At 47.5% G+C, this 230,025-nt stretch overlaps 11 protein-coding genes across 19 annotated transcripts; 7 read left to right on the top strand and 4 right to left on the bottom strand.

Annotated features, from left to right (window-relative positions):
* The first annotated feature begins 7,093 nt into the window (after positions 1-7,093).
* On the top strand, positions 7,094-13,579 carry LOC105919251. The gene is made up of 10 exons (XM_036143773.1): positions 7,094-7,488; positions 8,830-9,003; positions 10,430-10,587; positions 10,826-11,024; positions 11,462-11,558; positions 11,984-12,155; positions 12,228-12,280; positions 12,357-12,435; positions 13,020-13,144; positions 13,232-13,579. Exons 1-10 carry the CDS (start codon positions 7,223-7,225, stop codon positions 13,268-13,270), a joined length of 1,362 nt encoding a protein of 453 aa, XP_035999666.1. The 5' UTR covers positions 7,094-7,222; the 3' UTR covers positions 13,271-13,579.
* A 7,249-nt stretch (positions 13,580-20,828) lies between these two features.
* Positions 20,829-39,377, top strand: fgd1 (FYVE, RhoGEF and PH domain containing 1). 2 transcript variants are annotated; one of them, XM_036143758.1, is made up of 18 exons: positions 20,829-21,392; positions 24,660-24,926; positions 24,995-25,181; positions 25,256-25,952; positions 27,600-27,689; positions 27,818-27,966; positions 28,055-28,211; positions 28,316-28,454; positions 29,829-29,887; positions 32,448-32,594; positions 32,687-32,779; positions 34,070-34,152; positions 34,752-34,782; positions 35,780-35,881; positions 35,956-36,084; positions 36,234-36,392; positions 36,482-36,625; positions 37,481-39,377. In XM_036143758.1, the coding sequence occupies exons 1-18, from the start codon at positions 21,335-21,337 to the stop codon at positions 37,751-37,753; spliced, it is 2,964 nt and encodes a 987-aa protein (XP_035999651.1). In that variant the 5' UTR covers positions 20,829-21,334; the 3' UTR covers positions 37,754-39,377. The 2 variants fall into 2 exon arrangements, with proteins under 2 accessions (XP_035999651.1, XP_021167384.2); XM_021311709.2 differs by having other exon boundaries at positions 20,833-21,392; positions 36,479-36,625.
* Positions 39,378-44,065: 4,688 nt separating this feature from the next.
* On the top strand, positions 44,066-57,210 carry tfe3a (transcription factor binding to IGHM enhancer 3a). The gene is made up of 11 exons (XM_021311703.2): positions 44,066-44,430; positions 48,167-48,265; positions 48,407-48,469; positions 48,574-48,733; positions 48,874-49,053; positions 50,063-50,161; positions 52,770-52,881; positions 53,012-53,068; positions 54,238-54,313; positions 54,407-54,554; positions 54,711-57,210. Exons 1-11 carry the CDS (start codon positions 44,288-44,290, stop codon positions 55,053-55,055), a joined length of 1,482 nt encoding a protein of 493 aa, XP_021167378.2. The 5' UTR covers positions 44,066-44,287; the 3' UTR covers positions 55,056-57,210.
* A 4,086-nt stretch (positions 57,211-61,296) lies between these two features.
* zgc:113363 (MDFI domain-containing protein) lies at positions 61,297-71,255 on the bottom strand. 2 transcript variants are annotated; one of them, XM_036143738.1, is made up of 7 exons: positions 71,153-71,255; positions 70,698-70,831; positions 70,022-70,086; positions 68,769-68,896; positions 65,655-65,780; positions 65,392-65,586; positions 61,297-61,803 (listed from the first exon to the last, which is right to left on the bottom strand). In XM_036143738.1, the coding sequence occupies exons 3-7, from the start codon at positions 70,060-70,062 to the stop codon at positions 61,517-61,519; spliced, it is 777 nt and encodes a 258-aa protein (XP_035999631.1). In that variant the 5' UTR covers positions 70,063-70,086; positions 70,698-70,831; positions 71,153-71,255; the 3' UTR covers positions 61,297-61,516. The 2 variants fall into 2 exon arrangements, with proteins under 2 accessions (XP_035999631.1, XP_035999623.1); XM_036143730.1 differs by lacking the exon at positions 70,698-70,831.
* A 96-nt stretch (positions 71,256-71,351) lies between these two features.
* On the top strand, positions 71,352-87,099 carry cxxc1a (CXXC finger protein 1a). Its single transcript, XM_036143699.1, has 14 exons — positions 71,352-71,480; positions 71,871-72,010; positions 73,678-73,778; positions 73,851-73,975; positions 74,049-74,204; positions 74,391-74,576; positions 76,444-76,557; positions 76,628-76,845; positions 76,913-77,120; positions 77,282-77,392; positions 78,453-78,502; positions 82,294-82,390; positions 84,206-84,358; positions 85,351-87,099. Exons 1-14 carry the CDS (start codon positions 71,478-71,480, stop codon positions 85,495-85,497), a joined length of 1,809 nt encoding a protein of 602 aa, XP_035999592.1. The 5' UTR covers positions 71,352-71,477; the 3' UTR covers positions 85,498-87,099.
* Positions 87,100-90,084: 2,985 nt separating this feature from the next.
* hdac6 (histone deacetylase 6) lies at positions 90,085-107,339 on the top strand. Of its 2 annotated transcripts, none has more exons than XM_036143687.1 (28): positions 90,085-90,338; positions 90,982-91,074; positions 92,029-92,154; positions 92,231-92,307; positions 92,484-92,568; positions 92,819-92,859; positions 92,954-93,050; positions 95,004-95,101; positions 95,207-95,311; positions 95,441-95,509; positions 96,063-96,189; positions 96,729-96,794; positions 98,064-98,123; positions 98,195-98,284; positions 98,371-98,477; positions 98,653-98,865; positions 98,939-99,067; positions 99,138-99,306; positions 102,788-102,993; positions 103,066-103,258; positions 103,374-103,523; positions 104,316-104,493; positions 105,116-105,222; positions 105,314-105,445; positions 105,514-105,708; positions 105,792-105,938; positions 106,015-106,143; positions 106,884-107,339. In XM_036143687.1, the coding sequence occupies exons 2-28, from the start codon at positions 91,003-91,005 to the stop codon at positions 106,950-106,952; spliced, it is 3,237 nt and encodes a 1,078-aa protein (XP_035999580.1). In that variant the 5' UTR covers positions 90,085-90,338; positions 90,982-91,002; the 3' UTR covers positions 106,953-107,339. The 2 variants fall into 2 exon arrangements, with proteins under 2 accessions (XP_035999580.1, XP_035999577.1); XM_036143684.1 differs by having other exon boundaries at positions 90,088-90,338; positions 105,116-105,231.
* A 12,672-nt stretch (positions 107,340-120,011) lies between these two features.
* lhfpl4b (LHFPL tetraspan subfamily member 4b) lies at positions 120,012-135,268 on the top strand. Of its 2 annotated transcripts, XM_036143750.1 has the most exons (7): positions 120,012-120,048; positions 120,767-120,987; positions 122,729-122,933; positions 128,729-128,808; positions 134,738-134,885; positions 134,958-134,993; positions 135,070-135,268. In XM_036143750.1, the coding sequence occupies exons 2-6, from the start codon at positions 120,769-120,771 to the stop codon at positions 134,984-134,986; spliced, it is 681 nt and encodes a 226-aa protein (XP_035999643.1). In that variant the 5' UTR covers positions 120,012-120,048; positions 120,767-120,768; the 3' UTR covers positions 134,987-134,993; positions 135,070-135,268. The 2 variants fall into 2 exon arrangements, with proteins under 2 accessions (XP_035999643.1, XP_035999638.1); XM_036143745.1 differs by having other exon boundaries at positions 134,958-135,268.
* Positions 135,269-137,869: 2,601 nt separating this feature from the next.
* pcsk1nl (proprotein convertase subtilisin/kexin type 1 inhibitor, like) lies at positions 137,870-144,805 on the bottom strand. Its single transcript, XM_012854552.3, has 5 exons — positions 144,697-144,805; positions 141,646-141,901; positions 140,973-141,216; positions 140,807-140,899; positions 137,870-138,566 (listed from the first exon to the last, which is right to left on the bottom strand). Exons 1-5 carry the CDS (start codon positions 144,748-144,750, stop codon positions 138,164-138,166), a joined length of 1,050 nt encoding a protein of 349 aa, XP_012710006.2. The 5' UTR covers positions 144,751-144,805; the 3' UTR covers positions 137,870-138,163.
* A 1,423-nt stretch (positions 144,806-146,228) lies between these two features.
* LOC105919263 (synaptophysin) lies at positions 146,229-157,699 on the bottom strand. 4 transcript variants are annotated; one of them, XR_004932030.1, is made up of 9 exons: positions 157,596-157,613; positions 153,507-153,572; positions 152,380-152,504; positions 152,067-152,265; positions 151,794-151,985; positions 150,021-150,233; positions 148,888-148,967; positions 147,409-148,049; positions 146,229-147,368 (listed from the first exon to the last, which is right to left on the bottom strand). XR_004932030.1 is itself a non-coding variant. In XM_012854556.3 (8 exons), the coding sequence occupies exons 1-7, from the start codon at positions 157,611-157,613 to the stop codon at positions 148,902-148,904; spliced, it is 879 nt and encodes a 292-aa protein (XP_012710010.2). In that variant the 5' UTR covers positions 157,614-157,699; the 3' UTR covers positions 146,229-148,049; positions 148,888-148,901. The 4 variants fall into 4 exon arrangements, 3 of the variants coding, with proteins under 3 accessions (XP_012710010.2, XP_035999619.1, XP_035999615.1); XM_012854556.3 differs by having other exon boundaries at positions 146,229-148,049; positions 157,596-157,699; XM_036143726.1 differs by having other exon boundaries at positions 146,229-148,049; positions 148,888-148,970; positions 150,039-150,233.
* Positions 157,700-166,411: 8,712 nt separating this feature from the next.
* LOC105919256 (homeodomain-interacting protein kinase 1-like) lies at positions 166,412-168,045 on the top strand. The gene is made up of 2 exons (XM_036135135.1): positions 166,412-167,842; positions 167,893-168,045. The coding sequence occupies exons 1-2, from the start codon at positions 166,490-166,492 to the stop codon at positions 168,043-168,045; spliced, it is 1,506 nt and encodes a 501-aa protein (XP_035991028.1). The 5' UTR covers positions 166,412-166,489.
* Positions 168,046-172,905: 4,860 nt separating this feature from the next.
* cacna1fb (calcium channel, voltage-dependent, L type, alpha 1F subunit) lies at positions 172,906-218,091 on the bottom strand. 2 transcript variants are annotated; one of them, XM_036143677.1, is made up of 51 exons: positions 217,783-218,091; positions 213,174-213,427; positions 212,135-212,235; positions 210,600-210,705; positions 209,982-210,121; positions 206,929-207,083; positions 206,488-206,640; positions 205,125-205,321; positions 204,940-205,043; positions 204,705-204,856; positions 203,448-203,519; positions 203,283-203,364; positions 201,638-201,664; positions 201,407-201,567; positions 201,079-201,304; positions 200,796-201,003; positions 200,608-200,728; positions 197,484-197,559; positions 197,350-197,404; positions 197,214-197,274; positions 196,505-196,607; positions 196,028-196,157; positions 193,165-193,224; positions 192,989-193,095; positions 190,217-190,304; positions 189,982-190,089; positions 189,863-189,915; positions 189,588-189,734; positions 189,311-189,512; positions 188,119-188,277; positions 187,935-188,045; positions 187,781-187,864; positions 187,545-187,673; positions 185,812-185,877; positions 185,483-185,574; positions 184,072-184,231; positions 183,869-183,996; positions 183,653-183,749; positions 183,223-183,325; positions 182,856-182,957; positions 182,651-182,781; positions 181,451-181,582; positions 181,307-181,361; positions 179,182-179,380; positions 176,236-176,343; positions 175,698-175,834; positions 175,509-175,621; positions 175,258-175,441; positions 175,133-175,180; positions 174,947-175,047; positions 172,906-174,872 (listed from the first exon to the last, which is right to left on the bottom strand). In XM_036143677.1, exons 1-51 carry the CDS (start codon positions 217,802-217,804, stop codon positions 174,609-174,611), a joined length of 6,174 nt encoding a protein of 2,057 aa, XP_035999570.1. In that variant the 5' UTR covers positions 217,805-218,091; the 3' UTR covers positions 172,906-174,608. The 2 variants fall into 2 exon arrangements, with proteins under 2 accessions (XP_035999570.1, XP_035999572.1); XM_036143679.1 differs by having other exon boundaries at positions 175,258-175,438.
* Positions 218,092-230,025: the final 11,934 nt, after the last annotated feature.

Genomic DNA, 230,025 nt, shown 5'->3' with positions numbered 1-230,025 from the left:
GTGTCTGCCTCACGGACCAAAACTGGGAGTTGGTTCCACAGGAGAGGAGCCTGATAGCTAAAGGATCTGCCTCCCATTCTACTTTTAGAGACTCTAGGAACCACCAGCAGACCTGCGGTCTGAGAGCGAAGTGCTCTGTTAGGAACATACGGGGTAATCAGAGCTCTGATATATGATGGAGCTTGATTATGAAGGGCTTTATACGTTAGAAGAAGAATTTTAAATTCTATTCTTGATTTAGCAGGAAGCCGATGAAGGGAAGCTAAAATAGATTGTCTACAAGGTTAGATTAAACTCATAGGTATGGTAAAAATGGTCAGACAGGACAGAGGTATGAGGAAATGTGTTCCCACAATCAATGCCATATATGTCAGCACAAGGTTCAAAGTATAGAGACAAAATCAGGAAGGTCTGCATATTTTTTGGGCGAAACCAACTGAATCTAAGATGGAATTAAAGGGGCATGACAATAAATGTCATTTTTCTGTGGCTTTGGGAGTATAATATGATCTGTTGGTGAAGATTCTCAGTCATCCAGGTCATGATCAATTAAAAAAAATAAAATAAAAAGGTTTAAAACATAATAGGCCTTCTATTCTGAAGACGTTTTGCTTCTTCTCCTAAATTGTAATGGTTTTTACTGATTTGACCCACATGCAGAACTCACTTCGTAGACAAGGGAAAAGTTTAAGTTTATTTGATTGGTTGAGTAATCAATCTGGAATCAGGAACACAGAAACGGGTCTTCAGCTGCACACAGGAGATGACAGGTGAGGTTAATAAGTGTCGATGGATCTTGGAATATTTGGAGGTTAGCTGGAGAGGTGATGGTAACAGCCAGGGAGGAACGAGTGGGGCCTGGGAGTCTGGTTCAGCCAGAGAGAGGTGAGTCCGACCCGTTAAGGCTTGTATGAGGAACACGATGGAGGGTGAGCAGGGCTCGATCTCAGGTGAGTCCAAAGAAACAACTTGAATTTGTGTGAGAAACTCTGGAACCAGGAACCGAACTGGAGCAGAACCCAGTACTCAGGAGTAACCTAGGAAGTAGGAACACACAAGGTAAGGCTGATGGTTCTAACAGTCAAGACCGACACCTAGAGTCACACCACACCTGTTAACACTCAGGTGAAGAACAGCAGGCAGGATCCTAAAATACTCCTTTGCTGATGAGGCTGGATGGGAAACACCTGCCTTCACGCAGCCACCATGCTGCTGACGGCATTAGTGGACGAATACCAGACTGCAACACCCAGAGTCTCCAGACCCCGACGCAAATATGGTTGTAGCCAATCAGAGAGAAGACAACAGGCAGAGCTGCATATCATTACCGTACCCAACCCTTTCACTGAGGAGGTAAATCTGGCCTGATGGCACAACCCCCACAAAAAGATGACTTTGTTTTTTCATGTTATTCTTTGGAGAATGTACATTTGCAGCAATATCAACTATATTAAATAGTTTATACAGTGATGTATATGCTGACAACCCAGGGTCCGGACCAGGAAGCAGAGCCGTAGTTTAACACACCTCTCTGCAGCTTCTGTACTGTTACCCACCCATTATCCTATTGAGACGGTGTCTTTCCCACGGCCAAAACCGAACAGATCAAAAACTGATCTAAAAGGAACAAATCATAAAAATCTAATACAAATCAATACGGCTCACCTTGAACCTAAAAATAGAACCATTAAATGTGGTCTAATAAATATGAGGTCTCTCTCTCCAAAGACTTTGTTAGTTAACGAATTGATTTCTGATAATCAGATTGATTTGTTTTGTCTCACAGAAACCTGGCTACAAGAGGACTACGTTAGTATAAATGAGTCAACTCCCTCCAGTTATTCAAATTTCCACATTCCCAGATCTTTGGGAAGAGGAGGAGGAGTGGCAACTATCTTTGCAGTCTGATTTATTAATTAGTCCCAGGCCAACTAATAACTTACAGTTCTTTTGAACATTTAACCCTCAGTTTCCCTCATCCAAACTGCAAAGCAATAAAACCTCTTCTGTTTGTTGTTTTGTATCGTCCACCAGGCCCTTACACTCAGTTTTTGGATGAGTTGTCAGATTTCTTATCTGATTTGGTGTTAAATACTGATAAGGTTATTATAGTGGGTGATTTTAACATTCATGTTGACACAGAATGTGATAACCTTAGTGTAGCCTTTAAAACTATCCTAGATTCAATTGGTTTTGCTCAAAATGTGCATAAACCGACGCACTCTCGGCTCCATACTTTAGACCTTGTTCTGACATATGGCATTGATTGTGAAGAATTAACAGTATTTCCTCACAACCCTGTCCTATCTGATCATTTTTTAATAACATTTGAGTTTAATCTAACTGAGTTCTCCACCCCCAAAAGAGGGTTCCATTATAGTAGATCTTTATCGGATAATGCTGTATCAAAACTTAAAGAGTCTGTCCCCTTTTTAATATCCTCCGTATTGCAGAAATGCCCTGCAGATAGCAGCAATGTTGTTTCTTCCAATTCACAAATAGATGTCTTTGTAAACGGTATGACTTCGTCATTGCGTTCTGCATTAGACAATGTAGCTCCCTTGAAAAAGAAGGTGATTATTCACAAGAAGCTGGCTCCTTGGTTTAATTCAGAGCTGCGTTCCTTGAAGCACAATGTTAGGAAATTGGAGAGAAAATGGCGCTCTACACACCAAGAGGAATCCTACCTAATCTGGAGGGACAGTCTATTGTTGTATAACAAGACCCTCCGCAGAGTTAGAGCAGCGTATTTTTCATCATTAATTGAGGAGAATAAAAATAATCCTAGATTTCTCTTCAATACAGTTGCCAAATTTACACAGAGTCACAGCTCTGTTGATCCATCCATTCCCTTAGCTCTTAGTAGTAATGATTTTATGGGATTCTTCATAAATAAAATTGATGCCATTAAAAATAAAATAATTGGCATCCTCTCAAACATGATTACCTCGTCCTCAGTAAGTGAGGCAGCATTGGAGGAATCTTTAGAATCTGCGCAGTGTCTGAACTGTTTAGAAGCAGTAGAGCTTTCTGAGCTATCTAAAATTTTAGCTTCATCTAAACCTTCTACCTGCATGTTAGACCCAATCCCAACCAAGTTGTTTAAGGAGGTATTCCCTCTGATCAGTGGTCCTATTTTAGACATGATTAATCTATCCTTAGTAAATGGATATGTACCACAGGTTTTTAAAGTAGCTGTTATTAAACCTTTACTTAAGAAACCATCTCTTGATCAAGATGAGTTAGTAAATTACAGACCTATATCTAATCTTCTTTTCTTATCTAAAATTCTTGAGAAAGTAGTTGCTAATCAACTATGTGAACATTTACAAAGTAATGACCTACTTGAGGAGTTTCAGTCAGGCTTCAGAGCTCATCATAGCACTGAAACAGCTCTGGTGAAGGTCACTAATGATATTCTCATGGCCTCAGATAATGGACTTGTGTCTATACTTGTCCTGTTAGATCTCAGTGCTGCATTTGATACAGTTGATCACAATATTCTCCTACAAAGACTTGAGCATACTGTAGGGATTAAGTAGAAAGCATTAGGCTGGTTTAAATCTGATCTGTCGGACAGATTTGAGTTTGTTCATGTTAATAATAAATCTTCCTCAAACTCTAGGGTCACCTGTGGAGTACTACAGGGTTCAGTCCTTGGACCAATTCTCTTTACTATATATATGCTTCCAATCGGCAAAATTATCAGACAGCATGGGATTAATTTCCACTGTTATGCTGATGACACTCAGCTATATTTATCCATAAATCCTGATGAATCCAATCAGTTACTTCGACTGCAGTCATGTCTTGATGACATCAAAAGCTGGATGACTTTAAATTTTCTGCAATTAAATTCTGACAAGACAGAAGTTGTAATCTTTAGACCAGAGTCCTCAAAAAATAAACTTCTTAATCAATCACTTAATCTGGATGGCATTAACTTGGCCTCTGGTAATAAAGTTAAAAATCTTGGTGTTGTTTTCGACCAAGACATGTCATTTAAATCTCATATTAAACAGGTTTCCAGAGTTTCCTTTTTTCACCTCAGGAATATCGCCAAAATTAGAAACATTCTGTCCAGGAGTGATGCTGAAAAACTAGTCCATGCATTTGTTACTTCAAGGCTGGACTATTGTAATTCTTTACTATCAGGAAGTCCACAAAATGCAGTTCAAAGCCTTCAGCTGATTCCAAAATGCTGCGGCAAGAGTCCTGATGAAAATCAACCAGAGGGATCATATTTCTCCAATTTTAGCTTCCCTTCATTGGCTTCCTGTTAAATCAAGAATAGAATTTAAAATTCTTCTTCTAACATATAAAGCCCTTAATAATCAAGCTCCATCATATATCAGAGCTCTGATTACCCCGTATGTTCCTAACAGAGCACTTCGCTCTCAGACTGCAGGTCTGCTGGTGGTTCCTAGAGTCTCTAAAAGTAGAATGGGAGGCAGATCCTTTAGCTATCAGGCTCCTCTCCTGTGGAACCAACTCCCAGTTTTGGTCTGTGAGGCAGACACCCCGTCTACTTTTAAGACTAGGCTTAAAACTTTCCTTTGTGACAAAGCTTATAGTTAGAGTGGCTCATACCCTGAGCTATCTCTATAGTTATGCTGCTATAGGCTTAGGCTGCTGGAGGACATCAGGGTCTATTTCTCTCTCTCTGCTGAGTTCTCCTACTGCTCTCCAATCTGCATTGTTTCTTGTTATTTCATCTTTTAACTTTTTGTTCTCTGTCTTTTTCCTCTTCATAGAAGGTACACCTGGTCTGGCGTTCTGTTAGCTGTGACATCATCAGGGGAGGCAGATCATCCTCTATTACCATCTAACATAGAAAGTACTCCTGGGTCAATGTGAGCTTCTGAGCTTTCTGTGTCTCTGCTCTGTCTTCTCTAAGCCCCAGTGGGTGGAGGCAGATGAGCGTTCACACTGAGCCTGGTTCTGGTTCTGCTGGAGGTTCTCCTTCCTGTTAAAGGGGAGTTTTTCTTTCCACTGTCGCTTCATGCATGCTCAGTATGAGGGATTGCAGCAAAGCCATGTACAATGCAGATGACTCTTCCTGTGGCTCTACGGTTCCCCAGGAGTGAATGCTGCTTGTCGGGACTTTGATGCAATCAACTGGTTTCCTTATATAGGACATTTTTGACCAATCTGTATAATATGATTGATTTGATTTTGTAAAGTGCCTTGAGATGACATGTTTCATGAATTGGCGCTATATAAATTTAATTAAATCTAATTGAATTGAACTGATGTTGGGGGCTGCACAGTTGATGCGTGGGTTCTCTCCGGGTACTCCGGCTTCCTCCCACAGTCCAAAAACATGACTGTTAGGTTAACTGGCTTCTCTAAGTTGTCCTTGGGTGTGAGTGGTTGTTTGTCCTGTCTGTCTCTGTGTTGACTGGCGACCTGTCCAGGTGAACCCAGCCTCTCGCCCAGTGAACGCTGGAGATTGGAACCAGCAACCCCTGCGACCCAATGAGGGATTAACCGGGTCAGAAAATGGATGATGTCACCACAGCTTTAAGGTTATCACATTCTGTGTCAGCATGAATGTTGAAATCACCCACTATAATAACCTTATCAGTATTTAACACCAAATCAGATAAGAAATCTGACAACTCATCCAAAAACTGAGTGTAAGGGCCTGGTGGACGATACAAAACAACAAACAGAAGAGGTTTTATTGCTTTGCAGTTTGGATGAGGGAAACTGAGGGTTAAATGTTTAAAAGAACTGTAGTTATTAATTGGCCTGGGACTAATTAATAAATCAGACTGAAAGATGGTTGCCACTCCTCCTCCTCTTCCCAGAGATCTGGGAATGTGGAAATTTGAATAATTGGAGGGAGTTGACTCATTTATACTAACGTAGTCCTCTTGTAGCCAGGTTTCTGTGAGACAAAATAAATCAATCTGATTATCAGAAATGAATTCATTAACTGACAAAGTCTTTGGAGGGAGAGACCTTATATTTAATAGACCACATTTAATTGTTTTATTTTTTGGTTCAAGGTGAGCCGTATACCTTACATGTTATTGATATTTTAGTGTCTTGATCCATTTATATTAGTTTTTGATCTATTTGGTTTTCCATCCATTTTCTAACACGTCTGTCCCTGTTGGGGTCCTGAGGGGTGCTGGTGCCTAACGCCAGCTGTCATTGGGCGAGAGGCGGGGTTCACCTGGACAGGTCGCCAGTCTGTCGCAGGTTTGAGAGAACTATTCCCCTTAATATAAAACTTTAAATGACATCATATCAGAACCATTGGATCAGGTTTCTTAGAGGAACCTTTTTCATACCGCAGTGAGACCTGCAGAATGTAACAGAACACGTAATAAAACAGCTGAGATTCATGTATGGCAAATGTTCATTTGAGATGAAGAACGTTAGACAAATCACATCCAAAGACTGATTTAAGCCCATTTAAGCAAGGGCTGAACGACAATTCAATAACAATATATATCGATCAATAGACATATATCAATTATAGAAAAAAATGCTCAATAAAAAATTCAGTAGAATAATAGTTTTTCTTCCTTTTACATTCTAACCATGTCACTTATCCTCCCAGCCAATCACAACGCAGACCCAGGAACCCAGCTCCGCCCCCTTCAGAGAGCACACATTCTTATTTCTTTTTGAAAATCTTTTTCTTTTTGGTAAAAAGTTGGTTGAGTAAAGGTTGAGTTTGAATTCAGTGTTTGTATCTAAAAATATGTTGCTATGGCTGGACTTAAAATATATGTTTTAAATTTGTTGATAATTTTTTTTTTTTTTCTTTTTTTTTTTTTTTTTTTTTCTCTTTTAAAAAAAAAAAAAAAAAAAAAAAAAAAAAAAAAAAGGTGGCGCTGTGTTTTAAAAAAAAAAAAAAAAAAAAATTGTTGATAATTATCAAAATCAATTAATATGATTTATATTTGATCAATACGCTTTTTTCTATATGGTCCAACCCTAATTTGAACAGAAATATTAGACGTTAAGTGGCTGAGTCGGTGTTTGAAACAACTTCAACTTCCACATTTCTCCAATCAAAGAGAAGCGTGTTGTATTTCCGGTCATGTGATTTTGCTCATCACCTGTTCACAGGTGTGGTAGGTGCCATTGATTGCTTGCGGGGAGTCAGCACGCGCCCTGAATGCCAACACCAGAGCCGCCCTCCCGTGACACTGAGCAGGTGAAAACGCAGCGCTCTGATTGGCTGAGCTGACGGCGCGTGAGGATGGAGCGCGTGGCTGCCTTGCTGCTGTGCAGCGGCCTGATTCTGGAAGTCTCTGTGGGAACCGAAGCCATGTTGGGTTTCGGGTCAGTCCCAGACCCTGAGCGGGGCAGGATGGAGCTGCGGCGGGTGCAGAACCTCGCCGCGCAGCCGCAGTTTGGGGAGTGCTGGACTCGCGCTTTGGAGAACCTGGAGACGCGCTGCAAGGAAATGACGTCAGAGAGCCAGAGCCGCCTGGCGCTGCGCTTCACTCACTGTCACCTGAGCAGGTAAGCTGCGGCTGACCCTCCCATCCCCTGATCGGAACCAGAGAGAATCCCTGTTCGGCCGAATCGCTGCCGCTTCGCGCTCCTGTTTTCTGAATAAACCGGAACCAGAATCCGGACTTGAACTGGTCCCGACCCAAATCTTCTGTCTGTGTTAAACACCTGTGGCGTCTCTGCATGTGGGGCCAGTGGGGCCACCAGGTGGCGCTGTGGAGCTCTATGTTCACAGTAATCAGGGGACAGGATCGGTCTTTATAGATTAATATTGTAAAAAGACAGATTCCCTTAAAATCCTATTATAAACATTGTGTCTATATATAGACATGTCACATCAGCAATGAGCCGATGTCACATGTGAATTTCTCTAATGTGAGATCAATAAAGCCTATCTCATCTTATCTCATCTTATCTCATCTCATCTCATCTTATCTTATCTTATCTTATCTTATCTTATCTTATCTTATCTTATCTCATCTTATCTTATCTTATCTTATCTTATCTTATCTTAAGTCTGCCTGATAACTAAAGGCTCAGCAGCTAAATCCTCCTCAGGCTCTTTAATATCGGGGTCCACCAACATTTGCCTAAATAATGAACATCTGGAATCTCAGTGAGCATGCCCAGTACGCTCTCAGTGTTCTGATCGACCAATCAGAACGCTGGAAATGTTAATTTTGCTGGAAAGAGTGAGATCGTCTAGTGATGGTTGTCCTTGGTGGATCATTGAAGGATTGATGTGAATCTTTTCTGTCCAATACATGAACATTATTAATTAGCCTTTATTTGTAGTTTTATACATCAACATTAAATTACATTTAGCTTATATAAAATGGTGTTTCTAGTGTGTTTATACTAATTTATCTTCATTTAAAATTGATAAGTCAGGCTGTGTTAATCACTGAAAAATTAGCTGCTGCTAACAGGTGTTGAGTTTTTGTGCCCCGCTGAAGTCATGGTGTCAGAGACGCCGCTGCTAAAGGCATTGGTTCTGTTGGACTTACAGCCCTGATTCTGACCTCCTGATCCTGTGATCCATTCTTCTTGTTCTGAATCTGCAGTTCACTGATCCGACTCGCCTGTTACAGGTAGATGCTTGTTCTTGTTTGCTGTGTTTTTCTTTTCAAGAACTAAGTCAGGAAATTCTGCTTTGCATTAAGAGAAGGAACAGGAAACACGATGGAATCTCCAGAGAGACTTCTGGTTCTGATGGACTCCACTCAGTCTGAGTGAATGGAGGATTTGGGTCCCTCGTTCTTTGAGAACTGTATTTAACCAGGTTTCATTAACTTTGGAGTCGCTGCACCTGGTGGTTCTAAAGGTTCTGAATGCCTGTGGTTTCTGCAGCGCAGGCAGGGACTTCCCTTCCTGCCCTGAGGGGTCAGAGGTCAGCAGGTGTACGGCCCGGATGGACCCGGTGGCCTTTAACGCCTTCACAGAGTTCTTCACTCACACTCACTCCATCTGCCACTTCCTGCAGTCTGAGGCCTGGCAGAGCCGAGCAGAAAGCACCATGTACAGGTGAGCAGCTGCAGGTAAGGCTGCAGCATCCCTGGGTCGTGTCTTACAGGTGCAAACAGGAAGTCTTCCCCACCTGTCTGAGTTATAAATTCACCTTTTCTCCATGTGTTTTATGCCTTTATGTTAACAGGTTCTTTCTGGGTTAGAACAAAGATAAGAAATAACGTGGGCTCTGCTAAAATTTATTAGAAAATTAATTCACGCATTTTAAATGTTTTATTTATGACGTCTTTTATTTATTTTGGAATGAGTTCATCCATTACGGAGGACCAATTCTGCCATGATTAAAAATGGAGAAATAAATAAGCATACAAGTAAATATACTAAGAGTAAAAAATAAATGTATAAAAATAATAGGCAGTAATCGTACGATGAGACAAATGTGTATATATCGCTTAACTTTATTTATTCACATTAGTAATTTATGTATTCATCACTTATTTTTCATATTCCTACAAAATGAAAGCAAACGGCTGCCTTTCTATGAACGTGTCCTTTATCAAAGATAGACTCTCAGTCCATCCACTACTTAGCCATAAAGGAAGCGTAAGATTGGCTCAGGTTGGTGATAAAATGCAGAGAAACAAAGCTGGATGAAAAGCTTAAAGCTACGTTTACATGGACAAAAGTTATCGGAATAAAAATGCGTCATTAAACAAGCCAAGCAGAATACTGTGATGGGATTAAAATCAGTTGGAATGAAACTGTAATCTGAATGAGACGAGTGGATTATGCTGATAATCTGATCAACCTGCTTATATTATAAATTATTCAGAATGTGGCCAAATGACGTAAACGTGACGTATTTCCGCGGTGGTGGAAATACATCAGGCAGCAAAACTGTCGAGGCTTCTGATTCAACCTGTTTGAAAAAGATAAGAGCTCCAAATTGTTGATTACTCAGCAACATTCATACAGTAATTAGAACATCGTCCAGCCTGGGCGCTCGCAAGACAAACTCCTATAAAACTGCTTTGTTTACTGTTTTTGTGATTCAGCAAAGACGGAAGTTCTTCTTCTGTGTTTTAATTTATTTATTTTAGGGGAATTTGATAGCTGGGCGTGTCAGTGGTTCTGTTCTGGATAAAGCCAGGCCCATAGAAACAATCTGATTATTTAATCTGAATACGTTTTAATCTGATGGTGAGATTGTGTGCATGTAAACCTAGCTGCTGTCATGGATTATTCCCAGACTAAACAGACGGAGCGTTGACTCTTACCAGAGTGTGATTGCTGCAGGTTCTCTGGCATTTAGAGTTCAGCGCTCCTCATTTTTTCTGCTGACGTCGGCCTCAGATCGGCTTTTAATCCGCTAACTTTCTGCTAGTTCAGTGCCACCAACCTGCTGGCAGTCAGCAACACGCTGATGCCTCCAGACTCTGTTCAGTCTGCAGGAGTCTCTGAGAACGCGCTCCTTGTGTTTCAGGCTGACGGAGACCTCAGCAGGTGTTGCTGAGCAGCTTCAGGCCACCAGACAGATGGCCAATGACCTGATGGAAGCGCAGACTGACGCCTTACAGGCACAAAAAGAAATCCTGTCCAACGGAGAGCAGCTAAGAGTCACCATGAGAGACTCTACGCAGGGTAAAACTGCTCCAACAGCCTACGAGACTGCACCCAGGGTAACAACAACCCAGACAGGCCAAACTCCCAGAAAACCATTCTCAGCATGAGAAACTCTAATAAACATGGAACTTATTTGGACTCCATGAGCTTTTTCAAGCAGTGAGAAATAAAATCTGGTTCCAGTCTCGTTTTGCTCAGAGAACAACCTTCAGGATGTGGGACTCTTCACTTTGCTGATGGTTGTCTCCTGTCTCAGGGCTGCAGGCGCTGTTCTCAGACCTCAGCAGTGTCTCCAGGGAGCAGCAGGTGGCGCTGTCTGAGATCTTCAACAGAATCTCCTTCATGCAGAGCTTCCTCCTCATGGAGGCCCACAGTCTGAGCTCCTGCTGCTACAACGCTGCTGCTCTCTGCACCGCCTACCTCCTCACCTCCACCCCACGCTCCTCCAGAGCCAGGTAACCCCCCCCCCCCCCCCACACCCCCCACCTGCACCAGCAGCAGGGGACGCTGGTTCCTCTGCAGAGTCTGGAAGGTTTTCATCAGTGATAATGAACCCGGTGGTTTAAATTATTCCTGATGTTCCTGCAGCAGAGACACGAGGCAGTGCCGGTTTCTACCAGCAGGGGGAGCCGGTGAACTGTTAATGAGGTCCTTCCAACAGGAAGGTGTCCATCTTAAACTCTTAGACTAAACTTCCTGACCGGGGGGGGGGGGGGGGGGGGGGGGGAATCATGAACCGTTTACTGCTAACAGGTGGAACATCTGTGGAAAAATAAAGGAGAACCTGAGAGTCTGTTCTGGTTGATCTGACGGATCCCAGCAGAACCAGAACCGGCCAGAGAGGTGGTGCTGATCTCCTGCTGCTGATCATGTCTTGATGTTCTGTGTTCAGGTTGGTGCTGCTGGCTTTGGTGTGCCTGAACTTCTACTTGGAGAGGAAGATCTACCAGTTTGTTCTGCGCTCCCTTCACCCGGAACACCTGCACATGGTCAGTGTCTCACCTGGGGCCTCATTTCCTGCTAAATCCTTCAGGTACGTCAGCAGATGTGAGCTTTAGTTAATGGCAACACTGACGGTCCACATCTGACAGCATGAGGACGTTCACAGCTCAGAGGCCCGGCTAGCAGACGGCTCACACCTCCAACAACCTGACGTCTTCATCTCAGCCAGAAAACCTCTTTGTCTCTAAATCACCTTGCTGCCCTCTGAAGATCTGATTAAATCAATCTTTGAGGGAATCTTGTCTGAACTGGAGTTTAGAAAAATGCTTTCAGCAGTTTTTCTGGCCAAAAGCTGCAGAATCGTTCCCAGGCAGGTCTTGATGCATCTGGACCTTTGCAGGATAACGGCGGCATACGCTGATTTAGCTCACCTGCACCAGGTGAGGTGCTCAGGTGTGTGCTGTGTGTCCAGGAGCTGGTCTCGGCGTATGTGGGCGTGCTGCGGCGCGTCTCGGTGGGCGTGGCCGTGTGTGTCCTGCTGGTGGCGTGCGTTCGCTACAGAGACCCGGTGCAGCAGAGCCTGCAGGTCCTGCAGCAGCTCAGAGAGACGCACAGGAACCTGCAGGAGGCGCTGCAGCTCGCAGGTGACTGTCCAGGTGAGACCAGGTCAGGTGCATCATGGTCTGGGGCTTACTGGAGCTTCTTCCTGTTTTCAGAGAGATTAACAAAGGAGAAGAAGAAGCTGGAGGACTGCGGGCTGCATGTAGAGGTGAGGTCAGCAGGAGGCTGCACACCTGAAGCACCTGCTGCCGTCTGACCTGCTCCACCTGCTGGTTGTTTTCCAGAGGAGCAGAGAGGAGGAGGAGGAGCCCACCGCCATGACATCACCTGCTACAGACTCCTCCCACCTGTCTCAGCCTTCAGGTGAGTGAACCTTAGAGGCGGGCTGAAGCAGGTCACATGATGTGTTCATGTTCCTCCTTCCATCCATGGGGTGAGAACCTGGTGGAACGAAGGAGCGCCCAGGTAACGCTTCCTGTTCAGCGCCGCTAAATCAAAGATTTTACCGTAAACCGCTGCAGGTTGGCTGCACCTTTACCTTTGATGCCTCGTTAGTTCTGAGGTTAACGGACCGCAGGACGGGTGGCGCTGATAGAACCTGAGGAACCGCTGAGGGTTCTCTGGGTTTGTCCTCAGGTTCCGCTGACATGTTTATCTTTAGCTTTTAGACTAAAGTCTGTTTTACATTTAGATAAAAAGCAAATTTTCCTCTGACCCAGCGCCATATTCCACGTTTAGGCCTTTTACTGAATGATGCATGAATAATTATCTTTTATAATTATCTCGGTTTGTTGCAACGTTCTTTATCCAAAACGTTTTCACTTTAAAATGCAAACGTGAATATTTTGTTAAAATGTAAAACCTAATCAGAGTAAAAGTAAATCATGTGAATGTTCTCCGGTTCCGTCAGTAGATGTTTATCTCCTGACTTCCTGTCCTCCTCCCAGGTTCTCCTTCAGCTCAGAGTCTCCGCCGCCGCTCCACTTCCCATCATGCATCAGTCCAGAGCCCAGGCCGGCGCCCCGCCCCCTCCTCCCCGCTGGTCTACAGCTTCCTGGTGGAGGACAGGAAGGTGAGCGTTGGTCTTCAGACGTCTGGTCGTCAGTCTCACCAGAAACCCTAACCCCCCCCCCCCCCCCCCCCCCCCCCCCCACCACAGCCTCGCTACAGCCTGAGGAGTCGCCGCTCAGACCGCTGAGGGACGCCATCAACTTCCTGTCGCCATCAGCTTCCTGCCGCCATCAGCTTCCTGTCTCCATCAGCTTCCTGTCGCCATCAGCTTCCTGTCTCCATCAGCTTCCTGTCGCCATCAGCTTCCTGCCGCTGCAAATGATTTTAGTTTAATTTTTCTAAAGATTAATAAAATGTTTTTAGTAATCTGTCTGATGCTAGCATGCTGCCCCCTGCTGGACTAAAGCTGAACCCCCCCAGGTGTTTTCTGGTATCCGGTCCGGTGCTGACCGAGCCATCGGTACCGAGCCGTCGGTACCGGACCGTCGGTACCAGACCGTCGGTACCGGGTTCAGGCTGGAGGGGATTCATCCAGCGGGTCGTTCTGGGTCTCTGAGTTTAATGTGTGTGAAAGAAAATCGTCCATTTGTAACATCAGTCTTAGCCGTGTTCTGATTGGCTGATGGCCGTGTTCTGATTGGCTGATGGCCGTGTTCTGATGGCGCCCTCCCTGCAGACAACAGAACCAGAAACTAGTCCCACCGGTGAACCGGGTCGGTTAGTTGAGCCGTGGCTCCGATAAATGTTCCTGTTGGTGTCGTCCTGCTGAGTTCCTGCTGAGGTTCTGATCGGGCTCTGGGTCCGGTCCAAACTGGTTCTGATTTCTGTCATGACCAACAGGAGGCAAAAGATAAACTAAAGTTCTGCTGACTAAAGAACCTCCAGAGCCCTGGTTCTGACTGGGACCGGCGGCTGGAGCCTGCGGAGGAGGAAGGAAATGGAGCGGATGGAAAAAGTTCTGCTCCAGATTCCAGCCGGGAAAAAAACCCGAAAGCAGAGAAAATGAGAACCAGACGGCAGAGAGGAGGGAGGAGGGGAGCTGCTGGATCAGGAGGAGGAGTTCTGGTGTCGGGCTGAAGCTGCTGTCTGGGTAACACCCACCGCTTTCAGACGCAGCTGCCAGAACCAGAACCAGAACCAGAACCAGGCGGACCTGCTGGCGGAGGAGAGCTGAGTCGGCACATTCATGAAGGAAACTACACGCAGACAGAACCTCTGATCTCAGAGCTACCGGGTCCGTCGGCCAGCTGATCAGAACCGGGCCCTGCAGCCAGCTGATCAGAACTTTCTGTGGACATGGAGCCCAGAGGAGTCGGAACATCGGACCTCCTGGATCAGTGACAGATTTAGGATGTGGGCCGGCGAGGCAGGATGAAGGAGAAGCAGCAGAACCAGAGCAGCAGACGGATCCTGCCGGGACAGAACCGCCAGTTGGACCCACCTGAAGCTACGCCTGAGGTGTGAATGGGGCCCGGTGCCAGGTCGGTTCCTGCTGTAGACTATCAGAACCAGAACTGTTCTGAGATGATGCAGGTGAAGGGGCCCCGCGGCGCCCTGCTGGGGGCCCGCCTGCCTCCGCCCTCCTTCTCCAGCCACTTCAGCACCAGGAGGTTCTCCTACCACCTCCACACTGCAGCACACGGCGCCCCCCACAGGACAGGTGAGTCCATTGCTGCTTTGCCTACAGAGCGGAGGTCCTCAGGGTTCCTCAGGGTGCGGTTCTGCAGAACCGGTGTCAGACTGAGGAGCTGGACCTGTGAATAAGCTGATGGAGGAGGCTGCTTAGGAGCGGACTGACTCACCTGTAGCCAGGTGAACCTGGAGGGAGGGATGAGGAGAGGCGTTTTATCAGCGCTGCTCCTCAGGGAACAGATCAGCACATTTCTGGATCTTCTCCCGTCAGGTCTGGTTCTGGTTACCAGCTTCTGGACCAGGTCTGGTTCTGGTTTCCAGCTTCTGGACCAGGTCTGGTTCTGAACAGCAGCTTCTGGACCAGGTCTGGTTCTGAACAGCAGCTTCTGGACCAGGTCTGGTTCTGGTTACCAGCTTCTGGACCAGGTCTGGTTCTGGTTTCCAGCTTCTGGACCAGGTCTGGTTCTGGTTACCAGCTTCTGGACCAGGTCTGGTTCTGGTTTCCAGCTTCTGGACCAGGTCTGGTTCTGGTTTCCAGCTTCTGGGCCAGGTCTGGTTCTGGTTACCATGATTCCCGTGTTTGTCTGCGCTCTTCATCAGAGTGAATCTAATTAGCCGGAGCTCGTTAACTGCAGCTCGGGTCACATGACGCGTCCGCGTTTAGCATCAGGAGTCACATGATGGCGTTGCGCAATAATCCAATCAGACACTGCGGACCGGGCCTTCAGCTGCGTTCGAGTTCAGAACCAGGTCAAGCTTATGTTGAATGTCTGTTCTCTGGGTTCTGGAGGGTTCTGTTCATTGGTTCCTGTCATGGGACTGAACAATGCAGGAGGAACAGAACCGGATCTTCATGGGTTGGGTCCACTGAGTTGTTTACATGGTGTCCCTGTGGTGGTCATGTGACCGGGTCATGTGACCGGGTCATGTGCCTCTTGTTCTGATCGGGGAATTCTGCATGGCCCGTTTTTGTACCTCAGGGTTCGGTCCGTTTCCTCCTCGGTCTGAAACGGTAACTTTGGCATCGGAGGTTCTGGGACAGCATCTGGACCCGGGTCACTCCTTTGCTCTGTGTTCAGTTACAAACCCAGAGAACCTCATGGATCGGATCAGAACCACAGGTTGGTTGGTAGAGTTTTCTTTGGACCCAGATAAACCATGAGCCTTCGGGTCCAAAGAAGCAGAACCAGGGGATCCACACTGATGAACAGAATAAAGAACAAACTGCTGGAAAGTTCTGACCCAGTTCTGAGAAGTTCTTGTGAAACTAGAGAAAGCTGCTGGTTCTGTGGAACAAAAAGCAGCTTCTGAACCGGACCCAAAACCAGCGCAGAGCCAGAGCAGATGGAGACGGGCTTCTGCTGCGGCCCGGTCTGCGGTCGGCTGGAACCACTTCCTGCTGCTGGGCTGGTTCTGGAGCGGCGGGTCCGTGCTGGTTCTGGTCCACGTGGGAGAGCCGTGAGGTCCAGCTCAGCCGTGTATGGAGGTTAAAAATAGACGGCAGGAATGTTCTCTCTGGCTGCGGCGTGAACGGCTGGTTTTCCAGCTGTAGGTTCTGGTTCTGGTCCGACTACCGGGCCGTAGGGCGGGCAGAGGTCCAGTCAGATGGAGAACATGTGGACTCAGGAACCGTTTGGAGCTGAAGGGTTCCGGCAGAACGATGCAGCCGGCTCACATGGACTCTGAGGTTCTGGTTCTGACTGTCAGGTTCTGGTTCTGGTTTGGGTCAGAGGAGGCGGGCAGACGGCGCTGAACGTCTGCAGGAACTGGAAGAATCAGACGGTGAATTTAAGTCATTTAATTTATTTTTAACATTTTCTAAAATCATAAAAGTTCTGCATCAGCTGAGACGAGCGGCTTACCTGCTATGAGGCGCTGCTCACCTTAGACCAGGTGAGGCCGGAGGGGAGGCGGCCCAGTCTGGAGCAGAACCGCCCTTCAGGTGTTGTGTCTGCAGGTAACGTAGAAACGGACAAATAAAGCTTTCAGTCCTCTTGCAAACACGACCAAAACAAAAGAATTTCTGAGTTCTGGCTGCAGCCGGACCGCAGCGACCCGATGGCGCTGGACGATGGCGGGCAGCGCGACCCGATGGAGGGCAGCGCGACCCGATGGAGGGCAGCGCAACCCGATGGTGCTGGACGATGGAGGGCAGCGCGACCCGATGGCGGGCAGCGCGACCCGATGGCGGGCAGCGCGACCCGATGGCGCTGGATGACGGAGGGCAGCGCGACCCGATGGCGGGCAGCGCGACCCGATGGTGCTGGACGATGGAGGGCAGCGCGACCCGATGGCGGGCAGCGCGACCCGATGGCGGGCAGCGCGACCCGATGGCGGGCAGCGCGACCCGATGGTGCTGGATGATGGAGGGCAGCGCGACCCGATGGAGGGCAGCGCGACCCGATGGAGGGCAGCGCGACCCGATGGAGGGCAGCGCGACCCGATGGCGCTGGATGACGGAGGGCAGCGCGACCCGATGGCGCTGGATGACGGAGGGCAGCGTGACCCGATGGCGCTGGATGATGGAGGGCATCCTCCATCCTGCTCCATGTTCCAGCATCAGGTCCGACCAGAACCAGGCTTAGTCTGCTGCTGCTGATGGCTCCAGCTGGGCTTGTTCTCCTGCAGCTGGATTCTCACAGCTCCTCCTGAACACCGCTCCTCTTCCTGGCTTCCATTCCTGCTCTTCACTCCAAGATGTTTCCCAACAGCTGAATGTAAAATCTGCCTGAGAACCAGAACCTGTCGTCAGATTCCTGAAGCTCTCAGGCCTCCTCCGTGTCTCTGGGAACGGGTTTGGACCGTGCAGCAATCTGGACCTTCTGGTTCAGGCCCAGCAGATGTTCATGAGATCATCTGAGGTCTGCGGCCATGATGGCTGAAAGCTTCGCTCTGCAGCAGATCTGTTATTATTATTATTATTATTATTATTATTATTATTATTATTATTATTATTTCTATAGTTGTACACGTCCTACCTTCCATCAGCGCCGTTTATCTTCACAGAGCGCCGTCTTTAACGGCGTCATGGTTCTAGCGCCAGCAGCCGTCGTAGCTGAAGCAGCGAAGGATCGCCTCCTGGTGATGTTTAACGTTTCATGTTCAGAAAAAGTTAAATATTATCTAAAGGGAATAAAATGTGGGTCTGTTATCGCTCTGAGGTGGAAGGAGCGCAGCATAAATGAAGCTTCATGATGCTGATGATGGACCTGCAGCTTATCAGGTCCTTCATTACTGAAGAAATTAAGATTTGATGGAGTTCAGCCAGAAAAAGCCTGATGAGAACCCGAGGTTCTCCAAACCGGCCGGCTGAAGCTCATCGGATCCACAGAGGGAAATATTTGTCCTGGTCTTCATGAGGAGGACGCTGACGGATCATCTTTTATATTTACAGGCAGCAGCGTCGCCAGTAAATCGTTTATCTCTACAGACTTTCTGCTGCTCTGATGCAATAAACTGGATGTTTCTCTCTAAGATGTCCTGATGCCGCTCAGTTATGGGTGGGTGGGTTCTCCAGGAGAACTCTGAGGACTTCCAGTAAAACCTCAGCAGCAGAACCTTCAGTGGACCATCAAAGCTGGTTGCTCACATGCAAAAGAGGACCATCAGCCTACCAAGCACTCTGATGGTCCTCGTTGCTCCCAGGGGCCCGAGTCCGGCCCTCCAGTACTGGAGCAGGAGACGTGGACCTGGAGGGCTTTACTCCTGTTAGCGGCCGCTGGGTTCTCTGTATAAAATGGCTCCTTTACTCTAGATGTTCTCATCTTCATCCTGACAGAGGATGAGGATGTTCTCATCTTCATCCTGACAGAGGATGAGGATGTTCTCATCTTCATCCTGACAGAGGATGAGGATGTTGTCATCTTCATCCTGACAGAGGATGAGGATGTTGTCATCTTCATCCTGACAGAGGATGAGGATGTTGTCATCTTAACCCTGACAGAGGATGAGGATGTTGTCATCTTCATCCTGACAGAGGATGAGGATGTTGTCATCTTAACCCTGACAGAGGGGGGGGGGGGGGCTGCAGATGAGTGGGAACCACAGAATGTGATGGTGTGTTCTGAGCGTTCTTCTGGCCAGAGGCTGCTTTGTTCTCAGATGAAGAAACGTTCCCAGTCCTCGTTTATCTGCAGCCTCCTACTGACCTTCACTGCTTTTACTGTTTAATGTAAAATACTCAATGTTTCAGTCTCTGATGCGTCTCTGTATACTCAGCACTGCTGTGGTGGAGCGGGGGGTCGATCGGGTTCTGCTGAGGAGGCTCAGTTTACCTGCAGACGTCTCCTGGAGAACAGCAAACGTTCCAACAGAGAACCCGTCCAGAGGACCTACCCATAATTCAACAGTGCCATTAAAGTATGAGTTTCATGCTGCAACGTCTAGAAAAATCATTTATTCACCAATTAAAGCACCAGAGACATTTTTTAATACAAAACAAACAAAAGCTTTGCTAGAATATTGTCTTTATTTTTTAATTTGAAACTTAAGCTGCAGATCAGAACACGTAGCGATGGAACAAAACTCTGAACTTGGATTATAAAAATGAGAATGTTGTGTTTTTAATAGAACATTGCTTTTTGCAAAACTTATTGCAGCAACACAAAATAATTGTTTGTGTTTGCATTTAAAGGCAGAGCAGAAAAAAAATGGCTGATTTGATTGTTTGTTAATGTAAAATAGGAGCGCTTACGTCACATAACCACTCACCTGAATCCTCTGGAAGCCGGCTTTGACCTGAACGAGCCTCTCCATCTAACGCAGATGGTGCAGCCAACATTTAAATCACAATAGTGATCCTGTAACCAAGTGGTGGAGTTGCTGTCTGGATTCCATTTATTGTTGAAGTGGGAATACTTTGTGATCAAAACGTGACGATAACAGATCCGTTATACCGACCCCAATGAAACTGCAGGATCTTCTGGACCACTTTCCCCATCTTCAATAGCTTTGGTCCGTCTCTCTGGGTTTATGGCAATAAAACGGAAAAAAACAGTGTGAGATTAGCATTTAAATGGAAATAAAAGATGGATGTTTAAAAACAGTGAAAGGAATCAGTTTCCAAATGCATTTCCTGAGAAGCATAGATGGAGGATAGAGGTGTGAATGCAGCCTCCTGTCTGTTAAAGGTGCAGTTCGCTGATTAAAATTAAAGGTGCAGTTCCATCCATCCGTCTTCTCCCGCTTATCCGGGGTCGGGTGGTGGGGGTAGCAGCTTCAGTAGGGAGGCCCAGACGTCCCTCTCCCCGGCCACTTGGGCCAGCTCCTCAGGAGGAATCCCAAGGCGTTCCCAGGCCAGCCGGGAGACATAGTCCCTCCAGCGTGTCCTGGGTCTTCCCCTGGGCCTCCTCCTGGTGGGACGTGCCCGGAACACCTCTCCAGGGAGGCGTCCAGGAGGCATCCTGACCAGATGCACGAGCCACCTCAACTGGCTCCTCTGGACGTGGAGGAGCAGCGGCTCTACTCTGAGTCCTCCCCGGATGACTGAGCTCCTCACCCTATCTCTAAGGGAGAGCCCAGACACACTACGGAGAAAACTCATTTCAGCCGCTTGTATCCGGGATCTCGTTCTTTCTGCCACGACTCAAAGCTGGTGACCATAGATGAGGGTAGGAACGTAGATCGACCGGTAAATCGAGAGCTTGGCCTTTTGGCTCAGCTCTCTCTTCACCACAACGGATCGGTACAGCGCCCGCTTCACAGCAGACGCTGCACCAATCCGCCTGTCCATCTCCCGCTCCATCCTCCCCTCATTCGTGAACAAGACCCCAAGATACTTGAACTCCTCCACTAGGGGCAGGACATCCTCCCCAACCCGGAGAAGGCACTCTACCCTTTTCCGGTTCAAGACCATGGTCTCGGATTTGGAGGCACTGATTTTCATCCCGGCCACTTCGCACTCGGCTGCGAACCGCTCCAGTGAGAGCTGTAGGTCACGCCCTGATGAAGCCACTAGGACCACGTGGCTCCTGACCTCTGACCTCTGGTCCAACATGGCAGCAGGGTGGCGTACCTGTTGCAGGTGGATCTATTTATCTCACATTCATACATGAAACATTTCCCTCAGTGTGATGAGGCCAGAACTCCTCACCGGAGGAGGCCCACGTGTCCCGCCGCTCTGATCGGTCGGTGCGCCCCCTGCTGGGCGCGTGGAGGACCCGGTTCGGTTCGGCCTGACCTCTCAGGCTGCAGAACCAGCAGAACCGCTCAGTGGAACCGAACCGATCACAGGTTCTGACGCTCCTGCTGGATGTTCTGCTGGATGTTCTGTTGGCTGTCTGCGCCAAGCCACGTGATCACCTGTCACCTTTTCTTTTAATTTGTTGTCATGGAAACCGAAGAGGAAGAGAGAGAGAGAGAGGGAGGAAGAGCATCCCCGCCCCCTCCCTCTGCGCCGCCGCCGCCGCACGCGCACCGGGCAGAACCGACCCGCGCGGATCCACCGCCTGATCCGTCCCGAAGCGGCAGCCTGTCGGTCCGGACCGTCCGAACCGGTCCGTGAGTGCCTCAGCGTGGGTGCGCGCGTGTGTGCGTGTGATTGTGCGCGCGCAGGTGAGCCGGTTTGTTCTGCTGCTGTGGACCGGGGGAGCCGCTCTCCCCGCGCACCGACGTCTCTTTAATGACCGGATTTGTGTTCTGCTGCGCGATGTACATGGACCGAAGCAGCGCGAGCAGAGGTGAGTCCGCCGCATCTGCACCGCGCACGCGCACACACAGCTCTGCATAGGGCTGCGCGTGCACGCCCAGCTGCAGCGTGCTCGCGTCCTATTTTCCCGTCTGTGAGCGAATAATCCCGCCGCCGTGCACGCGCACACACTGACCGACATCCCTGCAGTGGAAGTGGGCTACCGGGATGCGCGCGCCAGATGTGGCTCCGATCTGCCGCCAGGCCCGCCGCAGTCACGTGACCCCCTGCTGATGGACGGCATCGATCCGACCGACGCGCCGCTGTCGGTCTGAATCCATCACCACCGAGCGTGCGTGTGCGCGCGTCCACGGCTGATCGATCCTGAGCGTTGTGAACCCGCACGTGTCTGACAGCGGTGTGTGCGCGTGGGCATCCGAGCCAGCAGAGAGGGCCCCTCCTGATTGGACCAGAACTGTGTGGGCCTCGCAGACCGGAGCCCACATGTGGTTCTGGTTCTGAAAATATTCACAGTCATTGTCAGAGCTTCTAGAACCAAACAGAACCAGCTTTAAACCCGAGTGATAGACCTGCAGAACCACGGGCGTGGGAGAGAACCGTCCAGAACCTGGTGGTTCTGATCAGGACATTTCAGCAGGAGGAACCGCGTTGATCAGCTGTTCAGGAATCAGGGGGCTGCAATGCATTGGGCCGGTTCAGGAGCAGAACCAGAACCGGGTGGTTCTGTGGTTTAGAGATCTACTGCTGCTCCACGCCCACAGAACAGACGGATCCTGCAAACTGCAGCGGATTCCTGGTTCTTCCTGGTTCTTGTGATCCCGACTGCTCGGTTCGGTTCCTGCAGATTCCTGATGTTTTTGGACCGAGTTCTGACAGAAGTTGTAATCTTTGGGCCAGAGTCCTCAAAAAATAAACTTCTTAACCAATCACTTAATCTGGATGGCATTAACCTGGCCTCTGGTAATAAAGTTAAAAATCTTGGTGTTATTTTTGACCAAGACATGTCATTTAAATCCCATATTAAACAGGTTTCCAGAGTTTCCTTTTTTCACCTCCGGAATATCGCCAAAATTAGAAACATTCTGTCCAGGAGTGATGCTGAAAAACTGGTCCATGCATTTGTTACTTCAAGGCTGGACTATTGTAATTCTTTACTATCAGGAAGTCCACAAAATGCAGTTCAAAGCCTTCAGCTGATCCAAAATGCTGCAGCAAGAGTTCTGATGAAAATCAACAAGAGGGATCATATTTCTTTAATTTTAGCTTCCCTTCATTGGCTTCCTGTTAAATCAAGAATAGAATTTAAAATTCTCCTTCTAACGTATAAAGCCCTTAATAATCAAGCTCCATCATATATCAGAGCTCTGATTACCCCGTATGTTCCTAACAGAGCACTTCGCTCTCAGACTGCAGGTCTGCTGGTGGTTCCTAGAGTCTCTAAAAGTAGAATGGGAGGAACCTCTAAAGCTTTGTACTGAGTGCTGGAGACATGTGTGGTTCCACAGGGTGGAACATGGAGAACTGACTGCAGACGTCTGTTCAGGTCTGTCATACGTTGGCGCCACACCACTGCATGTTACACTGGAGGGCGGCGTGTATAAAAAAACAACGGGAACCCAAAGTTACGCCCTGGGGAACCCCACAAGACAGAGATGTAGAACCCAACTCAAAGCTAAACCGCTACTCCCAAGAACCTGAGTGGAGACATGAAGATGTGAAGATCAAGCCTCTCCAGGGACAATGAGGTCGTCACTAAAGCTCAGAGCTGCTTCTGTTCTGTGCTCTGTGTGATTTAGAACCAGAACGGGACATTTCAGAACCGTCTGCAGTCCAGAAGCATCTGGAGATGATTAGAGAGAACGTTCTCATGAACTGTTGATAAAGTGATCCAGTATCGGCTCTGGACCAGAACAAACAGCTGAGCATGATGGACCCAACAGGTCTTCACTGCTGCTGGAGTGGACAGGCCAGAGGAGGAATGTAAAATGGTGATGTTCTCCATAAAAGGTTCTCCCAGGGTTTAGAACGTCTGGCTGCAGACTGGAACTAAGAGATGAATGGATTTCACCGACGATCACTGTTTTACCTTCAGTTCATGGTACCTGTGCAAATAGACCGATGGAACCTCCTTTCTGATCCAGAACATTGAAAACGATCCAGAAAAACGTCTTCAGTGATTCAAACGCCTTAAAATACAGTTTAAATCTCAGCAATTCAGAACATCTACATTAAATCAGTAGAACCTCCTTAATCCAGATGTTGGCAGGTGACCCAAGACACCGTAACCCAAATGTTAGAACCTTCTTAGTCATCCAGAACATATTCATATATATCCTGATTCAGCAAGAACTTAAACTGCCAGAACCTCCTCAGTGACCCAGAACATCATAAACAAAATGTCATGAAGAAGAACCCAGTTTACCCAAATTACCTGTCTTGGATGTTTGTTGGTGAACAGAAGCAGGTAAAATACACCTAGAACCCCCTAATCAGAGCTTCAGCCTCATTGCTGTGTTGATGGTGTCAGAGGATTGTGGGTAATGTAGTTTGGTCTGCAGTGTTCTTCTAAACTGATGTTATTGAGCGTTTTAAACAGCGGAACAACATCTGGTCCACATCAGCCCGCTCAGGCTTTCCCATGACCTCCCATCAAGTTCACACACACACACACACACACACACACACACACACACACACACACACACACACACACACACACACACACACACACAGTAACACACACACACAGAGTGGCTGTATAAACAGCCTGGAGTCGGTTTTATGGATATTTTTTCCTGCTCCACCCCTCAGAGAAGATTTTGTCGTCTGGTGTTTTAATTTTAAACACCAGGATGTTAGAAATTGTAACATTCTGGTGTTTTAATTTTAAACACCAGGATGTTAGAAACATTCTGCGGGTTAAACGGGTTCCAGTCTCAGGACTTTGCGCTCTCGTTTGGACCGAAGGTTTTTTGTTGAAACTGAGCACCGTCAGCTGATTTCTCTGCAGTCTGAAGCATAAAGGTCTTTGCTGCTGAAGCCACGGCGGCAGCAGCGCCCCCTGTAGTCCGGTCCTGATGTGAGGACAGAGATGTGGAGGTTCTCTTCTGAGACGGTTCTGCAACAGAACCCTGTAGAGGTGAAGGAACCCGGAGATCAGGGTCTGCAGTGGTTAGAATCTGCTGCAGGATTCAGGCGCGTTTCTGTCTGTGAGAGCAAACGTGTTTTCTCTTAATCTGGCACTTATTTTGAAAGGCGGTGGGCGTGGCCTCCCTGACGTGTCTCCGCCTCCCCGCAGGCCCCGCCTCCTCCACCAGCCCCAGCCTGCTGGCCAAGTCTCTGTCTCTGGAGCCGTCCTGCTCGCCGTGCGGCCACCAGGCGGTGCTGGACGCCGACGCTCCCCTGCAGTCGGACCCTGACCCGGGGCCCGGTTCTGTGGAGGAAGGCGGGGAACCAGCTGAGAGCCGCGGGTCCGTCAACGACACGGGGCCGCCAGAACTGCCGGCGACGACAGCGGCGGCGACGAACCGGATCCGTCCACCTGTGCCGGGTCCCAAACCTCAGGGTAAGCGTTCCCTCATTTCACCATTAAGGCGGAGCAGACCTGTGACTCCGCCTCCCTCCCCTCCACAGTCCCCCCAAAGCCCCCGCATCTCCAGCAGCAAGCCGGACTGATGAGGCCACGCCCCCGGCTGCCAGAGAAGCCCCTCCCACCGCCACCCCCCTGCAGACCCCTCCCCGCGGACCCCCGGGGCTGGACCCCGCCCGATGGCACCGCCTCCCCCACCTGCGTCCTGTCCCTCATAGAGAAGTTCGAGCGGTGAGTTGTGATTGGCCAGAGAAGGCGTGACGTCACCGCTGTGATTGGTTGTTTATCTGCTGTTTGTCTTGCAGCGAGCAGATCATCGTGGTGCCCGACATCACCGGGGGGGCGCTGTGCCCCCGCCCTCTGGACCCCCCCTCCTCCCGATCTTCATCACCACCGTCCTCTGCCTCACCTGCGCCTCCACAACCTGAGGGGGCGGAGCCACCGAGTGACTGCACAGGTCGTGATGACATCACACACGGGGTTGAAGGGGAGCTGTGTGACGACGATGAAGACGATGAGGATGAAGAGCTGGTGGCAGCGTGTCGTGATGAAGGCCATCAGAAGCGTCTGTCCATGGAGTCGGGCTACAGCGCCTCCGAGAAGCACCTGGAGGACGATGCGGTGGCGGCGGAGGATCAGCAGCCCCAGCTGCTGGTCGACCAATCAGAGGTGCCCTCTGAGCGCCTGTCCCTCCCCTCTTCGCAGACCGATGGAAAGCTGGCCAATCGGGACAGCGGCATCGACAGCATCAGCTCGCCGTCGCACAGCGAGGAGCTCTGCTTCGCCAGCGTGGAGGAAGGGGGCGTGGTTTATCCGTGCAGCCCCGCCCTCCTGCCCCGCCTCTCCAGCTCCTCCTCCAACGCCGGGGAGGGAGAGGAGGCCAGAGGAGGCGCGAGGAGGAGGAGGGAGTTCTCCGAGGAGGGAGACAGTGACCTGGAGGAGGAAGCGGAGTTGACGCTGGTTCTGGCCCCGCCCAAAGCTGACAGACAGGACTCTGTTGAGGTGAGACAGGACACCAACCGACCAATCAGGTTCCAGATTATTCATTCAGGGCGGAGCCAATCAGAGGCGGGTTTAGACGTCAGGAAACAGGTAAAGGGGTGTGGTTCTGTCGGGTTATTGATCAGGCAGGTGTGGGTCAGTCCTGATCTAACAGGTTGATGGTTAAACGCTGCGTTCTCTAGCAGAGCAGGAAGAGCAGGAACGGCTGCAGAGCCGCTTTAATGTTCTGCTGGTCGGAACGTGCCTCAGAGCGAGGCTGGAGGAGGAACATAGGATGAAGATCGGTTAAAGAACAGTTCCTTTAATTCTACGTCAGTTAATCCGTTTCCTCGGTTCAGCTCAGGAAGTGGAACTTACTGACCCGTTAAGTTTCTCTCGATGCTTCTGGCTCAGAGCGCATGAAAACCCAATACTTAGTTCTTTAGAAAGCAGCCGCTAAAAACATCCAGAAATGTGTTCCTACCGAGCAGCACGTCCAGGTTCTGTACAGGTTCCTGGCTCCTTTTGTGTGAATGGGTGCATTAGAAAGAGCAGATTCGTCTGGTTCTGCAGGGACTCATGGATCCATCTGTGCAGCTCTGACTCCAGCTTCTCAGTCACTATCAAACCCGCTTCACGATCCCCTCCAGGCTGCGCTTGGCTCTGTTGGTTTGCACCACGTTTTTCCTTCCACTCAACTTTCCATTGACATGCTTGTAAATAGTGTTTAGCATTTGTGGCTTACTGTCCTTGTGGAAGGTGTCAGCTGGACCTCTGCTGAGTCAGCAGGTTTCTCTGTGATAGTCTGAGTGATGTGGAGTTAAATTAATATACCAGCAGGAGTGAGAAGCTCAGGATTAGACTTTATTTATTAAAACATGAATATAAAAATATGAAAATGCAATTATGCAGGGATAGGTGGATGAATGATGGATGGATGATGGATGGATGGATGATGGATTGATGATGAATGGATGGATGGATGGATGATGGATTGATGATGGATGGATGAATGATGGATGATGATGGATGGATGGATGGATGGATGAATGATGGATGGATGAGTCATATTTATGTATAAAGTGACGTTGCTTAGCAACAAGCGGCTCCTCTCAGTGGATATTAGGAGCATTACGGTACTCTGTGTCTCTACCTGAGGACCCCTGAGCTGTCTACAGACTGCCTGACTGTAATGTCTAAACTAGAAGAGTTCATGTGAGGCAGCCTGGAGAAGGCGCTAGCAGCAATAAACCCAGTAATTAATTCATTATAAAGTTTATTTAATGTTAGAAACAGGGCAGTCCTCTGTCCACCAGAGACGTCTCTCCAGGCTGTGGACGTGGAGGACTGATGTTACACACCAGGGGAGAATATTTAGTGGCACTAATTATATAACTGACAGGATCTGCACCTGATTTAAGGCTGAAGGAGGAAATAAACTCCTACAGGGCGGTTCTGTGTGAATGGACCATGAAATCAAAGAATTTCACTGTTTGAATTCCTGAAGCATTTTCTTCTGTTGAGGACATTCCAGAGACCTGAGGTCCAGCTGTCCTCTGAACTGGTTCTGACAGCTGGGCCCTGCAGCAGCAGAACCATCAGAACCATCAGAACCATCAGAACCAGCAGAACTCTGTCTCAGAAACCCAAACCTGTCTTTGTGTGCAGCTGTCTGTCCATCAGAGGGTCTTCAACATCGCCAACGAGCTGCTACTCACCGAGATCGCCTACGTGTCAAAGCTCCACCTGCTGGACCAGGTGAGCGCAGCACACTCCAGCCGTCAGCCAATAGCAGGAGAGGAGGAGGACAAGCTCCGCCCCCTCTGCTGGTCCAAACAGCTGAATCAGAACCAGGAAGCGTGTGAAACGTTCTCCTCATCTTGCAGGTGTTCTGTGCCAGACTGCTGGAGGAGGCCCGGTCCCGCTCCTCCTTCCCATGCGACGTGGTCCAGGGCGTCTTCTCCAACATCTGCTCCATCTACTGCTTCCACCAGCAGTTCCTGCTGCCGGCGCTGCAGAAACGCATGGAGGAGTGGTGAGGTCCACGCCTCCTGCTGCTGCTCCTCCTGCTGCTCCTCCTGCTGCTCCTCAGGTTCTGACCTCCTGTCCTGTGCGGGCTGCAGGGACTCCAGCCCACGCATTGGGGACATCCTCCAGAAGCTGGCTCCCTTCCTGAAGATGTACGGAGAGTACGTGAAGAACTTTGACCGAGCCATGGAGCTGGTGAACATCTGGATGGAGAGATCGGCTCAGTTCAAGGCCATCATTCAGGAGATCCAGGTACGGCTGGTTCTGGTGCTGGTTCTGGTGCTGGTTCTGGTGCTGGTGCTGGTTCTGGTTCTGGTTCTGGTTCTGGTTCTGATTGTCTTGTGTTCTCTGTGCAGAGAGAGGAGCGCTGTGGGAACCTGACCCTGCAGCACCACATGCTGGAACCCGTCCAGAGGATCCCTCGCTACGAGCTGCTGCTGAAGGATTACCTGAACCGGCTGCCTGAAGACGCCCCGGACTACCGGGACGCCCAGAGTACGAGAACCCCCCCCCCCCCCCCCCCTGTGCAAAGCATGATGGGAAACTTCCTGCCAGCTGTTACCAGCCATCCTGCTTCTGAGTCTGCAGAACATCCCAGAGACAGAGGAGGTAGAACCCAACCATGGTGGAACAGGGAGCAGGGAGCAGGTGCTCCAGGCGGTTCCTCTGAGGAGGACGAGGAACCCGGACCTGTTCCTGAGATGTTCTGCAGCCTGATGGATGATAACAGCTGGGATAACATAGAAATGTGGAACCAAAAGTCAGACTGGAACTGAAAACATTTGTTTTAGATTTTTCTCAATCTTTGATTCTTTTATCCACATTAAAGTCAGAATCTTGAAGCCGGACGACTTTTTGCCTTTTTGGGCCGATTCCTCATGCGAGAAATTCTTAGATGGCGTCGAGTTTCATCGGGACCGTACGTCCTGCTGCGTCGTGTACGGGGGGGTTAACGGGGGGGGGGGTAACGAGGGGTGATCAGCCTCTCACCCCCCCCCCCCCCCCCATCAGGTCAGATGAACATCAAACATGTCTGACATCCAGTCGGCCCTCCTGAGGAGATGGAGAGCGCCTCCTGCTGGTGAAGCAGAGCTACGAGCTGATTTCCCCCGACATCACGCACTGAGCATGTGCAGACCGGCAGATTCTTCTTCTTCTGATGAAAACGTAGGAGCAGAGAGAATCATGGCGGCGGTACGTGTGACATGGAGTCAGACTACGGAGCAGCAACCTGTAGAATTACCAAGGCAGAACGTTTGGTTCTAGTGAGCCTCATGTTTAACAGAGAACATCGACACTTCCGCCTTTTTCTTCTTCTACTGTTGACGTTTGGCCTCCAGGTAGACGAGTCTGAGTAGCGCCACCTCTCTGCAGGCTGACGTGGTTTTTAGACGCCCGGTGTGAGCAGTCAGGTCATCAGAGCGTGGTACAGTGAGAACACAGATGGAGAACTCTGAGTACCTCCACTGAAAACATCCGGCTTTAGCTGCTTGTACAGTAAAGGCAACCAGACTGTAGGGGGCGCTGTTTCCTTACCTTGGCAGCAGGAACCTGAACACACCTGAAAAAGGTGCACCACAGCGATAAACGCATTAGTTAACGTGTGAAAATGCGCCGTAAACGTTCTCAGTCAACAATAACAGACCAGAAAGCAGTAAAACTCACAGAAATATAACTTTATTCAGTTAATTTAACTCAATGAGCCTCTAAACGGACGTTTTATGCTTTAATCGTGTGAAAGAACCACACGGCGCCTCAAACAGCACCTCAGTGTGGTGGAACGTGTAAATGTTCCCGTTATTGTTCCGTTCAGCGTCCGTTTCTCCTACACGCCCGCTGTCCCTGAACGCCTCGTTTGTTTCTGTGCAGAGTCTCTGGAGCTGATCGCCACGGCTGCTGAACACTCCAACGCCGCCATCAGGAAGATGGTAAGAACCCGTAGAACCTTCATCAGAACCACGCCGGGACCCACGGCCAGCGCTGACTCTAGGAGGTTCAGGGGGGGGGGCTGTCAGCGGATCTTCAGCTGGTGGTGAGTTGAATCCGTGGCAGCAGATTGTGGACAGAACCTGAGCCTGGCTGGGAACGCGGGTCAGAACGGGCCAGGTTCTAGCAGCTGGAGGCTGCTAGAACCTGGCTGGAGGTGGTCCCCCCCCTGAGAACCCCGGTGGTTCCTCCCTGTGGACCAGATGTTCACCCCATGGAAAAGCTTCAGGGGGTTCCAGAGTTTTTAGTCCTTCTGCAGAAAGGTTGTCAGCATGTTCTCTGAGGCGTTCCTGGGGTTCTGCAGCGTTCTCCGCCCACTGGGCTCTCATGCCGCCAAAGCTGAGCTTGTTCTCCGTCTTCTCCTTCAGGCCGTGTTCTGGTCAGGAAGCTGGACGTTCTCCAGGACTGAGCAGCTGCTTGGGTTCCTCTCAGTTGGTCTTCTGTGCTGCAAACACTCAGGAACGTTCCAGAAGTGTTCTGTGAGGAACGTTCCACAAAGCGTTCTGCGAGGAACGTTCCACAAAGGATTCTGTGAGGAACGTTCCACAAAGCGTTCTGTGAGGAACGTTCTGGCTGGATGTGGATTTTGTCAGAATGCAGATGGTTTCCCAGGAAACGTGTCAGCAGGCTGGTGTGAGGCGTTCTGATGTTCTGCTGCTTTTAGCTCTGAGGTGAGAACCACAAGAAGGCGGCGAGAACAACTGGGAGCCTGAAAGCATCACATGACGGTTCTGTTGGTTCTGTTGGTCTGACATCCGACAGGGTTCTGGTGAGTGCAGATGGAAACAGTTCTGTGATTCCTGACAGGTTCTGTTGGTTTGACGGTTCTGTTGGTTCTGTTTCTTTAATGTTTCTGATGGTTCTGTTGGTTTGACGGTTCTGTTGGTTCTGTTTCTTTGATGTTTCTGATGGTTCTGTTGGTTTGACGGTTCCGGCAGGGTTCTGGTGAGCGCGGATGGAAGCTGTTCTGTGATACCTGACGGGTTCTGTTGGTTCTATTGGTTTGACGGTTCTGGTGGTTCTGTTGGTTTGATGGTTCTGTTGGTTTGAGGGTCCTGTTGGTTTAAGGGTTCTGGTGGTTCTGGTGGTTCTGTTGGTCTGACGGTTCTGTTGGTTTGACGGTTCTGTTGGTTTGAGGGTTCTGTTGGTTTGATGGTTCTGTTGGTTTGAGGGTTCTGATGGTTCTGTTGGTGTGTTGGTTCTGTTGGGCTACGTTCACACTGCAGCCTGAAGTGACCCAATTCCGTTCTTTTTGCCCAGATCCATCCTGTATCTGATCTTTTTATGACGGTCTGAACGACACAGATTGGATCTTTCTAATGTGACCCAGGTTGCTTGGTTCTGTGGTCCTGAATCTGTATCTGATCTTTTTAATGCGACCTGTGTCTGTACGGCCGGGTCTCGTTCATCCCACCTGTACGTCACTGATTCTCGACAAACGTCACTAAAGGTGGACCTGGCTATGCCAACGAGGTTTATTATTGTGCGTTAACAAGCAGCTGTTATAAGTCCATTCAGCCCCACAGCGTTTACTCACCTCTTTGGCTGAAGGTGTGTTTTTACATGAGAGCGCTAAAGAGCTCCATTCAGACGCATAAAGGTTGCCTTTGTCATTAAAAAATTATGAATAAAGTCTGTTTCAGTAAAGCTGCTCACGTCACTAAAATTTGGCTCTTTTCCTTTTCGGTCTTCTTAAAAAGATCTCGTTGGTAACGTGCTGCTCCGGTTGGAGAATAACGTAAAGAACTCAAGATACGCTGCAGCATTATAATCCATGTTTACTTCTGCAAACAATGAACACGCTTTGCTACGTATGACATCATCGCGTCCTCTACTGCGCATGCAGGACACTTAGGTGCATGAATGCAGTTCACACAGGAGATCAAGTCGCATATATTTGGAAATGTGAACGGACACGCAAAAAAATCTGATTTCACAAACAAATTGAGCATCAAGGCCTGCAGTGTGAACGTAGCTTTGGTTTGATGGTTCTGTTGGTTTGACGGTTCTGTTGGTTTGATGGTTCTGGTGAGCGCGGATGGAAACTGTTCTGTGATTCCTGACGCGTTCTGTTGGTTTGAGGGTTCTGTTGGTGTCAGGGTTCTGTTGGTTCTGTTGGTTTGACGGTTCCGTTGGTGTCAGGGTTCTGTTGGTTCTGTTGGTTTGAGGGTTCCGGCAGGGTTCTGGTGAGCGCGGATGGAAACTGTTCTGTGATACCTGACGGGTTCTGTTGGTTTGACGGTTCTGTTTGTTTGAAGGTTCCATTGGTGTCAGGGTTCTGTTGGTTTGAGGGTTCCGGCAGGGTTCTGGTGAGCACGGATGGAAACTGTTCTGTGATTCCTGACTCGTTTTGTTGGTTTGAGGGTTCTGTTGGTTCTGTTGGTTTGACGGTTCCGTTGGTTTGAGGGTTCTGTTGGTTCTGTTGGTTTGAGGGTTCCGGCAGGGTTCTGGTGAGCGCGGATGGAAACTGTTCTGTGATTCCTGACGCGTTCTGTTTTTCAGGAGCGAATGAGGAAGTTGTTGAAGGTGTACGAGCTGCTGGGAGGAGAAGAAGACATCGTTAACCCGACTAACGAGCTCATCAAAGAAGGACACATCCTCAAACTGTCCAATAAGAACGGCACCACACAGGACCGATACCTAATCCTGGTACTGACTGGTTCTGACTGGTTCTGACTGGTTCTGACGGTCCAGGCAGTCCAGCAGGCAGGAACTAACCGCTCTGACCTGTTTCTCCTCAGTTCAACGACCGGCTGCTCTACTGCGTCCCAAAGCTGCGTCTGATTGGTCAGAAGTACAGCGTCCGAGCTCGCATCGATGTGGACGGCATGGAGGTGAGACGCGGCGCCCCCCGGTGGCTGGAAGCAGGTTATTGCCGCTTTGGACCAACCGGGTCCAAAGTGACAGAACTCATAAACTAAACCCAGAAATATTGCTGCTGTTGCTCCTCGTGCACCGAGAAGGTGATACTGAGCATGCTCAGACACGCAGGTGCACCGAGAAGGTGATACTGAGCATGCTCAGACACACAGGTGCACTGAGAAGGTGATACTGAGCATGCTCAGACAGACAGGTGCACCGAGAAGGTGATACTGAGCATGCTCAGACACGCAGGTGCACCGAGAAGGTGATACTGAGCATGCTCAGACACACAGGTGCACCGAGAAGGTGATACTGAGCATGCTCAGACAGACAGGTGCACCGAGAAGGTGATACTGAGCATGCTCAGACAGACAGGTGCACCGAGAAGGTGATACTGAGCATGCTCAGACAGACAGGTGCACCGAGAAGGTGATACTGAGCATGCTCAGACAGACAGGTGCACCGAGAAGGTGATACTGAGCATGCTCAGACACACAGGTGCACCGAGAAGGTGATACTGAGCATGCTCAGACAGACAGGTGCACCGAGAAGGTGATACTGAGCATGCTCAGACAGACAGGTGCACCGAGAAGGTGATACTGAGCATGCTCAGATAGACAGGTGCACCGAGAAGGTGATACTGAGCATGCTCAGACAGACAGGTGCACCGAGAAGGTGATACTGAGCATGCTCAGATAGACAGGTGCACCGAGAAGGTGATACTGAGCATGCTCAGACAGACAGGTGCACTGAGAAGGTGATACTGAGCATGCTCAGACACACAGGTGCACTGAGAAGGTGATACTGAGCATGCTCAGACAGACAGGTGCACCGAGAAGGTGATACTGAGCATGCTCAGACAGACAGGTGCACCGAGAAGGTGATACTGAGCATGCTCAGACACACAGGTGCACTGAGAAGGTGATACTGAGCATGCTCAGACACGCAGGTGCAATGAGAAGGTGATACTGAGCATGCTCAGACACGCAGGAGCACCGAGAAGGTGATAATGAGCATGCTCAGACAGACAGGTGCACTGAGAAGGTGATACTGAGCATGCTCAGACAGACAGGTGCACCGAGAAGGTGATACTGAGCATGCTCAGACAGACAGGTGCACCGAGAAGGTGATACTGAGCATGCTCAGACAGACAGGTGCACCGAGAAGGTGATACTGAGCATGCTCAGACAGACAGGTGCCTGCTGGACCGAACTGGACAGGTTCTGGTGCGGCTGGACTAACGTGACCTTCTGTGTCCACAGCTGAAGGAGACGAGCAGCGTTGCGGTTCCCAGCAGAACGTTCCTGGTGTCTGGAAAACAGAGATCCTTGGAGCTGCAGGCCAGGTTGGTGCTCAGCAGATCCGGTTTGGTTCTGGTTGGACTCAGAATTCCTCTTCCTGTTGGGAACGTCAGAGCCAGGAAGCTTTTTCAGAACTTTTGTCCTGAATCCACGTAGATCCGGTTCTCCTCCCTGCACTGAAGACACCTCTGACCGTTATAAGCACTGCGGAACAAACCTTAACGGTTTGGCCAATTAAATCCTTTCCAGTTTCACTCTAACGAGGATTTAAGAACGAACGTTTCACGTTTAGCTTCAGTCGTACTGAGCTGGGATCAGTTTTCATCTGCAGGTCCAGATTTAAACCTTGCTGCCCCCCCCCCAACCCCCCCCCCCCCCCCATGGTTCTGCATGCTGGTTCTGTTACTGGTTCCGTGTGGTGGTTCTGCGTGGTGGTTCTGCGTGCTGGTTCTGTTACTGGTTCTGTTACTGGTTCTGTGTGGTGGTACTGTTACTGGTTCTGCATGCTGGTTCTGTGTACTGGTTCTGTTACTGGTTCTGTGTGGTGGTTCTGCGTGGTGGTTCTGTTACTGGTTCTGTGTACTGGTTCTGCGTGGTGGAACAGTGTTGGGATGTTTCTCTGACTGTGTTTGTGTTGCTGCAGGACGGAGGGAGAGAAGAAGGACTGGATCCAGGTGAGTTCTCACATCACAGGTTCTGCTGGTTCTGGTCTAGTCACTAATGGAGAAGAACCAAAAACAGGCTTCAAGAATTCCTCTTCAGACAAAACATCCGAGCTAGAAAGTCGTCATGCTGACCCAAACGGACCCAAACTTCAGTTCCTGAGTCAGAACATGGAATAAAAACATTTCTATTCTATTTCTGTAGCGCCAGTTCAATTCAACTCAGTTTTATTTATAAAGCGTCAGTTCATGGAACACGTCACTTCAAGGCTCTTTCCAAAGTCACGTTCCATCAGATTATTATAAATATAGAAATATTTCAGGGTTCACGGGAAAAACTGTCAATAAAACGTCAGAGGCGATGCTTCAGTGGCGATGCGGTGGTTAGTGCGCAGAACCCATGTACGGAGGCCCTGGGTTCCACTCAGACCCGCGGTCCTTTGCTGCATGTTCTCCCCCTCTGTTCTACCCCCTGTCCTGTCAGCCCACTGTACGAAAAACGAGCCGCTAGAACCGTAAAAACCTTAAAAAATACATAAATAAAATGTCAGAGAACAAAAAGTCTGGAAATAAACCTGGAGAACGTTATGAAAATAGATCTGGAGAACACTATAAAATAAACCCAGAGAATGTTTTGAAAATAAACCTAGAGAACCATCTAGAATTAAAACTATAGAACATTATGAAAATTTACCTGGAGAACGTATAAAAAAAACTAGAACATTTTAAAATAAACCTGGAGAACGTTATGAAAATAGATCTGGAGAACACTACAAAATAAACCTAGAGAATGTTTTGAAAACAAACCTAGAGATTTTAAAATGACTGGAGAACATGTAAAAACTGTAGAACATTATAAAATGTACCTGGAGAACGTTGTGGGCATGAGGCCACCAGTGAAGCTGGGTAAAAAGCTGTAGAACATTGTGAAGAACCTGTAGACATGTTGAAATAAAGCTGTAGAACCCTGTGAAGAACCTGGAGAACCCTAACTGTCCTCTGCCCTCAGGCCATCCAGGCCACCATCCAGCGCCACGAGCAGACGATGGAGAGCTGCAGACACCTGAGCTGCTGGCTGCGGGAGGACGAGTCCACGCCGCCTCACTCGCCGGTAACGCCGCCCTGCTGGCCGTCTGTGGTACTGCGCGGCGCTGAGGCGCGTTTTAACCGCTGCTTTTCTCTCAGAGTTGTGTGGAGTTGGGGAAACGAGCGCCGACCCCCATCAGGGAGAAGGAGGTGACGCTGTGCATGAAGTGCCAGGAGCCGTTCAACTCCATCACCAAGAGACGGCACCACTGCAAAGCCTGCGGACACGTACGTTCCCCGCCGCTCACGCCGTCCCTCATGCCGTCCCTCACGCCGTCCCCCACGCCGTCCCCCACGCCGTCCCTCACGCTGTCCCTCACACCGTCCCCCACGCCGTCCCCCACGCCGTTTCTGACCAGCTGTCCTCCGTCTTCCAGGTGGTTTGTGGGAAATGCTCAGAGTTTCGCGCCCGTTTGTCGTACGACAACAACCGGACCAACCGTGTGTGCGTGGACTGCTACGTGACTCTGGTGGGGGTGTCGCCGTCACCAGGGGGTCTGAGCAGCAGCACCCAGAGGAGGCGGTCCATTCTGGAGGTCAGTGGCATACCCCCCCCCCCCCCCCCCCCCGTACAGGCCGGCTCTGTGTTCTCGGTATTAACGGTGATCTCTCATTACCACAGAAGCAGGCCTCGCTGGCTGCAGAGAACAGCGTGATCTGCAGTTTCCTGCATCACATGGAGAGAGGAGGGGGGCGGGGCTGGCAGAAGGCCTGGTTCGTCATACCTGAGAACGAGCCGCTGGTGCTCTACATCTATGGAGCTCCACAGGTGAGGAGGAGCTCTGCTCCTGCAGTCCTGCAACCTCAGATTGCTGCTCTGCGTCAACACAGCTGAGTCAGATAATCTGGGAAGTGACGTGTTGGGGGGGGGGGGGGGGGGTACTGTCCCCTGCAGCTTCCAGCAGGAGGCGACCCTCCAGGGGTTCTCTGCTCCCTGAAGCCAGGTTCCCTCCTAATTCCCCCTTTAGAACGTCGTCCACCGAGCAGCAGTGTCACCACGCCGGGTAAATGCAGGTCTGATGTTCCCTTAGACTGAGCGGAGGAACCGTCACCCTGGAGATCCTGGAGGAGGAGCGTGATGGCAGAACCCTGATGGAACGTTTAGCAGACTCAGATTTAGGGTTTAAGGTGGATTATGGGTCTTTTTATTTATAGGGAAGGTCCTGAGGTAGATCTGTGTGACTGCTCCTGGTCTGTGATCAGATTAAAGTCTCATATGGAGTGAAATGAAACATCTGAGAGGAACCGTCATGCAGTTTGGCTGCAGTTCCCCTCTTCACCATCGGCGGCGCCAGTTTTCTCCAAACCAGCGTGCGGCTGGCTCAGAGTTAGCATGAGGCTCTGAATATTCTGATCCCCGCCTTTGCGTGGGAAGCCACTTTAGATTTAGGGTTTTGTGCGTATGCGAGCTTCCTAGATGAGGCTGCAGGTCTTTAGGAGTCTGGAGAGCTCCACTGCAGACTGAGGAGGTCATTCAGCCGTTTGGTTCAGCTGTGTTGGCGCAGAGAACCGTCTAAAGGTTCCACTTCGAGGATCTCGTTGGAGACCTCTGCCCTAGCTGGGGAAATACCCATAATGCACTTGTGAAGGGTCCCAATAGAATAATACAACTTATTTTCCACAGGATGTGAAGGCGCAGCGTAGCATCCCTCTGATTGGCTTCGAGGTCTCCCAGCCCGAGTCATGTGATCGCCTGGAACGACGACACGCCTTTAAGATTTCTCAGAGTCACCTGACTCTGTTCTTCAGCGCAGACGGGGAGGAGCTACAGCGCAGGTGGATGGACATCCTGTCCAGGGCCGGCAGGGGGGAGGAGCCTCTGATCCATCAGCCAATCGTGGAGAGTGTGGAGGAAGAAGAGGAGGAGCTTGGTGCCGAGGAAGGAGAGAACACCTGATTTTACCGGAGCAACAAAGAAGATGGTTGCATCTGGAAAGTCTGTCCTGATTGGAAAGCAGAAGTAAAAAAATAAACCCAGGACAGCTGGAGTCTATCTAGAACTAGTTCACAATTAATCCAAAGCTAAACCAGAAGTAACCAAGGAAAAATTCAGAACCGGTCCACAAACAGCAGAATGGCCAGAACAAACCTAGAACTAGTTCACAATTTATCCAAAATCAAAGCAGAACTAATATCTCACAAATTCAGAACTAAACAAACCCAGAAACACAACAGGACAGGAGCTGATTCCCGTTTTATCGTTTAGAACAAATTCACAAACAATCCAGGATAGACAGAACAAATCTAGAGTTTATTCAGAAAAATCTGACAACAGAAATTCAGAAACAAACCACAACATCAGAATAAATGTAGATATGAACTATTACAGAACAAATCTAAACCACTCGTGGAGAAGGAGGAGAACCGGAGCAAAACTGAACATTTAACCAGATCAGTGGAACAAGACCAATTACAGAACACATTGAAACAAAAAGATACAAAAAACTATAAAGAACCAAATCAAGCAGAAGTCATCTGGACCAAATGAGGTTTTTATGTTTTTATGAAAGCAGCACAGTTCAGGTGAAGAATCATTCCCTAAGCAGCCGCTGAAGATCTGCAGTTCTCTGGATCCCGCCTGGAGAACTTTAACACGAAGCACACAGAACACACGCCTCAGACGCCACCCCCCCCCCCTCCCCTCCTTCACATGAGCTTCCTCTGTGCTGCGCTCTAAATTTCCCTGAAGTTCCAACAGATTGCTGAGCTGAGGAGCTCAGATCCCTCAGATCATCGCTGGACGTCTTCCCAGGAGGACCAGCTCACTGATGTCCGTCCATCTCAGGATCCCCTCAGTCAACATTTGCATTTCCGGGACCTTAATGTGGAGAGTTTTAATATTGAACAAGCAATGAGCATTTAGCCGGACCTTCACCAATCATCTCAGCTGAGGAGGAGTCCTGGCAACCTTCTCAACCCGAAGGTTTTCAGACCTTCACAGAATTTCCTGTGGTGGAAAGAACTTCATGTGTTTTATAAACTGAGATTACAAAATAACAGCAGCAGAAACTGAAGGTCCTCTGACACGTTCCTGAGGACTGAAAGAATTGGAAGTTTGCTTCAACATCACCTCCTGGTTCTTAAAAACCAACGGCCTCCCAGAACCCGCACAGAACTGTAAATCTGCCAAACACAGAAAGAAAGGATTTATCCTCCAAGATCTGCAGCTTCTCCACAACCTGACAGAGAAAGGAACCCTAAACTTCCCCACATGGACCTTTTTTACATCAAATTGATCAAAGATAAACATTTAAATCTTCAGTCTGTCAATCTGTGGAGCTAAACTACATTACCCAGCATTCTCCACCCTTGACTGGGCCACTGCGTTGCCCTCTACTGGTGAGGTTGGGTACAGCCGGGTTCAAGGTTTCCATCTTCTGTATATTTATATTTATTTTCTGCAGATCTCAGAGTTTCTTCCTTTACTTCAGTCTGACCAACTATTAAAAACTACATAAAACTGTTTAGATATTTATTGTTGGATGCGTGAGGGGATAAAAAAAATAAAAAAATAAAGTCTATGCTTTTAAAGTCAAGTTTTATAAATTAGAGAAAACGTTTAGAAAAGTTGGAAATTTAAAGCCAGAACTTTAAAGTTTGGATGTGATTTTATGAAAACTTCCGTTTCATTTTGGTGTTTTAATGGTCAGAGCTGTAGGTTGTGACGTCAGCTCCTGCTGCACTTATTCAGTTAATCGGAGCATCTGATTGGCGGGAGCACTGACCAATCAGAGCTGTGATTGATTATCTGCTGGCAGTTCTTAGACTGTGAGTGGTTGGTTGGAGGTTTTCTGTTTGCAGGCAGAAATGAACTCTGAGAAGAACGTGAAGCTGAAGGAGCTACGAGGACACTGAGGATGATGATGATGATGATGAAGATGATGATGATGATGATGAAGATGATGATGATGATGATGATGGGCTCGGATGCATGATGTTTGGAGGTGTTCCACAGACTGATGGGAGGAGTCTGACTGGTACCGCAGAAGATGCCTCCAGCACTTAGATGGAGCTGCTGGAGCACAGATGGAACAGACTTTGTTTGGACCGGTACCGCTTCAGGATCTCCTGCTCTCTCTCTCTCTCTCTCTATCTCTCTCTCTCTCTCTCTCTCTCTCTCTCTCTCTCTCTCTCTCTCTCTCTCTCTCTCTCGTTTTTCACTCATTTGGCAGAAAACGTTGTGAAAGTGAAAATCTTCTAAATATTCTTCTTGTTGTTCTCCAGGAACTGCAGACGCTCTGTGGGTTCTCTCTGTGGGTTCTCTGTTTGAGGTTCCTTTTGTGGGTTCTGTCTGCAGGTTCTTGCTTTGGGTTCCCTCTGTGTCCGTGAGTCTGGCTGTGTTAATTTCTGCTGGATGAAAAAAGCTTTGTAAATATAATTTATAATTCTGACCCATGTGACTATGTAAAGGTTAAAGGTCTCTTATCCGTTCCTCCAATCAGAGCCACACAGGAAGTTTACTGGTTGTGGGAGTGGAAGCTGAGGGAAACTGTTGGATCCGGTGGAGTGAGAACCTGACGTCAGGTTCCAGTTGACATTCACGCTCAGGACTGGAGAACCTAGACTGAGCTCCTCTGGAGTCAGAATCAGCTTTAGAACCAAGTTATCACCAAAGTGGCTTTGATGATGAGGAGCTGCACAAAGACATACAGTTGACATAAGTAAATGTAGAAATATTTAATATGGGATAAACAAAACAGATGCAAGTTCTATAAGAATAACGAAGAATAAGACACCTCTGTGCCAAGGAAGAACTATATATATATATATATATATATATATATATATATATGTGTGTGTGTGTGGAGGAACAGATCCAGAACACAGCTGTTGTCCTGCAGGAGTTTTTCACATAACTGATCACGTGATTTTTCAGTTTGTAGAGAGAAACATGGCTGACATGATCAGTAAAGAAGGTTCTCCAAGTTCCCCTGGTTCTGGTTGCTACAGCGCCACCTGTCGACAAAACACCAAAGAACATTCGATCAAAACTCAAAGACTCTTCTTCTATTCCTGGTCGTTTGCTAACAGTTTCCCTCTGCTTCCAGTGATTGTGCTAAGCTATGCTAGCACATCAGAACTATCCGGGTCTCAGACCGGTTCTTGCTTTAAGTTCTGGATTACTGGCTCTCTGATTGGGTTTTTGGCAGTCACCATGTGTTCTAAGTGTGTTCTTAGCATGTGTAGCGGTTGAGGATGGAAGGAAATGGCCACGGGGTCTTTTAGCACTCGTTAGCATCTTTTGTTTCAGTACGGAGAGAATGTGTTGAGCTACTCATTTCAGACCTTCTGTTAGCAGAAGTGGTTCTACCTGAATCCCACTGGTTCTGATCGATTCTAACTGATTTGGACCAATTCAAACTGGTTGTGTTTGGTTCTGACTGGTGTTTTTACTGTTTTTACTGTTTATTACAAGTCTTCAGCAGTTCTTATTGGGTTTAACTGGTTCTGACTTGTTCTCACAGATTTTTCTTGCCTGTGTTGACTGCCTCCAACTGGTTCTCTCTGGTTTACATGATTTTTGTTTTACTGTTTCTGTTAATTACAGGTTTTCACTCATTCTCTCTGGCTCATATTGTTATAAACTGTCTCTGTTTTTACTGGTTCTGACAGTTTAGTTCTTTGTGGTTTTAAAACAGTTGATTGGTTCTGTTTGGTCAAAGGGGTTTATGTTACTGGTCCTGAACGGTTCTTGCTAGTCTGATTGGCCCACATGGTTGTTTTCTTCATAACTGATGTTTACTTCCAGCCATCCTGAACAACCAACCAGTCCAGCCTCATTTTAATGGTTCTTGGTGAATGGTCTCAGAACAGTGGTGGTGTTGTCTTGGTCCATTTTCTCTCTCCTCATTAGAACCGAAACCTTTCACATATGGTTTTCAGGTAGTCCCAGGTTAATTGATCAGCATTCTGATCAATTAAACAAAAACATATGATCAGTGAGATTCTGATTTAAAAAGCCAACTACAGCCAGTTAGATCCTGGTTTAACCTGCTAGAACTGGTTAGGGATGGCGATTATATTAAAACCTAACCGGTTCTGGCCAGTTCAAACCAGTAGAATAATAACCGAGTTTATCCAGACACAGTCTTACTGGTTACAGTATTTCCTTTGGTTGCAGTTATAGCTCAGGTTTAACTTTATCAGCCAATAACTTCAACTTTTCTGTTTATTTCCTGACCGGTTGCCATGGTAACATCTTTGTTACCAAGGCAACCACACCGTCCCGGATCCCTGTTGCTATGACAACAGCAGCTGATGAATTCGCTGCCTTTTATGTCGCCTTGCTCAAATGTATGTCTGATGTTTTCACATTGATCGGTTTATTGATTGCAGGTTTTTGGTTAGTGGCCGGCCACTGCCTTCCATGCTATCGCTGTTTCCCATCATGCACCTCTGTACAATAAAGTAAATGAGGTTGTATTGGAAAAAATAAAAGTGATGACATAGCTGAACATGGATCTGTTGTCTGCTCTGCGGTCTTGTAGAAGCAATGGCGCCACCTGCAGGTGTGACGTTGAAACTGGAAAACATTTATCAGTTTGCAGAAACAGGATCACTGACGTAACATTTTAAAACTGTTTTAGTGTGAAAATGGAACCAATGTAGCTGACAACATCTCTGAACATCTGAAGGACCCCAGGTTCCTCACTGAGCAGCTGTGGGACAGATGTTCATCTCCACAGCTGGACTCTGGAGGCTGTGATGGAACCTTTATGGAGGAACTGGTGGAAATGCTCCACAGCCTGCAGAGCTGCTAGCAGCAGAAGCTGCACTGAAGAAGGTGGCGGACTTATGAGCAGCAGAAGATGGATTCATGAGCAGCAGAAGATGGATTCATGAGCAGCAGAAGATGGATTCATGAGCAGCAGAAGATGGATTTATGAGCAGCAGAAGATGGATTCATGAGCAGCAGAAGATGGATTTATGAGCAGCAGAAGATGGATTCATGAGCAGCAGAAGATGGATTTATGAGCAGCAGAAGATGGATTCATGAGCAGCAGAAGATGGATTTATGAGCAGCAGAAGATGGATTTATGAGCAGCAGAAGATGGATTCATGAGCAGCAGAAGATGGATTCATGAGCAGCAGAAGATGGATTTATGAGCAGCAGAATGGATTCATGAGCAAGATGGATTCATGAGCAGCAGAAGATGGATTCATGAGCAGCAGAAGATGGATTCATGAGCAGCAGAAGATGGATTCATGAGCAGCAGAAGATGGATTCATGAGCAGCAGAAGATGGATTCATGAGCAGCAGAAGATGGATTCATGCGCCATGTCCATCTGATCCCTGAGACTTAGAAGAATCTGAGAAGAAACTGATGGAGCCGTGGTGAGCTGGCTGCCAGCTGCAGCAGATTCCCAGATCGATGCTGCCAGTCGGCTCTCATTGGCTCTCACGGTCAGCTGTTTTCTGACGTCACAGCTCTCACCTTGTCCCCCAACTCTGCTGTCATGTCGGCTTGGATTCGTCAGCTATCACGTTTACAGCCTCCTGATTGGGTAGAGCTGTGGTCTGTTTCAGCTCAGCCAATCAGTGCAGAGGAGGGTGACGTCAGCTGGGAATTCCCCATAGCCCCGCCCCGCCCCCACTTTGCCTCCCCTTCCCGGTACATCTGAGACGAAAACAAACAACATGGCGAAAGCGGCGAAACTCATTGGCTGTCAGGAAACTCCTGCCCTGTTTTAATTGGCTGAGGGGAGAGAAAGAAGCAGCTCATTGGTTAACACACGGACTTTTAGCCCCGCCCTGCAGGCATAGAAACAAAACAACTAGAAAAAAGATTCAGCTCCGTTTTGGAACCACTAAAGTTTAAAAGTACTTACAATTCTGTTTGAATGCAACATATTTCCAAAGTTTATACACACACACACACACACACACACACACACACACACACACACACACACATATATATATATATATATATATATATATATATATATATATATATATATATATATATATATATATATATTAAATAAATAAAATGAAGGCAACAAAAACAAAGAAATAGTTATATTTTATAGACGTAAAGAAAACAAAACCGAGATATGAAATGAAAATCCAACATGAGTTGATTACGCATCTGTGTAAAATTTTCAAATTGGTCCTTTAATTAATTTAGATGTTTTTAATTTGGTCTCATTTGTTTTTCTAAAGTTGTTTCTCATCTTTAGGAGTATTTTGCAGTGTTTCATAGTGTGGGGCTTATTTCTGAGCTAAATAACCAGGCCGGGTCTGCGTGCGGTGTCTGCGTGTTCTAGGGCTGCGCTCCCGGCGCGGTGCGCGGCTCGCCGTCAGTCTCCGCAGCTTCCTGCAGGACTCCATCAGATCTTCCTCTCCGCTCTCTGCTCCGGACTCCCTGCAGCTCCTCGGTCGGCTGCAGGAACATCTCGCCGCTTTTCTTGCGCCCCATCCGGAGAGATGTCAGACCTGGGCTCGGATCAGATCCGGACCGTGGAGCAGAACTGGAGCCGGGCCGAGCAGGACCAACCGGAGGCCTCGGTTCATCAGTCGCACACCGTGTTCGTGATCCTGGACTCGGCTGAAACTCTCAACTTGGTCCAGTAAGTCCGGAAGTGTTCCCGTTATCTGCCACCAGATTCCGTTCAGAAAACCGTGAATTTCCAGTTGATCAGAGTTCTTTGATAAAATCTCTGCTTATTTAACCAAACTGACACGCTGGCTCCGACCAGAACCCCGCTCCAATGGATTCGGCTTAGTAAACAGTATTATTTCTGTCATATTAATGTTGCTATAAAGTTTGTTTTAACGAGTCTGGGGTTGAAATTAGCGCGATCAATGAGGAGAAGGTAGTAGCAGTCTGGTCTAAAGTCGAGCTTAAATATGATAATTTGTGAGAGGAGTTTGGTCTGAGGGAGCCGGAGAGTAGCAGCTGTAAAGTTAATATTTGTCAGACTGGAATGCTGAAGCTGCACACTGATGATGATGATGATGAAGGTGGCAGGTTGTTGTTGTTGTTGTTTCTCTTTGACCCATGAACTGATTCTGAAATGACTCATCAAGCAGGAATCCCCTTCACCAGGAGGGGGGGCCTCCTCCTCCTCCTCCTCCTCCTCCTCCTCCTCCTCCTCCTCCTCCTCCTGGGGGAACGGCTGCCTTCTTCTGTTCTCAGACGGATCTGCCGTTGATCCATAAATCTGCTTCCTCTAAGTGTTGTTTGTCCTAATCAGGCGGTTCTGGTTCTGTGTGGGAAACTCCTCTGAACCTTGTTTTGAATACAGCTGGATCTGGTTGGGACGAGCTGGAGTTGTGATGAGTCACGGCTGCAGCTGCTCTGCAGGCCTGGATGTGTTCAGGCACAGATAAACACTCAGTGGGAACAGCAACAGAAAGCAAAAGTAGAACCAAACAGGATGGGGGGGGGGGGGGGGCTAACCCCAGGCCCTCCTGTTCACCTGCAGCCCACCTGCTTAGAGCCAGAACCCTGGAACCAGCCGTGTGGCCCGAACCCGTTACAGTAACAAGTTCTGAGTCAGTCTGGGTCTGTCTTAGGTTAGTCTGGGTCAGTCTGGGTTAGTTAGTCTGGGTTAGTCTGGATCAGTCTGGGTCTGTCTTAGGTTAGTCTGGGTCAGTCTGGGTTAGTCTGGGTCAGTCTGGGTTAGTCTGGATCAGTCTGGGTCTGTCTGGGTCTGTCTGGGTCTGTCTTAGGTTAGTCTGGGTCAGTCTGGGTTAGTCTTGGTTAGTCTGGGTCAGTCTGGGTTAGTCTGGGTCAGTCTGGGTTAGTCTGGATCAGTCTGGGTCTGTCTTAGGTTAGTCTGGGTCAGTCTGGGTCTGTCTGAGTCAGTCTGGGTTAGTCTGGGTTGGTTAGTCTGAGTTAGTCTGGGTTAGTTAGTCTGTGTCTGTCTGGGTCAGTCTGGGTTAGTTAGTCTGGGTTAGTCTGGGTTAGTCTGGGTCAGTCTGGGTTAGTCTGGATCAGTCTGGGTCTGTCTTAGGTTAGTCTGGGTCAGTCTGGGTCAGTCTGGGTCAGTCTGGGTTAGTTAGTCTGGGTCAGTCTGGGTTAGTTAGTCTGGGTTAGTCTGGGTTAGTCTGGGTCAGTCTGGGTCAGTCTGGGTTAGTCTGGGTCAGTCTGGGTCTGTCTGGGTCAGTCTGGGTCTGTCTGGGTCTGTCTGAGTTAGTCTGGGTCAGTCTGAGTCAGTCTGGGTCAGTCTGGGTCAGTCTGGGTCAGTCTGGGTTAGTCTGGGTCAGTCTGGGTTAGTTAGTCTGGGTCAGTCTGGGTCAGTCTGGGTTAGTCTGGGTCAGTCTGGGTTAGTCTGGGTCAGTCTGGGTTAGTTAGTCTGGGTTAGTCTGGGTTAGTCTGGGTTAGTCGCCCTGACCGCCTAGTAATCAGTGAAGGTGGAGAACAGCCAGCCTCTGTGGTCTGACCTGCACTTGTTGGATTAAATTCAGGAGAAACTAAATCTGTCACAGTTTACCAGATTTTCTGGACTATAAAGCACACTTAAAATTAGGGTACACTGTGTCACTGCCTGAGGACCCCTGAGCTGTCTACAGACTGCCTGACTGTAATGTCTAAACTAGAAGAGTTCATGTCAGGCAGCCTGGAGAACGCGCTAGCAGCAATAAACCCAGTAAGTTAATTAAATATAAAGTTTATTTTATTTTGGCCTTATGTTAGAAACCGTGTAGTCCAGCTACTCTGTCCTCCCACAGAGACGATAGAGAGCTGTGGAGGACGGATGTTACACACCAGGGGAGAATATATAAAGTGCCCTATAATCCGGTGTACCTTATGGTCTCAAAAATACGGTAAATGTTTTTAGTCCACCTAATATTTTCCCAGATGACCAAGATGTTTTTGGTCAGTTAAGATGGCCCTTCATGTTCTTTTGGTGGTTCTGGTCTGGCACCCCTCCCACTGAGGCCATTTCTGTCCGGTTCCTTACTGTTGAATCGTGACCTCTGAACTTAGCTGAGGCGGTGGGGCCTGCAGAGCTTCAGATGTTGTTCCTGGTTCTTCTGGGACCTCCTGGAGGAGTCATCAGTGAGGGTTTGGCATAATGATGGTAGGCGGGCCTCTCCTGGGAAGGTTCTCCACCGTTCCATGTGTGGATCATGGTTCTGACTGTGGTTCTCTGGAGTCCCAAAGCCTTAATGGATCTAGAACTGATAGATGTTGGTGACTTTGTTTCTTATTTGTTTTTGAATTTCTTCTAGAGTTCGGTGCTATTTGAGATCTTCTGGCCTACTTCATGTGGTCAGACGGGTCCTTTCTCAGTGATCTCTTGGTTCTATGGGCCTGTCAGTAAGCAGGCCTGAGGATACCAAGACAGATTAAACACAAATGAGTTTAATGAGGTCATCAATACTTTAGCTCACATGTGAAAGTCCCCACATGGTCCAGTAAGGCGTCCTCAGTGAGCAGACATGAGACCCACAACAACAGAATAACCAGCACATCACCACAACCAGGAAGTGGAAACCAGATGTTCCTCCTACTCTGGACCAGAGGATACATGTTCTAGTTCTCTGTCTGCAGAACGCCTGCTCAGTTCTGAGCTACAGTCTGAGGACATCTGAAGCACATTCAACTAAAACGTCTCTGTTCCTTTATTCACTCACACAGCTGAGATAAAGGCTTCTGATTGGTTGATTACGTCCCGCCAGCCTCTGATTGGTTGATTACGCCCCGCCAGCCTCTGATTGGTTGATTACGTCCCGTCACCTTCTGATTGGTTGATTACGTCCTGCCAGCCTCTGATTGGTTGATTACGTCCCGCCAGCTTCTGATTGGTTGATTACGTCCCGTCACCTTCTGATTGGTTGATTACGTCCTGCCAGCCTCTGATTGGTTGATTACATCCTGTCACCTTCTGATTGGTTGATTACGTCCTGCCAGCCTCTGATTGGTTGATTGATTATGTCCTGCCAGCTTCTGGTTGGTTGATTACGCCCCGCCAGCCTCTGATTGGTTGATTACATCCTGTCACCTTCTGATTGGTTGATTACGTCCTGCCAGCCTCTGATTGGTTGATTGATTATGTCCTGCCAGCTTCTGGTTGATTGATTATGTCCTGCCAGCTTCTGGTTGGTTGATTACGTCCCGCCAGCTTCTGATTGGTTGATTACGTCCTGCCAGCCTCTGATTGGTTGATTACGTCCTGCCACTTTCTGATTGGTTGATTACGTCCTGCCAGCCTCTGATTGGTTGATTACGTCCCACCAGTTTCTTATTGATTGATTACGTCCTGCCAGCCTCTGATTGGTTGATTACGTCCTGACAGCCTGTGATTGGTTGATTACGTCCTGCCAGCCTCTGATTGGTGTGTCTGTGCGTTTAAGGATGGAGTCTGGGATCGTAGCTGACATTGAGGTCGACAGCTTGATCCCCACGGAGAGCGATACCTTCTACCAGATCAAGAGTCAGCCAATCAACAGCAGGTAACTCACCTGTCAGACTAATTACTGCAAACAACCGCCCTGGTAGAGACTATTTCCTGGAGACATTTGTCTCCCAGGTTTAACCATTCAGGTTCAGACTAATTCCTGGAGTTGTATGACCTCCCTGTGTGTCTCTTCCAGCTCCTCAGCAGCTTCCCCCTCCCCCTCATCCTCAGCCTCACTTCCATCAGTGATGTCATCCAGGTAAGCGCCAGCTCTTCTTCGCTGGTGTTTTTTTCTGGTCTGCTCTTAGTGTCCTGCAGGGGGAGCTGCGGGTAATCTGCTCCTCTCTTTCTCTGCTCCTGCAGGGTTCTGATGCGTCAAGGCTTGATGCGTCAGCAGGCTCTGGAGGAGGAGCAGAAGGAGGCGCAGCAACAGCAGCACCGCTCCAGCGACGCCTCCACTCCCATCAGCCTGGCTGTGACCTCCTCCAGCTCCCCTGCTCAGGTTCCTGTGGAGGTGCTGAAGGTACAGGAAGTCCACAGCAGGAACCTGAGTCGGCTGTCAGGAACGGAGAGCGCGGCGTCCAATCAGCTGCTCCCGCTCAGTCTGACCACTTCTTACATTTCCCAAATGTCAAACTCACATCTTCCATCTGTGTGTGACAGGTGCAAACTCACCTGGAGAACCCCACCAGGTACCACATCCAGCAGGCTCAGAAGCAGCAGGTCCGGCAGTACCTGTCCAACACTATGACAGCCAATCAGCAGCCAGCTGTGCAGCCAAGCCCCTCCCCCCAGCAGGACTCGGCCACCGACGTGTCCATCGAGAGCAGCCCCAAGCAAGAGGTAGCTGACCCAGCAGCTCCTCTGGTCATGTGACCCGGCAGCAGCTCCTCTGGTCATGTGACCCGGCAGCAGCTCCTCTGGTCATGTGACCCGGCAGCAGGAAGCACACGGAGCTGAGGCTGCTTCCTGACTGACTCAGTCTGCTGAGTCGGCTCCTCCAGAGGATCTGAGTCAGGATCCAGTTCAGCCAAGGAAGACCACTTCCTGCCGCGGTCCCAGAGACCAACGCTGCTGCTGCTGCTGTCATCCATCCTACATCCATCCTTCATCCATCATCCATCCATCCTACATCCATCCTACATCCATCCTTCATCCATCCTACATCCATCCTACATCCATCCTTCATCCATCCTACATCCATCCTACATCCATCATCCACCCATCCTTCATCCATCCTACATCCATCCTTCATCCATCATCCACCCATCCTTCATCCATCCTACATCCATCATCCATCCATCCTTCATCCATCATCCACCCATCCTTCATCCATCCTACATCCATCCTTCATCCATCATCCATCCATCCTACATCCATCCTACATCCATCCTTCATCCATCATCCACCCATCCTTCATCCATCCTACATCCATCATCCATCCATCCTTCATCCATCATCCACCCATCCTTCATCCATCCTACATCCATCATCCATTCATCCATCATCCATCATCCATCCTAAATCCATCCTACATCCATCATCCATCCATCCTACATCCATCCTACATCCATCCTTCATCCATCATCCACCCATCCTTCATCCATCCTACATCCATCATCCATCCATCCTTCATCCATCCTACATCCTAAATCCATCCATCCTTCATCCATCCTACATCCATCCTACATCCATCCATCATCATCCATCCTACATCCATCCATCCATCCATCATCCATCATACATCCATCCATCCTCCATCCATCCATCCATCATCCATCCTACATCCATCCATCCATCCTTCATCCATCCATCTGAGTGTTAATCACCGTCTCTGTGCTTCTTGATCCAGATGGAGGAGACCGTCATCGATGACATCATCAGCCTGGAGTCGAGCCTAAACGAGGATTTGCTGACGCTGATTGACTCCGGCCTGCAGCTCACCAACACGGTAACTCACAGAAACACACCTGGGGGTGTGGTCACCTGTCAGCAGGTGCTACGTCACATGATCAGTCAGTGTTGCCGTTATTCACTGGTGCATTTTTACAGAAATGCTGAGAAGACACAAACAGCTGCTGTACGTTAACGCCGCTAACAGGAAGTGGGCGGGGCTTAGGCTCTGTGCCAGCGGGGGAACACGCCATGTTTTCTCCTCAGAGCGCCTGAACTGTTTGCAGCTCCGCTCAGTGACAGTCACACAGTATCACTTCAGCTTTCCACACTTCCTCCTCTCAGTGGGCGGAGCCTCAGAGCGTGTGTGTCAGGGAGATAATGAAGCTGTGGGAGTTTTCTGTTTTTTCTTAAAAGGCATGTTTCCCCATTTTTCAACAGTTGTCTGAACAGAAAGAGGAAGAGCAGCAGCTCAGAGGCTCGCTGTGTGTGTGTTAGTGTGAGAAAGCAGAAAACATGAGGATTCTGGTGTTGCTGCCGGATCATGAGAAGAGGCGGATTAAGTCTGAGGTAAAGTTTTCTTGTTTTCAGAGCTGCTCATGTCTCCAACGGTCCAGGTGGTCGTCACAGGAGCCTCGGCTCGTTCTCTGGGTTTTTCTGCTGATCCAGCAGCTGCAGACGCGTCTCCAACCGCCACTTAATGGATTATCAGGAGCTGCTGGTGTTTCACGACCGTTTGTTCTGCAGCCGAGTCAGTAAAAATGCTTCAGTCAGCAGAACTTCAGTCTGTCAGAGGTTTCCTTTGAAAACAAGCTGGTTCAGACAGGAAATGGACCAGAGTTTGCATCCAGTATCTGCAAGGAAAATGCCTTCAGCTAGAAGCCCTCCAGTAACCAGTAGGTCCAGTTCACAGTCCGAGTGCCAGTAGAACCAGAACCGGAGGGTTAGGGGGGTCAGGGGCCTGCAGAAAGAGAGGAACCCTCCTCCCATAACGGTGGAATTACCACTGAGAACCATCAGGACTGACACAGAACCGAAAGATGATCCTGAGTGGAAGCAGGAGGCTCCCCCTGCTGGCGGAACCTGGAACTGCGATTAGATTCATGCAGCGCAGAGGAGTCAGAGGAGTCAGAGGAGTCAGAGGAGTCGGAGGAGTCGGAGGAGTCGGAGGAGTCAGAGGAGTCAGAGGAGTCGGAGGAGTCAGAGGAGTCAGAGGAGTCGGAGGAGTCAGAGGAGTCGGAGGAGTCAGAGGAGTCAGAGGAGTCGGAGGAGTCAGAGGAGTCGGAGGAGTCGTCATCCATCCATCCTCCATCCCGGAGAAGCTGAGGAATCAGAGGAATCAGAGGAGTCGGAGGAGTCGGAGGAGTCGGAGGAGTCGGAGGAGTCGGAGGAGTCAGAGGAGTCAGAGGAGTCAGAGGAGTCGGAGGAGTCAGAGGAGTCGGAGGAGTCAGAGGAGTCGTCATCCATCCATCCTCCATCCCGGAGAAGCTGAGGAATCAGAGGAATCAGAGGAGTCGGAGGAGTCGGAGGAGTCGGAGGAGTCAGAGGAGTCGGAGGAGTCAGAGGAGTCAGAGGAGTCGGAGGAGTCAGAGGAGTCAGAGGAGTCAGAGGAGTCGGAGGAGTCAGAGGAGTCAGAGGAGTCGGAGGAGTCGGAGGAGTCGGAGGAGCCGGAGGAGTCGGAGGAGCCGGAGGAGTCAAAGGAGTCGGAGGAGCCGGAGGAGTCGAAGGAGTCGGAGGAGTCGGAGGAGCCGGAGGAGCCGGAGGAGTCGGAGGAGCCGGAGGAGTTGAAGGAGTCAAAGGAGTCGGAGGAGTCGGAGGAGTCGGAGGAATCGGAGGAGTCGGAGGAGTCGGAGGAGTCGGAGGAGTCGGAGGAGCCGGAGGAGCCGGAGGAGTCGGAGGAGCCGGAGGAGTCAAAGGAGTCGGAGGAGCCGGAGGAGTCGAAGGAGTCGGAGGAGTCGGAGGAGCCGGAGGAGCCGGAGGAGTCGGAGGAGCCGGAGGAGTTGAAGGAGTCAAAGGAGTCGGAGGAGTCGGAGGAGTCGGAGGAATCGGAGGAGTCGGAGGAGTCGGAGGAGTCGGAGGAGTCGGAGGAGCCGGAGGAGCCGGAGGAGTCGGAGGAGCCGGAGGAGTCGGAGGAGCCGGAGGAGCAGGAGGAGTCGGAGGAGCAGGAGATCCTCCGGCTGGTTCTGATCAGATCCTTTCTCTCCTACCCAGAGCGTTACAGTCAGAACCTTCAGCTCCACCGGGCTTTGGGTCACAGACCCTGTTTTCAGCAGACTGACATCAGCAGGAGGCATTGATGCTGGGGGGGGGGGGGTCTCCAGTGATCCAGCGGGGGGGGGGCGTCTCCAGTGATCCAGCGGGGGGGGGGGGTCTCCAGCGATCCAGCGGGGGGGGGGGCGTCTCCAGTGATCCAGCAGAGTCTGACTTGAAGGAGTCCACTCTGTCCAGCAGAGCTGCTCCTGGTTCTGTTGGGTCGGCACATTCCTTTCTTCTTGAATGCGGTCCAGATCCGGTCGGCTGAGGGGGGGGGGTCGACCATGAGCTGGGCTTCATGCTCCTGCCGGGCCCTCAGAGGGCCAAGGCCCCTCAGTCTGTCCCCAGGTGTTGCTTTACCTGCAGCAGTCAGCTGACCCGGCTCTAACTGCTCCTCTGATTGGTCGTTACAGCTGCCCGCAGCGGGGAACCTGCTGGACTTGTACGGCGGCACGGCCACGCCCACCATCACCGTGAGCAACAGCTGCCCGGCCGAGCTGCACGCCGTCAAACGGGAGCGCACGGGTAAATCTGACTCGGTTACGGCGAGTAAAGCTCGTTAACCTGCCGGTGAGGTCCGGTTAAGCTGGCAGAGCCGGGACCCGGTCCGGTCTGCAGGACCCTCTGACCTGTCCTCTCCTTCTTCCTGCTGCAGATGTGGAGACCAAAGCTCTGCTGAAGGAGCGGCAGAAGAAGGACAACCACAACCTGAGTGAGTACGGCTGCAGCACTCAGCCAATCACAGCTCTGCACTTCCTGTTGAGACAGGAAGTGCTTCGTTCAGTGGCTGCTAACCCCGCTCACTTTAAACATCATTTAACGTAGAACATCTGCAAAAAAGGTATTTGTTGTGGGGTTCCAACGTTACGCATAGCGGAGCAACCAGAAAGTAAAGCGTGGACAAAGCTCTCACCGTTAGTTAGTTAGTTAGGTAGTTAGTTCATTAGTTAGTCAGTTAGTTAGTTAGTTGGTTAGTTAGGTGGTTAGTTAGTTGGTTAGGAGCCTTTGTGATTTACTGCAGAGACGCTCAGCTCACCTGGCAGCGTTCCAATTTCCACTCATTTCCTGTTTTTCCAGACGGCATTCAGCCTGGTTCTGTGGTTCTGAGCTAGAAGATGGTTCTAGACGCACCTGTCCAGGTGCACCGGTTCTTAGAGCCGCTCCTCAGGGCCTCGCTGTCATTTAGATCTCCAGAACACCTCAGCTGCTCGTCTGCAGAAGCCCGTTAATCACCAGCGGGTCCTGAGGACCATCCTCATCCTGACTCTTACCTGTCGGCTTTGCTTCCTTCACTGTGCTGGAAGCGAGGGTTCTGCCCTGTTCTGCTCAGAAACAGCAAACTATGACCTGCAGAGGTCAGGAATAACCTGAACGCTTCTGCAACCAACGTCAGACGTGTCTGTGCTGTAAAGATCAAAATCAAATGGTGAGGAATTTTTAATTCTCACGCTGCTAAAACTGCTTCACCGTCTCAAGCCAACGGCTGCTTTCCACCTGAGAATAAATCCCATTAAAGCATAAAAAACTAACTTTGTCTGAGCTGTTGCTGTGATGATGTGAGTAGTTCACCTGTCTGATTCAGGTGTGCAGGGTTTGAGCCGCAGGTGGATACATGAAAAATTATCCTTTGAGAGAATTGACAGACACATTATCTAATATCCCTTTTTGAAAGTCATGTGACAAATTAAAGCCCTGTTATTGGTCCCATATTTTATTTTGAAGTCTCGCTGAGCGGGATGCTTCCTGCATAGCAGACGGGCTGAGCGGGCTTCAGCCCAGCGTGGTACCGCAGAGCGCCTAAGCTGGCTGACCTGGATCTCACCTGTTCCTGCTGCAGCTTTTCAGATCGTCTCGCTGAAATCATGACGTTTTGTCTTTTAGTCGAGCGGAGGCGGCGCTTCAACATCAATGACCGCATCAAAGAGCTCGGAGCGCTGATTCCTAAGTCCTCTGACCCGTTAGTACACCTGCTACCATCCCTGAGACAAATCTACTGACCGCACACAACCAAGAACGCTTAACGAGGTCTGCTCTGTGATTGGTCGTTCAGGGAAACGAGGTGGAACAAGGGCACCATCCTGAAGGCGTCGGTGGATTACATCCGCAAACTGCAGAAGGAACAGCAGAGAGCCAGAGAGATGGAGGAGAGACAGAGGAGGCTGGAGAGCACCAACCAGTCGCTCCTGCTGCGCATACAGGTAAGAGGTGGGACCTGACAGGTGAGGGGGCGGGGTCTAACGAGATAGGTGAGGGTAGGTGGACTAAAAACATGAATGGTGAGGGGGCGGGGCCTCCTGTGGAAGGGGCGTGGCCCTTTATTTCATTTGGTGAAATGGTTTTGTCTTGTGACGCAGGAGTTGGAGCTCCAGGCTCGCCTCCATGGCCTCTCCTCTTCCTCCTCCACTTCCCCTCCACTCACCTCCTCCTCGTCTCCGTCTTTGGGCCCCAACACTCTTCTGTCTCCCCTGCTGCCCAACCCCTCCCTGAACTTCATGGACCTGGAGGAGTCTCACGAGGCCACCCCCGTCTTCTCCCCGGACCTGATGTCCGGCGTGGGGCTGCCAGAGCTGCACAGCCTGGGGGGCTTCCTGGTGGAGGAGGACGGAGGAGGAGCGGTCATGTCCGACCCGCTGCTGTCCTGCGGAGCCTCCAAGACCAGCAGCCGGAGAAGCAGCTTCAGCATGGAGGAGGACCTTTGATGATGTCACCACGGGCTGGTCTCCCATTGGCTTCAGCAGGAGGCGGAGCCAAAGATAAAAGAGATTTGATAGAACAGTTTTTATTCTCAGTGTTGCTGCGGTAACATCCGTGCTCAACTCAAATGGATACCAGGAGCTGATTGGCTGTTAAATAACGAGCTATCAGCTGACTGGTTGATTTCAGTGGTTATGGAGGTGCAGCAGGTGAATCCTCAGGTGTGTTACCACTATATGTGTACAAAGCTGTAAATTCACAGATATCTCTAATCAGTGAACGCTGGAAACAAACTAGAGTTTATGATTAAGTAGAGGAACCTGGATCTGATCGGGTTCAGATTGGTAGCTTTTATGTGTCCATGTTTCAACGTCCTCCTGGAGACGAACCTTAAAACCGACAGAAGGGAATATAAAGGTCAGTTTTAGGACGATGCAGTACTGGCAAACACTCCAGGTGTCTCTCTCTGTCGTCCAGGCCATGTCCCGCCTTTGTTTCTGCATCTTTTCAGGGCTTAATCCTCATAAAGCTTTGATTGTTTGCAGTCACCCAGCTGGAGGATCTTGTTTGATCAGGTTTAGTTGGGAAGGCCAGAGCTCCTTCGGTTCTGCTCTAAGACAGATGATGATTACTGAGGAACAGAACAGAAACAGGCTTGGTTCTAGAGAAATCACAGCGATGACAGACAATCTGTGGAAGCAGACTGAAAGACACTAAACATAACGGGATGTTTTCCACAAGTGCTGGTGAAACCGTTTTTAATCTGCCCTTTATTTGGCAGCTGGTGAAATGAAGAAAACAGCAGATGATAAAAAAAAACACTAAAGATCCAGTGTCTCTTTAGCTTTGTGGATGTGAAATATGAAACGCTTGGATGGATTTAGATGATTAGCAGTGACACTGGCGTTTATTTCCTCTGATAAGGACTCACCTGACCTCTTGCTCTTTGGTCTGCCAGCTGGTCTCCTGAAGACAAAATGTCTCAGAGATGAATTTCAGTGTAGCAAAGCCTGATTTACTAAAAAAGACTGGATTATTTTGAAAACTCATCATTTCATGGACTGGAATAAACGCCATTGTCTACTGCTGTTCATATTTGTCATCCCAGGAGCTGAAAATGAAGCAAACTCTGTTTGTTTCTGCTGTTAGCTTCATGTGTTAGCTGTACCTGCTAGCTTCACTTATTAGCATAACATGCTAGCGTCACGTGTTAGCTTCACATGTAAGCTTCATGTGTTAGCTTTAACTGCTAGCTTCACTTTTTAGCATCACATGTTAGCTTCACATGTAAGCTTCATGTGTTAGCTTTACCTGCTAGCTTCACTTATTAGCATCACATGTTAGCTTCACATGTAAGCTTCATGTGTTAGCTTTACCTGCTAGCTTCACTTATTAGCATAACATGCTAGCGTCACGTGTTAGCTTCACATGTAAGCTTCATGTGTTAGCTTTAACTGCTAGCTTCACTTATTAGCATCACATGTTAGCTTCACATGTAAGCATCACGTGTTAGCTTCACATGTAAGCTTCATGTGTTAGCTTTACTTGTTAGCTTTATGTGTTAGCTTTACCTGCTAGCTTCACTTATTAGCATCACATGTTAGCTTCACATGTAAGCTTCATGTGTTACCTTTACTTGTTAGCTTCATGTGTTAGCTTTACCTGCTAGCTTCACTTATTAGCATCACGTGTTAGCGTCATGTGTTAGCTTCACATGTAAGCTTCATGTGTTAGCTTTACCTGCTAGCTTCACTTATTAGCATCACGTGTTAGCTTCACATGTAAGCTTCATGTGTTAGCTTTACCTGCTAGCTTCACTTATTAGCATCACATGTTAGCATCACGTGTTAGCTTCACATGTAAGCTTCATGTGTTAGCTTTACCTGTTAGCTTCATGTGTTAGCTTGGACGTGTAAAAGTAAAAAGTAAAGTATGTCTGATTCTGATTAGCCTGTCATCGCTGCTGGTTGTCGTCATGATCACCTGGAGTCATTCAAAAAAAGGGATTTCTGTTTCTTCCGTCTTTCATGGCTCATTTATGTTAATGATTTTTACAAGTAGTCTGCTGTTTATGATCTCTGTTGAGCTTCTTTCTGTTTTTTTTAAACTGGAGTTTCACAGTCTGTTATCTTTTATATTGAATAAACATTCAAACAGAAACATGAGTGTTTTTGTGTCAACATACAGCAGATTGGCCTGTTCTCTTAACAGTATCAGTGTCAGCAGAACATCATTTGCTGAGGCAACTAAATTAGTCCCAGCGTCGGCCTCATGAGAAAAACGTTTCACACTTTTCTTCTTTTCTGTCTTTGGAGCAGAAAGATCATACTTGAACAGTAAGGGAACAAAAAGTAAAATACACAAATAGCTGTAATAAGAAAACTGATTTAAAAGAAGTCTGTTGAGGTTGTTGCCATTCTAGGCAAATGTGGTGTTATTTGAAGAATGTCCCATTGAAAACATAAAAGCAGCTTAATTCATCAGATTTGATTTTGAATGGGAAAAATAACTTTTATAACTTTATCCCTGCTTTGACCGGCTATAAATGTACATAACCCTGGAAAACCAATCAGAAAATTAAATATTTATGAGAAATATCTAAAATTATGAAACACTCTTATTCTGACTACTATGGAAGTGCTGCCATCTGTGGGAATACATGGGTATTACAGCTGTTTGTCCATGGAGTCAACAGAAGCGCCAATTACAAATGAGCAAGTTCTATAAATGCTTATTGTAGTAATTCATGAACTAGCTGCCTACTAAGAAACATAAGCAGTGATGAGAGAGAACGTATGAAACGTTACAGGCGGGCATTTCTGATGCTTGAGGACGCCGTGTGGAGGTGAAATGATCATCTGTGGGATGATTTCATCTCCGTCCTAACCTGCAGCAGGACAGGTTTGCTACACAATGAGCCTTTGATCAGAAAGATGAAACAGTTTTACCCTGATTACCCGTCAGAGCGCTGTTCTCCAGCACGACATCAGAGTCCTGATGTTGGAGGCAAACCTGCCTACTTAGAGAAAAACACTGCAGTCCAATGTTCCCCCTCATTTTTCATGTGTCTGAGCAAACACACAAACTCCCTGAGCGTTCACTTGACCTCTGTGATCAACATCACACGAGCACACTGAGGCTACATTACGCGAAAAACACAAAATTCTTGGATTTTTTTAAAGAGCTGTATAGTTTATTTTTATTTCAGAGTAGGGGTCCTACTAAGGAAGAACTGAGAGATGTGCACATCTTTCAGAGTTCCACTCTTATTTAAATTATTTACATTTTCTGCAGTGAGATTTAACACCAGCATGTGGTGTGGTGCAGCCTCTCCTCTGTCAGTCTGCTGCAGGGCAGCTGTGGCTCCTAACATTGCTCACCACCGTCAGGGTGTGAATGTGTGAATGATTGACCAGTGTAAAGCACTTAAGGGTCCCCAGATGATTTATTTCAATGTTCTCAGCCACACGTTGCTTTTCTGACACAACGAGGGAACGCTCTCAGTTCTGAACAATTTACAGAGGCAACTGTATGTCAGAAATGTTACTCAGTTATAGTTTAAAGTTGTTCCATAGTCAGACCCACAAGATTAATAACAGAACTTTACAGAATGAAAGCAATAATTTATTCTGTGTCAAATTTTGGCACTTCCATTTCTACTTTTCTATTCATATATTTTAGTTTCCATTCACTTATTTTTCGCCCAACACCGTTAGGGATACTGCACATTTCTTCACTTAAATAACACTACCTTTACTTCAGCTGGAAATATACATATAGCCTATATGATTAATATAAAGTGAGGTTGGCACAAATTAAACACAAGACAATTAATGTAAACTAATTTTTAGAAGGATGGGTGACCAATGCTGGCAAAAGATGAACATATCAGTTATTCAATAACTCACACCATCCCAATAATAATTGCATATGTTGAATATAGCCAATTAATGATTTGGTTGAGTATCTTTAAACATAGGAAATCTTAGAACTTAACCATACCTGATTAAACTTCATCATGATTGGCTGCCATGTCCTTTCAATGATTTTTGTAATCAATGCCCCCCCCCACCTCCCCCTTTTGTGTTGAATTAGTGAAGAGGGAAAAAACAACTTTATTTCTCCACCAAATAACTCTCATATCGAGCCAACTCGCTTTTTCAGCAGCAACAGCCTTATTTCCTGTGGTGAAATATTCACCATATGCCTTCATTAAATTTTCTAATTCCACTCATGGGAAATGCGCTCTTTAAGGCTTATTTTCTGTGGTTCCCATGATGAAGCACGTTATCTGCGTTCCATTGATCAGGTCTTCTTTCGTGCTCCTGCTGGCGTTGAAGTCATGGTTGGTTGGTCACTGAGTTTAGTTACCTGGCTGATATCACCTGTTCTGAAACCAAAAACCCAAATATGGCAGAGGGAGGAAGAACTACTCAGAGCAGCAGCTTTCTAATCAGCGTAGCTCGGTAATTTTTTCTTTAACCGAGTCCAGAACAAAGACGCACAGCGCAACCTGTCCAACCATAAAGGTGTCTGCCCCACCCACCAATCAGCGCCGCGCTCCCATCAGCACCTGCGCTCCCATCAGCACCTGCGCTCACAGAGCGGGCCGCGGAACACCGTCTAACCAGAGATGCAAAATGGTACAAAATAATTTGGTTTATTATTATTTTGTTTACAGTTCAGCTTTGATTTCATTTTCTGCACAGCGTAGCTTTGCCGTGCGCGAACTCTGCTGCAGTCTACAGTTAATTTATTAAACAGATGAACTACAAAAGGTGTTTATTAAATCATTTAACCCTGAAGAAAAATAACACAGTTTTAAATAAAAAGCCAGGCAGCTGAGAGATTTGTTTGATGATATTTGAGTCATTTAAAGCTTTGTTGGAAAAATCTTGAATAATTTTAATGTATTTGTTAAATATTTCTGTTAGATACACAATCCCGACGAAATGCATGATTTCTTGATCTGTAAATTCACCAACTTACAAAAATCAGAATAACGTTATTCACCAAGTCTAAGAATTTGACTTGGGATTTAAATGCTCACATCATATAAGAAAACTGAGGCAGACAAGAATCTGCAAGCAGAACAGCAGCTTCAGTTTATACCAGAAAAGACATTATTTAGTGAAAAAGGCAGCAGCAGCAGGCAGAATAGCTATAAAGCTGAAGAAAACAGGAAACATGTACTTTCACAGTAGTATGTTCTTCCCTTTTCTTAGGAAAGTGTCCAGTCGTGTTCTCTTGTTGTCCAGCAGGTGGTGCTATAAATCTGGTTCACCTGATAAAAACTCACAGATGTTTCCAGAGAAGTGTTCTGGTAGACCTGCTGCTTTGGGGACGCTGATCCGTCCAGCTCTGATGAGGACTTCCTGTAATGTGAGGACCTCTGCGTGGATTTAAGGGACATGCAGGGAAGAAGGGATGTTTTAGGTTCAGATAAACAGATCCAGGCTTAGTCAGAATGGATTCTGTCTGTTCTGACTAACACAGAGGGACAAACAAGCGGCTCGTCTTTGATGCTGCGCTGATGCCGGGGGTCAGGGACCACTGTCTTCTCAGCGGTTTCCTGCTTCCTGTTTGAATGTCCTGGTACTGTTTTAACAAACACGGCCTTCCTGCCCTTACAGGGCGCACATCCTGCACCACCCTCTCCACCCTCTCCACCCCTCCTGACCTGTCAATCCCTGACGCAGAAACATCATGGGAAATAGTCAGAAGGCTGCGGGGTTTATACCAGCTCCACATCATTTATGGTGAGAGAACGTCTCAGGAACACAGAAAATACAGCAGCCAGTCCTTCACCGTTCAATCTCAACGAAGATGTTCCTCTGGATTCAAAGATTTAAACATTTTCACCGTTAATCTGCAATATAAGTAGAGTCAGAATCATCTTTATTATGAGGTCATGGCTACAAACCTGTGGATGAATGCACCCAGCTGTTTATTTATTTATAGATGGATAGATAGACTACAACTAAAAATAAATCTAAATCAAAATCAAAGCTGGGTGAATGTTATGCTGATATTAATCAGGTTAACCATAAGCCTGATTAATCCAATCAGCGCTGAGCACCTTGGTTCTGCTGCTGTCTGCGTGTTTCTGGAGTTTAAGCGTTTTGGTTAAAGTTTCATTTTTACTCCACTTCTAAGACGAGACTGAAAACCTCTTTGATTTTTATTTGATGGTTTCGTGTTTGAAGGAGACGTTTTTTGGGGGTTTGAGAACACAGGCCAGTTGGAAATGATGAAAACGTCTTTCTTCTGTTTATTTACAATATTAATTCACCTTTTTCACATAAATATTTATCTCTATAGTCTGCTGTGTCAGAGGAACACTGAACAGAATTGTCCTTTAGTGTAGACGGTAGAACCAAGCAGGACCGGAACCGTTCGGGTCGGCTAATGCCCAGGAGCGAACGTGCTGTGACATCATCTCATAGTCCTCCTCTGATTGGCTGCCCTATGAAGGGAAAACGATGGAGCAGCACTCCAAGCAGATCTCCAGGCAGTCAGATGAAGCGCAGCAGTTCTCCAACATCCCACAATCCAACAGTGCCTGGCACGCCTCCTCGGTACAGGCGGCCTCCCCCGCCGCCTCCAGGCAGCAGCACGCCGAGGCGTCACAGCAGCCGGCTCCGCCCACTCCGCAGGCTCCGCCCACTCCGCAGGCCAGACACTCGCCCAGCGCCGAGCACATGGACAGCAGCTCACAGAAGAGGCAGGCCAGCAGGCAGTGGACGCAGCAGTCTGTGGAGAGCAACAGTCCCGTCACCTCTGAGATCACACCCACTGTGTAACGCCGCCAGCTGCACATATTATGATAATAATGTGGCAGAACTGGGAAGAAAACGCATTTTTCCTTGAAGCAAACATCAGAAGAAAGCATGTTTAAAGATGAATACATTCACATCTGTGCTTCATGACTACAAGAGGCAAAGTTTGACATTTGGCCTCATCTGCTGCTTTTATTTGTTATTTATTTCAGTTTTTTCCTCTTTCTAATGCTCCCCCACCTTCTTCAAACGCTCAAAGCCTTTCTGTAAAAGCTGCTTTGGAAACCAGGCCTAGAAGACTTCCTGGTGTCTCGTTTTATCCGTTAATACGACATAAAGTACCAACAGTGCAGGGTTATCTTACACCGCTTCTTTTTAACAGGTTCTCCTTCGTTCTTTGTGGGCGTGGCCTGACCCTCCTCTTCCTCAGCCATAACTGGGAATGTGTTGGGAAGGTGGTTTTCCATCGTATGGGTGAAAAATGATGGAGGTACCTGGAAGAGAAGTGTTCCTGAAGGCAGCAGATGTTGATGATTCAGCCCCTAACATCACAGACCCTGGTAGCTGACTGCAGGATGTTCCTCTTAGAACCTTCCCACACTGTTGCCTTTACAGCATTTGACTCTTTCTAGATTCAAGATCAGGAGTTTGGTTGTTGAGGATCAACAGCAGTGAGGAGTGGAGAAAATGTTTGACTGTGAACAGGATGTGGAAAAAGGCATCAACCTCTGAGCTTAGCATTGAACCCTCTGTGTGTAATCCAGCTGCCTGCGGTTCTGAGGGAAGGTCTGATGGAGGAAAGCAGGGCGGTTTGGGAGGACCAGCAGGGTGTCTCACTGCATGTTCTGCAGAGATAAGCTGCCCTGGTGCTGCTGCAGATAAACAGGGAGATCCTGCTGGACCTGTTGTTGTTTCATTACCGGGTCCAAAAAGCAGATCAGAGCAACAAATAGAAAGTTTTCCACTGACTCTGACAGCAGTTTAAAGGTCGTTCCTATTTATTCAAGTTAAAGCTAACACATGTGTTCAAACTCTGGATCATCAGCCAAATGGATGCTTTCAGGGTTACTGATGATTTCATCATGATTAGTGGATCAGAGCCGACAAAGCTGCAGCAATCCACCTGCAATCTTCCACCTGTACAAAACCAAATGATCGGATGCCACTGAAAACACACTCAGGTACTGATGGGGCCCACAGACCGTTACGGTTGGGGCCCACAGACCGTTACAGTTGGGACCCACAGACAGGTCCTGCTGGGGACCCACAAACCGTTACAGTTGGGACCCACAGACAGGTCCTGATGGGGGCCCACAGACAGGTCCTGATGGGGGCCCACAGACCGGTCCGGTTGGGGCCCACAGACCGTTACGGTTGGGGCCCACAGACAGTTTTTGTTGGGGACCCACAGACAGGTCCAGTTGGGACCCACAGACTGTTACGGTTGGGACCCACAGACAGGTCCTGATGGGGGCCCACAGACAGGTCCTGCTGGGGACCCACAAACCGTTACGGTTGGGGACCCACAGACTGGTCCGGTTGGGGCCCACAGACCGTTACGGTTGGGACCCACAAACAGGTCCTGATGGGGGCCCAAAGACAGGTCCTGATGGGGACCCACAAACCGTTACGGTTGGGGCCCACAGACAGTTTTTGTTGGGGACCCACAGACAGGTCCTGCTGGGGACCCACAAACCGTTACAGTTGGGGGCTCACAGACAGGTCCTGATGGAGACTCACAGACAGGTCCTGATGGGGACCCACAGACAGGTCCTGATGGGGCCCACAAACAGGTCCTGATGGGGCCCACAAACAGGTCCTGATGGGGCCCACAGACAGGTCCTGATGGGGCCCACAGACAGGTCCTGTTGGGGACCCACAGACAAGGTCCTGATGGGGACTCACAGACAGGTCCTGATGGGGACCCACAGACAGGTCCTGATGGGGACTCACAGACAAGGTCCGGTTGGGGACCCACAGACAGGTCCTGATGGGGACCCATAGACAGGTCCTGATGGGGGCCCACAGACAGGTCCTGATGGGGACCCACAGACAGGTCCTGTTGGGGACCCACAGACAGGTCCTGATGGGGACTCACAGACAGGTCCTGATGGGGACCCACAGACAGGTCCTGATGGGGACTCACAGACAAGGTCCGGTTGGGGACCCACAGACAGGTCCTGATGGGGGCCCACAGACAGGTCCTGATGGGGACTCACAGACAAGGTCCGGTTGGGGACCCACAGACAGGTCCTGATGGGGGCCCACAGACAGGTCCTGATGGGGGCCCACAGACAGGTCCTGATGGGGACTCACAGACAAGGTCCGGTTGGGGACCCACAGACAAGGTCCGGTTGGGGACCCACAGACAGGTCCTGATGGGGACCCACAGACGGGTCCGGTTGGGACCCACAGACAAGAACAGTTGGGACCCACAGACAAGAACAGTTGGGACCCACAGACAGGTCCTAATGGGGACCCACAGACAGGTCCTGATGGGGCCCACAGACAGGTCCTGATGGGGCCCACAGACAGGTCCTGATGGGGGCCCACAGACAGGTCCTAATGGGGACCCACAGACAGGTCCTGATGGGGACTCACAGACAAGGTCCGGTTGGGGACCCACAGACAGGTCCTGATGGGGACTCACAGACAAGGTCCGGTTGGGGACCCACAGACAGGTCCTGATGGGGGCCCACAGACAGGTCCTGATGGGGACCCACAGACAGGTCCTGATGGGGGCCCACAGACAGGTCCTGATGGGGACCCACAGACAGGTCCTGATGGGGACCCACAGACGGGTCCTGATGGGGACCCACAGACGGGTCCTGCTGGGGACCCACAGACAGGTCCTGATGGGGGCCCACAGACAGGTATTGATGGGGACCAACAGACAAGAACAGTTGGGACCCACAGACAGGTCCGGTTGGGACCCACAGACCGTTACAGTTGGGACCCACAGACAGGTCCTGATTGGGACCCACAGACAGGTCCTGCTGGGGACCAACAGACAAGAACAGTTGGGACCCACAGACAGGTCCAGTTGGGACCCACAGACAGGTCCTGATGGGGGCCCACAGACAGGTCCTGATGGGGACCCACAGACAGGTCCTGATGGGGACCCACAGACAGGTCCTGATGGGGGCCCTCACTCCTTCATAATGTATTGAACCTTTGTGATTGTCAGGAAACCTCGGAGTAATGTCCATCCCTGATCAGCTCTGGGCTTTATCCGCCTGCATCTGCCCTTTTCTGTCCGACCCTCGCCTGGATTAAAAGTCTGAGGAAAACTCTGATTGGTCAGTGATCGTCACATCAACCTGACTGATCACCTGATCTCCAAAAGTTAAAGGCTGAGTTATAGTGGCGCGTAGGGGGTCACACAGCTTAGACTTAGGGTTAGGGTTAGGTACCCATAACCTTGCCAATGAACTCACTCCTGAAAGTACGGTGAAGTGAGTGCTGTCTTCAGTCACAGAATAAACAGCAACAACACCCCTGGATGGCGCTCACAGCTCAACATAATAAAACAGGAGAAGCTGGAAAACTTTGGACGGCTCACCATTCCCAGCTACCTCCTTGATGTGGGCGGCGTCCGTCTTTAGAGAGGCGTGGCTTTTTGTTGACGATAAGCGCTTCTCTCTGGAGCTCAGATTATGAGCTCTGTTACAGGTGGATGATCGCGAAGGACGAGACGTGGAGGAGGACGATGGAGGACAGCAGACAGGAGGAGGGGACTCTGGTGACCGGACCTCACCTGGGAGAGAAGAGATGATGTCACACGTGATGTCATAGGTGATGCTCCAGCTTCAGGAAGTTACTCACCTTTCTGTTTGTGGGGGGCTGGAAGAAGTCGAGAGATGTCTTTGGTGGAAAAGCTTTCTGCCAAAGATTCATCGCTGCTGGTGGCCTCTCTCAGCCTATCAGAGAGAGGGGGCGGAGCCTGATCGGCTAGAAACATGAAACATTACGTTAGCAAGGCTACCTGCAGAGAGGAAGACAAACACTGGTATAAACTTAGTATCTCAAAGCCTGAATTCCTGAAAGCCTCTCAGTCAATTCTTGATTCAGTGACTTTTAATCTTAGATCAGCCGCTAGCCTCGTGGACGAAGCGTGCGAATTATTAAAAAAACTTTCAGTATTGAACGCACAGGCAGCCCACGTGCTGCTGAGCAAAATTTCCGGCACATCCACATTTATCAAGGCAACGCATGCGGTGACATGTTGACGCAGGGTTTTATGCATCTAAATGTTTTTGTGGGCTCCAAATTCAGGACTTCTCCCCACCACCAGCCTTTAGTGAGACCGCTGCGCTCTCTTTGGTACATGCGGGTCCTGGTAGCTGAACATGCTGTCTGTGGGGGCCGCCATGATGGATTAATATTAGAAAGAAGCTGCAGAGCTAAGATCCAGAAAACTGGCTGGTGATCCCAGAGGGACAGCAGCTCTCTTCCCATCAGCCGACCAGTCATCAGGTAAAAACCATAAAACTATCAACCTGAACCTTCTCTAAGGCTACGTTCACTCTGCAGGTCTTAATGCTTAATTACGATTTTTTTGTGAAATCGGATTTTTTTGCGTGGTCGCTCACATTTCCAAATATATGCGACTTGTCTGTGATCTCCTGTGTGAACTGAAGGCGTTCAGTCTAAGTGTCCCGCATGCGCAGTGGAGGACGTGATGACGTCACACGTAGCAAAGCGTCCTCAGGGTTTGTGGAAGTAAACATGGATTAAAATGCTGGCGCGCATTTTGCGGTCATTAATTTATTATCTAACCGGAGCTTTCTCTCCACTGACTGTTCTCCTCATTGTAGTCCTCTATGGGTGTCGTCTTTCTTCCTGCTTCTGCACAGCAGGACGCAGAATAGAGACGTTTGAGAATCAGTGACGTACAGGTGGGATAAATGCGACCTGGCCGTACAGACACAGGTCGCATTAGAAAAGATCAGATACGTATCAGATTCAGCACCACATAGCCAAGTGGCCTGGGTCGCATTTTAAAAGATCAGATCTGTGTCGTTCAGACTGTCATAAAAAGATCAGATCCAGGTCGCATATGGGCAAAAAAAATCTGAATTAGGTCACTTCAGGCCGCAGTGTGAACGTAGCCTTAGTCACACATCCCAACGTTTCAGCAGCGCCTTTAACATTAAACACTGCAGATTTGGAGGATCACAGTGAAATGAATGTTCTCTGTGTTCAGACCATCTCTGTCTGCAGAGGTGAGGAATCCAGGTTCAGAAAGTAAAAAGCTGGTCCAGAGATTAGTTCCAACCATTTGCATTTCCAGCTCCACAGCAGAGAGAGAGACTCCACCAGAATACATCTAATTATAGCCCCTATCTCCTGCTCCTGCCTCCTACCTCCTAGCTCCTGTTCATAGCTCCTATCTCCTAGCTCCTGTTCATAGCTCCTGTCTCCTAACTCCTACTTCCTGCTCCCGGACCTTTCCTGGGTCAGCAGAACTCCATCAGGGAGGAAAGGAGCTTCAGCTGCTGAGCTGATTCCAGATTTTAACTCTGACGTCATTAGTGACGGAAACATGGAGGATGGAGTCAGAAACATGGAGGATGGAGTCAGAGACATGGAGGATGGAGTCAGAGACATGGAGGATGGAGTCAGATCCTACAGCCTTCTGGACGTGAAGCATCATGGCGATCGCTGACAGAACTTCCACTTTGGTTCTGACCCAAAGACGTTTCTGTATGGAGCCAGGGACTAAAATCTCCTGGTTAAGTGAACAGGATGAAGGAAAACCAGGAATGGTTTTTACTTTCCTGAAGCCGGGTTCCCCAGCTCTGTCTGAAGGAGCTGCTGACTAGATGTTCTCTGCCTTTCATTCCACAGATGTTCCTCCAGTTTAGCTATTTCTCCCATAGACAAAGCCACTACAGGAGCTGCTGCTGCCATTTCCTGTTTACTTTTCTCTAACATAGAAAGTACTCCTGGGTCAATGTGAGCTTCTGTGCTTTCTGTGTCTCTGCTCTGTCTTCTCTAACATAGAAAGTGCTCCTGGGTCAATAAGAGCTTCTGAGCTTTCTGTGTCTCTGCTCTGTCTTCTCTACCATAGAAAGTACTCCTGGGTCAATGTGAGCTTCTGTGCTTTCTGTGTCTCTGCTCTGTCTTCTCTACCATAGAAAGTACTCCTGGGTCAATGTGAGCTTCTGTGCTTTCTGTGTCTCTGCTCTGTCTTCTCTAACATAGAAAGTACTCCTGGGTCAATGTGAGCTTCTGAGCTTTCTGTGTCTCTGCTCTGTCTTCTCTACCATAGAAAGTACTCCTGGGTCAATGTGAGCTTCTGAGCTTTCTGTGTCTCTGCTCTGTCTTCTCTAAGCCCCAGTGGGTGGAGGCAGATGAGCGTTCACACTGAGCCTGGTTCTGGTTCTGCTGGAGGTTCTCCTCCCTGTTAAAGGGGAGTTTTCCTCTCCACTGTCGCTTCATGCATGCTCAGTATGAGGGATTGCTGCAAAGCCATCAACAATGCAGACGACTGTCCACTGTGGCTCTACGCTCTTTCAGGAGGAGTGAATGCTGCTTGGAGAGACTTGATGCAACCTGCTGGGTTTAGACAGAAAACGTTCCACTAATTAGAAAAATAAGCTGAATTTAACAGCTTTGTTAACTGGGACCAAAGTGGAATTTGTTCTGCATTTTATAAATAAATGAACTGAACTGATCACGTCACAAAGATCCACAGACGTTGACCTATCGGTCCAAAAACACGAGTGTTAGGTTGGTTGGTGTCTCTAAATTGTCCTCAGGTGTGGTAAATGCCTCTGAATGTCTGAAGGGATCCAGTGAACCTGCAGCTCATTAGGAGTTCAGGTGAGTGTCCAGGGCTGCAGGTGCTGCAGGTGCTGCAGGTGTTCGCTCTCACAACAAGCAGCTCCAGCTCAGACCTTTATCACAGAGGACGTCTGATTTTTCCCCTCTCACCTGTGCAGTGATGCAGAAGTGTCCCATTGGCTTTTGGTTGGTCTGAGATGCATTCTGATTGGTTGTGACTCTTGATAGCTCCGCCCTCAGGGACGTCAGAGACATTGTGATGAGATTTAAGATCCATCCTGTCAGAAAGAAAAGCTACTTTATTATCAGTTTCCAGTAGAGCCATGTTGAAAACATAGATTTTCCAATTCTGAATAGATTCTCATTTTAATTCCTAATGATCGATTCATAAAATCAAAGATGGATAAAAGATAAATTTTCCTCCGTGAACCTGAAGGTGTGAGCCAGAGTGTTTTCTACCCTGGATCTGTTAGTGTCAACATTCAGGCTTTGGTCCTCACAGCCGCCATCAACCACCTTTACTTTATCCATTTACTGCGTTTATTAGGTTAATAATAATAATAATAATAATAATAATAATAATAATAATAATTATTATTATTATTATTATTATTATTATTATTATTATAAGAAGAATTATTAATAGGTTAATATAATACTAGGATCAAGACGTTGAACCACTACAGTCATGTAATCCAGGTCAATAAAAATACCATCAGATCCAACATGACAAAAGAATCGATTCTAAATCTTAATGGGAATCGAATCTTTAAATTTGAGTTGATTCCTAGTCCTCGTTTAGTCTTTTCAAGATGAAGAACTGAAAATAATTTCTAATCAAACGTTTCATAAACTGCAGCTCAGAATTAACACTAAACCAGGCTCAATGAAGTCGGGATCAGAACCTGGTTCTGTTGGGTTAATTGATCCTAAAACTTTTTTAAGGTGCAGAGAGTAAAAACTTTTATTCCCATTTGTCAGAACACTGAACTGCTCCAACAAGTTGGACCTCACAGGATGTTCTTTTTCCTGGAGGATAAAGTGCTGCTTTCATGTTCTGCATTCAGTCACAGAGAACACGGTTCTACGCGGTTCTATGCGGTTCCTCGCTTAAACTGTTCTGGATCTGGAAAGTTCTGGAACACATTTGCTTTCGCTTTAGTCTAAAGAAGCTGCTGCCTGAAAGCAGACACACATGCTGACCTGCAGATGTAAAAGCCTGAGGAGGGATCCACGTCTGGCTTTCACACAACGACCTAAAACAAGAACCGTGAGCGCTAGGCTAGAGAACGTGGGCAGAACCGTCAGCTGATCACAACTAAACTCTGGATGAGAGGAACCGGCAGCTCTCACCTCAGATACAGACCCAGAAGAGTCAGAAAAACCAGAAAAGTGCTCCTCACCTGCAGCGTGGCTCTGCGTCTGCGTCTGCTCGCGTCTGCATGGCTCCTGTGTCTGAGGACGCTTCCTTTAATCACACACACACACACACACACACACACACACACACACACACACACACACACACACACACACACACACACACACACACACACACACACACACAGGTCCCCATCCACACCAGGCGGATGTTGGGAAATCAGGAAGTTTAATGGAAGCAATTAAAATATTTGTCTGAAAGAAAGGTTCTTCTGTCTATGGCCGTTATTTGACTCCTGGTCAGCCGCAGAAGATGGTTGCTAAAGAAGCTTTAAGCGTATCAGTGGAAAGTTGTATGGAAGGAAAACGTGGTAGAAAAAGGTGCTTAAATAAAAAGTAAGAGGACTGGGAATGGTCTATCATAGCAGGAAGGTAGTCCATATGTTACTTCAGGGCTAGTTTTATTCTTTACAACCAGGAAGCCCAAATAATGTGTAAAAACCCCAAAACGCTGCAGTGAGAGTAGAGCTGAGACTTTAAAGGAGAAATCATGGTTCCTCAGTCTTGAAACATGTTCCTGAATCATGAGAACTCTGTTCAGTAACTCTCCAGCTCCTCTACTTCCGCTGCTGCAGATATTTTCACTTTAACCCAAAACTTCTGTGCGTTCAGTTAAATCCGCAGTTCAGGAATATTTACTTGTTTCAGACGCGGAGCCCAGCAGGACGCGTCTCTTTGCCTGTGCTGCCACCTGCTGGACGCCCGCAGAACTGCAGCTGGTTGTTAGATTACCTTCCAGAACAGAACCCAGTTCTGGTTCCGGCTCTTCTTTGCTTCAGAAAGAACAGAAAGAGGCGGGGCCAACTGCTGACACTACTACTACTACTACTACTACTATTATTACTACTACTACTACTACTACTACTACTACTACTAATAATAATAATAATAATAATAATAATAATAACAGGCAGGTTTGGTTCACATTTCAGTAACAATTCAAAGGTCTAAACATGAACAGAACCTAAGAAACGAAATGATAGAAATTTGATCTCACAGATAATAATAATAATAATAATAATAATAATAATAATATTAACAGCAGTTTTATTAATTCTGAGAGTTAAATGGGGGGGCAGGGCTCAGAGACTTACATCCTGGGCTGCAAGTTCCCCGGTTTGATTCCCACAGACTGCCAATGGGTCCCTGAGCAAAGCCCCAGTGCTCCCCGGTACCGCCCAGCGGGACGGGTCAGCCGCTGCTTAAGTGCGCTCTGGACCAGAACCGAGGTTCTGTGTGGACCCGCAGTGCGGAGCTCCGGCCGCCAGGGGGCGTCCCGCTCTTTGTGCTGAGCCCTGCAGAGGAAGAGGAGGATGAAGATGCGGTGAAAACAAAGGGAACCCCGAAGGTTCTGGTTCTGAACAGGCGAGCAAAGCAAGCTGCGGCTGGACCGGGACAGCTGGACCTCCGAACCTCATCATGGTAAGTCCGCTGCAGGAGCCGCACGTTTCCAGCCGAACCGAACCTTGCAGCAGAACCGGACTCCACAACGTGCAGAAAAGGAACCGGTGGGTCCGGAGAGACCATCACAGTCTGACTTTGTTCTGGGTCGTGGTTCTGGACCAGATCTGACCGGGTTGATCCTGGACCCGACGGGGAAACGGTCCAGAGTTCTGCTTAAGAAACTGGGCACAGAACCAGCCTGGTCTGACCCGGTCCGTGCAGAACCGCAGCAGAACCAGAATGTGGTCGGTAAGCGGTAATGGGCTGATCCTGCTTATGGGTCCCGGAACCTTTCAGTTATCAGGCTCCTGGTTCTGGTTCCAGAAACCTCCTTTGGGCTTTTATTTTGAAGTACTGCTTATGTTTCAGACTGAGGAGGCTGCAGAACCGGAGCCGGGCCCGGATGAGGAAGAGGAGGGAGGAGGAGGAGGAGGAGACGTTGCCATGGAAACGCCCAGCGCGCCGGTTTACTGCGTGTGTCGCAAACCCGACATCAACTGCTTCATGATGTAAGTAGCCGGGTCACCGGGTCACTCATCTGGACCGGACCGGCTCCACAGGAATTTAGCTGGGGGCGGGTTGCCAGGTCTGACTGACGGTTTCCAGCCCAAATCTCAACCTGTCCTGACATGCTGGTAAAAGCGTAGAACCCGGTAGAACCCGGTCGACCCGATTGACCCGGTTCTTTCTCACGGCCAGGGAGCGTTGCTCCGTCTGGACTCCATGTCCAGCGTTTAGGAGCGTTAATGACCAGCGGTGATTAACCGCTGATGATATCGGCTTCCACAGGTTCCCTCATACTGAGCATGTATGAAGTGACAGTGGAGAGGAAAACTCCCCTTTAACAGGGAGGAGAACCTCCAGCAGAACCAGAACCAGGCTCAGTGTGAACGCTCATCTGCCTCCACCCACTGGGGCTTAGAGAAGACAGAGCAGAGACACAGAAAGCTCAGAAGCTCACATTGACCCAGGAGTACTTTCTATGTTAGAGAAGACAGAGCAGAGACACAGAAAGCACAGAAGCTCACATTGACCCAGGAGTACTTTCTATGTTAGAGAAGACAGAGCAGAGACACAGAAAGCTCAGAAGCTCACATTGACCCAGGAGTACTTTCTATGTTAGAGAAGACAGAGCAGAGACACAGAAAGCACAGAAGCTCACATCGACCCAGGAGTACTTTCTATGTTAGATGGTAATAGAGGATGATCTGCCTCCCCTGATGATGTCACAGCTAACAGAACACCAGACCAGGTGTACCTTCTATGAAGAGAAAAATGACAGAGAACAAAAAGTTCCAGGCGTCTGGCGTCTCCTTCGGGTCGAGAACCGTTCACACAGAACTCTGACGGCGGTCGCATTTAATTACACACGCAAAAAAAAAAAAAAAAAGATTTCAGTCAAAAAATCAGAATTGAGCATCAAGGCCTGCAGTGAGATGCTACCTGGTCCTCTGCTTCAGCACACCTGGTTCACCTGATGACTGATTAACAGGCTTAGGCTGACCTGCAATCACCTGAAGCAGGTGTGTTAAAGCAGAGGAACGTCTAAACACTCTAAGGTAACGGTAGGGGCAGCAGCTGCGTTCCTTGTTTTTTCTTGGCGGTCCAGAAAGGTTCACAGACACAAGAGCCCTCGTCTTCCTCCAGTTCTCAATATAGTGTCTAAGGGGTGAATACTTATTCACAGCTCTGTGTGTCGTTCATCCACTGCATCCTCTTCCTCCCTCCTTCCTGTCAGCCTTCTGTAATAAAAAGCCACTAGAGCCGCGAAAACATCTCCACAAAAAAAGAACTGGACCTCAGTGGAGATCTGGAAAAAGTTCTGATGCTGAAACTTTGGAGCATAAAGTTGATGGAAGACCCAGAGAGTCAGAACAGATGATCCTGATCTGTGTGTGTGTGTGTGTGTGTGTTACTGTGTGTGTGTGTGTGTTACTGTGTGTGTGTGTGTTACTGTGTGTGTGTGTGTTACTGTGTGTGTGTGTGTTACTGTGTGTGTGTGTGTTACTGTGTGTGTGTGTGTGTGTGTGTGTGTGTTACTGTGTGTGTTTGCGTGTGTGTGTGTGTGTGTGTGTGTGTTACTGTGTGTGTGTGTGTGTTACCGTGTGTGTGTGTGTTACTGTGTGTGTGTGTGTGTGTGTTACCGTGTGTGTGTGTGTGTGTGTGTGTGCACCAGAGGCTGCGACAGCTGCACGGAGTGGTTCCACGGTCAGTGTGTCGGCGTCTCAGAGAAAGCAGCCAAAGCCATCAGAGTGTGGTTCTGCCCGTCCTGCAGAGGTCAGTGTGGAGCACCGTCACTGCTGCCCCCTGCTGGCAGGAAGCGTTCTTACAGCCGAGTGTCGTCTGCAGACACAGACCCGTCTTTGGAGATCAAATACCGGCAGAAGAAGAGCAAAGAGGCGGAGGCCGAGCGAGACGATGGAGAGAGAAGCTCCACCCCCCAGGCCAAACTCGACCGGAGGCGGGGCTCTCAGGTAACCGTCAGGTTCCTCTGAGGCTCTCTGGCTCCCCCTGCTGTTGTAAATGCGTGGTGACTGTTGCCTGCAGATCAAGCGCTCGGCCCGGATGTGCGGAGAGTGCGACGCCTGTCTGAGGACCGAGGACTGCGCTCAGTGCGATTTCTGCAAAGACATGAAGAAGTTCGGAGGTCCCAACAAGATCCGTCAGAAATGTCGCCTCCGGCAGTGTGAGGTCCGAGCTCGGGTACGTCAGCAGCGAACCGTTTGTGATCCAGTTTCCTGAGGACACGATGGTTCCTCTGAACTTTGGGCCGTTTTGCTCCTGGTCGTCTATCTGCAGCTCGGACCTTGTTCCTGGATTCAGCCTCTGAGTCGTAGATAGACACTGCTGAACGCTGATGACGCCCTGCTGATTTCTGTCTTTGAGCAGAAGATGCTTCGCGTCCGAGACGAGGAGATGAGTCGGAGTGGCAGCAGGGGGCGGGGCCTATCTGCTAAAGGGGCGGGGCACCTTTCAGACGACGACGATGAAGAGGAGGATGATGAGGAGGAAGACTTCAGCGAGAGCGAGCTGGAACTGTACGAGCAGTACAAAGCTGCTGGATACCGAGACCTGGTGAGTGACACGGAATACTCTGCAGAACAGGTTCTGGTTCTGGTTCTGCTGCCCAGCAGATGAAGGACACCTTCAGCAGCACCTGGGTCTGTCCTGGTGGGTCTGTCCTGGTGTGTCCCTCCTGGTGGGTCTGTTCTGGTGGGTCTCTCCTGGTGGGTCTGTTCTGGTGGGTCTCTCCTGGTGGGTCTGTCCTGGTGGGTCTGTTCTGGTTGGTCTGTCCTGGTGGGTCTGTTCTGGTGGGTCTCTCCTGGTGGGTCTGTCCTGGTGGGTCTGTTCTGGTGGGTCTCTCCTGGTGGGTCTGTCCTGGTGGGTCATTCCTGGTTGGTCTGTCCTGGTGGGTCTGTTCTGGTGGGTCTCTCCTGGTGGGTCTGTTCTGGTGGGTCTGTTCTGGTGGGTCTGTCCTGGTGGGTCTCTCCTGGTGGGTCTCTCCTGGTGGGTCTGTCCTGGTGGGTCTGTCCTGGTGGGTCTGTTTTAGTGGGTCTGTCCTGGTGGGTCTGTCCTGGTGGGTCTCTCCTGGTGGGTCTCTCCTGGTGGGTCTGTTTTAGTGGGTCTGTCCTGATGGGTCTGTTTTAGTGGGTCTCTCCTGGTGGGTCTCTCCTGGTGGGTCTCTCCTGGTGGGTCTCTCCTGGTGGGTCTGTCCTGGTGGGTCTGTTTTAGTGGGTCTGTCCTGGTGGGTCATTCCTGGTGGGTCTGTCCTGGTGGGTCTCTCCTGGTGGGTCTCTCCTGGTGGGTCTGTTCTGGTGGGTCTGTTCTGGTGGGTCTGTCCTGGTGGGTCATTCCTGGTGGGTCTGTCCTGGTGGGTCTCTCCTGGTGGGTCTCTCCTGGTGGGTCTGTCCTGGTGGGTCTGTCCTGGTGGGTCTGTTTTAGTGGGTCTGTCCTGGTGGGTCTGTCCTGGTGGGTCTCTCCTGGTGGGTCTCTCCTGGTGGGTCTGTTTTAGTGGGTCTGTCCTGATGGGTCTGTTTTAGTGGGTCTCTCCTGGTGGGTCTCTCCTGGTGGGTCTCTCCTGGTGGGTCTCTCCTGGTGGGTCTGTCCTGGTGGGTCTGTTTTAGTGGGTCTGTCCTGATGGGTCTGTTTTAGTGGGTCTCTCCTGGTGGGTCTCTCCTGGTTGGTCTGTCCTGGTGGGTCTGTCCTGGTGGGTCATTCCTGGTGGGTCTGTCCTGGTGGGTCTGTCCTGGTGGGTCTGTCCTGGTGGGTCTGTCCTGGTGGGTCATTCCTGGTGGGTCATTCCTGGTGGGTCTGTCCTGGTGGGTTAGGGTCTCAGGTGTTTTTGTCCTCCTCAGATCCACTATTAGCTCCTTAGTCTTTGTCACGTTGAGCTGCAGATGGTTCAGCTCACTCCAAGTGACTAAGTTGTCCACCACAGTCCTATATTCACTCTAATCACCCTTTTCAATGCTGCCAACTGTTGCTGAGTCATCAGAAAACTTCTGTAGGTGGCAGGACTCAGTGCAGTAGCTGAAGTCTGAGGTTAAGAGGGTGAAGAGGAAGAGGGAGAGGAAGGGGGAGAGGACAGTCCCCTGAGGGGCCCCAGTGTTGCTGACCACCCTGTCAGACACACAGTTCTGCAGGTGTACATACTGTGGTCTGCCCGTCAGGTAATCAACCATCCAGGACACCATGGGGGCCTCCACCTGCATCGCCATCATCTTCTCACCTGTACAGCCGGACGGATGGTGTTGAAGGCTCTGGAGGAACCAAAGAACGTGATGCAGTTGTTCCTGTTCCATTGGCAGATCATCTTATTTACCTGCTCTAACCAAAGATAAATGACTCATTCATGACATTTTACCTGCTTTAAGTTCCTTTTTGCAGTGAGGGACCCTGACCAATCAGGTAGCCTCCTGATCCCTGGGCCTTTGTGTCGCAGGTGTGGCACAGCGAGGAGGAGGAGGAGGAGGAGGACGCTCAGTCAGACCCTCTGAGGAAGAAGGCGGTGAAGGTGAAGCACGTGAAGCGACGGGACAAGAAGCCGGAGAAAAAGGTGCAGCCAGGTAGATCACGTGACCGCTGATGTCGCTGATGATGTCACTAACACACCTGCGCTCCTGCAGAAGTCTGTGTCCGTCCCCAGAGAGGAGGCCAAGCCGCGGCGCCACAAGGTGAAGCAGCGCCACCGGGAGCGGGTGCGGCACAGCGAGCGCGCGGGGGAGGGCGGGGCCAAGGAGGTGGGCGGGGCTCTGAGGCAGTGCTTGGGGCCGGGCTGCGTGGAGCCGGCGAGGAGCGGCTCCAAGTACTGCTCCGAGGACTGCGGCATGAAGCTGGCCGCCAAGTGAGTGGCGGCGCAACACCTGGTCCCGCCGGCCGGACACGCCTCTAACCGCGCCTGTGTCCCGCAGCCGCATCTACGAGATCCTGCCGCAGAGGATCCAGCAGTGGCAGCAGAGCCCCTGCGTGGCCGAGGAGATGGGGCGGAGACAGCTGGAGCGAATCAGGAGGGAGCAGCAGGCCGCCAGGCTCCGCCTCACGCTGATGGAGAAGCGTTTCCACGAGCTGGAGGCCATCATCGCCACGGCCAAGCAGCAGCAGGTCCAGCAGGACGAGGAGGTCAGCGAGCAGGACGGGGGGGGGGGGTTCTGACCCGGTCCTGACCCGGTCCTGACCCGGTTCTGACCCGGGTCTGACCCAGTTCTGACCCGGTCCTGACCCGGTTCTGACCCGGTTCTGACCCGGTCCTGACCCTCTCTCACCGTCTCCCATGTCTGCAGGTCGCTGAAGGAGACGGAGACGACACAGACCTGCAGATCTTCTGTGTGTCCTGCAGCCACCCCATCAACCCCAAGGTGGCGCTGCGGCACATGGAGCGGTGCTACGCTAAGGTGGGCCTGCATGCCTTTAGCGGGCTCCTGGTCAGTCTGGTTCTGGTTCTGGTCTCTGAGGTTCTGCAGAGAACAACCAGCATCATGGAGACCAGGGAACCCAGCAGAAAGTTCTGGTCCAGTTTCCAGCAGGTCAGGTTCTACAGAACCTCCCAGAGTTCTGATCATCATGTGGACCTGGAGAGAGGATGGACCACCTGCAGACCTACCAGGACATGGACGTCCACCTGGACTGACAGGCTGGACCAGGAGAGAAGCAGGAGAACCATGGTGGCTCTGGAGGAGCTGCAGAGACCAGCAGCTCAGGTGGAGTCATTAGTCACTTCATCGTCCTACCAGAGGTTCTGTTTAAAGTTCTGTTGGAGCTGCAGGAGACCTGTGGAAGGAGGTGGTCTGACCAGAGGAGACCAGAACTGGACCTTCTGGTGCTACCAGAACCTCCCTGAACGGTTCAGATGCATGGTTTAGAACGGCCTAGTCAAAGTCCAGACCTGAACCCAACAGGTGGGAACCGATGTTCTCAGATGTTCTCCCTCCAGTCTGAGCTGGAGATGCTTGATGAAGAAGAACCATCAAAGCTGGAGGAGACAGAACCCAGAACCTGCTGCCAGACGAGGTTCTACTGGGTTCTGCCTCAGAACGGTAAATGGACTTCTATACGATACGCAGATCCTCAGGCAGCTTGGGTTAAGTGCCTTGCCCAGGGGACATGTGACGGGGGAAGCTGGAATTGGACCCACAACCTCCCCGTTGCCAGGCGATCTACCCACTGAATGCAGCAGCATGACACCTGCTCACAGTTCACCTGTCGGACAGGTGAGAGGACAGAAACAGGGCCAGCAGAAACATCCCAGCGGGCCACGAGTTAGAACCCAACCAGAACCAGAACCAGAACCAGGGGCAGCATGAACATGTTCCCTCTGTTCCCAGAGCGAGCGTCTTTAATATGAAGCACGTTGTTGATGATGTCAGAGGAGAAGCTGAGCAGAACCAGAACCAGAACCAGAACCGGTCCTCTAATGTCCTACAGCTTCAGCCTCACTGTGTCTCTGTCCAACAGTACGAGAGCCAGACTTCATTTGGTTCCATGTATCCAACTCGCATCGAGGGGTAAGACCGCCGTCCTCCTGTCTCACCTCTCTGTCTCATTACCTGCCAGGTTCTCAGCTCTCTCTTTCCCTCCTTTTCCCTCCTTCTCTCTCCATCTCTCTCCGTCTCCCTCCATCTCTCTCTTTCTCTCCTTCTCCCTCCTTCTCTCTCCTTCTCCCTCCTTCTCTCTCCATCTCTCTCCATCTCTCTCTTTCTCTCTCCATCTCTCTCCTTCTCCCTCCATCTCTCTCCATCTCCCTCCATCTCCCTCCATCTCTCTCCATCTCTCTCTTTCTCTCCTTCTCCCTCCGTCTCTCTCCATCTCTCTCTTTCTCTCTCCATCTCCCTCCATCTCTCTCCATCTCTCTCTTTCTCTCCTTCTCCCTCCTTCTCCCTCCATCTCTCTCCATCTCTCTCTTTCTCAGGGCCACTCGGCTGTTCTGTGACGTCTACAACCCTCAGAGTAAGACCTACTGCAAGCGGCTGCAGGTTCTGTGGTGTCCAGAACATCCCAGAGATCCAAAGGTACGATGATGGATGGATGGATGCATGATGGAGAATGGATGGATGATGGATGATGGATGGATGGATGATGGATGGATGAATGGATGTGATGGATGAGGATGGATGATGGATGATGGATGAGATGGATGGATGGATGGATGGAATGGAATGGATTGGATGGATGGATGGATGGATGGATGATGGATGGAGGGATGGATGATGGATGGATGGATGGATGTGATGGGATGGCTGGATGGATGGATGGATGGTGGATGGATGATGAATGGATGGATGATGAATGGATGATGAATGATGATGAATGGATTGATGAATGGATGAATGAGGATGATGGATGGATGATGGATGGATGATGGATGGATGAGGGTGATGAATGATGGATGATGGATGGAGGAAATGATGGATGATGGTGGCTGCCTGCTGGCTGCTGGCTGGCTGATGGCTGCTGGCTGGCTGCTGGCTGGCTGGCTGGGTGGCTGCTGGCTGCTGGCTGGCTGCCGCTGGCTGGCTGGCTGCTGGCTGGCTGCTGGCTGGCTGGCTGCTGGCTGGCTGGCTGCTGGCTGCTGGCTGCCTGCTGGCTGGCTGCCTGCTGGCTGGCTGGCTGGCTGCTGGCTGGCTGGCTGCTGGCTGCCTGCTGGCTGGCTGCCTGCTGGCTGGCTGGCTGCTGGCTGGCTGGCTGCTGGCTGGCTGCTTGATGGCTGGCTGCTGGCTGGCTGCTTGGCTGGCTGCCTGCTGGCTGGCTGGCTGCCGGCTGGCTGCCTGCTGGCTGGCTGGCTGGCTGGCTGCTGGCTGCCTGGCTGCTGGCTGGCTGGCTGGCTGCTGGCTGGCTGCTGGCTGGCTGCTTGCTGGCTGGCTGCTGGCTGGCTTGCTGCTGGCTGGCTGCCTGCTGGCTGGCTGGCTGCTGGCTGGCTGGCTGGCTGGCTGCTGGCTGGCTGCTGGCTGCTGGCTGGCTGCTGGCTGCTTGCTGGCTGGCTCCTGGCTGGCTGGCTGCTGGCTGGCTGCTGGCTGCTTGCTGGCTGGCTCCTGGCTGCTGGCTGGCTGCTGGCTGGCTGGCTGGCTGCCTGCTGCCTGCTGGCTGGCTGGCTGCTGGCTGGCTGGCTGCTGGCTGGCTGGCTGGCTGGCTGGCTGCTGGCTGGCTGGCTGCCTGCTGGCTGCTGGCTGGCTGGCTGCTGGCTGGCTGGCTGCCTGCTGGCTGCTGGCTGGCTGGCTGCTGGCTGGCTGGATGCATGCTGGCTGGCTGCTGGATGGCTGCTGGCTGGATGAGTCATATTTATGTGTAAAGTGACGTTGCTTAGCAACAAGCGGCTCCTCTCAGTGGATATTAGGAGCATTACGGTACTCTGTGTCTCTACCTGAGGACCCCTGAGCTGTCTACAGACTGCCTGACTGTAATGTCTAAACTAGAAGAGTTCATGTCAGGCAGCCTGGAGAAGGCGCTAGCAGCAATAAACCCAGTAATTAATTCATTATAAAGTTTATTTAATGTTAGAAACAGGGCAGTCCTCTGTCCACCAGAGACGTCTCTCCAGGCTGTGGAACATCTGGTTCCTCCTCCTGGGAGCAGATGTTCTCTGTAGAGTCGTTGATTGATTGTATGAAGGAGATTAGAGGCTGGAAGGAGCAGGAAGTTCATGGAGTTCCTGTTCTGTCACAGGAGCAGGAAGTGGACCAGAACCAAACAATGGAGTCCAACCACGATTCAGGCTCAGTGACCCAGATGGTTTGTGATGTTTCAGGTCCCGGCTGATGAGGTGTGCGGATGTCCTCTGGTCAAAGACGTCTTCGAGCCCACCGGGGAGTTCTGTCGGGTTTCCAAAAGGAAGTGCAACAAACATTACTGCTGGGAGAAGCTGCGGCGGGCCGAGGTGGACCTGGAGAGAGTGCGAGTGGTAACCGAGTCCAAACGAACCGGATCATTGTTCCTGAACCAATCTGTGTTCCCTTCCAGCTGAGATGTTCAGCAGCAAACTCAGGATGTGACACCAAACTGCTTTCTTTGCCAGTTCAGTGAGGTCTAAGGTGTGGCTCCGCTTTATGGTGTCACAGGTGTTAAAGCTCGTTAATGTCTGCCAGGTTGTTGGTGTGAGACTCGTTAATGCTCAACAGCTCGTTAAGGTGGGGCAGCTAATTAAAGTGTTACTTTCAGTTAATGTCCCGCAGCTCGTTAAGGTGAGACATCTTGTTAACAGATGGACCTTCTGGTGCTACCAGAACCTCCCTGAACGGTTCAGATGCATGGTTTAGAACGGCCTAGTCAAAGTCCAGACCTGAACCCAACAGGTGGGAACCGATGTTCTCAGATGTTCTCCCTCCAGTCTGAGCTGGAGATGCTTGATGAAGAAGAACCATCAAAGCTGGAGGAGACAGAACCCAGAACCTGCTGCCAGACGAGGTTCTACTGGGTTCTGCCTCAGAACGGTAAATGGACTTCTATACGATACGCAGATCCTCAGGCAGCTTGGGTTAAGTGCCTTGCCCAGGGGACATGTGACGGGGGAAGCTGGAATTGGACCCACAACCTCCCCGTTGCCAGGCGATCTACCCACTGAATGCAGCAGCATGACACCTGCTCACAGTTCACCTGTCGGACAGGTGAGAGGACAGAAACAGGGCCAGCAGAAACATCCCAGCGGGCCACGAGTTAGAACCCAACCAGAACCAGAACCAGAACCAGGGGCAGCATGAACATGTTCCCTCTGTTCCCAGAGCGAGCGTCTTTAATATGAAGCACGTTGTTGATGATGTCAGAGGAGAAGCTGAGCAGAACCAGAACCAGAACCAGAACCGGTCCTCTAATGTCCTACAGCTTCAGCCTCACTGTGTCTCTGTCCAACAGTACGAGAGCCAGACTTCATTTGGTTCCATGTATCCAACTCGCATCGAGGGGTAAGACCGCCGTCCTCCTGTCTCACCTCTCTGTCTCATTACCTGCCAGGTTCTCAGCTCTCTCTTTCCCTCCTTTTCCCTCCTTCTCTCTCCATCTCTCTCCGTCTCCCTCCATCTCTCTCTTTCTCTCCTTCTCCCTCCTTCTCTCTCCTTCTCCCTCCTTCTCTCTCCATCTCTCTCCATCTCTCTCTTTCTCTCTCCATCTCTCTCCTTCTCCCTCCATCTCTCTCCATCTCCCTCCATCTCCCTCCATCTCTCTCCATCTCTCTCTTTCTCTCCTTCTCCCTCCGTCTCTCTCCATCTCTCTCTTTCTCTCTCCATCTCCCTCCATCTCTCTCCATCTCTCTCTTTCTCTCCTTCTCCCTCCTTCTCCCTCCATCTCTCTCCATCTCTCTCTTTCTCAGGGCCACTCGGCTGTTCTGTGACGTCTACAACCCTCAGAGTAAGACCTACTGCAAGCGGCTGCAGGTTCTGTGTCCAGAACATTCCAGAGATCCAAAGGTACGATGATGGATGGATGGATGAATGATGGATGAATGGATGGATGATGGATGATGGATGGATGGATGATGGATGGATGAATGATGGATGGATGGATGGATGATGGATGATGGATGGATGGATGGATGGATGGATGGATGAATGGATGGATGATGGATGGATGGATGGATGGATGGATGGATGGATGGATGGATGGATGGATGGATGGATGGATGGATGGATGGATGGATGATGGATGGATGGATGATGAATGGATGATGAATGGATGATGAATGGATGATGAATGGATGAATGATGGATGATGGATGGATGATGGATGGATGATGGATGGATGATGGATGGATGAATGATGGATGATGGATGGATGAATGATGGATGATGGATGGATGATGGATGATGGATGGATGATGGATGGATGATGGATGGATGAATGATGGATGATGGATGGATGAATGATGGATGATGGATGGATGATGGATGATGGATGGATGATGGATGGATGGATGGGTGGATGATGGATGATGGATGGATGAAGGATGGATGGATGGATGATGGATGGATGATGGATGGATGGATGATGGATGGATGGATGATGGCTGCTGGCTGCCTGCTGGCTGGCTGCCTGCTGGCTGGATGGATGGATGATGGATGGATGGATGCTGGATGAATGATGGATGGATGAATGCTGGATGGCTGGCTGATGGATGGCTGGATGATGGCTGGCTGATTGATGGATGGATGATGGCTGGCTGATGGATGGCTGGCTGAATGCTGGATGGCTGGATGCCGGATGGCTGCCTGCTGGATGGATGGCTGGCTGGCTGCTGGATGAATGGATGCTGGATGGCTGGCTGGCTGGATGGATGCTGGCTGGCTGCTTGCTGGCTGGATGATGGATGGATTGCTGATGGCTGGCTGCCTGCTGGCTGGATGGCTGGCTGGCTGGCTGGCTGGATGGCTGATGCTGGATGCTGGCTGCTGGCTGGATGCTGGCTGATTGCTGGCTGGATCCTGGATGATGGATGGATGATGGATGATTGATGGATGGATAATGGATGATGGATGGATGATGGATGGATGATGGATGATTGATGGATGGATAATGGATGATGGATGGATGATGGATGGATGGATGGATGAATGATGAATGATGGATGGATGGATGATGGATGGATGGATGATGGATGGATGGATGGATGGATGGATGATGGATGGATGGATGAATGATGGATGATGGATGGATGGATGATGGATGGATGGATGAATGATGGATGATGGATGGATGGATGATGGATGGATGGATGAATGATGGATGGATGATGGATGGATGATGGATGGATGAGTCATATTTATGTGTAAAGTGACGTTGCTTAGCAACAAGCGGCTCCTCTCAGTGGATATTAGGAGCATTACGGTACTGTGTGTCTCTACCTGAGGACCCCTGAGCTGTCTACAGACTGCCTGACTGTAATGTCTAAACTAGAAGAGTTCATGTCAGGCAGCCTGGAGAAGGCGCTAGCAGCAATAAACCCAGTAATTAATTCATTATAAAGTTTATTTAATGTTAGAAACAGGGCAGTCCTCTGTCCACCAGAGACGTCTCTCCAGGCTGTGGAACATCTGGTTCCTCCTCCTGGGAGCAGATGTTCTCTGTAGAGTCGTTGATTGATTGTATGAAGGAGATTAGAGGCTGGAAGGAGCAGGAAGTTCATGGAGTTCCTGTTCTGTCACAGGAGCAGGAAGTGGACCAGAACCAAACAATGGAGTCCAACCACGATTCAGGCTCAGTGACCCAGATGGTTTGTGATGTTTCAGGTCCCGGCTGATGAGGTGTGCGGATGTCCTCTGGTCAAAGACGTCTTCGAGCCCACCGGGGAGTTCTGTCGGGTTTCCAAAAGGAAGTGCAACAAACATTACTGCTGGGAGAAGCTGCGGCGGGCCGAGGTGGACCTGGAGAGAGTGCGAGTGGTAACCGAGTCCAAACGAACCGGATCATTGTTCCTGAACCAATCTGTGTTCCCTTCCAGCTGAGATGTTCAGCAGCAAACTCAGGATGTGACACCAAACTGCTTTCTTTGCCAGTTCAGTGAGGTCTAAGGTGTGGCTCCGCTTTATGGTGTCACAGGTGTTAAAGCTCGTTAATGTCTGCCAGGTTGTTGGTGTGAGACTCGTTAATGCTCAACAGCTCGTTAAGGTGGGGCAGCTAATTAAAGTGTTACTTTCAGTTAATGTCCCGCAGCTCGTTAAGGTGAGACATCTTGTTAACATCTAAAAGCAGATTGTGGCGTTACAGGTCTTAAAGCTCGTTAAAGTCCTGCAGCTCATCAAGGCAAGGCTTTGTAGCTCGTTAACGCCTGACAGCTGGTTAAGGTGTGATAGCTCGTTAATGCCTGACAGCTCGTTAAGGTGTGACAACTCATTAAAGTGTTACAGGTTGTTAATGTCAAACAGCTGGTTAAGGTGTGATAGCTCGTTAACGCCTGACAGCTCGTTAAGGTGTGATAGCTCGTTAACGCCTGACAGCTCGTTAAGGTGTGACAACTCATTAAAGTGTTACAGGTTGTTAATGTCAAACAGCTGGTTAAGGTGTGACAGTTCATTAAGATAGGAAAGCTCATGAAGGTTCAACTTATCAAGCTGGTTAAGGTGTGATAGCTCGTTAATGCCCGACCGCTCGTTAAGGTGTGATGACTAGTTAACGGCATCATGAAGGTCTGTCACTTCTCTCTTCCTGTTAGCTGTTGACTCTTCTGTCAAACTAAACCTATGAAGGTTATGAAGATCTGTTTGAGAGGCAGATTAAAGGCTGATTTTATCATCTTCACCTTTACCTGAGCTCATGAAAGGTGGAAGATTGAAGTCCAAAGGTTTGACCGTTTGCTGTCAGGTCTGGGATTTAAAACTGAACATCCAGCAGGAGCTCCTCTGACCTCCTCTCCTCCTGTCCTCCTGTCCATCAGTGGTACAAGCTGGATGAGCTGTTTGAGCAGGAGAGGAACCTGAGGACAGCCATGACCAACCGGGCCGGGCTGCTGGCTCTGATGCTGCATCAAACCATCCAGCACGACCCCATCACCAGCGACCTGCGTTCTGCCAAGGACAGGTAGACCGTTGGATGGTTGCACCGTCTCCTGGAGTAGTTTGAGGATGCATGCAGGAGGGATGCTAACAGCAGAAGAACCAGAACCACAGAACTGATCTGGACCCGATTGGTCTTACCCTGCTGGAGATTCTTTGCTTCACACTTTTAATCCAGAACCTCCAGGCAGCTCACCTTTCACAGACCTGTTCATCCAAGAAGTGGTTCTGGAGAGATGAACCATTCCCAGCAAATAAATGTCATTCAGCTGTAGTTTGCACAGAAACGGCTCCTGGTTCTGGTTCCAACCATCGATGTTATTGTTTTTTTAGCAAAATGTGACTTTAACACCGCCCAATCCCAGCGGAGAACCAGCGACCTGTTGCAGGCAGGTGTGAACCCGGTCCTCAGGTGCTGCAGACTGATGGTGCTGCCGTCAGCATCCAGCAGGGGGCGCTCTCCTCGCCTTTAAAGGACCACCAGCCTGTGTGTCGGGCTGTGGTTCCGGCTCAGAGTCAGAACTCTCAGAACATCAGGCCACCATAACACAACTAGAGCTGAACGGCCGACACCTCCTGAGACGCTGCAGCGGGTAAGTGGTCTCTAGCATCTGATCAGATTCAAAAGACAGAGCCGTCCGCTTTACAGAACCAAGCAAGGAATTTATCAAACTCTCTCTGAGAAGTTAAAGTGCAAAAAGTCATCAGCAAAAATTTTAATCTTAAAGTTAAAGAACTTTGCTAACAAACAAACTCTATGAGACGCTAAAAGGGAGCAAATAGACATCAGAGCAAACGTTCTCAATCGGATCAGAACCTGAGGAACCAGCCTCATGTGGAAACATGTGACTGACACCAGAACCACAGATTCAGGACCAGCTTCCTCCCATCAGCCATCACTACCTCATGTACAGACCGCCACGCATCACTCCTCTTCCCCCTCCTCCATGAACATCAGGATATCTCCTCCTGCATCCTTTCTGCTCATTCATTGTTCAGTCAGATGCCTCTGTGGTCACAGACCTGGGGCACAGAGCTGGTTCTGGTTCTGGTTCTGGTTCTGATGAAAGGCTGACCTAAAGGAGCCAGCAGGTTCTGCTCAGGTTTCAGGCTGAGGAAGCTAGAGTCGGACGTTTATCCAGCAGGAAACACGCTTCTGTGGTTTTGGTTCCTTGGTGCCGTTCTGGCCTCAGATCAGCTGAAACATCCTCCTCCTGCCCATTACCCACAATCCTCAGCCCATCAGTGACAGCTGACGCCGCTGCCATGGTAACACAAACACTATGAAACACTACAGGCTGCGAAAGACTCATCAGAACGTCAGTTTTTCACAATAAGAGCCTTTTTAGGGTTCATACTCAGAGCCCAGCAGGATGTGCCAGAAAAGTCCAAACTGCCACGTGATTGGCTGATTCTTTCAGTGCAAACAGCCAATCAAAAAAACTCTGTTTTTAATTCATTTTTTTACCATATGTCTGATTTAAATGTTTCTGTGGTGCTGTATGTTGTCCAGTGGTTCTCCAGCTTCTCCCCGTCACTTCCTGTCTAACAGGAAGTGAGGTGTGGAGTGCTGATGTGTTTTTATTGGTCCTGATGTCATGTCCAAATAAATCTGATCATGTTTCGTTATCTCTGCTGGTGGATTCGTCTCGTTTGTTCATCCTCCGTCCTGCAGAGCTGCACAGAGAACGTTCACGCTGTGGTTTGGGAGCAAGCCTGAAGAAGCTGCTCCTGGAGGATCCATCTCTCAGTCCATGGCAAAGTTCTGGGAGCAGAACGGAGTCAGAGTCTATCTGCTTCGCTGCGTTTCTCTCCCAGATGAAGCCGCTAACGGAGCTAGTCTGCCATTACCATCTACCATAGAAAGTACTCCTGGGTCAGTGTGAGCTTCTGTGCTTTCTGTGTCTCTGCTCTGTCTTCTCTAACATAGAAAGTACTCCTGGGTCAATGTGAGCTTCTGAGCTTTCTGTGTCTCTGCTCTGTCTTCTCTACCATAGAAAGTACTCCTGGGTCAATGTGAGCTTCTGAGCTTTCTGTGTCTCTGCTCTGTCTTCTCTACCATAGAAAGTACTCCTGGGTCAATGTGAGCTTCTGAGCTTTCTGTGTCTCTGCTCTGTCTTCTCTAACATAGAAAGTACTCCTGGGTCAATGTGAGCTTCTGAGCTTTCTGTGTCTCTGCTCTGTCTTCTCTAAGCCCCAGTGGGTGGAGGCAGATGAGCGTTGACACTGAGCCTGGTTCTGGTTCTGCTGGAGGTTCTCCTCCCTGTTAAAGGGGGGTTTTCCTCTCCACTGTCGCTTCATGCATGCTCAGTATGAGGGATTGCTGCAAAGCCATCAACAATGCAGACGACTGTCCACTGTGGCTCTACGCTCTTTCAGGAGGAGTGAATGCTGCTTGGAGAGACTTGATGCAACCTGCTGGGTTTCCTTAGAGAGGAAACTTTCTCACCAACCTGGAGGATTATCAGGTTCAAACACCTAAAACATTTATTAACAACAAAAGAAGGAGAGACAACAATGAGGTTTGGTTTTCAAATTATTTGCAAGGAGAGGAGCTGAGATGCTTAATAGAGATCTCCAAAACTCGCTCCAAAGCACTCCGCCCGCTCCTTTCTTTTTATTAGGCATTGTCAAGGTCAGGGGTCAGTATAAGCAAAATAACTGTGACCTTCAAGATAAAACCAAGCAGTTCACACAGCTCAGTTATCCGTAAGCACTCCAGATGGCTGAATAGAGTTCATAAAAACACTTAAAATAAAAAAACAACACTGATAGTCACAACATAGTTCTCTGCTTTCTGCAGGCCTTCTGCAACGATGAGAGAGAGATCAGACAAATGAAATACACTTTAATATCTAAAACCTTAAAACGTCTTAGTAGTAAAGAGTAAATATATATGATAAATGCAATGAACTAGTAAATAAGATAAATAGTAAGAATAATTCTATCAAGGATAAACTGTCATGATTTGTAGTTTAGAAGCAAAATGCAAAGAAGAGTTTGAGAGCAGCATTATAAGCACAACGTTTTCAAAGGAATGCCATTTTACAGACCCAGGATGAGCAGAACACAGCAGACCAAAGACATCATGAGCAAACCTGAGGGTTTAAATAGAGACACGGCTAAACGAGGAGACGCAGGTAAATGGCATCTACTTAATTACCTGGTGGCTGTGGGGCAGTAATTAACAGGAGCAGGCAGGGAGGAAGTACATCTAACAGAATAAAGGAAAAAAACTACCAAATAACTAAGAAATAAGAAACCAGGCATGAAGTGGCGGTAATGCACCTGAAAGTTGTTTGCCAACCGCCATAAAAAAAAACAAGAAGAAGAAGAAGAAGAAGAAGAACCAGGCATGAATGAAACAGCCGCCGATCATGTGTGGACCAGACTGCTCTGGAAAACTGAGTAGCTTTTTACTGCCTGCCGTCTCATGATCACCTGAATCTGTATTTTATTACTGAACCGTGTGAACTGGAGTTTTAACCTGAATCACAGTGGAAGGAACCTGAACCTGACCTGATGAGCTGAGGTATACCTGAGTGAGAGGCCGAGGTAAGAGGGAGAAACTAACTCAGTGGACTTCAGGTGTAACATCAATGGCGAGGGAGATTTACCACTAATAGAGATTCCTCCAAGAACCTTGTGTGAAACTAAGACTATTAAACCACGACTTTACTCGGTTCAGGTTGCTCACACAGCCTTAATCTACTCAAGTGGAGGAGGCGCATTTAAAAAATAAATAAGATATATCCTGTAGCCAGGTTTCATTAAAGAAAATTTAAATCTCGTGTGGATTTCTGTGATTTTTGTAAGTCACAAGATGAATCCTTGGAGCACCTGGGTTTGTTCTCTCATGTTAAAATTCTAAGCTTCTGGATGGACCTGAAGAACCGGATCAATCTACATTAATTCCTTTATTTTGCCTTTGTGATTTTATTCAATGTGAAAAACTGAAGTTCAGTTTTCTTTGATGCCATAAATATGGACTTTCGCTTAGACGCAGAAAAGACTACATGCAGAGTTTGGATCGTAGTATTTCATTTATATTGTTTTGTTTTTCTTGATAACAATATAAATAACTGTTGTTATTTTCCTACATTATGTTGCTTATTCATTTCTAATGTAAGTATAGGCCTACCTAGGTTCCACTGGATTATATGTGGGGGACCAGTAATGATAGACCTAATGTTTTGGTTTGGTAACAAAAACGGCAATTTTCTTCAGGGTTAATTTGCAGCTACTTCTATACATTTTAAAGAAATGAATGACCAAAATGCCATATGTCCTTTCATTTGAACGATTGTTTGTTTAGATAATTTTCACATTAATAAAACGTTTATCTGAATGGATCTTCTCCAGTAGTATTTAGTAAATTTTAGTAAATTTCTTTGTAAAAAATGTACAAAGACTTCAAGTTTGAGTTTAAAAACGTTAAATTACAATGTAATTATGGAGAAAATTGACATAAATTAATTTTAAAGGCTGCTGGCTACATTGTTTATATGAAAGAAAAACCTCTTTTATCTGTTTCTCCATGAACAACATGCCTGACTCGGAAACAAGTCAGTTGTAACGGGGGTGACCGTGTTTTGCTACAACAGGCTGCAGCCGGGGACGGTCCCCGGACCAAGATGGCGGCTGACTCAACGCACCGTTCGGGTCAACCACAGGCAGCTCCATCTATGCGCCCACAGTGACGTCATCCATACGCGCCAATCGAGGTGATCGGTTGGCGCTCGAACGAACCGAACCAAGCGGAACCAGCAGAACCTGGGGGCGGTTCTGTTTGGGTCTGGCGTCCAGACGCCTTCAGGAACCGGAAGTCTGGCGGGAATCTGGGTCTGAGTTCTAGAAGAGGCTGAAGCAGGTAAACAGCTTAGTTCCGGTCCGGATTTCTGAAAACAGGGCCGGTTGGTGTCAGCATGAAGCTGAAAGATTCCTGTTTCTGAACAATATTTAAAGTGAAAGTGATGAATTTGGTCCGATAAGTTCTGACCAGAACCGAAGTCGCTGTTCTGCAGATTCCAGAACATACTGGGCCTAAAATCATTTTCATATCCACACTTGGTTCCGTCGTTTGTTCTTTTAAACGATACATTTTAACACCGCGGGTTCTGCTTAATGACCCAGAACCTTCAGACTGAGTAAATATTAACAGCTGGTGTTCTGGTTCCGGACCGGCCCAGGTACAGAATAACTCAGTTACTGTGTTACCTGGAGGCGGTCCGGTTCTGTAACCTTTTCAGATTCTTTGGACTCTGGTTGGTCAATCATAAGCTCAACTGGTTCTGGTTCTCTCCAGCCTGGAGGTTCTGCTCAGTTTCACATCAACTTTATGAACTGGTTCTGACTCTGACACGAAGATGAAACCTCCTTATTATCTTCATCATAGTAGCTGGTTCTGATCCGTTCAGGCTTAATTCTCACCACAAGCACCAGAACCAGAACTTCATGTTGGTCAGGGTTCCCTTCAGAGCTCAAATGTCTTTTGTGGTTCTGTTCTGCTGCAGGTGGTTCTGCTCGGATCAGTGATGCCATCCGGATCGGTTCCTCCAGGATCTGGACTGAAGTCTGTCAGGAGATCTCCTCGCCTGTCACCACAGGTCAGAACCAGAGAGAGTTCTCCTCGCATGTCTAGAACCTCTGGTTCTGTTCAGGGTAAAAAGCCACTTCAGAACCAGACAGACCCTCAGATTCCTAAACCAGCAGGAATCAGTGGTTCTTGGAGGTTCTGGTTCTGTCTGTTCTAGCTGCTTCAGTGATGAAACTAAACTCTGACGCTGCTGGTTCTGGTTCTGAGACAGAACCAGAACCAGTTTAACTCACTGCAGGTCCGGAACCAGTGACCCAAATCCTGGTTTCCAGCCCGGTCTGAACGGGAACAGTGGCTCTGCTGTGTGGGCGGGTTCAAAACCGGTTCTGTTGGACAATCACAGAACCGGTTCTGTTGGACAATCACAGAACCGGTTCTGTGATTGTCCAACAGAACCGGTTCTGTGATTGTCCAACAGAACGAGCTGATCAATGTTAAACCCCAGCAGTCACCTGTAGTTCTGCTGGACTTTAACCAGCGAGTGTGAGACGTTGTTTAAAGTCCCACCCACCGGGTCAGTGATTCACCTGAGCAGAACCTGCAGGCGGAGCTTCCTGCTGCTGGTCTTTACCTGCTGCTCAGGTGTTTACCTGCTCAGGTGTTTGCCTGCTGCTCAGGTGTTTACCTGCTGCAGGTGTTTGCCTGCTCAGGTGTTTACCTGCTCAGGTGTTTACCTGCTCAGGTGTTTGCCTGCTCAGGTGTTTACCTACTCAGGTGTTTCCTGCTCAGGTGTTTACCTGCTCAGGTGTTTACCTGCTCAGGTGTTTACCTGCTCAGGTGTTTGCCTGCTCAGGTGTTTACCTACTCAGGTGTTTCCTGCTCAGGTGTTTACCTGCTCAGGTGTTTACCTGCTCAGGTGTTTACCTGCTCAGGTGTTTGCCTGCTCAGGTGTTTACCTGCTCAGGTGTTTGCCGGCTGCTCAGGTGTTTACCTGCTCAGGTGTTTCCTGCTGCTGTGGTTCCAGGCTGCCAGCGAGAAGCAGAAGGGAAGAGGAGGCGAGCTCCAGGAGTTGAAGAGGAGAGGGAAGATGGAGAGGAGCAGGGAGGAGCAGCAGGAGGAGGAGGAGCTGAGCAGCAGGCTGAAGACGCTGGTGAGACCCGGGTCCATCTGGGCTGGTTCTGAATACCTGCAGCCGGTTCTAGAGCAGCTCTCTTACCTGTCTGCAGGATCTGTGCAGCAGGTGTGGGACGGGTCTGGTTTACTCGGAGATCTTCACGCGTCATCAGAACCTGTGGGACCTCAGGTACCTGCCGGAGTCCAGTTCAGGTCCAGAACCAGGTTTAGTCCCTGGTCCGGGTCCTGGGCCCGACTTCTGGTCCTCTTAACGAGTTTGAAAACCGCAACAAAGGAGTTTATTTCTGTCCACCTCATTGGTTGATTTAATGGCCATGAAGTATCTGATTGGTTGTCGTGTTCCAGCCATGCAGAGAGTCCAGACAGAGTCACGTCCATCATGTCGGAGCTGCGGAGGCAGGAGCTGCTGGGTCTGTGCGTCACCGTGGAGGTCAGTCTGAACATCTGCTGGGCCAGCCGGCGCCGCTCCGGTCAGCCGGCGCCGCTCCGGTCAGCCGGCGCTCCGGCCAGCCGGCGCCGATCCGGTCAGCCGGCGCCGCTCCAGTCAGCCGGCGCCGCTCCGGTCAGCCGGCGCCGATCCGGGTCAGCCGGCGCCGCTCCGGTCAGCCGGCGCCGCTCCGGTCAGCCGGCGCCGCTCCGGTCAGCCGGCTCGCTGACCTCTGTGTGTGTTTGTGTTTCAGCCCAGAGAAGCTACAGAGGAAGAGCTGCTGCTGGCTCACAGGTGAGTTCACCAATCAGAGGGCAGCCTGACTTCCTGTCTGAGTCCAAGATGGCGCTGACTGAAGGCAGAGCTGCTGATGTTTGTGTTGCTGCAGGAAAGATTACGTGGACGCTATGAAGGCGACTCAGACGATGACCCAGGCTGAGCTGCAGAGTCTGTCTGACAGATACGACTCGGTCTACCTGCATCCTGTGAGAACACAAACACACACCTGGGTCACCTGTGACAAACACACACCTGGGTCACCTGTGACAAACACACACCTGGGTCACCTATGAGGGGTTTCCGCTGCATGTAGTTGATTGTGGCGCACCGCCATACCAGAATAAAAGCCGCCACACCTACAGAATGAATTGAAAAATATGTTAAAACAATGTAAAGCATAGCTGCTGTATATTTTTGCATTTATTCTAATCATAATCAGAGATGAAGTTAAATAAATGTTAAATTGACTATTTTGAAAAACCAACTCCTCCGGCTCCTGTCTGCTAGCGTCTGAAGCTGCTAGCGTCTGAAGCTGCTAGCGTCTGAAGCTGCTAGCGTCTGACGCTGCTAGCGTCTGAAGCTGCTAGCAGCTGTAGCTGCTAGCGTCTGAAGCTGCTAGCGTCTGAAGCTGCTAGCGTCTGAAGCTGCTAGCGTCTGAAGCTGCTAGCGTCTGACGTTGCTAGCGTCTGAAGCTGCTAGCAGCTGTAGCTGCTAGCGTCTGACGCTGCTAGCGTCTGACGCTGCTAGCGTCTGTAGCTGCTAGCGTCTGAAGCTGCTAGCGTCTGAAGCTGCTAGCGTCTGTAGCTGCTAGCGTCTGAAGCTGCTAGCGTCTGACGCTGCTAGCGTCTGTAGCTGCTAGCGTCTGTAGCTGCTAGCGTCTGACGCTGCTAGCGTCTGTAGCTGCTAGCGTCTGAAGCTGCTAGCGTCTGAAGCTGCTAGCGTCTGACGCTGCTAGCGTCTGTAGCTGCTAGCGTCTGAAGCTGCTAGCGTCTGAAGCTGCTAGCGTCTGTAGCTGCTAGCGTCTGAAGCTGCTAGCGTCTGACGCTGCTAGTGTCTGTAGCTGCTAGCGTCTGTAGCTGCTAGCGTCTGTAGCTGCTAGCGTCTGAAGCTGCTAGCGTCTGAAGCTGCTAGCGTCTGACGCTGCTAGCGTCTGAAGCTGCTAGCGTCTGACGCTGCTAGCGTCTGAAGCTGCTAGCGTCTGACGCTGCTAGCGTCTGTAGCTGCTAGCGTCTGAAGCAGCTAGCGTCTGAAGCAGCTAGCGTCTGAAGCAGCTAGCGTCTGAAGCTGCTAGCGTCTGAAGCTGCTAGCGTCTGTAGCTGCTAGCGTCTGAAGCAGCTAGCGTCTGAAGCTGCTAGCGTCTGTAGCTGCTAGCGTCTGTAGCTGCTAGCGTCTGAAGCAGCTAGCGTCTGAAGCTGCTAGCGTCTGAGAAGCATCTGAGAAGGAAAACTAGAGACGACAGTCCACTGTTTCCACCTTAGTGACTCTGTTGCTATATCTGCAGACTTTTCAGACGCCTCTGGCAACTTTTATTCAGAAAGGCAACTAGAAACAAATCTAGTGACTATTCTGTGTTGTTGGCAATTTAGCAGCTTCACGTGAAAGCAGCGATTTGTCTACCGTCTCAGGAAAGCTGCAGGAGCTGCCTGGAGTCTTCCTGTTCCCTCGGCGCTGTCTCACAGGCAGCTGCCTTGTCCTGACGCCCTGCATGCAGTCAGAGCAAAGAGAGCGGTGAGGAGACCTGCTCTGTGTTCACATCAGGAAGCTCCTCCTCCTCCTGTGACCCGCTTCCTGCTGGATGATCAGGACTTAGGACTCACAGTTTAATTGGTCTCAGCAAAAACTCGCAGTTTCAATTTTCTTCATTGTGGGTCGAGGCTCTTTTCAGTTATGAACACAAAGCTAGAAGGTTCTGAAGGAACCCAGAATATTCCTGCAGGGACTGGAAGCTGGTGCTGTTGTCCAGAGAGGATCTATTTGGTGCCTGACAGGAAAGCAGGAAGTTCCCATTCAGGCTGTGACTTCTAACTCTTCTGTGGGTCTTTTATTCTGGGCTGGGTTAGGGTTAGCACTGCGGTGTCAGTCAGGCTTAGGTCAGCTTGAGGATGGATGGCACGGTCCTCACTATGCACATTAAACCAGGATGTGTGTGTGTGTGTCAGGAGTCCTTCCAGGTCAGCGCTACGGCTGTTGGGTCAGTCCTCCAGCTTGTGGACCGGGTCATGGCATCAGAACTCAGGAACGGCTTCGCTGTCATCAGGTAACGGCAGCAGCTTGTGTTCCTGTCACCTGACCTAGAAGTTAAACCTCACCCCTCTTCTTCTTCTTCTTCTTCTGCTGCTGCTGCTGCTGCTGCGGCCGTCAGACCTCCAGGTCACCACGCTCAGGCCGACCAGCCCAACGGCTTCTGTATGTTCAACAATGTGGCGATCGCAGCTCGATACGCTCAGAAACGCCACGCCGTCAGCAGGTGAGTGCTGCTCAGCCTCGCCTGCCCTCACGCTGTGCAGCAGCGCCTCCTGCTGGTTGAGTCCAAAACAGACGCCTCCATCTGCTCTTTTTCTGAAAATGATGTGTTGATGCTTTTATTTTTTTTCAGGGTGCTGATCGTGGACTGGGACGTCCATCATGGTCAGGGCATCCAGTACCTGTTCCAGGAGGATCCCAGGTAAGCTCCTCCCCCTCTGATCCACTTTCAGTGTTTCCTGAATGTTTAAGTGAAAAAGCCGATGAGCCTCTGCAGGCGCCGGTTCTGTTACTCATCCACCCCTCACTGCCCACGGTAAATCTGTCACTGGGGGTTTGCTGAAAGAGACAGAGGAGTTAACGAGCTGTGAGGCATTAACGAGCTGTGAGGCATTAACGAGCTGTCAGGCATTAACGAGCTGTCAGGCGTTAACGAGCTGTCAGGCATTAACGATCTCCTGCAGCTGATTGGCAGGAGGCAATGTGAGTTGAAACACTGGTCAAGAGAAGAGCTGTGAGTTTACCTGTGAGGGCGGGGCCATAAGCGAGACAAACAGGAAGTGAGGTTCACGTAGGGGACCATTTCAAAATAAAGCAAAAAATGACGACATGAAGGCAGGTAAATGCTGTGTGTGTGTTCTTGCACCTTTCCTGGGCTGGCGGCTAGGTTTAGGTTTGGGTCAGAGCAGAGTAAGCGTTGAAATGATGGCAGGTCCTCAGTAAGTGTTTAACACATGAATGTTTGTGTGTGTCAGCGTCCTGTACTTCAGCGTCCACAGGTACGAGGGCGGCTCCTTCTGGCCTCACCTGCCAGAGTCTGACTGCAGCTTCGTAGGCAGCGGGCGAGCTGAAGGGAGGAACATCAACCTGCCGTGGAACAAGGTGAGTCCTGCTCACCGTGACAAAGGCTGGAGAGACATTTTTAAAGCTGCGGCGCACAAAAACCGTCAGACCTAAAGAACAGAGCGCCGCACGCGTTGCCTTGATAAACAGGAAATGACGCAGCGGAACCCTGGAGCCCTGACCCGCTCTAAATACTTCTGAAAATTAGCAGCACAGGTCCAGATAACCGGGACGCTGTCAGCCAGAGAGACGTCTGCAGGGAAGTTTCACGGTTCTGGAGACTTTATGGATCAGAACATCGTGGGTGATGTCATCCCAGGAGGCTGGACGGGTTGATTCAGGGAAGACCGTTAACTACCCGACCGTCAGTCAGCTCCTCTGAAAGGCTCCAGTTCCAAAGACCGCAGCAGTTAGAACCTGAACCAGAACCGCAGGTCCTGTCCTGTGTTTCCTTGTGACCCTGGTTTAGTTTCTGCTCAGCTGTGATGTTCCCGGCTGGCTTCAGGTCCACAGATCTGCACAGGGGGACGCTTGTCCTCCCGTCTTTGTTCTGATTCTGCTTCCTGTTTGTGTTCCAGACGGGGATGAGCGACGCTGATTACATCACGGCCTTCCAGCAGCTGCTGCTCCCTGTCGCCTACGAGGTAACACATTTCACAACGCCATTACGTTACGCTACAAGTTACTGTTTAAAGCAACAAGTTACTTTCTGAGTTACTTTTTAAAGCAACAAGTTACTTTCTGAGTTACTTTTTAAAGCAACAAGTTACTTTCTGAAGTAATGCGTTAATTTGTGAAGTAACGAGTTACTTTGTGAAGTAACGAGTTACTTTCTAAAGTACCCACTTTTTCAAGTTACGAGTTACTTTTTAAAGCAACAAGTTACTTTCTGAAGTAATGTGTTAATTTTTCGAGTAACGAGTTACTTTCTAAAGTACCCACTTTTTCAAGTTACGAGTTACTTTTTCGAGTAACGAGTTACTTTGTGAAGTAACAAGTTACTTTCTGCGTTACTTTTTCGAGTTACGAGTTTTTCGAGTAACTAGTTACTTTGAAGTTAAGAGTTACTTTGAAGTTAAGATTTAGTTTTTGTTACGAGTTTTTCGAATAACGAGTTACGAGTTACTTTGAAGTTAACTAACTAGTTACTTTTTGAAGTTACGAGTTACTTTGAAGTTACGAGTTACTTTGAAGTTACAAGGTACTTTTTGAAGTAACAAGGTACTTTTTGGAGTAACAAGGTACTTTTTCCAATAACGAGTTACTTTTTCCAATAACGAGTTACTTTTTTCAATAACGATTAACTTTGAAGTAACTAGCAAGTACCTTTGAAGTAACGTAGTTACTTTTTGAAGTAAAAAGGTACTTTGGAGTAATGACTTACCTTTGAAGTAAAGTTACTTTTTGGAGTAATGAGTTACTTTTTAAAGTTACTCATTACTTTGAAGTAATGAGTTACTTTTTTGAGTAACAAGTTACTTTGAAGTAACTAACTAGTTACTTTTTGAATAACAAGTTACTTTTTCGAATAACGAGTTACTTTTTCGAATAACGAGTTACTTTTTCAAATAGCGAGTTACCTTTTCGAGTAACAAATTACTTTGAAGTAACTAACTAGTTACTTTTTGAATAACAAGTTACTTTTTCGAATAACGAGTTACTTTTTCGAATAACGAGTTACTTTTTCAAATAGCGAGTTACCTTTTCGAGTAACAAATTACTTTGAAGTAACTAACTAGTTACTTTTTGAATAACAAGTTACTTTTTCGAATAACGAGTTACTTTTTGGAGTAACAAGTTACTTTTTCGAGTAACAAGTTACTTTGAAGTAACTAACTAGTTACTTTTTGGAGCATCTTGCCCAGCCCTGGCCAGGTGTGTCAGCCTGCTGTAACCTGACTGTGTGTTTGCAGTTCCAGCCTCAGCTGGTTCTGGTCGCCGCTGGATTCGACGCTGCAGCCGGAGATCCGAAGGTAAAGCTGCGCAGACTCGGACCGGCTGTCCTGTTGGTTACGTGTCTCTGACTGCCGCTGTGTGTGTTCAGGGGCAGATGTGTGTGAGTCCTCAGTGTTTCCACATCCTGACCCACATGCTGATGGGTGTGGCTGAAGGTCGGCTCGTTCTCGCTCTGGAGGTAAATCTTGGGCACACCCGTGTTCCCGTGTTGGATGAAAACACGCTAAGCGCAGTGAGCACACGGTGAAAGCTGTTTCTGTGCAGGGAGGTTATGAGCTGCAGGCCACAGCAGAGGCCGTAGCAGCCTGCGTCAGAGCGCTGCTGGGCGGAGCCTGTCCTCCTCTGAGCCCGCCCACCGCTCCCTCTGACAGGTAACCAGCTGACCACACACCTGCTTTCTGATTGGAGGCTGATGTTGGTGGTCCAGTCTGACGGTTGAATGTGATCCAGGAAGTAACCGGTCCTGGTTAGAGGGAGGAGCCTGAACATCATCGCATCATTTAACGCGGTCGTGTCCTCTGCTGACTCCTGTCCTCTGTGTCCCAGCGCCCTGCGGTCCATCTCTCAGACCGTCTCGGCTCTGTACCCACACTGGGCCTCGCTGCAGGTTCTACCTGGACCCGGCGCTGAGGACCGGGTCACCAGAGCCGCAGCCGACCACAGCAGCCCCGCCCTGGCTTCCATCAACACGTCTGCTGCCAGCACGACAGGTCTGGTCTATGACGAGAAGATGATGGAGCACGTGAACCTGTGGGACAGGTGAGTTAGCCGCTCTGTGGGGAACACGCCTGCTGGTGTAAGCGTGTGGTAATGAACACGCCACGCCCCGCAGACATCACCCTGAACAGCCCCAGAGGATCTTCAAGATCTTCTCCAGACACCAGCAGCTGGGATTGGTCGATCGTTGCCATCAGATACCAGCTCGCCTGGCGACAGAGGAGGAGCTGGCCCTGTGTCACAGGTGAGCAGGTGATCAGGTGTGTGAGCGGACCGTCCGGCCCTGAGGTGGCGTAACTGCAGGCGTCTTGTAGTTTGCAGCACATCAAGCAGATGAAGGCCACAGCGGAGATGAAGCCTCGGGACCTTCACAAGCTTGGAAACGAGTTCACCTCCATCTTCCTCAGTAACCAGAGCTTCCAGTGTGCCCAGCTGGCTGCTGGGAGCTGCTTCAGCGCTGTGGACAGCATCCTGACCGGCCAGGTAGGAGCAGGGCACACCTGGTCGCTGCGTACGGCTAATATTTACCTGAAAATCATGGAGACACCCAGAACCTTAGTCTCAGAAGAGTCAGCAGGCTAAAAGCAGCTAGTAGTCAACGTTACTAACACATAATTACACACTAGCCTCAGGTTGGACAGTTTGTCCTCTGGCATCAGCAGCCTCCCCAGCGCTGACAGCTTTTCTACCACAGATGAATTAATCACCACTGCAGCCTCCTTCATGAACCACCTGGCTCCGCTCAGAACCAGGTCTGGTTCAGTCACTCCTACGTCACCCTGGTTTACTCGCACGCTTAGACAGTTCAGAGCTAAAAGACTCAACAGGAAAACTGGTGAGCAAAGACGTGTATTTATCTCATATTGTGACTACAGAGACAGCATCTCTAAAGCCAAATGCACACATCACTGCAGCTCAATCATTTGAATAAAGCTAAGACTCTTTTCTCTCACTTCCACCACCTGTACTCTTCTGACTTCTCTAATATCTTGGTTTCTTTTTTCCTTCCATGATTGAACAAATCCACCCGCAGCTTTTACCCACCCTGCTTCACTTTCATCTGCTCTTGTTTTACCTGTCTCCACTCATTTACTTTTTACCCTCAGTTAATTAGAGCCTCTTCCTGCTGTCCTTAAAGCCGTCCTCCCCTCTCTGTCCCGTGTCGTTACACACTTTATTCAGTCTTCCCTTACCACTGCTGTTCTTCCCTCTGCTCTTAAAACAGCTGCTGGAACCCATATTCTCCACAAACCTGCCTCAGACCCAATAACATTCATCATTTTCGTCCATTTTTCTTTCCATTCATTTCCAAAATTTTTAAAACAACAGTTGCTGCTCATCTCTATGCAATAATTTATATGAACTATTCCAGTCTGGTTTGCGTCCCCTTCACAGCACAAACAGCGCTGATCAAAGTCACTAATGATCTTCTCCTGGCTGCTGACTCTGCTTTACTATCCATTCTCCTTCTGTCACATTTATCACTCTGGACGATCTCACGGACCGCAGCCTTTCACACAATCTGCCACGCCTTCCTTCTCCATAGACTCTCCTCTTACGCCGGTAAGAGGCGTACATCTCCATAGACTCTCCTCTCTTTACATCATGAGTCTCTTACCGCCTTTCAGGCAGCACTCACTTCATTCAGTTAAAATCCTTCACTTCCCGTCCAGTCCTCATCACCTCTGCCGTTCCCCAGGGCTCTGTCCTGGGGGCTCTGTTCTTCATTTACATTCTTGGTCATATTTTCCTATATATATAATATTCACTTTCACTGCTATGCAGATGACACCCAGCTCTACGTCTCAACCAAACCCAACTCCTACCCTCAGCCCTCACTGACTGCCTCCTTGGAATAAAGTCCTGGTTCACCTCAAACTTCCTTAAATTAAATTCCAACAAAACAGAACTTCTTTTAATAGGTACAAAATCAACATTAAACTGACTCTATAACTTTTCTATTCCTATTGATAGCTCCTCTATCTTTCCCTCTCCACACGTCAAAAGTCTGGGTTTCATCCTCGACAGCATCCTTCACCTCCCATGTCAATAATATTTCTGTCTGCTTATTTCCGTCGTCTGTGTCCTTCTCTCACTCCACTGCTGTTCTTGTTCACAGTCTGGTCACTTCCCGTCTAGATTATTGTAGCGCTCTTCTTTTTAGGGCTTCGTCACACAAAGCCCTTCAATCCATCCCTTCACAGCTACTCTGCATCTTCATCGGCTCTCAATCACACTTCATATCAACCACAAAGTCCTCCTCCTTTCCTTTTAAAGCTATCCACAACCTCACACCTCCACATCTGTCTGATCTACATTGATACACCTGTCCCTACCCTCAGATCCTCTTCCCCCCTGGCCGTCCTGTCACTCCCACCTCAGGGCCAGATTAACACATCATCACCATAATCTGGCAAAATACAGACTACATTACTGTAATAAACAGTACATATACTCAATGCTTCAAACTCTGTCAAGTGTATTTTGATCCACAAAGTAAATGCTCATAGAGCTGCAAATGCTCTACATGTCCTCTTGTCAAAGACGCTCTCATATGATGCTATGAACACTAAACAGCAGCGGCGTCTCTGACATGATTCAGCAGGGCATCAACACCTGTTAGCAGCAGCTAACTTTACATTAGCATAAACCAACACACTAGAAACACCATTTTATATAAGCTAAATGTAATTTAATGTTGATGTATAAAACTACAAATAAAGGCTAATTAATAATGTTCATGTATTGGACAGAAAAGGTTCACATCAATCCTTCAATGATCCACCAAGGACAACCATCACTAGACGATCTCACTCTTTCCAGCAAAAGTAACATTTCCAGCGTTCTGATTGGTCGATCCCAGCATGGGGCCGTAGGATTCGTGCCCCACTATGTCTGCTGAGAGCGTACTGGGCATGCTCACTGAGATTCCAGATGTTCATTATTTAAGCAAACGTTGGTGGACCCCGATATTAAAGAGCCTGAGGAGGATTTAGCTGCTGAGCTGTTAGTTTTCAGGCAGACTTACATATATAGACACAATGTTTATAACAGAATGTTATTGGTAAGGGAATCTGTCTTTTTACAATATTAATCTATAAAGAATGATCCTGTCCTATTTTACATTTTTAGCACTTCTGATGTGCTCCTTTTTTATTTTTGTATACCGCTCCTACTTAGCTGACGCCAGTGGTGTGTCTTGGGCGTCAAACGTCCAGGAACTGGGTGCAGTCTGTGGGAGAGGCATAGGAACACAGCACCACTGGATTAGTGAATTTCTCCATTGTGAGATCAATAAAGACTATCTTATCTTATAACCACTGGATAACCACTGGATAACCAGCTGTCTGGCTACTAACTACTTTGTAGAGCTTTTGGAGATCTATGAATCAGATCTATGCAGCAGATCTATGGAGCAGATCTATGCAGCAGATCTATGGAGCAGATCTATGCAGCAGATCTGATGAAGCAGATCTATGGAGCAGATCTATGCAGCAGATCTATGGAGCAGATCTATGCAACAGATCTATGCAGCAAATCTATAGAGCAGGTCTGATGGAGCAGATCTATGCAGCAGATCTTTTCTGCACTACCAACAAGTTAACAGCAAGTTTGAACTAATAATTAGTTAATTACAGACAACAGCTCACTAATCAGGAGGTAACAGCAGTCTGTTACCTACCATCATAGCCAAACAGGCTAATAACAAGCTAATAAACAGAATTTCAGAATGACAGTAGACTATCGATGCTTCGTTAGCTAACAAGCTAACTCTACAGTAACATCAGGCCTGCAGCAGACAAATGCTAGGCTAACAACAATAAACGGTCTGGACTATAAGAAGTTAGCAGACACACAGCTAACAGGCTAACGACAAGCTAACAACGGCGCAGCAGCAGCATGTTGACATCAGGGTAATAACGGGCCTGTTCTGCCACCTGGTGGCGGTTTGTCGTTGCTACAGGTGCGTAACGCCGTGGCCATCGTCCGTCCTCCAGGGCATCATGCTGAGGAAGATGCTCCCTGCGGTTTCTGTCTCTTCAACACAGCAGCACTCACTGCTCGCTACGCCCAAAAAAACTCCCATGATCCTCAGCTGCGAGTCCTGATCCTTGACTGGGACGTTCACCACGGCAACGGGACTCAGCACATGTTTGAAGATGCTGACAGGTGAGGCAGGAGGCGAGGAGAGTGGGACAGCAGTGACAGGAGTGTGACGACGTTCTCCGTCTCTGTCTGCAGCGTTCTCTACATCTCCCTCCATCGCTATGACAAAGGGACGTTTTTCCCCTTCTCAGAGGATGCTGCCTCTGATAGGGTGGGCGTGGCCAAGGGCGCAGGTTATAATGTGAACGTGGCGTGGAGCGGCGGACGCATGGGAGACTCCGACTATCTGGCAGCCTTTCATCATGTCGTCATGCCGATCGCTACTGAGGTAACTGCTATCGCTGCTTTGATGAATAACTTTTACTGTGATCAAAGAATCGGTTAATCACAAAGAAACTACATCCTGACATCCTCTGATTAGTTATTCGCTGCTTCCTCTGCAGTTTAATCCTGATCTGGTTCTGGTGTCGGCCGGGTTCGATGCGGCTCGGGGAGATCCTTTGGGAGGCTATAACGTGACTCCAGAGGGATACGCCCACCTCACACACATGCTGATGTCACTGGCTGGGGGCCGTGTCCTCCTCATCCTGGAGGTGAGCTCAGACTTAATATTCCTCCACTCCTGATTGGCTAAGGTTTGATATTCCCACACTCCTGATTGGCTAAGGTTTGATATTCCTCCACTCCTGATTGGCTAAGGTTTTATTATTCCTCCACTCCTGATTGGCTAAGGTTTGATATTCCTCCACTCCTGATTGGCTAAGGTTTGATATTTCTCCACTCCTGATTGGCTAAGGTTTGATATTCCTCCACTCCTGATTGGCTAAGGTTTGATATTCCTCCACTCCTGATTGGCTAAGGTTTGATTATTCCTCCACTCCTGATTGGCTAAGGTTTGATATTCCTCCACTCCTGATTGGCTAAGGTTTGATATTTCTCCACTCCTGATTGGCTAAGATTTGATATTCCTCCACTCCTGATTGGCTAAGGTTTGATATTCCCACACTCCTGATTGGCTAAGGTTTGATATTCCTCCACTCCTGATTGGCTAAGGTTTGATATTTCTCCACTCCTGATTGGCTAAGGTTTGATATTCCCTCACTCCTGATTGACTAAGGTTTGATATTTCTCCACTCCTGATTGGCTAAGGTTTGATATTCCCACACTCCTGATTGGCTAAGGTTTGATATTCCTCCACTCCTGATTGGCTAAGGTTTGATATTTCTCCACTCCTGATTGGCTAAGGTTTGATATTCCTCCACTCCTGATTGGCTAAGGTTTGATATTTCTCCACTCCTGATTGGCTAAGGTTTGATATTCCTCCACTCCTGATTGGCTAAGGTTTGATATTCCTCACTCCTGATTGGCTACCTCTGTCTCCTCAGGGAGGTTATAACTTGACGTCCATCTCTGACTCCATGGCGATGTGCACCGGCGTTTTGCTAGGCGACCCCCCTCCGTCCCTGGTCATGCCCCTGCCCCCTCCTCATCACTACGCAGTGGCAGCGATCGGCGAAGTCATCCGACAGCACGCCCCCTACTGGCGGTCCTTGAGGATCAACAGTGAGTTTGGGACCTGGACTGAAGCAGGACTAGGGCTGGCCGATAAATCGATTTAATCAATTAATTAGAATTTACAATTCTTTAAGATTTCATTTTTGGAAAATCTGGATTTTATTTTGCCAAAACACTCATTGGGTTTCCATGAAGAGAACAGCATGTGATGCTGAATATATGTTTAGGCAAATATATTGTCAAAATATTGAGCAACCCTAAGTGGAAACTTTTTTTTACCATAATACGAGGTACTTCATTTACTTATTTACTTTTTTTTAACTTAGTTTGAAGTTCACAAGTGCAGTGAAGCCTGTTCTTAGCTCAATGTGTAAAACCACTAGCAGCAAATGTTATATTTTCATTGTTTATAATGGCACGGCTGCCACCAGGTTTTACAGCTTGTTTTTAGTTGCACTTTGAATTCAGGTCAACTCCTTGATGAAATGCTTGACATAAAAGGCAAGGTTTTACAATAATTTCTTTAATTTCTTTTTATAAAACAAAAAGGAGGAAAAAAATCGATTAATCGGATTTGGTATGATAAAATCGGAGATTTATTTTTTAATCCATATCGCCCAGCCCTAAGCAGTACCGGGTTCTGCTTTGTCTGACTGCATTTGTCTTTCAGTTCCAGAGTCTGTGCGTGCAGCCGTGCTCACCCCAAAGCACCGTGGGAAACGTAGTTCTCAGGGCAGGAAGTCAAATAAAGCTCCTCTACCTGCTGCTGGAGAGGAGGTCTCTACGGTAACGCTCACGTCTAAAAAAACAAAAACAAATTTCTTGCTAAAACAAACAAAGAATCACATGACTTGTCTCGTCTAATCAGACGGAACACAGTCTGGAGCAGCTCATGCAGGGATTGGCCAGTCTAGACATCCATCAAACCCCCCCACAGGTCAAAGGTGACACAAAGTCTGAGTCAGGGAACAGCCAATCAGCAGAGAGAATGCAGCCTCAGGTGAGTAGTTAGACACGCCTCTTTTTGATCTTTAATTCTAAATGTAACAACTTCCTGTTTCCTTTCAGAGCGTTACCGTGGCAGCACCACAGTCCGATCAAGCAGGGGCGGGGCCTGAAGAAGGGGCGGGGCCTGAAAAAGGCACGGAGCCTGTGGTGGGGGCGGGGCCTTCCGAGGAGGCGGAGCCTGCAGCAGAGGGAGCCTGTGGTTGGTCGAAGCCTCAGGTGTCTCTGGAGCTGACATGCAGCGCTGAGATGGGCGGAGTCAGTAAATATTGAGTCACCTGTTAATGATAACCCTTAATTAATGTTCAGGTGTGATGCTGAACCCATCTGTCTGTCCTCAGGACACTCTGTACGTGGTGGACCCTCTGCCCTGGTGTCCTCACCTGGATGCTGTTAAGCCCCTCCCACACTCAGGTATAGATGTCTTCCAGCCGTGCGGGGACTGCGGTTCTGACGCCGAGAATTGGATCTGCCTGACCTGCTACCAGGTGATCTGTCTCACCTGCCCCAAACCTTTCCAGCAGCTGTGATGAGGGTCTCATCTGTTGGTCCTCGGTTCCCCAGGTGTGCTGCGGCCGCTACGTTAACGAGCACATGGTGACGCACGGAGCAGTAATGGAGCACCCGATGGTCCTGAGCTTCGCAGATCTGTCTGTGTGGTGCTACCTGTGTGAGTCCTACATCCACCACCAGGTGAGGTTCCACTGCCGCCTGTTTTTCTGCTTCATTCAGCAGCTGGAAAGTCCTGAAGCCGCAAACTACCTGCGTCTGATTATCCTAAGATCGCCGGTACTTCCTAGCTGGGTGTGTTCAGGGGTTCTCAGGTGAGGTGGGTAATGTGGATCTGCTGCATAGATCTATGGAGCAGATCTATGCAGCAGATCTATGGAGCAGATCTATGCAGCAGATCTATGGAGCAGGTCTGATGGAGCAGATCTATGCAGCAGATCTATGCAGCAGCTCTATGCAGCAGGTCAGACGCAGCAGATCTATGCAGCAGATCTGATGAAGGAGATCTGTGGAGCAGATCTATGCAGCAGATCTATGAAGCAGGTCTGATGGAGCAGATTTATGCAGCAGATCTATGCAGCAGATCTGATGAAGCAGATCTATGGAGCAGATCTATGCAGCAGATCTATGGAGCAGGTCTGATGGAGCAGATCTATGCAGCAGATCTATGGAGCAGATCTATGCAACAGATCTATGCAGCAAATCTATAGAGCAGGTCTGATGGAGCAGATCTATGCAGCAGATCTATTGAGTAGATCTATGCAGCAGATCTATGCAGCAGATCTCTAGGACAGGACCCGGTTCTCCAGGAGGACCATCTGCAGATTTGATCTTCTCAGAAATATTCCTCAACAGTCTTCTGTTGGAACCAGAACTCTGGGTTCCTGCTGGGAAAGGCTGATGTTCTGTTTGTTTCTGTTCAGGTTCTGTTCGAGGCCAAAAACGCCGCTCACCTCGCCAAGTTTGGGGAGGAGGTTCCTCCGTGGAGCTGAGGAGGAAGAGGAGGCACCCCCCATCAAACCAGTTTTTAATTGTTCTGCAGAGCTTCAGCATCAGAAAGTCGCTGGTTCAATTCCCAGCAGGTTTCATAGTGGAGGCCGGCACAGAGACAGTTGCTGAAGCAGCTGCTTGTGCCTCCGTTGTGATTGGTCGGACCTAAAATAAATGTTAATGTTCTCACTTTTATTCTGTAAGGAACGTCCGCTGAAAATGAAGCGTTTCCATGACGTGCAATACGCCTCGTTCACTCCCTTAGGAACCCGGTTGGTTCGTCAGCCGGATCACAACTGATCCGTCAGTCAGCGTTCCAGGCCAGGACGGTCTCATCGAAGCTCTTCATTTAAATGTTTTATTGATAATAAAAATAATTTCCTGCCCTCTTTGCTCTGATTGGTTGTTCTAAACGGGAGTGGTGTGTTCCTGCCTATGGCAGTAGGACCAGAGGAGCTGCACCATATTAGCAGTAATGATTTTATGGGATTCTTCGTAAATAAAATTGATTCCATTAAAAATAAAATAATTGGCATCCTCCCAAACATGATTACCTCGTCCTCAGTAAGTGAGGCAGCATTGGAGGAATCTTTAGAACCTGCGCAGTGTCTGAACTGTTTAGAAGCAGTAGAGCTTTCTGAGCTATCTAAAATTTAAGCTTCATCTAAACCTTCTACCTGTATGTTAGACCCAATCCCAACCAAGTTAGGGTTAGGGTCCACTGTCGCTTCATGCATGCTCAGTATGAGGGATTGCTGCAAAGCCATCAACAATGCAGACGACTGTCCACTGTGGCTCTACGCTCTTTCAGGAGGAGTGAATGCTGCTTGGAGAGACTTGATGCAACCTGCTGGGTTTCCTTAGAGAGGAAACTTTCTCACCAACCTGGAGGATCTGATGGAATTACACGGGCAAATAAATAAATTGACCAAAGGAAAAATAAAGATCTTTGATATGGGAAAATAACTCCATCCTATAGACAATAGAGTATAGAATATTTCCATATGTGCAATAGAACAGAGAGAGAGAAAAAGACCCTGATGTCCTCCAGCAGCCTAAGCCTATAGCAGCATTATATACTCCCCTCATCGTAATCTGGCTTTAGGAAGGATAGGACCGCCTGTGTGGCAATCCTGGATCTCAATGAAAACATTAACGATGCTGTTGATAAAGGTAAGTGTGGAATTGGCATTTTCTTTGACTTATCAAAAGCGTTTTGATACCATTGATTTTAATATTTTATGAGGCACATTGGAGCATGATGGTGTTAGGGGCTCAGCACTCAGTTGGTTCAGAAGCTATTTAAATGAAAGGGAGCAATATGTGCACATAAATGATAACCTCTAAAATCATGAACCCAAACAATGCAAAGTACCTCACGGGTCAATTTTGGGACCACTTATTATAATCTATGCAAATAATTTCTCACATTCCTCAACTATTCTTCATAAAGTTATATTTGCAGGTGACACCAACTTATTCCTCTCTCATAAAAAGCTGCAAAACCTTGAATATCATGAATTGAAACCCAGTTCAAATGGTTCGTTAAATGCTAGGAAAACAAAATGTATAATTTTCTGCTCGAGCAGAAGTTGGAAAAAGCTGGAGAACGTTCAAATCCATATAAACAACAGTGTGACTGAACGAGTCAAATCAATCAAATTTGTTAGTGTCCTTATGATGAATTTTTCAATTTTAGCAAACATATTTAGCTGATAAAGAAATTAGCCAAATATGTGGGCCTATTCTTCAAGGTGAGGCTTTCCTCCCTATTTGAACCTCGTCTAAACTATTGTAATATTACTTGTAATACCTTCCCAGATTACCTTCTAAACTACATATTCTACAAAAGAAAGCTATAAAAGCCACAGACTCTCTCTTCTATAGGCATCGGCTTCTGAAACGCAGTGAGTGCAGTTTATTCCACAACGCCTGCACTATGTAGAACGTATCAGCTCAACGTCAGAGTCTGTCAGCTAATCCCCATTTCTACATTTTCTCATGATTACAATACCAGAGGGAAATCACCCCTAAAGGGTAAAAATGTTAGCGTACTAGTTTTAGTGTGTCATGTAAGGATCCACAAATTCAGAATGAACTTAGCGAATACATTAAAAGGTCCCTTCCCCATTTTCAAAAAGAAATTAAAATTGAAATGAAACCCGATCAGCTGACAACTATTTGTGTCTATTAAAAAGCCTATATAGGTCTGCATGTAATAATATATTGATGTGTCCTTATATTTCTTATTAATTATCTATGTGAACATTGTCTTCTAGCCTCATGTAGGAATAGAAACAGGTTAGATATGTTCTCATGCTCAGGCAGACCCGGCTGCAGAAACAAATTACGGGGGGGGGGGGGCATTACATTTTTCAGGGGGGCACACTTTAAAAAAAAAAAAAAGCATTTTATATGCTTCAGGCTGAACAGTGGCTCTATGACAACTCCTACAGTGTTAAGAAATAAACTCTCAATAAAATCCCAAAATCTAAATAAATCTAACACAAAGCAATAGTGTATTCAGTGTTACCAAATTAGGCAGGTTTACACCCATTTAGGCTTCTTTTGAACACAATGAGCTGGGACTAAAATAGCTTATGGGCAGGTTGTAAAAATTTAGGAAGCTTTTCAAATTTTTTGGCTTTTAGAAAGAATTACTAACAAAATATATATCAAAATAGTTGTCTATGTCTGGAAGAAAACTAAAACCCTTCTCATTAAACTCATTTTACTGGTCAATTTATTTTTTAAATAAGTCGAATCTGACATCATCAATGAATAATAGTTAATCAATAATATTGATTGTTATAATAAAACAATAAAAGAATATTGGTTAATCAAGTGTCACTATGAAATTGTATTGGTCAATGTAAACGCTCCTAGAGGGTTTGAGTTCTACTGATCAACTTAAATTATTTCATGGCTGTGTGAAAATGTTTTATTGAGCTATATCCTGTAAGAGAAAGTACGTTTATATTAAGGTAGATTTATTACTCATGTTGGGAAGCTATTGATAAAACTTTTTGTTTTTGTTTTTCCGGTTGATCATGATTGTTAAAGTGATCTTGTGTGTTATTTGGTTGACTGATTGTACATTTTGTGTACATTATGGTATGTTCTCATGTATTTCATACTTCTGCGCTTTTAACATGAGAGAGCTTGAGATTTGTGCTTGTTTTTTTATTTTAGTTGGGCAGGTTTTATGCTGGTTTGGGATGGAAACTAACAGTGAGATACAGCAACCTGTAGAGCTGTGTCTTGACTCAAAAGTAAGGTGACCAGATTTCTGAAATCAAATCTGGGGACATTTCTTGCTCGTACATAAAAAACAATACATCTCATCAAGACGAAATTAGGAAACGGGGACAGTAATGGTTTCATTTATTTTTACATATTTATTAATATTTAAACAACAAAAATCAAGTGTGAAAGCCAGGAATGTGCCTCTCCACACTTTTAGTATATCCTAAGATTAATAAAATTAATAAATAGTGTTAATAGAAAACTAGAACTGTGTCTTTGGGTTGGGGTGGGAGTGGAGGGGTCTAAGGTGGTTAGCAGGGTTTTTCAATTTTGTGTAGCCCAAAGAGCTCTGCCACCCCCTAAGGGGAAAGTGACATAAGGAAAAGAAAAACCAGAAAATACAAACATTTAGCCTGTGGCTCTCTGTGAAGACAGAGTTCCTCAACCTTTTAAAAAAGGTGCAACAAATACTTATTCTGCTCATGTCTACATACCTATGAGCAATAGGTTTTTTGCATTAACATAAAAAAGAAGTAGAGGTCAAGCCCGCAGGTAAAGGGTGATACATGTTTCTTACTGTCACCTGGCCACATCAGGGGTCTGTGCATCTCAAATAAGCAGATTAATTTCTTTCCATAATGGGCTATAAGCACAGCTCCACTACTTCCTGAACCTCAGCAGCTCTTTTGTTTCCTTTCTTTCTTTACTGGACAAGCTGATTAATCCAGGTGTGTCTGGCTGGTTACTGAAGTCAGACACACCTGGATTAATCAGGAGCTGCTGAGCTTCAGGAAGAAGTGGAGCTGTGCATGGAGCCTGTTTGGGACAAGAAAATGGGTTTTGGTGTTGTGAGGTGGAACAAAGGCCCAGACTTGGAGACCCCTTGGATCAGTGTGCAGCATGAGCATGTATAAACTTACACAAAGTGTGTATAACTACATTATGTGTATGGTAGTAGTTGATGTGCCAGTATATTGTTTGCTCCTATAAGGTGAGTTAACTCCGGTCAGTGAGTCAGCTAACATGAGATCATCTCTGGTTTCTTCAAGGTGTTCTGTGTCTGAAGAGCCATCAGCCATGGTATCCAGAGGTCTGGATAAAATAAGAGGAGAAGAGGATATATTATGTGCAGAACTGACATTTTTAAGACACAAGAAAAAGATACAACTAATCTGCCTCTTCTTTCTGCCACAGCTAGGAAAGTGCAGTGAAACTCATGTTCAGTGCAGAGACTCAGAAAGAGGTTATATCCTCAGACAATTGGGCTTCTCAACTCAAACCCGAGTCACTCTGTTTTACACAGTATACTTCACACACTACATTACTCAATACGTTACTTTATCACTTAAATCATGTCAACGCTTTATCACTTGAACTTTAATAATCCTCTAAGTAAAATTTTATCTCTTCTCATCAAGTGTTCTTTCCATCAGTGTTCCTATTTTCCTCCACCCATTTAATCTCCTTTCTGACTTCCTATCCTCTTCCTCTCGTATCAATCTTACATTATTCTAAAACAGACATTATATAATTAAAATCAGTTCCAAAAACATTAGAATGTACAACATGAAAACTTCCAATTATTGTTATTTTTATTATTATATCATCTAATTAAATACTACAAATCTAATTACCACAATATTAGGAGCTATAAGCAAAAACAACATAATAAATGGACATTAAACAGGCGGTTATCTCTTCCTCCATCATTCTCAGATCATGTAGATCTTTTCTCATTCAGTTCTCCTGTTACTGACTCCTATTTTTTCATGAGGAGCTTTCATATATCCAAAGTGAGCAGTAGAAAAGCTAAACCTAAACCTGGAAGTCTATGCTCATAAATCAGCAAAACATCTAGTAATAACTCTACTTCCAACTATCTGAAATATAAACTAAAGGTCACCAATCAGTTCTAAAACATCTTTAGAGGAACCCTTGTTGATCCCTGGAGAACCAGCGTACCAGTTTAGCGGTTTACAAAGAGTTTTCAATCATTCTGTTACATTTTATCCAAGTGTCTTTTACTGATGTGAGCAGCAACTCGTGGTCTTGTCTTACTTTTTATTGATAATTTTTAACTTGGACAAAAACCAAACATTTATCACAGGATCAGCCCGATCAAAATACTTACCATGACACAGGGCAGCTCCCCTTGTAACAACGAATTTCCACTTGTTCTTCTTCTGTTTTAAAAGTGGTGCGCTCTTCTTCTTCTTTTTCTTCTTCTTCCTCTTCGTGTTTTAATGGCATCTGACATCCAAAAGGATCATTACCGCCATCTTGTGGTGCGCGCAGCGCACCCAGTTACCGCAACACTAATTCCCCCTCGGTAAAATCGGGGACATTTCCGGGGACAGCTTTAGCCGGGGACAGGTGGTTCAAAACGGGGACAGTCCCCGGAAATCGGGGACGTCTGGTCACCCTACTCAAAAGTCAAGCATTAGCATACATAAACATGAGCGCTGGTGTCAGGCTGAACACTGACTGAAGTAAAAATTCATACTAGAAGAGGTTCTGTACCTAGAGCAGCTAGGAGAACAAGAATCAGAACAAAGCAGAGTTTCCTTCTGCCTACTAGTAACCCAAGTTTCTTCAGTTCAGCAGTTTTCCTGCTTGGTTCTGCTCCTTGGGCTCCTAGCTGTCTAGCTAACTCTCCTAGCTGTCCTTGCTAACCCTCCTAGCTGTCCTAGCTAAGCCTCCTAGCTGTCCTTGCTAACCCTCCTAGCTGTCCTAGCTAAGCCTCCTAGCTGTCCTTGCTAACCCTCCTAGCTGTCCTAGCTAAGCCTCCTAGCTGTCTAGCTAACCCTCCTAGCTGTCTAGCTAACCCTCCTAGCTGTCCTTGCTAACCCTCCTAGCTGTCCTAGCTAAGCCTCCTAGCTGTCCTTGCTAACCCTCCTAGCTGTCCTAGCTAAGCCTCCTAGCTGTCCTTGCTAACCCTCCTAGCTGTCCTAGCTAAGCCTCCTAGCTGTCTAGCTAACCCTCCTAGCTGTCTAGCTAACCCTCCTAGCTAAATGTTTACTACAGAGTTGACTTCAATGCTGAAGTTTCAAACAGAAATTAATAGCGCTGCTTCCAGCTCATAATATTTTTATTTTTGTAATATTACAAGTTTATTTTCGTATCCCTTTAGCTTCATTCTCCTGAATTTATTCTCCTAAAGAATAAAAATAATTAAAATAATCTAACCTGGCCCCATTACTCCAGGAGTGAAATAATTCTGCAAACTGTGACTATTCTGGAAATGTTCCCTCTAAATTCTCATAATATGACATTTTTCTCTTAACATTACCACTTTTGTGGTTTTTTGTTGTTGTTTTTTTTACTTTATTGTCCTAGGTCTTTTTTTCTCATATTATTAATTTTACCTCTTTAATACTCCCCCAAAAAGTCTGTTCCTAAAGGTTCTCATGTGACACGGTTTTATGAAATAATGAAGACCACAATGTTTAGATTTAACAAATTGATCGTTATATTCATAACACATTTACACACATATATATACACATTATATATATATATATATATATATATATATATATATATATATATATATATATATATATATATATTTAGAAAGATATAGACACGTATAGAAAGCTATAATCTTGACCTATAGTTATGTATAATGACACAGCTATTTATTTGGCTTATTTATAATACTTGAAAATCTATTGATAGAATTATTATTACTATGTCTACATATTTTATGTTATTTACTATTTTCATTGCATTTATCATATATATTTACTCTTTACTACTAAGAAGTTTTAAGGTTTTAGATCTCTCTCTTATATTTGCAGAAGGCCTGCAGAAAGCAGAGAAATATGTTGTGACTATGATCAGTGTTTTTATGAACTCTATTCAGCCATCTGGAGTGCTGCACTGTGTGAACTGGGTGAAATCAGCCTGAAATGTGCAGAACCAATCTGGGCCCGGACACACTGACAGATGACGGCTACATTGACAGAGTGTCCTGACATTGTCTGTCGAACAAAACGCTCAGCTGATCTCACTACCTTTACTGTGCCTACAGAAGGAATCATCAACCTCCGTTGTTTTTTTGAGAGTGAGCAAGTGATAGCTCTGATCAAACGATGCAGGTTCAGCATCGGCCACCAAACTACCACGGCACACCTCACAGGACAGCTTCTTTAGAACCTGGCGATCAACAAACCCTGAGATGTACACTAGGGCATTGTCCACATGACCACCAAACCAGGTTGGTAAATAGCTGTGGTCACAAACTACAGCAGGAATGCTGGCAAACGGAGAAGGAAGCTCTTCTGTTTCTTCTGCTACTGGAGAAGAGGACATCTCAAAAGCCGTCAGCGACACAGTTTCATCCTGTGCTGCCACATTTCCTGATGCGCTCAGAGACACACCACACCGCACCATCAAACGGCGAAAGATGGCCTGGAACTGGCAGGCAGAGGGGTTATTATTCCAGCCTCCTACAAGACACACAATCATACTTACATACACAGTTATCTGGATAATATGCACATATAAAGACAAATAACATTGTAAAAACTTCAATAAATAAATTTGTACCTGACGCCCTGATTGAATTAAACAGGAGCTCCAAATGATCCTGGCTGAAGCAGTAGGTACATTTGCACCTTAAAGAATAAAAAAGACAGATAGCGGTAACTTTGGAAACACAGAACAAAGCATCATATGAACTTATGATGCAAACAACAAAAAAGAGAGGGACTGGCCAATAGATCCATTCTATAGAAATATCTTGCAACGCAGTAATAGTCACCTTTTCAATATTCTTTCAACCTTAATTGGGACATTTGATTAAAACATATCTGAATTTATTAACCAGCCAAGAACAGAACATCATATGAACTTAATGTCAACTCATGCAAAACAAAGCTTCACTAACTTTCCAAAAACCTCTTGGATCGGTGTAGGGGTGTGCCATCTTTCTTCACCAGGCTCATCAAGTAGTTCCTGCCTCTCAACAAGAAATCTCTCTCTGCCCAGTTCAAAGAACCTAATGGAGCTTTGAACCTTTGGCACGGGGATTGCTGCTGTTCATTATGTCAAACAGCCTATCAATTATCTAAAAGCAATTAACAGAAATCATTATGCTCATCACCATAAACCCTAACATTTTTATCAGTAATTATAATTTCTACAACATGACAATATTTAGAAAATCTCCTTTCTTAAGAAAAAAAAACGTTTACTGATTAAAGTTGCCATATAGTTGTAGTTTGTGTGTATGTTAGTAATAGTAGTGTTTTATAATCACCTCACAGTGGAATAGCCTTAGTGTGAGCAGAGCCACTCAGAGTCTGTGCAGCCAGAGAAACTTTCATCCTCTGTGAATCAAAATTCAATGTTTGTCTGTAACCCTGTTGGCAGCAGGTAATCCATCGCTGCTTTGGACATCATTCAGATAAATGATGTCCTTCCAGGTGATCTGGCCACTGGAGCTGGTTAAAGGAGCCTGCAGCACATTTGGAGCCAGTTTCAGCATGTGGCGAGCATCCATCATGACAAACACCCTCTCACCAGTCACAGGATGCGGAAAGAAGGTTTTCAAGGACTCTGCTGGGTTTCCCTTGAGCTGGCAGCCAATAGATTGCACATGCAGATATTGGAGGCATGCCCATCCATTGTGACACATAAGACTTTATGCCGCCGCACTTATGAAGTTCCTCCAAAGCATGAACAAGAAGAACCTGCTGAGTCTCTGGCAGTAGTAGACTATTGGGATCTTCCAATGACCTTGAAGGCCAACCACCAGAAAAACAAGAGCTTCAGTAACAACATCATGTTCAGTCAGACCATCCTCCATGTCCACAAATCCAGACATTCTCTGTTGTGCGGGTTGTGCTGGACGTGCTTTTTAATGGCCATGGCATCCAACATCAGACACACACCACCATACTTATTTGGATCTTCTTCCTGTCTTCTCTTTAACACCTCCAGCATCATCATGTTAAGGCCAGCCTGGCATCCAGAGCTCATCCACCTGTTCAGAGAGAAGAATCAGCAGATTCATGTGTCATTGTGCTGTTATAAAGGAGGAACTGTGATCTGCAATCTGGATAATTGGACTGAAATGACTTGTTGTGCTAAGTGCCCTGAGACAGATGTACTAAACTAAAGCTATAAAAAATATTAAATTTAAAGACAACAATATATTTTTTAATAGTCATATAATATCTTTGGCTGTCCACTAACTGGAAGTAGAAATGGTTGATGTTAAAAATATCAGATGTAGGTGTGCAAACCTTTCACTACTCACCCAAAATAAAATACTAATTAGATTAACATTAAAAATGTTTTCATATAACACAAATAATACCTTTGCAACGTGCGTGGATGGGGGAGGTTCATATTAAGAGTCTCTCTAAGATATTTGTAAGCCTTGGGACCATGTAAGTGGAGCGTGATGGAAACTCCCTCTGGTCTTTAATCATTGCTCTGTCTGGATAGAAGCTGGATAAGAAGATCTGAAAGAAAGAAATTACTAAGACCCACTGAAATCTTTAGCAAGTATAAAAAAGGAAGGCCCAAATAATGTCTATTTTACAATTAAAGGAAAGAATGTCCACATTTTTTCTCATTCTACCTGAGTTTGTATCAAGCTGATTTTTTTTTTTTTTTTGAACTTTTTATTTTCAATCGCTGTTTTATATCAACATATACATGTCCACTTTTGTCACATCTCACATTTTGCATCTTAACATCTTTACCCGGATCATTCTAGAAATTTCACCCACATCAGGGATCCCGTCTGTTAAGTCCCCACTACGCCACAGGTCGTCCAGGCGCCCTCGATGAGAGATACAGCCAAACATAGACACATCTCCTCCCAAATAAACATTGGTCCCATCAAGACAAACCCACATTCACTGACCCATCCATGGACGTATAAATCACCGTACTTGAAGTGAGGGGGACAACAGTAGACATTATGAACATACATATTAAAGTAGAAAAAGTACACCATAATACTAATACAAGACGAATTCAAAAGGTACAAAAGCAAAAAATAAAATAAAAATAAAATAATAAATAAATAAATAAATAAATAAATAAATGAATGAATAGAGGCGTCAAGGTTACACTATGAATTTAGTTATAGGTCTCCACTTTGTTTCAAAGGTTTCCAAGCTGATTTTTTAAGTTCTCGTTTATGATGTTCTTCTCTCTGAGAAGAAGACCACCCACAGTTCTCTGTGCAGACTCTCCACCCTAACCAAGGCTTCCCTCAGTCTGGCCCTCATGTCGTCATTGGATGAAGGCAGAGCATAGGTGTGCTCCTAGCACAAAAATAGATTAAAACAATTATGAGTGATGTTTCCTACATTTTATTCATTACAGTGTGTTCTTAATTGCCCCACATGTTTACTTAATTTATAATTAAATACAGACATGATTAAATGTAATGCATCTGTGATACCGATGCAATAAAAAAGTAGTCAGGTCTTGATACGTATTTTTATATTATGAAATTATTTTAAGTTCATCATTTAGAGTAAAACCAGAAGTATAACATTTAACAGTGTATCCTTTATTGAAGTGTGTATCTTTCATCCAAAATTAGTTATTTTATTCATAATAACTAATTAGCCCATGTCCTTCTATTTGGTTGTCAAGTTGATGTTGACAGACATATATGATATATATATATGTTTTCACTAAGGGCCAAAACAAGGAAAACTCTATATTTAAATAAATACTGTTTCAAAATAAACAGGGATCTGGAAAAATACTTTTTTGAAGTGTGCAACAAGATGTGTCCACATGCAATTTCTGTCTTTCTTGTAATTTTGCAGTTAATTCACTTATTAACTACAGCAACATCATAACATTCACAGATGTGAAGCATAACCAGCCATTAATCCTCACAAGTTTAGGCTCCGCCTCTTGGACAAGATAAGAAGAGTCCAGTGACAGGAGCTCTCTTTGAGGTCTGAGACGTCCTGGTAGCCACAGACTAAAACCAAAGATATAGAAATAATTTCGCAGTTTATTACAAAATACAATTTTTCTCCTTCAGATAATATGGCATTTAATTAAATTTAATTATCTGTTACATACAGATAATATGGCAATTAAATGCCATATTATCTGTATGTAACCTAAAACATACACCTACCTTGCATAGATGAGCAGGGAACAGAGCCAGCTCTGATCCTGACAGTCTGACGGTCCTGTTAAAGTCCTCCGCTCTAAATCTCACTGCAGAGCATGGATGAAGGACTAGCAGAAAATCCTTCTCTCCTCATCGCTGTTTCCCACTGCTTCCTTAAAGCCTTATCTTTGGGAAACCTGGAGAGTATAAATGATTTAAGTACTTTAGTCATGTGAATTGACTAATTCACATGGCTGGCTGCTTTGCCTGCTGGATAGTCGTTATGCTGCGCAGGAATTCCCAGTATTTCTCCCAAAGTCCTGATTTTATGGCGGGCAAACAATATCGTACGGATTTGTTTGATTCTTACCTGTGAAAGGAAATGCCAGCAGATCTTGTTTGTTCCGTAAAACGGTTGGTACATTTCCACGCAGCACAGGAATGAGGAATCTTCTCTGATCCACGTTCACTACAACTGAACTTAACTTTTTTTCTGCCCCATACAAGATGGCGGTGACGCTGACGTATGACCCTACGCCCTATGATGCGTCTACGTAGATGATGTCTGTGGTTTGTATGACCAAGCGACCCGCCCCTCTCCAGCTGTGATTTGCTAGCATGTTGTCTTCAGTCGTTGATTTGATTGGTTGAATTGTATGATTGACATATCAAAGATAGTACTAATAGAACGATGGCCACTTCGAGGTTAAAAAAGAAAAACTAAAAGTACAGCTACTGCCCAATGCCTTCCCGCTCTAAAAAAAATTATTTTGATCTCCAAAAGGGGGCCCCGCGCGTGCCCCCCGCGCCCCCGCCTGTATCCACCACTGTAATCTACATTTTGTCACATACTGTTAGTGAGGTTATTGTCCTTTTGCGGTAACGGGGATTTAGCTGTGTTTTAATTGTGAACGTGATTAAACATCTAACCAGCTCCTGGCATGGTGTGTAAGGATGCTGGACAGATACCCGGCCCCTTCATGGCCCCTAACCCAGAAACAGCCGAGGTCCGGCACTGTCCTCCATCCTGGGAGCCTGCCATGAAAATGGCTCGCCGCTGTGCATTCTGGGATTCAGAGTTTTTTTCTCCGTGTGGAGCAGCTCCTCTGTCCTCCAGCAGGTGGCTCCTCCTCTCCTGAACAGCAGGATGGGCTGCAGGCGTTTCTCTGCTCCTCCATTATTTCTGATTCAGAAACATAAACCTGTGATCCTGAAGTTCAGCTTTGTCTCAGAAAATAGTCTCAAAATCCCACATTTAAAACCACCAGAGGAGAGTCAGCCTCCTCAGAGGAAACCTGGAGAAACCTGGAGAAACCTGGAGAGCAGGCTGCCCTCTGTCACCATGGTGACCATCCCAGAGGCTGTTTCCATGGTGACAGACTGAGCAGAGGAACCTTCATCCTCATCCGGGAACCTCTTCCTCCCCCTCCTCCTCTTCATCATCCTCTTCCTCCCTCTTCCCTCCTCCCCCTCCTCTTCCTCCCTGCTCCCTCCTCCCCTCCTCCTCCTCTTCCTCCCACTCCTCCTCTTCATCATCATATTCCTCCCCCTCCTCTTCATCCTCTTCCTCCCTCCTCCTCCTCTTCATCCTCTTCCTCCCTGCTCCCTCCTCCCTCCTCTTCCTCCCCCTCCTCCTCTTCATCATCATATTCCTCCCCCTCCCCTTCATCCTCTTCCTCCCTCCTCCCCCCCTCCTCCTCTTCATCATCCTCCTCTTCCTCCTCCTGCAGACGGAGCTCCTCCTGCAGCAGGTTCGCTCTTTTCTTCTTTTCCTGCATGTTTATTTTCAACATGAACGCGCCTCGGATCGTGCGCGTGTCGGTAAATCAAAGACGATGACGTGACGTCGGCGGTTTGATGTTTTGCCGTGATTGGCTGCGGTCAGCGCGATGCTGCGGCTGTTTACCGCGGAACCTTTGATTGTTTCTGATTATTGGTGGTTTCTGATTGGCTGCGGCTCCTGATCCATCGCTAGTAATCAGCTTGGTTACTGGTTATTGATCCAGTCATCTTGTTTACTGAGTAACCAGAAATCAGCAGCTTGCTCCATGCAGCTGCTTCTCTGATTGGCTCAGTTCTGTAACATAAAGCTCAGGAGCCAATCAGGAAGCAGCGGAGACCTGCTGACGCCACTGAATCCATTAGAAGCAGATCTTCTTTTAAACGTTTAGTGACATTTGGAGCAGAGATGGTGGTGACCACTTTCTCCACTGCTGGTCTGCAGATCACTGAAGCGCTTCTTGTTGGGAGGAACCAGAACCATCTGGTCTCTGTAGGCGAACTCTAAACTAAAGTCCATCATCAGTCCACCTGCCTGACCATGGCTGCTTCACTCAGCTTCCTACCCAACCTGCTGCTGGTCTTCCTCCCTGCGGTGGTCTGAGCTCTGCTTCCACCAGGGCAGAAGGAGCCTCCGTCCTCCAGCTGGAGGCAGCTCCGCCTTAACACCCGTCTCTCTGTGTCCGTCAGGGATGTCGGTGTCGCCGGGCCTCGCCGACCTGTCTCGTCTCTACCAGACGGAGTTTGTCCGAAGCGCCCGAGCGGTCGGTGTCCTCTGGGCCGTCTGCACTCTCTGCTTCGCCATCATCCAGGTGGTCATCTTGGTCCAGCCGTCCTGGGTCGGAACCACAGACACCAGGACTCACCAGGCGGGACCGCCGCTGCCCAGCGGCACCATGGGACTCTTTGAGGTAACCAGCTGCAGCTTGATTCACTTATTAATTCGTTTATTCTTTCTTTGGATTGATAAAAGACTTTTGAATTGTATAAATGATGTTGTGACCTACATTTGTTAACCTGGACAGTGTATCAGCCAATCACAGGGCAGCATTTGTCCAGCTGGGGGAGGAGAACCTGCTGGAGTTCAAAGTGAGCACCAGACTAGAGAAGAGCTCTGATTTATTAGAACCAGAATCAGAATTACGTTTATTGACCAAATATTATTACATACCAGGAATATGAATTGGTTTTGCTGTGGTGCAGAACATAGAACCTTTACAGGCAGTTTAAAGGTTCTATGTTCTGCCAAAGACAACTATAGGCATAATATGATCAAATGTAGCCTTTGGCACTACGGAGTATAAAGTTGTTATGAAATATTAGTTGTTCTCTGATGCATTCACTGCGATGCCACCTCTCACCACATGGGGGCGCCCTACAGCCGCAGCGGCATGGTAGCAAAACAGAGCAGCTGCTGTCGCTGTGCAGATCAGGAGCTAAAAGAGCAGAAATGATGGCGCTCTGCCTCACATTACTGGGCGGTGCGGTTTGGTGAAGGCAGGTACTTCCTGGAGGGGTCATTACCCGCCCCTCCAGGAACGATGGACTCCATGACGGTGGTGTAGAAGAGCACCATCACTGCCTTTGGCAGGCCGCTGACCAAACTCCAGGAGCCTGACAGGCTGATGCCTTCAGGTGCAGCTGTGGGAGAAGGACAGTGGACAAAGGTCACAACCCTGAGGGATCCCATCTTCCATTTTTACCTAGAAGATGCTCTGAGCATTTCATGATCTGCTGGGATTTTAACTCGCAACCATCTCTCAGGTTTATGGGGAATGCTCTGAAACAGAGAAATCTCCAGCAGCTGACTTGAGGTCAGAGGAAAACGGGCCGAGTGGTTCTGGATGCTAGAAAGGCAGCAGTAGTTCTGCTAAGCGCTGGTCCAGCCCAGGTCTGCAGAACATCATCTCTGAAGGAACATGTGGAACCTCGCAGCAGCGGCAGGAGGCCACACAGTTCACACAGACTCCCCAGACCTGGACCAGAACAGGACCAGAACTGGATCAGAACTGGACCAGAACAGGACCAGAACTGGACCAGAGCTGGATCAGAACTGGACCAGAACAGGACCAGAACAGGACCAGAACAGGACCAGAACAGGACCAGAAATGGACCAGAAATGGACCAGAAACGGACCAGAACTGGATCAGAAATGGACCAGAGCTGGACCAGAACAGGACCAGAACTGGACCAGAACTGGACCAGAACAGGCCGGTCCAGTGAGTCTGGATCTCAGCTACAACACCAGCAGGGTCGGGTCAGAACTTGGTGGAGGTTGAAAGCTTGGATCCTGCCTGGGACCACCGGTTCAGGTGGAGGTGGAGGTGTCATGGTGTCACAGCGGACCCGTCTTCTGATGGTTCCTTCCAGAAGCGTAACGCTCCACGTCTCAACGCTCAGGAACAGGAAGTTCTCATCATGGACGTTCAGACAACAAGCCTGCAGCAGCTGTGATGTCATCATGTCTCCATGAACTAAAACCTCTGAGGAATTGTTCTGACACGTCGTTGGACCGTGTCCATTGACCATCTGCCGTGCATTTTGTCATCTCATGACCAAAGTGCGACAGAAACACAACTAAGATTTTGTCCTCTGCTCTGCTCTCTGTGAAGGTTTCCTCTGTTTGTGTCTCCATGTCCTGCATGTGTCCAGGTATGCATGGAGTCTGACTGGCCGGTTCCTGACTGTCGTGGAGGACTGTCCAGCCTGTCTCCGTTGCCGTCCTTCCAGTCAGTGGCGGTGCTAGTGGGGGTGTCTCTGTGGGCGGTGTGGACCAGCGTCCTGTGTCTCTGTCTCTTCAGGTTCTGCAGTGCTGCCACCGTCTACAAGATCTGCGCCTGGCTGCAGCTGACAGCAGGTCAGTCACAGCTTCTGCTGGTGCTTGTGGCCCAAAGTCCTGTTGGAGCCAGGCTTATCCTGGACCCAGTTAATTCATTATTGAACCAGTTAAGGCCATTAATGGTGTCGACTGGTCCAATAATGAAGGAGCAGTAAGAGCTGCAGTGAAAGTTGAGCCAACAGCCGATAATCTAGAAGATGAAGCTGTTGGCAGCAGCAGCTCAGATGATCTGCCTCCCCTGATGATGTCACAGCTAACAGAATGCCAGACCAGGTGTACCTTCTATGAAGAGAAAAATGACAGAGAACAAAAAGTTAAAAGCTGAAAAAACAACAAACAATGCAGATTGGAGAGCAGTAGGAGAACTCAGCAGAGAGAGAGAAATAGACCCTGATGTCCTCCAGCAGCCTAAGCCTATAGCAGCATAACTATAGAGGTAGCTCAGGGTAACATGAGCCACTCTGACTAGAAGCTTTGTCACAAAGGAAAGTTTTAAGATTAGTCTTAAAAGTAGACGGGGTGTCTGCCTCACGGACCAAAACTGGGAGTTGGTTCCACAGGAGAGGAGCCTGGTAGCTAAAGGATCTGCCTCCCATTCTACTTTTAGAGACTCTAGGAACCACCAGCAGACCTGGCCTCCTTCTGAATACCTTTATTTAATAAGGACTGTGACAGGTAGCCAGTGGAGTTAATGTGCAGGTGTGAAGTAGACGATGTAATGATGCAAGTCGATGTCTTTTGTATTAGTTGCAGTTCATGGAGGGTTTTCTGGAGGACAGGGAGGGAAGAGAGTTGAAATTGTGAAGTTGAGAGGTGAGTGGACTGTCAACCAGTTTGCCAAAAGTGTGAAGGAAAACTTGCTTGATGCTGCAAAGATGAAAGTAAGTTAACCAGGTGATGTTATGGATGTGGAAAGTGATGGAGAGGATGGAGAGGTCTGTCCAGGATGACACCAAGGCTCTGAAGATGAAAGTTGGAAGAGATACAGGAATTGTCAATACATATTTTAAAACTGCCAGATGCAAGTGCTGTTCGTAATCTGGCATATATGGTCTGACTAGAAAGTTTTTTTTTTGCCAAATTTATTATTTTTGCTTTAATCCCTGAATCTGTCCGACAGATAAGATTTAAACCAGCCTAATGCTTTCCCCTTAATCCCTACAGTATGTTCAAGTCTTTGTAGGAGAATATTGTGATCAACTGTATCAAATGCAGCACTGAGATCTAACAGGACAAGTACAGACACAAGTCCATTATCTGAGGCCATGAGAATATCATTAGTGACCTTCACCAGAGCTGCTTCAGTGCTATGATGAGCTCTGAAGCCTGACTGAAACTCCTCAAGTAGGTCATTACTTTGTAAATGTTCACATAGTTGATTAGCAACTACTTTCTCAAGAATTTTAGATAAGAAAAGAAGATTAGATATAGGTCTGTAGTTTACTAACTCATCTTGATCAAGAGATGGTTTCTTAAGTAAAGGTTTGTAACATTCATGCTTGATTAAAAGCAGAATTTACAATATACACAAGGGGATCCGTCACAGGAAATCAGGTAAAAAATGCCACACCATTAATTTAAAAATAAATTGATTAACTAGACACTCATTAAGAATTTTGTTGATTTTTAGCAACAATTTTTTATTAAAAAAAGTCATAATAATACTAAATAATGATGGTTATTTGGATAAATAGCTCAATAACAAAAAAAATCCTTCCAAAAGTAATTATGTTTAATTCCAAACACTTATTTGACTCAGCAAAGCAACTCAAAAAAAAACAAAAAAAAAACAAATTGTCCGATCCTTTTATCTTTAAGAATAAAGTCCGTAACGGAGTTCCATATGCTCCAGAACCAAAACAAAAACCTTGGAAAATGTTTTTCCCCTTTGAGTCCAAAGTCCCGTTCAAAAAGAAAAAATCCAAACGTCAAAATCCCATCCAAAAAAGATAAGAAAAAAAGAGTGGTACCACTAAAAATCCCCAAAAAGAAAAATAAAGTCCAGATCTCACCGGCCGCGTCTTTCTTTCCCCTCTGTAGCGTCTTTTGCCTCGGGCGGCGTCCTTTTGCACCGGGTTGCGTCTTCTGGCTCCAAACTCCGATCAGGTTTCTGAATACACGTTTCTGTGGCGCTGGGATGAACTTTGATTTCCGTGTTATCTATTTCCTAACATTTAATCAAAACAAAACAAAAATCTCCCGCTGCACAGATCTGAGCGTATGCGTCTTTTTTTTTTTTCACCTGTCGACCTGTTGCGCTGCGCACACGCCCCTTTTTATCCACTAATTACATTCACCCGTATGCTACTTGCCCAGCATCAGTTTTAATCAGTGGAGATTCAAAATCATTTTAATAAAGGAAAAATCAACAACTGTTCTATCCAACAGTTTGTCACCTTTTCCTACTTTAATGTCTTTACGCAAAAGAAGAACATAGTGGTTATGTTACAGGTTTAATAACAGTTACTTTAAAAGCCTGTGGTACATATCCATTTACCTAGGATAGATTAATCATGTCTAAAATAGAACCACTGATCAAAGGGAATATGTCCTTAAACAACTTGGTTGGGATTGGGTCTAACATACAGGTAGAAGGTTTAGATGAAGCTAAAATTTTAGATAGCTCAGAAAGCTCTACTGCTTTTAAACAGTTCAGACACTGCGCAGGTTCTAAAGATTCCTCCAATGCTGCCTCACTTACTGAGGACGAGGTAATCATGTTTGGGAGGATGCCAATTATTTTATTTTTAGTGGAATCAATTTTATTTATGAAGAATCCCATAAAATCATTATTGCTAAGAGCTAAGGTAATGGGTGGATCTAGGATTTCTTTTTATACTTTTATATGAAAGTATTTTTACAGTAAAATATGGTGCACATAATCTGACACAAAAACTGAATCTTCTAACCCTGACCAGTGTTAGGAGCCTATGGCAGTAGAGTTAGGGTCAGAAACAATCAATCAGAGCAAAGAGGAAGGTTTGGCTCTGATTGGTTGTTAGCAGTGTCAGTTAGGAAGTCACTGAGTCAGGGCTATTTTTAGAATTCAATACTAATGCAAGAGTTAAAACCATACAATATCATATGATTCTTTTTCAAAAGACATTGTAAACTTCTTAAAAATTCTCAATTCAAATTGACCTTGCATTGTATTTTCCGCCTTTACTTGATCGTGCTACGGGTACGGGTAGTGATACTGCCCTCTATAGGATGAGAGAGGAACTAAGGCAACACTGCTTTAATGGAGACAGAGTAACTATGGATTTCCATAGTTACTCTTTCTCCATTAAAGCAGTGTTGCCTTTTGCGCATGCGCGAACAGAATAACTTCCGGTAGGCAATATTTCGTTTTTCTGACTTTTTTACTTTTTTTTTAACTTTTTTCTTCTTGTATATCTTTGTATTTGTGTAAATATTCTCCTGAAATAATGTAATTTTCTTCTGTTTAGCTAAGTTACATGTTGGACCAAGATCATTCATCTTTTTTTTCTTCTAAAAAAACTTTATTTAACCACTGTACATTACATCAGGTATCTGTGCTGAACTGCATAAACAGCATTTACAGAAAGTATATAAAGCATATTTTAATATAGAAGAAAACCAAAGATAAAAGAATAGGGAACAATAATAGTAATAATAATAATAAGGGGCAACATTATACTATGCATAAATTCAAGAAGAGGGCATTAAACCAGCAGATTAAATTTGGTCACAAAAGAAAGAATTACCAGCACTTTTTGCTCTTACAAATTCTAAAGATTTTACATAAGATTTCGTCTCATTTTTCCAATGGGATATAAATGGTTTACATTCGAAGAAAAGGCATTAGTGTGAATAAAATTTTACTACTAAAATTAAAATATTAACACCAAGTTCCTAACCTCCAATTTTTGTAACTATACCAAGTAACACTTCTCTTAGAATGGATCCACAATAGAAGATCAAGCTAAAAGCTTTGGACTATAATGCAATCAATTAAAAGGTCTTCCAGACTTTCGCTTTCAACCTCACAAAAAACACAATTTCACCAGGATTGTTCATCTACTGAACTGATTGTGTGCCTGACACGGGAGGATTTCTGGTCCTTGCGGTTAAATCAGTGCATGGAATCAAAAGTAAGTATTCTTTAATGTGTCTCATAAAACCTGTAATATCTAACTATCTCCTCACTGGTTAATTTCAATGTCTTTCAGATTAGAAATGTTTGCCTGAAAATAGTGGAGGAAATGGCAAAAAGATGTGTGATTAAATTGCCCAGATCTTCGGTTTTAAGCCCTATGAACTGCATCATTCTTTCTGTTTTCATAAGGGAAGAGAAATACACATCTTCGATCTGTACTTAATAAATGTATTGTAATAATGTATGCCTTGGCTTTGTTACATGTTCTTTGTTCTATTCCCTGTTTGGTTTTTGTAAAACATATACAACTATAATGACGGGGTCTTCTCTTGTTTATGATATGTCCACCAGAGGGCGCTAAAATCTCAATCGATAATTTTAACTTTCCCATAAAACACATTCTTTTACTACAAGATTATGTGTTCAAGTTAATTACATAATTTTATAGTAATGTAGAACATTATAATAAAACTAATAGAGTGCATTCAGCCAATACAGATAAACGTCAAGCAATACAATGGAGAGACTGTAAAACGCATCTATTTCTTCCAGAAAAGTCTTCAATATTTTCTATAGGATGTGGCTTACCATTCTTTAATGATTTAAGGATAGAAATAAGTATTTTTGGTACCGTAATTACATTATTTTTGGCGACCCGGAAGTTATTCTGTTCGCGCAGGCGCAAATGAGCTGATGGAACAGATCGTGCTACTGGTAAAGATCGGGTTGAGTGTTGCTGTAGTTCCTCTCTCATCCTGTAGAGGGCAGTGTTGCTGTAGTTCCTCTCTCATCTTGTAGTGGGCAGTGTTGCTGTAGTTCCTCTCTCATCCTATAGAGGGCAGTGTTGCTGTAGTTCCTCTCTCATCTTGTAGTGGGCAGTGTTGCTGTAGTTCCTCTCTCATCCTATAGAGGGCAGTGTTGCTGTAGTTCCTATCTCATCCTGTAGAGCGCAATATTGCTGTAGTTCCTCTCTCATCCTGTAGAGGGCAGTGTTGCTGTAGTTCCTCTCTCATCCTGTAGAGGGCAGTGTTGCTGTAGTTCCTCTCTCATCCTGTAGAGGGCAGTGTTGCTGTAGTTCCTCTCTCATCCTATAGAGGGCAGTGTTGCTGTAGTTCCTCTCTCATCCTGTAGTGGGCAGTGTTGCTGTAGTTCCTCTCTCATCCTATAGAGGGCAGTGTTGCTGTAGTTCCTAATCCTCCTCTCATCCTGTAGAGGGCAGTGTTGCTGTAGTTCCTCTCTCATCCTGTAGAGGGCAGTGTTGCTGTAGTTCCTCTCTCATCATGTAGAGGGCAATGTTGCTGTAGTTCCTCTCTCATCCTATAGAGGGCAATATTACTGTAGTTCCTCTCTCATCCTGTAGAGGGCAGTGTTGCTGTAGTTCCTCTCTCATCCTGTAGAGGGCAGTGTTGCTGTAGTTCCTCTCTCATCTTGTAGAGCACAATGTTGCTGTAGTTCCTCTCTCATCCTATAGAGGGCAGTGTTGCTGTAGTTCCTCTCTCATCTTGTAGAGCACAATGTTGCTGTAGTTCCTCTCTCATCCTATAGAGGGCAGTGTTGCTGTAGTTCCTCTCTCATCCTGTAGAGGGCAGTGTTGCTGTAGTTCCTCTCTCATCCTATAGAGGGCAATATTGTTGTAGTTCCTCTCTCATCCTGTAGAGGGCAATGTGTGTATTGATGTTTCTTTTCTTTGCAGGTTTTTGTCTCGCCTTGGCTTGTCTCCTGTTTCCAGACTCATGGGAGAGTCCAGAGATGAGAGTTCTGTGTGGAGAGTCGGTAAGGACATTGTTGTATATAAATTCCACATAAATAGCCCATTTTCCATTGCCACTCAAAAGCGTGGGGCTTTTCAAATCCTGTGTAACATTTCCAGACACATTTACTCATTTGACTTTCCTGGGGCTTTGGTCCCTCAAGTGACCCAGTACTCTGTACCGCTTTCCCGGGCTTGTTGAGGGGGCGGGGTTGCATGCAGCAAAAAAAGCTGTCAACCACAAGGGAGCCATAAAGAGTTAACTAATTTACAAACCTATCAATTTATACCCTCAATTTACCACAAAACGTTGTTGTTTAGGCGTGTTTAGGTGAGAAAGTCCACCTCCAAACTTCATCTGTGCAGTCAGCTCATCGGGATTATGAGTCAATTTTAATTCTGCTCAGACTTGTCGGTATGGCAGAGTCCCGTTGTGGCTGAAAAGTCACTATAACGAGTTTACTAACTTAGTGGGGAAAATCTATCAGATATCAAATGTGAAAATCTAGGCTGGATGTTTTTAGTTACAAACCACAGATGCACGCTTTATTGATTTACTTAGGTCGGAACAAGCTGGTTCTGTTTTTCTGCTGCAGCAGGACTAGAGAAAGCGGAGCTGAATCTGTGCAGCGCATATATCCTCTAACCCAGGGGTCTTCAATGTTTTTAGCCTCGCACCGCTTTCTGTGTCCCAACCGGAATGACGCACCCTCAGTCTTCAAAAGAAAAAAAATTGCAGTTGCAGTTACAACACAACCATCATAACAAAGGTCATGGAAATAAAATTAGAGCATAATTTGAATTAAATTGCAATAAAGTTACACACAACATCCACAACAGGATCCTGAGGGTTTTCAGGTGCATCAGTGTCTCAGAGAAAGAAAGAGACGCTCAGATTGGTCACACCTCCACAACCTGAAACATCTCTGAAGCAGAGACCATCCAGGTGGATTCACGGACTAAACTCTGATGATCTACCTGTGAGTGTTCTCTCTTTGCTTATTTCATGTACCAGTTTATAAATCTGAGTCTGACTCACAATTTACACCGCAAATACAAACACAACAAAGTTTAATTAGATTTGAGTCCGATGACAAGCGAACGAGAGAGACAGAGAGAGAGAGAGAGAGAGAGAGAGAGAGAGGGAGAGAAAGACACTTTGGTAGAGTGGCACAGAGTAACAATAACACAGTTACTTCCTGATTGTCTCACAGCGGTTACCTTCAGCAGGTAGACACGCCCACAGCAACACCTCAGTTCCCAGCTACCCCACCATCGATTGCTGGTTTCCCTGTTCCTGTCTGAATACGCGCTAAAACCGCGTCTTTAAAATGAATCACAATGAAAAGTATTACAGCTCTGAGCGTGAACAAAGTCAATAAACAGCGTCTACCACCAGTTTTCCCCCAGTAGCAGCACTGTGACATCATCAGAGCTGGTAGCAGTTCAGAGTTATAGGCGCTGCCCATCGATAGAGAGACAGAGTCACAATTAATTTAAACTTGTAAATAAAACTTTCAGCCCAAGTTTAATTTTTCCTTTGCTGACGTAAACAGCATAAAGTCAGGAGAGAAAAAGAGACGTTTTCTGATTCTCGCTCATTTTCTTCTCTCAGATCCATTCCAGTTCTCTCCTCTGTTGCCTCCAATTCCTCCCTCTCTCTCTTTCTCTTTCTCTTTCTTTCTCGGTTCCTCTCCTAGATCCTGATATCCTCCAGCAGCCTAAGCCTATAGCAGTAAAACTATAAAGATAGCTCAGAGTAACATGAGCCACTCTAGTTATAAGTTTTGTCAAAAAGGAAAGTTTTAAGCCTAGTCTTAAAAGTAGACGGGGTGTCTGCCTCACGGACCAAAACTGGGAGTTGGTTCCACAGGAGAGGAGCCTGATAGCTAAAGGATCTGCCTCCCATTCTACTTTTAGAGACTCTAGGAACCACCAGCAGACCTGCAGTCTGAGAGTGAAGTGCTCTGTTAGGAACATACGGGGTAATCAGAGCTCTGATATATGATGGAGCTTGATTATTAAGGGCTTTATACGTTAGAAGAAGAATTTTAAATTCTATTCTTGATTTAACAGGAAGCCAATGAAGGGAAGCTAAAATTGGAGAAATATGATCCCTCTTGTTGATTTTAATCAGAACTCTTGCTGCAGCATTTTGGATCAGCTGAAGGCTTTGAACTGCATTTTGTGGACTTCCTGATAGTAAAGAATTACAATAGTCCAGCCTTGAAGTAACAAATGCATGGACTAGTTTTTCAGCATCACTCCTGGACAGAATGTTTCTAATTTTGGCGATATTCCTGAGGTGAAAAAAGGAAACTCTGGAAACCTGTTTAATATGGGATTTAAATGACATGTCTTGGTCAAAAATAACACCAAGATTTTTTACTTTATTACCAGAGGCCAAGTTAATGCCATCCAGATTAAGTGATTGGTTAAGAAGTTTATTTTTTAGGACTCTGGTCCAAAGATTACAACTTCTGTCTTGTCAGAATTTAAGTGCAGGAAATTTAACGTAATCCAGCTTTTGATGTCATCAAGACACGACTGCAGTCGAAGTAACTGATTGGATTCATCAGGATTTATGGATAAATATAGCTGAGTGTCATCAGCATAACAGTGGAAATTAATCCCATGCTGTCTGATAATTTTGCCAATCGGAAGCATATATATAGTAAAGAGAATTGGTCCAAGGACTGAACCCTGTGGTACTCCACAAGTGACCCTAGAGTTTGAGGAAGATTTATTATTAACATGAACAAACTGGAACCTGTCCGACAGATAAGATTTAAACCAGCCTAATGCTTTCCCCTTAATCCCTACAGTATGCTCAAGTCTTTGTAGGAGAATATTGTGATCAACTGGATCAAATGCAGCACTGAGATCTAACAGGACAAGTACAGACACAAGTCCATTATCTGAGGCCATGAGAATATCATTAGTGACCTTCACCAGAGCTGTTTCAGTGCTATGATGAGCTCTGAAGCCTGACTGAAACTCCTCAAGTAGGTCATTAAATTGTAAATGTTCACATAGTTGATTAGTAACTACTTTCTCAAGAATTTTAGATAAGAAAAGAAGATTAGATATAGGTCTGTAGTTTACTAACTCATCTTGATCAAGAGATGGTTTCTTAAGTAAAGGTTTAATAACAGCTACTTTAAAAGCCTGTGGTACATATCCATTTACCAAGGATAGATTAATCATGTCTAAAATAGGACCACTGATCAGAGGGAATACCTCCTTAAACAACTTGGTTGGGATTGGGTCTAACATACAGGTAGAAGGTTTAGATGAAGCTAAAATTTTAGATAGCTCAGAAAGCTCTACTGCTTTTAAACAGTTCAGACACTGCGCAGATTCTAAAGATTCCTCCAACACTGCCTCACTGAGGACGAGGTAATCATGTTTGGGAGGATGCCAATTATTTTATTTTTAATGGAATCAATTATTTATGAAGAATCCCATAAAATCATTACTGCTAAGAGCTAAGGGAATGGATGGATCAACAGAGCTGTGGCTCTGGGTAAGTTTGGCAACTGTACTAAAGAGAAATCTAGGATTATTTTTATTTTCCTCAATTAATGATGAAAAATATGCTGCTCTAACTCTGCAAAGGGTCTTGTTATACAACAATAGACTGTCCCTCCAGCAGTGTTGTAGTACTCGAGTCCGAGACTCGAACTCGAGTCCGAGTCATTAGCTAAATTTAGAGACTCGTGACTTGACTTGGACTTGAGCACTGATGACTCGAACTTGGACTCGGACTCCTACATTCAGATCATTCTGACTCGGAAATTGAGAAAAAGACTCGACTTTTTTTATATCATTAGGCTATAATTTTAATATGTCATTAGAATATTATTTGGTGTATGATTTTAATATCTAATTGTCGTACCGCGCACGTGACGTCACCATCTCATGAGCAACGCCCCTTGCCGCTAAGGTTGGGCAAACAGTGTGAGAGCGCACGTAGCAACCAGCCGTTACACATGCAACAGATACAAGGATATGACCGACTTTACAGCTGTTAAACTTTCACAAGAGGATGTCCAGGCGCCCATTTTACTGGTAGAACTGTGGAACAACATACCAACGTTCAGCTCAAACGATGGATTGAGTGTCGAGGGCTTAGAAAGACTGGGAAACTGGCCGAGTTGATAGGAAGCGTCATTTACAGTTTTTTTCTGTTTGTAGTCACCGTCCAGGAATCGGTATAAGTTGTCCGGCCCGCCGAACAATTTAGTCCGGTCCGGTGGCCAAATTCATTATCATTATCCAACGGCTGTATCTCCTCGCTGCATCGACCGATCTTCACCAGATTTGTTGTGAGTCATGGGGGAACGCTGCCGAACGCGTTTGTGGGAATCGCCCGGTGGACGGGCGAGGAAAATGCGTGACAGCATCTGCGGTGGCGGGCGGCCGGCGGTGCGCGAACCCCGCCGGCCGGCCGGCACCGCGGCGGTGTACAAACCCCGCCCGCCGGCCGGCACCGCGGCGGTGTGCGAACCCCGCCCGCCGGCCGGCCGGCACCGCGGCGTTGCGCGAACCCCGCCGGCCGGCCGGAGCCGCGGCGGTGGCCAATAGGCCGGAGTGCGCTTGGCTGCGAGGGCTGATCGACGCCGGGCTTGCGGCTTTAACATCCTTCATATGCGGCCTATCAGCGTACCTCGAGTCGCTGTTGCGCGTTCCATAACAACAATGTTTAAAAACCGTGGTTAGGAGACGTCTTAAAAGCAGTAGTTTTACCGAGTAAAACCAAGGGTAACTACAGCGAAAGAGTTATTAGTGCAATGGAATGTTACTGCTTCATGTCATACATCATACGTCACGGCATGTTCCTACAACGAACTTGGATCAATAGTGACTCGACTCGGACTCGACTCGGATGAGTAGTGGACTCGACTCGGACTCGACTCGGATTTTTTTTTTAATGACTTGGACTTGACTCGGACTTGAACACTGGTGACTCGAACCTGGACTCGGACTCGAGGCATAGTGACTTGACTACAACACTGCCCTCCAGATTAGGTAGGATTCCTCTTGGTGTGTAGAGCGCCATTTTCTCTCCAATTTCCTAACATTTTTTGTACGCGTTTCGTAATACACACTAAAAGTACGAACGCCCCAAAAATAAAACGCGTACGAAAAAAAATCTGATCTCTGAAAATCTCTCTGAAACACCAGTCCTTAGATCACAGTTTACTTTCTAGATCCCAGCAGCAGCAGAACGTCTGGTACCAGGTTCTGCCCTCTACGCTCCCTGATTAGACCATAAGTCGATGCAAAGCAGCTCATGAAGGTTAATGTGTCAGAAATGGGTCAGCTGATCGTTTTTCTTTCATGGTGAAATGGCGACCAGAGAGAAAAAGCAAAGAAACGGTGAAAATATTAATCACAGCGGTGTTTATTAAATGCGTAAATCAGAGGTAAAAGCACAGATGTTGTTTTAAATGTGGGATGGCAGCGCTGCTCCTCTGAGGCAGCGTTCAGATCGACATTTAGAGGAGGGAGGGAGACCAGGAGAAATGAGAGGATCCCCCCCCCCCCGCGAAAAGCATTTTTGGAAGGTGATGGGACGCTGCATGGGTGTTAGCGGTAAGCGGCTCTAATTTAAGTTGGGCCTTTTCTACAGATTTGAGAGAGTTTTAAGATAAAGTTCGGGTGTGATTAAAGTCACAGAGGAACCATAATGCAGTTTGGCAGCAGCTCACCATCTGCGTCGCTAATCTCCAAATTCAGAGTACGCCTGGGTCACAGTCGCCGTGAGGAACGCACATTTTACTGACACGTCTTTTTTCACTACTTTTGCGTGGACAGTGACGTGAAGTGAAATGTAAACCTTATAAAGGAGAGCCGGCTGGTTTTCTCTGCTCTGCAGCAGCTGTTTCTGGCTGAATGTCACCAGGTTGCAGCTTAAGTCTCTGACTGTCTGACCCTGTCGGCCCTCAGGTGGGCAGCTTCTCTCCAGGTAACTGCTCCGTCCACTGGGCCTACATCCTGGCCATGATGGGAATTCTGGACTACGCCATCCTGGCCACGCTGGCCTTCGTTCTGGCCAACAGACAGGATGCTCTGCTGCCTCCAGAGGGAGCTGACGGTGAGCGGCGGGCGGTGAAGGTCAACCACAAGGTCAATGGGGTTGGTGCTAAAGCTGTTTGTGTTTGTGCAGTGACGGCGGGCCTGCTGATGTCAGCTTAGTCACCGAGTGAGTCTCCTCTTCTTCTGCTGCACCATCAGTTACTTCAGAGCTGCTGATGGTTCTTCTCTGTCCTGCTCCTCAGGGCTTCCCCCACATCTCCATGTCCTCCAGACCTTCTCATCTTCTTCATCAACAGAGGGAACATTCCCCAGCAGCTGCGCTTGTTTTAGTGGAACTGATCTGTTAAAGTTCTTTCAAGTTTGATGGTTCTGCATGAAGCAGGTTCTCTGCAGGTCCACAGTGGGTTCCCTGCAGGATTCTCTGCAGGCCCACACTGGGTTCCCTGCAGGGTTCTCTGCAGGTCCACACTGGGTTCCCTGCAGGGTTCTCTGCAGGTCCACACTGGGTTCCCTGCAGGTTCTCTGCATGTCCACTCTGGGTTCCCTGCAGGTTCCCTGCAGGTCCACAGTGGGTTCTCTGCAGGGTTCTCTGCAGGCCGACACTGGGTTCCCTGTAGGGTTCTCTGCAGGTCCACGGTGGGTTCTCTGCAGGTCCACGGTGGGTTACCTGCAGGTCCACGGTGGGTTCTCTGCTCAGGCTGACCTTCTGCGCGGTGGATGGAAAGCTTTCAGTCGTGCATGAAGTAACGTTCTCTCAGCATGATTAAACTGTCATTGTAGCAGCTTTCAGGCCCGCGGACCTTTCTGTGAATAAAGGTTCTGTTCATTACTACAGAAAGCTCATATCATTGGCCAGAGTATTTACCTGGACAGGTGTGACCCAGTTCTCCAGAGGAGCCTATCAGAAGCACCCAGTGAGCGTGATAGATGTATAGGATCTAGATGTAAGTGATCAGACATTAGATCGTGTGATGTCCTGCATGGCCAGCTAGCCGACATCAGATTACTGGACTTAGTTTTAACGCATTTAAAGGTCACTCAGTTGGTTCTGCATCTGACCCAGATTAGTCAGACTTTAGAACTTTCAGACCCGGAGCAGTGTGTGCAGCTCATACTGCTCCAAAGCAGAGATCCATGGAACGGTGCTGAAAACAGGCAGAACTGTCCAAATGTCTTCAACCGTGTCTGACTGCCTTAATGATGCATCCACCTGATGATAATAGCAACATGAGCAGCACCTGCACATTCAGAAAGAGAGCAGGTTCTGATCCATGGAGGTGGTTAGGCTGCAGAACCCTGGGTAGAACCAGCGTCAATCCCGCCCAGTCAGCACTAACCCCCCCCCCCCAACCCTGGCTGTTGGCGGCAGTGTTGCCATAGTTGCTGTTATAAGCAACTTTGGGCTTGTTTTCCTCTAAAGTCGCTTGGAAATTTCGTGAGTTGCTGGTTGTTTCTGAACGTGAACTTTCCTTTTCCTGAAGCGGCCTCTCTGGTCATAGAGTTAGTCGTTTGTTTCTCTCGCAAGCTTTGGCCACACTGCTTGTCGGGTGGGCGAAGTGTCTAGCCCTACGCTAGCCGAGCTTTTGCATGTGCAGATGGCAGTAGCTAACCTAACTACAGCGATCTACGGTGGCTGTAGTTAGGTTAGAAATAAAACGAAGAAAACCTGGTTTACAGTTGGCGAGCTAAAAGAGCTACAGTGAGTTATCGTCGATACGTCTTTGGCCTAAAAACTCCACCTGCCCAAAGCTCTGTTGTTTCAGGCGAGAACAGCGGCATGCTGGGCGGGTTGACGCTGGTGCAGTTCTGCCCACGGTTCTACAGTGAGCACCACATCGGGCCCACACCGATCGGTTCTGTTGCTCTCTGATAGGGTTTATTGGTTTGGCATCCTCCGTGAAATTCATGGAGATGACTGGATGTCAGGCTGATGCGACTGTTTATCTCTGCATCAGACCCAGTGGTGACCAACTGCAAAACATCAGGAACGTGAGATTCTGTCAGGTTTTGGGGATCGAATCGGGCCAATCCAGGAGCGACAGGCTTGATCCTGGTGGAATAACTAAACTGAGACGATTGTTGAAGTTTTCCTGTAGAATAAAACTGCCTGTTTTAAACCATTTAATAAAGAAATCAAAGTCTGAACAAATGAAATCTGAAGTCAGTTCATTTCTTGTAACCTCTCTCTAACATAGAAAGTATTCCTGGTTCACTGTTTCGTGTTCTTTCTGTGTGTCTGCTCCGGGTTCTCCAACCTACAGCCTGTTCTGGCAGAGCCTGGTTCTGGTTCTGCTGTTTGTTTGAGGCTTAAATTCTTTTGGCCTGTTTGGTACTGAGAGTGTGTCTGTGCCCCCCCCCCCCCCCCAGCTCTCCATAAAAAGAGGAATCCTTGTAGCAACCTGTGACAACAAGCTTTCTGGTTCCAATCAACCACCAGGACTTCAGAACCGGGTCTGGATCCTGCAGCATTTTGCCTTTCAGTTTTCCATCAGAGACTGAAGCATGTGAATTTACTGACTTTATTTCTTATTGTTTTACAAATCAAAGTTTTCCACAGACAGACGAGTCAGCACAGAAACAAGCTGAAGGTACACAAACATCGACAATCAGCAACCAATCACAGAGCTGAGAAGCTGTTGCCACGGTTACAAATGCTGTTCAGTGTGTTTGTCCAAACAGAGGGAAACTGGATTTAACGACAAACTCCCAGCAAGCAACGACTCCCAGCAAGCTTTGCTGCTAGAAACCAGCCAGTGAGAGATTTTATGTTTGCAGTTCAGAGATCAGTTTTGATGCTGCGTCCCATTTGTCTCGGATGTTGGACTTTGGACCTGAGAATGACGTCAGAACCGGAAAGATTTCAGTCCGACTATAAAAGCTGTCAGACGTGCTAAATGTTGATGTTGTTGTGATGCTAGCAGCTGTTAGCATTAGCGGCAGCAACAGTAAGTGATGTTTAGCTCTGTGTCTCTGCTTTAATGAGACATTCTGACAGCAGGTCCTCTTAAAGCTTCTACCAAACGGTGTTTTATTTATTAAACCTTCACTGGGTTTATGGGCACAGCAGCCATATTGTTGTTTCTCCAACTAGAAACCAATGGAATCCAACATCTGAGTGCAAAGAGAACGCATCATTACCCCCACCAGCAGAGGCTCATGGGTAGTGTAGTATTTAAAAATGTTTCCTTCCTCCTTAACATCCTTCCTGATTCCTCCTGATTTAAACCACAAACATTTGATCCACTCATATTTTACACAAGAAGCAGAACCAAAGAAACGGTACGAACAATAAAAATGTGAGACACGACCAAAATTATCTTCATCTTCTTCCTCCTCTCACTCCCTCAGGTAATCCACAATCTGATCCATTAGCATTTGGGGATCGTAGTTCAGCACAGCTCTCCTGCGGCGCCTACGACTCCCATGATTCATTTCGTCCGGGTCACCGGTGGCCATGGTATCAATGCGTTTCATCCTCTGCAGCCCGGTCACTTGTGGGTGGAGCTTTTCTCCCTCCTCCTCTTCCTCTTCCTCCTCCAGCCTCTTCACTCTGAGGAGGGGTGGCTCGTTGCTAGGCGACAGAGGAGCCATGTTGTCCAGGGAGCGGCGGGCTCTTCTGTGGGCGGGGCTAATGGCTTCCGCTTTGGAGGACACGTCCCTCTTTGCTCTGCGGCCTGATGACATCATCACCTGCGCGTCGCTAGAGCTGAGGCTGGACAGTATCTTAGCGACCATCCGCCTGCAGAGGAAACGTTTAAAAAATTAATGATTCTACATGTTGATTAAAATGTTTGTAGTGAGTTTGGGCACAGGGCCATCAGCAATCTGATAAATATAGCTGACAGAAGGATTCAGGAAACCTCACTGTCACTTACAGAAATAATAACAACAACGACAATAATAATAATAATAATAATAATAATAATAATGATGATCATAATACTGATAAATAATAATAATAATAATAATGATAATACTGATAAAAAATGATAATAACAACAATAACAACAACAATAATAATAATAATACTAATAAAAAAACGATAATAACAACAATAACAACAACAACAACAACAGTAATAATAATAATAATAATGATGATAATACTGATAAAGAATAACAATAATAATAATCATAATAATGATAATACTGATAAAAAATGATAATAACAACAATAACAACAACAACAATAATAATAATAATAATAATGATAATAATAATAATGATAATACCGATAATAATAATAATAATAATAATAATAATAATAATAAAAAATAATAATAATAACAACAATAATAATGTTTTTAAAATTACTGATGGAAATCGTAAAAAAGTAAAAGATGAAAATAAAAACAATGACACAAATTGTAAAGTTTTAAAATGTATATTTAGGTTTAGAACATTTGCGACACAATGAGAAGTCGGACTCGTCTTGGTTTGCAGCCCGATCCAATCCAGGAGGGATTGAAAACTTACCTTTTCAGTACTTCCAGGTTCTCCAGGATCCAGAGCTTTCTGTTGCTTGCCTACACGGAGTTCATTTTCTCTGAAGTTTAAGCTAAAACCCTTAATTCCATTTTATCATTGGCTGTCTGATCCGACATAGCCACACACCCTTTCAGATTCCTTCCCTGATTGGTCTGACACGTGATTACCAGACACTGCAGCTCCCAGAGCTGCCAGTCAAAGTCCAAGCAAACCGAATCGCTTTTAAGTTTTTTTAAGTGAGCATCAGCCATTTTCCTTCGTTATATCCAGTTTGGTTTCAGAAGACATGGGTCAGATGCCTCCCTCCCACAGGACGACGTTCAGGACGAGTCAACCGCTGTGGGTTGGGATTTTCCCCGTTAGCTTGGCAGAAACGAGGAAGTGTGGTAACGGCCTACCAGGGCCCACACTTGGTTCTGGATGAGAGGTGACAACAGCTGATTTCAGAACACAGTAAGGTGTCCCCTTATCGCTTTTATCTCTGGCAGTTCTGCTTTAAGAGGCTGAAGGACACAAGGGTCTTTCTCATTTCAGACCTGGAACAGCAGATTCAGGTCCAGCCTCAGGGATCAAAACAGTGGTCCGAACTTTGAGAAAACAACTGGACTTTTTTTCTTGAAGTTTGAAGACGTTTCACTTACTATCCAGAAAGCTTTCTCAATTCAAAATGTCTGGAGTTCCAAGCTTTATAGTTCTGCCCAACAAAGGTCTTGTAATAATTTAGATAACATGCAGATTGGACAGAAACTGGTCCACTCCTCTGTAACGAGGAATCGTTAGGGTCGTTATTGGCCTGGCTTAAAGGAACAATGTTTTGATCACCCGAATGAGGGTGAGAGTTAAGGCGATGATTGGCTGGAATTAATCCTATAGCTGTGTTGTAAGTTTTAGAGAGTTGGAACCTAAGGCCACCTCCTCTGTTTAAGGTTTATCTCTCTTAACGTAGATGGCTTCCTTCACACCCCTTTCAAACCATCTGTCTCCTTTGTCCAAAATGTGAACATTTTGGTCCTCAAAGAGTGACCTTTGTCCTTAAGGTGTAGGTGGACAGCAGAGTCTTGTCCTGAGGAGGTAGCTCTCCTGTGTTGACCATGCGTCTGTGGAGACGTCGTTTGGTTTCTCCACCATAAAGATCAGAACATTCCTCACTGACTGAACCGCAGACACCTGTTTTGGTTCAATCTGCATGTTATCTAAGCCACTACAGGCCTTTGTTGGGCAGTAGTATAAAGCTTGATGCTCCACATTACTCCAGACATTTTGAATTTAAAAAGCTTCCTGGAGAGGAAGCAAAACGTCTTCAAACTTGGAGAAAAAAAGTCCAGTTGTTTAGTTTTTTTTAAATTTGTTGGAGTGACCATGACCTGATGACTGAGAATCTTCACCAGCACAGTGGTCCGAACATTCGGTTCTCATCATATTTTCGATTTTAACAGTTTTCATGCATCAAAAGAGCTCTTAATTTAAAATTCAGTCAGCGGTGATATTCTACCTCAGGGCGTCCTGGTCTCGGCTCGGTCCTGTTAATGTTCTTCCAGGCTCTCCGGCTCTCTGCAGCAGACTCTGGACCAGTCGGGGATCCATCCTGAGAACAACCCACTTTCCATTAAGATCTACATTTTCTTCTTTCTCTGTCAGGTTATCTGATACACACTCACCTGTCCAGCATTGCCTGAACCAGCTGTGGCTCCACCAGGTCCCACCAGGGGGCATTGGGCCTCCCCATGCTCATTCCCCGCCCTGTCTCATCATAATCTGCATCATCACGGACCTGAAAGTCCCCTGGTAGGCCCTGATCGTCCTCTTCATCTTCCTCCTCCTCCACCACCTCCACATCCCTTGGTCCAACCAATCCTGCGTTCTCTGCCTCACTCAGGAGGCGGAGCAGAGCAGCCAGGTACGCTGTGGAAGCACATGATTGGCTTTTCATGTTAAATGTTGCCATCTAAATAATTATGATCAAAATTACTGAGAAAGGGAAGAAATTAAACTATAAAATCAGTGAACCCTCGTTGATTCTGAGGACCTATTGACGTTAAATCCTAGAAACAATGCACAACACAGCATAACATAATTTTGGCCACTTAAAACTGTTGATTTCTGACAAATGTTTACAGAAAATGTGGCGGTAAACAATCTGAATAATAAATGTAATATTTTGCAAAAATAAACTGCGATAGACTGGCGACCTGTCCAGGTGAACCCCGCCTCTCCGCCATTGACAGCTGGAGATAGACGCCAGCACCACCCCAGCAGGGATAGACGTGTTAGAAAATGGATGGAGTGATGGACAGCAGAGTAAAGTCAGCTTGAAAACAAAGTTTTTCCAACCTGCTCGTTGCTCCTCCTCCTGCTCCCTCCTTTGGTCTCTCTCCACCAATCGCTGCAGAGCCTGGTCAATACCACGGCCTCTCCAGTCTTCTGATTGGTAGTACAGGTCATTGGCTCCGCCTCCTGCTTGCATGGCAGGATAAGACATCATTTGGTCTTCGTATGGCATCCTGTTGCGGAGGTCTCTGCGCTGCCGTCTGATCCCACTCACTGAAACATCCAGACCACGCCCACCACCACGAGCTGCAGGTAGAGTCTGAGGGGATCAGGCAACCAAATAACACAAGATCTCTTTTAACAATCACGTTATATCAACTGGACCATAGCCTCCCAACATGGCAGGGACAGTTGGAACATGTTTTTATACTCTAATCATAAAAAAGCTACTTATACTGTAAATGCTTAGTTGGACCCCCCCACCCCCCCTACCCACTCATACCCCATGTCAAGAGCATGAAAGTACCTTTTTGTCACTGTTTTTGCTATCTAACCTAAACCTATGTGGCTTGAACAAGTGATAAGTTTACCTTCCTGCTCTGGCAGACAGACAATGAATGAATAAAGTGATAAAACATGGTTATTGATCTGCTGTGTGAAACTCCAGCAGGTTGCAGTGACTCTGCAGAATCAAGGCTCCGGCTCGGATCCGTTCATCCTGAGAGAATTCCCATAAATAACACGGCTTTCCAAACGGGACAGTTGAGACCCATCCGGATCAGAGCAACATGCTCGTGCAGTTCATGTTCAGTACTTGTATTCGCTTCAGTCCACATCCTGGTACTCTTCTTCAGCCACTCAACCTCCCAGATTTGCAAAGCTGCATGGGATTCACTAGCCTCATTTCCACTACCCTTGTTAAACCGATCCATGCCGAGCTCGGTCTCAGTTTGGTTCAGTTAAACGTGCCGAGCTTGGTTCTGACGACCGTTTTCAGTCTTTCTGAACACGTTTGGACACCTATCGAGGAGTCTTTGTCAGTTCTCGTGGCTCGCACTGAGCAACCAGCAGTTGGAGCGCTGCTGTTTCTAAAGGACATGAGGGATAAGCACATGGATAGGCCTCAATGTTGCAGCAACAATGAGTCATGGTTTTCAGACCTTCAATGGTGAGTCAGCAGCCTGAAGAGGGACTCTTTATCCCAAACCATAACTCAATAGATGTTTCTGCTCCAACTGAAGACTGGGCAGGAAGTCAGAGGCATCTGTTTCTGCAGATCCTTCACAGGGCTTTATCTCATTAACAGAGATGTAATGCACAGAGATAGAAACAACCCTGGTCCTGTCTCTCATGCTCTTCCTCCAGGGGTTAAAACGCTTTGGATTGATGGTACAGATTCTCTCTGAGGAGAACAATTGATCCCACCATAGCAGCTTTAATTTCCTGCTTCCATCCTTTGATTTATGGCTGTAATATCTGTGTTACTGCAGCAGTGCTGATTATTGTGTCTGCCTGTGCGATGAAGAGCAGGAGGAGGAGATGATGAGTCCTCTGAGTTACTGAGAGAATGAGCGGGGTTCTGGAGAATAACACCTCAAACTCTTTAATACCGAATGTCTTTAAGTGTTGGGAGAAGGAAACAGATGTTAATGAGTTCAGAAAAGCTGCACTACGGTAACATTTTCTGGAATTTAATGTGGCCTGAAGTGCATTGTTGGTAATTAAAGATGAAATGATGCTGATGACATTAAATATTTCCGCTTTAGACCGTATGGTACCAAGTTTTGTTTGTGCAGTTTAGATGCTGCCCTGTGTTTTCCTAACTGGGTTTGAACATAATGTAACCGGTGGCAGTGCTCTTAGGCTGAAACTGAATTACCACCAGAGTAATAAAGTTAATGATTCACAACTTTATTATCCGTAGACTACACTAAAATGATCTCCCTGTCCTCACAAACACACAAGCCTGTGCAACTACCCTAATGAGGATATTCTTCTGGCTTCTAGCTCAGAGTGATGTTCTCACTCAGTAGAACCAAAAGAGCTGCGCTGTGGTCCCTGCAGGGAGTAATGTCCCCAACGAGGCTCATTGTTCCAGGAGAAAATGTCCAGTAATACAACAGAAACAAACACACACACACACACACACACACACACACACACACACACACACACATGCATCTATTCAGTTAAATTGAATAAATTAGAATATGTTTGCTGATGAGGCCCATTTATTAGATTAAAAGTACCTTTTGATAGGTACTTAACATAAAGCCCAAATTTCCGCTTAAATTTTTCTCTTGCGCTGATATAATATTCTAATCTTAAATTTCATGTTCTAATTTTTTGTAAGCTGTTATTCTCTTAGAGAATTAATCATGTTTATTTAGTTATATATTAAATATTGATTGAATAATAACATTGCCATAATAATAATGCTACATATATATATATATATATATATATATATATATATATATATATATATATATATATATATATATATGCAGATAGAGTCCCTGCTGCGTTGTGCACTGTTCTACCTTGTTGCGGTGTGGGACCATTTCATGTCACCATGGTGACAGCAGATGAAATAAAATGTCGCAGTAGCTTCATACACACACAGTCACACACACTCATGTATTTACTGCGGTCTTTACAAGGATCCTCAACTTCAATAAGCCAGACCTGGTTCTAAACGGGTTCTTGGTTTGACCTGAACCCGTTTAGAACCTGAACCGAAAACCACAGCTGTCTGAAAGTCTAAGGTTCTGAGTCAAAGTCTGTATCACGTTCCTCACTAGGGGGGTAAACATCCTCATATCACACGTTACAAAAATCAGCAATCAGCCAAAATGGAAGCAAAGCACACACAGATATGTGTGTGTGTGTGTGTGTGTGTGTGTGAGAGAGAGAGAGAGAGAGAGAGAGAGAGAGAGAGAGAGAGAGAGAGAGAGAGAGAGAGAGAGAGAGAGAGAGAGAGAGAGAGAGAGAGAGAGAGTGACGTAAGAGCATCTGGGGCTAAACAGCATCTTTCTGCATCAATTATTGTGACGATGAAGCATCACAGTGATGGATGGAGGAGGCAGGTATGAAGACAGGTGGAGATCTTACCTGAGTGGCGTGAATCAGAGCGGCACCGAGCAGCAAGAGGCCGAGAGACGCCATGCTGCAGATGGAGGGAGACGCACACTGAGGCTGTCGCTCCAACACACCGTAGGATGGAGGAGGAGGAGGAGCGATGACTCAGGAGAGGAGGAGGAAGGATCTCTGAGGTAGAGGAGGGGAGCCTTGCTTCCTCATCATTCTTTACAGAGAGAGACAACAAATCAGCACAGCACAAATGAAAATATCACATGTTTACAGACATATATCATTGATAAGCTGCGTTATATCAACGAATATTAAATAAATCTGACTCATAAGCTTTAGTTTCTGAACTGAACAATCTACCAGTTTAAGGAGGCAAAAGGTTTGTGAGTAATAATTCAGAAGTCAGTTGAGATGGTTTAGGAATCTGAACAGGATGCCCCCCCCTGGGCGCCTCCCTTTGGGGTTTTCGGGGTGTGTCACACTGGTAGGAGACCCAGAACTCCATGGAGGGACTACATGTCCCATCTAGGCTGGGAACACCTCAGAGCTGGAGGAGGTCACTGGTGAGAGGGGCCTCCTGGATCTGAGGACCCCACAACCTGATCCTGATAAGAGGAAGAAAATAGATGGGTGGATATTGTCATGTACATTTTTAGTTGCTGGTTTGAAATAAGAAACTAAATATTTCAAACTCACTGTTTGAAAGAAAGAAAGAATTCCCATCAATCAAAAATATTCACACTTCAGGCTAGATTCATATTTACCAATAATAAATCTATGTGAAAGCTGTTCCCCATCAGGAAGAGGAGGTCCTCCGCTTCCTGATGGGGAACAGCAGATTAAATCTAAACTGGTCCACTCCTCTGTAACGAGGAGTCGTTAGGGTCGTTATTGGCCTGGTTTAAAGGAACGATGTTTTGATCACCCATATGAGGGTTTAATCTGCTGCCTTAATGACTTTAACGACACCCATTACTAAGGGGTGGACCTGTTTCTGTTAAATTTACATGTTATCTAAGCCATTACAGGCCTTTGTTAGGCAGCAGTATAAAGCTTGGTACTCATCATTACTCCAGACTTTTTGAATTGAGAAAGCTTCCTGGAGAGGAAGCGAAACGTCTTCAACTACGGAAAAGAAGTCCAGTTGCTTTGTTTTTTACTTTTTTTTTTAAACTTAATCTGGATGGCATTAACTTGGCCTCTGATAATAAAGTAAAAAATCTTGGTGTTATGTTTGACCAAGACATGTCATTTAAATCCCATATTAAACAGGTTTCCAGAGTTTCTTTTTTTCATCTCTGGAATTTAAAGTCTTTAATGTCTCTGTGGTAGACTTGATGATATATTAGAAATAGTCTGTCCAGGAGTGATGCTGAAAAACTAAGCATGTATTACTTCAAGGCTGGACTGATGTGAATTAGAGCTATCTACAAAAATTTAATTAATCTATCTTCATGCCTTAAACCAGTTTGTGTTGTGGATCCTCCACCTTGGACTCCTGCAGGTCCTGATCCATTTCTTCATTCATTCAGTCAATAAACACTGAGACCGTCATTGATTCATCCTTTATTGAAACTTTTCACTGAAGAAACATGAGGAGAGGGTGTCTCCATGGCAACAAGTCACACAAACATACATCACTGTCAACACCATCACCATGGTTACTGATGCTGGGCAGAATTTCATCTCACAGGAAGTTACATCACAGAGGCCATGAGGAGAACCGTGACGAAGAACAACTGAGGAAGAGGAGAAGATAGGAGGAAATGAAGAAGAAGAAACTGATAAAATGATGCATAGAAGGCATGGAAGAGGAGAAAAATGTATAAGACTGATGAAGCATCAACAGGAAATGATCTCACACACCTGTACAGAAAACAGTAAGTAGAATCACACTGATCTTCAGTTACTGAACAACAAAAAAGGAACCACATCACCATGCGAAGGAAGATACCGATGCTAAAAACAGCTTCACTTTCAACAAAACAACCCAAGAAGAAGCATCACAAAGTTTTCAGGAGAGTTTCCAGAGAGACTTCTGATTGGCTGAGAGCAGGGAGATAAGCATTGTGAAGGCGCTGAAGAAGCGTCCGTCTGAAGGTTAAAGCTCCAAAGTGTCCATTCAGGAGGAACACCAGCATGTCAATAAGGTGCCACGCCTCAGCATGGAAAGCTTTTTCTGCTGCTTTAAGATTTTTATGTCATTCATCCTGTCATAGAGACACTCTGGTGTTTTTGGTCTGTTCATAAGTTTCAGCGATTCATCTCAGCTAAAAACCCATTTTAAGCAGGTCACTGGAAAACCTGAGAAAAGGTTCTGAAGGATTCAGCTGTTGCCTGCAAGTCCAAGTTCCTCCAGCAGGCAGGACCAGACCTGAGGAGGAATTCATTTTATGGGGAGTCCCTCCTTTTTTGGGGTCTCCACCCAGCCCCCAAAAGAATAGGTTTTTATCACTGCTGAAACTGAAACCCTATTGTTAACTATGTGAGGGACATTGTTCTGTAGGATTTTTGGTGTCACTGCCAACAGTAAAAGCACATTGTTCAAGATTAATCTGACCTGAGGAGTTCACCAATCAATGAGTCTGACTGTAGAGAAGAGAACAACCCAGGACCGGTGCCATGGCTGAAGGACATCAGTGACAGCATGAAGAACTTTCACTCAGTTAGATCCTCCAGACAGGTAACTGAACCTTCAGGTGGGCATTTGGACCTTCAGATAGAGGTTTGGACCTTCAGATGGACGTTTTTTCAGGAGGAATGTAATAGATAGCTGAACACAGCTCATTAATCAGGCTCACAATGACAAGAATCCCTTTTGGATTCAGTTTGCATGCATGCCACCATGTCTACGTTCAGACTGTCCAGAATGACATCACTTCCTGTGTGGGTATTTACATGCAGCAAGACAAACAGCTGGGAGGTGACGCTGGAGGACGGGCAGCTCGTCGTTTTCTTCATCCAGGCTCTGGTTTGGTTTTGACCTGAATCACATTGTTGAACCCAGTCTGAACAGCATCATGATTGGCAGCTGAGGGTCTAGTTTTGGGGGCGGGGCTTATTGGAACAACAAATCCAGGTGTCCAATAGGGAGGGAGAGGAAAGGGTTGAGTTACCATTATATATCTGTTCAAAGTGATATCTATACAACACAAACATACATTCTGTCCACAGAATATGAAGAACTGGGTTCTACTCAGCAACTTGTGGGTTCCTCGTTTAGATTTTTTTGTCATTTACACACTGATTCACTGCAGTGAACATTTATCCCAAACCTCGCCCACCCATCCCGCCCAGTAATGCTGCAGGTAGACAGGAGTGTTGCATTGTGGGTAGGTTGCAGGCGACCCACTGCTGGTTCACTCCGCCGCTTCCTGTGAAGGAAACACCAGCATCAGATGATGAGGCCAGAAGCTCTGCTGATCGTCATTTATCTGCAGCAGAACATGAAACCTGCAGCAGACTGACTGCTTCACCTGTCCTCCTCAGCTTCAGTCTGTTTAACATCCAACCTTCGCTCTGAAACCACTGAGCTATATAATACACTGGAGTGCTAATAGCCGCTGTTTGAACGAGTCGCTTTGAAGCCACCAGCCGCCATATTGGTACTCCCTATTTCCCTCCAGTAACTAAGGAATATGTGTGCTACAGCATCGAATAATGAGGATTTTCTCATGTTCAGGGGAGCTTAAGACTTTTAAAATGTCAAATGCCATATACTTTTATGTTATGTTCTAAAACTATCAAGTACTGGGAAAGTCATGTGCTGAAATATTTAGCATTTTATTCATTTAAATATATATATATATATATATATATATATATATATATATATATATATATATATAGAACATTTATAAATATATAAATAACAATATATAAATAACAATATACAAAAACATATATTTACATATACACATATTTATATATACATATATATATATATATATATACATATTTAATATGAATAACATGTAAAATATTTCAGCACCTAATTTCCTAGTAGTTCATAGTATTAGTACATCCACTGACTGTAGAATTACCTGTGAAACGTTTTCACACAGCCAGAAAACTGCTTGTTGTTGCAACCAAATCCTGTGGAATTCTGTGAGAGTAGGGAGTAGCAAGATGGCGGCCAGTGGCTTCAGTTTTTCAGGTAAATCAGCATTCCAGTGTATTATATAGCTCAGTGTCTGAAACACCTTCACTCACCTGCTTCTGTCCCCTCACATCTGATTGGAGAAGGAGGTGGGCGCCCCCTGCTGGACGTAGCCTTGACCATACTCTGCTTCCTGCAGACAAACAGGAGAGTGAGCACCAGCTTCAGACTGTGGCCTACACACATCATGTTTTATAGTCAGAGAGATCCAGATTCCTGTTTGTCTTCTGGACATCTTCTCCTGTTCCACAGCATCCCAAAGGTTCTCTGTGGGACTGAGGTGTGCTGACTGTGGAGACCGTTGTATTCAGGTGAACTCACCTTTATGTTCCAGAACCCAGGTAAGCTGAACTTTGGGACATTATTGTGCTGGAAGGAACCATCAACAGTAATGTCCTTATCAAAATTAAATCTTCTGCATTTTGAAGCTCACTTTGACCTTCGGCGTGCTCTCTTGACCTTGGCTAGACGTCTAGAAGCTGCTGCCATGTGATCACCGCTGTGTTAACCAGAGCTGTGACAGGTCAGAGCTTCCATTAGATGGTTGGAGGTGGAGGGGTCCTCAGTGCAGAACCAGCACTCCCAGCCACAGGAGTTTTGATTTTGACCTTTAATTATACACAGGTATTCTCCCTGAGATCCAACAGCTCATTTTCTAGAGAGAAAAGCAACAATGAAGGATACTTGAGCTCTGCGTGACATTAATTTGTGGCTTGCTGCTGGGGCCTAACCCTGATCAACAGAACCTTAGACTTTAATCGTGGCGCTGCCAGCTACCCTGGCTATGAGGAGCTGTTATCACCCTGACTTCAAATTGTCCGTGACCAAAGCACCGCAGTGGATGGTGGTTATTGGTAGTTAATGGTGGTTAATGGTGGTTAATGGTGGTTAATGGTGGTTAATCATAGCAGGACCTGCACTGAGGACATGCTGCCTCACCCAGGATCCTGACCTGCTGTTATCTCTCTATCATCTCCACCTTCTAGCTGAGGCTCTGCATGGCAGATGAGTCCTGGTCCTGTTTCTAGGGGACCTTGATGAAAAGGATCTGTAGGAGGTGGAGATGGTCTGTGGGGTTTACCTGGACATTGTAGTTGGACAATAAGTGTCTTTCATGTCTCTGCGGTAGACTTGATGATGTATGAACCCTCTTTCTGTGTTGGCAGTTACCTGCTCACTGGCTCACCTGGTTGTATCCTGGCTGGTTGTACTCGGGTTGGTAGCCTCCCTGGTTGCTGGCATAAGGGTCTTGTTCGTACGCCCCCTGCTGGCCGTAGGCGTCAGCTGCAGGTTTAGCCTGAGGAGGCGGAGCTCGCATGAAAGGAGCGATGATCCCCGTCTCCTTGAAGACGAACCAGAGGTTGCCGATCCACAGAACCAGATTAATAAATCCAAATGCCTGCAATCAAACATCAGAGGAGCCTCTCTGATTAATCCTGATGAAAAACGTTGTGGAGAAAGAAAGACGGTCAGCTCCTCCACCCCAACAACAAACATGGAACTTTCTTTGTTCCTTCTTTTAATGCCGTGAAGCCGTTGATCTCAGGATTACCCACAATCCCTTGCTATTTGTACCACTGTTCTCACGCCGCGGGCCATGCCTTCACCACACACTGACAGTCACTCCCTTAAATACTGATTATTAATGAGGTGTACAGTTTAACTCTAGAAAACTCAGCTTTCTTCAATGAAACACTACGTTTCTGTTCTAAGGACTCCTTGATGTCTGTGGCAGATGATGAGATTTAAGAACGGTCCTTATGTAACTTAGAATACTGTAAATTTACATCATTTAACAGAGTTTCTGATCAAATAGCAATTCTTTTTAAATCTATGGGTAATACAAAACAACTTGCAATCAGAGGCGTTTACGATGTTAGTCTGTGTTCGTTTCAATGTGTTTTCCCAATATTTAAGATGTTCTTGCTTCAAAACAACCGTGCATACGCACAAACAAAGTTTCCCGCATTACTCCGGATGTACAAAAAGGAACATTGCATGGAAATGTGCGGCAGTCATTCAGACTTTTTCAATTGACAGTAACAAACTACAAAGTAGTAGAATCACCTAACTACACTGAATATGACTCTATTTAGTCGTTTCTAAACTTGTGAGGTTTAATGTTCATGTAAGGAAAATGAGAAGAAAAGAAGTTTACTCAACAGGAGAGCTAAACTTAGCAGACATTTGTAGGGTTCACTTTTGTCTTTTTTGCATTTTGTAATTTTAATTTCTCAATCTTGAGCCCTTTTAAAGGCATTGTTATAGTTAACTGTAATTGTTGGGATAATTTAAAAAGTATATTAACGTATTGTTCATTGTTCAGCTAGCAGCACCAGTTTTTTGTGCAGAATGATGTGGAGATTATCTTATTGTTTAACATTGTTTTCATAATAACAAACATTGATGTGAAGAGACAAAAAAAGTATTTGACCCTTTCAAAACAAGATAATTAGAAATACACAAAAAAATCCAGGATAGATTTTGAAGAGGTGGAAAAGAAATCAATCAGCAATCAATCATGACTAAATATTCTAAACGATCGACCAGGCTGACACCAAACAGTTGCTGAACAGCCAGAAATTTAGTGTTCTGCACATTTGGAGCCGATTTCAAACGAGTTTGGAGCGACCGACTGCACTCCTGTTGCTCTATGGACACCGTCGGTAAATTCATTAGTTTTTCTAAATAGAAAGCACTTTTACTTTTTATTTAGCATTTTTAGTCACTTTTAATAACTTGCATGTGAAGTGCCGATGTAACACGTCTACATCTGAATTCTTTCTGGTGCTGCAGGTTTCCAGATTCTGCCTAGAAGCAACTTTCAGTATAAAGCTGCTCACTCCTGGCTCTGGTCTCTCTACAGAAATGAGAACCCAGGTTCCTGTTTTTGGTTCTAGTAACACCGTGAAGGACATTCAGCAGAACAAAGAGGACACCGAGTGTCTCAGAGTCTTACCACAGAGGTGTTGAGTCCGGACATGACCGGGTCATGGACTTCTTTGCAGGTGTTCTCTTTCTCATCACAGGCTGTGATCAAGGTGAGGACCTCGTCTGGGTCCGTCGCCGTCTTCACGTCGGACAGACCTTTGGCCCAAGCTGCTGAACTCACCAGCCACATGAAGGCAAACACTGCCGTCACAGCCAGGTCCTGCAACAGCAGCACGGCGAGAACATCAGGGAGCTCAGAGCCAGAACTACATTTCCCAGGAGTCAGCGGGGCAGCACTTACAATCAGAGGGCCCTTGTTGTTTTCCTTGTACTTCTCGTAGAAGAAGATGTAGATGCTGAGAGCCGTGGTGGAGTAGAGGAAGGCGAAGACTCCGATGGTGACGAAGAACTCAGCCGAGGAAGAGTAGTCGCCGACCAGGAAGATCCGCTCTAGGTCCCTGTCCTTACATTTGGGAGCGTCAAAGTACACCTGGTGGAGTCTGACAGGAAGAGGAGGAGCCAAGGAGACAGGTGAGTTCTGACTGCTCCACTTTAATCCGCCGTTCTGAAGTGAAATAATCGCTCAGACAATTAAAGAAGGAAAGAATTCAGACCTGAACGGATATTCAAACTCCACTTCTATTCCAAGGTTGCTCTCCGTCCGGTTCCTACACTCCACCGCCATCTTGAACATCCCAGAATAACTGCCGCAGGTGGAGAAGGCGAAGATGGCGAAGAACTGGAGGCAGATGGAGAAGATAGTCATGGAGCTGATGAAGACCAGAGCGGCGAAGTTTGTTTAGGTGAGGAGCTTCAGGTGATGAAGAGTTGCTTCATCCTCAGCTTTGAGACATTTCATTTTATTTTATATCTATAATACCAGCTGGGCAGCGGCGCAGTGGGTAGCGCTGGTGCCTTGCAGCAAGAAGGTCCTGGGTTTGAGTCCAACCCTGGGTCTTTCTGCATGGAGTCTGCATGTTCTCCCTGTGCATGCGTGGGTTCTCTCCGGGTTCTCCGGCTTCCTCCCACAGTCCAACAACATGTTAGGTTAACTGGTTAGGGTCTGTCTGTCTGTCTGTCTGTCTGTCTATCTGTCTGTCTGTCTGTCTGTCCTGTGATAGACTGGCGACCTGTCCAGGGTGGACAGCGCCTCTCGCCCAGTGAACGCTGGGATTGGCACCAGCAACCCCTCCTGACTCCAACAGGGATAGACGTGGTGGATGATGGACGTATAGCTCCAATTAACAACACTTCATCTTAAGGATTCAATCAAAGCTCAGATTCAATCAAACATGAACTTCACTGATGCTTCTGAACTGGGTCTCTGCACCAGGAGGCTGCAGGGCAGAGAGAAATCTAACCCACAACCTTCACCTTCAATGGTTCTGTTTGCTGGTATGCTGAACCTGGGGGGGTTCTCCAAAGTAGGAGAACAAATGAAACATGAAGTTTAACCTTCAGAGGAAGCAGCTCAGAACAGAACCAGCCACATTTGAGGGTTCTAAAGAAAAATATCAGAAAAATATTTACAATCTTTCCTAAACTCTGGTTGTCATCTTTTACAGAACTTCATGGAACTCCTCTGGCCTGATTCACACTGATGAAGACTTCATGGAGTTTCAGAGTTGAAGCAGGAACTCACAGCGTGTCAGCATGTTGTAGACGTTAAACATCCCGTCAGATAGAAACCTGATCATCTCACCTGGGGAAGCAGAACCTGTGTGTGTTCTGGAGAACTCACCCATTCCAGGACCTTGATGAAGCCCAGAGGAACCTTCAGAACCCTGAACTGACCCTGGGCCACGAGCTACAGGAATAAATCAGACACGCAGCAGTTAATCACCAGCACCACGACATATGATCGTTTTCTGTCAGTAGGTCTGTGAGCCGGCTGAAAGTGGGAGGAGCTTAGGTCACCTGACCTCACCTGTGGGCAGAATACGACCAGAGGACCAGATCTGAATGTGAGACTGAAAAAGTCAATCCAAACCAAATCTATCTAAGCATTGAAGCACCAGCAGTGTGACCCTGACCCGGTTGAGTCAGAACCAGAATCAGGTCCACTGAGTGAGGGTCCGGTTCTCCTCCGTAGGCTGCTGCCTTCACCTGCCGGTGCGGTGGTGGTCCTCAGTGTCCGGCCTGGGCGCCCCGATGGGCTCCATAGCCCTATTAGGGACCCACCGGGGGGGGGGTCCTGGGGCTCTCCTCTGCTCTGCCCTGGGGGGGGGGGGGGGGCAACCTTTATCAGCTGGTTCTGCTGTTCTTTATATCTCTCTCTGCAGATGTAGAAGCAGACTCAGAGGATGTTCTATCACTCTCTACCTTTCCTCTTTCTCCTTTTCTACCTTTTAGCATTTTGTCTCTTTCTCTCCTTTTTTTCCTCTTCTACCTGTTTCTGTGTCCATAGAACATGAAATATTCCCAGAATAAATTCTAATAAAGCTTCTTGGATAAATAAATCAAGCAGAGCTCTATGGAGAAAGCAGTAAGGCTCCACTGGTGAAAGTTAAACCTGTTGGGCTCTTTGGCATGAAGACCTTTCTTAGTGCTGCACAGAACACATGAAAAAACTCCTGATGTCTGAGGTAAAGACACTCAGCTGTACCTCAGACATGTGGACTGAGTCTTAGTGTGCGTTGGACAGACCAACAGTTCAGACGTCATCAACTACTTTTCCTCTAAAGTCATGTCAGAGTCTAATTCATCAGCAGAGTTTAAGGTGATGTTGGAGCAGAGGGAAGTCCATCATTTAGAGCCCAGCCTGGCACAGCTAGCATGGCAGAGGATGGCTGGCTGTTTTAAGCATTCATTGCTGGTAAAATTCCAGCTGAACGTCATACAGACACAGCTGGTCAAGCCAAGGTGGAACAGGTCGCTCTGCATGATGCAGCTGGCCACTCTGCCTGACCAAGGCAGGTATCTATCAATAGTTCCTACCCATAATTACTATTGCTATATTTTAAAAAACCTAATTAAAAATGCTTCATTGAAATGTATCTTTTTATTGACCCGTCTTTCTTTGTTTCTGCAAAACAAGCCATCAAACGGCTCCTTCAGGCCAAAGCTGCAGAGGTGCAGGTCAGACGCACACCTGTTGCCAAACATCTAGTGACCTGGGACCTCCTGACCATGAGATCCTGGAGGAGAACCTTGATCAGGAGCCCAGTGGGCGACTGGAGGCTCGTTAAAATCGTTTCCCTCATGTTGCTCCATGAACAAGAAGTGGAAGCGATGGCTGGACATGGAGTAGATGAGGAAGAAGCTGAAATGCCTCCTGCCACTAACGTACAGGTGACCACAGCTTACCTGTACCAGGATGAATTCCTTTGACTTCTGAAAATGATTCATGCTGCACTTGTTTTGAAGGATCTTTGACTTTTAGGAGCTTTTGTCCTGTAAACTGTTGCAGATTCTTTTTACATTTAAATAGCCACAAAGCTGCACTACAAGGAAACCTAAAAGGTGTTTTTTTATTTACTGCCTGAAACTCTTTAGCACACTTTAATGGGGTTTAAGGGGTTTTGTCAGTTTGTCCTTTTCAGTCTAAAATGTTGTGTAATTAGTTTTTTCAAATGTGAAAAATGAAGGACTAAAGTTTTTATTTTAGTTCAGTGATAATGTGCAGCTCTCTAGTTCTGGACGTCATCCAATCCGTTTGAGGAAAGGAGAGAATTGCAGAACTCCGAGCTGATTGGGCGAGGCGACTCCTAGTGCCCGCCTACCAAAGGTTGCTTTTAGCCAATCAAAGCATCAGGTTAAAACAGAAGCAGCAGACGTCATGAGAAACCAGAACAGGTTGCCGTACGGCGAGATTTCCTCCTGCAGGTTTCAGAGCTCCACCTCAGCGCAGGTAAACTGGTCACAGGTACCGGTCACGGCTTTGACGCAATGACGGCGTGTTTTTATGACACCTGACAGTGTCGGTTATAAAAACATCAGGGTTGGCCATCAGTGCACCGCTAGTTTGGACCTCCACACCTCAACCATCCCTGCTTCAGAACCACCATTCAAGGTTTAGACGGTCACAGGAAGTTGGACTTTACCCGACGCAGAGATAATTTTGGTCTCTTTTTCATTTTTAACATTTTAGGTTGAATGATTTTTTTCAGATTTCCCCCCAGAGTGTTCAGTTTAGAGTGTGAAGATGGTTCTGACCCGGGGAACTAATCAGAACCTTTTGGATTCAGACAGTTTCTCCTTCCATAGGCGGGCATTTCTGACCAATCACAGCCCAGAGAGCAGAAAGACACGCCCACACAGCAGATTTCACCTGGATGGTTCTGGACAAATAATCTGAGACGACTTCCGGGTCGGGAGCTAAGATGTGCTGGTTGGAAAGCAGAACTGAGACAGAACCGATTGGCTCCAGGTTCCAGAGCGGCTTCAGATTAACCTGCAGTCCGCTTGGTTCTTCAGCCTGATCCAGAAGATACTGGTCCATTAAAATCAGTCAGAGGAACACATCGTGTCTGTGTGGGATCTTTGTTCAGACCCAGTTCAGGTCGGCTCGCGTAATCCAGATTATTCTGGACAGGACAGACGATGAAGACCTGGAAGCTCGTCTTCATCGTCCATTTGTCAGGAATTCAACCTTTAATACATGAATTCTGGTGAACAATGCTCATTATCGCCACCTAGTGGTGCTCAGCTCACACAGAAGAAATTAAATTCTGCAACTAAACAGAACCTGAAATAAAAGAAAAAATAATCCCAAAAACGAGAGAATGGTAAAAATAAATCGATGATAAAAACTAAATCAGATCAAAGTTTGTCTTCCCTGAAGTTTCTGACCCAGAAGCAGCAACAGTTCCTCCATCCCTGTGGGAACAGGAGGCCTCCAGACGGAGCAGCTGCTCAGGTGAGCTGTTAGCTTACCTGTCCAGGTGAGAGCTGACAGCTGCTGTCGTCGCTTGGTGAGAGCAGCTGGAGGCAGGGCGTGTTTACCGGGTCAGAACCAGAGAAACAGTCCCATCCTAAACACCCTCAACCTGTGAGCATCAGAACCTTCTGGAGGCCTCACCTGTAGACCACGGGTCTGCAGGCTAAACAGAACCTCCAGGTCCAGTTTACACAGAACCATTCAGAGCTGAACTCTAATGGGAGTGAATGCAACCATAACTGGGTCAGGGGAGTCAGACGTCCTGTGACCCGTTTAAACTTTGGATGATGGTTCTGATGTAAAGTCCGGCTCAGATGGAGGTCCAAACAAGACCAGCTTCATCACCGCACCTCCTGTTTTTATGGAAATCTTCCACCAAGTTCTCCTGGTACTGGGTCGGAGCCGGAGAGGCGAATCAAAGAACCTCCAGGGTTCTGCTGCCCTGCTCCCTTTGAATCAGAACCAACTGTGCCTTCAGAAAACGGACTTGGTTCCCACAGAGAACTGGGTTGGGTTCTGCAGAACCCTGTTCTGGTTCCTGACGGCAGCTGACTGGAGACATCTCTGTGGAGGAACCCGGTCCACTCCAGTCACTGGGCCGCTCTGCCAGAACCCACAGATGCTGATGCTGCATCACAGAGGAAGGTTCCTCCTCTTCCTCCCCAGCTGCCATTTTACAGCCACGCACGCGCACCGCCGCGCGCGCGCGCACCGTGATCTCACGTAATTCCTGCAGAAAAATGTCTTTCAGAGGATTTTCCTGCGCGGATCCTGGTTCTGGAATAGAAGCAGAACCAGGCCGAACCCCAGCTGGACCCGCTCCGTGGCGGCCGCAGCGCAGGCATCCGCAGCCGCGCAGGGTGTTCCCAGCCTGGACACCACCACCGGGCCGAACCGAGCCCGAACCGGACAGACCGAGCCCAAAAAACAGAAGGATGAAAAAGTCTGTACCTGATTTACGACGTTCATCCTGCTGCGTGGAGAGGAGAGATGAAGGCTTGGAGAGAGGAGGAGGAGGAGGAGGAGGCGGAGGAGGAGGGGGGGGGGCGTGTTTTACGTCAGTTGGTCTTTATTTACGATCAGAGAATTAACAACAAACAAGATGGAGAGAGGAAGCAAATCAACTATTTTACCTCATTTATGTGTTTTAATATTTTAATATTTTTCCGATTAAGGCAAAAACACATGGGGGGGGGGGGGGGGGGGGGGGGTCACTGTAGTAGGAGGTGATGACGTTCATAGAAATGATGGCGATGCATCATGTGACTCGGAAAGTGACGTAAGCAAGTGAAATACAGCATGTCCAGGAGATATTATGATTATTATCAGATATTTTCTCTAATCTTCTCCTTGACGCTGTTTTTATCTCTAACTCATTATTAAATCACCTTATACTGTATCACTGACTAATTCCAACGTTCTCTTTTAATATTTACTGTCTATATTATTGGTGTTTTCTATTCTATTTCATTTTATTACATTATACTTATAATAGTGTTTGAAATATAATGTAATGTAATGTGCATGCGCGCATAAATTCAGTCATATTCAATAAAGTGGAATATGGGTTCTAATGAGGCTCATTTGTCAAATAAAAAGTACATTTTGAAAATAACCACCTGGAATGTATTGAACATACTTTTCTTTATTAAATATGTATATTTCTATTGGTGTGATATTCTAATCTTTAATGTAATATTTTCATTATATGTAAAAAAAAATAAAAACCCATCAACATTAAGAAGAAAAAAGCCTTTAAAACATCATTGCATTAATCCATATAATGTGTTTGCCTTAGTTAATTCAATTCAATTCAATTCAATTTTATTTATATAGCGCCAAATCATGAAACATGTCATCTCAAGGCACTTTACAAAGTCAAGTTCAATCATATTATACAGATTGGGTCAGATTATACAGATTGGTCAAAAATGTCCTATATAAGGAAACCAGTTGATTGCATCAAAGTCCCGACAAGCAGCATTCACTCCTGGGGAACCGTAGAGCCACAGGAAGAGTCATCTGCATTGTACATGGCTTTGCTGCAATCCCTCATACTGAGCAAGCATGAAGCGACAGTGGGAAGAAAAACCACCCATTAACGGGAAGGAAAAACCTCCGGCAGAACCGGGCTCAGTATGAACGGTCATCTGCCTCGACCGACTGGGGTTACAGAAGACAGAACAGAGACACAACAAGAGAGACAAAAAAGCACAGAAGCACACATTGATCTAGTAATCTGTTCTACATTAGATGGTAGTAGCGGGTGAGCCGTCTTCTCTGGATGATGTCACAGTTAACAGAACGCCAGACCAGGTGTACCTACTATGAAGAAAAAGAGAGAGAGCAAAAAGTTAAAAGCTGAAATGACGACAGTCATTTCAATGTAATACAATGCAAAACTGGAGAACAGTAGACTGAAGAACAGTAGAAATCAGTAGAGTGAGAAAATTAGACCCTGATGTCCTCCAGCAGCCTAGGCCTATCACAGCACAACTATAGAGATAGCTCAGGGTATGAGCCACTCTAACTATAAGCTTTGTCAAAAAGGAAAGTTTTAACATTAGTCTTAAAAATAGATAGGGTGTCTGCCTCACGGACCAAAACTGGGAGTTGGTTCCACAGGAGAGGAGCCTGATAGCTAAAGGATCTGCCTCCCATTCTACTTTTAGAGACTCTAGGAACCACCAGCAGACCTGCAGTCTGAGAGCGAAGTGCTCTGTTAGGAACATACGGGGTAATCAGAGCTCTGATATATGGTGGAGCTTGATTATTAAGGGCTTTATACGTTAGAAGGAGAATTTTAAATTCTATTCTTGATTTAACAGGAAGCCAATGAAGGGAAGCTAAAATTGGAGAAATATGATCCCTCTTGTTGATTTTCATCAGAACTCTTGCCGCAGCATTTTGAATCAGCTGAAGACTTCGAACTGCATTTTGTGGACTTCCTGATAGTAAAGAATTACAATAGTCCAGCCTTGAAGTAACAAATGCATGGACTAGTTTTTCAGCATCACTCCTGGACAGAATGTTTCTAATTTTGGCGATATTCCGGAGGTGAAAAAAGGAAACTCTGGAAACCTGTTTAATATGGGATTTAAATGACATGTCTTGGTCGAAAACAACACCAAGATTTTTAACTTTATTACCAGAGGCCAAGTTAATGCCATCCAGATTAAGGGATTGATTAAGAACTTTATTTTTTGAAGACTCTGGCCCAAAGATTACAACTTCTGTCTTGTCAGAATTTAAATGCAGGAAATTTAAAGTCATCCAGCTTTTGATGTCATCAAGACATGACTGCAGTCGAAGTAACTGATTGGATTCATCAGGATTTATGGATAAATATAGCTGAGTGTTCATCAGCATAACAGTGGAAATTAATCCCATGCTGTCTGATAATTTTGCCAATCGGAAGCATATATATAGTAAATAGAATTGGTCCAAGGACTGAACCCTGTGGTACTCCACAGGTGACCCTAGAGTTTGAGGAAGATTTATTATTAACATGAACAAACTGGAATCTGTCCGACAGATAAGATTTAAACCAGCCTAATGCTTTTCCCTTAATCCCTACAGTATGCTCAAGTCTTTGTAGGAGAATATTGTGATCAACTGTATCAAATGCAGCACTGAGATCTAACAGGACAAGTATAGACACAAGTCCATTATCTGAGGCCATGAGAATATCATTAGTGACCTTCACCAGAGCTGTTTCAGTGCTATGATGAGCTCTGAAGCCTGACTGAAACTCCTCAAGTAGGTCATTACTTTGTAAATGTTCACATAGTTGATTAGCAACTACTTTCTCAAGAATTTTAGATAAGAAAAGAAGATTAGATATAGGTCTGTAATTTACTAACTCATCTTGATCAAGAGATGGTTTCTTAAGTAAAGGTTTAATAACAGCTACTTTAAAAGCCTGTGGTACATATCCATTTACCAAGGATAGATTAATCATGTCTAAAATAGGACCACTGATCAGAGGGAATACCTCCTTAAACAACTTGGTTGGGATTGGGTCTAACATACAGGTAGAAGGTTTAGATGAAGCTAAAATTTTAGATAGCTCAGAAAGCTCTACTGCTTTTAAACAGTTCAGACACTGCGCAGGTTCTAAGGATTCCTCCAATGCTGCCTCACTTACTGAGGATGAGGTAATCATGTTTGGGAGGATGCCAATTATTTTATTTTTAATGGAATCAATTTTATTTATGAAGAATCCCATAAAATCATTACTGCTAAGAGCTAAGGGAATGGATGGATCAACAGAGCTGTGGCTCTGAGTAAGTTTGGCAACTGTACTGAAGAGAAATCTAGGATTATTCTTATTCTCCTCAATTAATGATGAAAAATATGCTGCTCTAACTCTGCGAAGGGTCTTGTTATACAACAATAGACTGTTCTTCCAGATTAGGTAGGATTCCTCTTGGTGTGTAGAGCGCCATTTTCTCTCCAATTTCCTAACATTGTGCTTCAAGGAACGCAGCTCTGAATTAAACCAAGGAGCCAGCTTCCTGTGAATAATCACCTTCTTTTTCAAGGGAGCTACATTGTCTAATGCAGAACGCAATGACGAAGTCATACCGTTTACAAAGACATCTATTTGTGAATTGGAAGAAACAACATTGCTGCTATCTGCAGGGCATTTCTGCAATACGGAGGATATTAAAAAGGGGACAGACTCTTTAAGTTTTGATACAGCATTATCCGATAAAGATCTACTATAATGGAACCCTCTTTTGGGGGTGGAGAACTCAGTTAGATTAAACTCAAATGTTATTAAAAAATGATCAGATAGGACAGGGTTGTGAGGAAATACTGTTAATTCTTCACAATCAATGCCATATGTCAGAACAAGGTCTAAAGTATGGAGCCGAGAGTGCGTCGGTTTATGCACATTTTGAGCAAAACCAATTGAATCTAGGATAGTTTTAAAGGCTACACTAAGGTTATCACATTCTGTGTCAACATGGATGTTAAAATCACCCACTATAATAGCCTTATCAGTATTTAACACCAAATCAGATAAGAAATCTGACAACTCATCCAAAAACTGAGTGTAAGGGCCTGGTGGACGATACAAAACAACAAACAGAAGAGGTTTTATTGCTTTGCAGTTTGGATGAGGGAAACTGAGGGTTAAATGTTCAAAAGAACTGTAATTATTAGTTGGCCTGGGACTAATTAATAAATTAGACTGAAAGATAGTTGCCACTCCTCCTCCTCTTCCCACAGATCTGGGAATGTGGAAATTTGAATAATTGGAGGGAGTTGACTCATTTATACTAACGTAGTCCTCTTGTAGCCAGGTTTCTGTGAGACAAAACAAATCAATCTGTTTATCAGAAATCAATTCATTAACTAACAAAGTCTTTGGAGGGAGAGACCTTATATTTAATAGACCACATTTAATTGTTTTATTTTTAGGTTCAAGGTGAACCGTATTGATTTTTATTAGGTTTTTATGATTTGTTCCTTTTAGATAAGTTTTTGATCTGTTAAGTTTTGGCCGTGGGAAAGACACCGTCTCAATAGGATAATGGATGGGTAACAGTACAGAAGCTGCAGAGAGGTGTGTTAAACTACGGCTCTGCTTCCTGGTCTGGACCCTGGATTGTCAGCATTTAGGAGGACTAATAAATCCGGCCAGATTTCTAGAAAGAAGAGCTGCACCATCCAAAGTAGGATGGATGCCGTCTCTCCGGATCAGACCAGGTTTTCCCCAGAAAGTTCTCCAGTTATCAATGTAGCCCACGTCGTTTTCAGGACACCACCTAGACAACCAGCGGTTGAATGATGACATGCGGCTAAACATGTCATCACTGGTCAAATCAGGCAGGGGACCAGAGAAAATTACGGAGTCCGACATTGCTTTAGCAAACTCACACACCGAAGCAACACCAACTTTAGTGACCTCCGATCGGCGTGATCGGGTGTCATTACCGCCAGCGTGAATAACAATCTTACTGTATTTACGCTTATCCTTAGCCAGCAGTTTTAGGTAAGATTCTATGTCGCCCGTTCTGGCCCCTGGCAGGCATTTAACTATGGTCCCTGGTGTCTCTAGTGCCACGTTTCTGACTATTGAGCTCCCAATAACCAGGATCGGCTTCTCAGCGGGTGTGTCGCTGAGTGGGGAAAATTTATTTGAAACGCAGACGGGTCGGTGGTGAACTGGGGGCTGAAATCTAGAGCTATGCTTCCTACGAACTGTCACCCAGCCGGCCTGCTTACCCGGCTGCTCGGGTGCTTCTGGAGGACCACTAAGTGAACTAACGCTAGGTCTATGTGGCTCCGCGCTAGCAGAGGGGCGGCTATCAGCTGGTCTTTCCATAGCACGGAGCCGGGACTCTAATTCTGACACCCTCGCCTCCAAAGCTACAAAAACACTACATTTATTACAAGTACCATTATCACTAAAGGAGGCAGAGGAATAGCTAAACATCTGACACAGAGAGCAGGAGATAAGGGGAGACTTAGTCAGAGACGGAGAAGCTGAAGTAATAGTAGGAGAGGAAGCCATTGTGGAGCTAAAGCTAGGCTAGGCTAAAGCTAGGCTAGCGCCCTTCTACCACGCCAAGAGAGCAAACCGTGAAACACGAGGAGTTCCCAAGCGTGATGTGCAGCAACAGAAAATGTTTTAAAAGTGCTTATGTGTTAGAAACAGATGTTACAGCAAAGAGATTAAAGATAAAAGCGAGAGAATCTGGAGCAACAAACCGTTGCTCACGCAGTGAAAACAGGAAGTGATACAATACGCCTTACCGCAAACAGGAAGTGACGTCAGTCAGAGCCTGACGTCACAATTGGGGTATAACATTCTGATGAATTGAATATAAACACTAAACTTTTAGGCGTGTGTGTATATATATATATATACACACACGCCTAAAAGTTTGAGGTCACTCTAAACATTTACATGATAACTCGCATTCTTTTAATCATTGAGTTACAAAATGAATACAAAAAGACATTTTTTACTGGAAATAATATTTTGTTCTTCAAACTTTGCTTTCATCAAATAATCCTCAATTTGCAGCAACAGCCTTGCAGACCTTTGGTGTTCTACCCATAGACATCATAAACGTAGACGCCATGTTGGGCGGGTTCTGCCTATGCTGCGATGCGTCAGAGCGTCCGCCATGTTGAATGTGGCAAATCTGCAGTTACTCAGACAGTTAAACAGTATCAGAGGAACTTTAATCTCAGAATATACTTTATATGTGTAATATTTTTATTTTTGTATCCCTTTGGCTTCATTCTCCTGACTTTATTCTCGTAAAGAATAAAAATAATTATAATCTAACCTGACTCTATTACTCCAGGACTGAGATAGTTATGCAAACTGTGACTATTCTGGAAATGTTCCCCCTTAATTCTCATAAGTGACATTTTTCTCATAATATTACCACTTTTGTCTTTTTGTTTTTACTTTTTTAACACACACCTATTTATTTAGAATGCTTCAAAATCTATATATGCACATCGATCAAAAGCCAATCTGGCTGCCAATTTCTATCAATGAATCTCTATACATTTTTTTACAAGTATATATAAGCTCCATCAATATCTTTCTATCTGAATACTTAAAACATATATACAAGGAACATAGACGTTGATCAATGTAAAATGTCTACAATGGTTTATAATAACCTTTTACATGTAAAGCAAACCAAACAGGAGTAATCTTACCAGTTTTAAAGCTTTCAGTTGTTCTCTGAAAGCTGGACGTTGTCCTCCAGCTTGGTCCTGCTCCAGCTCACCTTCAGCAGAACCTGCAGGAGTTTTCATGTCTGCAGGAAGAACAACAAGATGGAAGCTAGCGGCGGCTCACCAGTTCATTATCGCTCTGGGTAAACTGAGCAAAGGTGCCCCTGCGTTCCTGGAGCTCCTGCCACAGGTCCGTTGAGCTGCTCCCAGCAGGCCTGAGGTCTGCCGGCTGTCCAGCCGCTCCATCATTACAGAAAATCACATTCTCAATGTCTAAACCATACCTCTGATGGTTTCAATGAATAAAATGGGCCTTGTCTTACTTACCTTTATTGTATGTGTGTATATCTACACATACCTTTCTAAGTTAGAGTGTAAAAACTTAGAAAAATAGGGTTTAGAAACACAGATTATTGATGCTTTGACAAAAAGCAGAAGTTTAAGTTCACACCTCAAACAGCAGATAAGGAGGGACAGTAGCTACTGGTTAAAGGTTTAGTTGATAATAAAGAGGAAACGTTCCTGAGTGTTCATAGAAAGGGTTTATGAAAAAGAGCCAGAACCTTTAGCCTCCTTGTGGGGGTGCTGGTCACTGGTCAGCGTTAATAATCTGTCTGAGTGGAATCATCACTGCTGGCCTGTCTGACTCCAACTTAAACAGGCCGGTGCTGTCTGTTCTCTTTTATCTTCTTGAATAAATCACAATAGTCCCGCTCCTCTTTCAAACGGCTCCTTTCTGCATGGATGGATGACTGCAGGGCCGCTGATGCTACGCTCTCCTTGTAGACATCCCAAACCCCAGAATAAAGCCTCATATTAACTCATTAGTTCATCATAAAATGTTGGTTTTCCACTGTCCACAACAAACAGTCTTTTGGCAAAGTTTAGCCTTGTGCAAGCTGTCAGTGCCAGAATAGACAGCAGGGCAGAGCGATTCTCCAGAAGCTGGGCAGCTTTTAGGAGGATGTTGTCCCATCGACCACGTCTTTCCTTTTCCATCTGTCTGTGTGTCTGGATCCATTTCTCCTCAGTTCTTTTCATTACTCTGGTTGTTTTACAGCATTCACATTTCACTCAACACTTCTTTTGCTGGTCTTTTCACAGGCTCTGCCGCCCTGCACAGAGCTACTGCCTTTTCTTCAAAGTCTCTCCCTCAGACCATCATCAGAAATCCCACACAGCCTCTCTTTTATTAAAGAGTCACTTAATGCACCACATTCACAGGTTTTACTCCTATTCCTCTGTGACACACTGACCTCTGAATGCAGGTGAACAATCTGTGCCTCTCATAGGTCACATTTCTTATAGGGAAAACAATAACTTTCAAATTGTATTATTATTTAATTATCATTATTTTGTCCAGCTGTAGCTTGTCTGCTTGATCCACACATGATAAGTTATTGTAAACCTCTAAGGCACCAGCAGCATCTAAATAAAGCTCAAAGCCTGGTGTGAATCTCCTGCAGTTCTCTGCCAGGCTGCCTTTCAGCTGCAGACCTGTCTGCAGGGTTTTAACCTCTTTTTCTCCTCTTTTCTCCTCTTTTCTCCTCTTTTCTCCTCTTTTTATCCTCTTTTATCCACAGAGCTCGTCCTCCTTCTTTGTCCAGCTTGTTTGCTAGCTGGGTGGCTAGCTAACATGTGGGTTTTTATTCTGGAATAAATCAGTTGTTCTTGAAGATGATCTTTTATTGCACATCATGACGCTGCGTGGTTCTCCAGTCAGGGACGGAGCAGCAGCGCCCCCTGCTGTCCACTCGGACCCCTACAGGCGCAGGAAGGCAGCCTGACGGCCAGAACCGGTTCTGGATTCCACTGCTGCGGGTTCTGCTCGGTTACCGGGATGGCCGCTGCCCCGGACCCACTCATGGTTCGGTGGGTCACGATCCACGCAGAGCACGTGACAAAGTGTCAGGTGTGGCGCATGCGCAGGGGAACTCCCTGCATCTGCTTCAAAGCTCCAATTCCGTTTCCATGGTACCCCATGACGTAGTCCCGCCCTAACAAAGATCAGAGCAGATGACGCCACAGGCTCCTGACGTCACAGAGCTCTTGGAGCTCGGTTCTGTGTGACGTCAGAACCTGTGTGGAGTCTGGGTGGGAGCTCCTGGTGTTAGTTGGCATTTTTCAGAGAAATGGCTGAAAGCAGGTCTCCATTTAACGTCCAGAAGGACGACGTTCTGTGCAGCAAAAAGCACAAATACGTCGTTGAAGAGCTGCTGGCGCGGGGAGGATATGGACAAGTTGTACAGGCCAGAAAAATGAGCACCGACGCCATTGTGGCCATAAAGGTGGTACGGCGAGATCAGTACGCTTCAGGCGAGAATGAGGTGAAAATTCTGAAGGCGATCCGAGAATACACGGGCGACAAATCGACCATCGTGCGTTTATTAGAACATTTTGATCACGAGAACCAGTTCTGCCTGGCTTTTGAGATGCTGGACATGAGTCTGTTTGACTTCATCAAAATGAAGTATTTTTCCCCCCTGGAAGTTAACGAGATCCGAGTTATTGCTCAGCAAATGCTTGTTGCTCTGAATGCCCTTAAAAGAATGAGTGTGATGCACAGAGATATGAAATGTGATAACATCATGCTAGTCAATCACACGCTGCTACCGCTGAGGGTGAAGCTGATAGATTTCGGCCTTTCTATCAGAACCTATAATATAATGAATTTGAAGTTCAAGCAGCCTCTCTCGTACAGATCTCCAGATGTTATCCTGAACTTTTCCCAGAATGAAGCCATAGACATGTGGGGTCTAGGATGTGTTTTAGCTTTTCTCTTCCTTGGTCGCCACCTGTTTCCTGCGCGGTCTGAGTATGAAACCTTAAGCATCATGGTTACACTGCTAGGTCAGCCTGACGACCTTACGCTGAGCTATGGATTCAGCACAAACATCTTTTTCAAGTGTGTCCGGGCAGACTTTGCGTACGCTTGGAGGCTGAAAACAGCCGAGGAGTATTGTAAGGACGCCAATGAACAGATTCCCTCACCTAACGCAGCTTGTTTTAACCTGAGCTCTCTGGATGACATGCAAAACATGCGGCCACAAGCAACGGATCCGCTTGAAAAGGCAGATCTACTATGCTTCATTAACCTTCTCAAGCAGATGCTGGATATGAACCCTTCAAGACGCATCACCCCCAACAAGGCACTGAATCATGACTTTATCACAATGAAGCATCTGTGTGGTGGCACCGACAACCCTTATGTGACTGCGTCACACAGGATGATGGAAAGGTGCCCCGAGCCAGAACCCCAAGTGGAAAACACACCTTCAGGATCCAGTCAGTCCGCTGAGGAAAGCTTACATTCAGATACAAACAAAGCAGATTCTTCTGCACAAACTCCTTATTCAGATGGCCATCAGGACTCGGCAAAGGCCCCTGTGGGAAAAGCAAAGATAAGAACTGCTACGACGCCAAACCTCCCAGCCCCGGTTCAGGCGAAGGAGCGGAAACACGCACCGCTGACCAAGTCCGCCGGTGTGAGCAGAAATACGGTCCCTGTCAAACCAGGCTGCAGGTCTGAAGACAGAGGCATCCAGAAAACAGGACCGTCGGCCAGTACCAGCAGGAGAACCACGGTTCCTTCAGCTGCCGTTGGCAAAAAGGAGAGCTCCAGGGCTGTGAAGCCAAAGGCCTCAACTGCCTCCAAACCCCCGTGTGTTGGTGGTTTCTGTGGTACTGAATCATCATCTTCAGTCAGTTCTACCCCCATTAACTACTTCAGCGGTCCCTGCAGCAACAGAAATACCTGTGATAGTTCTGATGGGTCAAATGTGATAACGTCTTCTTCCTCTACGAAGTTCTGTGATCAGAAACAAGCACAATCAGAGAGTTCAACCCGTACAAGCAGAGACAGCACAGCTGCTGCTGAAGGATGCCCCAAAAACATGCCCCAAAGAGACGTTGTGGTTGTAAGAGTCAAAGAAGCAGCTGCTTCAAATTCCCCCATCCCGACTAATCTCTATGATCCGAAAAAGAAAACACCTGCTAGCATCCTAAAAACACCTGCTAGCATCCTAAAAATACCTGCTAGTGTCTTTAAAACACCTGCTAGCGTCCTAAAAACACCTGCTAGCAAAGATAGTGATACAAAACAACGTAAGAAAACTGTGAAATTTCTACCTGTCATCACTATTATACCAGATAACACTCCAACCAGTCCAGATGTGGACAGTGTGGCTGACTGTACTGACAACAAAGACAGAAAAACAAACAATAAATGTAAAGTTGTCAAATTTCATCCCATTGCCACCGTTATAAACAAACAACCCTAACCCTGAAGCTCGTGATCACAAAGCAGCTCCACCGACCCGTATCCAGCAACCAGAAGACAGCTCCGGTCTGGTCACGCCGTCCGCCACGGCCACACAGAACCTGTCCTACTTTGTCGAGGTTAAAACAAAGAAGACCTATTTTGAGAGGATGCAAAACTTTTTCAAAAGTCTTAAACTTTGTGTAGAAATGAATCTTTTGGGCTGAGTTGGACAGCAGTTAGTGGTTGGGGACAAAAAAGCAGCTGACGGCTGCTGAGCCCGGCCTGAAGGTCGTCATTTGTTATAGTTAGCATCTTATGTAAGATGAGAGCTTTCCAGCAGAGAATAATTGTTCCGACGTTTCTGGCGCAAACAGCTGAGAACGATGAGATGATTGTTCCTTCACCCTTTCTCAGAATAGAACTGAAAGAGGCGTCTGTAAAAGATACATCTGGAAAGCTGCTGCTAGCGGTTAGCCTCGCTGGTACATGATTTTTACCTCGTCTCTCTGTGTGAGGCGGAGAACTTTGATCTACAAAAAGGATTGTTGAAGATGTCATCTTAATTGTTTGATTGACTTGCTCAAATGAGGGCTACTCCCAGCCCCTAAGCCCCGCCCCCGTGACACCTGAACCGATCCTCAAGTAAATCTAAGAGACATTTAAAAGTTTAAGAACGCATGAAAAAGGGCCTTCATGGTGGCTGCCTCTGGGGCTGTAGGGTTCCCAGTGGCCCCATGCAGGTGTAGGTTTTCTCCGGGAGCTCCGGTCCTCCTACACATCTTAGTAGTCAGGGGGCATGAGATTCACTGTATGATAGTATAATATCAATGTATTTAAAATAAAATGTAGAACATGATCTAATTGATCAGAATCAGAAATACTTTAATAATCCCAGAGGGAAATTACTGTTTCAGTACAACCGCCATCACATACATCACAAACATTTGAGGGGGTGGGGGGTTGATTTACTGAGGCCATGCTGCCAAGGACACTACTGTGCCCACAGGGCGCTGCCATTAAATCTGTGGAAGGATAGAATGCCACAATAGGTGAGAAGAGGGGAAAAAAGCCAAATAAAAACACCCTATATTCTCACGGTACAGTGTGAGATATCTGCCAAAAAAAAAAACTCAGAACGAGATGCACAAATAAGACGAGACACATTTAGCAGAAGGTAAACATGTGAGACTAGTCGTGTGTAAGTTCATCAGTTTATATGAGCATCAGTTATGTGTGTCTGTTTGGGCGAAAGTGTTTATATTTCCCTGAACGCTCTCCAGAGACCATTGTCCTTGATGTTATCAGCTGGCCCACAGTTCAGAAAAGCATCCACAGATGTCGGGGGGGGGGGGGTTGGTTTAGGTAATTTGTCGACATAACATCCAGGGAGTGATTAGATAGGGAAGGCATAATCCAAATATGTTATTTGTTATGAGACAAGCTTCTCTGACTTTCCCGTCAGCTTTAAGTCTTTTGATGGCTCCAAACAGTGAAATCCAATTTTCCAAATTGTTGGGCTTTACTGCGTATCACTTCCAGATTTTATCCCATCTCCCCTTGAGTTCAACCACCAAAGCCAGTCTGCGTTCCAGCACATCCAGCTTTTCGGCTCTGCTCCTCCGCCTTCCAGGTCTGACCGTTCACCGCCTTAGTGAGCGCATCATGCAGCCGGCAGCCTGATCAAGGCCACATAGCTACCGACATCCGCTGTATTTGCTGATACATCAATTTAGATTCCAAAAGTAAACTAAAAGTACGCTCTAATTCACCCGTTTTGTCATGGTGGTAGGCGAAAACAGTCCTGTTTAGCGAGGGATTTTAACATTTATGTTGAGACAGAATGTGATAACGTTAGTGTAGCCTTTGAAACTATCCTAGATTTAATAGGTTTTGCTCAAAATGTGCATAAACCGACGCACTCTTGGCCTAATACTTTAGACCTTGTGCTGATAGATGGCATTGATTGTAAAGAATTAACAGTATTTCCTCACAACCCAGTCCTATCTGATCATTTTTTAATAACATTTAAGTTTAATCTAACTGAGTTCTCCACCCCCAAAAGAGGGTTCCATTATAGTAGATATTGTGGGACAATGCTGCATAAAACTTTAAAAAGGCTGTCCCCCTCTTAATATCATCAGTATTGCAGAAATAACCTGCAGATAGCAGCAATGTTGTTTCTTCCAATTCACAAATAGATGTCTTTGTTAACGGTATGACTTCGTCATTGCGTTCTGCATTAGACAATGTAGCTCCCTTGAAAAAGAAGGTGATTATTCACAGGAAGCTGGCTCCTTGGTTTAATTCAGAGCTGCGTTCCTTGAAGCACAATGTTAGGAAATTGGAGAGAAAATGGCGCTCTACACACCAAGAGGAATCCTACCTAATCTGGAGGGACAGACTATTGTTGTATAACAAGACCCTTCGCAGAGTTAGAGCAGCATATTTTTCATCATTAATTGAAGAGAATAAAAATAATCCTAGATTTCTCTTCAGTACAGTTGCCAAACTTACCCAGAGCCACAGCTCTGTTGATCCATCCATTCCCTTAGCTCTTAGCAGTAATGATTTTATGGGATTCTTCATAAATAAAATTGATGCCATTAAAAATAAAATAATTGGCATCCTCCCAAACATGATTACCTCGTCCTCAGTAAGTGAGGCAGCATTGGAGGAATCTTTAGAATCTGTGCAGTGTCTGAACTGTTTAGAAGCAGTAGAGCTTTCTGAGCTATCTAAAATTTTAGCTCCATCTAAACCTTCTACCTGTATGTTAGACCCAATCCCAACCAAGTTGTGTAAGGAGGTATTCCCTCTGATCAGTGGTCCTATTTTAGACATGATTAATCTATCCTTAGTAAATGGATATGTACCACAGGCTTTAAAGTAGCTGTTATTAAACCTTTACTTAAGAAACCTTCTCTTGATCAAGATGAGTTAGTAAATTACAGACCTATATCTAATCTTCTTTTCTCATCTAAAATTCTTGAGAAAGTAGTTGCTAATCAACTTTGAAACTCCTCAAGTAGGTCATTGCTTTGTAAATGTTCACAGTCAGGCTTCAGAGCTCATCATAGCACTGAAGCAGCTCTGGTGAAGGTCACTAATGATATTCTCATGGCCTCAGATAATGGACTTGTGTCTATACTTGTCCTGTTAGATCTAAGTGCTGCATTTGATACAGTTGATCACAATATTCTCCTACAAAGACTTGAGCATACTGTAGGGATTAAGGGAAAAGCATTAGGCTGGTTTAAATCTGATCTGTCGGACAGATTCCAGTTTGTTCATGTTAATAATAAATCTTCCTCAAACTCTAGGGTCACCTGTGGAGTACCACAGGGTTCAGTCCTTGGACCAATTCTATTTACTATATATATGCTTCTGATTGGCAAAATTATCAGACAGCATGGGATTAATTTCCCATTGGCTTCCTGTTAAATCAAGAATAGAATTTAAAATTCTCCTTCTAACGTATAAAGCCCTTAATAATCAAGCTCCATCATATATCAGAGCTCTGATTACCCCGTATGTTCCTAACAGAGCACTTCGCTCTCAGACTGCAGGTCTGCTGGTGGTTCCTAGAGTCTCTAAAAGTAGAATGGGAGGCAGATCCTTCAGCTATCAGGCTCCTCTGCTGTGGAACCAACCAAGTCAACTTTATTGTCGTGGGAGGTGGATGCGTAACTGCAGCTATGTACGTTATTTTTTTGTACAATTATTATCATTATTACCTCCATCAACTGCAGGAGAGGCTCAGATTGACATCAGCGTCGTCTTTGATAGACCAACTGGTACAATAGTAATAAACTGGGGTAAATTAGATTTTTCAGCTGTAACATTTTCTTATTAAACTCAGTAAAGTAGAAAGAAAAAAAGATTGCTTATGTTTTGTATCTGAACAGTGAGGAATGAAGCTGTGGGGGACTTTCTGCAGGGGGGGGGGGGGCTGTAACCAGAGGGCAGCAGGGAGACCATGGTGGGGGTGGGAGGGTCTCTGTGGCTGTCTGAGCCCAGGTCCAGCAGCGTGACGGTCCTGGTCTCAGCCGTTGGTCTGAGCTGATGTGTCCTGGTTCTGAGATCACTCAGTGACCCACAGATCATCCTGGAAGCAGAGTTAGACGGATGTTCTCCTACTGTGACGCCAGACTGGTTCTGCCTGTGAAGCTGACTGGACCTGTTGTGGTTAGATGGTTTTACACCAGACAAGATTTAAACCTGCCTCTCAATGTGAAGGAGGTGACGTCTGTGATGTTAGCATGTGAGAAACGACACGGACACGTCAAGCAGAGGCTCCATCTGGATCTTTATTGGAAGGGAAACGGGGTTCAGGCAGAGCAGCTCCTCGACATCTGAGCAGGAACCAGGAATAAAAAGCCCTTAATGAGTGCTGGGAAAGAGTCCAACAGGCTGGAGGGGAGAGCGTTCAGACGAGAAACTGGACTAAACAGTCCATGGTGAGAATTAAAAAAAAAATCACATGTAGAAAAACGCCTCAGATTCTGTGGTTAAAGAGACTAAATGTGCTCAGTTGGTCTGCTGACAGTAGAAACAGCATTAAAGCTGTAAAACCCACTGACATCATCTTCATCATCTTCATCAGCTCCCACAGAAACTCAGAATCCATCCTTCATTTTAGAAACTCAGCATTCATCAGCATCAGTTCTGGTTCTGGTTCAGTTCTGGTCCAGTCCTGAGGGAAACCGTCATTTCCTTTTAAACAAATCACAGATTCGCAAATTAAAATCTAAACGCTCATAATTTATTAAGAAAACAGTTTGGTCTGTTAAAGTGAAATCCTCATTTTAATTTCTGTTTTCCTGTTTTTATAGAATAATTTGCCCGTTTTTTACACGTTTCTATTTAGATTTGTAATTTTCAATTAAATAAAGATTTGTTTAACTGGGAAGATTTTCCTTTAAGAACCTTATTTTTTCCTCAATCTGTCCTTGTGTCATAAACAGAAAATAATCTTGATCTGACCAGAACAAGATGGAGACAAACCCAAATTCTTTTAAAAACATCATTACACTACAGCTTGAATATGTAAACAGATTAAATCCTAATGAAGTTTTCAGTGTGGCCGTCATTGATTGTTTTTTAGACTTTTTCCACTTATTTTCCGGCTCTGAATCACTGAATCCAGCCTTTTAATGCTAATATTGGTCAGTTTTAGTTTTGTGGCTCCGCCCACAGTGTTGGGAATCCTCTGAAAGGACCAAAACTCCGTAGTGAGCAGTGTGCTGGGAATATAAAACAAAATCTAATTAAAGTGGAAAACGTTTTTCCACAACCACAGTTTAAGTTTAAGGGATTTCTACCCAGAGTGAGCGGCGGGTTCGACCCAGTGAAATAATCAGAACCTTTTGGCTCTTAAGTATTTCTGTCTTCTTCCAGCCAGTGTGTCTCCCACTGTGGGGGAACTTCCTGTTTTCTGTCCAATCAGAGCTCAGCGTGAGCAGGAACGCCCACATTGTCATCCACTCCAGTAGATTTCAGCCGTGGATGGTTTTGGACAAAGTGGTCAACCATCAGATCTCCTGATCTGAGGACACCAGCTGGTCTGATGGTCTTTGAGGCTTTACGCCTTGCCCCCCCACCTGCCCTCTAACCAGGGACCAGGCAGCTTCTTCATCATCAGGTCAGCTCCAGTTGGCCTGGAGGAGCTCGATGTTTTCAGACTTTTAGCAGCTCAGAACTGCTGAAACATGCTTTTCTGTTCAGGTCTTCGTGTTTCCTTCCTTCCTCTCAGGAGTCCTTCCTTCCTTCCTTCCTTGCCTCCTAATGTTCTTCCTTCTCCTTCTCCATCTTACTCATTGTATCTGGCTAATTTTTTACGTTTCCTGCGCTGTCGTGTAATTCGCTCTCCTACTGCACGCTTCTGCCATTGGTCAGCACCTTTGAATAAGCTCCGCCCCCTCTATCTTATTGGCCACCGTTGGCAGTATGACTCCTGCGGACACCCCCGCTCCTCATGATTGGTCAGATCCTCAGAACGAGGTCACACAGGCCATCTCGTCGGCCAGCTCCTCCTCGTCGCGGCTCGTCCTGATTGGCTCCTCGTCGCTGTAGAGCGCCGCGGAGTCGTCGCCGATGGTGTTCAGGAAGTCGTGGCTCCCGGAGCTCAGCAGGTCGCTGGCGGCGGACTCCATCTCGTCCACCGTCATGTGACACGCGTCTGCGATCTCACGCTTTGCAAACGCAACGAATTTGGGATCCCGAGCGTAGAGGCCGAGTCCTTCGGAGATCAGAACCTGAGACAGAGCAGAACAAACGGGTCAGGCCTCAGAACGCTCAGACAGAACCCAGCAGCCAGCCGCTCATTTACCGCCTCCACCAGGCTGTCAGCAGATCCCCGCTTCTCTGCGAACGGACTCCCGAGCTGCGAGGGAACCCTGAGGGTGGTGTACGCCCTGTAGGGGGGCGGAGCTGCAACACAGTCACATGACCCGTCAGACACGCCCACACACTCACCGCGGCGCCGTGAGGACAACGCACGTCGTTTCTGTCTCACCACATTTGCCAGCAGGTCCGCCGTACCAGGGCGGTCCCTCCGCTGCTCCTGTCAGGCCACAGGAAGCCGCATCACACACTTTTCACAATAAAGGTCCTGTGCCTCGTGACACCCTGCCTCCTCACCTCTTGCTGCGCCGCCGTTCTTCCCCTCAGCACCCAGTGCCCCCCCCCAGGGGGGGCTGCCCTCCTCCTCCACCAGGATGAGCGGAGCGTAGAGGAGGCGGCCGCGGCGAGGACACGGCTTGGCCCAGGAAGCCGAGGCGGTCGCCGCCGAGCGCCCGGCGGAGTCGTAGCTGTTGTAGGCCTGCTGAGCAGAGCGGAGGTCACCTGAGGAGCCGGCCCAGGTGTGTCTGGGGCAGAGGTCTGAAGGTTACCTGCGGCCGTGTGCGGCGTGGCGGGGAAGTCGGGTGGTACGTGCCGGGAATGGGCAGGTCGTCACTGCTGCCCTGCCGCCTCAGACACTGGATGTTGAAGGACGGTTTGCGACCTGCAGAGGGCAAAGAAACGGATTGGCTGAGCTGCTGCGCCGTCACACCTGTGATGTCCAGCGCTCCGTCTCCTACCTGTGGGCGTGGCAGGCAGCAGGCGTCTTCGAGTCGTCCTCCTGCCCTCGCTGTAACCGTCGCCATAGCTGCCGTTGGCGTACGGCGCGTGTCCGTCGTGGTGGTCCTGGTACGGCGAGGGATCGTCAGGGTAGTGTCTGTGAACACAGCCAGGTAAGCATTTAGCCAGGTGCAGTACTACCTACCGCTGCAGGTCCACAGGGACCAGGCCAGGTGTCAGGAGGCATTCTGGACTCCTCCTCCTCCTCCTCCTCCTCCTCAGGTCACCTGACATGCACCTGGGCTCCCCTCCATGCCTGCAAAGGCAGAATATCCAAACTCCACCCAGAAGGAAATGAAGGACTAGCTCAGCTTTGCTCCCACTGCTCCAGCATCCATCTTTAAATGATGCTACGGCTTTCTGTCCCGCCTGCTATGACTAGCCTGACAGCTACGCTCCGTTTGCTATGATTTCCCTTCATTACAGGTATGCGCAGCATCTGAAGTTCTGCTGAGAAACGAAGAGGTTAAACCTTTCACCTGACGGCGGTGGGCTCACCTGTCTCTGGAGGTGATGCTCTCGTTGTCCTCCTCCCTGCTGTAGTAACCCTGCTCTCCGTACATCTCCACGTCTCCATTCCTCCACGACCTGTCTCTGGAGTCTCTCCTGCAGGACAACCCAAGACTGTGATTGGCTGAAAACTGTTCAGACCCAGAAAAGGTAAAATTGTTGAAATCAATTATCTTTTTTGTTGTTTTTAAAGCAAATCAATATTTCTGAAAGAGCTTTTTAGAAAGTGAGGGCCATATAGAAATGATGACAGGATCTGTTGTTGTAGATAGGGAGAAATGTGTTATGAATACAACAGTTTTCACATTTTATGGGTCTTCTGGTGGAACAAACTGCAACACTTTGAGTAGCTGCTAAACTTCAGCTGTGATCATTTACATCAGAGACTGAGCAAATGACTGCGGGATGATTGCATCTGGGCTTCCCTCCCATCCACCGTTTCTACTAAATAAAAGTGACATTTAGGCCCAAACCACATTCTGTGACGAGGAAAATCCAAAGGGAGCTTGTTTGGTGGGACACATGCTGTCCTAGAAATAATTTAGGTCAGTTGTTAGGGGAACATGCTAACGTGTGCGACAGAGTAACAATGCTGGTCAGAATTGGAGCTGAAAATGAGAAAGTGCACCTGCATGCTGACAGAATGGTGGATCAGAGGCGGATTGCTGCTGTGAATCTCCGCTGAGGTTCTACCTCCACAGGACGGGTCTATGATGTGTTCTGTTCTGGTTCTGGTCCGCTTCTCTGACCTGCTTCCATGTCTGCAGGCTGCTGCTGTTTAGCCAAGATAAAATACCAAATGCTGCACTCGGTGCTGGGAACCCTGGGAACTCTCATGTGATTGGCTCAGGAACCAGGAAGTAAACACGGGCTGCACTCTGAAATCATTCTGGACCGTAGCTCCAGGTTTGAAAGGAGAAAAACGTGACTAAGACGTTGTTGATGGGGGAGACTGATTGTTTTTAGGGAATGTTACTAACATCCTGGGAGAGAAATGAGAATGATTTTGGTTGATTTTACAGTAAATATCTTACTTATAGCTCCTTTAATGCTACACTTTTAAAATTAGAAAAGCCTATTACAGGGAATTGGGACCACTGTGGGCAGAATGAAACATGTTATATACATGTACCAAGTTGTGTTTTAGATTTTGTTTTCCTTTTGTTACTTTATAAACACAAATCTGTTCTGTCTCTCTTTGAGGACAGTTGTGTTTCTCTCCTCTCCTGCTTCTGCTGCTATGTTTTGTCTTTCTGAGCACTTTCTTCATATCACCTGAACGCTGAAAAACATGGATCTGGTAAGCTGCTCTCTCATTGCTATTGATCAAATTTTTATTGACGTGTAAACTGCATAAATGGGGACCCGTCCGGTCCTGATTGACTCATTTTGTGGGATACACCCCATATTCTATGGAAAACGGTGTGTCTTTCCACTTTGTCATTCCTGGATGTTGAAATGTTTGCATGTTTGGATTCAGGATACTGGGATCTCTACTTATTGTTTTTTGTGGATTTTTGATGTATCAGTAAATACAGCGGATGTCGGTAGCTATGTGGCCTTGATCAGGCTGCCGGCTGCAAATGATGCGCTCACTAAGGCGGTGAACGGACAGACCTGGATGGTGGAGGAGCTGAAAATCTGGATGTGCTGGAACGCAGACTGGCTTTGGTGGTTGAACTCAAAGGGAGATGGGATAAAATCTGGTAGTGATACGCAGAAAAGCCCAACAATTTGGAAAATTGGATTTACCATTTGGAGCCAGCAGAAGATTTAAAGCTGACGTGAAAGGCAGTGCAGCTTGCCCTCATAACAAATAAAGTATTTGGTCTATGCCTTCCCTATCAATGACACTCCCTGGTTGTCATGGCGTAGAGCTCAGAACCCCCCCCCCCCCGCTCCCTCCTCCCCCGCTGACATCTGTGGATGCTTTCTGAACTGTTGGCCGGTGGATAACATCAAGGACAACGGTCTCTGGAGAGCGTTCATGGAGATATAAACACCCAAACAGACACACATAACTGATGCTCATATAAACTGATGAACTTACACGCGACTATTCTCACGTTTACCTTCTGCTAAATGTGTCTCGTCTTATTTGTGCTTCTCATGCCAGAAGTTTCTGATATCTCAAACGGTATCCTGTTATAGGATAAAGTGTGAAATATGTGTTTTTTCCTCTCCCTACTACTGTGGCCTCTATCTTTCCACAGAGTAATGGCAGCGCCCTGTGGGCACCGTGTAGGTGGTGTCCTTGGCAGCATGGCCACCCCCCCCCCCCTGAAATGTTTGTGATGGCGGTTGTACTGAAACAGTAATTTCCCTCTGGGATTATTAAAGTATTTCTGATTCTGAAATCTCATCTACTTGTGCCTTTTATGTACTTAAATACATATATTTAACATTTGGAAACTCCAATTGCAAATGTTTAGAGAAACAAATTCCTTCTCCTAGTGTGTGGAGCCCCCAGAGATAGCCTTGGCCTCCCTCTGGCCCCCCAACAATGAAGGTTTAGCTCGGCCATTGGCTATAATAAGCGGCTGTTCCCCACCGGGCTCACCAAAAAGAGCTCCTAAATCGCAGCGTTGGCTGCCAGCTTGTTAGGCCTCCAAGCTACTGCCTGTCAAAAAGAGACAATATTTGTCCCGACTGGTCAGGAAGTGTTTCTCTTGCAGACTTTGCTACCTCTGCTCTTCTCTCCCCTGGCTGTTGTCTTTGCACTCATGATTTTTAAACTCATTTCTTTATTTTGGACATGGAAATAAAAGTAGTCATAGTGAACTACAGGCCTGAGCACTACTGCAAAGAAAGCATTATAATATGTGCTATTTAACAACAGCGCCACCTGGAGGATGTGGCTGCAGCTGCAGTCAGAGCCTTCAGCCTCCAGCAAAACCAGATGTGAGTCCTTTCTGTGTGATGATGACGACACACCTTCCGTATTTGTGGTATGACGGTCTCTTCTGGCCGTGGTCCGACAGGCTGTTCTTCACGGACGGCCGGCGATGATGACTGACCGATGACCTCATACTGTCGCCGCGGCGAAGATGCTCATCGTGCTCGTTTCCGTTGGCCTGCCTGGTCAGAGAGCCGACTCGGTGGATGAGACTGCCGTTAGAAATCCCACCATCACCTGAAGAGAGAGGCCCCGCCCACCATCAGTGGCGATCGCACCTGGAAACCTTCTAATTTCTGAGTCAGTCAAACAGTGTAGACCTGTTTCTCTGCTGCCCCCTTCTGACTGGGCTCAGATTTACACATAATATTAATTACTATTAATATTAGTTCATATTTGCTCAGGTTTTTAAATCTTTGTGGTTCCAGGATTTTCTTTTCAATTTTATTTATCATTTCAACAGCAATATACATCAACAAAGTGATATACAGTATGCATTAGTAGCTGTTCATTTTTTACAGAAACCCCAACATTACATGGGCATGCATGTAAATGAAGCAGATTGAATAAAAGCAAGCAAAATAATCAATCAAACAAACAAAAAACTAAAAAACAGAACAAAAAAACGGTGAAATGGACCATTAGGTCAGCTGTTAACCATTCAGACTGTATGTGGCTGGTTACCGTTCTACGGTGTAGTGCACATTTTAAAAGTTTGCATGTATTTCAAGAATTGTTGCCATGTTTGGTTAAACTTAAGTGATGAACTAGTTAAAGTGCTTTGTATCTTCTCCAAATGCAGAAACCTCATAATATCTTCAGTAAACGCCGGAGGAGCCAGGTTGACCTTATATGCCCCAGAGAAAGTATTTAAAATAATACTTACCAACTTTGGGACACGTCCAAAATGTTTGGATAAGTGAGCTAATGCCAGCTTTGCAGCGATTACAAAGTGGATCAATGTTTGAATAAAACTGCCAGTTTGTCCCTGTGCCAGGTGCAGTTTTGCCTGCTGCACCCTGGACATTTTCCGGCACCTTCCTCCTCCCATACGCCCAGTAACCCACTGATCTCTGCCACAGTGGGACGTAAGAAGAAGACAGAGAATTTGTTCTAACACAAGCTAATGGGGAGGAGGAGAGTAACTGCACCCATGAAGTGAAGGAAGGTCCAAAACCAAATTTATTCAGAATATAAAATAAATAGTCCCATTCCACCCAATTGATTGAGTGCCTCTCAGCGTCAAGTTCTAAAGCCATTTCTGGCATTATGGAGGACTGTGTATTAAAAAGCCTTAATAAATCCAGTTTAGCCACCAGAGAAGGTAAATCGTGTTCAAGGCGAAAATGTTTTGGACAATATTTTAAAAATTTGGTGCAATTGGTGGGCTAACATTTTAGAGCCCCCCCCTCAATGCTGATATAACCTCCCTGACTTATGAACCAACGGCTCTGCATGTTGAAATGAAATGAAATGAAATGCGGTTTGCTGCTCCGACCTTTGTCCAGGATGCTTTTAAATCTGTTAGTTCAGTCGGGCGTTTTATCATGGGAGCAATACGATATGGCAGATCCATGGATTTTACTCATTTTTCTAACATGTGGTGTGATTGGACCTCACTGGGATCCGCTGTCTGATGCAGACTGCATGTTATTTCATAAAAGCAGAGCAGGAAGGAACCGTCTGAAGGACATTTGTTAAAGCAGTTCTGCCAGGAGTTAATGCGTAATCAGTGCTGTGGAAAGTGTGAAAGAAGAACACATTGTGCCAAAGCTGGAGAGCTGGAGAGATGATGGACCTGATGCCTGAGGATTGTGAGGCTGAATGCGTCCTGCATAGACAGCGACGTAGACGGATTAGTATAAGTTGGTATAAGTACGTCCTGAAGGCTGGGGCTGCAGGATTTTACGATGAAGATGTCTTATTGTATTTGAGTTCGCTGTAACTAAGGTGGTCTTTGAAGTAAAGTCCCCCACGTTGGCTATGAGAGACAATCCTTTGTCTGTTCTGGTTTCTGAGTCTTGTTTTTTTATTGCATATGAAAACTGTTGGGTGCTTTTATTCTCCCACAGTGGGATGGTTCTGATTCTGACCATCCCCACACAACAAGTAAGGGAAAAAGATATTTTCCATAACATGACATGGAGTAATGGTGCATTTTACCAGTAGGTGTCAGTATGGAGCCTCGTCGATTCTCCACTCCACATCCGTTTTCCGTCTGCAGACACACAGACAGATGAGAACAGAAGCTTTACCTGCTTTAAAGAACCGCTGCGTCATTCTGCAAACCAGTGGAGGGATGAGCACCTTATATCCAGCGTTGTTCTCCAGCTCCTCGCCCTCCATCAGGACCTCCTCATCCTCCTCCAGGTCTTCATTCAGGGCCAGACGCATCTCTGGACCCAGGTCCTGCAGGGTCTTCAGACCAGCCTTACACAGCTGCACCACGACACAAAACCAACAAATACATCAGACCATCAGAACATAAATAGGAATTAAAGTGGATGTGAGGAGACAACAGCAAAAAAAAAAACATTTTCTTCCACATGGAAGTCAAGGATAGAGGTCCTCAGATGCTGCTTTCTCCCCTTCAGCTAATTTCTACCACTGATGTGGAAGCAGTTGGCTACTGGGTGGCAGCAGCCAACACCTGGACCTTTAAAAAGCTTTTTGTAAAGATCACAGAATCCTTTAAACTTCAGCTCAGGGTTACTGGGAGAAAATATGGAGAAGGACAGAAGCTGTGGGGCCACCAGGTGGCGCTGTGGAGCTCTATGTTCACAGCAATCAGGGGACAGGAACATTCTTTATAGATTAATAAAACAGATTACCATAACATTATATTATAAACATTGTGTCTATATATGTAAGTCTGCCTGAAAACTAACAGCTCAGCAGCTAAATCCTCCTCAGGCTCTTTAATATCGGGGTTCACCAACGTTTGCTTAAATAATGAACATCTGGAATCTCAGTGAGCATGCCCAGTACGCTCTCAGCAGACATAGTGGGGCACAAATCCTACGGCCCCATGCTGGGATCGACCAATCAGAACGCTGGAAATGTTACGTTATGTTTATATTCTGCTGAATAGAGTGAGACCATCTAGCCAGATTTATTTGTATCACATTTCATTATAAAGGACAAAGGAAAGTGGTTTACATGATTAAAACACTGGAAAATAAAAACTAAATAAAAGAGTAAAAAACCAGTTGGAATAAAATGTAGGAACATGTAAACAAAATAAAACAGGAAAATGTGAACTAAAAGCAAATATTAATCTAGTGCTGGTTGTCCTTGCCGGATCATTGATGTGAATCTTTTCTGTTCAATAAATGAACAACATGAGTCTTTATTTGTAATTTTATGTATAAAAATTAAATGACATGTTCTAGTGCGTTGGTTTATGCTAATGAATCTGTTTAATTTAACATTGATCAAAGTCAGGTTGCATTAATCACAGATTATTTGCCTCTAACAGGTTTTTGGGCCCCGCTGGAGCAAACTAACCTGAACAGCAGACGGATTCGTAGAGTCGGACTCTCCAACTACATTTTCTTTCTCCTTCCTTTTCCTGAACTTCCTGAAATAATCCTGAATGAGGAAAGTTGCGTAAAACTTGCCGACTGTGACTTCCTCCTCTGCAGAAGGAGAGAGAAAGCTTTTAGTGTGCAGAGCTCCACGCAGAGGTGCTACGGCGCGGTGGCAACTCCACCTTCATGGGGAGGAATGACTTCATCCAGCAGCTTGGGCTTCATCCTCTTCCAGATCTTCCTGATGATCGCCCTCAGCTCCTCATTCTCCTGGTCAGGGTTACCTGGACACAGCATGCGGGGGATAAAGCTATAAACTCACACCTTCATGGCTGTTAACCCACAGAAGACATAAGCAGGGCAGCGTGTGGCCTGACTGCAATGAAAAGTCAGATAATATGCAGATGACGCTGCATTTATGTTCCCATCCCAGCTGGGATCATTGACCAGAGCTAAAGAACATGATGTCTGACCTTCAATGTCTCCTACACACCTGAACTGAGTTTGTTTGAAGGTGAAAGTGGAGTCAGCATGATAAAGTTCTCGTACCTTCTGTCTTGATCTTGAGCGCCGTGCGGACCAGAGCGAAGAGCGTGGCGTTGAAGGTCACCATCCCATCGGCATTCAGAGGCATGTTCATGGCAACCAGGCGCTGAGGTAGAGAGGAGAAAGAGGCTCTGACCTTCTCTGCCCACTCAGGTGTGGATATTTCCCACGCCTAACTCATCATCTAAATGCTGCTGCAGGACCTCCTAGATCTTCACGTCTTTTAGGTGTGAATGTGGTTTTCTAAAGAGTCTTCTGCACATTTCTGTCAGGACAGACCCTGTTTAGGTAACTTGGACCATCAGAGAATATGGAAATAATCACTAATTAACGATAAGCTGTAACTCTACATCTGTGTGAGCTGCCTCCATGGATCCCAGCCAGGACCAGCGGGTCTGAGGCGGGACGGACTCTGCTTCACCTGGGGGCTCACCTTACAGGCCACTCGGTGTGGACAGAGCTTCCCAAATCCCAGAGGAGGCTGGATCCTCCGCAGCAGAGCCACAACATCCAGATGTTTGATGCGACCTCTGAGGAGACAGAACGTTCCAGATGTGAATCAGTTCCAGGAAGAGTGGAGCTGATCATCAGATGCTGGGTTCTACCTAACCCAGCATCTGATGATCAGCTGAACCTCTGTGGAACCTACTTAGCCTCTGGATCATACTCCGACCAGATCCTCTTGAATTCATCCAGGTGATGCGGCCCCAGGATGGACCAATCACGCGTCAGATAGTCAAAGTTGTCCATGATGACGGCAACAAACAGGTTGATGATCTAAAGGAGAAAATCAGGCGTGAACTTCTGAGCCAAAGTATTTTTCTGGGAGAAGGTGAGTTTATGTTTTCCCACCAGGAAAGCACACAGCATGAAGAAGCTGATGAAGTAAACGATGGCGAAGTTGCTGCCGCAGCTGAACTCCTCTCCAGGTTCGTAGTCCGACTCCGGGTCACAGCGTTTACCTGGGAGACTGGCCAGCATGATCTCCTGCCAGGCCTCACCTGTGGCACACCTGTGGACCAGAACAGAAGCAGTTCTGTCGTTTCCTCATTTGCTGGACAGCAGAGTGAGAGGAAGAGGAGCAGCAGGAGGAGCAGGAGCAGCAGGAGCAACAGGAGCAGCAGGAGCAGCAGCAGCAACAGGAGCAGCAGGAGGAGCAGGAGCAGCAGGAGCAACAGGAGCAGCAGGAGCAGCAGCAGCAACAGGAGCAGCAGGAGGAGCAGGAGGAGCAACAGGAGCAGCAGGAGCAGCAGGAGCAACAGGAGCAGCAGGAGCAACAGGAGCAGCAGGAGTAGCAGGAGCAGCAGGAGCAACAGGAGCAGCAGGAGCAGCAGGAGCAACAGGAGCAGCAGGAGCAGCAGGAGCAGCAGGAGCAACAGGAGGAGCAGGAGCAGCAGGAGGAGCAGGAGCACAGGAGCAGCAGCAGGAGCAACAGGAGGAGCAGGAGCAACAGGAGCAGCAGGAGCAGCAGGAGGAGCAGGAGCAACAGGAGCAGCAGGAGCAGCAGGAGCAACAGGAGCAGCAGGAGCAGCAGCAGGAGCAGCAGGAGCAACAGGAGCAGCAGGAGCAGCAGGAGCAGCAGGAGCACAGGAGCAGCAGGAGCAGCAGGAGCAGCAGCAGGAGCAACAGGAGCAGCAGGAGCAGCAGCAGGAGCAACAGGAGGAGCAGGAGCAACAGGAGCAGCAGGAGCAGCAGGAGGAGCAGGAGCAACAGGAGCAGCAGGAGCAGCAGGAGCAACAGGAGCAGCAGGAGCAGCAGCAGGAGCAGCAGGAGCAACAGGAGCAGCAGGAGCAGCAGGAGCAGCAGGAGCACAGGAGCAGCAGGAGCAGCAGGAGCAGCAGCAGGAGCAGGAGCAGCAGGAGCAGCAGGAGCACAGGAGCAGCAGGAGCACAGGAGCAGCAGGAGCAGCAGGAGCAGCAGGAGCAGCAGGAGCAGCAGGAGCAGCAGGAGCACAGGAGCAGCAGGAGCAGCAGGAGCAGCAGCAGGAGCAGGAGCAGCAGGAGCAGCAGGAGCACAGGAGCAGCAGGAGCACAGGAGCAGCAGGAGCACAGGAGCAGCAGCAGGAGCAGGAGCAGCAGGAGCAGGAGCAGCAGGAGCAACAGGAGCAACAGGAGCAACAGGAGCAGCAGGAGCAGCAGGAGCAACAGGAGCAACAGGAGCAGCAGCTGCAGCAGGAGCAGCAGGAGCAGCAGGAGCAGCAGGAGCAGCAGCAGCAACAGGAGCAGCAGGAGCAGCAGGAGCAACAGCAGCAGAGAGGTCTGACCTGAAGAGGAGGAGAACCGCCTGAGGGAACGTCTGGAAGTTGTTGTTCCTGTTGATCTGAGTGTAATCCTGCATCGCTATCTTCCCAAACGTCTGCCGGACAGAGAGGAGGAACAGTTAGCGGGGGGGGGGGGGGGGGGGGGGGGGGGGGGGGGGGGTACGATAAGGTACCATGTAGGTCCGTTTGGACCCAGACAAGAACCCGTCCTCGCTGCGTTCAGGTTCTAGGTCTTGTGGAACATCAGTAAGTTCTCTCCATTTTCAGCAAACATCAGGACTCTGCAGAGTCCAGACAGCGCCCCCTGCAGGACCTCAGCTATATAAGCTCACCTGCATGCCGATGACGGCGTAGATGAAGAAGATCATGGCGATGAGCAGAGCGACGTACGGCAGCGCCTGCAGAGAGAGCACAGCATGAGACTCTGACCCTGAGCCCATGAGCCACACAGCAGAGCTTCAACCCGACAACCAGACCTCCTCTGACTGGAACAACGTGAGGAGAGTGGTGAGGACAGCAGCAGGGACCATCAGGGCTCCTCTGCCCCCCCCACCATGGGGAACTATAAACTGGACTCTGCACCACATCTGAACATCTGCATCATTACCAACGCTGCCGGACTCTTAGTCTCCCTTTACACAACAAACATGCATTTTTGCACAAATGCCTTTTAGCACCATTATTTTGCACATTAAAACTGGTTTGTAAATTCTCCTGCACTGTTATATGTTTACATTATGTTTACTGCTGCACTTTATATTGTAATGTTTCCTTATTCCACCTGGAATATGACTATACTCCTATAAGCTGTATGCAACAAATATTTGTTCTGTATGAACTCTGTACTTACAAAAAGTCAGCAGCTACGGCCACACGGCCTCCTAAAGGGTTTCCTCTGGATGTGAACGTCTGTTTCTGCCTGTGTAGTTATCTTTAGTCATTTTATAGCCTTTATCCAACGTCACAGCCGGTTACACATTAGGGCTTTATTTAAATTTACTCAATAGTTGCTGGTTTACATCCTGCACTCGGTAACAACCCACCTCTTATCCTACTTCATTAACTCCTCCACCTAACTCCCTGCTCAGCACTGACTCCACCCTTCTTCTCTCCCATCCCTTAATAACGCCAGTCTGTCTCTCGTTAACCTTATGTCCTTAGTTACTCGTTAACTAAATGTACCTCATTAACTCTCTGTACCTCGTTAACCAGCTGTCTCTCGTTAACTTTATGTCCTTAGTTACTCGTTAACTCGCTGTCTCTCGTTAACCTTATGTCCTTAGTTACTCGTTAACTAAATGTACCTCATTAACTCTCTGTACCTCGTTAACCAGCTGTCTCTCGTTAACTTTATGTCCTTAGTTACTCGTTAACTCGCTGTCTCTCGTTAACCTTATGTCCTTAGTTACTCGTTAACTAGCTGTACCTCATTAACTCTCTGTACCTCGTTAACCAGCTGTCTCTCGTTAACTTTATGTCCTTAGTTACTCGTTAACTAGCTGTACCTCATTAACTCTCTGTACCTCGTTAACTTTATGTCCTTAGTTACTCATTAATTAGCTGTACCTCATTAACTCTCTGTACCTCGTTAACCAGGTGTCTCTCGTTAACCTTATGTCCTTAGTTACTCGTTAACTAGCTGTACCTCATTAACTCTCTGTACCTCGTTAACCAGCTGTCTCTCGTTAACCTTATGTCCTTAGTTACTCGTTAACTAGCTGTACCTCATTAACTCTCTGTACCTCGTTAACCAGGTGTCTCTCGTTAACCTTATGTCCTTAGTTACTCGTTAACTAGCTGTACCTCATTAACTCTCTGTACCTCGTTAACCAGTCTGTCTCTCATTAACTTTATGTCCTTAGTTACTCGTTAACTAGCTGTACCTCATTAACTCTCTGTACCTCGTTAACCAGGTGTCTCTCGTTAACCTTATGTCCTTAGTTACTCGTTAACTAGCTGTACCTCATTAACTCTCTGTACCTCGTTAACCAGCTCTCTCTCGTTAACTTTATGTCCTTAGTTACTCGTTAACTAGCTGTCTCCTTAGTTAACGCGGCTCTCTGACCTGCAGTGATTTGATGAATGTCCACAGCAGCGTACGAATCCCCTCCCCCTTATTCAGCAGCTTGACCAATCGCATCACTCGGAACAGGCGGAAAAAGGTGATGGATACCCTGGAGCTGTCCTCGCCGCTCTGAAAACAGGAAACTTAAATGAAGTTCTGTGTGAAAGTGGACCGTTAAACACAAAAGCTTTTTATGTGGTTGACAGGAAACGTTGTCTGTGATCTGCTGCACTGACGCTGAACTCGGTGACCACGATGTCCACCACACTGCCAACCACGATCAGAGCGTCGAAGGAGTTCCAGGCATCCACGAAGTAGTGCTGCAAGGAAAAGGAGTCAGTGAGCGGCGCTGCAGGACCTTCACACGGCATTCTGCCTCCGCCTTCCCACCCGCAGTCTGAGAGCCAGCAGCTTCAGCAGCATCTCGGCCGTGAAGAGTCCGGTGAAGACCATGTTGAGGATGTCCATGACGTCGCTGAAGGTCTTGGACTGTTCGTAGTGCTGCGGCAGAGAAACCACTCGGCTTTAGGCGTGACCAGACCGAACGGCTTCGACACGATGCAGCGGTACCGACCTGAACGGCCAGCGTGACGGTGTTGAGCAGGATCAGGACAAACATGACGTACTCAAAGCCCGTCGAGTTGATGATGGACCAGAACTTGTACTGAACCGGGTTCTTTGGGATGTAGAGCTTCAGCGGCTGAGCCTTCAGGGCGTACTCCACGCACTGACGCTGTGTTTGAGACAAAGACGTGAAACTAGACAGAGCGCCCTGGAACCGGCTGACTGGATCAAGGACCAGAACCAATAAACCACAGCTGGACTCAGGGAACCAGAACCTGCTCAGAACCAACAGAACCTGCTCAGAACCAACAGAACCTACTCAGAACCAACAGAACCTGCTCAGAACCAACAGAACCAAACAGCAAAGTCTTTCCATGTCCTGTGAAAGTCCAACTTATTTCCCATATTTCTTAGAACCCAGTGGAGTCAAACTGTTTGGGTGTGGATCTAAGACTATAGAGGACCTTCAGGTGGTTCTCCTTTGATCCGGTTCTTTGATCATTTTCATCTCAGTTTATTTCTGTTGCACCATCATCTGAATGTGGATGAACAGATCCAGGTTAAATCCAGGATTATAGAATCATCTCAGTGGTGAAGGAGCATCTGTCCATGGTCACCGCATGGTCCGCTACATGTGCTGACAGCGTGATACCAGAACCAGAACCAGAAGAGGGATTCCAGGTTTTGAAGCAATATGACCGTCTTAAGCCTGGATTATGCCATATTATGTCATTTTGGCTCCAGAGAAGATCATTGAACGACTTAAATACTATGGTTCTCCCAGAACAGTTGGGTGGATGTGAAGGGTTCTTCCTCTACAGACACCTCAGCAGTCTGGAGGAATTTCTGGGAACAGCTGGATAGTTGCAGTGATCAGGAGGGATTGCTGCAAAGCCATCAACAATGCAGACGACTTGATGCAACCTGCTGGGTTTCCTTAGAGAGGAAACTTTCTCACCAACCTGGAGGATCTGATGGAGTCTGACTTTAGAAAGAACCTTGACGTGTGTCATGAATTGGCGCTATATAAATATAATTTCATTGAACTGAAGGGGCGAAGCAGTGGGAACAATCAGAGAGAACATTCTTCATGGAGGAGCAGCCTGAACTTCAGGGATACCGACTGGTGGAACAAGAAATGTTTTTCTCCAGACAAATCTGGACCTTCTGACGTTCTAACTCAGCTTCAGTGGGAACCGTACCTGGTTCTTGTCCAGCTCACAGTTCTTGTACTCCTGCTCTCCTTGCTCTCTGAAGGTGATGATGACAAAACCTACGAAGATGTTCATCATGAAGAAGGCAATGATGATGATGTAGACGATGAAGAAGATGGAGATTTCCACTCTGTAGTTGTAGATTGGACCGGAGTTCTCTCCGTTGGCGTCGATGGCTTTGTAGAGCAGCCTGCAGACCAGCAATAGAACTTTAACGTGTATTTCTTTATTTCTGAAGAACAATGCAGAAGTTTAAAGTACTGACGCAGGCCAGCCCTCAAAGGTGGACACGGTGAAGAGCGCCATCATCCCCATCAGCACGTTATCAAAGTTAAAGTCGCTGTTGAGCCAGATGCGCTGCCTGACCATGGGGTGGCTCACATCTCCGTCCTTGTAGACCACAAAGGTCCCTCTGCAAACACAAACACGCTGATTCAGCTGAAACGTACCTGGACCAGCAGGAATGTGCTGAAACACAGCTGGACCTGGACCAGATCCAGCTGCTGCTAATCCCCAGCTGTGACCCACAAAGCAGCTTACTTGCACTGTTCCGGAGTGCTTTTGGCCTCATCAGTGCAGCGGTAGAATTTACCCTGAAGCAGAGAAAGCAGACAATGAAGGACCACATGCAGCTGCTGAAGGACTCTGCACAGACGCACCTTGAAGAGCTGGACACCGATGCAGGCGAACATGAACTGCAGCAGCGTGGTGACGATCATGATGTTCCCGATGGTCCTGATGGCCACAAACACACACTGGACCACGTGCTGCAAGAAAGATGCAGCAAAACCAGAACCATGAGAACCTGACCAGTAAGGTCCTCCTCTTGTTCAGGCAGGAGGAGACCAACAACGCAGACATGGGCCTAAACATCTCACCAGCAGTCTGGCTTACCTTCAGTCCTTTGGCTCTGTTGATGGCTCTCAGAGGTCGAAGCACCCTGAGGACACGAAGGATCTTCACCACCGAGATGGCACTGGAGCTGCAGATGATCAGAGCACAAGCACAACGCGTCTGATGGAAGATGCTGGAAGCAGAGCGGAGGTCAATGGACAACCTGAGGCTCAGAGGTAAACCTGCTGATGCTCCTGGACTTTCTACTCTGAGCCCAGACCTTCTCATCAGGGGGAAGGTCTGGTTTTTCTGTTCCCGATCAAAGCCAGACAACAGACCAGGTGAGGTCACACGAACCAGACCTCGGCTCTGAGAGGCATTCTGAGCTCAGAACCTCTGCAGACATGAAGATCCTCAGATCCTGAGATCCTTAGATCCTTAGATGTTTAGATCCTGAGATCCTTAGATCCTGAGATCCTTAGATCCTTAGATGTTTAGATTTTTAGATGTTTAGATCCTCAGATCCTCAGATCCTCAGATCCTCAGATTCTGGCCAGCTCACTGACGTCTAGCTGGGAGAATGAGACACAAAGAGGAAATCTTCTGGGTCTTTTGTTTGTCAGGAGCAAATCGTGAACTTTCCCACAGAGTTTTAGAAATCAAAGAATTGCCTCTCTGGAGGTCTTTCTTCTCCACAAACGGAGAAAGCCCGTCTCCATAAGGTGTTCCACATTCAGTCCACATTTCCTAAAGTCTTTCTAAATGGCTGCAGGATGAAGACGTGTCCATAGACGGCCAGCAGAAGGAGGCGGTTTGGTGTTTCTTCTGGTGGATTCTCACAGAGCTCCTCTGCTGATGTTGCATCATTACTCCATGTTTTTCTGGACCAGAGGTCTAGAAATCTCCCAGCAGTTGCTTTTAATTGGACACCAGATGATTTTAAGACATGTTGTCTAGTCGCCCTGATCCAAACATCTCTTCCTGTTGATCACCAACAGAAATCCTCCAGATCAGGAGTTTTACCCAATGATCCGCTCGGTTCTGATCTGAAGCAGAACTATGGAACATTTTAGTGAGCAGGCCTTGCTGCTGATTTATTTCATCAGAACTGGAAACCCATTTGTCTGTTTGATGGAGCATTTTTCTGCTGGTTTTAATCATTTTACTGACCATCGTGCTCCGTCTGGTCAGCTGAGAGCTTCAGTCTGTGGTTCACCGCTGAATTAGACTTTTCCACAGAGAAATCTGCTTTAAGCTGCTGCAAGAAATCTGAGCTTGTAGCTGATTGGCTACATTTCTGTCAGTTATGAAACAAACGTCCTGCTGCCATAAAGCAACAAAACAGGATTATTATTTGTCTCACACTACAAAATATTGAAATATGTCAAACTGCTAAGACTCTCTGAGGGAAGCCCTGCTCAGGTTCTCTGGTTTTATTAACCATAAACTAACGGAGGGATCAGAGAAGTGGGAGACGCGTCGGCGTGTCTGATCCTTAATTGATGGCGTCTCTGATGGGAAACCTCTCACAGATCAACAGAGACGCTTTTCTAATGTAAGTCTTTGATAGAATTATTCTTACTATTTTCTACATATTTTATCTTATTTACTATGTTCATTGCATTTATCATTCATATTTACTCTTTACTACTAAGAAGTTTTAAGGTTTTAGATATTTCTCTCTCATCGTTGCAGAAAGCAGAGAACTATGTTGTGACTATAATAAGTGTTTTATGAACTATTCAGCCATCTGGGTGCTGCGCTGTGTGAACTGCTTGGTTTTATCTCAGAGGTCACAGTTATTTAGCTTATCACTATTCCTGACCTTCACAATGGAACCTAACCTGACTCAAGCCAGGTTAAATGGAACCAGGGATTCCTTTTGCTAATAAATAGAGAGGAGGCGACGGATTTGCTTCAGAGCGAATGTGGAGATCTGAATTAAGCATCTCTGTTCGATCTCCTTGCCAGATTTTTGAAAACTCTCCTTCTTGTGTTATTAATACATTTTTAGGTGTTTGAACCTGACAGTCATGATCCTCATAAATAATCTGCAGCACCTGAAGAACCTTAACCTCTCTTTGTTACTAACACCGCTCCAGATGTGTGAACAGCTGCTTCTGTTCTGTTAAGAGCTCAGGATCCTGGTGTGTTAAACAATTATTGTCCCGTTTCAAAACGTTGTATTTTAGTTAAGCTTTCTGGAAGCTAGTTAATAATCAGCTTAAAGAGCTGATAATTGGTCACGTGGTCAGGAAACAGTCCATTATCCCGTCTCTGACTCTCCGCGGTTAAAAGGACTCATTTAATGAGCTGTCACAGCGTAGACAGCGTGAGGAACACGGCGGTCTGTCATCAGACGACTTTAACATCAGTAAAGGTGTGCAGCAGGGATCCGTTACAGGCCCACCTCTCTGATTTATATTCTCATGCATCTGTAGATCTCCTAAAGCCGGCCGCCTCTGCTCACCTCATACCTGTCAGAGCGTCCAGCCACAGACTCTCAGGACTTCCTGTCCCTCAGGGACCCGTCGGTACCATCAGAACCTGGAAAAAAGCCTTTCCTGCTGGTTCCGTCAACACGGACCTCTACAGCCGGATCTGAAACCGTCTACTCTGATTTCACTGGAGCAACTTAAGTTTCTTTTAAGACAAAAACAGAAACCTTCTTCTGTAACCTTCTCCTGTTTTAACTGGTATTTTATCAGCTGGTTTAGTTTAGTCGCATGTCTTAATTACTTGTTTTTGTTTTATCAGACACAATAGCTGTATCGGTCAAGGTTAAATAAAAATGTCTGCTTGACTACAGGAAGCAGAAATATGAACACTGACTGCAGAAAGAAGGAGACGAGCGAGACGCTGACGACCAGAAGGTCCAGCAGGTTGAACCAGTTTCTGCAGAAGGAGCCCTGGTGGAGGAAGGCGCCATGGACCGTCATCTGCAGGACACACAGGTGATGTCAGAGAGAGAAGGTCTGAGCGGCGTTCTCCAGACGGCCGAGGTTTACCTTCAGCAGAATCTCCACGGTGAAGATAGACGTGAAGGCGTAGTCTGCATAACCCAGAATCTACAAACACAGCAAGTTCAGGCTGAGACAGCAAACACAGGCTAGAAATAAAGCTGATTTACTTTAAATGTGCTGTAGGAGGCTGGAGGCTGTCCAGCAGGTGAGGCCACAGGTGAGCCGACACCTCAGGTTTGGACCAGCAGTGCAGAACTGAATGTTTTAAATGTTTTGTGACCCAGAGCTCACTGTTACTATCTCTTCCAAATTAAGATTTAAGCCGCTTTTGGTCCTTTTATCATTTTAAAACAACAATTCTAAGATTTTTCTTTAAATTTTACCTCAATGAGATAAAAGTTTTTCTCAAAGCATCTCAGGCCTTCAGAGCTGCTGGAGTGAAAAATGTTAGGAGAGGAGGAAGCAGGAAGAGGGAGGAAACAGAGAGAGCTGATTGGCTGATCCACCTGAACAGAGAGACCTGCAGCAGGTTGCATCAAGTCTCTATAAGTCAGTTTTATTTATATTTACAATCCACATGTCATCATCAAGGTTCTTCCCAGAGTCAGACTCCATCAGATCCTCCAGGTTGGTGAGAAAGTTTCCTCTCTAAGGAAACCCAGCAGGTTGCATCAAGTCTCTCCAAGCAGCATTCACTCCTCCTGAAAGAGCGTAGAGCCACAGTGGACAGTCGTCTGCATTGTTGATGGCTTTGCAGCAATCCCTCATACTGAGCATGCATGAAGCGACAGTGGAGAGGAAAACTCCACGTCTTGATGACACTGGGCTCTAGGTAGATGCCAACCGCCATCACGGTTTGTCCAGATGTCAGATTGTCCTTGTCCTTGCTCCACTCCTGCAGGTCAGAAAGATGCTGTAGGCCATGTCGCCCCAGGCCTCAGCTCAGTAGTCTCCTGGAGGCGTAGATGGTCTGTGGAGGCGATGCACCTGTTGTCCCATAAGCCGTAGGTTCAGGGAGACTGGGTCTGGCTTAACAACATCTGAGCAATAAACCTGAGTGGCTTTGCATTGAGGATTCCTTCCACTTCAATCAACAGCCTGGCTGCCTTTATGGACTTAATCTCTGGATTTAATCTCTGGACTTAATCTCTGGTTCCCAGGTTCCCCATAATGTGGGGAACCTGGAGAGAGCAGCTCTATCTGTTGTCCTGCCAGAGCAGCTAAAAGCCGGCCTGCAGTTCAGCTCATCCACCTCTGAAATCTGTTCCTCTGTCGCCAGCATCTCAAACGGCTCGCCATAAAGCGCCGTACCCCCAGTGGGAGGCTTCAGTGTCTGGTCTGATAATCAGGATGCTCACAGCTGCTGGTCATGAGTTTAAATATGATCGCCTCTCTGCCCGCCCACCCTGATGTTAGGGGCAGAGGCAGTCTACTCCAGCTGACCAGACAGGTGGAGATCTGCGGGAGTCCAGCGTTAGCACGCCACTCATGACACCCCACACAGCTGTGCTGCTGCCGTTTAATGGAATCCATTTCTCCTCATCACTGACCGGCCGCAGAAGGTACATCTTAGGAGGAGCTTGGTAACAGGAGGCTTGATGTCTGGATCTAAATCCTCTGCCACTCTCACCAGACTCCAAGCTCCACCTCTTCATCACTTAGTGACGTCTAAGGAGGAATAATTCAGCTTGTAGAGCATCTGCAGCTGTCATGGCAGGACGTCTGATCGTTGGCTTCCCCGTGAAGCTTCTCACGGCGTTAATGAGGTCGACCAGACCGCCAACATCACCAACATCACCAACATCTGTCTGTGATCCAAGTGGAAACTTCAGCTCTGCACAGGCTTTTAAACCGAGCCAAGGACTGAACCCTGTGGTCCTCCACAGTTTGAAGAGTTAATATTAACAAGAACAAACTGGAATCTGTTTGTTCTTGAGCTCCATAGAGAGAAATTTATTAGTTTCAGCGTCTGACGGGTTAAAGGCAGCAGCTGCTGCTCTGCTTTCTACGTCTCATGGCGCTCCTTTATCCCAGCAGGTGATGGCAGTAAGACGCTGACAGGTGAGAGGCGTTAGCAGCAGGTAGAGGAAGCAGGAAATGAGCTTAATGGAGAGGAGACAGAAGCAGCTACTCACAATAATGATGAGGATGGAGATAAGGTTCAAACATTCTGATGCTCTGACCATCAGTTTAGCTAAAGTTTCATCATCATGACACGTTTTCTGACCCGGTCTGACCGCCTCACTTCTCTCCTCTCATGCTAGCAGCACAGGTGTGTATCAGCCAATCAGCTCCCAGCAGGAAGTTTAGGCTGAGCCAGGAGCTCAGACATCTCAGCAGATTTGGCAAAACGGGTTCTGGGTTTCATGGAGCGTCCATGAAGACTTTAACGGATCTGAGCAGAATTACAAAGACGGAAAACGGATCATTGACAACTCTGAGCCGGCAAAGATAAATGAGAACCAGTTAGAACCAGTGAGAACCAGTTAGAACCAGTTAGAACCCAGAGACCATGACTGTGCCGGCAGTTCCTCCTTTCAGTCTGACTCTAAGCCGGTCCTGTTCTCTCGTCTCAGTAACCTGGTTCTGACCCGGTTCTGACCCGGTTCTGACCTGGTTCATCGCTGACCCGGTTCTGACCCAGTTCTGACCTGGTTCTGACCCGGTTCATCGCTGACCCGGTTCTGACCCGGTTCTGACCCAGTTCTGATCCGGTTCTGACCTGGTTCATCGCTGACCCGGTTCTGATCCGGTTCTGACCCGGTTCTGACCCGGTTCTGACCCGGTTCTGACCCCGCAGCCCGCTGAAGCTCTGCCCCACCTGGTACCAACCAGAGGTGTGCTGATGACATCACCTGTGACATCACTGGCCTTCAGTGAGGAACGTCGGGGAAGATGTGAGACTCACGTTGTTCCTGAAGGAGTGCGCTCTGATTGGGTCCTCGGCAGCCAATGAGCAGCTGCTGAGGATGATGAAGACGAGGATGAGGTTGGTGAAGATGTGGTGATGGATGAGGGTGTGGCAGGCGACACGGATCCTGAGAACAGGCAGACAGAGACAGAACGTTAGCTCTTCATTTGGAACCAGAGCGGATGGATCAGTTTCACAGGTAAAGAAAACACAAAGTTCTAACAGGAACTGTTAGAACAGCTGATCCACAGCATTCCTGCTGTGGATCAGCTGATGAAGGTTCTGTTGATGACCCAGTTTGGCGTCTTCTGCTGTCAGATTAACGTTTCATAAAGGATGTTCTCATATGAAGAAAATAGCTCATAAAGCTGGGTTCTCCTCATGGTTTCTACCTTCAGAAGGTCATGTCTCTCAGAGTGGAACCTACATGGTAGAAATGGAGTTGGTAGATACTGAGGTTCCTCACACACTCACGGGTTTGTTTTGCTGAGGCAGAAGAAGGCGCTGCCTTCTGGGATGGGAAGAACCTTCTCCTTAGGAGGTGCAAGATCCGCCATCTTCAGCTGGACCCCTCCCTCTGAGAAGAAGACAGGAGAAACAGAGCATCTGATTGGATGACACATCTGTCAATGAGACAAAAGGTGAGACAGACCAAGACGATGGTGGTTCTGGTCCTAAAAAACACTGACCCACCACCAGAACCCAGAACCCTTCAAGTTCCTGGAAACCAGACACTAGAAGTCAGCTTCTGATTGGGTTCTGGGTTTATTCTGAGGCTCTGAGGAGCAGCAGAGCCTGAGAACATTCTCCAGAAGAAGACCTTTGAGGAAGACCAGAAATCAGGAAAGAAGGTGTAGGCAGGAGGGGGGGCGTTCAGGTCCTCTCTACAGGAGTAGCAACCTGCAGGGCGTCAAACCCTCAACTCCACCCAGAAGAACCAGTGAAAGGTTCCTGGTTCAGGAAGCGTTGCTGGTGTTCCTCAGCGTCTGGAAATAAGACGCGGGTTGTCTAGTCCAGCCTACGGTCCGTTTAACAAACTGAAATTTCTTCCTTCTTAAGTTGGAAAAATCAACTGAAGGTGGAAACTGTGACCACAGGAGCCAAGATGGCTGCTGCATGTGTGGAGATCAGCTAGCAGTGGATCATGTTGCTCTGAACTCGTTAAGAGTCTGTAGAGACTGACCATCCTCTCCTTCTGGAAGCTCCTCTTCCTCCTCATACTCAGTATCTTCATCCATGTCCACCTGCAGAGACACAGACCTTAGAAGAAGCTGAGCGTGACGCTGATCCAGAACCTTTGGGCTGGTGAACCTGCTCACCTTCACCTCTCCTTCAGCCTCCTCCTCAGCCTCAGCCTCGTTCTCCTTCTTCTTGCTGCAGAAGAGGAAAGCAGAACGGATGAGAGGAACTTCATTTACACGTCCATCTGCTCTTTCTTCTCTGCAGGACTCACTCTTTATTCTTGTCGTCTCCATCTCCTCCTGCCAGGTTGTCCACAGCGATGGCCAAGAAGACGTTCAGTAGGATGTCTGATGCTCGTTAAGAAGACGTTCTCCTACAGATCATTGATGAGGACCGTGATCTAGAACCCTTGGAGTAGACTCTGATATTAGAGGAGCGCCTGAGATGATGGATGGATGGATGGATGGATGGATGGATGATGGATGATAGATGGATCGATGATGGATGGATGATGAATGGATGATGGATGAATGATGGATGGATGATGGATGAATGATGAATGGATGGATGGATGATGAATGATGGATGGATGGATGGATGGATGGATGGATGGATGGAGGATGGATGGGATGGCTGCTGCTGCTCTGGCTGGCTGGATGGCTGGCTGGCTGGCTGCATGGCTGATGCCTGATGGACTGCTGCTGATGGATGCTGCTGGCTGCTGGCTGGCTGGATGAATGCTGGCTCCGGCCTGATGGATGCCTGAATGATGGCTGGCTGATGGCTGCTGGCTGGCTGCCTGCCTGTGGCTGGCTGCCTGCTGGCTGCCTGCCTCCTGGCTGGCTGCCTGCTGGATGCTGGCTGGCTGCTGCTGGATGGCTGCCTGCTTGCTGCTGCTGGCTGCTGCTGGCTGGCTGCCTGCTTGCTGGCTGCCTCTGGCTGGCTGCCTGCTGGCTGCTGCTGGCTGGCTGATGGATGGCTGCCTGCTGGATGATGGCTGGCTGGCTGGCTGCCTGCATGCTGTGCCTGCCTGCTGGCTGGCTGCCTTGCTTGCTGCTGGCTGGGCTGGCTGCTGGCTGGCTGCTGGCTGATGCCTGCTGGCTGCTGGCTGGCTGGCTGGCTGGCTGCCTGCTGGCTGGCTGGCTGCTGGCTGCCTGCTGGCTGGCTGCTGGCTGCCTGCTGCCTGGCTGGCTGGCTTCTGCCTGCTGGCTGGCTGGCTGGCTGGCTGGCCTGGCTGGCTGCTGGCTGGCTGGCTGGCTGCTGGCTGGCATGCTGAGCTGGCTGGCTGGCTGCCTGGCTGCTGCCTGCTGGCTGGCTGGCTGGCTGGCTGCTAGCTGGCTGGCTGGCTGGCTGGCTCTGCTGGCTGGCTGCCTTGGCTTCCGGCCGCTGGCTGCCGTACTGCTGGCTGGCTGCTGGCTGCTGGCTGGCTGACTGCTGCTGTCTTTCTGCCTGCTGGCTGCCTGCCTCCTGGCTGGCTGCCTGCTGGCTGCTGGCTGGCTGGCTGCTGGCTGGCTGCCCTGCTGGCTGCGAGCTGGCTGGATGGCTGGCTGGCCTGCCCTGCTGGCTGGCGCCTGCTGGCTGGACTAGCCTGCTGGCTGCTGGCTGCTGGCTGACGGATGCTGCCTGCTGGCTGCTGGCTGCTGGCTTGGCTGCCTGCCTGCTGGCTGACTGCCTGCCTGGCTGGCTGCTGCTGGCCTCTGGCTGGCTGGCTGGCTGGCCTGCAGGGCTGGCTCTGCTGGCTGCTGGCTGGCTGGCTGGCTGGCTGCCTGCTGGCTGCTGGCTGCTGGCTGGCTGCCGGCCTGCCGCCTGGCTGCTGCCTGCCTGCTGGCTGGCTGGCTGCTGCTGCCTGCTGGCTGGCTGCCTGCCTGCTGGCTGGCTGCCTGCTGGCTGGCTGCCTGCCTGCTGGCTGGCTGGCTGGCTGGCTGGCTGGCTGCCGGCTGGCTGGCTGCCTGCCTGCCTGCCTGCCTGCTGGCTGGCTGGCTGGCTGGCTGCTGGCTGGCTGGATGGCTGCCTGCCTGCCTGGCTGGCTGCTGCCTGGCTGCCTGCCTGCTGGCTGCCTGCCTGCTGGCTGCCTGCCTGCTGGCTGCCTGCTGGCTGGCTGCTGCTGCTGGCTGCCTGCTGGCTGCTGGATGCTGGCTGCTGGCTGGCTGCCTGCTGGCTGCTGGCTGCTGGCTGCTGCCTGCCTGCTGGCTGCCTGCCTGCTGGCTGGCTGCCTGCTGCTGCTGGCTGGCTGGCTGCTGGGCTGCTGTCTGGATGGCTGCTGGCTGGCTGCTGCTGGCTGGCTGGTGCCTGCTGCTTGCTGCCTGGACTGGCTGGGGCTGCCGGCTGCCTGGCTGGCTGCTGCCTGCTGGCTGCTGGCTATGGCTGCCTGCTGGCTGGCTGCCTGCCTGACTGATGGCTGGCTGGCTGGCTGCTTCCGGCTGGCTGGCTGCCTGCCTGCCTGCCTGCCTGCCTGCTGGCTGGCTGGCTGCTGGCTGGCTTGCTGGCTGCCTGCATGCCTGGCTGCCTGCCTGCTGGCTGCCTGCCTGCTGGCTGCCTGCCTGCTGGCTGGCTGCTGGCTGCTGGCTGCTGGCTGGCTGCCTGCTGCTCCTGGATGGCTGCTGCCTGCTGGCTGGCTGGCTGCTGGCTGGTGCCGGTGCCGCCTGGCTGGCTGCCTGCCTGCTGGCTGGCTGCTGCCTGCCTGCTGGCTGGCTGCCCTGCTGGCTGGCTGCTGCCTGCTGGCTGGCTGCTGGCTGGCTGGCTGCTGCCGCTGGCTGCCTGCCTCCTGCCTGCTGGCTGGCTGCCTGCTGGCTGGCTGCCTGCCTGCTGGCTGGCTGCTGGCTGGCTGGCTGGCTGCCGGCTGGCTGCCTGCCTGCCGCCTGCTGGCTGGATGGCTGGCTGCTGGCTGGCTGCCTGCCTGCCTGGCGGCTGCTGCTGCTGCTGGCTGCCTGCCTGCCTGGCTGGCCGCTCCTGGCTGCCTGCCTGCTGGCTGCCTGCTGGCTGCCTGCTGCTGGCTGCTGCTGCTGGCTGGTGGCTGGCTGGCTGCTGGCTGGCTGCCTGCTGGCTGCCTGCTGGCTGGCTGGCTGGCTGGCTGGCTGCCTGCTCCTGCTGGCTGGCTGGCTGGCTGGCTGCTGCTGGCATGGCTGGCTGCTGGCTTGGCTGGCTGTGGATGCTGCTGCCTGGCATGGCTGTGCTTGCTGCCTGCTGGCTGCTGGTGGCTGGCTGCTGCATGCTGCTGCTGCATGCCTGCTTTGCCTGGCTGGCTGGCTGCTGTGGGCTGGCTGCTTGCTGCTGGCTGGCTGTGCTGGCTGCTGGGACTGGCTGCTGGCATGCCTGCTGGCTGGCTGGTTATGGATGGATGGATGGATGATGGATGGATGGATGAATGGATGAAGGACAGGCGTCTCCATGGATACAGTTGCCGCAGATGAAGAGGATGACGAAGTAGACGCAGACGATCATGCCGGGGAACACGGGGCCGCCGTACGCCATGATGCCGTCATACATGACCACGTTCCAGTCTTCACCTGTCAGGATCTGAGCACAGGTGAACCTTTAGACACGCCCCCACCTGCTGTGACATCACCACCTGTAATCGTGCTACCTGGAAGCAGGTGAGCAGCGCCTGCGGGAAGGCGTCGAAGGTGCTGCGCTTGGTCTGCGTCTCGTCGAAGTTGAACTTCCCTCCAAAGAGCTGCATGCCCAGCAGAGCGAAGATGATGAGGAAGAGGAAGAGGAGGAGCAGCAGGGAGGCGATGGACTTCATGGAGTTCAGGAGGGAGGCCACCAGGTTGGACAGCGCCGTCCAGTGGCTGAGGAGACACAGGTAGGCCATCAGAGCGGCAGAGGTGAGCTGCAGGTGCTCCAGGTGGAGGAGCGTTCCTCACCGCGTCACCTTGAAGATCCTCAGCAGGCGGACGCAGCGGAGCACGGAGATCCCCAGAGGAGGCATGATCTCCAGCTCCACCAGGATGGTCTCCATGATGCCGGCGCACACCACGAAGCAGTCGAAGCGGTTGAAGAACGCCACGAAGTAGTGAGCCAGACCCAAACTGTACATCTTCAGCAGCATCTCCACCGTGAAGAGGGACAGCAGCACCTTGTTGGCGATGTCTGCGGAGAAAGATGAAGAAGCCTCACCAAGAAGATCCAACATCTGCTCTGCAGGCTAACACAGAGACTCCAGGCCACCAGGGGGCAGCACGCATCTCCTACCCTGGACCTGGGTCAGCCAGTCAGGCTGGTTGTAGTGCTCGGAGGCGCTGAGGGACGTGTTGAGAAAGACCAGCAGGAGAACCAGCCAGTAGAACGTCACGGATTTGACGGCGGTGCGACAGTTCCTGCGACAGACTCGGTTCCAGCGACGCAACGTCCGGCTGAGACAGAGCGACACCTTCAGCGACGTGAACATTATGAAGACTGTTACCTTCACCTGCAGGAACTCACCAGCAGCCCATCTTCATCACCCGCGCGCTGAAACACAACAGACTGAGGTTACCGCCAGAAGGTGGCGCTATAGCTAACATCTGCCAGAAGATCTCAGACATTTAAATGAACTTATTCTGGTCAAAAGAGAATTTAAACGCTATCTAAATCTATTTAAGGTCACGACAGCAACACTGTTCAGTGGTGAAGCTGTTCTAGAGGGAAGAACTCAATGATCCCGATGACATGCCAGACCAATGGAAGAGCAAACCTCTGCAGAACCGAGCCTGGAGGGTTCCTTCCAGAACCGAGAACCCCCATGATCTGATCTCAGAGGAAAGGGAGGAACACTGACTAAAACTTAGACTTCACCGTATGTACGTCTGAGAAAAGGCTGCAAGGCTCTGATTAAGAACAGAAGAGCAAAGCCTCATAAAGATCACTGTTTGTAATTCACCAGGAATGTAGCTGTTCATGTGCAGAACCGTTCTATAATGCAGACGGTGGAACCGCAGCAGAGAACGGCCCACATGGTGGTGCAGACAGTCCAGAGCTACAGAGCCCAGTGACCATGACAACAGGCCAGCTTTGATGGGGGGGGGGGGGGGTCTCCATGGTTGTCTGAGCGCTGGTCTGGATGGAGGGAAGCTCTGTGCTGGTGGTCCACCAAGGGAAGGGTTTCAGGTCTTAAAGTAGACGGGGTCTGTGAGGCACACACCCCGTCTACTTTAAGACCTTTTAGACCCAGATGACTGAGCCTCAGTCAGGCATGAACTTCACATCCACCACCCAGTCTATCAGCTCTGCCCCCCCCCCCCCCTCTCCTGGACCACCATGTCTTCAGGGGTGGAGAGTTTAGATAGTGGAGACATGTCCTCTGGTCTGATGGGACCAACACTGGAGTGGTTGGACCTGATGAAGCTGTGAAGTACAGTGGTGGCAGCATCATGCTGCAGGAGGACCTGGTGGGCTTCACAGAGTACGTGGACTCATGAGGCGCTGCGTGGGTCGGTACCGACCGACTCAGAACCAGCCGGGTCTACCGGCACCACCTTCACAGGTAAAGAACATGTTCTAGTGACGTAGAACGTCATATTTATGACTCTGGCCTCCATTCCTTGTTGCATAATATCGTCCCCCCGGTTATTTATAGAAAGATAAAGTGTAAAACACAGAGATAAAATAGAATAAAATAGAATAAGCCAACATGGTGCGATTATTTAATGGTTTGCATCCAGAGAGCTGCTGGTTTATGAATTTATAAAGCCGTAGGTGACCAGGTTCCTCTAGGACTCTAAAAAGGACCTGACTACAGAACCCAGTCTGGTTCTGACTACAGAACCAGTCTGGTTCTGTAGTCAGAACCAGACTGGGTTCTGTAGTCAGAACCAGACTGGGTTCTGACTACAGAACCCAGTCTGGTTCTGACTACAGAACCCAGTCTGGTTCTGTAGCCAGAACCAGACTGGGTTCTGTAGTCAGAACCAGACTGGGTCCAAATGGGCCAAATCACAGCAAACTGCTCCACATGAAGGCGTTTGACGTCCCGACTGACCTGAAACCCAAAGTTCTGGTCTCAGGTCAGCGGAGACGAGGACTGAAGCTGGACCTAAACATGTGGAACACGTTCCTGTTCCTCTAACAACAAGGGAAAGCTGAGAGTTACCAGCAGGCCTGGCAGCAGTTGGTATGTTCTTCATCGATGTTCTCCGTGTTCTCTGAACCCGTTTCACTTGCTGGAAGACTCGCTGCGGGACAGGAAAGGAGGACACGTGCGTTAAGATGATTCTCCACAGGTGGGTTCTGGTTCCTTCAGGAGGAACCGACTCACCGTGGGTATCGTTGGAGTGGCTGAACCATCCAAACTTCCTCTTCTTATCAGACAGATCCCCCAGAGACGGCCCTGAGACACGCAGGGAGGAAAGAGACGCGTCAGAATGAACGCCGCCGCTGCAGCAGGTAGGACTGCTGCTGCTCCTCCTCCTCCTCCTCCTCCTCCTCCTCCTCCTCTTCCTCCTCCTCCTCCTCTTCCTCCTCCTCCTCTTTCTCCTCCTCCTCCTCCTCCTCCTCCTCCTCCTCCTCCTCCTGGTTGAGGAGATGCTGGAGCGCGGTGAGGGAACCTGACTGACTCCATCTGCTCAGACGCTCCGTCTAAAACCTGCCGGACCAATCACAGCGCGGGACGCAGGAGTTCACGATGCGTCACTCTTTACCCATGATGCAGCAGGGCTTCTCTGTAACAGCCAAGATGGCGGCTGCTAGGGAGCGAAGGAGTTAAAAGCTCAACACCTGCCGTGTTGCTGGCAGCTTTATCACACCTGCAGTTCTCTGATTGGTTCTGACTACCGACTGCAGTTCTCTGATTGGTTCTGATCACACCTGCAGTTCTCTGATTGGTTCTGATCACACCTGCAGTTCTCTGATTGGTTCTGATCACACCTGCAGTTCTCTGATTGGTTCTGACTACCGGCTGCAGTTCTCTGATTGGTTCTGATCACACCTGCAGTTCTCTGATTGGTTCTGATCACACCTGCAGTTCTCTGATTGGTTCTGACTGCCGGCTGCAGTTCTCTGATTGGTTCTGACTACCGGCTGCAGTTCTCTGATTGGTTCTGATCACACCTGCAGTTCTCTGATTGGTTCTGACTGCCGGCTGCTTCCAGCCTGACAGGTCGGGGTGTCAGCGTACGTCCAGGTAGCGGGCCAGGCCAGGCAGGTGCAGCTACGCCACGGGGTTTCATGGTGACGCGCCTCACTGACGTCCAGTCATGATTTGCTGTTGGTGTTCTGGTTCTGGATGATCTGAGCGCTCTGAGCGCTCGCTGATGGCCGGCTCTGGGTTCTGATGCTAAAGCACTTTCACATGACCTGATTCTGCAGCAGGATTTCATTTGTAGAGCAGCTCTCTGCTTTGATCCAGAGAAAATCCTTAATCTGAGCCGCGGAGGCTCAGGGCTGAGCCACGGATTCTCCCGGGTCTGGATTATCTCCATCACCAGGGGGATCAGAACCTCCTCACCGCTGCAGGAGGCCACGCTGCTGAGGATGAAACCTGAGGGGAAGGAACCCAGCGGTGAGTCGGACCTACTTGGGTTTCCGTCCTCGTCCAGTTCGTCCATGTCCTCCGCCTGGGTGATCCAGTCCATGTAGCCGCACAGGTCCTCCTCCATCTGCTGCTTCTCCCGCAGCTTCTGGAAGTCTCCCCGAGCCTTGGCCTTCTCCCTCTCCTTACTGAACTCTCTGAAACATCCACACAGCATTGAGTCAGAGAGCAGCTCTGCTTCCACCATCAGAACCGCTTTCATTCCAAAGGAAGAACCGACCCGCTCAGGACTCCCAGAACCAGGTTCAGGACAAAGAAGGAGCCGAAAATCACCAAACTGACGAAATAAACCCAGGGCAGCTCGAAGCCGATGGCGTCGTTCATCTGCAGAGAGACCGGAGGACCCAGAGGGACCATGAGGACATGGACACGCCTCTGAGGACGGCAGAGGAGGCGAGCTCTCACCCAGTACAGGACGTCGGTCCATCCCTCCATCGTGATGCACTGGAACACCGTCAGCATGGCGAAGAAGAAGTTATCAAAGTTGGTGATTCCACCGTTGGGGCCGTCCCACCTCCCCCGACACTCGGACCCGTTGACGGCGCACTGACGGCCGTGTCCGGCGAAGGCGCAGGGCACCGGTTCGTCCTCCACGTAATTATCTGGACACAAGAACAACGATGAGAAGAAGCGTCCTGCAGAAACCAGGAGGAGCAGCAGGTCCCTGGAGATCAGAGGCAGAGAAGAGGGAACGGATCTCTGCTCCACTGAAGATAAAGTCAACCTCCTGCACTGTAGATGGAGTCTTCACTAAGAGCTAGAACTTAGCCAGAACCAGGACAGACTGGCTACCTGTCCAGGTGAACCCTGCCTCTCGCCCAGTGAACGCTGGGATTGGAACCAGCAACCCCCGCGACCCCATGAGGGATTAAGTGGGTCAGAAAATGGATGGATGGATTTAAAACATACATAATTGCTAATGTACTTAACAGCACAAAAGGCTGATTAAAAATGAATCAGCATGAGGAATATAAAGGGCTCCATGGCCACGAAGGTTTGAGAACCCCTGGTCTAAAGCACGTGTCAAACCCAAGGCCCGCGGGCCGAAAACGGCCCATCAAGGGATTTTATGCGGCCCTCCAGAGCCTAAAAAGGCAGATCATGTCATGAAGTAGAGACATAAATCCTTTTAAGTGTATAAAGTGGCTAAAAGTGAGCCTGCTGTAATAAATGTTGATTATTTTAACTGTGTAGTAACAGCATCCTGTTCCCCACAACACATTAAAACCCAGAAATGTCCAAAAAGAGAAGTGATGCAGAATAATGAGTTTAAAGTGTAAATGGCGCAGAAGTTAGAGAGTTCGTCCTGCAATTGGCGGGTTGCCGGTTCGATTCCCGCTCTGACTGTCTCTGTCGTTGTCTCCTTGAGCGAGACACCTGCTGGCGGTGGTCAGAGGTCTGGTGGCGCCGGTGTACGGCAGCCCAGCCTCCATCAGTCCGCCCCAGGGCAGCTGTGGCTGCTAGCAGAGCTCACCACCGGCAGGGTGTGAAGCACTTTGGAGGTCGTCAGACCACAAGTACAAGCAGTTTACCACAATCTGGGCCTAAGGGGCTACTTTTAGGTTACTGTGCATTTCTTTACATTTTTATATGAACTGGAATGAAATTATGAAATCAAAAGTTTCATCTATACAGGAGCAACCGGCCCTTTAAGTGGCCAGAGTAGGAATGACCTGGAGGGTCTTTATCTTCTCAGCATCCTAACATCTTGGCTCCTGGGATGTGAATAACTCCAGATGTGGTCGGACCGTTGCCGGGGTGACGGTACCTGTCCCCATGTAGTAGCAGGTCCGATGCATGCGTCCGATGAAGAGCTCCAGGCCGATGATGGCGTAGATGATGATGACGAAGAGAACCAGCAGGGCGATGTGAAGCAGAGGAACCATGGCCTTCATGATGGAGTTCAAGACGATCTGCAAACCTGACGGACAGACAGAGCTGAGCACATGCAGGAGCCCGGCATCCAGATGTTGAGCCCGGCATCCAGATGTTGAGTCCAGCATCCAGATGTTGAGCCCGGCATCCAGATGTTGAGTCCAGCATCCGGATGTTGAGCCCGGCATCCAGATGTTGAGCCCGGCATCCAGATGTTGAGCCCAGCATCCAGATGTTGAGCCCGGCATCCAGATGTTGAGCCCGGCATCCAGATGTTGAGCCCGGCATCCAGATGTTGAGCCCAGCATCCAGATGTTGAGCCCGGCCAACTCACTGGGGACTCCAGAGACCAGCCTGAGGGGCCGCAGCACCCTGAAGGCTCTCAGGGCTTTGACGTCCAGCCCTCCAGGCTTCCCTGGCATGTGGTGGGTGGTCGCCTGCTCCCCGCTGGACTTGTGGGTCATGGTCTCCAGGACGACGCTGAACAACCTGCACAAAGAGACGCAGAAGAAGAAACGGCGGTTTGGTTCCTGAAGGTGTGGCTTCAGCTGATCTAAGACCAAACCAGGACGGAGGTTCATGTTTGTGTTCCTCACAACAGACTCAAACGTTCCTGCAAACAGGAGGAAGGTTTAGCCACCTTGGAGGTCCCACAGCACCAGAAGACCACACCCTGCAACCTGCAACCCCATGCCAGCCTTCTGTGTGAGCCGTTGGTGGAGGTCCCAGGACCAGGAGGAGAAACCTTCTCCTCCTGGTCCTGGGCAGCAGTCCAGCACCACAGTGGAGGTCCTCTCCTTATCTGTGGCTCAGAACCGGACCACCCAACACAGAACCTCCCCTCAGAACACCACCACAGATCAGAAGAGCAAAGCTTTGGTCCATCTGTGGACCTCCTGTCCCAGAACATCAGAGAGTCCAGTCTGCACAGAGAAGGCACCAGGGGCGGAGCTTCAGAAGTGATTTAGAGCGAGGACAGCGGGTCACCTGCCCTCAGGTGTGCCTCAGTCACACGTCCACCCTCCCAGACCTTCTCCTGAGCAGATGATTTCTGTCTCAGAGGACAAGCAGAAGTCCTGAAGATCCTCCGCCGTGTGTGAAGCAGCGAAGCATGACAGCAGGCCTCATCATCAGCAGCGTCATCGTTGCTCTGAGGACGTCCACTCATGTCTCCTGTCCTGCAGCGAGGACACGACCAGCACAGAGACGCAGCTCCTGGTCTGCAGCAGGAGACCAGAGCACCACCAGCAGCTGCTTCCCCTTTACAGGTCTTCTGGCTCCAGCCTGCTCTGCAGAACCAGAACCAGAACCAGAACCAGACATGGAGAAGCAGCATTTAGTTCCTTTCCTCCTCTGATCTGGAACAAACTCCCAGAAAACTGTGAATCAGCAGAAACTCTGAGTTCCTTTAAATCAGACTGAGAACCTGTTCTGAGCTGCTTTCAGCCTTAATAACAGGAACTCTGACCAACATGTTGATGTTTATTCATGTTTTCACCTGATATAATTTAATGTTTGTTCTGGTCTCACAACCACAGACTGTTTCCATGAGTTTATCATGTTTTCATGATGTAAAACAATTTAAACGCCTCGCTGCTGAAATGTTCTGCAGATAAACCAAACTTGACTTCATTTATGAGGTCCATCGTTCCTCAGAGTCTCCTTCAGCGTTACAAACCTGTTCACTCCTCCTGAAACTAAAACACACTTTATTAGATGGTTGTGACAGCAAAACCATCTGGATGGCATTAACCTGGCCTCTGGTAATAAAGTTAAAAATCTTGGTGTTATTTTTGACCAAGACATGTCATTTAAATCCCATATTAAACAGGTTTCCAGAGTTTCCTTTTTTCATCTCAGGAATATCGCCAAAATCAGAAACATTCTGTCCAGGAGTGATGCTGAAAAACTGGTCCATGCATTTGTTACTTCAAGGCTGGACTATTGTAATTCTTTACTATCAGGAATTCCACAAAATGCAGTTCAAAGTCTTCAGCTGATCCAAAATGCTGCAGCAAGAGTTCTGATGAAAATCAACAAGAGGGATCATATTTCTCCAATTTTAGCTTCCCTTCATTGGCTTCCTGTTAAATCAAGAATAGAATTTAAAATTCTTCTTCTAACGTATAAAGCCCTTAATAATCAAGCTCCATCATATATCAGAGCTCTGATTACCCCGTATGTTCCTAACAGAGCACTTCGCTCTCAGACTGCAGGTCTGCTGGTGGTTCCTAGAGTCTCTAAAAGTAGAATGGGAGGCAGATCCTTTAGCTATCAGGCTCCTCTCCTGTGGAACCAACTCCCAGTTTTGGTCCGTGAGGCAGACACCCCGTCTACTTTTAAGACTAATCTTAAAACTTTCCTTTGTGACAAAGCTTCTAGTCAGAGTGGCTCATGTTACCCTGAGCTACCTCTATAGTTATGCTGCTATAGGCTTAGGCTGCTGGAGGACATCAGGGTCTATTTCTCTCTCTCTGCTGAATTCTCCTACTGCTCTCCAATCTGCATTGTTTGTTGTTATTTCAGCTTTTAACTTTTTGTTCTCTGTCATTTTTCTCTTCATAGAAGGTACACCTGGTCTGGCGTTCTGTTAGCTGTGACATCATCAGGGGAGGCAGATCATCCTCTATTACCATCTAACATAGAAAGTACTCCTGGGTCAATGTGAGCTTCTGAGCTTTCTGTGTCTCTGCTCTGTCTTCTCTAACATAGAAAGTACTCCTGGGTCAATGTGAGCTTCTGTGCTTTCTGTGTCTCTGCTCTGTCTTCTCTAAGCCCCAGTGGGTGGAGGCAGATGAGCGTTCACACTGAGCCTGGTTCTGGTTCTGCTGGAGGTTCTCCTCCCTGTTAAAGGGGAGTTTTCCTCTCCACTGTCGCTTCATGCATGCTCAGTATGAGGGATTGCTGCAAAGCCATCAACAATGCAGACGACTGTCCACTGTGGCTCTACGCTCTTTCAGGAGGAGTGAATGCTGCTTGGAGAGACTTGATGCAACCTGCTGGGTTTCCTTAGAGAGGAAACTTTCTCACCAACCTGGAGGATCTGATGGAGGCTGACTTTGGAAAGGTGACAAAATATTGAAGAAGCACCGGCTTAGCTTCTCAGTTGCATGTATGTCTGTGCTTTGACTAGGACATCCTAAGCCTTCTGAATCAGCTGCATGTTCAGGGTGGACCTCTGAGGCCAGAACCAGAGCAGCTGCTGCTGGACGGAGATCTTCAGGGTCTCAGAGGAACGTGGCTGAAAGCAGATGCCTGCTAAACTTCTAAATAATGTTCTTCCTCTTCAGGTTTCTAAGCGGCTCCATGTCGGTCTGACAAATAAAACCTGCTGAGGTTTGTGGTTAACACGGGACAGAACCTGGGAAACAGAACCAGAGGTCCTACCCGACAATGACGATGACAAAGTCCAGAAGGTTCCAGCCGTTGCGGATGTAGGAGCTGGGGTGCATCACCAGACCGTAGGCCAGGATCTTCAGGAAGGTCTCTATGGTGAAGATGATGAGGAAGACGTACTCCACTTGTTCCTGAAACACAGAACAAGGTCCATTAAAAGTGGACAGAAAGGAGGACATGGGCAGGAGGTGTAGCTGGAGCTGAAGGTATGAAGGCTGGATGTTAAGATGACTTGTGCTCAGTGGGTGGAAGGACTAATGAACGCTCAGTTTCAGAGGCCTGGACTCTGCAGCTGGGAGCGAGGCGCAGGCATCACTCCAACAGGAAGTGACTGCATGAACAACGAGCTCAGTGCCTCCGTAAACGAGGGTGGAGCGACACCGACTCAGAGAGCAGAGAGAGAGAGCTGGCCAGCCGAGCAGAAAGTCCTCAGAACTGATCAGAGATCTGTCAATCTCCTGCAGCTCCAGCGTTTATCCTGGACCGCTGCCTCCACAACTGCAGCCGACAACAGCCTGCAGCTTTATTCTGGAGGTCAGGCCTTCACAATGAAGTCGGGCTGGGAGCAGCTCTCCTCTGGGCGCGCACCCGGCCCGCGGCTCAGCTCACCAGGTCATGGTTGGTGGAGTTGGAGTCATCTTCAGGAAACGGTTTGGAGACTCCCAGAGCCACGCAGTTAGCAAAGATGGCCAGCAGGATGAAGATGTCGAACGGTCTGAGTTCAGGAAGCTCAGGAAGGAAAACACGAAGGACGTTCTGTCAGAACCTTTAGGGAACCTCCCCCCACAGACAGGACTGAGATCCCATCGTTCAAAGTGTAAATGGGTCACAGAACGTTGGCTTAAGTGACCCACTTCTTCATTTTGATTCATTTTGATTCATTTCATTCTGTTTTCCACAATCATACTTTAAATTGGAGGATTTTCCCCCAGAACGTTCAGCTTAGAGTGACATGATGGTTCTGACCCGGGGAAATTTCCAGATTCAAAACATTTTTCATCCATTTGCAGCTATTTCTGTCTGCCTCTGCCAGAGGACTTCCTGTTTTCTGTCCAATCAGAGCACAGGGATTTGTATAGAACATTTCAGGTTCACCTCTGGATGGTTCTGGACAAACTGAAGGTTCTGTTGGAGCTCAGGTCTGCTACAGGAACCACTGAAGACAGAACATTCTGTGTGTTCCGCGTTTCCCCAGAACGCTGGGTGGTTTGGCTGCTGACGTTGAGCTCATTTAGCCGCTCCAGTAAAGCATGAAATGCTCAGTTTGCTACAGGCAGAGGGAGAAAGCAGGCGGCTCCAATCTGTCCCTCTGCTCTGGGTCAGAACACTTTGGGTACCGCTGCTGCCAGCTGAGCAGCACGCCTCAAACCGCAGGTTCAGCCCACCTTCGGTTCTACACAGGTCACACAAGCAGAACCCTCAAATATGAGCGAGCTGGACTGCAGCAGGTACGGAAGGCTAAAGGTGCCAAAATTCAAGTCAGTAGAAAAGTCCCTGAATTGATGTTTATACATCTGAACACTTTAGTACATCTTGAAATGCATGGATCAAACTAACTATTCTATTTTTAGCTTAAAAATAATAAAAATAAATCAAACATAAAGATTTTTATTTAAATCATTATTATTTCATGAATGTTTGTACTTCATGGCCAAGCTAGCACCATGGCCCTGAAGAGCCGAGTCACTGTGCAGGTGAACCAATCAGATGATGATGTAGCAGTAATAAACTGATCAATTAAAAATAACTATTTTATTTTATTAAAATGTTTTGTTTTTTATTTGGGTCGGTTAGCCTTCCTCAGCAGGAACATCTTCCAGAACCGGTTCTAAACATCTAAAGTATGAAGAACATGCACGGAGAAAGAAAGTCAATCATAATTTGAAAATGTAAATCTGGCCCCGTAATTAATTAATTGATTAACTAATTAATTATTTCATTAATTCGTTTACACAGCTGTTAATTAATTAGTTAATTCATTAACTAATTAATTATTTCATTCATTCGTTTACACAGCGAACTTCATCCCATAAAGAGAAAGGACCTTTGTGGGTTCATGAAAGGAAAGCATGGTCCAAACTGGAAGGGGCGGGGCTTTGTTTTTATAAATAAACTTTCCTGGCTGCTGATTGGCCAAAGGATACTTCCACTCCACGATATGAAGAGCGGCGCGTCTGATTGGGTTGTTGAGTTTCAGACAGTACAACGCTCGTGGAGCTCGCTGCACCTGGTTGCTGCCCTGCACCTGAGGAGGAAGGTGACATCATCGTTACATCATCGGTTTCCATAGCAACAACGTTGTTACGGTAACAAACGGCTAAGATGTGGCCCAGAAAGGATCCTTGGAACAAAGAAACACGCTATTAGCGTGTTCTCTCAGCTGATCTTATCGTGTTCCATCAGCTGATCTTAGCGTGTTCTCTCAGCTGCTCTTAGCGTGTTCTCTCAGCTGATCTTAGCGTGTTCCATCAGCTGATCTTAGCGTGTTCTCTCATCTGATCTTAGCATGCTCTCTTAGCTGATCTTAATGTGTTCCATCAGCTGATCTTAGCATGTTCTCTCAGCTGATCTTAGCGTGTTCCATCAGCTGATCTTAGCGTGTTCTCTCAGCTGATCTTAGCGTGTTCTCTCAGCTGATCTTTCCGTGTTCTCTCAGCTGATCTTAGCGTGTTCTCTCAGCTGATCTTAGCATGTTCTCTCAGTTGATCTTAGCGTGTTCTCTGATCTGATATTAGCGTGTTCTCTCAGCTGATCTTAGCGTGTTCTCTCAGCTGCTCTTAGCGTGTTCTCTCATCTGATCTTAGCGTGTTCTCTCAGCTGCTCTTAGCGTGTTCTCTCAGTTGATCTTAGCGTGTTCTCTCATCTGATCTTAGCGTGTTCTCTCAGCTGATCTTAGCGTGTTCTCTCAGCTGATCTTAGCGTGTTCTCTCATCTGATCTTAGCGTGTTCCATCAGCTGATCTTAGCGTGTTCTCTTAGCTGATCTTAGCGTGTTCTCTTAGCTGATCTTAGCGTGTTCTCTCAGCTGATCTTAGCGTGTTCTCTCAGCTGATCTTAGCGTGTTCTCTCAGCTGATCTTAGCGTGTTCTCTCAGCTGATCTTAGCGTGTTCTCTCAGCTGATCTTAGCGTGTTTCATCAGCTGATCTTAGCGTGTTTCATCAGCTGATCTTAGCGTGTTCTCACTTGTTTCTTGGCGTGTTGTCCTCTTCTTCTCTGTGTTCCAGTGGAACTGGTGGTGGAGTGCAGCGTGTCGGTCCTCGTCATCCTCACGCCTCCTTCATCTCCTCCATCCAGCTCTTCGTCCCACTCTGCATCCCTCTCCTCCTCCTCCTCCTCTCTTCCTCCTCCCCCTCCATCCGCCTCTCCACCCTCCTCCTCCTCCCCCTCTCCTCCCTCCTCTCCATCCACTGATGTGGTGTAGCCGTTGCGGGCGCTACCTGCAGACACACACAGACACAGAGGCGCTGAGCAGAACCCGTTCACCTGAGTGGAGCAGCAGAACCTCTCTGGGTGGTTCTGTGGTTCCAGTCCGGCTGTTCTGACCCAGAAACGTTTAACAGGAACAGGAAATGCGTCCTGATGCATCGGTAGCCTGGGGGAGAGCGCCTGGTGGCTACAGCAGCGCGTTTCTGTTCTCAGAAGGCTGAACCCGGTCCGGCTGCCACACACTACCACTATCAGAGCCAGAACCTGGAGCCAGAACCTGGGCCCAGAACCTGGAGCCGGAACCTGGAGCCAGAACCTGGAGCCGGAACCTGGAGCCAGAACCTGGGCCCAGAACCTGGAGCCAGAACCTGGAGCCAGAACCTGGGCCCAGAACCTGGAGCCAGAACGCTCCCGGCGCTGGAAGCTGCTCCCTGAGGGACGGGCTACACAGAAGGCACACTTCTGGAACGTACGATTTAAATTTCTAAAACAGATGAGTCCAGGTTTGCTCTCCTGAACCGTCGGAGCGTTCGGATCCACATTGAAGCCGGTCCGGTTCAAAGCGCCGGTTCTTTGGGTTCACATCAGGCAGGAGACCGGGTCCACTTCCTGTTTGCTCAGGTACTGACCTGGAGGAACTCCACCTCACCCAGTACCTCCACGAGCCTGAGAAGGTAGAACCCAAAGTTCCTGGCAGCGGTCCACCTTACAGAACCTCCATCAGGCCCAACAGAACCAAAGGCCGGACCCTGCTGGGACAACAGTGATCCCCAGTGACCTGTGCAGAACCACCTTTGTGCTCCAACAACAACTTTAGATAGGAACAGAGCACTAGAACCCAAAACTCTAGAACCCAGAACCCCAGGACTCTAGAACCTAACAGAACCCCAGGACTCAGAACCTAACAGAACCCCAGAACTCTAGAACCTAACAGAACCCTTGGGAGCATTTAGAATGAAAATACCCCCAAGCAGCCTGAATGGCTCCCTTTAGGTGTTTGTTTTAGACCCAGAACTTCTGGATGTTTTAGCAGCAGAACCGGTCTCACAATCAGAACCTCTCCTCTAACGGACTTCATGGCACAGCTCTGAGTGCAGCAGCAGCAGCCGATGCTCCGTCCAGCTGTAAACACTCGGTTCTGACTGACTCGGTTCTACATAAACGGGTCCAGTCGGCTGCATGTGGACCCAGAGCATCCGGACCCGGGTTGCAGGCGCTGGTTCTGTGCGGATGCTCCTCTGTGTCCTCCTCCAAGGTCAGACAGGAGGAAGCAGCTGAGGAAGAGGAGGGGTTCGGCGTGCTGTCGGGAACAGCTGTGACCTAGATCTGTGTGTCCGTGGCGGATCTAGGACGTGATTTCTGTGTTAAATCCTGAGGACACACACCGCCTGTTTCTGCATCCCTGTGAGGACCTCAGCTCCAGCCGTCACAGCGCCACCATCAGGCCGTCTAAAGCATGGCTGGGCAGGAACAGGTTCGACCTTCTCTCTATGCGCTGCCGTTTCCCAGAATGCTTTGCTGCTGTCCAGCTGCTGCTCTGAGGCAGGTAGAGAAGCAGCGAGGTGATGCGTTCACTGTCAGGGTGGAAAACAGGAACTCTGAGGTCCAACCAAGCAGCCAGGATCAGGAGTTCTGCTGAGGACCAGCAGCCTCACCGTGCTGAACCTCACCTTCTCACGGCGACCACACCTGAGTTCTGGTGCTGCAGGTGCGTTCTCCTGCATGTTTTTACACTGAGGGAATAATGCAGGTGTGTTGGAGCAGGACCCTGAAGGACACGTCTCCTCACAGTCCAGCTACTGAAGATGGAGCTGCCTGCTGGAGCGTCCATCGTGTTGGGGCCGTGGCCTCAGCCTGAAGGCCTCTCTGTGGTCTTCAGGCTGAGACCACCTCTGATGGTCTGCACCCCTGCAGACCATCAGAGGTGGTCTCAGCATGAAGACCTCTCTGTGGTCTTCATGCACCCCTGCAGACCATCAGAGGCCTCAGCCTGAAGGCCTCTCTGTGGTCTTCATGCTCCCCTGTAGACCATCAGAGCTCCAGCTGATGTTCCACAGCGCTGACCCTGAGCCAGAAGAACCCCTCAGCTGCTCTGGGACACATTTGTAGAACCAGAAAAGAGGTTTTGACCGCTAACAAACGCTCAGAACATCTCAGCTGGTCACATGATGAAAACCTGAAACTGTTCTCCATCACAGCTTTTCTCCTGAAAGCAGAACCAGCAGAACAACCGGAGCCTGAGGGGAACCTCAAATGTGCAGAAGCATCAGTCAGCTGTGAAAAGCTGCAGAGGGAGACAGGCTGTGTGAGCGGACCAGCCGCCGCAGACAGATGTTCCCACAGCTGCAGGTCAACGCTGAGCCTCTTAAAGCGGGAACGCCGCCGCAGCAGAGTCCGCTTCACCAGAACCAACCAGAACCAAGCAGAACGTCTTCCCTGCAGAACGCGACTGCATCTCTGAGGAGAACCTTCCCAGGATGAACTGAGGTCAGAAACTGGTTCTGCAGAATATTCCTGTGGAACATCCTGCAGGTCCAGACAAGCCGGGTTCTGCTGGACTTCAGGCTGACACACATACGGCGCCGTGAAGGAACAGTACAGACGGGGTTGTGTGAGCTCCTTATTAGTAGTCAGTATCTAACGCAGAGAACATTTGCCTTCAGGCTAAAACCTGAGAAGCAGCCGTGGAACCTGAAGGGAACTGAACCGGGTCACAGAGCGGTTCTACGTGTTCCTTTGGGCCTGAAGGGTTCCTGTCACTACCGCCATCTCCGTCTGTCCATCCTGATTTAACACGTTCCTGTGAACATCTACACAGGTGAGTCCAGAAGTTCCTCCTGACCAGGTGGACCTCCTCACCTGTCTATCTCTCTGCAGCGTTCTCCTCCCTAAGGAACACCTGGACCAGCTCCTTGGGTCCATTTCTAAGGACCGCAGTTAGAGTCTGGAACATCGATGGAGCCGTAAGTCCAGAACCTTTTGGCCATCGGCGCTCTGGTTCTGAACTTTGGTTCTGAACTCCTCATGGAGCCTCCTGCAGGACCGCTGAGCGGATCAGAACCCATGGACAGGTGAGGTGGACAGGTGAGATGAACAGGTGAGATGGACAGGTGAGGTGGACAGGTGAGATGAACAGGTGAGATGGACAGGTGAAGTGGACAGGTGAGATGAACAGGTGAGATGGACATGTGAGATGGACAGGTGAGGTGGACAGGTGAGGTGGACAGGTGAGACTTATAAAGCTGCTTCCCTTCAGCTGAAAGGTCGTCAAAGCTCCTGCAGTCCTCTCCCTCCTCAGAACTTCTGAGTCTCCTGATCTTCAGCCACCGATTATCTTCACAGGGAGAACAATAGGAGGATTAATTCTGTGGCGCTGATCCGATCACACCAGCCGCCTCTCCATGACAACCAGACAGCATCTCCAGGGAGGAGGAGCCTCCATCAGGATCAAACTGAGCCGCCTGTGGTGGCCCCGCCCACACCTCGGTACCACACCCTGGTACCACACCTCGGCCCAGTCTGAGGTTCTGAGGCTTGCCCCGCTCCATGAGGCCACCAGAACAGCATCGACCCCGCGGCTCCACCGTGAACCTCGTACCAGAGAAAGAAACGGAAACCCGGCCAGAACCCAGCATCAAGCAGAACCCTGCATCAAGCAGAACCCTGCACCGAGCAGAACTGAGTCTGACCCATCGGGTTCTCGTCCAGCTGACTGCCTCCAGGTTCCTGGGAGGACGCCATGAGGAGCATCTCTGGAACGTCCATGAGGACAAAGCCAGCGCTCCTCAGCCAGGAGCAGAAGACCTGCTTCCAGGCTGGACCAGCAGATGGTTCCTTCAGATGAAGAGGACCTCTCTGCTCCTTCCATTCTCAGAGGGACCTCCATCAGGACCTCCATGTGGACCAGGACTGTCCTGCAACATCTAACATCCAAACAATCAATAGATCTCCTCTGTAGGAACATCTGCCTCTGTCAGCTGATGGAGATATTTGGACCTGGGACCATGTGCAGCTCTGCTCCTCACATGGACCTCTGAAAGTTGCAGGTCTTGGACATTTTTATGCAGAAGAAGGTGAAACATGAAGTTTGCAGAAGATGTTCTGCAGTGAGACTAGAAAAGCCTCCAGAAGCAGGCTGAGGTGATCAGAGGAGACATCAGCCTGGACCGACTCATCCAGAGGTGTTTCTTCACAACAATGATAGAAAATAAAGAATGTCAGACCTTTGAATTCATGAAGGAATAAAAGGAAATAATTTCTCCAGAGATTATTAAAGTGTTCCTGATTCTGAAGGAGCTTCTGCTCCCATCATCAGCTGACCTCCTCTGATCCACCAGGATCTCCTCAGTAAACTCTGAACTCTTACTTCTGCTGTCCTCCTCGTACATCTCGCTGCTTCTCAGCTCCAGACGCAGAGCATCCTCTTCAGGTCCTCCTCTTCAGGTCCTCCTCTTCAGGTCCTCCTCTTCAGGTCCTCCTCTTCAGGTCCTCCTCTGCTCCTCCTCTGCTCCTCCTGCAGCCTCCAGTCGCCTCATTGATCTCCTGATCCCCTGATTTCCATCCGGCAGCAGGACGAGCCGCCGAGGAGAGAAGATGGAGCCGCGGAGCGCCGATCCGCCTGAATGCTGCGTCTCTAATCCGTCCGCCTCGCTCTGCCTCCCAAATGGGGATTAAACTGGAAAAGGCTCATGTGAGCGTGCACGAGAGCGTGCACGAGAGCGTGCACGAGAGCGTGCACGAGAGCGTGCACGAGGGGGGGGGGGCAGCTGGAGGAGAATTAAAGGCACAGAGCGAATAAAAACCTGAGCCCAGTGAGTTTAACCTCTGATACACCCTGAGGAGGAAGAGGAGGAGGAAGAGGAGGAAGAGGAGGAGGAAGAGGAGGAGGAGGAGGAGGAGAGAATCGCTCACAGAACCGAGTCTTACAGGCAGAACTTTCTCTGCAGGTTCTGGACCAAACTAAATTCTTTCACTAGCAGAGACTTCCCTTCCTGCTGCTGACCCAGAACTTTGATCCAGAACCTGAGGACGGTTCTGGATCAAAGTTCCTCATGACACAGAAATCAGTTCTGGTTGAACAGATTTGCAGAACCGTGTGAGTGCAGCTGACCCAGAGCGAGGAGCGAGGAGCGGAGCGGAGCCCCCAGAGCAGACGGCATCTTCTCTGTGACCAGCAGGAGGTCCACAGCATGGAGAAGCAGCTCCTGACCTCCTGAAGGACTTCAGGTTGCACCTAAACGTCTCCTGGACCGTGACGGCGTTCCTCGGTGCCGTCGTGCTCCTGAAGCTGGTTCCTCTCACCGGGTGCTGGACTGTGCAGAACATGGAGGGCATCCTGGATCTCCTGAAGCTTCAATCCTTTAAAGCAGGTAAACGTTGGTGAACACCTGTCCACCTGACCTCTGCAGGAGGTTCCTAGATGTTCTAGACGGAGGGAGCTCCAGCTCCTCGGCTTCCTGGGGATTAGAACCGGCAGCAGCAGAAAGGAGACCTGCTCCTGGTGAGGAGAACCATCAGAGACCCGATGGACCGACCCAAACCCGTGACAGCCCAGATCCAGCAGAACCTCCTTCAGCACCAGGACCTCTCAGCAGGAGGTTCTGGGTTCCTCTTGGAGCGCCGTGCTGCCATTGGCCCCCAGGGGCCAGCAGGGCCAGAGGTCCTGCTCAGGGACCCAGACCAACTGACTGAGCTTCAATGCAGCGACCGGGTAAAGGCTCTGATGCGTAGCCTGCACCAGCCGGACCTTCTAGTCCATCCTCAGATGTTCTGGAGCCGGTGAGGAGAGCAGGGTTCCATGCGGACCTTCTAGTCCAGGGTTCCATGGGAGCGTGAGGAGAACGGACCGGTTGGCTCCTGACTGCTACAGGAGTCAGTCTGGATAGTCGTCTCCAGACAGCGGAGGGTTCCCTGGAGCCAGCTGGCTCCTCAGATCTGCCCACATCATCATTCCTTCACCACCGTGCCTGACAGGTGGACTGAAGGCCACACATCCAATCATGGACCTGCTGAGGCTTCACCTTCTCACAGCAGATGGTTGTCTGTCCACCAGCTGAGGAAGAAGAATCAAACATGGCCGCCAGCGGCTGGGCCCCGTCCCATTTCCTGCGGGCGCCGTTTGGTCGCTCAGCCAATCCAACATGTCTGACGGCGGCGGCAGTCGGGTCGTCCTGGTACCGACCCGCTAGCCTCGTGAGACCATCCTGATCTCGCGAGTTTTCAAGGTTTCACTCGCAGATCAGTCTGGATACTCTCCGTTAAAGAAAATTTGGAGCCGTTCACCAAACGAACGTCCAATCAGCGTTGGCTTTGAGGCGGGTTGAGGTGTGACGCAACGGGAAGCGCGTCAGTTCAGTCTAAAGAACATGGCGGCTTCAGCTGATGAAACTAGCGTTAGCGTGGCTATCGAGCAAGTTTTATCAGAATTACAGAGTATTTCTTTGCTGAGCTAACGAGCCTTTACCTGCAGCAGCAAGAGTAGCTTGGCTTGTGGTTGTGTTTTCGTCGTTGCTCTGTTACGAGCGACGACGAATCTGATTGGTTTATTTGGCCCGTCTATCACCAACATAGGCCAATCAGCTAACCAGTATTTTCGCCCCTTCCCAAAATTACTTCAACGGAAGGTTTCCAGATGGATATGCGGAGCAAATCTATCTGGCGGAGTCAGGTAACCGACCCGCTGCTGGTGCTGGTTAACCTCCACATTATCCTGTAGTCTTCAAACCTTGGGCTGAACCTGCTGGACCTCCACTCCTGGGAAGGCTGCTGAGAAGTTCTCCTCTCAGCAGGAGGATGGACCTCAGGAGGTCTGGAGATGACCTTTGACACCTCTAGGCTGATGGTTGATGTCTGTTATGAAACGGCGTAAAAGTAAAAGTTTACAGCTTTTATACAAAAGGAGGAACGAAGAGCTGAGGACGCAGAACTTCCATCCTCAGAGGGTTACTGTGTGTTATTGTGTGTTACTGTGTGTTACTGTGTGTGTTACTGTGTTATTGTGTGTTACCGTGTGTTACTGTGTGTTATTGTGTGTTACTGTGTGTGTTACTGTGTTATTGTGTGTTACCGTGTGTTACTATGTGTTATTGTGTGTTATTGTGTGTTACCGTGTGTGTTATTGTGTGTTACTGTGTGTTACTGTGTGTGTTACTGTGTGTGTTACTGTGTGTTACTGTGTGTTACCTGCTGGTGTACCTATGTGTGTGTTACTGTGTGTGTTACTGTGTGTTACTGTGTGTGTTACGGTGTGTACTGTGTGTTACTGTGTGTGTTACTGTGTGTGGTACTGTGTGTGTTACTGTGTGTGTTACTGTGTGTTACTGTGTGTTACTGTGTGTTACTGTGTGTGTTACTGTGTGTGTTACTGTGTGTTACTGTGTGTGTTACTGTGTGTGTTACTGTGTTACTGTGTGATACGTGTGGTTACTGCTGTTGTGTTTACTTGTGTGTTTTCACTGTGCTGTGTTCACTGTTGTGTTATGTTTGTGTGTTACTGGTGTGTTACTGTGGTACTATGGTGTTACGTGTGTGTACTGTGTGTTACTGTGTGTGGTTACTGGGTGTTACTGTGTGTTATTTGTGTTTTTATTGTGAGTTACTGTGTGTTATTTGGTGTGTTACTGTGTGTGTTACCTGTGTGTTATTGTGTGGTTACGTGTTGTTACTGTCTTGTGTTACTGTGTGTTTACTGTGTGTTATTGCCTGTGCCTTACTGTGTCCGTTACTGTGTGTTCCCATGGGTGTGATTTTTTTACTGTGTGTTACTGTGTGTTATTGTTTGTTATTGTGTGTTACTGTGTGTGTTACTGTGTGTTACCGTGTGTTATTGTGTGTTATTGTGTGTTACTGTGTGTGTTACTGTGTTATTGTGTGTTATTGTGTGTTACTGTGTGTTATTGTGTGTTACTGTGTGTGTTACTGTGTGTGTTACTGTGTGTGTTATTGTGTGTTACTGTGTGTTATTGTGTGTTACTGTGTGTTATTGTGTGTTACTGTGTGTGTTACTGTGTGTTACTGTGTGTTATTGTGTGTTATTGTGTGTTACTGTGTGTTACTGTGTGTTATTGTGTGTTACTGTGTGTGTTACTGTGTGTTATTGTTTGTTATTGTGTGTTACTGTGTGTTATTGTGTGTTACTGTGTGTGTTATTGTGTGTTATTGTGTGTTTATTGTGTGTTAACTGTGTGTTATGTGTGTTACTGTGTGTTATTGTGTGTTACTGTGTGTGTTATTGTGTGTTATTGTGTGTTACTGTGTGTGTTATTGTGTGTTATTGTTTGTTATTGTGTGTTACTGTGTGTTATTGTGTGTTATTGTGTGTTACTGTGTGTTATTGTGTGTTACTGTGTGTGTTACTGTGTGTTACTGTGTGTGTTACTGTGTGTTACTGGGTTATTGTGTGTTACTGTGTTATTGTGTGTTATTGTGTGTTACTGTGTGTGTTACTGTGTTATTGTGTGTTATTGTGTGTTATTGTGTGTTACTGTGTGTGTTACTGTGTTATTGTGTGTTACCGTGTGTTATTGTGTGTTATTGTGTGTTATTGTGTGTTACTGTGTGTGTTACTGTGTTATTGTGTGTTATTGTGTGTTACTGTGTGTTACTGTGTGTTATTGTGTGTTATTGTGTGTTACTGTGTGTTACTGTGTGTTACTGTGTGTTACTGTGTGTGTTACTGTGTGTTATTGTGTGTTACTGTGTGTTACTGTGTGTTATTCTTTGTTATTGTGTGTTACTGTGTGTTATTGTGTGTTACTGTGTGTGTTATTGTGTGTTATTGTGTGTTATTGTGTGTTACTGTGTGTTATTGTGTGTTACTGTGTGTTACTGTGTGTGTTACTGTGTGTGTTACTGTGTGTTACTGTGTGTTATTGTTTGTTATTGTGTGTTACTGTGTGTGTTATTGTGTGTTATTGTGTGTTACTGTGTGTTACTGTGTGTTATTGTGTGTTACTGTGTGTTACTGTGTGTTACTGTGTGTTACTGTGTGTGAGGCTAAGCTGCTATATTAAGCTGTTTATAATCCTGAGTGCTGGACTCAGAGGATTTGCTGCTTTCTGTTCATTCTTTCATTTGTTGTTTCAGTCACAATGAAAGAGGTTGTTTCACCGAGCCTCCAGATCCAGGGAGCCAGTGGAAAGACTTCAGAACCGGGTCCATGTTCTCTACGTTCTTAGTCTTAATGAGGACTTCAGAACCGGGTCCATGTTCTCTACGTTCTTAGTCTTAGTGAGGACTTCAGAACCGGGTCCATGTTCTCTACGTTCTTAGTCTTAATGAGGACTTCAGAACCGGGTCCATGTTCTCTACGTTCTTAGTCTTAATGAGGACTTCAGAACCGGGTCCATGTTCTCTACGTTCTTAGTCTTAGTGAGGACTTCAGAACCGGGTCCATATTCTCTACGTTCTCAGTCTTAGTGAGGACTTCAGAACCGGGTCCATGTTCTCTACGTTCTTAGTCTTAGTGAGGACTTCAGAACCGGGTCCATGTTCTCTTTTTTTTTTTTTTTTTTTTTTTTTTTTGTTCTCCATGTTCCGGGTCCATGTTCTCTACGTTCTTAGTCTTAGTGAGGACTTCAGAACCGGGTCCATGTTCTCTACGTTCTTAGTCTTAGTGAGGACTTCAGAACCGGGTCCATGTTCTCTACGTTCTTAGTCTTAGTGAGGACTTCAGAACCGGGTCCATGTTCTCTACGTTCTTAGTCTTAGTGAGGACTTCAGAACCGGGTCCATGTTCTCTACGTTCTTAGTCTTAGTGGAAGGACTTCAGAACCGGGTCCATGTTCTCTACGTTCTTAGTCTTAGTGGAAGGACTTCAGAACCGGGTCCATGTTCTCTACGTTCTTAGTCTTAGTGAGGACTTTAGAACCGGGTCCATGTTCTCTACGTTCTTAGTCTTAATGAGGACTTCAGAACCGGGTCCATGTGCTCTACGTTCTTAGTCTTAGTGGAAAGACTTCAGAACCGGGTCCATGTTCTCTACGTTCTTAGTCTTAATGAGGACTTCAGAACCGGGTCCATGTTCTCTACGTTCTTAGTCTTAGTGAGGACTTCAGAACCGGGTCCATGTGCTCTACGTTCTTAGTCTTAGTGAGGACTTTAGAACCGGGTCCATGTTCTCTACGTTCTTAGTCTTAGTGAGGACTTCAGAACCGGGTCCATGTTCTCTACGTTCTTAGTCTTAGTGAGGACTTCAGAACCGGGTCCATGTTCTCTATGTTCTTAGTCTTAGTGAGGACTTCAGAACCGGGTCCATGTTCTCTACGTTCTTAGTCTTAGTGGAAGGACTTCAGAACCGGGTCCATGTTCTCTACGTTCTTAGTCTTAGTGAGGACTTCAGAACCGGGTCCATGTTCTCTACGTTCTTAGTCTTAGTGAGGACTTCAGAACCGGGTCCATGTTCTCTACGTTCTTAGTCTTAGTGAGGACTTCAGAACCGGGTCCATGTTCTCTACGTTCTTAGTCTTAGTGAGGACGCGGGCAGCAGGTTCTGGATCAGCTGCAGCGTTCTGATGCACTTTGTAGGCAGACCTGTGAAAACACGGTTGCAGTGATCGGTTCTACTAAAGATAAACATGGATTAGTCAGGGAATCATCTGCAGAACGCGGTTCTGGATGTCAGGATGATGTTTAGCTGTTGGTTGTTCTTCTACTGAGCTGAGAAGTTTCATCCCAGCTAAACTTCTGCAGCTTCACCAGAACAAACCTTCAGCTTCCAGAGAGAACCAACATCCTCATTCTCTGACTGTGGACTAAAGTCTCGGTGGTGCTGCAGCTCCTCCTGCTGGTGATGTGACGTTACTGCAGGGATCAGACTGATCCAGGTGGTTTTTACATGCAAACAGATTCTAAGTCCTGCACTGATGGAAGCTTCTAATCCACTGACTGTCTCAGATGATGAAGACTGTCTCGTCTTCATCGTCTCTTCCTGCACCTTCAGGTTCTGTGTTACTGCATCCCTTTGTTCCTGGGCAGTAACATTGTAACCCACACAGTATTTGTGGTAAAATGAAGCACACTTTGTATGTAAATGATCCCTGGTGCTGGTGGTTTGTCTCACAAACCGCATAGAGAATTCTCTGATGAGCTTATTTCCCTTAAAGTACATGAACAAGTTCAGAAATTTGCTCTCAGCTACATTGCAAAACTATAGATAGAACAATAGCAGCGATAAAGGATGAAATGGGCGATAAACGGAAAGACAAGTCACAAACTCATGCTTTCACAGATTTTAGTCAAACTCGTATGAGAATAAATTGACCTACAACTGCTTAGAAACCTGCATCCTACTGTTCTCTGTAGAAGAGGCTATTAATGCAATTACATCCATGCCAGCTGGAAAATCTGCAGGACCTGACAGGTTCCCAGGTGAATTCTTTAGCCCCTTATCTGCTTAATGTGTTCGTAGAATCAGATGCTACAGCTTCCCTCCCCTCAGCCATGCCACAGGCGCTCATTATCCCCAAGCAGGATAAAAATCTGCTAGACTGCGGCTCATTTTGTCACATTTACACACTTTCACACCCAAAATGCTGGCCCACCGTTTAGCAGCGGTTCTGCCTTCAGTTATAGCCGATGACCAGACAGGCTTTATTAAAAACTCTATTTATAATTAGACGCCTGCTGAAGGTACTTCATGGTCCCCGACATTCCTGAAATAATATGACGAGACGCAGAGAAGGCGTTTGCCCGGTGGAGAGGGAACAGACTCATGTCATGAGGTCCTGTCCTCGTCCCCCTTAAAGCTGTTCCTTTCCCCGTACTCCTGTCTTCATCATGGCCCCACAGGGTTGCCCCCCCCCCCCCCTTTCACTACTGCCATCGAGCCTCTGGGCCTAGCGCTGCGTGCTGAGGGGGGCATAAAGGCAATACAAGGTATGGTTTAGACAATAAAGTCTCCCTATATGCAGATGATTTGCTTTTATATCTGTCCTTTCACTAGTTTACCAAACACCTTCAATTTACTTAATAAATTTAGCAAGATATCAGGTTACAAAATTAATCTACAAAAGTGTGAAATACTGCAGCTCAAATGCTTGACAGTGATAATTATTCCCCTTTAAAATAAGTCCACAAAAATGTAAATATATTTTCTTTAAAGACATTAAAGTGAATATTTCCCCATTACTGACTAACCTCAAACAGGATGTGGAACATTGGGATCTACTCCGTCTGTCGCTGGGAGGCAGAATCAACACAATTAAAATTAATGTTTTACCAAAATGTCTTTACATTTTTCAGAGTCTCCCTCTGTTTCTATTTAAGTCCTTTTTCCCAACAGTGGACAGATTTCTATCAGGCTTCCTATAGGATAAGTAAAACACCGACAACATGGAGGCCTATCACTTCCCAACTTCTAATCTTCCTACAGGCCACTAAGGTTAGCTTCATGCTGTACTGGAAGACGTCTGCATCCATTGCCTGCCTCTCACAGCAGGGGGCTCACTGCGTAGGACTTGCTGCCCAAACACAATCGCCTGTTTTCCCTGTGCTGCTACGTTAAGCAGCACAGGGAAGAACACCCTCACCCTCCTCTCTCTTCCTGCAGACCGTCCAGGAGAGAGGAGCCACGGCTGCAGGCCGCAGGGGCTCAGAGACTCACAAGCATCTGCTGGGTCAGTCCGGCTGAGTAAAGTCTGCTTTCTGTGAAACTAACATCATCATCAAATCACTGGTGGTCTGTCTAAGCTGCACAGGAGAAAGCTGAGCTGGGAGCCGAGCCACTGTCCAGCAGGACTGCAGAGACCCCACGCTGTGACCCCCTTCACAGGCCTGAGCCCCGCATGAAGGCAGTACCACTTCAATTCACCTCTACATACAACCTGAACTCTGAAACCTAGCTCCTGGAGAGGAGGAGGACATCAGGGTCCATTTCTCTCTCTCTGCTGAGTTCTCCTACTGCTCTCCAATCTGCATTGTTTGTTGTTATTTCAGCTTTTAACTTTTTGTTCTCTGTCATTTTCTCTTCATAGAAGGTACACCTGGTCTGGCGTTCTGTTAGCTGTGACATCATCAGGGGAGGCAGATCATCCTCTATTACCATCTAACATAGAAAGTACTCCTGGGTCAATGTGAGCTTCTGAGCTTTCTGTGTCTCTGCTCTGTCTTCTCTAACATAGAAAGTACTCCTGGTTGTGGAGAGGATGGCGCTTGGTTTGGGGACCTCAGGATGACATCTTTGCTTTTTGTGGATGCTGTGGTTCTGTTGGCTCCTTAAGGTCCATCTGTTACCCTCAGACGGACCTAAAGGTATGGCTGAAGATCAAAACAACGAGATCTCAGATACAAGAAGCTGAAAGCTTCCTCCAGAAGGTAACCGGGCTCAGCCTTGGAGGAGAAGGAGGAGCTCAAAGTAGAGCTGCTGCTTCTCTGCATCGAAGGAGACAGTTCAGGTGATTCGAACATCTGATCAGAATTATGAAGCCACAGGTTGCAGAGACTTGCTTTGGACATACGGGTTTGGTTCTGATCCAGGGTCCACTGCCAGAAGGGACCTCCTTGTTAAAATGGAGCATAAGCCAACATCACATCTATGATCTTTGTCCTCTAATAGGACGGAGATATGTGGGAGAACAGTCATGCTGTGGGCATCAGGACCACCATGACGGTTATACGACTTCCCCTTCAGGCCACAGAACCAGAACCGGGTCCATTCTCTTCAGTGCCAGAGTCAGAATCATTTTACAGCAGCATGCGTTTGGTTCATCTCCTCATTGAAACTTCCACAGGAACGTGTCCAAAACAGGGAAGTGTCCTAGCTGGAGAGCAGAACCTCCTGAGCAGGCAGCCAAACATCAGCTGTGATGCTGGAGCTGCTCACACTGAGCCTCCATCACAGCAGCACCGTCAGAGATGTCTACGGGTTTAAACCTTCTGAGCAGCTTTGATCCAGAACATGATATAAAACCTGATGATTTCTGGAGTTCTCCTTATTTTCATCTCAGGTTCTGTTAATGGAGAAACATGAAGCTGATAGAAGAGGGAGGAGAAAATAAAGCCAATAGGTGATCGATAAAATGAACTTGGAAAATTCACTGGATCTCATCTGTTTGACCAAAAAGCTGCTTTGGTTTCACATCAACAATGTTTTCTGCACAAAAATGAAGAAATGTTTCATATCTGGGTTCTTTTCCATCTGAATCAGCATCTTCATCATCCCTCAATGATTTCCTCTTCCTCCCTCTGGATGACGTCATCCTCCGGACTGCTGCCCCCTGCTGGGCACAGGCGGAGTTGCTGGAAATAAACAGGAAACATGTCTGAGGCAATAAACACCAGAGGGAATCTTTATTGGTTTAACTGGGACTTCATTTATCGGTTTATTTATGACGTTTCTTCTGATCAGCAGTAAACTTTATAATAAATACATTCTGACATGTTACTGCAAACTCCATCTGTTACAAGCTGTTTTTTATTTCTGTGACTTCAGCTGACGACTCCAGCTTCTCTCACAACCTAAACAGAACATTTTCAGATGCTAAAGGCTCAGTGACAAGTAGTAAAATACGAGACCAGTGTTAAATAAAATAGCATCAGTCTCCCTTTTTATTGGTTATACATATAACCAACTGACAGGAGGGGAAATAAAAGAACTTTGTTTAGAGGCCACCTTCATTTTAATTAGAAAAGAGGAAATAAACTAATTTATTTGCAGCTAGAAGGTTCTAGGCTTGAATCCCAGTCTGGGTTCTCCCTGGGCATGTGTGGGTTCTCTCAGGGAACTGCAGCTTCCTCCCACAGTCCAAAAACATTTAAAGACTGAGGTGATGGTTTGTACCGGCACAGCTGGGACCCCCCTCATTGAGCTGGGTTACCTCGCCCAGTACAAGAGGCCAACCATCACACACCTTGGAGTTAAATGCCGATCAGACGAGTTGTAAGGACAAGCTTTTTCAGTTAAGGCAGCCAAAATAAAGCACGTTCTTTCATAAAGAACATCTAGAGATCCATGCCTTTATGTCCACTAGGCTGGATTACTGCAATGAACGTGTTTAATGGCTCCTGGCACTCACACGTATGAGCACACGCCCCTTAGCCTCACTCCACTGGCTCCCTGCACATGTCAGGATCCATAGTAAAGTTTTTATTTCATACTGAGCCTGGTTCTGGTTCTGCTGGAGGTTTTCCTCTCCACTGTCGCTTCATGCATGCTCAGTATGAGGGATTGCTGCAAAGCCATCAACAATGCAGACGACTGTCCACTGTGGCTCTACGCTCTTTCAGGAGGAGTGAATGCTGCTTGGAGAGACTTGATGCAACCTGCTGGGTTTCCTTAGAGAGGAAACTTTCTCACCAATCTGTATAATATGATTGATTTTGACTTTGTGACTCGAGATGACGTGTTTCATGAATTGGCGCTATATAAATAAAATTGAATTGAATTTGTTTTTAAGTCTCTTCTTATCTTTCTGAGCTGCAGCAGCTTCATGCACCTCCCGTTCTCTCAGGTCAGCTCGTTGAGGATCCCAGACTAAACGTGAGCTTAGGGCAGTCCTTCACATTGTGCACAAAGTAGATCTTTTTTAATCGCTTCTTAAAGCTCACCTCTTGGCCTTGGCTTTGACACTATGTGAGATGTTGATTTTGGCCTGTAGACTTATTTTTATTATTAGAGTTCATACTTTATGTTTATATCTTTTGCTGTGATTATATTATCTAATTTATGTCTTGGAGTCTGTGTATTTGCTCTTATGATCTTTACCCTGTTGCTTCATTTACAGCACTTTGCTTTACTACTACAGTTGGATTGGATGAAGCTGCGTGGTTAGAACACCTCCACCTCCTAAACCATCACAGTTAAGGATGCTAACTGTTACAGAAAAGTTGGCATCAATATTAAAATATATAAAACAATTAAAGTTGTCACAATAAAAGCTTTGACATCAGACTCTCCAAAGACCAAAGTACCTTTCACTAAGCGCTTTGATATAAAGCCTAAAATGAATAAAAAACAAGGATACTGATGAAATGAGACCTAAACAGAAACATTTTTACCTGAGACCACAGAGTCAGAGGATGTAAAGTCCAGAGGAACACGGGGCCACAGAACAAAGAGCTCCTTTTACTTCTGGGTCAGTACCGTTAACTCAGCCGGACCCGGTACTGGTCCATGGATCGTAGGCTGCACTGAAACAAACCACAGGTCAGTGCAGCTGAACCAAGATGGGAACCCTGACTGCAGCTTTCTGAGAAACCAAACAATGTCTCCACAGACGCATGGCTCAACACAGGAGAGCTTCCTCCTCAGGACAAGACTCTGCTGTCCTCCTCAGGGACAGAGGACACTCTGAGGACCAGCATGTCCACATCCTGGACCGAGAAGACAGATGGTGTGAGAGAGGGTGAAGGAAGCCATTTATGTAAAGCGGTAAAAAACAACTTTAACCAGAGGAGGAGGACTCAGGTTTCAACTTTCAGAAACTTACAACTCAGCTGAAGGTTTGATTCCTGCTGAGTTTCCAGTTCACACCTCCATGATGTGACCACAACATTCCTCCAGGGAGCCACGCTAACGAGGAGCCTAACGAGGAGCCTAACGAGGAGCCTAACGAGGAGCCTAACGAGGAGCCTAACGAGGAGCCTAAGGAGGAGCCTAACAAGGAGCCTAACG

This window comes from Fundulus heteroclitus, chromosome 1 (assembly GCF_011125445.2).
Source record: "Fundulus heteroclitus isolate FHET01 chromosome 1, MU-UCD_Fhet_4.1, whole genome shotgun sequence".
Lineage (NCBI taxonomy): Eukaryota > Metazoa > Chordata > Actinopteri > Cyprinodontiformes > Fundulidae > Fundulus > Fundulus heteroclitus.
Note: the sequence above shows the minus strand (reverse complement) of the source record. Positions and strands in the feature narration are given on the sequence as shown.

Bases quoted from the DNA above. Each gene is read 5' to 3' on its own strand.
- cacna1fb (XM_036143677.1), bottom strand. From the start codon at position 217,804: ATGTACGAGGAGGACAGCAGAA. The intron at 203,365-203,447 runs GTGAGTCGGTTC...CCTGTCCCGCAG, and splicing joins CCACTCCAACGATACCCACG to CGAGTCTTCCAGCAAGTGAA. The intron at 201,004-201,078 runs GTGAGGAACGCT...GTGTCTCCTCAG, and splicing joins AGGATCTTCAAGGTGACGCG to CCACTGGACGGCGCTGTCCA.
- LOC105919256 (XM_036135135.1), top strand. From the start codon at position 166,490: ATGGCTGAAAGCAGGTCTCCATTTAACGTCCAGAAGGACGACGTTCTG. The intron at 167,843-167,892 runs GTGAGCAGAAAT...GTCTGAAGACAG, and splicing joins CGCTGACCAAGTCCGCCGGT to AGGCATCCAGAAAACAGGAC.
- fgd1 (XM_021311709.2), top strand. From the start codon at position 21,335: ATGACCGGATTTGTGTTCTGCTGCGCGATGTACATGGACCGAAGCAGC. The intron at 25,182-25,255 runs GTGAGTTGTGAT...TTTGTCTTGCAG, and splicing joins CTCATAGAGAAGTTCGAGCG to CGAGCAGATCATCGTGGTGC. The intron at 25,953-27,599 runs GTGAGACAGGAC...CTTTGTGTGCAG, and splicing joins ACAGACAGGACTCTGTTGAG to CTGTCTGTCCATCAGAGGGT.
- zgc:113363 (XM_036143738.1), bottom strand. From the start codon at position 70,062: ATGCAGACGCGAGCAGACGCAGACGCAGAGCCACGCTGCAG. The intron at 68,897-70,021 runs GTGAGGAGCACT...TCTTTCTGACAG, and splicing joins GACGCAGAGCCACGCTGCAG to GATGGATCTTAAATCTCATC. The intron at 65,781-68,768 runs GTGAGAGGGGAA...TCATGTTTCTAG, and splicing joins ACTTCTGCATCACTGCACAG to CCGATCAGGCTCCGCCCCCT.
- hdac6 (XM_036143684.1), top strand. From the start codon at position 91,003: ATGCCATCCGGATCGGTTCCTCCAGGATCTGGACTGAAGTCTGTCAGG. The intron at 95,312-95,440 runs GTGAGTGCTGCT...ATTTTTTTTCAG, and splicing joins AAACGCCACGCCGTCAGCAG to GGTGCTGATCGTGGACTGGG. The intron at 103,259-103,373 runs GTAACTGCTATC...CTTCCTCTGCAG, and splicing joins TCATGCCGATCGCTACTGAG to TTTAATCCTGATCTGGTTCT.
- lhfpl4b (XM_036143750.1), top strand. From the start codon at position 120,769: ATGTCGGTGTCGCCGGGCCTCGCCGACCTGTCTCGTCTCTACCAGACG. The intron at 120,988-122,728 runs GTAACCAGCTGC...GCATGTGTCCAG, and splicing joins GCACCATGGGACTCTTTGAG to GTATGCATGGAGTCTGACTG. The intron at 134,886-134,957 runs GTGAGCGGCGGG...GTGTTTGTGCAG, and splicing joins GCCTCCAGAGGGAGCTGACG to TGACGGCGGGCCTGCTGATG.
- LOC105919251 (XM_036143773.1), top strand. From the start codon at position 7,223: ATGGAGCGCGTGGCTGCCTTGCTGCTGTGCAGCGGCCTGATTCTGGAA. The intron at 12,281-12,356 runs GTGAGGTCAGCA...GTTGTTTTCCAG, and splicing joins ACTGCGGGCTGCATGTAGAG to AGGAGCAGAGAGGAGGAGGA. The intron at 13,145-13,231 runs GTGAGCGTTGGT...CCCCCACCACAG, and splicing joins TCCTGGTGGAGGACAGGAAG to CCTCGCTACAGCCTGAGGAG.
- cxxc1a (XM_036143699.1), top strand. The intron at 73,779-73,850 runs GTCAGTGTGGAG...TGTCGTCTGCAG, and splicing joins GTTCTGCCCGTCCTGCAGAG to ACACAGACCCGTCTTTGGAG. The intron at 78,503-82,293 runs GTAAGACCGCCG...TCTCTTTCTCAG, and splicing joins TATCCAACTCGCATCGAGGG to GGCCACTCGGCTGTTCTGTG.
- LOC105919263 (XM_012854556.3), bottom strand. The intron at 152,505-153,506 runs GTGAGTTCTCCA...ATCTGCCTCCAG, and splicing joins TCATCAAGGTCCTGGAATGG to TTCTTCGCCATCTTCGCCTT. The intron at 150,234-151,793 runs GTAAGACTCTGA...GTTTGATTGCAG, and splicing joins CCGGACTCAACACCTCTGTG to GCATTTGGATTTATTAATCT.
- pcsk1nl (XM_012854552.3), bottom strand. From the start codon at position 144,750: ATGGCGTCTCTCGGCCTCTTGCTGCTCGGTGCCGCTCTGATTCACGCC. The intron at 141,902-144,696 runs GTAAGATCTCCA...TGATCCCCTCAG, and splicing joins CTCTGATTCACGCCACTCAG to ACTCTACCTGCAGCTCGTGG. The intron at 138,567-140,806 runs GTAGAATATCAC...TTTCCTCTGCAG, and splicing joins CGAGACCAGGACGCCCTGAG to GCGGATGGTCGCTAAGATAC.
- tfe3a (XM_021311703.2), top strand. From the start codon at position 44,288: ATGTCAGACCTGGGCTCGGATCAGATCCGGACCGTGGAGCAGAACTGG. The intron at 48,470-48,573 runs GTAAGCGCCAGC...CTGCTCCTGCAG, and splicing joins CCATCAGTGATGTCATCCAG to GGTTCTGATGCGTCAAGGCT. The intron at 50,162-52,769 runs GTAACTCACAGA...TGGTCGTTACAG, and splicing joins GCCTGCAGCTCACCAACACG to CTGCCCGCAGCGGGGAACCT.